The sequence below is a fragment of the Schistocerca cancellata genome, chromosome 4, assembly GCF_023864275.1.
Source record: "Schistocerca cancellata isolate TAMUIC-IGC-003103 chromosome 4, iqSchCanc2.1, whole genome shotgun sequence".
Classification (NCBI taxonomy): domain Eukaryota; kingdom Metazoa; phylum Arthropoda; class Insecta; order Orthoptera; family Acrididae; genus Schistocerca; species Schistocerca cancellata.
In genome coordinates this window covers 840,517,272-840,805,629 of record NC_064629.1, presented here as the reverse complement: position 1 = coordinate 840,805,629, position 288,358 = coordinate 840,517,272, and the positions used below count along the sequence as shown (strand labels likewise).

At 39.7% G+C, this 288,358-nt stretch overlaps 1 protein-coding gene across 3 annotated transcripts; it reads left to right on the top strand.

Annotated features, from left to right (window-relative positions):
- Positions 1 to 95,100: 95,100 nt before the first annotated feature.
- On the top strand, positions 95,101 to 220,653 carry LOC126184938 (orphan steroid hormone receptor 2-like). 3 transcript variants are annotated; one of them, XM_049927612.1, is made up of 11 exons: positions 95,101 to 95,378; positions 109,543 to 109,656; positions 128,438 to 128,588; positions 128,673 to 128,852; positions 131,895 to 132,089; positions 132,246 to 132,394; positions 142,040 to 142,263; positions 175,206 to 175,374; positions 175,498 to 175,606; positions 182,764 to 183,027; positions 211,996 to 220,653. In XM_049927612.1, the coding sequence occupies exons 3-11, from the start codon at positions 128,477 to 128,479 to the stop codon at positions 212,073 to 212,075; spliced, it is 1,482 nt and encodes a 493-aa protein (XP_049783569.1). In that variant the 5' UTR covers positions 95,101 to 95,378; positions 109,543 to 109,656; positions 128,438 to 128,476; the 3' UTR covers positions 212,076 to 220,653. The 3 variants fall into 3 exon arrangements, with proteins under 3 accessions (XP_049783569.1, XP_049783567.1, XP_049783568.1); XM_049927610.1 differs by having other exon boundaries at positions 131,880 to 132,089; XM_049927611.1 differs by having other exon boundaries at positions 109,540 to 109,656; positions 131,880 to 132,089.
- Positions 220,654 to 288,358: the final 67,705 nt, after the last annotated feature.

Genomic DNA, 288,358 nt, shown 5'->3' with positions numbered 1-288,358 from the left:
CACACATTTTAACTTGGTTGATTTTAAAAGAGGCTGCAGTGTGCAGGTAAAGCAAGTACCGCAGTGGAGAGGTGTAACTCAGGGGAAGAATGATTTGTAACAGTTCTCTACCCTCAATGTGGGGGGCCGGCCGGAGTGGCCGCGCGGTTCTAGGCGCTACAGTCTGGAGCCGAGCGACCGCTACGGCCGCAGGTTCGAATCCTGCCTCGGGCATGGATGTGTGTGATGTCCTTAGGTTAGTGAGGTTTAAGTAGTTCTAAGTTCTAGGCGACTGATGACCTCAGAAGTTAAGTCGCATAGTGCTCAGAGCCATTTTGAACCTCAATGTGGATAGTTAGCTTTCTTGTCTCGGAAGGAGTTGTGAGTAGCACTTGCGATGCACTATGAATTCCTTCGTAATTCATTCTAACTAACACACACACACACAAACTAGATATCATTCATCTTTCGTCATTTTAAAAATAATAGTATTCCAAGAACATTCTTTCATTCTACATTTAGTTAGGTTCTAAAGTTGGTGACAATATGGGGTAAGGGGGAGGGGCACAGACAGCAGGGGGGAGGGGTACTAGCTAATGTTTAACTGCACTCAGGGGTAATGGTCTAACAAAGGTTGGGAACCACTGCCTTAAGGCATCCTGGGTGCCAATAACGAGGACAATGAAGTCTGTCACACAGGGACTTTTATTTTTTCACCATAAAAGCACCTCACTCAGATTCCTGACAAACATATGTAAAACGTATAATGCAACTGCAATGAAGATTCCACATGAAACAATTCGCATATAATAAACCTTCCACCCAAAGCTCCCAGTATGAAGTACATGGCAGATGGAAATTCCACTTTTACCAGCTGTAAGTGCTTTTTCCCGTTCCATTCACGTCAGGAGCGCGGAAAGAATGCTTAACCGCCTCTGCACTTACCGTAATTAGTTTGATGTAGTCCTCATGATCCATACGGGAATTATACGTATGGGGTTGTAGTTCCTCACAAGTATCTTATAACCAAACTGTGTGCCTATGGAATATCACCACAGTTGTGCGACTAGATTCGTGATTTCCAGTCAGAAAGATCACAGTTCGTAGTAGCAGACGGAATCATCGAGTAAAACAAAAATAACATCCGGCGTTACCCAACGAAGCGTTATAGGTCAAAATATTTTGTTGAGCTCAACCTACATAGGTAGGAATGATCATCAAAATAAAATAAGAGAAATCAGAGCCCGAACAGAAAGGTTTAGGTGTTCGTTTTTCCCGCGCGCTGTTCGGGAGTGGAATGGTTGAGAGATAGTATGATTGTGGTTCGATAAACCCTCTGCCAATCACTTGAGTGTGAATTGCAGGGTAGTCATGTAGATGTACTGTTCCTGATCTATATTAACGACATAGGAGACAATCTGAGTAACCATCTTAGATTGTTTGAAGATGATGCTGTCATTTACCGTCTTGTAAAGTCATCAGATGACCAAAACGAATTTGCAAAATGATTTAGATAAGATATCTGTACGGTGCCAAAAGTAGCAATTGACCGTGAATAAAGAAAAGCTTGAAGTTATGCACATGAATACTAAAAGAAATCAGCTAAATTTCGATTACGCGATATTCACACAAATCTGAAGGCTGTAAATTCAACTAAATACTTAGGGATTACAATTACAAATAACCTAAATTGCAACGATCACATAGATTATGTTGTGCCTACAGCAAACCAGAGACTGTGATTCATTGACAGAACACTTAGAAGGTGCGACAAGTATACTATACTGCTTACATCACGCTTGTCCTCCCTATCCTGGAGTATTGCTGTGCAGTATGGGATCTGCATCATGTGAGACCGACGGATGATGTCGAAAGAGTTCGAAGGGCAACTCATTTTGTATTGTTACGAAATAGGGGAGATAGTGCCACAGACATGACACGTAAATTGGAGTGACAATCATTAAAACATAGGCGTTTTTCGTTGCGATAGGATCTTCTCATGAAATTTCAATCGTCATTTTTCTCCTCCGATTGCGAAAACATTCTGTTGGCACCCACCTACGTAGGGAGAAATGATCATCACGATAAAATAAGAGAAATCAAGGCTAGCTGAGAAAAAATTAAGTGCTCGTTCGAGAGTGGAACGGTAGAGAGACAGCATGAAGGTGGTTCATTGAACCCTCTGCCAGGTACTTTATTGTAAATAGTTGAGTAATCACGTAGATATAGACATAGATGTATTATGTTTGTATGACAACGGCCTTGCCGCAGTGGTAACACCGCTTCACATCTGCTCATTGAAGTTAAGTGCTGTTGGACTTGACTTGCACTTGGATGGGTGACCGTCTGGTCTGCCAAGTGTTATTGGTAAGCGGGGTGCACTCAGCCCTTGCGAGGCAAATTGGGGAGTTACTTGACTGAGAAGTAGCGGCTCTGGTCACGAAAACTGACAACAGCCAGGTGAGCGGTGTGCTGACCATACGCCCCTCCATATCCACACCCAGTCACACCTATAGGTCGAGGATGACACGGCTGTCGGTCAGTACCGTTAGGATCTTCCAAGACCTGTTCAGACGGAGTTTAGATAATTGTGTTTATATTCTCTCTCGATCTTGTGATGCTTCTTCCCTTAAATTCTTCTTTACAGTTTCTACACTGACTGTCCTCTCTTGACTCTGCCATATGGTGCATGGTGGCTGGTACATTCACAATTATTTAAACCTTGTGATCGGCCCATTGGATTGATATGTAAAGGACTGGAAGTGTGGGTGGCTGGATGGCCCTTCACCACTGACGGAAATAGGGCATACAAGAGAGGGCCAGGAGTATGATGTTACTCAGCGATGACATTTCTATTACCATGATCCTGTGCTGGTACTTGCTGTGGTGTTGTTGAATGTTTTGGAGCATCTGTTCCATACTAGTGCGCCAGTTCTGTGCAGCTAGAAGCTATCGAGAGAACTCTGTACGATGCCATCTAGGATACTTCCAGGTATGTCAGGTTCCTAGCTTGCAGTACTACTAAAGGATTATCAGGCAACTACAGCAGAAGATCCTTTAGAGTTAGAACTGCTGTAAGTCAAAAAGTTGGCTCAAAAATGTCACACTGAGTTCCATCCAGTAGTACCCAATTGCCCCATAGTTCTAAGCATTCTGTTCCCCCCCCCCCCCCCCCAAAACAGCTCTGTCTCGCATATCTCTATGACAGTTCGGACCACCATGAAAAGAGCATGTGCAATAATCGCTGCACACGAAAACTACAATGATTTCCCTAAAGCTACTAAGACACCAGAATCAATTCAAATAAACAACCCCATGTAATATCCTCCAATTAATTGTTAATGTACCACGAGAATTAAATTCATCCACGCTTGACAACCTCCTGATTAACATTGTTACTTGCCGCCTGTCGACATCACCCAACTGTTAATCAACATGCCAACAGTGGTGCAGCCACCGCAACTCTCCATGACTTTAGTTCATTCTCAAGCGAACTACATATTATGATGATGATGATGGAGTCCCATACTCCCTTACAGAGCGTAGGGGAGCGACGCGGGAGACCCGCCCCGCCTTACTAGGCAATGTCCTAGTGGAGGTGGTTTGCCATTGCCTTCTTCCGACCGTAATGGGGATGAATGATGATGATGAAGACAACACAACAACACCCAGTCATCTCGAGGTAGGAAAAATCCCTGACCCCGCCGGGAATCGAAACCCGGGACCCCGTGCTCGGGAAGCGAGAACGCTACCGCGAGACCACGAGCTGTGGACGAACTACATATACATATAAATAAAAATGCCACTAAACAGAACCCTTTCCAGAGGAACACACCTAATAAAAGTACAAAAGTCTTTAGTGGCTTCACTTTCATATCATCCTAACTCTAGGTCGTAATGCGTAAGGCAATGTATGCATTGGCTGCAAAGGATTAGTCTGCTCAGCTTGTTGTGCCATCTTGTCCTTCTTAACTCCTACCTTCTTTTTTGGGACTGACACCAGTAATTGCAATAAAGAGTCTAGCTTTTCCTGAAAGAGCCAGATTCACCCAGCAATGACTGTTGTTGGAGTATGAAGTTGCAGCTTTACGTTCACCAAAAAGATCACTTTGATTCCTTGGTATAGACTCCGATAACAAGTGAAGAGCCTTTTCGGCTTCTCTTTAACGTCACCCACAGCACTACCTAGTATTTAGGCGACGCAACATTCCACTGTCACAACCATTCCTGACGTTCCAGGGCCTTTGTATCCACTCTTTGTACTTGATTCCACAACCTCTATGAAGTGCTTACAGAATTCCACACTTTTTCCTCATTCTTCCCCACTTTAGGTTCCACTATGTCGAATGGTGATGACATCTGCTGGCCATGTACTATCTCATGCGGTGACAGAGCCATACTCTTGTGAATCCTAGAAGTACACACTGCTACAACATAAGGTAATGGTGTATCCCAATCATTATGGTGATTGTTGACACAATGACTTAACATCTTCCCTACTGTCCAATGAACTTTATCTGTTCTCCCATTTGCTTGCCGATGTAACCAGCTTGTCCTTATTTTACGAATACGTAATAAACGACAAAATTGCTTCGTTAAGCCTGAAATGAAACTGGTACCCTGATCTGTAACAAACATTTCTGGAACCTCAAAACTTCAACAACCAATTATCCATCATGGCCTGAGCCAATGTGTTGGCTTGCTGATTTGAGATAGCCACCATTCCCACTCAAAGTGAAAAGTGATTATTATTGTTAGTACATAGCGATTCCTCACCAGCGCTTGTCCATAATGACCTAACATAGCCAAATCCAATATTTCAAATGGTTTACCGGCATGTGGTAATCTTTTCAGCAGAATACGCTGATGACTAAATTCAGCTCATTGTGAGCATTGTATACATTTCTTTGCATGTTGTTCCACGTCCTGCTTTTTGTGCCCGTCACCTGTATTGTTTCGCTAAACGTGATTCTGTGGTTCTTTGTCCCCCCAATGTCTGCAAACATATGATCCTGAGCCTCTCTCAAAACTTCCTCCTGCAGCATAGCTGGAATCACAACACGAGGTGTAAGTTTTGTCTACCTACATAACACTCTGCTGTGCACAATGAATTACAGACTTCATTATTTGCTTGCGTTTTCTGATACTCTGCAATGGTGGGACCAACCGACTTTAATTCATTAATCTTCCTACTTAGGCCATCTGCATTCGCATGTATTTTGTCTGGTCAGTGGGATCACCTCGAAATCCAACTGACTGAGTTTCACTGCCCATCACCTTAACCTACACGATGGATCCTTCAAACCTAATAGCCTTTTTAATACTGTATCATCAGTTATCAATTTAAATTTCCTGTGAGATAAATAACATTGAAAATATGATACACCTTACATGAGGATCAGCATTTCCTTCTTTGTTACAGAGTAATTTCTTTCTGCTTTATTAGTCATAGGCAACTAGATGCTCTGCTTCATTCACTTCTTAAATCAAGCAAAGCCAAGTACATGATTGCTTGCATGACATGGCAATACACATTCTTCCTCATAATTTCTAAGACTCAACACCAGGTCAGTTGCCAATAATTCTTTCAAGTTACTGATCGCATCTCTGCACTACAATGAGCAATGAAATTTCACACCTTTATTCAACAGGTGAGTGAGAGGTCGTGCTGTCTCTGCAGATTTCAGCACAAACTTTCTATAATAATCTGCTATGCCCAAAAAAATTGTAATTCCTTTGTCATACATGGTGTTATAAAATACTGTATGGTTTTTACTAATGTAAGGTTTGTCCAGACTCCCTCATGATTAATCACATGTGCAGAGTATTGTATTTTCTGTAGTGCAGGGTGCTATTTCTCTATACTGAGTGTCACATGCGGTGTGTGCAGCTGCTTAAATACCTCCACATGTTCTTCCATGTCATTCTCAAAGACAATTATGACATCCAAATATACCATACATTGCTTTGGCTTTAACCCTCCCAAAACTCTGTCTAACGAATACTGAAACGTGGCTGACGCATTCTTTAATCCAAACAGCATGTACTGCTAATGGTAATGTCCCAAGGGACCAATAAATCCTTTTTTTGGACCGATCCTCCAGCACTACTTTTAGCTCATGATAGCCACTCTGCATATCCAGGCTGTAAATTTACCTGCACTATCCCAAATGATCCAAAGTTTCCATTATATATGGTATTGGATAAGTGTCTCCAATTGTGTGATGTTAAGATATCTGCAATCACAACAAAACCAATAAGCTTTATGTCATCTATATTTTCTTCTGGAACAATCAACATTTATGCCCCCCAAGTACTGGTTCTTTCTTCAGTAATACCGTCCTCTAGATGTTGATTAATGAACACTTCCATCACTGGTTGTAGATGATGTGATATTGTCCGCCTGCTTAGCTGGATGGTAACGTGCTTGCCTCCCGTGTTAGCAGGCCCGAGTTCGCTTCCAGGGCGGGTTGGAGATTTTCTTCGCTCGTGGGCTGGATGTTGTGTTGTCTTCATCATCACTTCATCCTCATCACCGGCGCGCAAGTCGCCCAATGTGGCGTCGAATGAAATAAGACGTTTACTTGGCGGCCGAACTTCCCTGAATAGGGGCCTCACGGCCAACGATGCCATACGCTCAATTCATTTTCATTCTGTACAGTTTACAATACACTTACATTTCAGTCCCAGTTGGGACTTTATGCTGTGGGACTAGGATCACTGGCAAATACCCATAAGAATTAAATAGAGTCTTAGTCTCTACTGACAACCGCTCCATTTCTTATCTTTTCTTTTCCTTCCAAGGTTTCATTTTGTTCCCCATAGTGCAGTTAAATTGGTGGCTTATTTATGCTTTGTTTCATAATTTGCTCTAATCACCTTCCTTCATAACCCCCAAATTGGTGACTATCAATCCTTCCGATAAGTCTTTAAGTAATCTATTTGGATGGGTACTACCTGCTCATAGCCCAGTTCGTATAGGTGTATCATACTCCAGCATACAGATCACCATGCTTTAACCACATGCAACACATTTACTGGCAAATCAGCGCCTGTGTTCACCAAAAGTATTTTTCCCATACCTGTCAGTACATTATCACAAGCATTAATCCTTAGTGGCGTTGCACATGATCTAATTGGTTCCCCTTGCGGTATGGTTAAATCTTGTGGCAGTGTGGCACTGACATAAGTTTCTCCCAGATGGAACGATATCTTATCAGGTTACACTACACACTGTTTAAGGCCAATTTTAGCATGAAGTTCATGTAATAAATCTAAAACTAAGACAGCACAGTAACCATCACCTATAAAAGGCAAAGCATCAATACATCCCCAGAAATGTTTTGGCTTAATCGAAAAAATCAGTATCGCTGATCCTAGTGAATGCAAGTCACCTCCACCCATTCCAAATAATCTATATCATGGTGCATCCACCCTCCTTTTTCCCATGAGGTCCAAACCCGCTATAGATATATCTGAACCTGTATCCAATGATAATTTATCTCCATTCCATCTACTCAACCAATTAAGCAAAATCCCGCCTCTGCACAAGTTTTAGTTGTGCTAAAAATTACTGGGAGTTTCGCTTAGCTGCCCTGGAACCCCCTTTGCCATTTAACAGTGGGTTATTCGTCCACTCTGTGCCTTCTTGCCACGCCCCTTATTAGGTTTCTGTCTGTAGTACATCCTTTTAGAGGTTTACAGTTCACTCAAGATTTATTGTTGCAACAGTGCATATGGAGTAAATGAAATGATTACGTTTACAGATCAATAGCACAAGCGGTTCTGAGGTACCAGGTATCAGTTGACAATGAAACACCCATATTAGTATGTGGTGTAGCACCTACAGGCTGCAATGCAGGCGCTAACTCTGGCATCCAATCGATCGTACAGATGGGGAATATTGTCCTGGAATACGTTATGCCATGCCTGTTCGACCTGCTCATGTAGTTCTGTTGGTTAACAAGTCACTTTCCGTTCCATCATATTCCACTTGTGTTTGATTGGAGACAAGAATATGCTGGGCAAGGGAAGTTGCTGCAAGTCTTACAAAGAGCATTGAGTTTCGCAGACAGTGTGTGGGCGAGCATTATCGTGCTGGAACAACACATTACCTTCCTTTTGCAAGAACGCCAGAAGAACGGGTCTAACAACATTCTGCACTTAGCGAGCACTGGTTAGTGTCCCTTCCAGAAACACCAAAAGTGTTGTAGCTCATCGCAACCCAGGATGGGGCCAGTGTGTCTTGGACAAATGCATTCTAGAAGACAGCGCTCACCAGGTCTACGTCGCACGCACAACCGACCATCGCTTGTGTGCACGCAGAACCTGCTTTCGTCGCTATAGACCACGGTGCACCACTGCATCTTCTAAGTGACCCTCTGATGACACCAGTCGAGACTCAAAGCTGTGGCGTGAACGGAAGATGGGCCAGAGGTGTGTGCGCCTGCAGTCCTACTGCTAATAACCAGTTCGCAACAGTTCATGTTGACAAGCTTGAGCTCACAAGCCAAATTATCTATGCTGTGGTAACTGTACAATCTGTCACTGCTGCCCTTATAACAGTATGACCATCCTGGTGGGCGTCTGTGCTGTGTGGACGCCCATAAACGTATCTACGTGTGTGAGAATGTTCACATGACCACTGGCATCTGCATCATTGCACAACTGACGCAGCACGTCCAGCTTGTGTGAAAATTCTCTGACAGGACCATCCTGTCACTTGGAAACCCACAATATGATGCCCATTCAAACTCGTTCAGTTGGCTGTAAGAAGCGCGAGTGCATCTCCATGGCATGGTCGCCTGCTTGCTTCACACGTCAGCACGACACTGAGCCTTCTTGCTGAGAGCATTTCATATTAAAGGGTAGATACAGATGACGCTCTGGGTAATTATGCCACTACGATATCTGTTGGTGAACGACGTTGAAGCCATTATCAGTACATCCACTATGTTCCAGGTGGCATATGCCGTCATCAGATTAAAATCGACGTCGTCTTTCCAGTAGTACAATTTTTTTCCGGCCGTGTAGTTCGTTTCCAGTCACCACGTTGGAATGATGCTACCGATCGCTGTCCCCTGATGTCTCTCGGTGTTACTGGTTTTTCTTCTGACACCAAAAGTAATGGTATTGGCGATGCAGACACCACTACTGGCCAGGATGGTCGCTTCTGCCTCAGAAAGGGGTGTGCGCTACCTGTGGGCTATGTTCTACCAGTACCACGACGAGTGAAGAGTCAGAAGAGATCATTCAGTATAAATATTCTTTAGTCAGCACGACTTCCATAGAAGAAACTCCTTAGCAGCTCGGTGATGTGTGTGATCATCCAGGCACCTGTGTGCTAGCTCAGTAGAGTTGCTGTGTGCAGCATGTGTGTACATTAGACAGAGGGACGCTGCCTCAGCAGAAGCAGTGCAACGGGCAAGGTGTTTGTGCTAGCCCAGGGAAGGGGTAGCCAGCAACCAGCGAGCATAAAGGGTAGCTGATGTGAACAGCAGTTCAGTTACGTAGGTGCCCTGCGCCAAACCCAGGACTCCTTGGAGTCACCCAGAATGCTCGACAAAGACATCATAGAGGTGGTCGTCACACAGTGACATTGGCTCAAAACCTGAAACAATCAGGTCTAGCGGAAGCCAATGGGTAGTAACTGACACTATGAGGTGCGGTCGAAATTGTTTGGCCCAACATTGGACTGATGGCTGGAGAGCAGACTGTCACAGTATCAGCTGTAGCTGGAAGTCCCCGACCAGTTGAAGCACAAATACAAGTATTTATAGACGCCCTGGCCGCTTATGTTCTGACACGAGCCTCCCTCTGGGCACTTACGTGTCTAAAGGAGTGCAACGTTGTGTGATAACATGTGGAAACCCGGTGTACCACTACAACATACAGCGGTATTGCAGTAAGCTGTGCCACCAGTACTATAGCAGCCAGCAGCAAAATTTCATGGGCGGCTCTCCTGCACGCCCCTCGACAGTTTACAAAATCTGGTCTGCAGCCATTGCTAGGACATACTGTTGTCTGGCTTACACTACGACAGCAGGCCACGTCGTTGGGTTTTACTCTCCTCTGTTTAGTTTCGCTGGGAAGCAGCTGGAAGTATTTGGTAATTACGCTGCTGCAGTCTGTTGAGGTAGTCTTTGAAGTACAATTGTGCTGTCTCTAGATGATTCTCATTTCATTGTCTGCAACCAAACCTCGTCTTGTTCTTGATACGAATACTTTACTTCGCTGCAGCTGTTCCAGTGAGTCTAGAAACAAAACACAGCATACTCTCTACTCCTCTCTCTCTCTCTCTCTCTCTATCTCTCTCTCTCTCTCTCTCTCTCTCTCTCTCTCTGTGTGTGTGTGTGTGTGTGTGTGTGTGTGTGTGTGTGTGTGTGTGTAACTGAGTTTTGAGGGAAAGAGAAGCAGGAGGGGTGCAGAAGTGACTGCATACAAATGAACAGCTGGTTCTATCATTAAAACGAATCTTCAACAAATAAAATTCTGAGCTAGCTGAGTGGCCATGTAGATCATAGTCATACTTATTAAATAGAACTAATAAGTGTAACCTTGTCATCCATGTGCTCCTGAGGACTGCAGTTCACCCTCAAGGCTCGTGTTTACCTGAGGTCACTAACTAGCCCTCATTTAAGTTGAGGTACGCAACTTGATTAACTGTTAGAGCCGGCCACTGTGTCCGAGCGGTTGTAGGCGCTTAAAACCGAAACCGCGCTGGTGCTACGGTCGCAGGTTCGAATCCTGCCTCGGGCATGGATGTGTGTAATGTCCTTAGGTTAGTTAAGTTTAAGTAGTTCTAAGTGTAGGGGACTGATGACCTCAGATGTTAAGTCCCATAGTGCTTAGAGCCATTTGAATCATTTGAACTGTTGGAATCTTGGTGGTGGAATTAATTTCCATGAACAAAACTAGGTCGGGACTATCAGGTTTTGAATTAGATTCCAAAACTCTCTTCAACGTATCATAGAGTGAAAGCATATGGCTCTGTTGATGGTGATAGGCCTGACAGCCAAAGTAGTTCACGTCAGTGGTTTTCCTGCTACTGATTGAGAAGTGTAGGCTATGGAATGCCACTGAGTTTGTCTTTCCACCACCCTTTCATTCCAAACTCATGCGCAGCACCACAATACCAAACCTTACATGCACTCATCACAGGTATGCAAATGATACTGAGGACAGTAATGCTCTTTTTCCTGCATTGATTCTAACGTTCACTGCCTGAGTATGAGATGCACTTTTACTAAATACAAACAGAATGTCCCTATTATGACAAATGGTGAGGAGTAAAATTTTCAGAAATGAATGATAAGTGCAAATGCAGCCGAAAGATATAAGGTGCCTCAGTTAAGTACTGTCACAGTAAAAAGTTATAAACAAAGAAAAAACCCTAGGTTACCCAGAAAGTAATTTGCGTTGATGAATGATGATAAAAGCTGTTGCGACTTTCATTTTGAGAACGCTGGATTTGCATACAAGCGGCTCATGACCTGGCCTTGGGTGTTTTCTGTCTTATTGGTTAATTCATGTAATTTGCTCAGATTATCTCATCAACTGTCCTAATGACATTGAGTATTCCACAAGTTAAAAAAAAAACTGGTCTCAAAACTACTATATCTATGAATGGACAGGCAGGTTCTGCCAGTTCAAATATCTCCACTTCAAGGATTTTGTTTATTCATAGGTCCATAAGCATCATATCAACAGCAGAGGATACTAACTTGCGTAGCCACAATAGTAATCATTCTGAGGCAGCCAGAATACTGTACAGTGAACCCTACCGATCATGACATCAAAACAGTTAATAAATGTTAAACAGAAAATGGGAAGCTGTCTGTTTAAATTATGGCATTTGAAATCTTCTTGAGCAAAATTGAAGAAAATGTCCTAGATTTAATTCCAAATTGTACCGCAGTCCTTCGTGTGTGAGGTTGCTAGGCATGATGGTCCCCTCGCTGCTGTCCGAGAGGAGTGGACTGTGAGATGGCACAGGCTTTCACTCTCTCCCTTCTCTCACCATCATACACCACAAACATGAGACCACACAGTACACAGATAAATTACAGTCACCTATAATCAACAGGTTCACATATGTCATAACTGTGACATACCTCTAGGAAATGGACCATTGTGCAGAGGGAAGAAAAAATATTTCCTGCATGGGAACATAATGCTTTCAGAACACACATAGAGAAGCTGCATCTCCTCAAAAAAAAAAAAAAAACAGTCACTTACTAGCTGAAACCACATTTTACACTCTATGACGCCCTCTGTTAAGGTGTTATAACCTCCCGGCGGAGGTTCGAGTCCTCCCTCGGGCATGGGTGTGTGTGTTTGTCCTTAGGATAATTTAGGTTAAGTAGTGTGTAAGCTTAGAGACTGATGACCTTAGCAGTTAAGTCCCATAAGACTTCACACACATTTGAACATTTTTTTATTATAACCTCTAGATAAAGGATGTCCTCACATGAGACTACACTGATGATAGAGTTGACTATCTTCACACTGTTCCTTGGAATACACTGTTTTGCATTTGTTCGCTATAACAAGAGACTGTGGACAAAGAGGCTCCCAATGAACTCGTAACATTCCTCCCCTCCTCATTTCTCTAACAAAGACTTTACAGACAGTATGCACTCTACCGTTCAATAACAATTTGTTCGAGGGATTGTGTACAGGTCTCAGGATCCACTTACTCATACTCCGTGGCAGAACGTGGCGTTCAACATTACTTCAGGGATGGCATCTGCCACAGATATCAAATTCTGCTCCATCTAACCCTTCCTTCAGATATTTTTCGATTGGAAGTTTGAGAAGAACTTTACTTCTGTGGTCGTGTCAATCTGCTAGAAAAAAAGAATAACCAAGAGACAACTACAGAGCACTCTGGGACACTTGGCTATATTTGAACGTAATGACAGTCTCCAGGATGGGATAGATCATGTCGTAAGCATGATTCCCAGGCCAATGAATCATCGATCTCGAAGTAAGAGAAGTGACGAGGGTGACAGCCAGTGTTCCGTTTGAGAGCTACAGCTGTATGTCACTTCAGATGACACTGAATTTATTTGGATAATGGAATGATAGCAATACTGATGGAGTGCATCAGATCGTTATTCCTGTTGGTGCAGGACGTTAATAATAGTAAAACCAAATTCTATGAAACTTTAAGTTGGTTATTCACACTCAAATAAAGCTGTGGACTTATAGCCTGTGACAAAGGCACATCAACTAAGATAAGTACATCCAGAGGAGTTGTATATTTTGATAACTAGTAATGAGGACTCGATTAAATGCCAGAAAATAGATGGATCACAATACATAGTTTTCTGCATATTTCCTCTTAGAGGACTTCATAGCAGCACACATTTTTTATAATGTTGCCTTCTGAAAGTCTGTGTTTTGCTAAAGAAGGTAAAATTAAGACAAATTTTCCCACAGGTATGGTTGAAAACGATGAAACAACCTACAAAATTCAAGAAAATAAATGTCATAGCAGAACACTAATTGCAAGAAACGAAAATAATCCTGTTGATTCCAAGGATTACTTAGAGTGGAGAAAATGAGCTCTTTTACTTAGATAAATTCTGTTTCATTTCACAATTATAGCCAACTAATAAATTATTATCACTAGAGCCAATTTTTGTGGAAGCGATGATGAATTTTTTCAAAATAGTGAAACTAAACCATTGAAAGAAATATTTCCATTTTCTACTAATGTATTTGGGAAACAAACAACTAGAATGATGAAAAATTATATCCTTTTCATACTGATTTATTTGAGAAAACAAGAGACAGAAGAACAGTTCACGATTATCTAGTTGATAATGCATTTACAAACAGATTATGAACTATAAATTTTGGAAATAATATAAACCCATTTGAACTTAACCATTTCTTGACTGCATTAAAACCGAAAACCATGAAAGTTACAAAAGACAGTCTAAAAATACATTGCGGATTGAAAGTAAGTTTTAAGCTTTTTTGTGAGTACCAAATGTAGACAAACATAAATATTATGGAATTTAATATCGAAAAAGAAAACTATAGGATCACAAATCAAAGAGAGTTCATTAAAAATTTGAAAATGGTAAACGAAATATTTTATCAAGAATGTCTTATTTTCAAGCAAATGGATCATGTTGGTCATTAAACAGAATTATTGGCCTACAACTGGATGTTCCATTCTTACACTGAGAGGATCATCTTAAACTGAATTACTAGATAAAATAAATAATAAAAAAAGCATTTATTGACGTAAAAAATATAGATCAAAAGCGCTTTCTGTGCACTATAAAACCTGCATTATATCCTATAGATACAAATTCAGAAAGATGTACAAAATGGAAAACTGTTGGTCTTGGTCTTGATCAGAAACTTATAAATTTTTAATTTCCTGTAGTGGTTGATAATATTCCAAAAATTAAGAGTAGAATTAATGTATTTAATAATGTTTATTCATTTGATCGAAAATATCAAATGTATCCATTAAAAACTACAAAATGTAAGAAAGAGAAATTTGTAAATCCCTTGATTTCAAGTATGGAATTAATGCACATAATTGTCATATAAACAATTTGCCTAAACTTCTTTCAGGTTAGTTACCATGTAGAAGGAAAATTTATTTATGATGTTTACCCACTCACTAGTAAAAGCTTAGATAATCACATATCAAGCTGTTTAATTAACAAACCAGTAGAAATAGAAATGCCAAAGGTACGTTCATATTTTCATTTTAAAAATTATCAACTTATACAAAAAGTTCCATTTGTTATTTATGTTCATTTTGAATGTTTGTTATTAAAGATGGACAATTGTCAGGAAATCCAGAAAATTCACATACAATGAAATATCAAAAATATGACAGAAGTGGACTGTGTTATTATATTATATTTCATTATTATTATATTATTATTATTATACTATTATTATTATTACTTTCCTTTCTCAGACGTTATGTCTGGTTAAAAATGGAAAGTGACATGGACCTTGATCAACCGTAACTTCCTTTTAACTGTACGGTATATGTTACATTGCATTTAGGAACTTTTGGGTAATTGAACATGTATCAAGAATTACAGATTTCTGTAGTTGTATATATACATTTGGATGTAGCTGTATTGCGTTGATGTACTGGTGGATATTGTGTGGTATGACTCCTGTAGTTGATAGTATAATTGGTATAATGTCAACTTTATCCTGATGACACATGTCCTTGATTTCCTCAGCCAGTTGGATGTATTTTTCAATTTTTTCTCTTGTTTTCTTCTGTATATTTGTTGTATTGGGTACGGATATTTCGATTAGTTGTGTTAATTCCTTCTTTTTTTGGTGAGTATGACGTCAGGTTTGTTATGTGGTGTTGTTTCATCTCTTATAATTGTTCTGTTCCAGTATAATTTGTATTCATCATTCTCCAGTACATTTTGTGGTGCACACTTGTATGTGGGAACATGTTGTTTTATTAGTTTATATTGTATGGCAAGTTGTTGATGTATTATTTTTGGGTTGGGTTGTTTGGGGAAGGAGACCAGACAGCAACGTCATTGGTCTCATCGGATTAGAGAAGGACGGGGAAGGAAGTCGGCCGTGCCCTTTGAAAGGAAACATCCTGGCATTTGCCTGGAGTGATTTAGGGAAATCACAGAAAACCTAAATCAGGATGGCCCGACGCGGGATTGAACTGTCGTCCTCCCGAATGCGAGTCCAGTGTCTAACCACTGTGCCACCTCGCTCGGTGATGTATTATTTTTGCTACATTGTCGTGTCTTCTCGGGTATTCTGTATTTGCTAGTATTGTACATCCACTTGTGATGTGATCTACTGTTTCTATTTGTTGTTTACAAAGTCTGCATTTATCTCTTGTGGTATTGGGATCTTTAATAATATGCTTGCTGTAATATCTGGTGTTTATTGTTTGATCCTGTATTGCAATCATGAAGCCTTCCGTCTCAATGTATATATTTCCTTTTCCTAGCCATGTGTCGGATGCGTCTAGATCGATGTATGGCTGCGTTAGATGATACAGGTGCTTGCCATGTAGTGTTTTCTTTTTCCAATTTACTTTCTTCGTATCTGTTGATGTTATGTGATCTAAAGGGTTGTAGAAGTGATTATGAAATTGCAGTGGTGTAGCCAATGTATTTATATGATTGATTGCTTTGTGTATTTTGCTAGTTTCTGCTCATTCTATAAAGTATTTTCTTAAATTGTCTACCTGTCCATAATGTAGGTTTTTTATATCGATAAATCCCCTTCCTCCTTCCTTTCTGTTTAATGTGAATCTTTCTGTTGCTGAACGTATGTAATGTATTCTATATTTGTGGCATTTTTGTATCTTCTAAGTCGTTTGGCCAATGCTTGTAATTTCTGTTTCTTTTCATCTAATTGCTCTATCGCTTCTTGTTGTGAGATTTTACATAACTTTTTTCGTTTTTTGTCTGATATTTCATTTCTTATAAATTGTGTTAGCTGTCCGATGTCTTTTCTCAGTTTTTCTATTCTGATCTGTAGCCTGTGTTGCCATGCTGGTTTTGTGGGTTTCTTCTGTGTGTTGGTTGGTTCTGATCTCTGCCTAGTGTGTATATTTAGTGTAGTGAGTGCTCCTATATAAACCAGCAGTTGTAACTCTTCCATAGTTGTATTTTCATTTATTTTCTTGTGTATGATTGTGTTGATAGTTGTTATTGTTGTTTCGAGTTGTGGGTTATTTAGTGGTCTATGCAAGAATGATCTAATGTCTGTATTATTATATTATATTATATTATATTATACTATATTATATATAAGAAATTTATTGAATATATAAAAAAGTAATATAAGAAATTGGAATAATTTATTCTGAAACAGAAGAAATGAGACCATTAACTCCTGAAGAACAATCAAGATATGCAAGATCGAAAAACTGTCATTACTCAACAAAAAATAAAGAGGTTCATCATCATGATCATTTAACTGGAAAATTTATAGGTCCAGTATGTAATAATTATAATTCACAGTTAAAACATCCTAGTCATGTACAAATTTATTTATATAATTTAGCAGGATATGATTCACATATGTTTGTAAAGGAACCTGGTTCTGATAAAAAGGAAATAGATTTCACACCAAATAATGAAGACTAGCATATTAATTTTAGTAAGAGGACAGGAAGTTTGAAAATGAGGTTTATTGATACATTTAAATTTATCGCTTTATCACTTGACAAACAATCATATGTGAAAGAGGATAAAATGAAAAATATTAAAAAGATTTTCTAAGAATCTAGTGATAAAAAAAGGTGTATATCCACATGATTGCATGGATTCTTGGAAAAAAAAGTACGAGACACAATAACCAAAGAAGAGTTTTACAGTAAACTGAATAACTGTGAAATAAATGCTGAAGATTATAAACAGGCAAAATTAGTGTTCGAAAAATTTAATATTAAAAATCTTGGTGACTATTATGATCTATATCCTAAAGATGATGTATTACTATTGGCTGATGTGTTGGACGATTTTGGAAAAACTTGTAGTAAAGCTTATGATCTTGATCCATCTTTGTATTTTACTCCTCCTGGTTTATCTTGTGATTCAATGTTTAAACTGACTAAACAACCACTTGATTTATTATATGATTATGGTATTATTTTAATGGTTTAAAAACGAGTAAGAGGAGGAATTTAACAGTGTTGTAAAAGATATGTTAAAGCAAACAATAAATATATGAAGGATTTTGATAGTAAAAAGATATCAAATTATCTAGCACATTTAGATGCAAATAATTTATACAGTTACGTTATGAGTCAATATTTACCATATGATAGATCTGAATGGGGCGAACTAAATTGTACAAAAATAAGTGAAATATCAGATAATACTAAAATTGGATATATTCTTAAATTGATTTAGAATTTCTGAAATAACTGGATGACTTACATAAAGATTTACCATTAGCTCCTGAAACTATAATTTTATCAGGAACTAACAAAAGCGAATTGTTGACTACTCTGAATGACAAACGTAATTATGTAGTTCACTTTAGAAACCTTAAACAGTATCTCTCTCTTGGAATGAAAATAACAAAAACACAAATTATCTCAAAATTTATTCAATAAGATTGGTTGAAGAAATATATAGATTTAAATATGGATATGAGAACTAAAGCCGTAAATGATTTTGAAAACGATTTCTATAAAATAATGAATAATTCAGTGTGATAAACATATAGATAAGCAAAACTTTAAAATATGAATTATATTTAATGAAAATCTGGTAGCGATTCAATTGAATAAAACAAAAATTGTGTTGAAGAAACCCATCTATTTTGGTCTGAGTGTACTCGATTTATCTAAACAATAATGAAACTGAAATATGAAAAAAATATAGAGTTACGTTATCAAGATACAGACAGTTACATTTTAATATTAAAATTGAAGATTTTTATAAAGATATGATATCAATGAGTTATTATTTTGATAGAAATGATCATCCTCAAAATAATATTTATGGAAATCAAAATATCCACGGGTATGCTGCCGGTCTATAGTGTCCAACGGGCACAATATTTCGGCGATCAAACATGTCGCCATCATCAGGTGAACTGACGGACTGAGCTCCTGTGAACGTACCGGCACGGAGATCCGTACGCTATGGCTGCTCAGAGGGAACTGGGTTCGGTCGCGGCGGCGGCCGATTTAAATACCCTCCGCCCGCGGCGCGCTCCCTCCGCCGTCCGCGCCCAGCGCCACGGTCGCGCGGTGGAACAGATTGCGACGGCGTCTGAGATGACGTCGGTGTGATGGCTCTGTCCGCCGTGGTCGTCACAACTATACGTCTGCTCGATTTACTCTTGATTAACCCGATCGCTGGTTCCCAAGCCTTGCTAAGATTATAGCCACAGTCCCGGTTTATGAGGTCGTCATTGGTGCGAATTTCGATGGCCTCTCTAACAACGCTGTCCCAGTATCTCGACGTCTGTACCAGAATCCTCGTGCGGTCATACTCCATGGCGTGATTTTCCGACAAACAATGTTCAGCGACCGCCGACTTGCTCGGATACATCAGTCGAGTGTGCCTCTGGTGTTCACGGCATCGATCCTCGACGGTACGCATCGTCTGACCAATATACGACTTGCTAGCAAGTCGTATATTGGTCAGACGATGCGTATCGTCGAGGATCGATGCCGTGAACACCAGAGGCACAGTGTCAGTGTCGTCGTAACTGCCGCCTGCTTCACGTCTGCTGTGCAGCGAGCTACCTTAATCTAAGTATTAACTGTATTTTTCTTACTTGTCACTTCTTCTTCCGTGTGTATTTGCTTTTAGGAAGCTTTAATTTTCGAGTGCTCTTAATAGTGTTCCATAGATTTCGTGTTTGTTTTGAATACAGTCAGAGAGAATCCCTTTAGTCATCCATAGTGCCAGTAGTGTCAGTGTCGTCGTAACTGCCGCCTGCTTCACGTCTGCTGTGCAGCGAGCTACCTTAATCTAAGTATTAACTGTATTTTTCTTACTTGTCACTTCTTCTTCCGTGTGTATTTGCTTTTAGGAAGCTTTATTTTTCGAGTGCTCTTAATAGTGTTCAATAGATTTCGTGTTTGTTTTGAATACAGTAAGAGAGAGTCCCTGTAGTCAACCATAGTGCCAGTAGTGCTAGAGTTTGTTTTCAATACAGTACAGAGACAGGTAGTGCTATTTTCATTGTTTTCTACAAGAAGTGGCTAGCAACCACAGTTTAGTGAATAAGCAGCCGCCTTTAGTGAATTAGCAGTCTAGTTAAAGGTTGATTAACTCTCTTCAGTAAATTGTTTCCTTAGGATGGATAGGATGTGTGACTGCTGTGTACGGACGCAGGAGGAGCTGGCCAATGTTCGCGAACAGCTGAGCGTGTTGATGGCCGCGGTCAGCCGTCTTCAGGCTGCTGCCTCGGAGTGTAGCGGCAGTGGGGAGTCTGGTGCGTCGCAAGGTACACCCCAGGTGTTACATGCTTCACCCACTGTCCCTGCTGTCGAGACATCTTCGCGGGTACCGGGCGCGGTTGGGCCACCCTCTCCCCAAGGGGAGTGGCGGGTTCAGCGGCGTTCGCGGCGCACGAGGCGGAAGGTCAATGTGGTGGCTGGCCGTGTGGCATCGCCCGCTCTGCCTGTGAGGGGACATGTGGCTGCTCCTTCAGCAAGGTCCGAGCAGGCACACGGGGGGAGGGGTTTATTAGTTATTGGGAGCTCCAACGTTAGGCGGGTGATGGAGCCCCTTAGGGAAATAGCGAGAATGTCGGGGAAGAAGGCCAGTGTTCACTCTGTCTGCTTGCCGGGGGGTCTCATCCGAGATGTGGAGGAGGCCCTACCGGCGGCGATAGAGAGCACTGGGTGCACCCGACTGCAAATTGTTGCTCATGTCGGCACCAATGACTCCTTCCGTCTGGGTTCAGAGGTCATCCTCAGTGCGTACAGGCGGTTGGCGGAATTGGTGAAGGCGGAAAGCCTCGCTCGCGGGGTGGAATCAGAACTAACAATTTGTAGTATCGTTCCCAGAACCGATCGCGGTCCTCTGGTTTGGAGCCGAGTGGAAGGCTTAAACCAGAGGCTCAGACGATTCTGCGGAGATCTGGGGTGCAAATTTCTCGACCTCCGCTATCGGGTGGAGAAATGTAGGGTCCCCCTGAATAGGTCAGGCGTGCACTACACGCCGGAAGCGGCTACAAGGGTAGCGGAGTACGTGTGGAGTGCACATGGGGGTTTTTTAGGTTAGAGAATCCCCTCCCTAGGCCCGACAAGACGCCTCCTGAGACGCGGCATGATAGGAGTAGGCAAAATGCAACAGGGAATAACAATATTAATGTGCTAATAGTAAACTGCAGGAGCGTCTATAGAAAGGTCCCAGAACTGCTCTCATTAATAAACGATCACAACGCCCATATAGTACTAGGGACAGAAAGTTGGCTGAAACCAGACGTAAACAGTAACGAAATCCTAAACTCAGATTGGAATGTATACCGCAGAGACAGGCTGAACAGTGAAGGGGGAGGCGTGTTTATAGCGGTAAGAAGTGCAATAGTATCGAAGGAAATTGACGGAGATCCGAAATGTGAAATGATTTGGGTGAAGGTCGCAGTTAAAGCAGGCTCAGACATGGTAATTGGATGTCTCTATAGGCCCCCTGGCTCAGCAGCTGTTGTGGCTGAGCACCTGAAGGATAATTTGGAAAATATTTCGAGTAGATTTCCCCACCATGTTATAGTTCTGGGTGGAGATTTTAATTTGCCGGATATAGACTGGGAGACTCAGACGTTCATAACGGGTGGCAGGGACAAAGAATCCAGTGAAATTTTTTTAAGTGCTTTATCTGAAAACTACCTTGAGCAGTTAAACAGAGAACCGACTCGTGGCGATAACATATTAGACCTTCTGGTGACCAACAGACCCGAACTATTTGAAAAAGTTAACGCAGAACAGGGAATCAGTGATCATAAAGCGGTTACGGCATCGATGATTTCAGCCGTAAATAGGAATATTAAAAAGGATAGGAAGATTTTTCTGTTTAGAAAAAGTGACAAAAAGCAGATTTCAGAGTACCTGTTGGCTCAACACAAAAGTTTTGTCTCAAGTACTGATAGTGTTGAGGATCAGTGGACAAAGTTCAAAACCATCGTACAATATGCGTTAGATGTGTATGTGCCAAGCAAGATCGTAAGAGATGGAAAAGAGCCACCGTGGTTCAACAACCGAGTTAGAAAACTGCTGCGGAAGCAAAGGGAACTTCACAGCAAACATAAACATAGCCAAAGCCTTGCAGACAAACAAAAATTACGCGAAGCAAAATGTAGTGTGAAGAGAGCTATGCGAGAGGCGTTCAATGAATTCGAAAGTAAAGTTCTATGTACTGACTTGGCAGAAAATCCTAAGAAATTTTGGTCTTATGTCAAAGCGGTAGGTGGATCAAAACAAAATGTCCAGACACTCTGTGACCAAAATGGTACTGAAACAGAGGATGACAGACTAAAGGCCGAAATACTAAATGTCTTTTTCCAAAGTTGTTTCACAGAGGAAGATTGCACTGTAGTTCCTTCTCTAGATTGTCGCACAGATGACAAAATGGTAGATATCGAAATAGACGACAGAGGGATAGAGAAACAATTAAAATCGCTCAAAAGAGGAAAGGCCTCTGGACCTGATGGGATACCAGTTCAATTTTACACAGAGTACGCGAAGGAACTTGCCCCCCTTCTTGCAGCGGTGTACCGTAGGTCTCTAGAAGAGCGTAGCGTTCCAAAGGATTGGAAAAGGGCACAGGTCATCCCCGTTTTCAAGAAGGGACGTCGAACAGATGTGCAGAACTATAGACCTATATCTCTAACGTCGATCAGTTGTAGAATTATGGAACACGTATTGTGTTCGAGTATAATGACTTTTCTGGAGACTAGAAATCTACTCTGTAGGAATCAGCATGGGTTTCGAAAAAGACGGTCATGTGAAACCCAGCTCGCGCTATTCGTCCACGAGACTCAGGGGGCCATAGACACGAGTTCACAGGTAGATGCCGTGTTTCTTGACTTCCGCAAGGCGTTCGATACAGTTCCCCACAGTCGTTTATTGAACAAAGTAAGAGCATATGGACTATCAGACCAATTGTGTGATTGGATTGAGGAGTTCCTAGATAACAGGACGCAGCATGTTATTCTCAATGGAGAGAAGTCTTCCGAAGTAAGAGTAATTTCAGGTGTGCCGCAGGGGAGTGTCATAGGACCGTTGCTATTCACAATATACATAAATGACCTGGTGGATGACATCGGAAGTTCACTGAGGCTTTTTGCAGATGATGCTGTGGTGTATCGAGAGGTTGTAACAATGGAAAATTGTACTGAAATGCAGGAGGATCTGCAGCGAATTGACGCATGGTGCAGGGAATGGCAACTGAATCTCAATGTAGACAAGTGTAATGTGCTGCGAATACACAGAAAGATAGATCCTTTATCATTTAGCTACAAAATAGCAGGTCAGCAACTGGAAGCAGTTAATACCATAAATTATCTGGGAGTACGCATTAGGAGTGATTTGAAATGGAATGATCATATAATGTTGATTGTCGGTAAAGCAGATGCCAGACTGAGATTCATTGGAAGAATCCTAAGGAAATGCAATCCGAAAACAAAGGAAGTAGGTTACAGTACGCTTGTTCGCCCACTGCTTGAATACTGCTCAGCAGTGTGGGATCCGTACCAGATAGGGTTGATACAAGACATAGAGAAGATCCAACGGAGAGCAGCGCGCTTCGTTACAGGATCATTTAGTAATCGCGAAAGCGTTACGGAGATGATAGATAAACTCCAGTGGAAGACTCTGCAGGAGAGACGCTCAGTAGCTCGGTACGGGCTTTTGTCAAAGTTTCGAGAACATACCTTCACCGAAGAGTCAAGCAGTATATTGCTCCCTCCTACGTATATCTCGCGAAGAGACCATGAGGATAAAATCAGAGAGATTAGAGCCCACACAGAGGCATACCGACAATCCTTCTTTCCACGAACAATACGAGACTGGAATAGAAGGGAGAACCGATAGAGGTACTCAAGGTACCCTCCGCCACACACCGTCAGGTGGCTTGCGGAGTATGGATGTAGATGTAGATGTAGACTGATGTATCCGAGCAAGTCGGCGGTCGCTGAACATTGTTTGTCGGAAAATCACGCCATGGAGTATGACCGCACGAGGATTCTGGTACAGACGTCGAGATACTGGGACAGCGTTGTTAGAGAGGCCATCGAAATTCGCACCAATGACGACCTCATAAACCGGGACTGTGGCTATAATCTTAGCAAGGCTTGGGAACCAGCGATCGGGTTAATCAAGAGTAAATCGAGCAGACGTATAGTTGTGACGACCACGGCGGACAGAGCCATCACACCGACGTCATCTCAGATGCCGTCGCAATCTGTTCCACCGCGCGACCGTGGCGCTGGGCGCGGACGGCGGAGGGAGCGCGCCGCGGGCGGAGGGTATTTAAATCGGCCGCCGCCGCGACCGAACCCAGTTCCCTCTGAGCAGCCATAGCGTACGGATCTCCGTGCCGGTACGTTCACAGGAGCTCAGTCCGTCAGTTCACCTGATGATGGCGACATGTTTGATCGCCGAAATATTGTGCCCGTTGGACACTATAGACCGGCAGCATACCCGTGGATATTTTGATTATCAAATACGCCGGGAGAAACTCAAGAATCACAATATTTATGGAATTCCACAATTAAACAAGAAAATTTTAGGAAAATGAAAGACGAATACAAAAATAATTTTGTGGTTTGAGAGCAAAAATGTATGCTTATAAAGGTGGTGATAAAATAGAGAAAAAATCTAAGGGTGTTAAGAACAGTATTGGTAAACATAGAATAAATGTAGGAGACTATAGGGATTATTTATTAACCAGTATTGAACAATACAGAAAAATTAATATAATTTGAAGTGAAAAATATGAAATCTATACAGTTGAAATAAAGAAGAAAGCGTTGAGTCCACATGATGATAAAATACATACATTACCATATGGACAATATAAATTGTAAAAAAAATCTATTAAAAATTTTTCTATATAAACGGAGACTCTAATCAAGAAGCAAAACAATGCAAGTGTCTCAAAAGAGATTTAAAAAATATGTGAGTTGGATAGAAATGTTTTATATAATATTACTGGATGTGAATATTTAAATACTAGTTATTGAGACAAAATTTGTATGATCTTAATAATGAGTTTATGGGATTTTCGATTACTAGAAGAAGGACAGATGAAACTGAAATATAAAGGAATGAATAAACTTAAAAATAGAAATAATGAATTTCATGATCTGGAATTTGCCCTGTGAAATTTTTTTTAAACCTTACATTTTTCCTATTAAATTTTATAACCTTTAAATTGACTCTACCAAACAGCTGAAGCAGTGTGGTGACTGTCTGAATAAAAAGAATATTAATGAATTGTATAAAGATACACATTAAACAGACGAAACTTCCTGGCAGATTAAAACTATGTGCCCGACCGAGAGAGTCGCTGCAGAGTGAAAATCTCATTCTGGAATCAAACAGATAGATATTATTGGATTAGTAAAATATGTAAAAAATATTATCAGAATACTAAAGTTACCTGATGATGTGGCAAAACTGTAAGTAAGTGTTATCTCAAAAAACATTTACAAATAACTGTTCATAGAAACCTTGTAGCTCCCCAAGAAGAAATATTTAGAAAAATTTTAGCTAAGGAATAGAGTTCTTACATTCACCATAATTCATTTTACTTTTTAACATGCACCTTTTATAAAAAAAAATTCAAATTTATTTTCTTAAGGTTACCATTTTGAGAAAAAATAATTATTGTACAATAACTGAACGTGATCAGGAAAAATATTCATTTTTCTTAATTTTCTAAGTACTTTACTATAAAATATACTTTTTTAATGATATTAAGTGAGTTAGCCATGAATTATAGACGATAGTGCATGGCGAGAGTTTGTTCTAGGTTACTTGGGTCGGTCCTGGCATGAAGCAATCAGATTTGCTTTATACATACTTGGTAATGGTCGTGAGTATTATTTACCTTTGATATTGTCATCACCCCCCCCCCCATGAACCATGGACCTTGCCGTTGGTGGGGTGGCTTGCGTGCCTCAGCGATACAGATAGCCGTACCGTAGGTACAACCACAACGGAGGGGTATCTGTTGGGAGGCCAGACAAACGTGTGGTTCCTGAAGAGGGGCAGCAGCCTTTTCAGTAGTTGCAGGGGCAACAGTCTGGATGATTGACTGATCTGGCCTTGTAACATTAACCAAAACGGCCTTGCTGTGCTGGTACTGCGAACGGCTGAAAGCAAGGGGAAACTACGGCCGTAATTTTTCCCGAGGGCAAGCAGCTTTACTGTACGATTAAATGATGATGGCGTCTTCTTGGGTAAAATATTCCGGAGGTAAAATAATCCCCCATTCGGATCTCCGGGCGGGGACTACTCAAGAGGATGTCGTTATCAGCAGAAAGAAAACTGGCGTTCTACGGATCGGAGCGTGGAATGTCAGATCCCTTAATCGGGCAGGTAGGTTAGAAAATTTAAAAAGGGAAATGGACAGGTTAAAGTTAGATATAGTGGGAATTAGTGAAGTTCGGTGGCAGGAGGAACAAGACTTCTGGTCAGGTGACTACAGGGTTATAAACACAAAGTCAAATAGGGGTAATGCAGGAGTAGGTTTAATAATGAATAGGAAAATAGGAATGCGGGTAAGCTACTACAAACAGCATAGTGAACGCATTATTGTGGCCAAGATAGATACGAAGCCCACACCTACTACAGTAGTACAAGTTTATATGCCAACTAGCTCTGCAGATGACGAAGAAATTGAAGAAATGTATGATGAAATAAAAGAAATTATTCAGATAGTGAAGGGAGACGAAAATTTAATAGTCATGGGTGACTGGAATTCGAGTGTAGGAAAAGGGAGAGAAGGAAACGTAGTAGGTGAATATGGATTGGGGCTAAGAAATGAAAGAGGAAGCCGCCTGGTAGAATTTTGCACAGAGCACAACTTAATCATAGCTAACACTTGGTTTAAGAATCATGATAGAAGGTTGTATACATGGAAGAACCCTGGAGATACTAAAAGGTATCAGATAGATTATATAATGGTAAGACAGAGATTTAGGAACCAGGTTTTAAATTGTAAGACATTTCCAGGGGCAGATGTGGACTCTGACCACAATCTATTGGTTATGACCTGTAGATTAAAACTGAAGAAACTGCAAAAAAGTGGGAATTTAAGGAGATGGGACCTGGATAAACTGAAAGAACCAGAGGTTGTACAGAGTTTCAGGGAGAGCATAAGGGAACAATTGACAGGAATGAGGGAAAGAAATACAGTAGAAGAAGAATGGGTAGCTTTGAGGGATGAAGTAGTGAAGGCAGCAGAGGATCAAGTAGGTAAAAAGACGAGGGCTAGTAGAAATCCTTGGGTAACAGAAGAAATATTGAATTTAATTGATGAAAGGAGAAAATATAAAAATGCAGTAAATGAAGCAGGCAAAAAGGAATACAAACGTCTCAAAAATGAGATCGACAGGAAGTGCAGAATGGCTAAGCAGGGATGGCTAGAGGACAAATGTAAGGATGTAGAGGCTTATCTCACTAGGGGTAAGATAGATACTGCCTACAGGAAAATTAAAGAGACCTTTGGAGATAAGAGAACCACTTGTATGAACATCAAGAGCTCAGATGGAAACCCAGTTCAAAGCAAAGAAGGGAAAGCAGAAAGGTGGAAGGAGTATATGTAGGGTCTATACAAGGGCGATGCACTAGAGGACAATATTATGGAAATGGAAGAGGATGTAGATGAAGATGAAATGGGAGATACGATACTGCGTGAAGAGTTTGACAGAGCACTGAAAGACCTGAGTCGAAACAAGGCCCCCGGAGTAGACAACATTCCAGTAGAACTACTGACGGCCTTGGGAGAGCCAGTCCTCACAAAACTCTACCATCTGGTGAGCAAGATGTATGAAACAGGCGAAATACCCTCAGACTTCAAGAAGAATGTAATAATTCCAATCCCAAAGAAAGCAGGTGTTGACAGATGTGAAAATTACCGAACTATCAGTTTAATAAGCCACAGCTGCAAAATACTAACACGAATTCTTTACAGACGAATGGAAAAACTAGTAGAAGCCGATCTCGGGGAAGATCAGTTTGGATTCCGTAGAAATACTGGAACACGTGAGGCAATACTGACCTTACGACTTATCTTAGAAGAAAGATTAAGGAAAGGCAAACCTACGTTTCTAGCATTTGTAGACTTAGAGAAAGCTTTTGACAATGTTGACTGGAATACTCTCTTTCAAATTCTAAAGGTGGCAGGGGTAAAATACAGGGAGCGAAAGGCTATTTACAATTTGTACAGAAACCAGATGGCAGTTATAAGAGTCGAGGGGCATGAGAGGGAAGCAGCGGTTGGGAAGGGAGTGAGACAGGGTTGTAGCCTCTCCCCAATGTTATTCAATCTGTATATTGAGCAGGCAGTAAAGGAAACAAAAGAAAAATTTGGAGTAGGTATTAAAATCCATGGAGAAGAAATAAAAACTTTGAGGTTCGCCGATGACATTGTAATTCTGTCAGAGACAGCAAAGGACTTGGAAGAGCAGTTGAACGGAATGGATGGTGTCTTGAAGGGAGGATATAAGATGAACATCAACAAAAGCAAAACGAGGATAATGGAATGTAGTCGAATTAAGTCGGGTGATGCTGAGGGTATTAGATTAGGAAATGAGACACTTAAAGTAGTAAAGGAGTTTTGCTATTTGGGGAGTAAAATAACTGATGATGGTCGAAGTAGAGAGGACATAAAATGTAGACTGGCAATGGCAAGGAAAGCGTTTCTGAAGAAGAGAAATTTGTTAACATCGAGTGTAGATTTAAGTGTCAGGAAGTCATTTCTGAAAGTATTTGTATGGAGTGTAGCCATGTATGGAAGTGAAACATGGACGATAAATAGTTTGGACAAGAAGAGAATAGAAGCTTTTGAAATGTGGTGCTACAGAAGAATGCTGAAGATTAGATGGGTAGATCACATAACTAATGAGGAAGTATTAAATAGGATTGGGGAGAAGAGAAGTTTGTGGCACAACTTGACCAGAAGAAGGGATCGGTTGGTAGGACATGTTCTGAGGCATCAAGGGATTACCATTTTAGTATTGGAAGGCAGCGTGGAGGGTAAAAATCGTAGGGGGAGACCAAGAGATGAATACACTAAGCAGATTCAGAAGGATGTAGGTTGCAGTAGGTACTGGGAGATGAAGAAGCTTGCACAGGATAGAGTAGCATGGAGAGCTGCATCAAACCAGTCTCAGGACTGAAGACCACAACAACAACAACAACATTGTCAACAATGGACATGAGAATATACAGTCTCAAAACTACTGAGAGGGAAGTACATCATTTTTGGCATATGGTTTCGGCGTCTCTTATGGCATCTGCAGCAGCAGTTGGAACTACAGTGACACAACGAACTGTTACAAATCGGTTAGTTCAAGGACAGCTCTGAGACAGACACCCCACAGCATGCATTCCACAGAACCCATACCATCGTCACCTGCGACTTCAGCAGTGTCAAGTGAGAGCTCACTGGAAGGCAGGGTGGAGGTTTGTTGTGGTTCCTGGTGAAAACTGGTTATGTCTCGGTGTCACTGATGCCTAAGTGTTGGTTAGAAGGAGGACAGCTGAGAGCCTGCAACCAACTTGTTCATGTACTAATCACACTGAACCTACACCTGGAGATATGGTTCAAAATGGTTCAAATGGCTCTGAGCACTATGGGACTTAACATCTGTGGTCATCAGTCCCCTAGAACTTAGAACTACTCAAACCTAACTAACCTAAGGACATCACACACATCCATGCACGAGGTAGGATTCGAACCTGCGACCGTAGCAGTCAGGCGGTTCCGGACTGAGCGCCTAGAACCGCGAGACCACTGCGGCCAGCTCTGGAGATATGGTCTGGGGTGTGACTGATTGCCAATTTGTACGTCAATGTGGTGATTCGACCTGTTGTGCTGCCATTCATGAACAGCATTCTGTTGAATTGAACTTAAAATAATTCCGAAACATGTCAATATCAAAATTAACTGCAAAACTAAAGCTGCCGCATTTGCTAACAAAAATGTGAAAATATATGGCTAAAAACAAAGTTAAAAATGCAATACAAGAAAAAAGAACACTTAAACAATGTCATGTACAACTTGCATCTGCAGCTAGGACACAACCTCTCACCCTTACAATTCTAACACATCCTACAGCACATAGAGGATAAAGTAGATAAAGAAAAAAAGATTATTTTGTCCAAACACAAAAAGAAAATAGAAGCCTTAAAATCTATTAACAATTCAGAGTGGGATAAAAACAAACAGCTAAGACAATTTTTTTGATAGAGTCATTAATACAACTGACATCCAGTTCAGCAGCAGTGAACTCACTTTATTAAATAAAGGTCTGAAACATAATCTTGTGTTAAAAATCTCATAGCCTGCACAAAACTTGCTTGTGAAATAGCAAACCTAGACACATGTGAGAAAAATTCACTTGCATACATGACAAATAAACTGATAATGAAACAACTACAAACAAATAATATCCACAAAAAAATGAACTTAAAGATTTGAAAAATATTAACATCAACCCATATGAAAGTAAAGCACTCATAGTGAAAGCTGACAAAGGAAATTCTTTAATCTTAATGCATTAAAGAGAATATGTAGAGAAAACCATGCAATTTTTCCATAGCAACAATATTACTTAAATAAAGTCAGATCCTACAAAAAAATTCCAAATTAAACTCTGGAAGCTACTACAAAACTAACTTTTTTCTGAAAAAATATGAAATACGTAACTGCATAGCAATGAATCCCTCAGCACCAAAACTGCATGTTCAGACAAAGGTTCATAAAGAAAACTGTTCCATTCACCCAATTGTTAACTCAAGAAACAGCTCTCCATACTTCATAAGCTGTAAACTAAAGGACATCATTACCAAATAGGATACATTTGAAAATAACTTCACCATACATATCACACATAAACTTATAAACTTAATTAAAGACATCCACGTTGTAACGGAACATATTAAAGGCTTTACTTTACCGAAGTATGCGATACCCTCCAAATTCAACCAGTTTAACGAGTATTTATGATTATAGAAAAGTTATTGTGTATGTTAACAATGGTTGGATTACATGTCTGCATAAACAGTTAACCCATTAAATTATACTGAGTAACCCACCCACACAAAAGTTTATATCACTTGATCACTGATACAGCAAATGTCATCATGTAAAAACACTAAGTTCATCTTAAATAATTAATATGAAGTACGAAAAATTGTGGCCAACTTAGGTATTTTGGATCTACTTAAATAAAAATCACCCAGTGAAACCTATTTGTTCACTAGGAGCGTTTTCACTCAGTATTCACGTAATCAATCCTATTTTAGACGAAAACCAATGTAATTCTTAATAATTCATGTTATTTACTTATTTATGCAAATTAGAGAAGTCAATTGACAAACTTCTAAAAAATGGCCTTTTTGTAACAAAGAATTATTCTGTCAAGTCAACAAATCTGTCTGTCATTTTAATAACATGTTAAATTATGTCACTCGATGCAAATTAATAACTCTTCTGCACAAATTATGATAACAGATGTACATGTGACTTATAAACTATATCTCTTTTTAGTAGTTCTTTGACAATGTTATAAATACAAGCAGAAAGAAGGGTCGAGAGGCAGTCGGAATGTCACTTTGGTAAAGTGTGTTTGTGTGTTATTGTTTGAGGTGGATAAACAATGCAAAGAACATGTAAAGGAAGTACTACTTTGTGTTGTGTCATGGTCTTTGGTGGACAGTGGAATTAAGATGGCCACCAGAGTAATAAATATTTGAAGTTTACATATTTGTTGGTTTCGCTCGTACTTTATCATCAAAAGCACATAAAAAAAATGGGACCTCATGTTTTTAACCCTAGACAACCAGATTTAGAGCCAGCATCGACATCGAGACACAGCAGCGATCCAGCAAGCAGCAGTGATTACTACAATGCATTTTAATGGCGCCAACCTAACATCAAGTGCTAACAAGCTCCGTAAATGGGAGTGAAATAGTGCGATTATAGCAATTGGTAATATCTACGACTAGGCGACCATTACAACGTCCCAACAACAGCTGAATTAGCATCACTGGACATAGTCAACCTATACACGAATGTCCCTGTCAAAGAGACTATTAACATTATAAGAAACAATCTGGTTAAATATAAGAAAATTCGTATCGCAGAGATCTGTGAACTCATTGAAATACATTCACTTATTCTAGAGCATAATTACTTTAGCTTCAACAACAAACTGTACCAACAACATGATGGTTTGGCAATGGGAAGTAGCTTAGCTGGGATATTGGCTGATATTTACATCAACCATATAGAACAAAAATTCATCTCAACCAACCAGCACATCTCAAACAAAATAATCTACTACAGAAGATATGTTGATGACACAATCTTGCTTTTTGATGGTAGAAACAATGAAATAGATACATTAGCAGCAGATCTAAGCAAAATGCACAAAAATATTAAATTCACAGTTCAACATGAAACTAATAAAAGCAATAACTTTCTTGACCTGAAGGTTAACAATAGTAACAATAAACATCAATTTAGTATTTACAGAAAACCTACCACCACATATGTTAGTATTGACAACTGATTGGGGAAGAGAACAAGATAGAAGGGGGTTTGTTGAAACTAGGGAACAAAACGACAACTACAAACGGACGGACCGAGGGAACCAGCCAGGAAACGGTAGACAGTCCCACTAGATGTCCGTAGTTTTGTGGCTAGACAATATTATGACAGGACAACGCATAACCGAAACTGGAAAAGGAGAAGATACAATGTAAAGAGTAAGTACCATGAAAATACTGATGTTGTTAGAATGAATAAACCAGAATTTAATAAAAGGTTTTGGGATACTATGAGTAAAAGTGATACAGTTAATAAAAACAGTGTTCAAGCACAGGTAGTTAGTGAAAGTGTAGAAGTTGAAGGTATTGCAGAGTTCCATAGTTGAGCTGAGAAAGATACTGGTGTTAATAACAAGTCAGACACACCCCCAATAGAATCTATTTTGGGGGGTTTATTTGATAAGAAGGGGGATGACGAAGTGTTTAATGGAGCCAAAGACTCAATTGCTGAGATTCAGATACATAGGGGGGAAACTGAAGATGGGGTTGTTGTGGAGGAGGAGGAAGAAGTAATAGAGGGACATTTAAATAATGATCCTAAATCAAGTGATGTTATTGATGAGAGTGTGGTGGAAGAAATAAAAGTATTTGTAGAATTGAAAAGTGATTATGTGGTAAAGGTAAGTGATGTGACAAACATGGGTAATAATGAGGTTAATTTAAGTGAAATGCAGACTAGGGAATGTGTATCTGAGGACAAGCTATTGCCGATTGGGAACTATGAAACACTAATCTATGAGAATGGTAATAATAATAATATTAAAGAAAATATAAAGGGATGGAATGTAAATGTGTGTTTTCAAGAAAAAGGGGAAAAGATTTTAGAAGTTTTGTGGAACAACTATGGAAACTGTATAAACAAAGATGCCTTTTGGAAAGAATTAGCAAAGGTAAGTGCAACCTTGTATCCTACATGGTGGATAAGAATCTGTAGTGGACTTTATAAAAAATGGGGTGAAAACAGTAGGTTGTTAAGTGACAACACAGTGTTAAAAGGAACAGATGAAAACAAAGGTTTATGTTTAAATGTCAATGCTTTGCAAACAGAGAGGGATGTGTCTAAGTGTAGGAAAGAGACATTAGACTTAGGAACTAAAGAAATTGAAAATGATCTATTGTTTGAAAATACAGAAATAGACAAAGATGTTGAGTTAGGTTGTCCATATGTTAAAGTAAACATTGACAAGTGGGAAGGAAGAGTGTTAGTAGACACAGGACGTCCTGTTTCTGCCATCACTTCTAGACTTAGAGATAAGCTCAGAAATTCTCAACATTTTCCTGAGATGCCAGTTGTTGGATTAAAAGTGAAAGGAGCTACAGGCAGAGCCAGCAAGGTAGTTAAGAAACAAGTGTTACTTACTTTTAAAATTGATAACCTAAATTTTGAACATGGATGCTTAGTAGTAGATGACCTGAATTTTAGGTATGGATTGGATATTAAAAGTGAATGCTGGGTTTAATTTTACAGCAAAACAAATGTGTATTATAGAACCTGTTACGCAACAAAGCTGTGTAGTGAATTTGTTAATTTTAAACTGTGGTGACAGCTGTAACCACATTCAATCAGTGTATCATGAAAATGAGGATGTTTATTACCTGGATGAGAACTTAGAGGAAGATGCAGAGGGTCAAGAGTTTGAGAAGTTAGTAGAGAAAAAACTGGGGGAAGCTGAAAACCTAAATAGTACACAGAAGGAAAAATTAAAAGAGTTATTATGGGAATTCCAGGATGTGTTTGATGATAGAGCTGGTAGAGTGAAATATTATCAATGTAAATTACAGTTAAAATCTCATGAGCCTTTCTTTATAAAACCATATGGAATACCATTTGCAAAAAGAGACGCTGTGGAAAAAGAAATACAAAAAATGGAAAATTGGGAAGTTATAGAAAGAAGTTGCAGTGCTTACAACAATCCGTTGGTCATTGTAAAAAAAGGAGACAATAGCGTTAGGATTGTATTAGACTCCAGACAGCTGAACAAGTATCTCATCAGAGAAAATGACCACCCAGAAAGTATAGATGAGCTGTTAGGAAACTTTGAGTGTGTCAAACATATGACAAGCCTAGATTTCACCGCTGGTTTTCATCAAGTTGAACTTAGTCCTGAATCGAGAAAATATACAGCCTTTTTATATAATGGTAAATGTTATCAGTATACAGTCGTACCATTTGGTATCAATGTATCAGTTGCGGAATTCATCAGAGCATTAGATTTGGTACGTGGTCATGAAACTAGTTCAAAATTAACCATTTATGTAGATGACATTTTAATCACTGGGAAAACTTGGGAAGAACACCTTGAACTATTAAGGGAGGTATTTATGAAACTCAGAAAGGGAGGAATGACATTAAAATTAGAAAAATGTAAATTTGGGCTAGAGGAGTTAAAATTTTTGGGACACATCATTACAGAACAAGGGATTTGGTACGTGGTCATGAAACTAGTTCAAAATTAACCATTTATGTAGATGACATTTTAATCACTGGGAGAACTTGGGAAGAACACCTTGAACTATTAAGGGAGGTATTTATGAAACTCAGAAAGGGAGGAATGACATTAAAATTAGAAAAATGTAAATTTGGGCTAGAGGAGTTAAAATTTTTGGGACACATCATTACAGAACAAGGGATTTTGCCAGACAAAGACAAAATAAAAGCCATAGAAAATTTTCCAACACCTAGAAACAAGAAACAACTCAAATCATTTTTCGGCTTCACAGGATTTTACAGAAAATTCATCAGTAATCAAGCATTAAATGCAGTTTGTTTGTACAACTTATTTAAGATAAATGTAGTGTGGGATTGGACACCAGAATGTGAAGATGCTTTTAACAAAATCAAAACGCAACTATGTAACAGCCAACTTCTACATAGACCAGACATGTCAAGTCCTTTCTGGCTAGCTACTGACAGCAGCGATGCAGGGTTAGGAGTACATTTATTTCAAGAAAAGGAAGTAAATGGAAAAATGGAACACCGAACAATCGCATTTGCCAGCAGAATTCTTCAAAAACATGAAAAACACTACACAGTGACAGAAAAGGAATTACTAGCTATAAATTGGGGTTTTACAAAATTGAGAAATTACCTCTTGGGACATAAAGTACCAGTACAGACAGACCACAAAGCATTAAGCTATCTCCAAGAGTGCAGGTTATACCATAGCAGACTCACCAGATGGGCCATGTTTCTCCAGCAGTTTGATTACGAAGTGACGTACATTCAGGGAAAACAAAATGTGGTAGCAGACGCTTTATCAAGACTACCTTTGGGAAGTGATTTGGAGGGAAGTAGTGGGGAGGATGAGAGAATTTTCAAAATTATGTATCTAAAGGGCATTAAAGAGGAAAAGGAAATACAAAAAATCTGTAACGACATTAGGAGGTTTCAGAACCACGATGACAACTGGAAACTAGTCAAAAGTTACATAGGAAAAACTGGGGGAGAAAAGGTAGAAGCATATTATAAAGTACACAAGGGGATACTATTCAGGAGACCTAAACCGGATTTAGACTATTGGAAACTGTGTTGGCCTGAGCAACAAATAGATACGCTCATTACTTATGTACATGAAAGCTTTGGCCACTGTGGCACCACTAAGTGTCTTCAGAAAATACAGGAGAACATTTATTTTTACAACATTAGCAGAAGAGTAAAGAAAAAGTTATCAACATGTGACAGATGTCAGAGGGTAAAAGTGACTAACCAAACCACCAGGGGAATAATGCAGAACATATTACCCACAAATAAACTCGATCTCATTGCAACTGACATCTATGGACCGTTACCCAAGACAAGGGGGTTACAGTTATATTTATGTCATGGTAGACATCTTCTCCAAATTTATAAAGCTTTATCCCTTAAGGAAAGCTACCAGCAAACAGATAGTTTCAAAAATTACAAGTAATTATTTCAACACTGTGGGAAAACCTAAGACAATACTTTCAGACAATGGGTCTCAGTTCACCTCTAAATACTGGAAAACTTTTATTGAAGACACGGGAATTAAACACATTTTAATATCTGCTTACCACCCATCAAGCAACCCGGCTGAGAGATACATGAGAGAGATTGGAAGACTGTGCAGAACCTACTGTAGCCAGAACCACACTAATTGGTTAGAGTACATAGATAGTTTTGAAGAAATAATGAACAGCTTACAGCACTCTTCCACTGGATTTTCCCCACACGAAATAATGTACAACCAATACCCCGCTAGTTTCTTCACTGAAAACATAGAGTATCCACCTTGCATAATTATGTCACCCCAAGAAAGAGAAGACTGTGTACGGGAAACCATGAAAAAACAAGGGGAATTGAGAAAAAGGCGACATGCAGCCAAGGGAAAAGCTACGCAGTTCAAACCAGGGGACCTTGTACTCGTCAAGACACAAGAGAAATCAAAATTATTGTCAGCCGAACTTAAAAAGTTTTTTGATATTTACATTGGTCCATTTGAAATAAAAGAAAGCCCACATCCTAATGCGTATAGACTTATCTTTCCCAGATCAAGAAGGTTATTTGGATTAAGAAACATCACTGAATTGAAACCATATAAACATGATTAAGCACATTTCCCTGTTTGAATACAGTTACTTACCCATTTTCCATAAAGCATGTTATCAGCAAAGATTTTTACTAGGTGTGTCAAATAGCAACTACCACTCATCCTACAGACCATGGACAAGTTCCAGATCTCTGAGAGAATGTTTTTATATTTTTATTGTCACTATTGAATATTAAATTTTGAGACATCTTCTTTACTTGCAACGGGCAAGAAGGTGACAAACATTTATTACTTTCTTTTTGTATTGTTGAATATAGGACATACTTGCACCAAATAAAAGACAATGTAAAAATTGTTGTGGAAGACCCATCATTTTGTGACTATTGTGTTCTTAGGCATAAGATTTGTGTACAATTTTCTACAGATAATCAGATGTTCACCAAGTTTGATGTTTGTGTTATGTTGTGACCAATTTAAGTGTCCAATTTTGGTATTCATATGTTCTTGTACTATCTTGACTGTGTCTCAATGGGAGACAATATTTAAAAAACTCTTCTTTTTTTTTTGCAAATGCATATTATACTCATACATGTGACTTCTCTAGTGTTTGTGTTTATATATCTTGTCCATACTTATAATTCTGTTCTTTGTTTTCATTTCTTTTATGTGGCTCAAAAAGAGCAGACAGTTGCAATATTTTCCTATGGATATATGACCTGTCCATCTATGTAATATATTTATGTTCCTTCTATTATCTTGATTAATCTGTGACTCAATGAGAACTGACTTTGAAATAATTTACATATATTTTTTATATATCTTAAAATCGCATGTGATATATTTGTGTCTGTTTTTGATCATTTTCCATGTGGCTCACTGGGAGCAAAGATTAACATTTTTTCTTTACTTTCATATATTACTAAATATTTTTATTATGCTGTCATACTGAGAGCCATAACACAAAGTGCATTTGAAACAACACAACTAAAATATTTGCAGGAAAAAGTCATTTTGAAAGGGTGTAACGGTCATTGCATACATACACATTATGCATAGTAAAAAAAAAATTATTAAAGTAGTACTTTTCCAAATTTTAACCATTTGACACATTTGTCCTAGTCAGCTAATATCATTAACGTTCTGTAAATGATATTACCCGAGGGGGGTATTGTAACGGAACATATTAAAGGCTTTACTTTACCGAAGTATGCGATACCCTCCAAATTCAACCAGTTTAACGAGTATTTATGATTATAGAAAAGTTATTGTGTATGTTAACAATAATTGCATAACATGTCTGCATAAACAGTCAACCCATTAAATTATACTGAGTAACTGACCCACACAAAAGTTTATATCATTTGATCACTGATACAGCAAATGTCATCATGTAAAAACACTAAGTTCATCTTAAATAATTAATATGAAGCACAAAAAATAGTGGCCAACTTAGGTATTTTGGATCTCCTTAAATAAAAATCACCCAGTGAAACCTATTTGTTCACTAGGAGCGTTTTCACTCAGTATTCACGTAATCAATCCTATTTTAGACGAAAACCAATGTAATTCTTAATAATTCATGTTATTTACTTATTTATGCAAATTAGAGAAGTCAATTGACAAACTTCTAAAAAATGGCCTTTTTGTAACAAAGAATTATTCTGTCAAGTCAACAAATCTGTCTATCATTTTAATAACATGTTAAATTATGTCACTCGATGCAAATTAATAACTTTTCTGCACAAATTATGATAACAGATATACATGTGACTTATAAACTATATCCCTTTTTAGTAGTTCTTTGACAATGTTATAAATACAAGCAGCAAGAAGGGTCGAGAGGCAGTCGGAATGTTACTTTGGTAAAGTGTGTTTGTGTGTTATTGTTTGAGGTGGATAAACAATGCAAAGAACATGTAAAGGAAGTACTACTGTGTGTTGTGTCATGGTCTTTGGTGGACAGTGGAATTAAGATGGCCACCAGAGTAATAAATATTTGAAGTTTACATATTTGTTGGTTTCGCTCATACTTTATCATCAAAAGCACATAAAAAACACAGAACCTGATGTTTTTTACCCTAGACAACCAGATTTAGAGCCAGCATCAACATCGAGACACAGCAGCGATCCAGCAAGCAGCAGTGATTACTACAATGCATTTTAATGGCGCCAACCTAACATCAAGTGCTAACAAGCTCCGTAAATGGGAGTGAAATAGTGCGATTATAGCAATTGGTAATATCTACGACTAGGCGACCATTACAACGTCCCAACAACAGCTGAATTAGCATCACTGGACATAGTCAACCTATACACGAATGTCCCTGTCAAAGAGACTATTAACATTATAAGAAACAATCTGGTTAAATATAAGAAAATTCGTATCGCAGAGATCTGTGAACTCATAGAAATACATTCACTTATTCTAGAGCATAATTACTTTAGCTTCAACAACAAACTGTACCAACAACATGATGGTTTGGCAATGGGAAGTAGCTTAGCTGGGATATTGGCTGATATTTACATCAACCATATAGAACAAAAATTCATCTCAACCAACCAGCACATCTCAAACAAAATAATCTACTACAGAAGATATGTTGATGACACAATCTTGCTTTTTGATGGTACAAACAATGAAATAGATACATTAGCAGCAGATCTAAGCAAAATGCACAAAAATATTAAATTCACAGTTCAACATGAAACTAATAAAAGCAATAACTTTCTTGACCTGAAGGTTAACAATAGTAACAATAAACATCAATTTAGTATTTACAGAAAACCTACAACCACATATGTTAGTATTGACAACTGATTTTGCCATCCCCACAAACAAAAAATGGCATATTTCAGAATGATGCAACACTGAATTAAAAAAGTACCAATGACTGACACAGACCAACAAAATTAATGAATATAACTAAAACAGTTGCTCATAATAAAGGTTATAAACACATAATAATAGAAAAACTCCACAACAAAATGCAGACAAAAACCACAGATTCACTTCACAGCAGTCACTTCAAGCCAAATCAGTGTGCCACAGAAGCCAAATCTAAATATGCTACTCTCCCATACATAGGCCCACTATCATACCAAATAGTAAACTTAGTTGAAAAGAAAATATCACAATCAGCATTTCCAGAAATAATAAATTACAACAAAATGTAATCCATGATGTAAATATGTCCCTACCATAAATCAGGAATATACAAACTCAAATGTGATACATGTCCAAAATTCTACATTGGACAGACAGCCAGAAGTTTTGAAATTAGATACAAAGAACACATTGATGCTTTAAGACTTGGAAACTTGAACAAATCTGCATTTGCAGCCCATATTGCTGAAGAAAACCATTCAGTGAGAAACATTACGAACAACTTAAAAATTTTACATCTAGCAGGAAAAGGAGCCACTATGAATATATTAGAAGAAATAGAAATACACACACACAAAAACAGCCCCCCAGACTATATCCCTAATGAACAAACAAAGTTAGCTAACACCCCTTTCCTGAAAAATTTCCAAAAATTATTTTCCAACCCCCAAAGCAAATAATATTCCTACACCTATCTGCAGATCAAGTAGCTAATTTATATGTTACTATTATCCTCATGATGGTAAATGTAATTAACTAATTTACTATTTCAGCTATACAGTACTAAAAAAAGGGAACAACTTTATAATTAATGTAACAGTATCAATGTCTCTGTACTAGTGTAAAAACCATTTCAGTTGCATAAGTGAATATATGATCCTTTTCCAAACATAGGACATCTCCAAATGTTACGATATATCATAACATCTTTGATAGTCATATGTTTGTAAGCTCTTTGTATGTATCAAAAGATGTGGTGCGTAGTAGAAATTTTTTCAGTGACAAATCTAAAGCGTTCATTGAGAAAAATTTACATGTGCAACAATAAGAATGCAGTGGGAATGTATCCACATCTGGTGGACGAATGTTATGAAAACAAACACTCCAAACCAACATTTCACGTAAGTCACATCCAACGAAAATCTGTAATGCAATCATCTGTGTGTGGTGTGCTTATAATTATGTGTTATTTATATTTTAGGACAATTAATTTGTAAAAAATGCACCACATGTTATAAGGAAAGCGTGTAAACGGTCTGAAGATGAATCATAATGATTCTAAACTGGTAACGGTACCCTCTGAATAAAGGACCTGAAAGTAAATTTGTGGCTGGTTGCTGTCCCAACACCAACATTTGACATACGTTGAGTTTGGCAACCAAATAAATTGAAAAAACTGATGGCTTGTAAGATACATAGTTTTTGGTGTTATAATACTAGTAGTACTATGGTATATAAAAAACATTTGCAGATAGTAGTTACTGTCAATAAGAAAGTCATCGAAGTAAGGCAATAACATACCATAATCCCATATTTATAAAGAACAAAACCCTATGCATACAGCTGATGGCTATATAAATGCTTATCTTCAAATATTCAACAACTGTAGAAAGATACCTACAATAAGAAATAATTTACAGTTTCTTTCAGAATTGATATCATTTGGGGTTCTATGAGAAATAACCTTTTTAGTAGCACTTTCAAAATACTTCCGCAGTGTTTCGTCACCTAGCTACTCTAAACTCCAACAAATCATTAAAAACAGTCTTCTAATTTGTGTTTCCTTTTAAAAGCAAGTCATGTAATGCACAAAACAATCTGAAAGAGACAATTGGTTTTAACTTAGTGTGATTAGTTTGTACCATTTCGTAAGTTTCTCATTGTCTTCGTGTTGTTTGTCATAACATTAACAAACTTTTCAAATGTGTCTTTATGCCATTCACAATTCATATGCATTTTTGCAGATTCGTGAAACCATCTGAAATTGGTAAGTGGATGGCTCATGAATGTGTCATGATATCTGCAATATTTTATACAGGGAGATTCCGTGATGATTTTACAAACTTTCAAGGAGGATGATGGAGAAGGGTAAACCTATCAATCGGAGGAGTGGGATCCTGGTCTGGAAACGACCAAGTAGAAAATTATTAGTACTGATACCTCCGACAGCAGAATCCATGTACTGATGCTGTTGTTGCTAAGATTGTAGGGTAGGCAAATTTCAGAGGTGGTAGTATGGACAAAATTGAAAAGAAAAAAAGTCTAGTAAACATAGACTCTAAAATCCATAACTTAAAAACCGTGAGCACTTGCTCGTATTCGCTACTGTGAAACTCATCTCTTCTACAGAACAAGTGCCAATAGCTCTAAATAAAAAGGTGGATATCATGTCAACTAGTCAAAATAAAATGTTCTCTTTATGCTGTCTACGTCATTCCTGAAATTATAATCTTTGTCATGTTACCATGGATTCAATAAAATATTATAGGGAAGGGTCAGTCTCGTTGTTTTCGTAGTAAATTTCAACATCGGAGTTACTAAACAGGAGGTTACTATTCTTTTTGTCAAAGCACTTGATGGGGGTGCTGACGAGGTGAATATTTTCTCCATTAAAACAGTTATGTGTTTTTAATAGAGATGTTTGAGTTTGACTCGTTCTTTTTTTCAGACATTCCATTGTATATTTTTTTATCCTGTCCCTTTCAGCTTTCATTTGTTTATAAGGTACAATAACTTGTGAAGATAGGTCATTTTTTCCACTCTATTCACTATTCTTTTAAATCTTACGATGCACAATATTCTAAATAAACCACATTCACGTATGACTTACAATTCATTGTTGACTCTAGAGAAACTGAAATTCATTCACTCTCATGCCGTGCCGATCCGCCGAGTTTCCCGACAGCGCATTATAGAGCCGTTCATGCTCAAATGTGGAGCTCATGTACAGTAGTGATTATGAAAGAAAGGAAACGGAGGCTGTTGTACAATAATTATTCACCGTGCGCCACCTAGTGTTCGATCGCATAGGTTGACAGTGCCTCCAATGCCGACGACTTCCTACTTTTACCGACAAGTTCCGATCAGCAGCCATAGGGTATAAGGGAACAACCGTTCAGCAAATGAAAAGAAATATAACACAACGCCCTACTTTAAGTTGGCGCCTGACAGTTGTTAACCATAGCTTGAATTTTAAAAGAGCAAGCTTTTGCCGAGCGTGTTCTCTCATGCATCTGTTTTGGTACATCAACAACCGTTTGAGATTATGAAGTTCTGCGCTCCTAGTGACATGGGAACTGGAAGAGTAACTTTTTCGTTTCATAGAAAGGCAATATTTCCGGGACGCAACTCTCGCCGTGGACATCCTTGTTAATGAGATGGTGTAGACATGTGGTAGATTCGTCACTCAGTCGCTTCGCAGCTTCATTTAATTTTATTATAGCTTATTAGTAATGCCCACAGTCTTTCTTTCCTTATGAGTTTCACACTGTTCGCAAGTACTACTCGTACAATCCCAGATTAGACCCATAGGCAGGAAATGAGTGCAGACGAGCAGATGCTGGAATCGAGCATCGCCGTTATAACCAAGGGCCTGGTGGAGGTGGTTTCCGTTATGCCATTATGAAGTGTCAAGAATCTATATGTGTTGTTTTGATTACTGTGATGAGTGCTTCTACAGTGTAGTGTTGGGTTTCTGTTGTTATGGGTAGAAGGAAGGGAGGGGGTGAAACCCGGTGATGGCATATAGCCTACTACTCTCGAAACACCCCCAAGCAAGCTTAATGTGCCCATCCGATGGACAGATCATCATGAGAAGTGTCACCCGTGCTCTCTCCTTGTGACACTGTGGAGCGGTTTGGATTTTAATGGAGGATTTTGGTGCAAGGACCGATGATCATAATCTTTACACAACCATCTGTGCTCCCTTTGCCGGCCACTGGCAGTGAAACTTTTCCACCACCAGGATTCGAATCACCTTACCTCCGACTTGAGATTCATCATACAGGCGTGCATTAGGGACCTCGACTGCGACGTGGGTCATTCTGACTACAGAAATGTAAATTTAATTTTGCATTTTTCATCCTACCCGATTGGTCAACATATCTGACTCTCATTTGAAGGACCCGGGTTGAATTCCTGGTATTGTCAGGGATTTTTCCTTGGTGGGAGGACTGAAACAGGGGTGCACTCAAACTCATGACACCAGATGAGAAACTGTTTGAATGAAAAGTAGCGGCTCCAAGGTCTGAAAAGTCGACAACAGTTAGGAGAGCGATGTGCTGACCCCATGTTCCTCCATACCACATCTAATGATGCCAGTTGCCAGAGGATGACATGGCGACCGATCGACACAACATGATTTTCTGGAATTTAATTTTTAGTTTTTTAATTTTATTTTTAAGATGTTGCTAAATTTTCTTACATGTTGGAGTGTTTAAAAATCGTTTGTAACACAACAGTTCATTCTTTTAATGATGCCAGAAACAAAAAGCGCTTGTACCCCTAGGAAAAATGCAACATATCGCTCAAGAATGTATTTCTACAAGATGAAAATAAGTTGTAGGTTTATCTGCTTAGTGTCATTATTACGTCACTCACTGTTGTTAATTTGTACCAGGTATGAGTATTTGCAGAAACATATGTATATTGTGCCACACTTAATGTCCATTTGCGAAATATCGATATTCGTGTTCCAGTTTTTGTTAGATCCATTTTTGAAGCCAAAGAAAAACGTCAAGTATGTATGCAACAGTTGTTTTAGCAAATGCTGAAAAAGATTTTCAGCTAAAAGCACTTGTTTTCCAACAACAGATGTTCCCCAACTTCAGAGACTTTATGCAAGCTTACTGCCATACACTGCAATAGCTCTAAGATGGTTATACAACAATTTTTGTACATCTTCAAAGAATGAGATTTCTTGAAGAAAAACATGGCAATTTTAAATTACCCTTTTTGTAATTTCAGTTCCAACCTCCTCCGAAGTTTCTCGATACTCTGGTTAATAAAATGAAGTTATTTAAAGTTATAAAATAATAACTTTAAATACGTTTTATACATTTTTACGTCGTATTATCGTTATATTCAGGTAATTTTAGTGACAAATTTCCACGTATGTCATGCCATAAAAATTTGGACCCCGCAGTTACTGGCCTATTTTCATATATGTGAACTAAATTAACTCTAGCTGGGGGCAGTTACCGCCACGAGACCCCTCTTTGGGCGCCCCTAGTCTCATCCAAAGATATGTTGGCCGCTACCAGTAACTGCATCTTTGCAGTAAGCCTGTGGTACAGGCAACTAATATTTGAAATAATTAAATACTGGAAGTTGCAAATATGACAGCTGGCTATCAAATTGTTATTCACTTTCCAAGCCTGTTTAAACATCACCATGAAATTAATTCTGATATAGACACTTGCTGTATCCAAACGTCACTTGTAAATACGAGATAAGTTTTTCTCAATAGGTCTAAAAAATTCAGAAAAAGCTCTGTGACGTTAGTCCTTGTTCCAACTCTCTTAATGCCATTGTTACAAAATTAAATTTTTCTCGCTTTAATATTGACAGGTGCAATCTGAAACGCAGTTTTTGGATTTAAAAAGCAAAGAAGTTCGCTGCCCGATATATGAAAATATTTTTCATGATTAGAAAAAGACAAATGTGAACTTAGGTCACTGCACAAGTGATCTCCTTAGAAAGACCGGAAGAAGGAAGATATGTTGAGAGCATTGTCACCTGGATTGGTGTTCCTGACTGATACAATCAGCTTAAAAAAAAGACTGTTTGCTGTTAGATCCCTATTAGAGTCTATATATTAATGCAAACAATGAGTTTCAACACGAATTTTATTAACAGAAAATTGAGAAATCATCATACTGAAGAGAACCTACAATTGTACCTACAATTAAAAACAACTACATAAAAACTTTACACAAACTTTCCAAGGAGCTTTAAGGCCATTGTTTACATTAGAGTTCGTCAGTCATTTTCATTATTTAATTTAATGGATTCTTTGAATTTAATTTTATCAACAAATAACATCGTTATTACGTTTGTTCGTGAAGCCAGAACATGCCATAAGGTCTAATTCTGGATTGTCAGAAGAAGAAGAAAATTATGTATGAAATCAAGTTTTATCAAAATATCTGTAGTTTAACTAAGGCTTAAAATTTTAAGTAAATATTATTAAGTTAATTTCAGGGAGCATTATGGAGTTAAACAAGACGTAATATCGAGTACTGAGAAAGGTATGTTTTGATTATTTGAACATGAACAGACTGAATGAAAAGAGATAGACAAAACTAATATAGAAGATGAGTATAGAAATAAGAACTGGAGGGGGTTGACATCAGCAATGATGATGATGATGTTAGATGTTGGGTGCTCAATAGCATGGTCATCGATGTGTGGCATGTCCTTAGCTTTGGTGTGGCAAATTTGAAGTCTGTCCCCAACGACAGAGTTGCTAATAATGCCCAAAAAATCCGCCTACAAATTATAAAAAGAACCATTGGCATGAGGCACTAAACTATAACACTTAAAGTCGGTTAATAAAAATGCCAAACTGCCTGGGTAAACTATCCATTCAGAGCATGCTGGCCTCCTCTCCCCAAGGCTTCAGGGATGAGACTCCACAGTTCATAAAGTTTCCAAACCGGTGTTAAACAGGTGTTTATCTCAGAAAAGATGTGGGGGGAGGGTTGATCCTATGTTAGTTTATAAAACACATGCAGACGAAACATGCTGAACTGAAAAAGACACATCACAAATTTCATAAAGTGGGGATTCTCCTACCAGAGGAGGAAACCATGGGCTAGTGAGAAATGTTCTATACGTATTATGGTAAGCAGTACATCCTTCCATCTGCGTGGTAGACATGAAGTCTGCCACGCCTGTGTGATTGGTGCGTGAGTGCAGTCAGTTGTTCGCAACTTGCAACCGATCAGTTTCCCGCGGAAGCACGATTCCTCTGGCAGACAGTGAGTTGATGGTGTGCTAGGGAATGGAACATTGACGCACAACACCATCCCTACATGGTTCTTTGTCTACTTTGTCACATACAGTATTTCCTTGTATCCCAACGAGTCCAGGTACCCAGCAAAATATATCATGGATGATCTAGATCAACTGATCTACTGGATATATATGGTGGACTGCTTATAGCGCACTGAGTGAGTCAGAACAGATGAGAAACCTTGTACTGTGATGCCTTTGAATCCATTCCATTGCTACCATAGTGCCATGTAACTTGGTCTCATACTTTATAATGCACTCTGGAGAGTGTACTTGGAAAACCCTATCAGAAAAAGCAGCTAAACAACAGAATACGTTGCCTTTCTGGGGGCGATCCGTAGATATAATAATAAAACTGTGGTACATTCTTAAAACTAGAATACAGATTTGTAAAAGCTTAGTCTGAGGTACAAGTTTTCTTGTACTGTGTCAAGCTCAGAATAACTTTATGGCTCTGAAGACAGCAAGGCTGCAATTTGTTCCATTCCTGGCTGTGTATTCGGGGGTTTGATGTGCCTAGATCTGTTAGACAGTTGGTATCATGTATCCTGAATGGCTTGGTCGTATGGAGCCGATTCCTGAACAGCCGCTGAAAGCTGGGGTGGGCCGCCATTCTAAATGCTATTGACTGAGTCGAGTCTAAGATTTTCAGGGCCTGTCGCGGCAAAAGGAGGCAGGGCCGAATCCAGACTGGTGGTTCACTAGCCTCTGCACACACACACTCTGAACTGGGCTGGTTCAAAAAGCTCCAGTCAATATCTGAGTGCTCTCATGGTGGATAGCGTCTAACATCTTGAGGTAGGAAATACGTGTAGATCCATAAATCACTCTGATGTAACCTAATCATGATCTGACATATGACCTATAAAACTGCAGGTGGTGAGACCTGTCAGCTCACTAGGTCTTTCCACTGAAAAATTTCAAAATATTCAGTGATTTTGTGTTCTTTGTTCGCAGATCTTTCAGGTGCAGGAGTCAAGTTTAATTCATGTCAAAAAGTAGGTTCAAAAGCTTACATCGTTCTTAAAATTTAAGTTATTTTCTCCCATTATAAGCTTTGATTTGTTAAAACGTTAAGGAGCACAGTTAAATTTGATACAAGTAGTCTTCTCTGGTGAGAACCTGAAACCAGTTTAACTGGCCCAAGCTTCCAGCCACCTGATCGTCAGCTGTAGATGCCTCTTTGTCTTTGTAAAATTTGAGTAAGAGTAGAAGATCACCAAGTCATCCTCAAACAAAAAAGCATTTAACACAGCTCCTGACTGTAGAGGAGGTGCCATTGATAGAGACTGCAACAGTGTGAGACTGAGTAAACTGCTTTGGGGCAACCCATTCTCCCCTGCTCAGAAGGCAACAAGGCGTCACAAACGAAATATCGAAAGCACCTGTCCACAAGGAAGGATTGGATAAGAAACAGCAGGCGTCATGAAGTTGGCAGAGGATGTTGTACTTTCAAGTGGTGCTGTACATTTTTTCAAGGTCAAAAGACAAACCGACCAATTGGTTTTGGCCTGGGAAAGACTCCTATAGTGCCATCTCCAGTAGAATTTAGTTATAAAGGGCAGAATGGAGAAGCCTGAAACCATACTGGGATCAGCTCAGATGAACTCTGGATTCGAAGAGCCAGACCCAGTGGCAGTGGACCAAGGGCTCATGAGTCTTACCTATACAGTTTGCAATGGTTACATTCCAGTAACTATTAGGGCTGATACAATCATTGCCTGGTTTCCACAATGGCATTAATATTACCTCCTTCCAAGTGATAGAGTACTGTCCATCAAACCAGATGCGATTGAAACAAAAGAATAGCTAGCCTTTGACTCCAAAGCCCAGATGACGAAGCATGGTATAATGAAGTTGATCTGGTCCTGGAATGATGTCTCTGACTCCAACCACAACTGATTCCAAAACCTACATTGGGAATAGATGATAGTAGACCTCCTCATTACACGAGAAGAAGTGGGATGACATGATCTCCACAGTCCCTCTGAACATCTGGAACTCAGGAGTTTGTCCAAATTATGCAGTGATGTTAAAAAATTATTCAGTTAAAACCTGAAACTTGTCTTTAGCTACGTTCACCAAGACTCGATTTCTCAACAAGGCCTTAAGGGGAGAAGAACTGCCCATGCCTGAAATCCGCTTTATTGATTCCCAAATTCGTGCAATGGAAGTGGACTGATTAATGGGAGTCGCCAGTCCCTTCCACGACTTTCTCATCCATTCTTTTACCACTCGCCTTGCTTGTGCTCTCACAGACCTGAAGGCACGAAAATTTACTATAGTTGTACAGCATTGAATTTCCACAAGGCTGCACACTTGGTATTGTTTGCAGAGCGACATTCTTCATTCTACCAAGGAACAGGCCATCATCTGAGATTTTTGCCAGCGATAGCTCAATGGATTACAAAAGTAATACAGCTCACCGTCCGCTGGGCACGTTGTTGTAGTTCGAAAACGGCCTCCTGACTGCATCACAACCAGTTTTCACTTTGAAGCATCTGCCTTTGCGGTCTCCTGTCGATCACTGTCCGAGTCAGCAGGTGGACCCACACAGGGAAGTGATCACTGGAAAGCAGATCAGAATTTGCAAGAGCTGGGGGCAAAAACAAAATGTGTCATCTGACCAGAGTCCTAAAGGCAGATACTCTCGGAATGTACGAGGCGCTTGATAATTCGACCACTGAGGCATGTGGTAGCCGAGCCCTGCAGCGCATTTTATGCACTGACGTCATCCACGAGCCGGAACAAGTGAGAGAGGGCCTGGAAGAGCTCTGTCAGCGCATCTGCATCCAACAGATCGTGAGGTGGAAGGTGTAAGGAACACTCTTTGATCTTAGCTGGTGTGAGAACTTCCACAGTAACTATTTGTACAGAGGTCGTAAGAAGTACTGGAGAGGAGTGACATCTGTTTGCAATGAAAACAGCCACCCAACCCTTACTATTTGCTCCAGCAAGACTGTCCTTCCTGTAGGAGTGGTAACCCCCCAACACAAGTATGACAGTAACTTTAAAATGAGTTTCTTGTAAGCAGATGTACAGCAGTCTCTCCTTGAACAGAAGCTGTGGCTCAAAATGCTATTGATGTCCATTTAAGTTCCACTGTAATACAGAAGTCCTTGTTGGAGCGATCGTTATCCTCATCCTCCTCCCTCAGCAGCCATGATGTACCCAAGACGTCAGGGGGCAGATTAGATGGTGCCTAGCTCTGCAGGTCCTATGCATGGATTTCAATATCCCCGACTGTAAAATCACCATCTTTGACCTCAGCGAACGTACCTTCATCAGACTGAGGACATTTTAGCAAAGGCCAGCTTAACAGTGGAATAATTAAATTAATAACAACGTACTTACCTATATAGTTTATCTTTCAAAAATTTGTCTCTCAAAAGAAATTTAAATAGTTGCACTGTAATATTTGGCTCTGTTGATTGATGAATTCGCCGACCATTGGCCTAAGAGAATGTTCTCCACAGCTTTATACTGCCCTTACTAGCCCGCTTCCATGGCATGCTGCATCTTTCTAGCAGCCATTCGACTGGTTGACAGTGTATATGGACATGACTATCAACCAGGTGTAACAAGAAACATGGGTCATCCGACTAGGCAACAGTCTCTATTGACCCATAGTACAATCTCTGTGATTCTATGTTGACAGCAGTCTTCTGGCAATGTCGTTGGGTCAGTACAGGAACACATAGGGGTCTTTCGCTATAGAGCACCATGTTCAACAACATACGCTTAACAGTGTACACAGAAACCCTTCTTCCTGCACTAGTATTGTACTCTGTTGTCAGATCTGCCACAGATCGCAACGTATACTGCTTTAAAGTTCGAACAGTCCTCCGTCCTTCACATTCTGGGAGGAGGCTTCGACGTCCAACACCTTGTCGCCTGCTCGTGATTTCACCATCATTCAACCACTTCCATTGTTTCTCATGACAACAGCATGCGAACAGCCGACCAGCTTTGCTGTTTCCGAAAACTAACAATTTCCCCTTTGTCAAAATCGATTATATCAGTGAGTTTCCAAGTTTGTGACCCCTATCATCGCTAGAATGTTTCACTATTCGTCTCTGCTCCAGTTATATACTTTCCTTACTATGTAACACGCCCAGAACGCCACAAGACAACACTGAATATTTTGGTGGGCAGCGACCATGATGTTCTTGGCTCACTAGTGTAGATGAAACGCTTATGTCCGTCAGTTTAATGACGTCATGAGTCAAAGCTGACATCCAGTGTCGAACATTTCAGTGTTTCCTTTTGTAATCGTTGGAAGTCGCGGTAGTGCCTACTAGTGAAATTTTTGTTAACATCTGTAAATATTCCAATAATTTTAGTATTCTGGCAAACTACCTGTTTCAGCATTCGAGTATATGCTTCTTATATGAGGGTATGTCGATGGCTTTGTGTGAGTAAAGCGGAAATACTTTCTTATCGACCTCTTTCTTATTCACTGTATTGTCTAAAAATTGCGTTTCTGACTATCTTGTCTGGCGGTGGTGCCACAACACTGTACCCGAATTTGTTACACTATATTTTGAAACATGAGTACCTTACAAACTCCTCTGAAACGGTTGGTATTTATGCCGAAATAATGATCTTAGGAATACGTACATGTGTTAGAAATGCAACCCATCAAATTGTATGAGCATCTTCATAACCACATTTCATTCACCACAATTTGAGGAATTAACCACTATAGCTCATATAGAACTGGGAACTATTTCCCCATTCCACACTTCTTTGTACACTGCACATCTTCATTACATGATGAGATAGTTACCACAAACTCTCTGTCTCAACGATGTTTCACACACTTTCTCTTGACACTGTCTGTATGCATATATTAAAAAAAACTGCAGTCTTATAGGAATGAAATAAAAACATTAATGAATGGATTATTATTTTAGAAAAAGATTTATTATGCTTAAAGATTTATTACGCTTGTGTGCAATAATTGTTCTGTAGCAACATTAGGCACTGTTTTTAATAGCCCTTTACTTTCATTCAATATTGCAAGATACAAAGGCAAGATTACATATGATCATAATTCTACGACAACGACTTGTACAGTTCCCGAGCTTTGAGGTATGTTACACATACAGTATATTTGCAACACACTTCAAGACATAGTGCTATGAACGCTAAAGTTGATTGGAAAGTTGCTTAAGGTTCCTTGTGAAGTATATCTAATCAAATGTTGCCATAGAATGTGCACACATGAGCATGTCACTCAGCTCTTTCACCAAACTCACACTGAGTGGCATAATTTACATAGACCAGGTCCTTAAATTTGTGTAAACTGTGTGGTACTTGTACTGAAAATGTGTATTTTCGTGGACGCAGAGATGTATGGCCAGCATATTGCATGAACAAGTGTCACGTTGTTTGACTGAGTAACAATGACGTTTATGATTGACACTTATCCCATAAAGTTGTCAAATAGTCTCACAAATTTTCAAAAATTGCTAGTGGTGTGAACTCACATCGTGAAAACATGTCCACTACAAAACGTTTGTTGTTGCCGTAATTAATTTTGTAGTGGGAGTTAAACTGATTGATGTATGATAGGTGAGATGGAGGAAACCTGTGAATGCAGTTCTGAAACTATAGGTTAATTCTCTGTCAGTCCTATATGGGACAAATGGATTAGTTCCTCCATTTTCCACCTGAATTGTTTTACAGTTTTTCAGTTAAATTATACATTTCTCGCCTTTTTCACACAGGGAAAGTGATTGAGCGTCCTATCACGTTGTGTATGCAATACCTCAAAAAAGTTGTGTGAGGGCTATGTGAAAAGTGAAGTCCGTTCTGTCTCGAATTGGAAACCACAGTGAAAATTAAAAATCTTTTATTTGCAACAGTTTGCCGCACCTTCCAGCTACGGTACTTCTCCACATAGTCGTCACTCCGAATTACAAATTTATCACAGTGTTGTGCAAACTTTCCAATACCCTCGTCACAGTCAGTAGTTGCCTGTGCTTTCTACCACTTCTCTACACTGGTCTGCATCTCGTTGTCTGGGCCGAAAGTTGTCTTCATAACCAGCTGTTAATGTGAGCAGAGATGAACATTAGAGGGAGCCAAGTCTGGGTTGTATGGTGGATGACCAGACACTTCCTATCATCTACATCTACATCTACATTTATACTCCGCAAGCCACCCAACGGTGTGTGGCGGAGGGCACTTTACGTGCCAATGTCATTATCTCCCTTTCCTGTTCCAGTCGCGTATGGTTCGCGGGAAGAACGACTGTCTGAAAGCCTCTGTGCGCGCTCTAATCTCTCTAATTTTACATTCGTGATCTCCTCGGGAGGTATAAGTAGGGGGAAGCAATATATTCGATACCTCATCCAGAAACGCACCCTCTCGAAACCTGGCGAGCAAGCTACACCGCGATGCAGAGCGCCTCTCTTGCAGAGTCTGCCACTTGAGTTTGTTAAACATCTCCGTAACGCTATCACGATTACCAAATAACCCTGTGACGAAACGCGCCGCTCTTCTTTGGATCTTCTCTATCTCCTCCGTCAACCCGATCTGGTACGGATCCCACACTGATGCGCATACTCAAGTATAGGTCGAACGAGTGTTTTGTAAGCCACCTCCTTTGTTGATGGACTACATTTTCTAAGGACTCTCCCAATGAATCTTAACCTGGTACCCGCCTTACCAACAATTAATTTTATATGATCATTCCACTTCAAATCGTTCCGCACGCATACTCCCAGATATTTTACAGAAGTAACTGCTACCAGTGTTTGTTCCGCTATCATATAATCATACAATAAAGGATCCTTCTTTCTATGTATTCGCAATACATTACATTTGTGTATATTAAGGGTCAGTTGCCACTCCCTGCACCAAGTGCCTATCCGCTGCAGATCTTCCTGCATTTCGCAACAATTTTCTAATGCTGCAACTTCTCTGTATACTACAGCATCATCCGCGAAAAGGCGCATGGAACTTCCGACACTATCTACTAGGTCATTTATGTATATTGTGAAAAGCAATGGTCCCATAACACTCCCCTGTGGCACGCCAGAGGTTACTTTAATGTCTGTAGACGTCTCTCCGTTGATAACAACATGCTGTGTTCTGTTTGCTAAAAACTCTTCAATCCAGCCACACAGCTGGTCTGATATTCCGTAGGCTCTTACTTTGTTTATCAGGCGACAGTGCGGAACTGTATCGAACGCCTTCCGGAAGTCAAGAAAAATAGCATCTACCTGGGAGCCTGTATCTAATATTTTCTGGGTCTCATGAACAAATAAAGCGAGTTGGGTTTCACACGATCGCTGTTTCCGGAATCCATGTTGATTCCTACATAGTAGATTCTGGGTTTCAAAAAACGACATGATACTCGAGCAAAAGACATGTTCTAAAATTCTACAACAGATCGACGTCAGAGATATAGGTCTATAGTTTTGCGCATCTGCTCGACGACCCTTCTTGAAGACTGGGACTACCTGTGCTCTTTTCCAATCATTTGGAACCTTCTGTTCCTCTAGAGACTTGCGGTACACGGCTGTTAGAAGGGGGGCAAGTTCTTTCGCGTACTCTGTGTAGAATCGAATTGGTATCCCGTCAGGTCCAGTGGACTTTCCTCTGTTGAGTGATTCCAGTTGCTTTTCTATTCCTTGGACACTTATTTCAATGTCAGCCATTTTTTCGTTGGTGCGAGGATTTAGAGAAGGAACTGCAGTGCGGTCTTCCTCTGTGAAACAGCTTTGGAAAAAGGTGTTTAGTATTTCAGCTTTACGCTTGTCATCCTCTGTTTCAATGCCATCATCATCCCGGAGTGTCTGGACATGATGTTTCGAGCCACTTACTGATTTAACGTAAGACCAGAACTTCCTAGGATTTTCTGTCAAGTCGGTACCTAGTATTTTACTTTCGAATTCACTGAACGCTTCACGCATAGCCCTCCTTACGCTAACTTTGACATCGTTTAGCTTCTGTTTGTCTGAGAGGTTTTGGCTGCGTTTAAACTTGGAGTGAAGCTCTCTTTGCTTTCGCAGTAGTTTCCTAACTTTGTTGTTGTACCACGGTGCGTTTTTCCCGTCCCTCACAGTTTTACTCGGCACGTACCTGTCTAAAACGCATTTTACGATTGCCTTGAACTTTTTCCATAAACACTCAACATTGTCAGTGTCGGAACAGAAATTTTCGTTTTGATCTGTTAGGTAGTCTGAAATCTGCCTTCTATTACTCTTGCTAAACAGATAAACCTTCCTCCCTTTTTTTATATTCCTATTAACTTCCATATTCAGGGATGCTGCAACGGCCTTAAGATCACTGATTCCCTGTTCTGCACTTACAGAGTCGAAAAGTTCGGGTCTGTTTGTTATCAGTAGGTCCAAGATGTTATCTCCACGAGTCGGTTCTCTGTTTAATTGCTCCAGGTAATTTTCGGATAGTGCACTCAGTATAATGTCACTCGATGCTCTGTCCCTACCACCCGTCCTAAACACCTGAGTGTCCCAGTCTATATCTGGTAAATTGAAATCTCCACCTAAGACCATAACATGCTGAGAAAATTTATGTGAAATGTATTCCAAATTTTCTCTCAGTTGTTCTGCCACTAATGCTGCTGAGTCGGGGGGTCGGTAAAAGGAGCCAATTATTAACCTAGCTCGGTTGTTGAGTGTAACCTCCACCCATAATAATTCACAGGAACTATCCACTTCTACTTCACTACAGGATAAACTACTACTAACAGCGACGAACACTCCACCACCGGTTGCATGCAATCTATCCTTTCTAAACACCGTCTGTGCCTTTGTAAAAATTTCGGCAGAATTTATCTCTGGCTTCAGCCAGCTTTCTGTACCTATAACGATTTCAGCTTCGGTGCTTTCTATCAGCGCTTGAAGTTCCGGTACTTTACCAACGCAGCTTCGACAGTTTACAATTACAATACCGATTGCTGCTTGGTCCCCGCATGTCCTGACTTTGCCCCGCACCCGTTGAGGCTGTTGCCCTTTCTGCACTTGCCCGAGGCCATCTAACCTAAAAAACCGCCCAGCCCACGCCACACAACCCCTGCTACCCGTGTAGCCGCTTGTTGCGTGTAGTGGACTCCTGACCTATCCAGCGGAACCCGAAACCCCACCACCCTATGGCGCAAGTCGAGGAATCTGCAGCCCACATGGTCGCAGAACCGTCTCAGCCTCTGATTCAGACCCTCCACTCGGCTCTGTACCAAAGGTCCGCAGTCAGTCCTGTCGACGATGCTGCAGATGGTGAGCTCTGCTTTCATCCCGCTAGCGAGACTGGCAGTCTTCACCAAATCAGATAGCCGCCGGAAGCCAGAGAGGATTTCCTCCGATCCATAGCGACACACATCATTGGTGCCGACATGAGCGACCACCTGCAGATGGGTGCACCCTGTACCCTTCATGGCATCCGTAAGGACCCTTTCCACATCTGGAATGACTCCCCCCGGTATGCACACGGAGTGCACTTTGGTTTTCTTCCCCTCCCTTGCTGCCATATCCCTAAGTGGCCCCATTACGCGCCTGACGTTGGAGCTCCCAACTACCAGTAAGCCCACCCTCTGCGACTGCCCGGATCTTGCAGACTGAGGGGCAACCTCTGGAACAGGACAAGCAGCCATGTCAGGCCGAAGATCAGTATCAGCCTGAGACAGAGCCTGAAACCGGTTCGTCAGACAAACTGGAGAGGCCTTCCGTTCAGCCCTCCGGAATGTCTTTCGCCCCCTGCCACACCTTGAGACGACCTCCCACTCTACCACAGGTGAGGGATCAGCCTCAATGCGGGCAGTATCCCGGGCAACCACAGTCGTAGTCCGATCGGGGGATGCGTGGGACGAGCTGGCCGTCCCCGACAAACCCCCATCCGGACCCCCACAGTGATGCCCATTGGCAACAGCCTCAAGCTGTGTGACCGAAGCCAACACTGCCTGAAGCTGGGAGCGAAGGGATGCCAACTCAGCCTGCATCCGAACACAACAGTTGCAGTCCCTATCCATGCTAAAAACTGTTGTGCAAAGAACGTCTGAACTAATCTACAGAGAGCGCAAACAAAACGACACAAAATTGAAACGGTTATTAAAATACAAGATTGCCTAGTAAATGCAGTAATGCTGCCACTTGTGCACTGCTGACACACTGCTCGGCGGCGGAAGGAGACTACGCGATTTAACACTATTCGAGTACTAAAACGCGATGCTACAACTCTCAAATACTATAATACGAAAACGCTACAGAAGTGTGGTGATTTCGGTGGGGTGTGTAGCAAAGAACTGTCATGAAGAAAGAAATGCGTGATATGTATGTTATGTGGATTTGTATGAAACCTCTCAGAAGGCACCCATACTTGTTGGAAGACGCTATTGTTCTAGGCATCTTTACATGCTCACTGTGCACCCAGAACTGGAAAGAGCAACGTGACGCAACCGACACTACCCCAACACATCTGTGGAAAGCTTCATCGGATTTTCATTGTGATTTTCATTTCGCGACCTATTGGACCTTATTTTCCGAATGGCCCTCATAATTAGCAAGTAATATTTATAGAATGAAATATAATGCTCTTGAATTTTCATATACTGTCAAGAGAACAATTTGCTACACTAATGCTCCTTTGAGAGGACAAACAGCGTTGAAAGATGGCTATTCAGTAGACTAGACAAAAAACGTAAAGAATAATTAGTAAATGAACTATAATTCCATCACAGTTTTGATACACAATCATCAGTAAAATTAAGAGCATTCATTTCATTAAAATCTTTCTGGACTTATAACGAGTTTATCAGGTAAGCCACTTCAAATATTATAATGCTAAAATAATAAATGTTTTTGCCATGTTCCCACAGTCTGCCTCAGGTTGTCCACTTATTTTGCTGGAGATGGGTTCATGACTGTACATACAATACACTAAGGAGGGTTATAGTGAAACAAACACTGGTTGCAGAAGCCTTTGCATTTACTGGACAACTAAGTTTTATGTTTATTTTTTCGTAGTATTAGTCTTTTTCCCCTCATAGGCAAGAATGCGGTACAGCAACTCTAGTTTTCTGCACTTCAGACAACAAACATATAAAATACAAAGAATGATATAAAGTATTTAAAGCCGTTTATAGATTTATGTGTTTTAAAACTATTAGGAGGTTGTTTGCAGGCATGACATTCATGCTTCAAATTGTCATAGTTTTTAGTGATTACAGTGAAAATCTTAAAACAGCTACTGCAGTCCATTGAAAGTGGAGGCTTTATCCTAGGAAAGAGTAAGTTGGAAATGGAAAACTGGACTTATTATGTTGGTGTAATATGTGGGGTAATACATTGTATTTTATCTAGTGGGTTAGGATGTGGTGCTAATTTAATGGTCTAGGTTGCGTTGTAGAATATGAAAGTTGGGATGTATACAAAGGAAAGAAGGAAGGTCCTATCTATAGCAAGGGTAGCAAAGGAAAAAGAGGAGAAGAGCTTTTTTGGGTAGATAGCGAGAGGGCTGGGTTACATTTGCTAGGACAGATATTTGGACCGAATTCATGTTTCCAAATTGGGACCGCGTTGACGTTGAGTTTTTCAGTCAGGATGAGGTGAGAAAGAAATTTAATTAATTGTTAATGTATTCATATATGGAAAGGTAAGTGAATCTGGAATATGAGTAACAGAAATTCAAGCAACATTTGCATGCACAGTAGGTCAGATCAGTGCTTTGTATGAGTTGTAAGGGCAGTGGGGGAGGATGGGAATTGTAATCCACATGTATGACAAAGTAGTATTTTAGCCTGTTGGCATTCTAACAGATGCTTAGTACGTACAGTTTCCATTTTAAATAACGATTTTGGTTTAATCTGTGACATATTGATTGGATAGTTAGTTATAAATATCGAGATAGATGTCAAATAGCAGAAAATGTTTACTATTTTCTGGGTCTTAGAAAGATTTACCTTAAACAGCCTCTTACGACTAATGTTTAACTAATTGAGATGGAGCGGTGAAGGCACTGAGTTTTCTGGAGGATGGGGTGCAGTGCTATACAGGAAAGTGATGCCATCAACAAACTCGACAACTTAAACAGGAGGATTTTGTTTCAGCATATCAGTAGTGTAAACGATATATAGTAGTGTATGGAGGATAAATTGTTGGCATATACCTCCAGTGGGCTGGGAGATGTAGAAATAGATGTTGTTAATTGATGTATAAAATGATCAACTGGATGAGAAAGAAGCTGTGAGATAAATATAATTAACTGGAAGTGTTTCGGTACAGAGTTTAAAAAGGAGACCTGAGTGCCATACATGGTTCAAGGTCCTCAGAAATTATGGTTTTTTCTATTAATCTGGTGGGATGGGGAAATAAAAGTAGCTCTTTGGTGAATAAATGGCCGGCTGTAGTGGCCTAGCGGTTCTAGGCGCTTCAGTCTGGAACAGCGCGACCGCTACGGTCGCAGGTTCGGATTCTGCCTTGGGCACGGATGTGTGTGATGTCCTTAGGTTAGTTAGGTTTAAGTAGTTCTACGCTCTAGGGGACTGATGACCTCAGATGTTAAGTCCCATAGTGCTCAGAGCCACTTGAAGCAATTTGAGAAGAAATTGTGGTTAAAGTCACGCTAGTTTGCTGGTTTGGGAGTTCATGATTATGTTGCAAAAGGATGCATTGGAACACTATGTCAGGCACCAAAGTAAGTCTGGGAGGTGGCTTAGATGATGTGTGACTGCATAATTTTAAACAACAGCAGATGCTAGAGATCTCATGATAACAGTCCACATGAAGGATCGTGTTACAGAATCTGAAAAGAAACACTAGGAAGGTATGAGGATATTCCTTCATGTGTAAATAGTACATTTGATGTGTCTGCCAAAGGCAACGCAGGAAAAATACCCAGGTAGAAAATGAATATGAGGTTTATCGTAACACATAGACAATCTTCTCTGATGGGTATTACTGTGGAACACTATAATTGACAGAACTGTAGGAATATCTGAAAGCTGAATGTCCAAAAATATCACTGTGTACTGAAAGTCCCAAAATCCAGTGTCCAGACACTAAGCATGCTACAGTCCAGAAGGTACGTGCAAAAGTTAAAATACTGAGAGGATGCACAAAAGTTTAAGTACAGTGTATTGCAAGTGAAAAATAAAAACAAATATTACAAAGTGCATTTGCCCGTCACAGTGATGGAGGCCACATCTCTTCAGTGTGGAGATCACGAATGAAATTGGTCTATAGCTGGTAGCTTCTGGAGGTGAAGGACAACAATGACAACATCATCATCATAGTTGTAGCTACAGAGTGAGATCCTCACTGTGAGAGCTTTTTGCAGTCGGAACCTGGGCCAAGAAACTCATTTGGAGTCAACTGTCGAGTGTAGCTGGGGCACAAGCCTAAATATTGAACAGACACCAGACTACTGTATGTACTTCTTTCAGTCACATGGCCAGCAGAGGAGAAAAAGATCCATCGGGCCAGTGAATTCTGGTAGATCTTGAGTTGCTTCTGGTCACAGAGTGGAGTGTGAATATCCCTTGTGTGTCATCTGAAGAGCTGTCCCCTGTGAGATCCATGACCACCTAACCCATTCATATTGTTGGTTGCTGACTGAGTAGGCGCAAGGCCTCAACAAAGCATTCCTCCTTCCCATAAAGGGGAGGAGTGTGGTAGCACATCTCAAGTCCTTGGAAGGGGCTGGGTCTCCTGCTGGCATCTGAGGCAGGTGGGAGCTGGTATCCACCGCCAGTGGCATTGGCACTGGTGTGGCATGTTGTGCAGTTGGCGGCCGTTTTAGGGAGCTGACTGTAAGCTAGAGATGAGACAGGCCAGTGGTGTTCGAGATGGGTACCATCTCTGGACTCTGTCTCTGGAACAAAAGATGATGGTAGACTTTTGGATCCCAAAAGCACATTGTACTGCCTTGAAGCGTCACCTTGTCCATGGCTCAGCCCAGAAGATTAGAAGCGAGTGCAGGAAACTGCTATATCAGTGAGTCACTGGATACTGGTGCACATGTCAGTGAACAGGGGAGAAACGATGATGATGCAGGTTGGGGAGAGAGTACCTGTGGTCAGGACTCAAACCCATGCCAGAGTCGAGCAACTGGGCAGATGAATGGTGAAGCTGACACAACAGGAGCAAGGAAATCTAGGGTACAACAAAGTGGTATTGACCTTCGACACAACACTGTCAACAGAACAAGTACAAGTACAAGTAAAAACACAATCCACCAGACAGAAAACCAAAATCAAAGCGAGGTCGTCGGCAGTTAGTCAATAGTACGCTGGAGATACAGAGTAAACACTGTCAGGTCAAGTACATGACTGACTGAACGGTCGAGATGTGGTGGTATTTATGCCGGCTGTGGGGGACACTAAGGGCCAGTGTATTCATGTGGTGAGATGGTGGGCGCACTCACTAGGCGAGTGCAATGTTGCAGCGACACTGCCCTCTGTCGATTATCTAGACTGATTTGTTCCAGTGGGCATTCAACTTCCACATGGCCTGATACTAGATCCCTCCTCCCCAAAACTAGTGCATATGGACGGAAATGCCCCAGACAGTGCTGTGGAAGGTGAAACAAAGGTACATGCAAAGGCACAGTCAGGCCAAAAAGGGAGCGCATGGGACGCTTGTGTCCATGGCCTAAGCTGGTTGTGGTGATGACGCTTGGGCCCTTTCTGTGTCTGGACCAAAGTAACTCATTGCCCATGGGTGGACACTACCGTTGCTGGTGTCCAAGCCTCAACTGTCCCATAGGAGTGTGCCCACACTGCCATGCCAGTGGTGTAATACCCAGAGGGTTGCGAGTGAGATTCCGACAGCGACGGTGACAACAGATGAAGCAAGGTCCGAGGCTGGCAACCATAGAGGAGCTCCACCGGGCTATGTTTGTTTATCAGTGTGGTGTGATAAGTGCTCAAAAATAAAGTAAGGGCGCCATAGTGGCAGAGGATTCGATAGCCTTATCCATCTGCTGCTTAAAAGTCTGGACCAGACGTTCAGCTTCACTGCTGGAGGAAGGTTAGAATGGAGGGTCACAGATGTGTTTGATGCCATTGGTGGCACAGAAGTTCTTTAAGGCAGAGGCTGTGAATCATGGGCCATTTTCAGAGATCAATGTGTGAGGCAACCATTCGATGGCCAAAATTTGGGGTAGGCAGTAAAGGTGGCCTTGGTTGAGGTGGATGCCATGCATAAGACATAGGGGTACTTCGCATAAGCATCCACAATGAGCAACCACATACAACCCAAGAATGGGACTGCAAAATCGAGATGGATGCGGTCCCAAGAGAGGCAAGGAATAGGCCAGGGGGCAAAGGACTGAGGGAGCGCTGCCTGGTGGTGGGACATGCTGTCCAACTACAGACCATGTTTTCGATGTTGCCATTGATCCCAGGCCAGTACACATGGTGGCATGCCAGTTTCTTCATGCGGGTCATGCCCCCATGACTGCAGCGGAGTAAACTCAATATCCAACAGTACAATGCTGCCGGAACAATCACTCGGTATGCATCCATCCAAAAGGATGACATCATCCTCATCCAAGAGGCAGTGAGAAAGCTGTTTCCAAGGGCAGAGCTCTGTCATCAAACGATGAATGAGATAATGGGGCCAGCCATGGAGTACATAGTAAAGGACCTGTCACAATGTGGGGTCTCGGCGTGTTGCAGTGGCAACACACTTGGCTGTATGGGGAAAACCGTCCAATGTATGTTGATGTTCAGCATCGATGTGGAAGCAGAAAACCTCCTGTTGGTTGAAATCCGGGTCTGGGCCAGCCAGTAGATGGGACAAGACATCAGCATTAGAATGCTGGGCTGTTGGCTTGTGCCAAGTATTACAATTGCAGACATCGAGGAACAACGACCAGGGCTGGAGGCATTGTGCTGTTCATTCTGGAAGGCTGGAATGCAGCCTGAATAAGGCCACCAATGGCTTGTGGTCCGTAACTAGAGAGAATTGTGTCCCAAAAAGTTTGACATGAAATATCTCGACTGTGAACACTGTTGTCAAGGATTGCTTTTCGATCTGTGAATATTGCACTGTGTCAGGGTCAGGATATTCGTTGAATATGCAATAGGCTGTTCAGAATCATCCCAATTCCTGTGTGCCAAGACTGCTCCAATACTGTAGACCGACAAGGGCATGAGGTAGGGTGCAGATGTCAGTATAATTTTCAATTTAACAAAAGTCTGGTACCAGACAGCGGTCCAGGTATAAGTGACTCCCTTTTTACGCAACTGATTGAGAGGTTGTACAATGTGAGCCACCTGGGATAAGAATTTAGCGTAATAGTAGAGCTTGTCCAGGAAAACCTTGTAATTCAGCTAAGTTTGTAAGGTGAGGTAAAGAAGTGATGGCGGCAATGTTCCAATTGGCGGGCTGGATACCCTCTTTGGAGAGCCAATGCCCTAAGTACTACACACCTAGCTGAAAAAAAATCTGCATTTCTTCAAATGACACTGCAGGGCAGCATCCCACAGGCACATGAACAGGCTACAGAGGTTTTCCAAAAGCTCTGAGCAAGAGAAAACATCATCCAAGTAATTGACACAAGTCAGAATATGCCATATCACCTGTTCCAGAAATTTCTGGAATATTGCAGGGGCTGAGGAAACGCCAAATGGGAGTCGCTTGTACTTATGTAATCCAAACAGCGTGTTAAGGATGACAATGTTCTCAGATGCCACATGTAAGGGCAGTTGAAGGTACATATCAGCGGCATTGATCTTCAAAAAATATTCCCCACCTCCAGCCAGTTTGGTGAGATGAACTTCTTGCCAGGGAATAGGACAGATTTCCACCTGTGACAGAGCATTGATGGTCCCCTTGAAATCCCCACACAAGCGAAGAGACACATTTGGCTTCCAGATGATGAGTAGGTCGTTGCTGAGTTGACAGGTTCGACAATCCCAATTTCTGCAGACGATCGAGTTCCTGCTTCATGGTAACCTGCAGGGTCACTGAAATCGGTCCGGCGCGGTAAAAACGAGACGTGGCAACTGGCCAAAGGGTGATTCGCACCAGAAATTCCGAAGCGTACCCCAGATGCAGTTGAAAGAGAGACGAAATCTCCGTGAAGAGGTCATCCAGTTCTGGGAAAGGGACTGCAGTGGAATCCACTTCATCCAAGATAGAAAATCCATAAGCTCTGAAGGAGTCGAGGTCAAAAATGTTGGTAGATGACCGATGGTCAACGACAAAGAGTGTCGACAGCTGGGTAACGTATAAGTCAAGTGAACCCAGTCAGACATAGGCCTAAGTCGTTTGATTGATCAAAGAGATGGTGGCCCCAATGTTTACCTGAAGACGGATGTCCTGATTGGACATGCGAAGTATGAGAAAGCCATAGGGAACTACTGTCTGCAGCCAGTATACCATGTCCTGGTGTGATCGCAGCGCCAGATGGGGCTGGGTCGTACAACTGTGACGTACTGAGCAGAGAAACCCCTCCATGCCACAGTATGTACAGGAACCCCAACGATGGACAGTCTGCCCAGGAGTGAGAGGAAAAACACTGTGAGCACGAAGGGATCGGCCTCGTAGCCGACGTCGAGCCCCTGGGGATAATCTGTCCTTCAGAGAAACCACAAACTCTCCTCCTCCTCCCCTTCCCCTACTGTATCCCTCTGGTAACGCCCCTCACTGACACAAGCACACTTTTGATATAAATTTGATTGACTAATTATTTAATTTGAGCAATTAATTAACCTCTCCCTCTGGGAAACCTGTCAGCTCTCCCCCACCACTCCCCACCTGGAAATTGGCGGGAAAAAGATTCAGTTGACTGGTCGTTTGGCGGGACATCGACTGCAGTGTATGGAATATTATTTAAACAATTTAGACAAAGTGTGGAATATTGTTTATTTAAACAATTTATGGGATAAAAGGCTATATATGGAATATAGTTTACTTATTTATTTATTTAAAGAACTTGGACGGAAATCGATCGCAGTGTATGGAATAGAGTTTAAGCAATTTCTGGTAGACAAGGCAATGTGTGGAATATTGTTAATTTAAACAATTTATGGGATGCAAGCTGGTGTTTTGAGAGTAGTTCATTTATTTAATTAAAGAAATTGTGGGGAAATTAACTGTAGTGCATGGAATACTGCTTATTTAAACAATTTGTGGGTGGCAAGGAAGTATGGAACATTTAAACATTTGCGGTGATTTTTATTCCGATCATGCATGGCAACGCTGAGTGGGCTTAGTTGATATTTGCTGCTGGTGTCAGGGATGTTAAGATTTTCATTTTTCATTTTCATCACTTTTCGAAGCACACTGGCGTCCAAGCACAGACGGAGAAATCGGAACGATTACATATCTAAAAGTTCATGACATATTCCAAAACTCATCGCCACTTTCTGCAGATGGGCAAATTACTAGAATCACAGCGGCAAACTGTTTCGTGCAGATCGAGAAACATACAGCAGTCATACTGCACTGACAGTTGAACCTTGCAAAAGTGGTCTACAGATCATGAATGGAATGAAGTGCAGTATAGCATGGCTGTTTATATACTTTCCGGGATGCGAGGTCGTGGTCCAAGAACTTTTCTGCTCCTTACGTTTCGTCCAGGACTGCGCTGGACTTCCTCAGAGGCGCTGCTCCGCTGAGTCTTGCCGACTCAGCGGAGCAGCGCCTCTGAGGAAGTCCAGCGCAGTCCTGGACGAAACGTAAGGAGCAGAAAAGTTCTTGGACCACGACCTCGCATCCCGGAAAGTATATAAACAGCCATGTCAACCGGTCGTGAAAGCCTTCATTCTACAATGCAGTATAGCAGCCAACATTTGGGGTCTTCCGCTCTTGTGTCTATCGTCAGGCCGCCGGCACGAAGGTCAGAACCGCCCAATGTCCTAATTACAGATCACATTACTAAATACCACCCATCACGGACCGCATATCGGCCTCCTTTGATTCTTGCAGCCACCAAACAACACATCAAAAAAAAATGGCTCTGAGCACTATGGGACTTAACATCTGAGGTTATCACTCCCCTATAACTTAGAACTACTTAAACCTAACTAACCTTAGGACATCACACACATCCATGCCCGAGGCAGAATTCGAACCTGCGACGGTAGCGGTCGCGCGGTTCCAGACTGAAGCGCCTAGAACCGGTGGACCACATCGGTCGGCCAACACATCAACTGGAGGAATTCTGTTGATTGAGAAATTCCAGACGCGCTTCCTGTTTCTGTCTTTCTCAAGAGGCCACTCCCAGTTACTTGGCTGTGTGAAAGAACGTCTCGAAACATGCAGATGGAGGTTTTCATCTCTCCTCAGAATTCTGGGTTCCTATTGGTTAATACTGGAGACAAAGGGAGAGCTGACGCAAAAAAGAGTGAACTAATCCATTCACAGTACGCTATCACATTAACTGTTTAAAAATTTACAGGAGACAAATAGATCACTTAAAACACTCGCATCCACCTTAACGATGAGCCTTCTTCGTAATAAAATATACAGGGTGTCTCACCTAAATCCGCCACCTCAAATATCTCTGGAACAACAATACATATTCAAAAACGGTTTTTACCAGCATGAACGTACGCCAGGGGCTTAGGAAACCAAATACCATGCGAAATTTTAAAACGTAAACAAATACTATTTTCAACACAAACTTGTGTATTTTTAAGTGGACACCCCCTATTATTTCATATGCTATCAATAGCGTGAAAAATCACAAAAATAATGGCGTTGGTTAAATCACAATACGTCAATTACATCCCGAGAAATTGCGAAGCGAAGTTGACGCTTGAAATAAATGAAACGCACAACTAGCGCACGTCCTGAGACTCAAGTCTGCACCTCACGTTGCATGTGTCAGGGGCTCACACAATGGGAAGATGCACAATCCACAAAACTAAACAAGTAACACGTCCAACGCAAAGTTACTTTTTTCAAATTGTAAATTTATGTTTATTCTAGCGAAATGGCAACTAGAACTACAATTAGAGATAACACAACTGAATTCACTTTTCTAAACATATTTACTAGTGCCCTGTCGCCCACAGAAACTGCATTGTTGTGCGTTACATCCAGCATAGAAAATACACTCACATCTTGACCAATGAAACTGTGTCACGTCAACATATGTTCGAAGTGCCCTCCGTTTACATCAATACACGTTTGCAGACAGATAACGAGAGAGTGTTGCGCAGATTGTAGAGTTTCTACAGAAATTGCCTCACACGCCTCAGTAATACGATGTTGCACATCCTCTACTGTCGTTGGGGGTTCTGGATACTCTCTGTCTCTCACTGCGCCCCAGAGAACGAAGTCTGATGGCGTCAAGTCGGGAGACCGTGCTGGCCATCGCACAATACCTCCCCGCCCCATCCACCTATTTGGAAATGTCCCATCTAGGTCTCTGACAACTTTTGCATTGTGTGCAGGACATCCATTATGTTGGAACCACATTGATAGATGAGTTTCCTATCCTAGATAATCCATGAGGAGCGCTAGTGTATGTTGAAGAAGTGATGCATATCGCTGTCCATTCAATGTTCCGCGGTAAAAATAGGGACCTACAATACAGTTAGCAATGATACCACACCAAACATTGACAGTCCACTGTCATTGATGAGCAACGTGACGAATCCAGTGGGGATTTTGCACGGACCAGTAATGCATGTTCCGCAGATTCACATTACCATGATTTATAAATGAAGTCTCGTCCGTAAACAACGTATTGCTTAGGAATACTGGATTACCTTTCAACTGCTAAAGTGCAAAACGTCAGAATGCAATACGGGATTTAAAGTCATTCCCGTACAGTTCTTGGTGCAGTGAGGTATGGAACGGATGAAACCGATGCCGATGCAAGATTCTGCACGCACTACTGTGGCTTATTCTCCTACACCTCGTGCAATTTCTCGTACACCCACCTGAAGATTGTGCGCTACAGTAGCCAGAACAGCAATTTCGATCCCATTGCCATTCGCTGGCGTTGTACGTCGACGTTTTGTGGGAACCCAGCTTCGTGTTTCCGTGAGTGTCTTGCAGATGTTGCCAATGGTTCGGCGTGACGGATACTGCCGATCCGTGTAGTGTTCAGCATACAGTGTCACAGCTGCGGTTGCATTTCTGTGACATTCGCCATTACTGAAGCCCGACATATCGACTAGACAACGGAAAATGTAACAAGCCACAAGAAAACGGGTTTTAATGTGGCAACGTATGTGAATTACGTTATAGTATGAGGGCAGTTCAGCAGACCAGTTTAGGAGACACTTGTACACTGAAGGTATAGCGTGCCGTGGTGATACTGGTATGTTTACGGCGGGATACAGGCGCCAGTGCAGGCAACCCTTTCTCTGAGCACAGTACTACATGCGATGCATCACGTCAGAAACTGTGCAGCCGTTGCTATCCTTTACAAGCCCCATATTTCAGAACTTATGATGTTTAGAAACGTGAGACCTAGTATGTTACCACTAATTGTACCTCTAGTTGTCATTTCGCAACAATAAACATTATGTGCAGGACATCCACATGATAAGAGGTAGACCGGTTCAAGTAAGGTACAGCTCAAGAAGGAGCTAAACTATCCCCCTTGAGGAGTGCCATTAATGAAATATGGGCCAATGATATGTTTTCATACAATACCACACCATACATTAACACTCCACTGACGTAGTAAGTCAATCACACATCACGGTCACCGGCAGCGTGAGGTGCACATTTGAGTCTCAGCATGTGTGCTAGCTGTGCGCTTCATTTATTTCAAGCATCAACTTCGCTTCACAATTTCTCGGGATGTAACTGATGTATTGCGATGAAACCAACGCCACTATATTTGTGATTTTTCATGCTATTGATTACATACGAAATAATAGGAGGTATCCACTTAAAGATACACAAGTTTGTATTGAAAATAGTATTTGTTTACGTTTTAAAATTTCGCATAGTATTTGGTTTTCTAATCCCCTGCCGTACGTTCATGCTGGTGCAAACCGGCTTTGAATATGTATTGTTGTTCCAGAGATATTTAAGGTGGCAGAGTTAGGTGAGACACAGGGGATTTTCAACATTTGAGTATTACATGCATACATTATGCAAATCAGGTAATGAAATTTCCACCACAGATAGATCAAAGCACTAAATATACCCGAGGTCTTGTACACACCAACGTTTGAGAGCAGAAACACCCTCCTCCACCACTACGTTTCCATTAAACATATCTGGTGGTAAAGAAAAATCCTACCGGTCTCGCTAACACATGTCTGGATGGTGCACTCCATCTGCCAACTACAGGGTAGCCCGGACTGCACCGGCAGAGAGAGAGAACCACAGCCGTGCAGGCCATGCCTACCCATACCAAACACACATGTGCCCGCAATACAACTACTGGAGACAATAAACGGATCAGTTGGGAATTTGACGTTGCAACTGGGTTTTTAAAGCACTATAGAATTCCTAAATTGTTCCTCTCCACTATATTCAGAAGGAAGAGGAATGATATACCACATGATGAGATAGTAACAACAGCATACATACGTCCACATGACAGAGTCCACTGTGATGTAATGAGAAGCAGTAAACACGACACACTTGATTACCATCCAGTCTGTAGCCGTAGTCGTCATGGCTAAATGTCGTAGATAACTGAAACATTCGCACATCCCATGCGCTCATGTCCCAATGTCCACACACAGTGCACCAACTCCGTGATATGCTGCCAGCGCTAACGCCAAAATGTCGTTGAAAGCTACCACTGCAGCGCAGCTGCAGTCGTGGAAGCGCATGTGTGCCAGACTGTACCACACCTGGCCATGGAGGGCATCCAGAGATGACTGGAGTGGTGAAATCTGGATGTTGTCAATACGTCCTCTGCAAATACCTGTCATTTTGAATCTTCTCTCACGCAACACAAACGTCCACTTTTGTCACTGTTCATCTAGCGCACTGGTCGCTCCACCAGCCCCCGCTGTCGTGAGGAAGATCAGACAGGTCAGCGCTTTCTTTGTACTTAACCACCCGTCACAGGCTGAGTTAATACGCAACTTCTGGTTCCCGAACCCTACGGACCACTTCTGCCGACTGCCACAGTGCACAGCGAAACAAAGAACTCCCGCCATGATGCATGGCAAAACAAAGAGCTGTGGCTTGGATGTATACAGTAGTTGCAAACGGTTCCACCCAACATACCCCCCCCCCCCCCCCCAGTTCAAAAAATCCAATTTACACAATCCAAAACGATGTTGTTTATCACACACCTCAGATTTCTCACGTGAAATTTAGATTTCTCCCTTTCATACCAGTTATCTTCGAAGACTGAAGAAATCAGGACATACACACTTCTTTCACATCGCTAAAGTATAGTTACTTGTGAAAATCCTCTAACAGTATGGCATAGGCTACATTTCTTCTAAGCATTTTCTCGTCAGGTAGAAAAAAGTCTGTTCTAATCACCTTAATGTCTGTTAAGTCATGCATCACAGGAGTTGAATATTAAACTCATTTTTGGCTCATGACGGAGCGCTAAGATCTACCTCTATCAGAGGGTGCCTCCTCACTTTCTAACTCCTGTAAAGTAACCAAATGCCTCGCCACACATGAAGTCTCTTAAGGTAACAGTACAGATGAGTTATAAATATCAGATTTAAACTAGCTAACACTTTATAAATTCGGTAATACATCTGATTTTATAATGATGGACATCCCTCCATATGTAGGTGGGAGATTGAAATTTCGTTAAAAGATATCGCCACAATGGAAAAAAAGTCTGATTACTGCTTCAATTCAAGAATCATATCCTTTCTACCCTATCCATTGCTTCCACCCAATAGGTGACAATTCATTGATATCAGATTGATAGGGTAATTAATTAAATTGACCATGAGATCACTTTGCATGGCGAGTAATTTTTTTCCAGCAGTCGGATTACACTCACTACGTAGCTCAAATGTGAATCCCTGTAGGGAAGATGATGTTCTTTTTGAGGAACACTATTGAGAACCGACACTGAAGCCGACCACGGGGATTCTACCATCAGCAACATACATTTTGTGTAAGGGCTGTGCTGTTAAGAACATGATCACAACTACTATGTTAATGTCACCCTGCATAAAAAGTGGTCTTGCTTCTACAGGCACACACGAGAGTCGCTGTTAAGGTTACGCTGTCTGGTAGAAATGCTGTCTGCGACCTGGAATCAAGTCTCTCTGTTCAACCACATACTTCCATCAGATCCTATGGAGATGACTTTGAATGATTACAGACACTGGTGAATCATATTCATGACACTCTCATATCTCGAAACGAGTCACCACCTTTTTTTAACCTGTCTGCTAAGGATCCCATGCAGAAAAACTCTAGCGCCGCTTTTAGACTGTCCCTTTGCATCTTGTAACAGTTACTCAGTCTCTGACCCGCCCTCCCTACAGCTTTATCGATGTGATTGTTACAGTTTAAGACGGAACTGAATGGAAGTCAGTCTAAGAACTTCCGCATCCTGTAGAGACACAGGATGAGCTGAGTTAATGTGACAGAACCATGTTTTGATCACTCAGTGGAAATGGGAACACATTGTCATTGCTCCACCAAAAGGTTTTAAAAACGCTATGTGACTTAACATCTGAGGTTATAAGTCCCCTAGAACTTAGAACTACTTAAATCTAACTAACCTAAGGACATCACAAACATCCATGCCTGAGGCAGGATTCGAACCTGCGACAGTAGCGGTCGCGTGGTTCCAGGCTGAAGTGCCTAGAACCGCTCGACCACAGCAGCTGGCCTACTCCACCAACTGTGAACGATGCGTAAAGCCAGCGCCAAAAGAAGCTTCCTCCTGCGACACGAGGTAGTAGGAAAGACAGTATGAGCAGCTACGGGAGTGTTTCTTATCAAGAAAATGCTGAAAATTCCACATCATGGAAGAACTGGAAGAAGGGTTAGGATCTTGCTGCTCCATTGTGGTGCATCTCCAAACTACAGACAGGTACTGCAGTCCAATGTAGATCTGCATCTCTCTGAGTGCATTCATGTCCATCACCCAAACATTCTCTCTATACTCATTATTTTGTACCATCAGAGACAAAATGCGAACTATAAAAACTCCGCTAATGTCACCTAGTAGAGAACTCGATGCTACCATGTTCCTCTCTACCAATATATGGGGAAACAAATGCCGTCCGTGTGCTGACATCGAGCGTATGTGGCGATCCCATTAAATATACAGATATTTATCCACAGTGATCGAAGTTGCCTGCACAGACCAGTGTGAAGTTTCATCAGCTGTACTGTATGAGGATCATAAAACCTACAGACCATCAATGATGCATTGTTTTTTCTGCTGTAACACATGCAAGTAGTGTATGACTACAGCTTTGTACGCTGCCATACATTTTCTTTTTCCAGCATGACTCTGAGGTCTGTGTCAGGTGCTAAACCCACATTATCACGTTTTGATCCATTGGCTCTCACAGAAAACTATACATCACATTGTGTAAACTATCCTACTGCTCCCACATCACATGGGATGGTTGAATAAAAGATGGAGGCGGTATTTCATATTCACAAAAATGTGGAAGAAATCACAGCATATTTAAACTGGAAGATTTTGCGGTGTTGTGGGGCGTTACCAGACAGCTGCCCTAAGGTGACTGATGACCTCTACATTTAAACTCATCCTACACACTGACATGCTAGCAGATGTCTAGGTGTTCTGTTTGATTGATTCCTCATATTGCAGTCATGTGCGCGATCACTGTTTCGGTGCAGGCAATCCCTGTAAGGTGCTGCTGCCACCAAGACCCTCTCTCCATCTTAAACAAGTGATGTCAGTCAGTCATTTTGTGGTAATCAACAGCATACCAGAGGATGGATTGAATGGAAAAGTCACCATCGATATGGGGCTATATAATAAGTACAACAGATGTAATAAGTACAGCAGGTACTTATGTAATAAGTACGACAGATGATATTGCGATCACTTTTAGCAATTTCACCAGTTCTTCTGTAATTTCAGTGCCGACCAATGACAAGACAGCATGCTTCCTAACTACTGTATCGTCTCTAAACCACCCTTCCACTACTCTGAGAGTACCATATACCAGATTGCGAATGTAGATATATGGCTGTGAAGTACATCCATTCATGTTTAATTCTCGAATGTATACACCACAGTATACTGACAGCGTCCTGTACCGGGCTACATATTTCTAGCACTTCGACCACAGTGGGTAATTTACGATTATGATTTCCCATCTTTCCTTAGGCAGATGGGCGTCACAGAGCATTCTCGCATTCTTTAGATAAAGTTAGAGATTGAAAGATCCTCCAGCATTGTCTTTGACCAACCCTCCCCACAACACTGTCCTCGATTTAATTTGCACTGACCAGAAGTGGGAGGGTACTATATCCGTACCAGTCTTACTCACACGGCCCATCCAAGTACACAAGATCCCTCCAGATGCGCGCATGTCGAGGAGGTTAGCATCCCTTATCGGTGTATAGTAGATATGAGAGTATTGTGGTTGTATAACAGACAGTTATGAAGAAGAAACGTGTGGTTTATGAACGATGGAGCACCAGACGGACGTAGTTTGAAACATTTTACGTACATCAACTGGGCTATTAATCCTAAAGTATTGTTCTAACGTCTGGGGTCAGTACAAAAAAGGTATCGGTAAGAGAGAAATGACTGTGGAACATAAGCACATGCAGTCCTAAGGCTACACGATTCTGCACTTAAAGCACGCTATAATGCTAGAGTGGTGTTGTTTCAGACCTATGAGTCATGTGGAACGCAACGCTGCTAATATTCCAAAGTAAGAAATTCCAGCACTTGACATACATTCTCAATGCAAGTTTCTCCATGATGACAAACTGTAAAGTGATGAAATTACTACTTTGCACACCAAATAAAATAGCGATTCTTTTGACACAAATACTACATAGCTTTCCAGAGGTGTATGACACCTGCTGTTTCCAAAGTTAAAGACCGATTACTGTTCAGAAATTGTGATATGTTCACAATAGTCCTATAAAATGATCGTCAGCAGCCGAAAATGCATACAAAGAAACAGTAACATCTTACGAGGAAATAAACGCCACAATCAGTAACCAGAGGAGATGTAATAGTCTTATCTCGTTTTGCCACCGCCTCTGGTAACCTTCCTCTTGCATACAGAAGTCATGGTCCAATGTTAGATTGTATTGTTCATGTACAGGATAATATTGCCGTTTCGCTTTCCAACACGTCTCTAGAATGCCTCCTCTCTCCACTACTAAGGTGTGTATATGTAGTATCAGTCTACTCTCCTCCTCCAGAAAACGCAATTTTATTGATTTTGCTCAGTACTCATTTCATGGTATTTTTCTCTGATTTTATGTATTCTCTCTCAGTTTCTCTAATGTTACTAGGTTTTCACGATTTTACATATTTCATTGTATTTCCCTCATTTTTTACCTCTCTCAAATCACTTTCTCGTGAGTATATCAGGTTTTCCTGGAATTTTACCTATTTTATGTCATTTTTTGTATTTTTCAGTAGTTTTCCATTTGTATATGATCATTTCTTCTGCCTTCAAAAATGACTTGTATAATAGAAAGAAATCTATAATTCACGTGAGAAATTTGAGGTGTGTGTAAAAAAAAATAGATGTCTCGGATTGAGTAAAGCAGATTTTTTAACCTGGCTGAGTTGTCTGTGTTGGAGTGGACTTGTTTAGAACATACCTTCAAGCCGCAGCTGTTGTTTTTTTTTTTTTTTTTTTTTTTTGCAGTGCACCATAGTTGGCGGTGTTTGTTTCGCTGGGCTCTGTGGCTGTCGGCAGAAGTGGTCTATAGGCTACGACAACCGGAAGTTTCAGATTAGCTCAACCTGTGATGGATGAATAGTTACAAAGAATGCGCCAAAGTGTCTAATATTGCCCACATTAGTGGGGACTGCTGAAGTGACCAGTGTGCTGGGTGAGTGGCGACAGAAGCGGACGTTTGTGTTATGTGAGAGAAGATTCAAAATCACATATTTTTCGCAGAACGTGTTAATAACATCCAAATTCCACCATTCCAATCATCCCCGGATGCCATTCATGGCCAGGAGTGGTGCAGTCTGGCATACATGCATGTCCATGACTGCGGCTGTGGCTCCAGTGTTAGTTTTCACTGACATCTGACTGTTGGTGGTGGTGGCATAAGACAGGGTTGGGGCACTGCATGTGGACTCCGAGACATGACCACATGGAATGTGCGATTGTTTCAGCGATCCTTGACATCTAGCAATGACAACTATTGCTACGGACTGAATAGTATTTAAGTGTGTCTTGTTTACTGCTTCTCAATACACTGCATTGGACTCTGTCTTGCAGAGATATTTGTTATTGTTACTATCCCATCATGTGATAGACGCTTCCTCCTCCTTCTCAATGTAACAGGGAGGACCAATTAAGAATTCAGTAGTGCTGTAAAAACCCAATCGCAACGTCAAATTCCCGATTGATCAATTTATTGTTTCCCATGGCTGTATTGCGAGCACACATGCGTTCGGTACAGGCAGGCATGGCCTCCATGGGTCTGGGTCTCTCTCCTGGCAGGAGCAGATGGGGCTACCCTGTAGTCAGAGGGTGGCACAAGCCTTGCGGTCGGAACTTTGTGTGATCGGTAGGATTTTTTTTTTTCACCAGGTTTGTTTAGTGGAAATGTTGTTGAGGAGGGAGTTTGCGCTCTCAAACATTGGCGTGTACAGGACCTTGGATATGCAGGGTGTCCCAAAAAGATTGACCCGATTTTAACTTGCAAAAATATTGAGACAAATGTTACAAGGTAACTGAAACAGCGCTAAATGAATCGGCATGGTCTAGAGTTTCAGAAAAAATCCGCTAGACGTCGTTACGAGCGCTGACATGGAGCGTGCAGCCAGTCTCGCAGAATATGGCGTCCACACAACAGAAGGCATATTGTGTTATTGAATTTAGTCGTACTCAGTCAGTGATCGCAATTCAGCGGGCGTTTCATATTCGATTTCGTGCTAAACCACCATCAGCAAAGAACATTCGACGGTGGTATAAGCCGTTTGAAGAACCAGGGTGCCTCTGTAAAGGCAGAAGTCCTGACCGGCCGCATGTGGAGCCCCTGCAAATCTATGCATCGTGCTAGCCGAGAACTTGGGTTACCGTGCATCCCAGTATGACAACTGGTACAAGCTCTTCGAGATACTGACAAAGTGAAGCGATTGGACTTCAGCAATGCTATTCTAGAGGACACGGAAGATGATACTTTCATATCACAGTTGATATTCAGCGATGATTCAACTTTCTATATTAGCAGTAAGGTTCACCATTATAATGTGTGTATATGGGGCCTCGAAAATCATCATGAAACAATTGAACACGAACGTGATTCAGCAAAAGTTAATGTTTTTGTGCTGTTTCGCAAAGCAGAGTTTATGGACCCTACTTTTCTGAGGAAGTAACCGTAACAGGACAATCATATTTGCAGTGCTACAGAACTGGTTATTCCCATAACTTGTCTCTGACAATTTCACCTATCAGCAAGATGGAGCACCACCACACTGGCACAAATACGTGCACAGTTTGCTCAATGCCAATGTGCCTCAACGTTGGATAGGGCGTACATGACCGCAAGATCAGGCCTTACACTCCTTGCCTCCTAGGACCCCTGACTTAACACGATATGATTTCTTCGTGTGTTGATATGTTAAACAATGTGTTTATGTTCTTCCCTTACCTCGTGACATTGATGAACTAAAAACCAGAATATCAGCTGCTATAGCTTCAGTGACAGAAGACACCTTATGCTCAGTTTGGGATGAATTCGACTATCGGCTAGATGTCGTCTGTGCAGCCAATGGAGGAAATATTGAACATTTGTGATGGATTTTTGTAAACTTTTGTCTTTTCTGATTAATTTAGTATGCAATTTGTTGGTGTTAAGCCCTTCTCCCTAATAAAGAATTCTATTTAAAATCGGGTCATTCTTTTCGGGACACCCTGTATTTAGCGCTATGATCTATTTGTGTTGGAAATTGCATTACTTGGTTTGCGTAATGTATGCATCTAATACTCAAGCATTGAAAATATGTTTTATTACGAAGAAGGATCATCATAAGTCGGATGTGAGTGTTTTAAGTGATCTATTTGACTCCCGTAAATCGTTAAACAACTAATTTGATAGGGTAGAGCAAATGGATTATTTCAATCTATATTTGATACCGAAATTACGTCAGCTCTTCCCTTGTCTCCAGCATTAGCCAGTAGGAACCCAATATTCTGAGGAGAGATGAAAACCCCCATCTGCATGTTTCGAGACGTTTGTTCCACAGCCAAACAGGGAGTGGCCTCTTGAGAAATACAGAAACAGGAAGTGAGTCTGGAGTTTATCAGTCAACAGAATGTCGCCACTTGATGCATTGTTTGGTGGCTGCGAGAATCAAAGGAGGCTGATATGTGGTCTGTGATTGGTGGTATTTAGTAATGTGATCTACACTTCTGGAAATTGAAATAAGAACACCGTGAATTTATTGTCCCAGGAAGGGGAAACTTTATTGACACATTCCTGGGGTCGGATACATCACATGATCACACTGACAGAACCACAGGCACATAGACACAGGCAACAGAGCATGCACAATGTCGGCACTAGTACAGTGTATATCCACCTTTCGCAGCAATGCAGGCTGCTATTCTCCCATGGAGACGATCGTAGAGATGCTGGATGTAGTCCTGTGGAACGGCTTGCCATGCCATTTCCACCTGGCGCCTCAGTTGGACCAGCGTTCGTGCTGGACGTGCAGACCGCGTGAGACGACGCTTCATCCAGTCCCAAACATGCTCAATGGGGGACAGATCCGGAGATCTTGCTGGCCAGGGTAGTTGACTTACACCTTCTAGAGCACGTTGGGTGGCACGGGATATATGCGGACGTGCATTGTCCTGTTGGAACAGCAAGTTCCCTTGCCGGTCTAGGAATGGTAGAACGATGGGTTCGGTGACGGTTTGGATGTACCGTGCACGATTCAGTGTCCCCTCGACGATCACCAGTGGTGTACGGCCAGTGTAGGAGATCACTCCCCACACCATGGTGCCAGGTGTTGGCCCTGTGTGCCTCGGTCGTATGCAGTCCTGATTGTGGCGCTCACCTGCACGGCGCCAAACACGCATACGACCATCATTGGCACCAAGGCAGAAGCGACTCTCATCGCTGAAGACGACACGTCTCCATTCGTCCCTCCATTCACGCCTGTCGCGACACCACTGGAGGCGGGCTGCACGATGTTGGGGCGTGAGCGGAAGACGGCCTAACGGTGTGCGGGACCGTAGCCCAGCTTCATGGAGACGGTTGCGAATGGTCCTCGCCGATACCCCAGGAGCAACAGTGTCCCTAATTTGCTGGGAAGTGGCGGTGCGGTCCCCTACGGCACTGCGTAGGATCCTACGGTCTTGGCGTGCATCCGTGCGTCGCTGCGGTCCGGTCCCAGGTCGACGGGCACGTGCACCTTCCGCCGACCACTGGCGACAACATCGATGTACTGTGGAGACCTCACGCCCCACGTGTTGAGCAATTCGGCGGTACGTCCACCCGGCCTCCCGCATGCCCACTATACGCCCTCTCTCAAAGTCCGTCAACTGCACATACGGTTCACGTCCACGCTGTCGCGGCATGCTACCAGTGTTAAAGACTGCGATGGAGCTCCGTATGCCACGGCAAACTGGCTGACACTGACGGCGGCGGTGCACAAATGCTGCGCAGCTAGCGCCATTCGACGGCCAACACCGCGGTTCCTGGTGTGTCCGCTGTGCCGTGCGTGTGATCATTGCTTGTACAGCCCTCTCGCAGTGTCCGGAGCAAGTATGGTGGGTCTGACACACTGGTGTCAATGTGTTCTTTTTTCCATTTCCAGGAGTGTATAATTAGGGCATTGGGCAGTTTGGACCTCCGTTGTGACAGCATGATGACAGACACAAGAGCAGAAGACCCCAAATGGTGGATGCCATACTACATTTCATTCCATTCGTGAACTGTAGACCACTTTTGCAGCCAGTGCACTGCCAGTGCAATATGACTGCTGCATGTTTCTCGATCTGCACAAAATAGTTTAACGCTGAGATTCCATTAATTTGTCCATCTGCAGAAAGTGGCGGTGAGTTTCGAAATATGTCATGAACTTTTAGATATGTAATAGTTCCGATTTCTCCGTCTGTGCTTGGACACCAGCGTGCATCGAAAAGTGATGAAAATGAAAAATGAAAATCTTAGCATCCCTGGCACCAGCAGCAAACATCAACTAAAACCACTTAGCGTATCTATATGGGATCAGAATAAAAAAGAGCAAGTATTGTTTAAATATTCCATACTGTCTTGTCACCCACAAATTGTTTAAATAAACGGTATTCCATACAGTGCTGTTAATTTCCTGCCAAATTCTTCAACTAAATAAATAAATTATACCGTAAACGCCGCCCTGCTTTCCATAAATTGTTTAAATGAACAACATTCCATACATTATCTTGCCTGCCAGTAACTGTTTGAACAATATTCCATACATTGCAATCGATTTCCCACCAAATCCTTTAAATAAACAAATAAATAAATAAATTATGTTCCATACACCACCTTGTATCCCATAAATTATTTAAATAAACAATATTCCACATATTTTCTAAATTGTTTAAACTATATTCCATACACTGCAATCGATTTCCCGCCAAACAGCGAATCAACTGAGTCTTTTTCCCTCCAATTTTCGCCGTGCGGTTCTAGGCACTTCAGTCTGGAACCGCGTTACCGCTACGTTCTCAGGTTCGAATCCTACCTTGGGCATGGATGTGTGTGATGTCCTTAGGTTAGTTAGGTTTAAGTAGGTCTAAGTTCTAGGGGACTGATGACCACAGATGTTAAGTCCCATAGTGCTCAGAGCCATTTGAACCTCCAACCTTCAGGTGGAGGTGGGGAGGGGAGGGCTGGAGGATTTCTCAGAGGTGGAGGGGTTAATTAATTGATCGATTTAATTAATTAGTCAATCTAATTTATATCAAAAGGTGCTTGTATCGATGAGGGGAGTCCCAGAGTTATGGGAGAGAAGGGGGATAGGAAGGGTGAGGGGGAGGGGGTGGGGGTTTCTCTGAAGGACGGATTATTCCCAGGGGTCATAATCCACTTAGCAGAAAAATACGTTAACGACCTGCCAATCAAAAGGTCAGATACGCCAGGGGGCCATAATTCACTTAGAAGAACAATAGGTTAAGGAACTGCCAATCAAAAGAGAACAGTGGGTTTACCTCCAAATCTATGCTTGACCCTGATGTGGGCAAGCCCCCTTACTCTGCTACTCAAGTGCAATGGACCTTGGACACAACGCTGTCAACAGATCAAGTACAATCACAGTCAAAAGCACGACCAGAGAGAGAACCAAAATGAAAGCCAAGTTGATGGTGGGCACTCAGTAGTATGGTCGAGATAGAAAACAAGGAACAACTCCCATGACGGAGTGGGTGGCGAGATGCGGCAGTATTTATGTTGGTCGCGAGGCCATTATTGGCCAGTGTATTCACAGGGAGAGACAGTGGTGCACTCACGAGGTGAGTGTAGCGCTGCGGGGACACTTCCCTCTGTCAGTCATCAAGATACATTTGTTGTGGTGGGCATTCAACTTTTGCGAGGCCTGATACCAGAGAAACCAATTCTGGTGGCCTTTCATGAAGACAATGGCCCACCATGATCTTGGAGACAGAAACAGTAACAGCTAGACTGCTGAGAGGAGGGACTTGCTACCAATATTGATGCCCACAGAGTTTTCCTGCAGCAGTTGACCTATCCAGGGGAGTGTAACGATAAAAAGCCAGGAAGAGTGCAAGGCTACATCCAAAAGATATGGTGGTGCATCTTGGACAGCTATGATTTAAACAAACATTTGAAGCTTTGGCTAGACCATTAGAAGCAGAGTAGAATGGCGTAGTATGTATCAGCGCTATGGCATTTACTTCACAGAAAGTGGAGAATTAGATGGAAGCAAACTGAGGGCCGTAATCTATGACAATAGTTTCTGGGAGGCCTTCAATGGAAATAATGCAGTGCAGGGATCGAATGGAATGCCTTGCAGACATGGTAGACATGTATGGGACATAGGGGAAGCCACAGGCATCATCTGTGGCGATTAAACAGGAGTACAGAGGAAGTGAGCTGCAAAATCCAGAGGACTGAAGTGTATGGCCAAGGAAGAAAACAACATTGGGCAGTGACCTGTTTGCTCTGGTAGGTAGGGCAGGAGACTACCATGTGGATGACCACCATGCACATGCCCTGCCAGTAGATGTGTTGGCAGACTAGCCACTTGGTGAGCACAATGGCCCAGTGCCCAACATGCAAGAAAGACAATATGCACTGCCAGAGTGCCCCTGGGATCAACACCCTGCTGTAGTCATTGACCCCACGAGCAGGAGCTCATTGTTGAGGGTGGAGAGCTCACTTCAGCAATACTAGTAGGCCTGGACCTTCAGGTGTCACTGCTGCTAGCCATCTGGCAGCGAAACAAATTACACCAGATGGAGTACCTCATGGAGCACTGGGTCCTTGGTGGAATGGAATATGATGAGCTTGGTGCCCAGCAGAAAGTTTGCCACGGATGCCTCAGTGGTGATATCCAGGTGGAAACAGACTTTGTGATCTGCATCGAAGTCAGAGTCCTACCCCAGGGGCAGATGCAAGAGGAAGTCAGCATTTGTATTTCAGGTTGCTGAACAGCATTAAATGTCATAATTATAACTTGAAAGGAACAGAGCCTACTGTTGAAGGTGGCACGGCGTTTTTGTCTGAACATTTCTCAACACTGTGAATAGGGGTATATAAGTCTTGTGGTCTGTGAACAGAGTGAAATGGCAGCAACAGTCATAGTCGTGAAACTTTTTCAGACCAATTATGATTGCTATGGCTTCTTTTTCAGTCTGAATGTAACTACACTTTGCAGCAGAGAGAGTCTTAGATGCAAATGCAATTGACTGCTCCATTCCATCAATCAAATGTCAAAGGACCATCCCCAACCCATAGTCTGAGGCATCAGCTGACAAGGTTGGGAGCTTGGTTGGGTGATATACCATGAGGCACTTGAGGTGGAGGAGGGCCTGTTTTAAGGGTCAGAAGGCTATATCACATACCGGGGTCCATTGCCAGTGAACGTTTTTGTGTAAGAGTGGTTAAATGGTTCTGCACTGGCTGCTGCATGTGGAATAAGTTTACAGTAATAACTGAGCTACCTCACCACTGTTTTCAGCAGGCTGGTGCTGGTGGGGGCCATAAGATTTTGCACAGCCTCAACATACTGTGAGGTAGAGTGGATGCAAAAAGCACTAAAAACGTGACCCAAGTATTCCGCTTGATGAACAAAAGAACAGCAGCCGTCTTTATTACATTAGAAGTTGACCCGTTGGAAGACTGTGAATAGTGCATGGAGGGTGTTAACCAAGTTCTGGGTGTCCTTGCGTGAAATGAGAGCGTCATCTAAATAGTTCACCTGGCACACTGCTGTTGAGGTGCTCACTGCAGTGCTAAAAATGGCCAGAGTACTGACAATGCCAAACAAAAGTCTATTATAATGAAACACTTTGAAAAGAGTATTGATCACTATGAAGCATAGGGAATGATCAGAAAATGGAAGCTGGAGATACACATCACAGAGGTCAATCTTGAGAAACACATTACTGCCCTCAAGCTGGGTCATTATATCCTCTACCTTGGCAGTAGCATGTGTCTATGACATATTGGACATAATGATTGTCTTGAAGTCCTCACAAACGACCAAACACCATTTGGTTTTCCTGTGATGACAATTGTGGGGAGGGGGGGGAGGATTGGTTGCTGGAAATGGGACTGAGAATATGCTCATCTTGCAGCTGCTCCGTCTCCAACCAAAACTTGTCTCTGAGTGCATAGGAGACGTTTCTGAATTTGAAGAACTTCAGTGTCAATGATGGAAGAAAAGCCACATGTGCCTCAAAATATTTGACACCCAAGAAGCGTTGCTTGAACCCTGAGCTAATCTTGGAAACCATAACTTTTAGATGGGATTGGCACCCTGTGACTTGACAGTGGGGACAGAGTCTAAGCCAAAAGCACAGAGAGACTGATGGATCCAGGAGCGTCGACGATCAAAATCCTGCTGTGAGGGAGGTCGAACAGTAATGAACTTTGACTGTAAATTGTCCATTGACTTTAATGATATTATTGCTGTAACTATACAGTAAAGTGTAAGTGTCAAAAGGTTGAAGAGAAGGGGACCCCATGTGATAATGAGATTGTGAAACTATGATGGTCATGGAGGACCACAAGTGTATTTACAGTTCTACAGGCATGTTTTTGGTGGCTACTGTGAGTGATAGAGATTCCTCTGAGTGGGGAAGCACAGACTGAATGTAGCATACTTCTCGAACAGGTGAACTATTTAGATGATGCTCTTATCACAGGCAAGGACACACAGAACTTGGCTAACGACCTGCATGCACTGTCATCTATCCCTATGTCCAAGGGGTCAATATACGTACAGTCAGCATTCATTATGTGTTTTCTTGGCGCACTTCAACCCTATTTACTGATTTCGCAGAAGAGGTGCACTTAGTGCACTGGTAGGGCACTGGCGTCTGTGATGACTAATAAAACACTGGCTGCAGGAATGTAGTTGTTGAAGGAGGTGTCTGGTTCCTGAGACGTTGTCTGCACTGCATGGATCCAATATGTCTGGGGAGTGCGACTGGTTCCACATATGATTCATTGCTTATGTCGCCAAACACTTGTGGTGGGTTCTGCAGGATGGATGATGATGTGAGAGACTGTTCAAAAGCTCATATAATGGTGAGACGTGTTTCTAAGGAAGGGTCTTTCAATTTAAGGAGGTTTGTTGTAGATGTTCATTTGTGGTGTGGACAACAATCATGTCCTGGACCAAGGAAGCCACATATGATTGCTCACACTGAGGATTACTCTATTAGAAATGGCAGTCGCAGGATAAACCCTGGAGATGGGCAATCTGTTTGTGGTAAGACTCTCTGTTAAGTTTATGCCAGATGAAAAACAGTGGACTGCTGCCACATGCACCTGGCAGTCCTCGCACATGCCAGAAAGGACGCACACTGCTGAGTATCACATGTGATGCCATGGGCTAAGAAATGCTGTTCTATGCGTGCAATGTAATTTGCTCATAGCACCACCGTCTTGTCGAACTGCTCCAACAGTGTGGGTGCTGTCTGGAAGCCCTTGACTGCTGTATTGACCTGGAAAAAGCGATTGGACAGCTCCAGAGTAACATGCAGATGGCTGACAGTCAGTTTATTAGGAGTTCGTAGGTACGCTGCATCTGCTGGAGCAGTAACAATGCCTGGGAAAAGACATCCACCAGTTAAGTCACATTGAAAGTCATATGACAGTAAGTATACTCGAAAGTGGCATAACACACGCCAAAACACTGCTTACCTGTGTCAGAGCACATGAATGAGACATTGACTTGAAGAGAAATGCCTCATCACCAACTGTTGTGTCAACTAAAGTCGCCACAGGAAAATATCAATGTAGAAAACGAATATAAAATCTATTGTAACACTTAAACAATCTTTTCTGAGAAGATTTAGTTAGGAACACAATAACTTAAAACCCCTCACTTCTTGCATATTGAAAGAATAATAATAATACCTGAAGGCCCATGGTCTGAAAATGTCACAGTAAATTGAAAGTTCCAACATCCATTGTCCATGCACTAAGCATGCCATGATTCAAAAGTTACTGTCCCAAGAAGATGAGCAAAAGTTAAAGTCCAAAACGGATGCACAGACATTTGTGTCTGCCATATTACCAATGAAAACCAAAGACAAATGTTACAAAATCCAATTGCTGCTCAGAGCATTTTAGGTCACACTAATTATGTCTGTTGTATGTTGTTTAGGCATTGGTTGATTGGGAAAAGACGTGGTGTAGAGTCTTCTGTGTATTCACAGAATGTAGGAAATATGGAGTACCCACTCGAAATGTGGTCCATCAGAAACTGTGATGCTGGAAAGCTCGAATACAAGTAATTAGCTTTGCTTAGGTTACTAGGCAAAAGACGATTATTGTACATAAATGGATAGTCATGAGCGAGGTTGCTGCCAGTGAGACAATCTCTGTAGATTCTGATGAGTGTTTTTATTGGTCAGTGAAGTTAACTTTGGCTTGGTCGCAAGTCTGCAGCAAGGAGCAGCAGAAGTTACAAGACCCACACAGATGGCCCAAAATTCATGAAGGAAGGACAGATGAGTTTTCATGGGATGTGGGTGAAAACCACATCTGGTAATATTTGCAGGATAAAGGGAGTGGCACAAGTAATATAACTTAAATACTTAACTGTTAGTGGATGGCTTCTTACTTAGGTATTTATGGATTCCTGCTTGTGTGGGAGTAGTCTTGAATACGCTTGCCAGGATTTTTGGAGGCAATGCTCACAAGTGGGTAAAGGATGCTAGGATATAATTTATTCCTGGGAAGGTATGCTGCATAGTGGATAAATATCATCTTGCAGGTTGTCAGCAAAGCACTAGCATTACTGAAGTTCTGCAGGGGAGTCACCGTGGATTTGTGATATGAAACAGAAACGTCTATAAAGTCTGCATGGCTGTATTGATAAGTTGAATGTCAAGCTCTAATTTGTCAAACTACATCCAGTAGCATAATAGTTGCCTTCTTCTGTAACTCATAACTTTTATCTACTGCTTGGATGGCAACTACAACCAACCACTAATAGTTATGATGTGAACTGAAAAACAGGCAATGCTCCAAAAATTGCAGCTCATTGTTTTAGCAAGTTTCAAATCAATTGCATAACTGTTCATAAACATCATTGTTGAACAATAAATGTAGAAGTTACTAAATACCCTTTAACACTATGACACAGTTATTATTCTATATTTATTGCCTATTAGTGTCTACCACTGCTACAGCAATAATTCTAGTAAATAGTTGAGAGGATGCTTCACAGCGATTTGAAAGTTTTTATTTAAATTGTAGCTGACTAAACAATCAAGAGTTGCGATTTCTGCATAACCTTATTAAAAATCAATAGGTTCCAGGTATTTCTACAAGAATTACTGAAGATTCTGTGGTTACTTTCCATACATCTATCTTTATTAGCAGTTCTTTGAATTCAGTAGACACCTCACAAACACTTTCCACAAAAATTAAAGTTATAGTTTTCATAAGAAAAAGTTTATGTGCAGTATCTGTTTGTTCAATATCATCATATCAGAGAGTCTCGAACAATTTGTGAGCAAGGTCACAACGGTAGTGACGCCTATGGGGCTGATATTACGATGTATATCGATTATCTTTGTTTCTGAAGCATTGAGAACATATTATGAGCTTAAATAGACGTTTATGAGCTCCAAATTTTAAGATTTTATATATCTCCAAAATATTCATTGTTTATTACATATAGAAAACCTTTGCAGTTATTATTAAAGTAAAACATATTTATGAAAAGAACAAAATAAATAACAAATTTTTCAAAATTACAGACCTTATGCCACAACATTAATGTAACATAATATTGATTTCTAAGTTAATAAAAAATTGTTGACATTTCTCACAGATGACGTTGATATAATTGGAAAACAGAAATAAAAATGAGATCGTGTTTTAGAAGTTTTTAGTGATATTCCAGAAATATGAATCAGTTACTTTACAACCTAAAATACGTGTAAACATGGAGAAACAAGTGATATCATAGATTTCCGTAATCAAGAGACATTATGTAATATCCTGACTTATTACGAAGTATAAATATCTCCATTGTCCCAGTGTTGTGTGATATGACACTGGTTGCTAATCGAAAACCCAGTGGTTTCAAGTTGAGCACAAATTCATCAGTCAACCAAACAAGGAGGTTCAGATAAGCCAGGGGTGTCCATCCTTTTAGTTTACCTGGGTCACATTGGAAGAAGATAAGAATTTTTGGGCTGCACACGCAACATACTTAACACTAACAATAACTGCTGAGAAAAAAAGGAAAGAAAGGTAAGTGGTATGGACTAAAGAGAGAATAGCATCATGTAGCAGGGGTTTCCGATTCAAATTATTCAATTTATCATTACTTTACATAAACAGAATTTTGTGGAATTTACCGATTGTGTGACAGATGCCCACTTGTTGTGCCACATTAATATTTTCTTTGGGCTGAGGGTTGGTCATCCTTGAGCTACGCTGCTCACGTCAAATGTTTCTGGAGCCATTTAACTTAACTATCGTGATTATGTTTTAAGTCAGATACACTTTAAGAAATTTGTCACTAAACGACTAGCTGTATTAATTACAGAGGTAATGACATGTTTTCATTTCTCAAATGGAACTATAGTAGTTTCCTTTGCTGGTATCATATATTTCGAAGAGAGAAATTCAGTCACATTTCACACTCTGATATTCGAGAAATTAGAATATTTAGACTTAAAGATTTATGTGTTTTGAATATAAAATCGACCTCTATTGCATATGGATGTTCATGATTTTGTACCCAAAAATGGAAACATTCTTGTTGGATAAGGACAAAGCAGGGTTGTACCACTGTGATACCCATATAAAAGGCACATGCAGCAGGTTTCAATTCTGCATGTATGGATTATGTGAGTCGACAGATGATTAATTCGAAGAAATTCTTACACAAACCAAAAGAAATTAGAGGTCCTACTTCTTTATGGAGAATGCTGATGGTATACAAAGAGAACAGTTGAACTGCACACCAAAAAACTTCTTGCCTACCAGTGCTGTGGGGACTGTAGGAGGCAAACCTGCAACAAGTGTTGTGAATGAAACATGTTCCGACATCTATTACTCAAAATCCATGTGTTAACTCCAGAAACATTGTGAGTACCTCTGAAATAAGGATGTCCTTGTGTTTTTAGCATTTTGTATGCACTCTGTTTTACATTACCAGCACATTAACCAGCAGGATTTCAGAATCATGCCCAATGAGAGGGGGGTAGGGGGCAAAATCCCTGATCCCCAGGCCTCAAGTCTTTCAAGGTTTCAGATCCTTCAGGGTATTCACCTGATAACTATCAGATTACTATTGTAAACTCAATTTTGTATCATATAATAAACAGAAAAACATTACCAGCACCAGCCTAGCCATTCTAGCTCATGTTTTCCACTTCATTTCTTTATTTTTATTATTCTTATAGGTCAACTGCATACAATTCTATTTCGAGCTTCATCGTGAATGCACATTTTTCTCTTTAGCCATTGTGCCCGAAAACCATCTTGTAATGGAGTCTACTCTGTGCTTACCTTAAAAATTGTTCGAAGACCTGCCAAAACATTCCCCAAACAAATGAACACAGTAACAGTTGTAAAATTTCGTTATAATTCAGTGGGACTGTCAATAATAATCAGAGATAAGACACTTCTGATTCCATGATAAGGTAAGTTTATTTGAAATATACAGAAAATTATTGGCACTCAGATGTAAACACTAAATAATATATATATAGCTGTTCTAGATAAATCGTAAGGGTGAAGAAATTAAATGTCACAAGAGTAAATTAGCCATACTACTGCTCAGAAGTAAAGAGGTAATATTCTTTTGTTCATTCATAGAGTAGCTAACTTACAGGGGAACCCTCATGTAACTTGAAGTGACAATGTTTCTTGATCAAAAATGCTTGGGCTTAAGAGTCGCATCTCAGAAAACTGGAGATCCATATAACGGAAATTTCCTCACAGTATTAGAGCTCTTGAGTCACTATGATCCAATTCTTGCAAAATGCGTCAGCTAGGTCAGAGACGGACAAGAATCTGGAAAGCGTTTACAAGTGAATTATCTGTCAAGCGATACTCAGAATGAATTTATTTCTAGTTGCGCCCATTTGCCATCTTTGAACAGAGAGAAAATGAAAAGAATTACTCAGTTCTTGTTGAGGCAACTCCTGGTTCGAATCATGTTGAAAAGGCAACATTCATCCTCCGTTACACATCGATTAATACTCGTGAAACAGACATTTTCTATCAGTGAATACTGCAGACAAGGTTATCATAACGTAAGTAAAGTGAGATGGTGTTGGAAAGAAGCTCAGACTAATTTTCTTCTCTGGAATTCTCTCGCAAAATTCTCTCCATGTGCTTTCCATGTGGTGTACATGCAACAGAGAGTTATCATGAAGCAGATATTTTTTTCAGAATGATTCAATTTCTTTACAATCTGTTCAGTTGCAGCCCACAATGACGGAAAAATCTGAAACAGTGCATTGGAAATTCCTTACATTCCACGTCTGATACCTGTTGAGTACTCGGATTGACATTATAAAACCAATTGCAGCTCACTCGGATAAAATTCCCTTCGCTGTTGAAACTCTCAGTAACTTAAAATTTTCAGCTAAAACACATTCTGCAGTGTGAGTTCTTTTGAACTATAACACAGCTTTCAAGTGTTTAATAGTACCATTAATTTGGCTGAAGTTGGTACCAACTGGCTACAGAACCAAATTAATACAAGTTTAAAATGCTACTGTCGGTGTTGAGGTAAGACACCTTTAGAGCTTATTAAATAACTTGAAATATCTTCACAAAAACTGGGACAACATATAAATGAACCTAAAGTTGTTGATAGTGCAGTTAAAAAGTATCCTGAATTTCTGGAATATTCACGCTAATAAAATGTAATCATTTCATGATGAAACTGGATATGTAGTGGCATGTGTAAATTGAGATGATTTATACAAGATAAACGTTTTCATTTCATCATTGACAATCAAGTGTCTAACTTAAAAAATCTGATGTGGAACAGTGAGGCTTATAGACGGAACATTTTGGTTTTTATGGAAATCGAAGATGACTGATGATTAGGTCGCTGAGGCATGCATGTTATTTGTCAATTAATACCATAACAATATTACAACAGATTTAGATGAAGAAATTATATATTTGAAAACTATTCATACTTCAAACGTGGAATGCGTTGCATGGGAACAATTAGACTTCTTGAATAAGATGCACAAGCTTAAAATTTCAAGCTTGTTTCCGAAGGTATATGAACTATGTGCATATTTTACACTCATCCATGGTTGTAGCTGAAGCAGTAGCAGTTCCTTAGCTGTGGTAATCTTGAGTTCCTAATAACTTTCTTGATCACTACTTTTCAAACCAATATTTATTCCTGTCCTTTCAGTCTCCTAAGCCATGAAAGCCTCATGGTCCTCATATTTTTTATCAGTGTACTCATATTTAACTTTTGCACACTCACTGATTCATCTGAGTGATGTCTTCTTTCAAAACTGCAGTGGGAAATTGGATACATCGTCTATGACTGTTTTTTTGTTTCACTTTATTCCAAATGATTTTGATTGTCATGGAACATTATGCAAGGTGTATCATAATAACTATTTCTAATTTTCTGAAATAATGGAGTGTATGAAATTAAACATTTTTCTTATTAACGCAATATTCAGTGTTATATCACTTTAAGTTGTACAGAGATGAAAGAAACTGTATATTGTAATAAAAGTGCTGGAAGGACTTGATACAAAAATGAGTATGAAATTAGAGCATGATTTTAGCAATGGCACATCACACAAACACGTCATAAATTATTTTCTTTCAAAAAAATTATTGTAATTAAATGTCATTAAAACTGCAAATACATTTATAAATATTATTTAAATTTGTGTCTACAGCAGCCTGTTTTAATTCTTATTGAAAATGGGGGAAATTCAGAAATGTGAATGTAGAAAATATGAGTGGGAAAAAAATTAAGAAGTGGGGGCAGGAAATTTGAATTTGTGTGTCAAAATCAAATGGCTCTGAGCACTATGGGACTTAACTTCTGAGGTCATCAGTCCCGTAGAACTTAGAACTACTTCAACCTAACTAACCTAAGGACATCACACACACCCATGCCCAAGGCAGGATTCGAACCTGCGATGGTAGCGGTCGCACCATTCCAGACTGTAGTGCTTAGAACCACTGGGCCACTCTGGCTGGCTTTGTGTGTCATTTCAGTAATCAGAAAGCCTGTTTTTCCGCACTTTCGTAGAAAAACAGTTTTATGAATTTCAGTAACAGAAAAAAGTTAACAATTCTCACAGAAGATATTCTGTGACTTATAATAACAAACTAACTTCAGTAGTTCATTATTTCCATGGTAAGAATAACAGCTGAAACGATATCATCAAAAATCTGAGTGATGAACACTGACTTTTGTACAGATAATGTGTTATTGATAAGTAATGTTTATTTTCATGTCCTCTACTACATTAGAAAATTAGGAACAGTTACTCTTATACACCCATACATTAGTTATGTCAGAACAACTCTAGCTATTTCTTCGATAACATCTGCTTTCTAAATGTGACACAAGGGCATGTCGCAGTCTGTATGATACCTCGAATGTTTACAGGCTCTGCAATAAATGATAACACAGCATCCAATATGCAAACGGACTTAGTGCTGTTAATAGTGGCTCGATTACATGTATATATTATCACGCACTACGATTCGAACTATTGCGTCATGAACAATTGTTAATTTGTTCGAATTACGCTGTCAATATCTCGTGTAGCGTGTAATGTATACATCACATTTGTGAACATACACTATATGATCAAAAGTATCTGGACACCTGACTGAATATGACTTACACGTTCGTGGCGTCCTCCATCGGCAATGCTGCAATTCAATATGATCTTAGCCCACCCTTAACCTCGATGACAGCTTCCACTCTCGCAGGCATACGTTCAATATGGTGCTGGAAGGTTTCTTGGGGAATTGCAGCCCTTTCTTCATGGAGTGCTGGACTGAGGACAGATATCGATATCGGTCGGCGAAGCCTGGCACGAAGTCGGCTTTCCAAAACATCCCAAAGGTGTTCTGTTGGATTCAGGTCAGGAGTCTGTGCAGGCCTGTCTACTACAGGGATGTTATTGTCTTGTAACCACTGCGCCACAAGCTGTGCATTATGAATAGATGATCGATCGTGTTGAAAGATGCAATCACCATCACCGAATTTCTCTTCAACAGTGTAGGCCTCTGCTGTGATATTACCACGCCAGACAACAAATGGTGCAAGCCCTCTCCATGAAAATCATGACCACACCATAACACCACCGCCTCCGAATTTTACTGTTGGCACTACACACGCTGGCAGGTGACGTTCACTGGGCATTCGCCATACCCACACCCTGCCATCGGATCGCCACATTGTGTTTCGTGATTCGTCACTCCACACAACGTTTTTCCTCTGTTCAGTTGTCCAATGTTGATGCTCCTTACACCAAGCGAGGCGTCGTTTGGCATCTACTAGCGTGATGAAACATTGCTAAAAGCCTTGTCTGAAAACTATCTAGAACAAATAGTTAAGAACCCCAGCCACGATGGGGTAACTTTTTGACGAAAACCGGATCGAAAATTGTATCCATGGCAACGAGGCAGTTATAGCAACAATTAATACCAAAACACAAAGGGCAACTAAAACAATTAGAAAGACTTATATGTTTAGCAAATTAGACACGGAAACAATAGTGTTCATACCGCAATGAGGAACTTGAAACTTTTAGCTCAGGACACGAGCATGTAGAGGAACTACAACTCAAGTTTAAAAGAACAGTTAACCATACACTGTGTAGGTATGTACTGAGTAGGACAGCATAATGGGAAAGCTCCCTCATGGTATTCAGTCGCTATAAAAAAACTTCTAAAGTACCATAAACTACCACATGAAAGGTATAAAACAAAGCATAGTGCTATAGAGATGCAAAAACGAACGCATTTGGGCGTCAAGGGAGCAATGTGTGAAGCCTTCAGTGACTATCGTAGCAGAATGATATCAAATACTCTTTCACAAAACCCAAAGAAGTCACTAATGGACGAGACTGGAAGTGAAGCTGAGAGCAGCAAAGCAAAACCAGAAATGCTTAACTCTGTTTTCAAATGTTCAAATGGTTCAAATGACTCTGAGCACTATGGGGTTTAACATCTGTGGTCATCAGTCCCCTAGAACTTAGAACTACTTAAACCTAACTAACCTAAGGACATCACACACATCCATGCCCGAGGCAGGATTCGAACCTGCGACAGTAGCAGTCGCGCAGTTCCAGACTGAGGGCCTAGAACCTCTCGGCCACCGCGGCCGGCCGCAAATGTTCCTTTAGAAAGGGAAACCCTGGAGTATTGCCCCAACTTAATTCTCATACCACTGAAAACATGAGTGAAATAGATATTTGTTTCAGTGACATTGGAAAAACAGCTGAAATCGTTAAAATTGAATAAAACCCCAGGGACTGATAAAATCCCTATCTGATTCTATACCCAATTCGCACCTCAGTTAGCCCCTCTTTTAACTATAATCTATTTTGGAAGCATCTAAGAAAAAATTATACCCAGCATCTGAAAAAAAAAACACATATCACATCTGTCTACAAGAATGGTAGCAGAAGTGATCCACAAATCTACCATACAGTATCCTTGGTATCCATTTGTTGTCTTAGAAATACATTCTGAGCTCAAAAATAATGAGACATCTCGAATAGAACGATCTCCTCCAAGTCAACCAACGTGGATTTCGAAAGCATAGATCATGTGAAACCCTACTCGCTCTTTTCTGACATGCAGCATGATACCTTAGATGGAGAGTCATCAACAGATAAGGAAGTAACTTTGAGTGTACTCCAAAGAAGTGTGCTGAGTTCCTTGTTGTTCATGCTATATATTAATGATCTTGTGGACAGTATTAACAGTAAACTCAGACATTTTGCAGATGATGGAGTTATCTACAAAGAAGTACAGTCTGAACGAAGCTGTACAAATATTCAGTTGAACCTCGATGAAATTTCAAAGTGGTGCAATGACTGATAGCTTGCCTTAAAAGTTCAAAAATGTAAAACTGTGCAGTTCACAAAACGAAAAAAGTATAGTGTCCTATGAATATAATATTAGTGAGTCGTTGTCAGAAACTGTAAACTCCTACAAATACTTAGGTATAACTCTTAGTAGGGACATAAAGTGGAACTGTCACATAGGTTCAGTTGTGGGTAAAGCAGGTACCCCACTTCGATTTATTGGTAGAATACTAGGGAAATACCAGTGAGGTTCTTTACAAATACTTGTGCGACATATTCTAGAAAGTAGCTCATGTGTGTGGGACCCATACCAAATAGATCTAGCAGGGGATATTGAATGTGTACAAAGAAGGGCAGCATGAGGTCACATATTTGTTTGATCTGCAGGAGAATGTCCTAAGATATTGAAGGAACTGAAATGGCAGTCTCTTGAAGATAGATGGAAACTACCCCAAGAAAGTATATTCACAAAGTTTCAAGAATTGAATTTAAATGATGACTATAATATACTACAACCTCCTATGCTCCCATAGGGATAGTGAGGGTAAGATAGATTAATTACAGCAGACACAGAGGCATTTAAATAATCATTTTTCCTGGGCTTCATACGTGAATGGAACGGGGGAAAACGCTAATAACTGGTACAGTGGGGCATACCCTCTGCTGTGTATGGATGTAGATGTCGATGGTGAATCATCCTTGTATGTTAGGTCCTTCTGTCTCTATTTAATGTTTCAATCCAACCACATGCAGCCAAGTGTGATTAGTATCAGCTTCAAATTAGAATGGTCTCATTCACCGCGAATTTGTTATTAAACTCTCTAATAGTGTCAAACTCAAAGAGATAGGGTCAAGCTGGAACACTCCATTAATCGAATGCGACGGTTCCATATGATAACACGAACTTCCGCATAAGACAGCAACTGGTTTGTATTAAAAACAGAGAAAGCCTAAGTTCCAAATATTGCAATTTATCCGAAGCTAATTGTCGGTTTTTGGAGAGTGAAAAATCGTCGAATTTGTCTCTCTGTTATCTATGATGTTAGTAGAAGTTAGTATACTTCCGTTTCAAAAAGCGGATTTGATACTGATATCTCTGTAGTTAATGAAGCTTTTAAGAGAGATTTCACGCTGTTTCTTGACGACTTCCTTCATTTCATCTGGGAGGAAATGGAATTATGAAATCTTAAACTATTTCGCCCTGTATATTATAAACCATCAAATACACATATGCGTAGAACCATACTTTAGCCAAAACATAATCGTGACAGACAACAGCCAAAATGCTTCACAGACGTTTCCGAGACTAGCTAATTTCACAAATATGCCTGTAATATCTCTTGTACTCGTGCAGAGCTGTAGCAAACAAATAAATTCAAAATATATTTTTTCAGTGACCCTGGGTACAAACAATATTATTCTTTTCTGTTGTTTCCTGCACAGTTTGTACTTACGTGGAAAAATTCAAGGTGATTTAGTGATGCCGTCAGTACATTTTGCTTAATTCTTTTTTTCTGTGTCGTTATGCTTCTCTGCAAAGTCGAAAGCAACAGATGTTCAATATATACGAAACATTCGATAAATCGATAGCAGCGTATATTGGCAAATACATATTGAATAATTACTTTCTGTGATGTTGCGGCGAAGGTCGTGAACTTTCACCTTACAGTAGCTAAAATATCAGTAAGTTTTTGCTCCATATAGGAACGGTGTAGATGTTGTTTACAAAATGGGAAACAAATTGTGCTGACGTGTTTATCCGGTCTGTGACAATATGCAGTGCGTGTGCACACTGTTGTTTATGTTTCATTAATGTAAATTGTTGGTAGTCAAGGACAGGCACTAACATAAGAGTTAAACGGCATTGTTTTGGAAAAAGTACGATGGACAGTAAACTGGGGTAAATTTTGAGAATAGCGTGGGCCGGTAAGTGCTTTGTAATATTTTCACGAATATGATATTATGTTTCGTTTACGGGTTGTTTGGAAACATGCGACCTTACTGCTCTGTTAAACACTTTCATAGATAATAGTTCAGTGTCGTGTGATATAATTACAATATTTCCTGTTTTAAGTTGGAAGTGTATAGATAACGTTATTTCACTTCTTAATGTAAGATGACAGACGTGATAAGTGCTTAAACTCCTATTAGTACTGACCGTATATTAAACTGCTGCACTGAAAAATCATACACGGGCCAACCGGAAACAGTACATAGCTCCAAGTTGTATGAACTGTATTGCTAGGAAGAACAGCTAAGATTCTAGCTAGAGTGACGATAATGAAATATATGTACGAGGTAGAGAAGTACATTTTTCGTTGTCGAACATTGTTATATTAAGATGTAAATTGTCATTTTGCGTCTAATCAGTGGCTCGTAAAGTGTTATTAACCAGTAGGAAGTTGATCTTTTGTAATTTTAATCACTTTGCATCGCCAGTACGACGATTGTTCTTATTATTGGTTTGTTTATTTTTCTGTTTACACTCAAGACAAATCACATATCTACTTCAGTTAGTAACAGAAGAAGAAAATGTGCTGTACATATTTGTTGCTGCCAAGTGATTACACCTTCGCATTTAGAAACCAAAAAAGCTTCTTTTCTGTTTCCCATTGCAGCTGGACGTTTCATTGTGATAGACTCTAACTTATAATTAAATTCAAACAGCAGTGTGAACTGTCCATTCAATTGTTTTGTAAATGAACTTTGTTTCTGTGCAGCACACAAATTGTCTATTATTGAATACTTTATGGGAGGTACAGTCACTTGATAGGATGTGTTGTTCACACATCCACTTGGATGATACCTCACGGTTATGGGTGTATATAATGTTGCTGTCTTGTAATCATGGTAATGTTGCTCCTTGAGTGCCTTAATCTACTCATACTCACACTATATTCGTTGAATAAAGGTAATGTAATCTCAGAGTTACAATTGGATGGCACCCACAGTCATTGTAATCATGGTAATGGAATTAGTTAGTGTACACAAATATTTTCTAAGGAAAGTGTGTAACTAAATTAGGTTGCGGGCATGCAGTTCAGTCTAGGTGTGGCTCAGATACTGTATAATGTGAAATGTCTTGGCTGTATGTGACACTCTATCTGGCTTTCAGTTATGTGGGACATTAAATTCTCCTAGCCCAACATCATATATTGGATACAACAGGCTAAGTTGTGATATAACTGTATAAATATATATATATTGTGAGGTAGGTCTGTTTCTATACATTTTGTTGCATATGCAATGCAGGAAGTTACTACACCAAGCAGTGTCAAACAGCACACGTCTGTTAAGTGCTATTGGAAACCACCTCTTGTGCGGTTGTCTTTTTTTTTGTGTGTGTACAGAAAAATAAAGAGATTCTTTCGCTTGCAGACATTACTGACATGAAATTTCATGAGAGAGCATTTAAGTTATATAGCAGAAGACAAATGTTAATTTCCTTCAAGTCATTTAGAGTCATCACATGTTAACTCTGAAAATGCTGTAGTGTTATTAAATTTAAGTTAAACATTGTTTTTATGCATTGAGAAACGTATATTGACAAAGAGTAACTGACTTAGTACATTTATGAATGGCAATAACTACACTACACTGCATTGCTATAATTTTTGTACCTGTCGGTCAGTTTCTCAAATGTAGAGTACTAGTCACAACTCGAATATGTGGACAGAATAGCAAAAGAGGAGATGGGCAATTTAGTTGAAATTTAAAGTTCCACATTCTGGCAGACGTGACTGCCTGCTGTGTCATCCTCTGTCCATGGTGGCAATGAAAGTGGTATGGAGGAGCATATGGACAGCACTCCCCTCTCCCAAACATTGTCAGGTTTCTTGACATTTGAAATGCTGCCAAGAAATCAAGTAACTTCTCAGTTGGCTGCGCAAGGCTCAATACACCCTGTACCTGTCCTTCCACCAAGGAAAATATCTGACTACCAGGAGTTGAATCTAAGTCCTCCATGTCGAGGTTAGCCGCACTTGACCACTCAGCTCCAAGGAGATGGGCAGTGGGGTACTAAAATTTTGTTTTAATCACTTGAAGTATATTTTGCAAGTATGCCTCTTGCATATCTGTGGTAAGCGTATGCAAGTGCAGCTTAAATCTGTGATAGTGAAATTTAAAATATATTAAGGAAAAACAGAGTGCATGAGGATTGTAAAACAGCAAAATTTGTTTGTGTGAGATAGCAAGTAGTATAAATTTCTTAAATTTGCATCTGTATTACCAAATGGTGAGCACAGAAACTTATAAATTACAGAAAAACTTTCTCCGACCATCTCCATACAAGCTGCCTTACATCTTTGCTTCATATGAGGTATGTGCTCCTAGTAGTGATGTCATCAGCTTAATGACTGTCTGCAAGATGAAGTAACCTCTAAATGCTGACTGTTTCCTGAACCACTAATACTGCTGTTTAGTAACAGTAGCCAAGTGCCCTCTAATATCATATCCACTGGCTTTGCTAACTCATATCACATTCCAATCTAACTTCGACCTGAGGGTATCATTATAGTCTTCATTCTAAATATGTGACATAAACTTCTTCATTCCATCACTGATAAAGCTATTTGGTTAATCAGTTTCATGTTCCAAGGATAATTTTCCTATATAAATTGTAATGATTTACAACAAGTCATTTTACATTCCCTTCGCAAAATAATTTGTAAATATGGCTACATGTCGAACATTTAGGGGCCTATAAGGTTTTTAAGAAAAAGTATACAGATGTGAGTTGGTGATTCCTATCAGTCGCCTTGTACACATTACAATAATAGAAATCTTCTACAGAATAGGAGGAGTTGTCAAAGAGAAACTTTTTCAGTTCAGTTTCAAATTTTACTGTGCCGTCTGTCAGACATTTTATTTCATTGGGTAAGTTATCAAAAATTTTAGCTGCAGCATTGTGCACCTCTTTGTGTGGTAATGACAACCGTAACATGGAGTAATGAATGTAGGTTTTCTTTCTGGTATTGTACTTACATACAACATTGTTCCTTTTGAACTGTAGTGGATTATTTACAACAAACTTAATGAGATGATACATATAGGCTGCAGTGAAGGAGTAGTCAGAATGGCCAACATCTTAAACAGATATCTAAACGATGTTTGTGGGTGAGCACCACGTATTACTTTTGCAGTATATTTTTGAGCAGTGAAGACTTTCTTTTTTTAAAGATTAGTTACGCCACATTAATACATATGAGATTATTGAATGAAAATATGCAGAATATGTCATCTTACTGATTTCTCTCTCCTCAAGATTTGCAGTGATTCTGTGTGCAAATGTGGCTGAACTAAGTTGTTTCAGGAGTTCATGAATTCTTCTTTACTGCTATCCTTGATCTCTCTCTCTCTCTCTCTCTCTCTCTCTCTCTCTCTCTCTCTCTGTGTTGTGTGTGTGTGTGTGTGTGTGTGTGTGTGTGTGTGTGTGTGTTTTCCCAGTATTTGATCATTTATTCTGGATTATGATAAAGTTGTTATTGTTGTGGTCTTCAGTCTGAAGGCTGGTTTGATGCTGCTAGCCATGGTTATCTATCCTTTGCAAACCTCTTCATCTCCGAATAAGTAGGGCAAAGTATGGCCTTGTGAATCCCTGCCTCATGTTTCCCTCCAGTACTAAATTAGTGAACTGTTGATGTCTCAGAATTTGCCCTATCAACCAGTTCATTCTTCTAGTAAACCTGTGCCTACAATTTTTTTTCTCTCCAGTGTTTAGTGGAGTAAAATAATGAACTGTTAAAGTTTATACTGTCACCATTTACAGCATGAAAATGAAGTACATTTTCAGTCTAAAAGTTACTTTCCAATTTTATTATTATTATTATTATTATTATTATTATTTTCAGTCTTGCACTTTTTGTTTTAGATAGAAAAATATTTTTTAAAAGGGTAGCTGTTATACTAGGGCATGAGAAGGTTTGTACCAGATCGCAAGTAACGATTGTTATATGAAGAAAAAGAAAGATACCTGGCATGTCAATTTCTAATTCTCATGTTTGCTTTGGCGTAACATTTCTTTTGGCAAAATTATTAATTTTTGATTAAGTTGAATACAAACATATTCTTTCCAGTCAGAAATTGTGATAATAACTTTGAGTCTGAGAGACAAAAGTACAGCATATGCTGCTATTTAGTCCTCGAGGAAGGACTTCATGTCTCAAAATAAAATTTTATGTTCACAGTAGTGTACTTGTAAATGAATTTTATTTTGTTATATGTAATTTTGAGTGCCCATGCCATTAATGAACAAATTGCAAACAAATGTTAATGTATGCAACTGTCAGGGTTAATTGTTTATTTTGAGACTTTTCTAGAACGTAAGTTGTTTATTGTTTGCTAGGAATGAATAGACTCACTGATATCTTGCCTGTTCATTCCTATTGTATTTTCATTACCACAGTAAGAAATCTACACAGGAAGAGTGCAAAACGTTCACTGCTCTAGCCCTGTTGCTGAAATCTTACTTTGTGAGAAGAGAGTAATCTGCTTTAAAATAACATAGTTGACTAATTAAACTTTAATGCCTTCTCACATGTCATGTCACCTTTTTTTTTGGGGGGGGGGGGGCATAGTTGTCAGCTTGCTTGATGTATGTATTTAATGAAGTACCAGTATAGACAAGGTGGTGTAATGAATTGTTTCTGCTTTTATGCGGTTTGTGTTCAAGCTTTTTATTCAGGTAATAAATGCTAAAAAATTAAGTGGATTATTTGGAATAAAAATTAAGAATATTAATTCCTCTATTACTTATTGTTGTGTGTTATGAGACTTCTGTATTAAAGGGAGATGAGCATAGAAAGAAAAGTAATGCAGGTGAATAAGAGAGGTTGCCAGAAATTTTAGAAACTTGTCACATTGTTCTCAATAGTGGTGTGAATTAATTGAGACATGCAATTTGTCAGTTGGATCACAAAAATAGAATGCATTGTTTTGGCTTCTTGCGGAATTTCATGTGTGTATAATGTAGTTGTATGAAAGTAATGCATGATATTTCAATAATGTGCTCCATTTTGTGAGACGAAAAATGTTGTCATTAACAGTGGAAGTCATTTTTATTCCTTTGTGAATGCTATTGATGTTTTCATTATTATTATTATTATTATTATTATTATTGGTATTCATAAAATTTTTTACATATCATCAGTATTTATAAGTAGATTCATCAGTATTATGAGTGTCCTCAGTAGATTTGAGCAAATTCATCACATATTTTGAAGTAGGATAGTAAAAGGTGCTTAAATCGCTTCCTATAGCTTAATTTTGTGGTGAAGGAAGTGTTGACACCTTAATAATAATAATAATAATAATAATAATAATAATAAACTTCCAAGAATGTGTACACTGTTAATTTATTTAACAGCTAAACATTGTGGAATTATGGGTAAGAGACTCAGTTGGTTTCTGCCTTAAGTGAGCAGTAGGTACCGTAGTAAAAGGTTACTTTGCACTATCAGATGAGTTAGCATCCAAGCAGGTATTCCTCAGAGTTCCATACTAAGACTGTCTGTTTAAGTAGTACTGTATGTCAGTATATTTTCAGTGTAAAGATGCTCTATTTGCTGATACAGTCATATCTGTTGTCAGCATCATGTCACAAACTGAATAATAAAGGAAATCATGGCTTAATGCTAATATGGTGATTCCCAGTTGCTGTAAAACTTAATGCATTTAATTCTGTTACAGTAACATTGTACTCCCTTCGAATCTTTGAACAATAATAGAAGTGAGAGACATCAGGTATCGATCACTGAGCATGACTGAGAAGCTGTAGTTGAATTTCTCATATCATGATTCCAGTCAGTTGAAAGTAGCTACCATTATGATCAGAATACTGCCCACTGTCAGCACTCGCGAGGCAAATAAGGTGATTTATTGCACGTAATTTTATTCCTTCTGTCATGTGTAGTAATATTTTGGTGCAACTCAGTTCATACAGGAAGAGTATAGTTTTGCTCAAAAGTGAGTCTCATATCACCTTCCATTTTAAAATCTGACTTTCTAGCATCTATAGCACAGAACATTACGTCTTTATGAGAATTATGGTTGAAAGCAGTGACTTCCATCAAGTGAAGATGAGGGTAATGGGCAATTTTAATATTGTGTACATAATCTTTTCCAATAAAATTTTCTCAATCTACCGGCCGTGTCAGGTGCTTAAAAGACTACAAGATTTTGGCTGAGTATCCCTCAGTTGATGTCAAAGGGTGACTGCTGCTGCTGCTGTCGTAAATAGCTGTGCTAATGCCTGTGACGTCACTAGTGCCTAGTCTATGACTATATGAAGTAATGTTCTTGTTGTTAGATCACCACACCTGTGTCAACCTTCTAGTGGCTGGATCCCAGGCTATGCTCAGCTGCAGACTGCCATATTTATTTAGGATGCTTTCAGAAATTTTTATCTTGATCACATCGTTTATAACTCTCCCCCAGAAACCATATGTCTGTCTAGTAATAGATGTCTCACTGATTCAATGCATCTCTGTTTCCCAAAGCATGTTTCGCTTGCACTTAGTTCTCAGCATATCATAGGGGGAAACATCTTTCGTGCTCTGTATGGCACTGTTATAGTGTGCACAGCCTCTCCAGTATAAAACTGTCCACACCTACATTGTATTTTGTGTATCAGTAGCATTTGTGGCCTACATCATCTTTCATAGGACTCATGAATTGTCAGATTTTGTTACTGAACCACAGTATGGCAAAAATGCCTGCCACTTTGTGGTTTCTTGGGTTGATGGGCAGGGGGCTTCTGCTTACAAGTCAGTCTTCTGTTAAATGGCTTGTGAAATTTATTGGTTGTTGTAGCAATTTTCTTTGAATACTTTCCGTAAGTGGCTCAGTCAAGAAAGGAGCCACATTCTTTCAAATTCTAAGCTGCTGTGACAAAAGCTGAGAGCAGAGGCTTCCATGCTCTCTACAATGGGGATTGCTGGCACCCAGACAATTGCTACAAGGGCTATCCACAAAGTACATTACGTTTTGGAATTAAAAATAAATAAGGTATTGGAATTTTTTTTAAATTATATACAGATGAAAACCACACTTAAATACTACTTTTCTACATAGTTGCCATTTAAATTAAGGCACTTATCGTAGCGATGGACGAGCTTGGAAATTCCTTCGTCGTAAAGTTCGGCCGCCTGCGCCTTCAACCACGTGGTTACCTCTTCTTTTGGGACAGAAAAGGTGTGATTTTTGTGGATTTCCTGGAAAGAGGCACTACAATAAACTCTCAAGGGTATTGCCAAACTCTGCACAACCTCAAAAGAGCAATACAAAACAAGTGCAGGGGAAAGTTGGGCTCAAAGATCTTGCTGATTCACGACAACGCCCGGGCCCACACGGCAAATGCCACTCCTGAAGTTCTCGAATCTTTTAAGTGGGAGTTGTTTCCTCATCCGCCGTACAGTCCCGACCTGGCACCGAGCGACTTCCACTTATTCCCAACAATGAAGAAGTGGTTGACTATGCAGCATTTTGATGATGACGCACAGCTTCAAGAAGTGGTAACCACGTGGTTGAAGGCGCAGGCGGCCGAAGTTTACGATGAAGGGATTTCCAAGCTCATCCATCGCTACGATAAGTGCCTTAATTTAAATAGCAACTATGTAGAAAAGTAGTATTAAAGTGTGGCTTTCATCTGTATATAATAAAAATATTTTCCAATACTTTATTTATTTTTAATTCCAAAACGTAATGTACTTTGTGGATAGCCCTCGTAATTTGTAGTGATCATCCTTGTTCATGTTGTTGGTTATTTAATTATTTCAGTAGCCTGTATTATTTTCTGATTCTGCAGCCAGTTTCGAGGCAAGCACACAGGCTTCTTGAAAATTCGTACATTGGCCACAGTCCAGGACTTACGCCACAAATGGTTGGGTAAAGACATGGCGAACATGGGGATTTTGAGCTGAGGGGTGGTGGAATATGAAAATGGATTAGAGCAGTGCAGAATCAAAGTGCCTTTTACAGGTAAAACCCTAATATTTTTGTCCCCATGAAACACATTTTGTAGACAGCTACACTGTCATACTAAGGGGGCTGTGATCAGCATCTGCACAAATGTTGTGAGCTGTATGGTGACAGGAATGTCAAATACCACTCCTCGCCAATCCCACTTACCACCAAATTTCAAGACATTGTCGTCAGAATGCATATGTTTCTGAAAATAATGCATGTTGTAACATGGCTCTTCTGACAGTCTAAGCCCTCACTGACCTTAGACAACTTCCTCATCCTTGGATATCTCAGTACACACAACATATTGTGGTGTTCTGCTGACACCTGCCTCCTCATCCTCAGACATGTTAGCTTTCTGTTGAAAGGGGGGCAAGACACTACAGCAGAGTCAATATTAGCAACTGACATCTCCTGCTCATCCAGTGCTAGGGACATCACACAGTGCAAAGTTGATAGTGATTTATTTTCTTATGATAACTGCCCGAATGGATCCTCCTCTCTGAAACAGCAATGTCCAATGGAAATACAGTTTTATTCTCTATGTGGAAGCTGGAATCTGTTGTATGTGTGGCTTGAGAAACAGCTCCACACCAAATTATGTCATCTGTTTTTGGGTACAGAAGATGTACTCCTTGTTTTATTTTTCCGATTAAATAAATGTCCTGACAGTTAAAGGCATACAATAATGATTCTGCTATTGAACCTTGGAAAGGATTTTACCAGTCTTAAAAGTTACAGAAACTTTGCTGTTACCAGCTACATAGGAAAGTCTTGAACAGATAGTTAACCAGTCTTTGTATGTGTTCTTGAATGCAGAAACCCCCGACACACTTTAAGTTGGGACTGAGGTGGTATTGCAAGATAGCCAACTACAAAAGTCTTTTCTGTGTGTCATTTATTTATTTGAGTGTTTTTTTGACATGGAAAAAGTTTTTGGCACCACTTGGAGAAACATCATCCTTTGTCAACTTCACAAGGGGGTTTACAAGGAGGTCTGCAGATTTTTATACAGGCTTCATCGAGGACCATTACTTCTGTCACTGAGTTAGTGATGCCCTATCGAGCAATTTTATTCGGGAAAAGTTGCCTATGAGACCAAATTTAAGGTGCTACATTATTTACAGTAAGCATTAGTAGCATTTCATCTACAGTAAGGCAACCTGTTGAATGTTTGCTGCTCATGAATTAGAGGTGCTCAGTGAATCCAGTTAACTAGCGAGTAGGTTGGCCTGCATATTGATGCATATGTTTAGATTATATCCAGTACCACCATATGAGGCTATGAGCAAATCAGAGGACAATTGGAAAGATCAGAAGTGATACTCATATCATTGACATAGAGCCAGCCAGTGGATGCAGCTATGCCACCTAATGTGCTCCAAATGTGGATTTTAGGATGCTATGAAACAATGTGGTAGGTGCTCATTCCACCAAAGATGTGTACAGACTTTCACTCACTGTGTTATGGTGTACTGTATGTGCCAAATAGAGAAACATTGACTCTGAAGATACTGTTGTGTTTGGAATTGGAAAATATATTATGTTTTGCTGTGTTACAGTTTTGATGTTCGGTGGCTTGGAAGGAAAGTGCCAGACCATAAATCTTAAGGTCAGGTATTAGATCTGCAGATAATCATAGGATTTTTTTTTCTGTCACTTAATGCTTCTTCTGCTTCTGGCAATTATTTGTTAATGTTAAAAATACTAAGTTGCTCTGTGGAGGCGAGTGCATATCAGTTTCTGTAGGGTCATACATAGGAAAGCATTGCAGTATTCAAATCGGCCTCAGGAATGGAGGTGGTTTAGTTCTCTCTCTCTCTCTCTCTCTCTCTCTCTCTCTCTCTCTCTCTCTCACACACACACACACACACACACACACACACACACACACACACACACACACACAGTGTTATTGTTATTATTATTATTATTATTGTTATTGTTATTATTGTTACTATTACTACATATTCAGAAATTCTGTGGAGTAGGAATTGTTAAGCAAGTTGTGTTTAAGGTTAATTTGACTGTCTATTAAATTATTTAGTACAACACTGGGTAGGTGGTCCTAGATTTCATTCATGAATATTTCATCCCTTTCTGTACTGCATTGAGGCCAAGTGATTGTTAATATAAATAATTTCTTCTTCTAGCTGTGTGTTTATAAATTTTACTGTTTTGAATAAATTAAGTTTGGATATTAGGCTATTTCTGTATAAAACACTAAAGCAACTAAATTGCTAACATTTAGATAGATTTTCTGTTGTACTCTTTAGGACTGCAGCGAGTCAGTTGAGATGTCAGCAGTTTAGTTGCTTTTGTGTTTTATAATGTTGTGTAATACCCAAAATTATTTTATTTGTAATTACTCTGGCTGTGGGAGCCTACGAATTTATGTGAGTGTGATTGTGGCTTGCAAACTGTGATTGATTGTTAACAACAAACATTGTAAAGGAGGAAATGTAAAGTGAAGCCATTGTTAGAATGGCCATGTGTTTAAAGACCTGTCTACAGGAGGTTCTAGAGTGAGCCCCACATCATATCCTCGTTTCTGTGCAACCAAGCAGTTCTTTCTTCAGTGCCATAAGACTTTAGTGAACAAAAATAGGAACAGTAAGTCAACTTCTTGACATTTTCATCTTCAGACTCAGCAATACTTTCTAATGGTGTACCAGATCATGAAAGTACTTGCATTGCCACAGTCACTGTGATTTGGTGTGTTCAAGTATTCAAATTTTGAGTAGATTTTCAAACTGGCCACATGCAATGAAGACTTTCTAGTCCATGCTAAAGAATATCTTGTGCAGTTATATGTTTCATAACTCATGATAATAAACCAGGGATGGAATAAAACTGTCATGTTGGATACTTCCATCTTCCAAATAGTTTTTAAGCCTGATTTAGTATGACATTTTTTATATTCCAGGCTAATTTTTTAAAAGGTAATTTTCTATGATTTTTAAAGTATTTTCATTATTTTTATTGTATTTTCATTATTTTTATTGTTGTGTATATCAGTGGGTATAAGCAGAGGGGTGCCCTTAACTGCTCTGTTGTTTTCAATGTTGATGTCTTCGTGAACATTTGATGAATTATGATGCAGATGTATTTGCAGTTCTTTAATCACTGCAATGGGTGAAAAGCCATCACAGCATAAAATTTCTCCTCTGTTTTTGATTTGTGCACTAAAAACAGTCAGACACAAATATTGAGCAGAATAAAATGATTTGGAACATCCAAGATGCCATACAGTAGATACAAAAATAAGGTAAATAGATGGCACCTTGCTACAAGGTTATGTTGAATACAGGGAACTGACACAGTCAGTGAAATACCCAAAATGTATGTGTGATGAGGGGTGCCATCCCCAAGCAAGTTATCATCTCATTGTTAAGTAGAAATATCATGTGCCATTGGGAGTAGCAAACATCAAGCTGTGGATAATCAAATCAACAAGATGTGCATAATCAGATCAACAACCTGACTATGGCAAACCTCTTGCCAACCACACTAACCAGTTATTAAGATATAAATAGGGCATTGCCCATTGACACATCCTCTATGCTGATGGGTCAAGGTAGCGGAATCTTGTTAGCTGTCAAGTAGTCTTTGTATGCACATTTTCATGGATGAGACTTCCTAATGAATTTTCTGTGTGTGATGCTAAGATCTGTGCAGGCCTGAAGGTATGGGGGCAGAGATGGCTTATATGCTATCTAATCCAAAGTATCCAGACACATATCAGTGGACATTTTAATATGGGGTGTGCCCACCATTTTCCTCTATGATGGCTTTAATTCTGCTTGGAACACTTTGAGTGAGGTTCTTTAATGACTGTGGAGGAATTGCAGCCCATTATTTCTCTAGAGCGGACACAAAAGGAGGTATTGATGTTTGACATGGGTGTCTGGAGTGAAGTCGACATTCTAACTCATCCCAAAGGTTTGCCATTGGGTTTGAGGTGGGACTTGAGGACATTTCAGGAATGCTATTGTCCACAAACCATTGCTACAGATGCTGCTTTATGACAGGGTGCATTGTTGTGCTGCTGAAAACTGTTGTTCTTGAACTGTTCCTCTACTGTGTGCAGTACACAAGGCTGCATTTGTTACTTAGGTGACATCCAACAACTCGTCCATATTCGAAGTCACTTATCTCCCCTGACTGACTGATTCTATTGTTACCCCTTCTCTGCTGACTACACAATACTTCTTGCCCCCTTTTGTACTGGCAGGTCTGCCTGTCATGACATTTAGTGGTTAGTTCCACATTACATTGGGATGTCCAGGTAATTATGATCAGGTAGTGTAAGCATCAGAATTTTACTGTCTGATATGATTCTCTTGATGCCTATCTGCCTATTGAACGTATGCATCCAGCAAGATAATTCTTCTTTCCATACACGAAGCCCGCATCTCTTGAAAGACAGATGTTGTCTGTGATGCTTTAACCATAATTTTTGAGAATTCAAGAAAATGAGCAAGCTAATAGAGCAGCCAAGGGTCTCGTGAAGTAATCTCTGTATAGCAACTTAGAATGGAAAATTTTTCCTGACATGTCTAAGGACAGGGCAATGGCCTGTGTGAACAGTAACATGCATCACAGATTTAATTAGTGTTTTGCATTCAGTCTGTAGCTGCTGATTGAGAAATACTGAATTTACTGAAGGCGAATACAGATTCAACACACAGCCTTTGGTCACATTTCAAAAGGTTTATATGCATCAATCCACAGGATTAAAGCTGCTATAGGGTCAAAGGTAGTCTTATAACATATTAGTAGATGCCTGTATTATTTTGTCCATCCCATGTATTTAGTGCACATAAAAATGACGTTCAAGAAATTCTTGCGAAAGTTGTTGTGAGGGGACCTACTTTTATGACAGGCCAAGTAACTTTTATTGACTACTGCAATGCATTTCAAAGTGATGCAGATGCATGACACTGTCTTTCGGTGTGGTCACCAAATATCTGTCAATAACAGTCAGAACATTCTACCAATAGTTCAGATTTCTTGATGATGGAGATTCGCTCCTCGGTCTTGGAGCTCATCGAGAAATGATGAGTGAACTTAATCATCATTGGAGAATCTCTTTCCTCCAAATGTTGTTTCTACATGCCGAAAAGAGGGAGATTACATGGTGCAAGATCTGAACTTCATGATCAGCATCAACAACCTCTGTGCAGCCTTATGCACATTGTTAACACCATTTAACTGTGGCTGGGTGTGACATTACATTTGGTCTGTATATTGCCAGAATTTCAAGATGAAAATCTTTCTGGACAGTTTGCCCACAAGAATCATACTGTCCTGCGTACTCCAGCTTTGGAGTAAGTTCCAGTTGCCGTGTCATTTCAGTTGCACATGTTCTTGCACCAGTTACCCATATTGCCATAGAACTGTTTTTGCAAGAAACCCACAACCTTCACCCTCTTCCAACACTGCACTACTCTTACTACACAACAGTCATAGTGTGGGATGGACTGTGTTACTTTCCGAAGTCCTTACATAAAAGTTAATATCTCACATGAAGAGCTGCTTCTGAATTTGAGGATATGTGTGGGCTCAGAAGGCTCTGAATTTATTAGTTTCTTGCTCACGCATGCTGCACAAGTATTAAGATTGATAAGTTTTGGGAATCACCAAGGAATCTTTTTCTCCTAATTGTTGTGTGTGAGGAAGGAATAAAAATAATGTTTGTGGTTTCCCAGTGTAGTGTAAAGGAAAGGTTTGAGCAGTTTAATTACTGGGGAGCCACATTTGATTAAATTAACTCTTCAGCTTTGTTTGACACAGTCATAAGACATTAACAGGTATTGGCCTCTACTGGCCACCATCAGAACTAAAAGAACGGGGGGGGATTGATTCTAGTAAATTTTGCCACGTCTACATATAAAGCAATAAGTAAATGATATGTTACTTGTTTCGCACCCATAAAATGAAAGCGGCAAATCGTGATCACAAAATGTAATGCATTGTCATTAGAAATTGTGCTGTATCTAATATTTAAAATAAGTAAACTATGTTTTGTTGTTATTAGTAGCCAATCACAAAGTACAATTGGGCAAAATTAGTTTGTTTGCTGTGTGTGCATATTGTGTAATTGGTTTGAATTTGTTTTTAGCAGGACCTGAAATGAAAATACTGGAAATTATGAAAGTTACAAAATGCTGATCAACCAACTACTTACAGAAGCAAATTTCTTCTCTGCAGCTGTCTTCTCCTTCCCAAAATCACTGTGGTAAGTCTTACCAATTTGTTTTAGATTTATACAGTTTGCATTAATATTTCTGGGTGCACTTGACAACACAAAAATGGCCAGAGCTGAAATTGTAACTACTTGCCATATTTAACAGGAATTAATCACATTAGAGTGTGCCTGTGAAAGTGAAGAACACTTGTAGTTGTGTCTGTAATTGAAGGATTAACATTTTCGTGACACTCAACATATGGAAGTGCCTCCTAAAAATTGTGCATTGTCATTCATAGGATTACAGATCTGTGCAGTGTGCTTGATGTCACTGGTGAAATCAAGGTTATTACATTGGTAAGAAATACCTATATGTCGCAGTAGTTACTGTAATGTTTTGGTAGCATGGTGGCATAGTTGACAAGCTGTGATGATTTGCTTTGAATCCCACTTATTTGTCTTACTCTGTTGATCTTTAGTAAACACTAAAAAAACAGAATGAATAGTTCTCTGCCCAGACAGTGGAAAGACCAGGATGGAATGACAGTATCATTCAAAGGACCGGCTGCTACTCACCATATAGAGGAGACCATGAGTCGCAGGAAGGCACAATGAAAAGGTTGCTATACATTTTAGCTTACAGCCAAAAGGCCTTCTGAAGGAGAAAAAACACACACACACACACACACACACACACACACTGACCACCAGCCTATTGCCCACAAGGTGTATACGCCCTGGAAATCTGGGAAAAACTAAGGAATTTTTTTCATCCGGGAGAAACTGGGAAAAACACGGGAATTTTTTAGAATTCTAGAAGTTTTCCAGTATTACAGTTTTCAATTAAATGTTTGTAATTTTGACTGCTAACAACTGATAGTCTAACAAAGAATATTATTGTATCCCACTACTGCAGAATTACACTGTAGCAATAAAACATAAACGAGAGAAAAAAAGTAAAACTTAAGTTTCAAAGCGAATGTGCCATTTACAACATAACACACTGCACACATAAGCGTCTGCCAACAGCAAAATGTGCCAAAGGCATTAGGAGAAAGACTATGCAATACTTCATAACAGCAAATTGCTTGTGATGAGAGTGACATCATGTTTGTTTACATTAGCTCATTAGAGCAGTTGCCAGTAAGCTCATGCGTGTGCGCAGTTGAGCCACGTATGAACAATGCAGTCTCCCACTTCTGGGTATGTGAGGTGCGGCTGTTGGCTGTAGCCTCGGTAGCAAGCAGGCAGATGCTACCCGGAAAAATATTTTCTGGCACTCTTTTTACATTTAGTGATTTTGCTATTTGCTCTTTGTTTTACGTATCTCGCATCAAATGAAATCAAAACGGATTTCTGTGGCTGGGAGCCATCGGTTGAATTAAAATACATTCACATAATTATGGAACACTAAAATATGCTATTAGTTTCAGTTTTTTGGTTTTATTTTATTTCCAGGTTTTTAACAGGCAGCCATTAACCACCTTGCAGAACGATGAAGTTACATTTGTCTGTTTGTTAAAGAAACTAGACTGTTATTAATCTTTTCCACTTAGGCAGTCAATTTATTTGAAATTAAATGTTTCATTCTAGAATGCTGACTAGTTTCAACTATTTACTGGACTTCAAGCACATTTTTTCATCTTCTGGCACTATGGCATTATGCCATAATGAAGAACTAAACATGAGATAATGCAGTACTGGTACCCCAAGAAAATTTACATCCCCAAAACCACAATGAGAACATTAATATTAAGTTGGGGCCTACTTCATTGTGAATTGGCTTTCAGTGGCAACAGCTGAAACTAACCTGTTTCTAATAGCTCGTGGGGAAAATATTGCGAATGGTCATTTGAAAAGCATCACTTTCAATGTAAATATCCTTTTACGCAAGATGAATGATGTTGCATATCAGAATGTACGATGAATTTCTTAAATCACATAATATGTGACTCTCATTTAAAACTTAACACTTTGAGGACCAGCCACTTAGAAGAATTTTGAGCCCAGAAGACCAGGCATTTATGTCATTATTTAAAATTTTACTGGCATATTTGTGTGATGTGTCTTAAAGTGTGCTTAGTTTTTCTGGGGCTAATTGATCTTAGAGACCAGTAGTGTATGTGAAAGTGTAGCTTTTCTTGTAGCCACACTTGTACTTTAATTTAAACTAATAACTTTTCCTACTCGTGTGTTTGCACTGCTTAATAGTGATCTTTATGTTGACTGACTACATCACATGTTCTATGCTCTGAATATCTGCTTTCATTGTCTGGCGAGATCATGTCATACGAGCTATGATTGACTTACAAAAGCGCTTTGCAGTCTCGATTTCAATGCCTTGGAAACTAACATGCTGTGTTTGGTGGAATTAGAATTTATAATTTTGTAATATGAAAGCATGCAGCGTACTTGTTGCTGCACATCAAATTAACCCCCTCCCCTGCTTTCGGTTGTTTACTAATGTGCTGGGAAGTTAAAGCCGATGCATAAAACCTTAACCCTTCCTCAAAGGATTGATAAGTTTTACAGTTACAAGATAAAATATACTGTCACTTAACATGGAAAAAGTGTATTTTCGTCTGGGAGAAAGTGTATTTTTAACCGGAAAATCCAGCAGTCTTTTTTTTTCCCTTATCCACATATACATCCTGTATCCAGAACCTGCCCTCCTCTATAACATATACCATTTCCTCCACTGACTTTACACAGTTCTTGTTCTTCGGCCATGTGGTACCCTGCTCGTGATTGTTGATGCCACCTCCCTCTACACAAACATCCCCAGTGCCGAAGGCCTTGTCACTACAGAACACTACCTTTCCCAATGCCCGACTGACTCCAGAACTACAGCCTCCTTTCTGGTTACCGTGATAAACTCCTTATCCACAATTACTTCTCCTTTGAAGGCAATGTCTACAAACAAAACTGTGGTATAGCAATGGGCACATGTATTGATACCATCCTATGCTAACCTATCTATAGGCAACCTAGAGGAATCCATCCTAACCACCCAGAATCCCAAACCTCTCACCTGGTTCAGGTTTAGTGATGACATCTTCATGATCTGGACTGAGGATACCCTACCCACATTCCTCCAGAACCTCAGAACCACCTCCATTTCCTTCACTCAGTCCTTGTCAATCTAACAAACAACATTCCTCAATGTTGAGCTCAACCTCAAAGATGGCTACATCAGTACCTCCATCCATAACAAACCTACCAACCACCAGCATACCTTCAGACAGCTGCCACCCATTCCATATCAAGAAGTCCCTTCTATACAGCCTAGCCACTCATGGTCGTCGCATCTGGAGAAATCAGGGCTCGCATAGAAAAATTTAAGTGCTTGTTTTTCCCGCGAGAGTGGAATGGCAGAGAGACAGCTTGAAGGTGGTTCATTGATCTCTCTGCCAGGCACTTCATTGTGAATAGCAGAGTAATCATGTAGATGTAGATGCCCAGCCACAAAGGAGCACTTCCCTCATGACTCAGCAGGGTTACATGTGAAAGCAGTCATGTGATCAACAAACTAAGTTGCAACCTCTGTACTGCTCCCTATGAAGACTTGACAACTAACAAGCGCTCTTTCTGCACGAATGGCCACCAATAACTGTGGCCAAGAGACAGCTGGACCACCAAGTTGCGGAACATGCTGCCTGAAACAATGTGCGTCACCTCAACAATCGCTTCACAGCCTGTGCTATCTGTATCCTTCCCATTAACACCAGCTTTTCTGAATTGTGCACGTGAGAATTCTCCATGCAGTGTATCCTACGCTCTTGTAAGCCACCTCACCTCAGCCTTTTCTAGCCCCTTTCCTCTACTTACCTATCCCCTTCCCTGATCTCACTCTAGCACAACACAGCCTTCCACTCCATTCTATGCACAGTTGCAACTCAGTCCAGCTGCAGTGGCCAGAGACAGTGACCGAGCGAGGTGGTGCAGTGGCTAGCACACTGCACTCACATTCGGGAGGACAACTGTTCGATCCCGCGACCGGCCATCCTGATTTAGGTTTTCCGCGATTTCCCTAAATTACTCCAGGCAAATGCCGGGATTTTTCCATTGAAATGGCACACTGACTTCCTTCCTCACCCTTCCCTAATCTGATGAGACTGATGACCTTGCTGTCTGGTCTCCTCCCCCAAACAACCCAACACAGAGACAGTGGTCATTGTGTGTGTGTGTGTGTGTGTGTGTGTGTGTGTGTGTGGGGGGGGGGGGGGGGGGGGGGGGGGGGGGGGGGGTGCAAAAAGGTAGCAGTATTTTTGTTGTGCCTGTCTGTGACACTCTGTCTCCTCTATAGAATGAATAGTTCACTATTCATAATTGAGATTATTTTGGTTCTCAAAACATAAAAGAATGAACACTTCATGGTTCTTAATGTGGTATTTTTATTCCTCAGAAGGGCCCAGAGTGTGTTATCTTTAGATCTTATATCTCATACAAAGATCTCTTCACTTTAGTGACCAAATGCAATCTGTGAGGAAGTAGATAATCTTGCATTATCTGCCATCCTCTTACAAGCAGATGGGGTGACGCTCCAAAGATCAGCAGGGTATCAGGCTAGATTTCTCACAGGATCATTTTGATGCTAATTTTTTGCAGTAGGGTTGATATTTGGTGCACAAGATAGCTAGTTAGTGCAGAAAATAGCTAGTCAAGAAGGGAAATGCCATCCTGTCCTGGAAACTACTTCCGTATTATCACTAACATTCTCACTGGAGACTGATTCGGCAGTAAACAGGTTAATTCCTCAGGATATAGTTCTTGCAATGATAGAATCATGAAATTGACCATCTGTTGTGTGAAACGTTCGATGTCATGAGAACATGAGGGTTTCTCACTGTCACAGACAAACTACCACTATTAAATGAGTGACGAAAGTACTTGAAATCAAAGTAGATACTTTGTGGCCTGTATACTCTTATTGGACTGTCATTTTATTACATGTGTGTGTCCAGTTCCCAGACAGCTGCTGCATTCTCCAGAATCCTGAATATTGACTTGTCCATTATTGTGCAACTTGCTTATGGACACCAAATGTGTCCTTACCTCTTTCTAGAACAGTCAGTCATTTCAGTTGTACTAATTTTCTGTGGTAATTCATTACAAATACATTATTTTTTGTTGCTGTTATTAAACAGCCATTTGGAATGAACATTAACAGCTGTGAGGAATTAACGTCAAGAGTTCTCAGGTGTTAAACTGTGGAGCATGGTTCTTCATGTTTATGTAATTTTCACTGTTCCTGGAGTACTTTCTTGCACTAATTTAAGATCTGTTATTAGTCTTTTTATATTGTGTATTGGTGCTGTTCAAATCAAATACACTAATTTTTCATTTAAACCTAAGTTACACAGAGAGGCATTTTATTGCAACTAAGGAAAATTGTGTTTCAGTAAGGTGGAGTAGTTTACCACACTTGCCACACCTATCTGGGTGTTAGGTAGGAAATTTTAGTTTGTGGTACATGCTATAGGGTTGTGAGGTGATATTTGTACTGTTAAATGTAGTTTTGCTGTTTCTTAGAAATGACTCCATGCCGTTTCTGGAGAGCAGTTCAGAAAATGGATGTGATGATGGTGATTTTTTTTTCATGCTGAAGCAAGATCCTGCAGCAGAATCATGTTTGTCGTAGCCACATAATTGCTGAGTAAAGGCAGGACAATAATAGTTTCATGAAAAAGTCTGTTACACATACTTTGATATAAGGCTTGGTGTTAAAGTCAAAAGCTGGACACCGCAACAAGGTATGCTGTACATGTGTTCAGGAACTGAAGCTATGAAAAAATGGGATGTGGAAATGAATGCCTTTTGCAATGCCGATGATTTGGAGGGAGCCACAAAATCGTGTATATGATTGTTATTGTTACATGGTCAACATTGAATGCCATAATGCAGAAAATAAGGATATAAAACATCCTAATATTTCTTGAGCCTTACAAGAAGTTACACACAGTCAGTCTCTCCCTTTTCCTGTGCTGTTACTGGAGAGTAGTTCAGAAAATGAACGTGATGATGGTGATGATTTCAACCTGGAGGAAGATCCTGGAGCAGAATCATTTAGTCAAAACAAACTAACTGATCTAATTTTTTACTTGAATCTGGCAAAAGATGTCGCTAAATTGCTTTGATCAAGACTGAAAGCAGAAGTCTTCTACTACCTAGTGTATTTTTCTCTTGATACACAGGGTGTATATGACCCGGGAGATCCAGGAAAAACCCGGGAATTTTTTCATCCGGGAGAAAACCAGAAGAAACCGGGAATTTTTTAGATTTCCAGGAATTTTTCATTGTTTTAGTTTTCAGTTAAATTTTTGTAATTTTGACTGGTAAGAACTGATACTGTTACAAAGGATATTACTGTATCCTGCTACTGCAGAATAAGACTTCAACAGTGAAACATAAATGAGAGAAAAAAAAACGAAAATAACTTAAATTGCAAAGGAAATGCACCATATACCACGATGACACACTGTGCTCATGCAAGCGTCTGCCAGCAGTAAAATGTGTCAAAGGCTGTAGGAAGACTATGCATGCTTCATAACAACAAATTACCTCCGATGAGCGTGAAGTCACAACTGTTCACATTAGACTCATTTAAGCAGTTACGAGCAGGCTCATGCACATGCACAGTTGAGTCGCGTTTGAGCAGTAGTTTCTCCCGCTTCTGGCTACAGGAATGTGGCTGTTGGCTGTGCAAGCAGTCGCAGCAAGCTGCTAGATGCTACCGGGAAAAGGGGGCGCCAAATTCATGTTCTTGAGCAAAAAAAATTTGTTCACGAAGCGCCTAGCAACCAGCGCACATTGGTCTATCGATCATTCATATGATTTTGAAATGCATCCCTGTTGGTTTCTGAACATTTTTGTACACATTTTAAGTTGATTTCTGAATGAATCATGAGTTGATTTTTGAATGCATGCATAGTGTATGTGTTGTCTCTGTCATAAGAATCCTCGTCGCATCTAGAAATAAACTTTCCGCAGACTAAAAGGGATGGGGCTATACGAGCTGAGCAGAGTAAAGCCGAACGGATGAATGCCAATTGCTGTTTGATTATGTCGGTGATTGGGTTTGCGAATGATCAGCGTTGTTATAACTACTAGCGAAAAATATCATAGATCCGGGGCTCATGCGCAGAACAGTCTGAGTTATAGTGGGTAGTCTCCGCGTGACCCATGTTTACATTTAGTGATTTTGCTGTTTCCCCTTCGTTTACTCTCACGTCAAATGAAAACAAAACAAAATGGATATCTGTGGCCTGGAATTATCAAGTGAATTAAAATACATTCACGTAATTACGGAATGCTAAAATATGTTATTAGTTTCAGATTTTATTTTATTTCCACCTTTCTGACATTCAAGCATTAATCGCCTTGCAGAACAAGGGAGTTATTTTTGTCTGTTCGCTAAAGAAATTTGACTCTTATTAACCTTTTCCTCCAAGGCAGTCAATTTATTTGAAACGAAATGTTTAATTCCACAGTACTGGCTACTTTCAACTGTTCGCTGCATGTCAAGTGCATGTTTTCTTCTTCTAGCACGTATGGCATTATGCCATAATAAAGAACCAGATACAGTACTGGAGCTCCAAGAAAATTTACATCCCGAAAATCACACTGAAAAGCTTAATATCAGGTCGAGGTCTACTTCATTGGGAATCTGGACATACGAATGTGCACTTTAAATGTGCACATTTTAGTATGGTTCACAAAATTGCGATTCTGTTGGAGTTCCCTCTGATGTGTGGTCTTTAAATATTGTACACGTATGTATATACGGGCTTCTTACATCATGGTAGCTGCGCAAGCGCGGTGTCGTCTGTTATCTGCGCTCGATGGCAACTGCTGAAACGAACGTATTTCTAACAGGTCGCGGGAAAATATTGCGAATGGTGGTTTGAAAAGCATTACTTTCAGAGTAAATATCCTTTTACTGAAGTTGAACTATGTGCGAGAATGTACCATGAATTTCTTAACTCACAGAGTGTTTGACTCTCATTTAAGAATCAACTCTTTGATGACGAGCCATTTAGAAGAATTTCAAACCCTGAAGATCAGACATTTATGCCAACATTAAAAATTTTACTTTCATAAATCTTATAGTGTAACACGCGCAAAAAAGATCAACATTATATGCAAAATCTCAGCTCCTCTTGCAGCTTATTAACCTTAGAGAGCAATATTACGTGTGGAAGCTTTTCTTTTCTTGTAGCAACGCTATGTATGTTAATTTAAACTATTAACTTTTCCTGTTTGTGTGTTCGTGCTACTTAACAGTGATGTTGCTGTTAGCTGACTACATCACGTGTCCTATGCTCTGAATATCCGCTATCGTCGGCTGGCGAGATCACGTGACATGAGCTATGACTGGCTTACAAAAGCGCATCGCAATCTCTATTTCAATGATTCGGAAAGTAACGTGCAGTGTTTGTTGGAATTCCAATGTATACTTTCGTAATACCAAAATATGCAGTGTACATGTTGCTGCACATCAAAGATATTTCCAGAACATGTCTTTTTCACTGACTTTCGTTTTCTAATGTGCCAGGATATTCTATGCCTTTGTATAAAACCATAACCCTTCAAAGAATTGATAAGTTTTGCCGTTCCGATGGAAAATATACTGTTACTTAAGATGATAAAAGTGTGTTTTCACCTGGGAGAAAGTGTGTTTTTAACCAGGAAATCCGGGAATTTTTCTTCCTTGTCCGCGTATACACCCTGGTACAGGAACAAAGTAAAGGAATGAAGAAAATTCTTTAAAGAAAAAGATAATATGTTGTGATACTGAGGGTTTATTAACATTCTTGGACAAGATGTGGCGATATGAAAGTAGTTGTCATATTATTTCATCAACAGTCTAGCTACACAAAAATGACTTGTTTCATTTGAGTGTGGGATGGCAGAGCCAAAGATAAGCTTTGGAAGGTAATTAACGGGTGTGAAAGAAGAACCCTGTAACCTAGTTCTCAGAATATAATAAAAAGTGTGTTACAAGAGAGAATGAAGGGATCTTTGTGGGGGCTGCAGAAAAAAATTTAAAGGTAGACAAATTTTTGAGAGTACCCAGTGGAGAAAGGGGCTTGGATTTTGTTTAAGAAGTACTGGACAACGTTTTTAGGCAACAACGAGCATCCAAATTATAAAACCATAATTGAAACAATGTTGGTTGGTTTGGGGAGTAAAGGGACTAAACGGCAGGGTCATCAGTACTTTCAAAACAGTGTTGCAGTTTCATGAAATTAAGATACAGTTGCCCCCCCCCCCCCCCCCCCCTCTGAACCTCGGCAATGTAAGAGGAGGACAAGAAGGAAGATTCTACCAGGACATAAAGGAGATGGAAAAGAGATAGCAGACAAGGAGGAATACAGAAATGATGACAGCTATTGTCTCTTTTTGTATGCCAAATAGAGATGACACAGGTAAAAGGAGACAATCAAAGAAGAGGAAGTTTCTCATCATGTCTGACAGAACTTGATACAGTGAAAGTAAAGAAAGGAAGTTGGATTGTCATACACGTGTTGTAATTTAGAAATAATTATTAACATTTTTAAATGAACATATACCTTTTGTCTAATCTTGTGCAGTGTGTATTGATTCTGTACAAGGTTACAAAATAAATATTTTTAATGTAAGTAAAGAAAAAAAAATCTAATGTCATACATAAATCTTATGTACACAATCAGATGTGTAATTAGGCTGAAAAATACTTTAAATATCACCTTAAAGTTATAAAACATCTCTCCAAAAGTTCTAAAATGCAGTGTAGTGTTAGTGTTCATGTATATGACAGATCAATTGTACCATATCAGTGGGCTGTTGGCAGGAGAGTTTCTAGATTGCTGCCAGTTTTATCATCTGTGACATGAGAAGTGACCTCCTTTTGTTGAATACAACCTCAAACCTTCTCTGAGAAGAAAAAAAGAATTAAAAGAAAGTTTACCACAGTCAGCCAATTTTTGATGTGACATGTACATTGACTTTCTCAGAATTCAAGTGCAAAAATCTGCATAAGCTACCAAGACTGCATGCTATGGCAATTTAAGGGAAAACTCTGTACCATACACGGTCGATTGTCACATGTACTGGTGGTGGTATAGTTAGTAATAAAATGTATACTATATAAACACGTGTCCGATATTCGTGGACAATCAGTCTGAATTTTTTTTATGTCATTTCACCTATATGCTATAAATATGTGTGTATAAGGGTCAGTAATAATTTTTCACTTTCTACATTCCAAAAAATTGTTAAATTCTGCCTAGTCGTCGAATATGGGGTGTCTAGGAAACCTGCTTTTTCGGATTGCTAGACAACATTTAAACACGTCATATTAATGAGTTTTACTACAAAATGAAATTTACAGATACTTAACTTTGTGTTACACAGATGTGTTGCAAGCAAAGGGGGACATGCAAAATAAGCATGGTTCTTCTGTTCAAACAACTCTAATAAAAGCGAAGTAATAGAGTTGATGCTTCTATTCAGGTCGCTGGCCTTTGAAGCTTCTCTTCGATTGGGCCCTAATCAGTCGGGCACAGCGCTTATGTCCTCTTCGCGTAGAGGCCGCTGCTGTCGGGGGGGGGGATCCTGGAGAGGGGTCCGTCAGCATGCTATTGGCTGACCTCTTCTCACAGCCACCTCTTCTCTCTCATTCTCAACTGCCGTGCAGACACTTTGACTTTATGCCGTAACAAAAATAACAATTCCATCCCCAAATATTTTTGTAACAGTTTTTGGCACCTGTCTGTTTTTGAACACCTCATTGCACATAGATCTCGGAGGACTTCCTTCCAGGTGTCAAGTGCCAGTTGCCACCCAAACATTTTGTCACAGCAAAGATTGCTTACAGACTACAATGTCAAGTACTGTGTATCTCGTTGGTGACTACAAAACTCTTCTATGTTTTTTCATGAGGAACATCAATGATTAATTGAATGAATACTGTGCATCACGTGTTTAATCAGACAGATTGTCCACTTTTGAGATTCCTTTATGTTAAGTGAAAATGATACAATAGATATTTAACAAGATTGTTATCTGGAATTGCCTTATTTCTTAAATTATGTAATGGAAAAGAGTGTGAAATGGGAAATTTAGTCGTTTGCCTTAGTCATGTAAGATGAAAACTGCAATGTTCCTCAATGGGACACGGCAGTCTACAATGAGATGTTGTGATTAAAATTTATTTGTGAAATATAATACATTATGCACTTACAAATATTAGCTAATGACAGATACATTTTTTATCTCAATAAGGGCTGCCCACGCGCTCTCTGTTGTGAATGTGATGGTGAGAGTAGACTTATAAAGAAAAACTAGCTAATGAATTATCTGTTGTTGTGCACTAATAAGTAAAATTGGGCCTTTCAAAAACTAAACGGAAAACAATTTAGGCTAATACAGATGTGAACATGTGCATGATTCTACATTTAAACATTTTTACCTTCAGATCTACCAGAGGGAAGTGATGCTAATTAGTCTGTTCATTGCTTCCATAATTTTTCCCCTTGATAATTGGCTCCTTATTGATGAAGATCAGCTAAAATATGTGCCATTAACAGACCATTCTAAGATTTTGAGGGATTTTTTTTGTTCCCTAAGGAGATACCTATGATAACTTCTGCAAGGGGCTATGGATATGCTCTTACAACTGTTAGCATAGTTTTGACATAGCATTATTGTAGGGCATGTTTGGAAACTCTGTGACAGTCCAGCTGTTTTGAGATGTTCAGTGAATTATGCTGCTAAATTCACTTAATACTCCCCTATCACCTCTGTTCATCCACCATCACATGGCAATTTTCTATCACATTGGTTTCAACTACTGCAGTAAACACATGTACCACAACACGGTGTGCTTGACCTAGACACTGAGGGTATGTCATTGAACTCACACTTTTTTGGAACTTTCCACTCCACTCATACACTTATTGCGTTGATAGACATGCATCACCATACTGGACATTCATTCACCAGTTGATTTCCACTGGTTCCGTACTTTCACTGCTCAGAAAACATGTGACAGAGCACTGTTATCCCTTCGTGCATGTCGCAAGTGCGGCAACCATTTTAAACTGGTATTGTGGCCACATTTCGCATGTCTGTAGTATGCTGCTGCCAGTAGGGCATTCTGTACACAGGGTATATATGGCCCGGGAAATCCGGGAAAAACCTGGGAACTTTTTCATCCAGGAAAAACCCGGGAATATTTCAGAATTCCGGGAATTTTTCATTGTTTTAGCTTTCAGTTAAATTTTTGTAATTTTGACTGGTAAGAATTGATTCTCTAGCAAAGAATGTTACTGTATCCTGCTACTGGAGAATGGTACTGCAGTAATAAAATATAAACAAGAGGGAAAAGATAAAACTTTAGTGTCACAGGAAATGCACCATTTACAACAACAAAACACCGTGCACGCACAAGCTTCTGCTAACAGCAAAAATATGTCAAAGGCCTTAGGGCGAAGGCTATGTAATACTTCATAACAATAAACTGCTTTCTATGAGTTTAACATCACAACTGTTCACATTAGGTTAGTTCGACCAGTTGCCAGTGGGCTCATACGCATGCACAGTTGACTCATGTATGAGCAGTACCTTCTCTCATTGTATCAGCAGTAGCAGCAAGCAGCCAGATGCTAATGAGAAAAATTTTTCTCACGTGCCCATTTTGCCAGATTCGATCATGCGCAGAGTTGTCTGAGTTGTAGTGGGGAGAGGGTTAGTCTCTACCTGACCCCTGTTTGCGTTAAGTGATTTCGCTGTTTCCTCTTTGCTTACAGCTCCCGCGTCAAATGAAAATAAAACGGATTTCTGCGGCCGTGAGCTATCAACTGAATTATAATTCATTCGCATAAGTACAGAGGAGAAAAATATATTATTAGTTTCAGTGTTCTCCTTTTATTTTATTTGCAAGTTATTAGCAGTCAATCATTGGTCACCTTGCAGAACAGTGAAGTTAGTTTTGTCAGTTTGCTAAAGAAATTTGGCTTTATTACTCTTTCTGTTAAGGCAATCAATTTATTTGAAATGAAGTGTTGCATTCCACTGTACTGGCTAGTTCCAACTGTTCACTGAATTTCAAGTGCACGTTTTCATCTTCTGCCATGTATGGCATTATGCCATAATAAAGAACCAAATATGAGATAGTACAGTACTGGTACTCCAAGAATATTTACATCCCAAAAACCACACTGAAAAGCTTAATATCAGATGGGACCTACTTTGTGGTGAATCTGGAAAAAACCAATGTGCACTTCAAGCCGAATTATGCATTTTAGTATGGTTTACAAAATTCCGATGCTTTTGGAGGATCCACTGATGTCCTGTTTCTTTTATGGCATAATGTAAGTTCTCGTAGTGCTTTATACCTACAAACTTGCGGACTTCCTACGCTAGTGCAGCTGCGCACGCGCAATAATGCCTGTTCTCTGGTGATCTCTGGCAACTGCTATATCGAACCTATTTCTAACAGTCTCTGGGTAGTATCGTGAATGGTGGTTTGAAAAGTGTTACTTTCAAAGTAAATTTGTTTTTACACAAGTTGAATTATGTTACGTGTGAGAAAGTGGGATGAATTTCTTAAGTCACAGAGTGCTTAAAACTGAACACTTTGAGGACCAGCTACTTCAAGAATTTCGAGCCTAGAAGACCAAACATTTATGACATTATTTTAAATTTACTGGCACATTTGTGTGATTATCTTAAAGTATAACACACACAAAAGAGATCAATATTACATGTGAAAACTGAGCTTCTCTTGTAGCTTATTAATCTTTGAGACCAATATTATCTGTGAAAGCTTAGCTTTTCTTGTAGGCATACTATGTATGACGGAATACCCACCCACCTCCCCAGGAGTCGGAACTCCCGCACGCACCCTTCAGTATTATGATTAGTTTTTTTTATTTAAAACAAAAGAAAAATCTCACGGGATAGATAAGGATGGTTCGTTTATTAGCAATGGTAATACAAAGTAATGTCTCCTTGTACAACAGTATATTTTGTAAGAACCCCAACAATCTTGGACCATACATTTAGTCTCTCATTAGCATTAATCAGAGAGTAACCCAGAGAGCATCCCAGAGTGCCCCAGAGAGCATCCCAGAGTGCCCCTGAGAGCAACAACACCAAGAAGAATCGCTTCTCGGCTTTTGACAAGATCAATGCGTAGTTGTACTATTAACTTTTTCCCGTTGTGTGTTCGCTCTACGTAACAATGATCTTGCTATTGGCGGACTATAACACATGTCCTATGCTCTGAATATCTGCTGTCATCGGCGGGCGAGGTCATGTGGCATGAGATATGACTATCTTACAAAAGGACATCGCAATCTAGATTTCAACGCTCCGGAAACTAACGTGCTGTGTTTGGTGCAATTTGAATTTAATCTTTTGTAATACGAAAATATGCAGCGTATATGTTGCTGCACATCAAAGGTCTTTCCAAAATGCCTCTCCTTTTTTTCATCAAAAGTCTTCAAAACTTCTCTCCCCCATTTTTTTTTTTCGGGGGGGGGGGGGAGGGGGGGGGGAGTTCCACGCCAGCGTATAAAATGTTAACCATTCAAAGGATTCGTAAGTTTTACAGTTCCAAAGGAAAAATGTACGGAAAACCTACTGTCACTTAGTGGCGAAAAAGTGTATTTTCGCCTGGGAAAATGTATATTTTTTAAACGGGATATCCCGGAATAATCCGGGAATCTTTTTTCCTTGTCCACGTATACACCCTGGTACATCATTGGTAAGAATACTGCCAACTTACAGAACATTGCGTGAAATGTCAATTTTTAATTAAACTTTTGAGGTTTTCATTTATCTCCCCCTTGTACATGTAAGTTATGATTGTTCTTAACTTCAGTATTGTGCATCATATGCCTTATAGTGTTTATGCCAGTGATAGAGTTCTCCATGCACTATTATCTTCTGTACCTTACTGGTACCACTGTTGTTACATCACACAAAACCTGCACTATATGTCAGTTCACAACTTGCTGGTGGGCTCCTTCATTTGTTTTTAATCCAGCTGCAAATGATCATTATAAAATTCAGTAATACAGTCATAAGAAAATGTCACTGTATGTGCTGCTGCTGCTGCTGCTGTGTAAGTTAAATCAGCCACTGATAAACTTTTAACTTTCTGGTAGGCAATGATACGCTTAATTTCCTGTTACTGCAATATTATTATTTTGCAGAACTCAGAGCCATGCCATATGGTTGGGCCAACAGCTAAAGTAGTTTTATCATACCTTCTGCTGGAAGTGGCTCTCTGTGATTTTCAGTGAAAAATCTTGTCACATTTGCTGGGAGAAATTAACTACAGTATAACCCTCTTTTGCGTTCCCGGAATTAACATTTTCATTGCATTTAGGACATTTTTCTATCAGTCCTGTCAAATTTCCTGTGCCCCTGATGTTAATTTGCACCTGATTTTGTGTTACCATATTCATCATTTTCCCGCGATTTACATTTACAAAAAAATGTTTGTGGAGAAAAAATTTTGTAGGGTGTCCAGTAGTGTTTACAAATAGTACGTGGTTAATTTCCTTGACACCAGAACACTCTACTCAGCGGATTTGAACTGGTAAACATCTAAAAGTTGGAACAATTCGTGCCATATTTCCCACTGCTGCCAAGCTTTACTTGGCGTGGTGGCTGATGTGAGTAATTAGGTTTATTCAAATAAAGATATCATGACCAATTACAACAATTTCCAAACTGTCTCTGCTGCACAAATACAGTTTCATGATTGTTGTGATCATTGTGACACCTTTGTCTGCGTTGCTCAAATGTTTTTAGTTTAAACACAGTGCCTGTTACTTAATTTTATTCATACTGAGCAAAACATGTGTCGAGAATTTATTCTTGTTGTCAAGTGCAGTATTTGTGTTTGAATTTTTTGTGATGTTACACAAACAAACAATGTGAGTGATAGCTAGTGTGTGTGTGTGTGTGTGTGTGTGTGTGTGTGTGTGTGTGTGTGTGTGTGTTTTCTACTTAACTGATGAGGCACAGCACCTGATAACCTCAAAAAGACAACTACAGTGCAAGAGATGCAGAATAACACACATTCAGACACCAATCAAAATACTTATTTACATATTTGCACTTGACAACGAGAAGAAATTCTCGAAACACGTCGTGCTAAGCATGAAAAAATAGGTAACTAGTGCAGTATTTCATTATTTAGATAATGAATGACAGCTGCAGACATACAAGAACATTGGTTATGACATATGAAATTGAGTCAAACATTCCTACTTCCCAGACAGTTATCAGTTCCAGTTACATCAGCGTTTTTTTAGATAATAAACCTTCATTAAATAGTAAAAAGTCCCAGACAAGTCTTTTGATGCCTGTTATGTACATATATCATACATAAAGTGCAAGGGGATATCTTATACATAACTTTTACAGCTTAAAACATTGCTTACCACATTTTACATTTTCCTGTGTTTACATCATTTTTTGAAGTCCCTTGAAAAGTGTAAACATGGGGTTTCACCGTACATATCATTTTAAAGGAAGGATGTTGTCCATGTCATATAGTAAGTGGCATTATAGATATCCAGGTGTGAAGTCAGAATAATGTGTCTGTTGTACCAAATAGCACTCTAACCCAGAGTTGATTGTGGTATCCCCCTCAAGGAAAGTATAAATATTGACCATTTAGCCACAAAGACCGCCAATGGTGCATTTTAGTTACAATTCAGTATACCTAATAATAATAATAATAATAATAATAATAGTAACAACAGTGTATTCAATTTGAAGAAAAACATTGGTAGTTTCTTGAAATGTGTCTGGACTACTGACAGGCCCTGCATCATCTAGTTCTTGAGATAACAATTGCTCTTTCACTGGGTCTTAGTGTAAATGGAGGTAGTTTCATGCAGTGGTGCACTAACTATTTTTTGTTAGGATGCAAGCGAACCTAGTCACTGATTGCTGGAAGGGGTGGGGTGTAACAAGTCATTTTAGATCAATCTCATTGAGAAAGAGCTCAAGAATTTCAAATGCATCTTTCTTAAATCGTCATTCACGAGACAATTCTTCAGGAACAGATGATGTTTACGTGTGCTTTAATTTCAGTAGTATTTTTCTTGGCTGTGAGATATTTGGGTCTTTCAGATTGAGGTTCTTTGAATAATCCATGGCTTTCTTAAACAGAATATCAAATGCTTCCACATTACCAATACATCACACAATAGATCACAACTTCTTGCAAGATCCAATCACTGGTTACTGCAGTGGATGTAAGTGCGTGGAAGATCCAAACACTGGTTACTGCAGTGGACGTAACAGATTCTTGACTGATCTTGAAGAAGAATTTCCTTCACGCACTTGGTCTGCTCAGAGATATTAGCTGTATCATTGAAGCAGTGGGCTTATAGAAACTCAGTTTCTAGTGAAAGTCAAGCGTGTCAGGGTTGACACAACACACGCATTGAGTGAATTACTCCTAGCCAGCCATATTTATTTTGGAATAATAATTCCATAAAATAGAGAAATTTTTATTTGCTTCACAGTTACTTTTGCAAATCATAATATCCAGTATTTCATTTTGTGTCACTGGCACTTCATTCAGATCTTAAGTTCTGTGCTTCATTCATCCTCTCATCGAGAAGTGTCTTGAAGTTCCCAGGGATATTCCAGTAGATATGCCATTGTTGGCATGTTTAATTTCATATGTGTTAATGCTATGCAGGACTTCAAAACTCATGCCATGACAATTTTTGTGCTTTTAGTTGTAGAATTCAGTCCAATCTTTTAACACTGCTATTTTTTTTTAAAATTTCCAGTATTGTTCCTTAATGGTTTCCATTGTCTTTTTTTGTCTCTCTTCTGAGTTGTGGCCAGCAAATATTACTAGTTATTGCATCACAGAGGAATAACTGTCTTCCTACCTCTGACCGTGTCCAGGCCTTCAAAGGAACTCTGACAGCTTATGAACAACATGCAGTGTATTGTCTTTGTTGCTAATGCCTATAGGGGCAGCTACATGTCTGATAACACTGTTCACTTTCTGCATTGAGATCTCCTGCAAAAGTTATCATACTAAAGCAGTGTCAAAGCCCCAGTCATTGCACGATATATCTCAACTTTCAAAGCTTTGAAAAAATGTACTCTGTTACTGCTGCCCTTCAAAACGACAGCCTGAAAGAATCCTGACCACAATGAAAAACTGTAAAATTATGAACTTGTTAAAAATGTTCAGGATAAATATTCAGTATTAAAGTGCAAAGAAATGTTCTGTTACTTACAATATTGTAATTTAATTGATTTGTTCTTTACATGCCACAGATTACTAGTTTATTTCCAAAATTTTAACTGTATTGTTTTGCTAAAATGAAAAACTAAATGTGGAAAGTGCTAAAATAAAATGAGGCTGTTGAGAGATGATAGTAAACAAAAACAAAAAAAAAAGTAGATCCTTACTTTTCAGAGAACAGGGTCTGTTCTCCAGTGTAACTGAAGCAATGCAAAGTGTTGGGATGAAGGATAAACAAATCCATCTAATTCATCTGAAAGAAAACATACACTACGCAAGACAGAAAAAAAACAAATAGCACCAGCTAACTTCATGTTTGCATGCACCGTCATTAAAAAAAGCTAGTATTCAGAATAATTCATTCTCACATTTATCCATTGTCTTAATAACCTGTAAAAAAAAACCTTTGGATGTGTCGTTTGCAATTAATCTGATATGATAAGTTTTGCACAGTACATTTACATATCATCTTCCTGTAGTGTGAGTCATGTTTTCATGAAGGTAAATTTTACAACTGCCTGCTTTTCTTAACAGTTCTTGTCATTGTTTCAGATTCTACGTTGTTGTCTGAAGAAATGCTGTATCAGTCACATGGATCAACCATTGAAAGTAGAAATGAATGCAGTGCATACTGCACATGATAAAGTCCGTTCCTTGTGCCTTTCAGTTGAATTATGTGTAGTTTGTGGAGACAGGGCATCAGGTAACTAACATTTCTTCATAAGTTCCTCTGGTAAAAATAATGGAAATAACTAAATTTTGACAACTGGTTTGTTTGGTGTTATAGGTCGGCATTATGGAGCAATAAGCTGTGAAGGATGTAAAGGGTTTTTCAAACGTTCTATACGCAAACAGTTAGGTTATCAGTGCCGAGGAAACAAGAATTGTGAAGTTACCAAACATCACAGGAATAGGTGTCAGTATTGCCGTCTTCAGAAGTGCCTTACAATGGGAATGAGAAGTGATTGTAAGTGTTTCGTCAAAATTAACATCTCTCTCTCTCTCTCTCTCTCTCTCTCTCTCTCTGTCTGTCTGTCTGTCTGTCTCCCTCCCCTCTCCCCTCCACCCAGTTTCCTGGACTCCCTATATGTGGTCAAGGCCCAATAAATTCTCTCGTTTATTGGATTGGCGCCCCAAACCTCCGGAATGGCAGCTATTCATAAAAAAGTTTGATTCCCTATTATGCTGTCTGTTATTAATCTGTGGTGATTTCAGTGTAAACTTTCTAAGTAATTCTGATAGGAAAAGTGAACTAGAAGTGTTATTAACAATATATAACTTAGAATCAGTGGTCAATTTCCCTGTACATATAGCTCAAGACAGTAGCATTCTAATAGATAATGTATTTGTGCAGAAAGAGGATGTAAAACAAACTCATGCTTTCCCTGTGGTAAATTGATTGTCAGACCGTGATGCACAACTGATTAACTTACAAAACCTAACAGGGTGTTTAGTTCAGAAACCATTAAGTCTTGCATTTTTGTTGTAGGAGTACTGGATAATTTACAACTACACTGTGAGATCAAAAGTATATGGACACCTGGCTGAAAATGACTTAAAAGTTCATGGCACCCTCCATCGGTAATGCTGGAAGTCATTATGGTGTTGACTCACCCTTAGCCTTGATGACAGCTTCCATTCTCGCAGTCACACATTCAATCAGATGCTGGAAGGTTTCTTGGGGAATGGCAGCCCATTCTTCATGAATTGAAGTGCTGCACTGAGGACAGATATCGATATCGGTCGGTGAAGCCTGGCACGAAGTCGGCTTTCCAAAACATCCCAAAGGTGTTCTGTTGGATTCAGGTCAGGAGTCTGTGCAGGCCAGTCCATTACAGGGATGTTATTGTCGTGTAACCACAGGCCGTGCATTATGAACAGGTGCTCAATCATGTTGAAAGATGCAATCGCCATCCTCGAATTGCTCTTCAACAGTGGGCAGAAGAAGGTGCTTAAAACATCAGTGCTGTGATAGTGCCACACAAAACAACAATGGGTGCAAGCCCCATCCATGAAAAACATGACCACACCATAACACCACTGCCTCCTAATTTTACTGTTGGCACTACACATGCTGACAGATGTTCACTGGGCATTCGCCATACCCACAACCTGCCATCGGATCGCCACATTGTGTCCGTGATTCGTCACTCCACACAACGTTTTTCCACTGTTCAATCGTCCAATGTTTACGCTCCTTACACCAAGCGAGGCGTCGTTTGGCATTTACCGGCATGATGTGTGGCTTATGAGCAATCGCTCGACTGTGAAATCAAAGTTTTTTCACCTCCCACCTAATTGTCATTAGTACTTGCAGTGGATCCTGATGCAGTTTGGAATCCCTGTGTGATTGTCTGGATAGATGTCTACCTATTACACAGTACGACCCTCTTCAACTGTCAGCGTTCTCTGTTAGTCAACAGATGAGGTCGGCCTGTAGGCCTTTGTGCTGTGTGTGTCCCCTTCACATTTGCATTTCACTATCACATTGGAAACATTGGACCTAGGGTTGTTTAGGAGTGTGGAAATCTCACATACAGATGTACGACACAAGTGACACCCGATCACCTGATCACATTCTAAGTCCATGAGTTCCACAGAGTGCCCCATTCTTCTCTCTCACAATGTCTAATGTCTACTGAGTTCGCTGATGTGGAGTACCTGGCAGTAGGTAGTAGTACAATGCACCTAATATGAAAAATGTATGTTTTTGGGTGTCTAGGTACTTTTGATCACATAGTGTATTGTGGACTAGCAAAGTGTCACTTAATGCTCTAATTAACAAACTGTTCTCTTGAGGTACAGTGTTCTACACTAACAAAGTTACATTTCATCTGAAACTTTAACTCTCACTGTCTTACTCGATGGTGTTGAGTGCTGCACCTGAGGTCTCGTACTGGGCGGAGTGCTTGCATGCTCGACACTATATTGACCTCAGCGCGATGTCTCTGCTATTGCTGAGAGGGAGGTGGTGTCTTCTGCAGTGCCTCCCACATGTCATTGCAGAAAGCCCTCACTAATTTCCGTGATATTTTTTCCTTTCTTCCTAGCAGGAAAGTGTCTTCTTTTTTTACATTTTGGTAATCATCTCTCTCTCTTCTTTTATTAATATAATTTAATCAGCTACTGTCTCTGTTTATGAACTCCCCATTTAGAATTTATATATTTATTCTGGAAAGAAAGACATAAGGAACTTTTATGGTACAACTCATTTATTGCAATGACAAACATGTCATGGTATGAAGTGAAGCCAACAGAAGAAAGTAAACTATTGTAAACATATGCATGCAGTTTCTGGATGTAGTGCTGCTGATTATTATTCCCTAAACTGTAAATTCTGTACTGTGAAAGTTACACTTCGAGAGAGGTGGTTTCTTTCAGGGGAACTGTATGAATAAATGTTGAAAGGTTAAAAGAGGTGTTTAATTTGGTTGATTCTTCCACAGTATTAACATTTGTTCATTTATGTGACTGGTTGATACAACATTACTTTGTACTAATTTTCTGTTGCTCTGTGTGTGTCTGTTTGATAAGTAGTTATCTATCCTCTTACACATATTGTAGCTATTATGTCAGGTGGTTATTCTATAAACACACATTTCTACAAGTGTTGATTGGTTGCCCTTGTTAATAAAATTTTTCATCTGTTTCATAAGCTAACATTAAATGCATTGAAGATGATGTGTGGCATCTTTACATAGATACCTAAAGTGAATTCTATGCATATGTGCTTCTTGTGTGGTATAAAAAGGCAATTTATTATTATGTGAATTAATATTTCAGGAAAACAGTTGACAAAATAATCATATTTTATAGTGCCACACTTATCTCCAAATATTTTAGCCATAAACAGATATCACCTTGTAGATGTTTTCTTATCTGATATATGAAATTGTTGAGTTGCTTAAATTTTTTAACTTAAGTGATCCTTATTTCTTTGCATCATTTTTGTGCTACAATTGCTCTGTGAAACAGACATGAGAAACATTCAAAGCTCCCCATGTTTTAGCCGTCCAGCACGAGCGGAAACCAATTTCCGAGAAACGGGATTACTCTGTCACAGGTGTTAGTTCACCCTTTCCCCAGAATCCTTTAAACAAGATATACATTAGGAAAGATTTGAATTTGGATTCTTCTGGTCTACCATCCAACTTCTCAATTTCGGATTTAGGACAGATAAACTCAAATTTTGGAAAATCTGCAGGTTAGTATATCTTGACAACAGATTTGTCTAATACTGACAGTTTTCAGTTACTTTTGCTGTAAGTGTTTTGTAAGCTGTGAAGTAAATGACAATAATTTTCTGTAAGTGGGAAATCTATTGTTTGTTTTATTGGTTTCCTGCCCTTTTGTTACTCAGTGGACTGCAGACAGTTGTCTCCAAGCCAAGGGAGTGCAGATGAAGAAGGTTCAGTGGACAGCTTTTTAGGGAATGGAGATTTGAATGATTCATTAAGTGCTGCACGAGACAAAACTATTATCTCACATGCACTGGATACAGCTGCAAAGGTAACATAGTGAAGATTTGTCCATAGTCTTTTCTATTTTGCCTTCAATAATCTATATTGAGTGTATTAATATTTTGATGCAGACAAAGGGCCTCATATAAATGTATCTTGAATAGAAGATTGTTGTTAATTACAGTGAAATCATTTTACTTTTTCTGAGACACATACCAAAACACACACAAATGGTTTTTAAAAAGCCAGTTGCAGTAATATTTTTAAAAACATCCGCCACATGAGATTGAAGTCTCCTAACATTAGTGATCATGGATATAATGTAGATTACCTTCTTTAACTTTCAGGTGCTGTGGGGATGATGTTTCTTCTGAAACAATATGTTCTCTGGGTGCTACAACTAAAATAACTTTCCTGCCTATTATGTTCACTGCTGTGGTCATAATTCGTACCCACTCATCCTATCCATAAGTGACAGCTTAGGTGGGGGTTTACCTTAAGTGACAGCTTAGGTGGGGGTTTACCTTAAATGACAGCTTAGGTGGGGGTTTACCTTAAGTGACAGCTTAGGTAGGGGTTGACCTTAAGTGACAGCTTAGGTGGAGGTTCACCTTAAGATCTCGATGTAAGACAGCGCTAGTTACAATTTTGGACAGCTTACTGTCAGTGTGTTATTGTTGGCAAGTACATAAAGAGGTGCATAAAACATTGTATTGAGAAAGTACACGATTCACAATTTAACCATATTCGTAACATATTGTAGGGAATACAGTGACGTTTGGAAATGGAACTAGTATGTAGATGTCTTACAGTCAATGCCAGTAAGGAATTTAGCCAAATAAAAGTTGGTTGTGTGCGCTTAAAAAGCGTTGCCACAAATTGAGATGTGTACTGTTTTTAGTTGTGCATTTTGTGTTCCTCATTATAGCAAAATGTTTCATGCAAAGTTAAATTTTTTAGATAATAGACAAAAATTGAAAGGAAATGTAGTTAATATGCAAACAAACATTAATATGTTCCCTCAGTGAAAAAATCACGAACTCGTGGAAATATTGTAGGGTCCTTGGTGCCAATCACACATTTAGCCGAAGTATTCAGCACAGAGTGGTGCACACATGCCAGTAGCATAAGGCTGCTTTCGCACAGGTGATGCCGCTCCATGGTTCACCCATGCGGTTGAGCTGTTACCTTCATTTAACAAGCAGTTTGTACGCACACACAATAAGCACACCTGGACAAAAAAATTATTCACTCCCAGGAGACATCACTCTAATATAGTGTAACTTCATTTGTATGTAACCTTTATAATCTAAATCTATGTGAATACTGTGCAATTCACACACATGTTTGGGAGAGGCTTTATTGAACCCCTTGTATTCTCAACTGTTCCACTCTCAAATAGCATGTGGAAAAAAATGAAAACCTGAATCTTTCTGTGTGAGCTGTGATTTCTCGTATTTTCTTATTTGATCATTTTTCCCTATGCAGATGGGTGTCCACAAAATATTTTGACACTCAGAGTACGAAATTGGTGATCAAAATTTCATGAAAAGTTCTCGCCGTAATAAGAAACACCATTGTTTTAATAATTGCCACCCCAACCCCCAACTCGCATATCATATCTGTGACAATCTACGCCCTGTTTCATGGTATTATGAAATGAGCTGCCTTTTTTGAACTTTTTCAATGTCCTCTGTCAATTCTCTCTGGTCAGGATCTCATATGACAGAGCGGTACTCCAGAAGAGGACAGACAAGCATAGTATAACATCAGTGTGGTGAGAAACGGAGTCTAAAGATTTCTTTAGGTATGCTGTATCTAGCTGAAGCCATTAATTGATGTTTCATCCTGCAGAGCCAACAAATTGCAGTGTTGTTGATTGCTATGTTTCACCCACTGTTCAGTATAGTCCTAGGCGTTTTCTATGTGATTAAGATCAGGTGATTAGTGGATCAGCAAACCAAGTTGCAAGTATTCATCCAACCACAAGTGAATGTATGCAACCTTGTGAAAATTGCTGTTGTGTTCTTAGAAGGTAGGAGTGTCCACAGCATAAATGATCGTGAAGATGTAGAAGAAAGGTCGAAATTTGATACAAAGAATGTTGAACAAAACATCCTAGTTCATGTTCGCAGTAACCTGATTGAGTAGGAAGAATTCATGATGTGTGAAACTCCCTCAAAACATCACAGAACCACCTCTGACCTGTATTACATTCTCTGCACACTGTGGGTTGAATGCCTCATTGGACCAATAGTGCACAATATGCCTTTCATCGTGAAAAGAGGCAAAATCGTGACTTGTTGGACCATAGTACATGCCTGTGGTCAGCTGCTGTCCATTCCTGTGCTGTTTAGCCCACTGAATATGTGCAGCTTTATGTGCCATTGTGTAGAGTGTCATTTTGGGAGGTACCAATTGTGTGCTCATTGCATATAGTTCTCTACACGCCCTTTGCTCAGAAAATGGATAACATGGACCTGCATTTTCTGATGGCAGTAATTCCTGTTCATTCTGAAACTGATTCTCATTGACGAAGTGTGACACTCGTGTCCAGTCACTGTTGGTTAGGTCTTTTGACAACCACTGTTCTTACAGTGTGCTACATTGCTATTAGTGCTATACAATTCATTATAGATGAGTTGTACAGTCAGTGTTGATACACAAACAAATCGAGCAACTTCATTCACCCCCTCGGAGCACTCACTGCTCTTTTTGTGAGTATATGTGTGGCAAGCACAGAACTCAGAGCTGTTGTAACACCTACTGCCTTTCCTCTGCTGCAATTTCTCATTTCTGACTATCTTTCCTTTATTTTGCTCTCTTTCTCATGGTGACAGCTTTTGATGTCAGTCCCGTTCAGCCTTTCTTTCTTGAAGTATTCTTTCATTCACCGTCTTTTGGCTGAAGTAATTTGTGGCTCCATTGTGGTTTTGACCTTCATTTTCCAAATTTTCATTTAGTGTGAACCGACTGATGAAGAACGTCTTAAATAGCACCTACTGCATGCAACATTAAAGATCATGTGCACACAATACATGCTTAGGCTCTTATTTGCACTTCAAATCCAACACAGTAGCCAATCCGACATGTTGGGGCCAGACATTTTGCAGAAGAAATTTATCAGATTAAATCAAATCGATGGTTGTTCTAATCTGGCCATCTCATCAAATAGGTATAGAAATTTCACTGTGGACAGCTATAATCCTGTTTGTTTCCTTACCTTGGCTGTCTCGTTGGAAGAGGGACAAGCGAGACATCTGGGAGTGAGACAAATTATTCAGTATGTAGTATTAACTGGAACTGATTGGGATACTTATGCTGTGACAAAGCCATTATTTTTTTGGAGCATATTGAAGATAAAGTTGAAGAAGTCGAGTCATAAGGAAAACTGCACATTGGATCACTATTGGTTAAAGCCTCTTCTACTACACAGTGTACAACTCTTCAGTCACGTGAACGTCTGGGTGACATACCAGTGATCATTGCCCTCACCCAAAACTTTGAATATGGTCCAAGGAACCACCATCCACCAAGACCTTACTCTCCAAATAGACAGGGAGCGGCATGGCGTACATTTTGTTTGCCATGTCCAAAAAGGTCCCAGGGATTGTAAAATAGGTACAGGTGCCTTTATCTCAGCCATCAAAGGGAATAATGCCCTCCCAGAAAAAGCTTGTCATGGTATACAGCTGTAAAATGAAGCGTTACATCCCACTGCCCACAGAGCTGCTTTCAATGCTTGCGCTTTTGTCTTAAGTCATTCAGCTGCAGGCTCAGAGTATGGTAACTGCGAGTGATCACTCCACAAATGTGTTCCTTGTGATTACCTTTTTGTGTCAGCTGCATGGAACACCGACCTCCTTGTTCACTGGTTTGTCCAATATTAAAGAAAGAAAGGAAATCACAGGAATATAAATTTATTGACTGCCTGTTGTATACTGAGGCACATAAAAAATATGAATGAATGACTACCTCCTGTTGGTGTGATGTTCAGTTATGCAAAAGTCACATGGCTGACTCCCACTATGTCAGTTTTTTCAAAAACAGTTCATATGTGTGGAATGGCAGCTTCCCCCTCTGGCATCTACTGGTGGCAGGCTTCTCTCTTGAGTTGCCTTTCCCCGGAAACCAACAGATCAGAAGCCTGATGCCAGCCAGTGGCTGAAGGAACCACAATCTGTGGGTCCCAGGGCTACCCATTCTTAATCCACCCACATGCTTGTCGAGGATAGGAGAAGGAGAAGAAAAATTGCGACAAGGCTACTCAGGTGACCACAGATGCTGCCACACTGTCAGATTCTGACATTGATGTGGTTTCACTAAAGGCAGTAAGAAGTCACCTGAGCCGCATGTGATAAACAACTGTTCCAGGTCTTATCCTATAGGGTGGTTTTTGAATCGATGCGTTAGGTTTTTGATGGACATGTGACCCAACATCCTGTTCTTATCTCTGTTTCACTTCCCACCAACCCCCACCAAACTGAATCTTATAATGAACCTTTTACTAATTGGAGCTGCTTCAGGCTCTTGACGTGGCTGCCCCATATTCTCCACCTGAAGACTATCTGCATGCGGAATCTTAATGCTCTCAACCTCCTGGCCCACACATCTTCGGGTGCAGACCGTGGTACTCTCCTCCATCTTTATTGCACTCTGGTTTTGTCCAGACTAGGTTATGATTGTCAAATTTATGACTCGGTGGCTCCTTCCACTCTGTAACTGCTTGACCCTGTTCATCGTTATGCGGTGCATCTGGCTATTGGTGCTTTTCACAATAGTGCTGTCGACACTCTTCTCGCAGAAGAGGGGATTCCCTCTCTACGCAATCACCATTCAGCGATTCCCTGGCCATCCCATGTACCCCGTCCTTTTCACAAATGAGGGACAGCTCCTTTCTGATACCTACCCTTGGGTGGAATTGCCAGTTGGAATGCGTCTCACTTCCCCCTGTCAGGTTTTCCATATCCACTCTGCGGAATGTGTCCCAGTCCCATGTCCCCCCACCCCTTGGATGGTGCCTCGACCACAGGTTAGGACCAACCTATTTCAAGGTCCTAAGCCATCTGTCGCCCCCCTATGATATTCTGGCAGCTTGCATGTTCCATTCTTGAAAAGTTTCAGGGTGCTACACTGATGGTTCTAAAATGATAGATAAGGTGGGATACGCTTTTACATCTCCTATTGGCATGGAACACCACTTACTGACGGGGTCATGTACTGTGTTCACATCAGAGCTGCTAGCCATTAACAGGGTCCTCCATTTTGTTTCTCAGGCCTCCCTCTACAGTTTTTGAATATGTACGAGCTCAGTGAGTAGTTTGTAGGCTATAGATCGATGCTACTCTTGTCACCCTTTGGTCTCTGCTGCCCTTGGCTGTGCCACCTGCTCCATTGTCTTCTGGGTTCCAAGTCATGTGGGCATCCCTGTGAATGAACTAGCTTACTGTTTGGCTAGGGAGGCAGGTACTTATCCCCATTCCCTTATGATTCCAGCTGCCAATATGCAGATACACATCAAATCTCTTTTCGCCAAAAAGTGTAATGACGTATGGTGCAATATTGCTGTCAATAATAAACTCTGCACAATCAAGGAGACTACGGCAGTTTGTCGCTTTCCCTTCCCACTCCTCTCGGAAACAGTCAACTGTATTATGCCGTCTGTACATTGGTCACACTAGTCTCACTCATCGTTTTCTTTTGCATAACAAGCCACCCCCACAATGTGTCTGTGGAGCCAGACTGATGGTGTCCCATATAGTGGTGGAATGTCCCCTACTGTTGGCTCTTTATGCTGAATATAGCCTTCTAGATTCTTTGTTTTTAATATTAGCAGGCAATTCATTGATTATTGAACTGGTCCTCAGTTTCCTCCATGAAAGTGGTTTTATTTTCAGTTATAAGAGTTTCCTTCACTCCTGGAGCGGGGACAGGGTGGTTATGGTTGAGGCCCCTCTACGTGTTTTCTAGGACTGGGACCAATGACCACTCCGTTTTTCCAGATTTTAGATTTTACCTACCTTTTTATACCTTCTGCTTTGTGTTTTAACTTCTTCGCTTTGTAGTTTGACCCGTCTGACTGGATCCACCCACTTTCCCACTTTTAATGGACCATCCATCTTATGCAAGTAACTTTGAATTGTGGGACTGGTGACCTCTCAGTTTAGTCCTACAACCCCCCTCCCGCCACCCCCCACAGTCAATCCAATACAGGCTCTTGGCTAACTCAGTCTCTCATGACCACTACTGACCAATTAGCCTCACCAACTTGCTCTAGAAATTAAATTGCTTGAAAGGACGATTGCCTGCAGTTTATGCTGGGTTCTTAATTCTCAGGGCCTTTTGTCACCCCATCAGTGTGATTTCCAGGAGGCACGATCCAGTCATCCATCTGATCTGGTTGGAAACAGCAGTCCGAAAGGCTTTTTCTAGACACAAACACCTCATTGCAATCTTATTTTATGTACTTAAGCGATATGTCACTGCTTCGTGCCATCACATATTACTTGACCTCCATGACTGGGGCTTTCAAGGTTTCCTACTCATTTTTACTCGTCAGTTTTTATCCCACCTGTTGTTCCAGGTTCAAGTTAGTACTTCACTTAGCTCTCCATCCGTCAGATAGAACAGAGCTTCAAGGGGCCATCTGATGGGCCTCTATGTGGATCCTTTCCCATGGTTTCCAAGCCTCTCGTGTAGAAATGCAGGTCACGGATTTCTGTCGTTATACCATGGTCCAACTTGATGCAGAACTGTACTTGGGTGCCCAGCAGTTGGAAGTTGTTTGCACAGTCTCATTTCTGGACCTTCTTTTTGATAAAAAGCTGCTCCAATCTACAGTTCCGTGATCATCCAACAATCCCATTCTTTTTGCATGTGAGGGGCATTGACCACCTCATACCAGCCGTCAGGTGGTATTACCAGTTGGAATGCACTTCTCAGCTCGGTGCTAGGATCTCTGCCTCTCCTCCCTGGAATGTGCTCACTATTTCTTTCTTGTGCGCCCCCCCCCCCCCCCCCCTCCCTTCCCTTCCACATCCTAAAGTCTCAGTTGCACCCATAACCTTTCGCTGTTTCTTATGTTCAGTTCTTTTACATTGGTGGCTCTAAAACTGTGGATAAGGTGGGATATGCTTTTACATCCCCAGCTGGTCAGGAATACCATTCATTGCCAGAGACTTGTAGTGTTTTTACAGCAGAGCCCTACACTTCGTTAAACAGGTCTCCATGGACTGCATTTTAGTATGTAGTGATTCAGTGAGCATTCTTCAAGCCGTTAACCATTTTTACTTTTGTCACTCTATGGTGTCTGCTATTCATGACCTTCTCGCCAAAAGTAGTCATACTGGCAGCTCAGTTGTCTTTCTCTTGGTCCCAAATCATGCGAGTATCCAAGGGAATGAACTGGCTGACTCTTCAGCTAGAGGAGTGATTATTTGCTCCCATTTGCATTGCTGGTCCCAGGTGCAGAGTAGTTGGTGCAAATAAGACCTCTGTTTATTCAGAGATGGAATGAAATCTGGTTGGCTACTGCCCCCTTTAATAATCTCTGCACTATCAAGGAGACTACTGCTGCATGGTGATTTTCCTTGCGTTCTTCCCTGAAGAAATCCTTCATCCTATGTTGCCCCTGCATTAGTCACACCAGGCTAACCCAGTTTTGTGTTATGTAACAAGCCACTGCCACATTGTACCTGTGGAGCCTTATAGACAGTATCTCCTGTCCTGGTGGAATACCCTGTACTTCTGGCTGTCCATGCTAAGAATGGCTATCCGAATTCTTTGCTTCAAATTTTTGCAGGTGATTCATGGACAGGATCTGCTTCTCCATTTTCTCTGTGAAAGTTTGTTTTTATAAAGTTTTAAGCTACCTGTGGTGCAGGAGCATTGGGGTTAGGGCAGTGGGAACTCCCAACTCTATGTCCTTGACCAGTTCACTCTTTCATCCCTCTCTTACTCTATTTTAATTGCTTTTCAATGTGTTTTGTCTCCTTTCCTCCTGCACCATATTTTCTATTATAGACATAGTGCTGTGGTAAATAGTGGGTGCTCTTAAATGCCTTGACTCCACTGGAGCAAGGATGGGATGGCTGTGGGTGGGGTTGACTCATGTTGCATGCAGAGCCCCGTGGACAGCCACTGCTGTCTTATCTATTTCTCTCCTCTGTGTTTTCATTGTTGACAGTCTAACTGATGTCCACTACAGGTTTAGCCGTTTCACTTTCAGTTTTCTAAATCCGCCAACTTGAAGACATTCTTTGCCCTGTGACTGTCTTTCTCCTTCATTGAGGTAGCAGGGGGTCAGATGCAGGGTGGGGCTTTTCCCACCATTGGATGAACCCTAGGAGACTCCTCATCTGCTCTGACATGTGTACCGGCCACTTGGTACACTTCTGCGTAAACTCTTTCTCAGCTGTAGTACCAGTCTTGCCATCACGGTCTCGGTTTTACCACTCCTGCAGCCTTTCATCATCAGAACATGTCCTCCGCAGATGTCACTAGCTATGGGTGAACTACCTCTGGATCAAGGGACTGATGACCTTGCTGTTTAGTCTCTTAACCCTATTTACCTACCAGCCAGTTGGGCCTTGGGCTTCTCTTAACTCGATAGCTCCCTTTTGCCATTTTGTTACGTCTCCACATCGACCAATTTTACTACTCGGATTCCACACAGCTAACTGGCACATATACGTAACTTCACTGCATTGATATAACATCAGTGGTGGAGGGTGATGTGACCATGTGCTACCAGTTCTATGCCACTCAAAAGCAACCAGTATGCTCTTTTAAGGGGTGGCTTTTATTTCGTCCAATGTAATTATAATTAATAAGGTAAGTGTTAACTATGATCATCATCATAATGGTTGTCAGACAAAGCTCAAAAGTCTGTGTAGTTTTGAAGAGAACTTTATGTTATTATTCTTGGCACATGACAGTGAATAGCTGCTTTTACTATTAATAATGAATCTGCCCAACCTCCATACTCCTGATACCTTTAGTAGCCCTATAACCGAAAGCCACAGTGTGCTATTTGTGTGTGAAACTCGTCACACAGCTATTGCCAAATGGTGGTTATTGGATGTGTTTAACAAGATGTTCGTTGTACGTTAGCACCACATATTATATGCAAATTTCACTATAGAAATTTTGCTGTTTCTGAAAACATTTCATAATTCTAGCTCTTGGAGGAAGTTTCAAATGTGCCAGTGTGGACCTCATCAGATTGTGATTTTGTGTGTTTTGACACACACACACACACACACACACACACACACACACACACACACACACACAAGATGAAGCGAAATTTGCGCACTTGGGCTTCCCAGTGCGACTCCTCATGTGTCTGCCGGGGAGGGGGGGGGGAAGGCCTGTCCCAGAATTTTGTCCAGCGAATACAACCGGCAGAAAAAAGACGTTAAAAAGTGACAATCTGGCAACACTGTAACAACATGTATGGTAACTACCTCTGTCAACTGTTTCATGTATGCTTAAGGAAGATTGAAGATTCACTCCTTGAATGTGTTTTATTTGAAAATAAGTATGTATAAACACTATGTTTCTCATAAATATACTATGATAATTAGTGATTTAAGATCATTTTGATGTCATTATTTTCAATAGTCATTATTTTCAATATATGGTTGTGTTACCCAGTGCTGTGTATATGAAACCTGTAAATATTCCTTTTCAGAATTTAAATGAAAGTGACTCATTTGCATTGGCAGACTATGGTGATGAAAGTGTTTTCGAGCTGGAAGGCCTACTAGTTCAAGATCACCACATTTCTTTTAACTTGCAGACACCAAGTCCAATGCCAGCCTACCTAAACGTGCACTATATTTGTGAAAGTGCTTCTAGACTACTGTTCCTGTCTGTTCATTGGGCTCGTAGCTTACCAGCATTCCAACTGTTGAGGTAAGGTACTGTACCTTAAATTGTGATGTATTTTCCTCTGCTCAGAAAGTGTGTGTGTGTGTGTGTGTGTGTGTGTGTGTGTGTGTGTGTGTGTGGCCACGCGCGTGCAGGGGGGGGGGGATGCATGTGTGTGCGTTTCACCTCATTGAGCATGTTTTTTGAAAGAGAAATGTTTTTAGGTGGACAGGACATTCGTGAGACAGGGGAGGAGAGGGGAAGTTCCTGAGGAAATGACTTGTTTGTTTTTTCTGCTTGTATGAAATTGCTGTAGAATAGACACATTTTTTTCTTGTTTGATAATTTTTCTATTAACCGTTAACCCCCAAAATACTGGAAAGGGAGTAGGGGGTTTACTTTATGCCCACCATTTTAAATATTTTGTAATATAGTCAATTATTTTGTATTTTAAAATTTTGAAAAAAATATTTATTGCTTTTAATGAATTGTACCAGATATATTTTTAAAAATTTTTCAGTTAAAGTTAACCCGAAAATGTAATTCTTAGGAGTAGGTGTCACTTCCATGATGAATGCCATATTTTCAGGTTCAGGACCTCACTTACACATCAGTATCTTTTTAAATAATATGTTGTGAGGAAAAGTCAACAACAATTAAAGAAATCTGCTTTTTTTGTGGGCATAAATTGCTCCCACCCCACCCCACCCTGTTGGTAATGCATATTGTGGAAAATGCAAGGGTGAAAACAAATTCTTTCATCACTCAAAATGATATTATCTTCTGCAACATATCTTCTATTTTAGGAGCAGAATCATAGAAGGTGGCTGTTTTATTATTTGTGGTTTCAGTCTTGCAAGAAAAGCATTGAATGAATAGTTAGTGATGAAGAGGTCGGAAAAAACTCATGAATGAAGATAAATAAATTCACAGTAGTACCCATTAAAAGTGAAGTTCCAACAATAGTCATGATCAGCACCTGATTAGTGACCTTATGGTATTGTATTAATTTTTTAGAAATGTCATGATGAAACATGAAGGGATTATATGTATTCCTCATGTGTTATCTGCACCAAGGCAGCCGGACCTGCCCCGTAAGGGGCCTCCCGACCAATGACACCAAATGCTAATTTCATTTCATTTTCCTGGTATGGAAGGCATGTAGGAATATCTTGTGGGAAAGGCTGCAGTATATTGATTATGATGTTAATAAACAAAGTTTCTAAGTTGTGTGATTATGCTGTGGTTTCCATGTCCAGATCATAACATATGTGTGTAATGTAATGATGCTTGACTTGGATGTAGCCAGTGTGAATCTTTGTGGGGTGGGGAAGTACATCACTTACCTCTCCACATTGTGTCAGTGTGAGGTTCCCATATCATTTTTAACTGAATTCAGAACATTTTGAAAATAATTTACAAAACTTCAGGAGAAGGAGTAAAACTCACGGCCGCTGGAGTCACCATCAACATGTGCTTAATAATAATTTATTTTTACATGATCTGTCATTCAACTAATGAGAGATTAACAGCAATATTGCATATAGAGTTAGGAAATATATTTAAATGCAAAATTCACACATTTTGCATTGAAAATCTACATCTACATACATACTCTGCAAGCCACAGTATAGCGCATTGCAGGGCAGGGGTACACCTTGTACCATAATAATTATTTCCTGTCCTATTTCTCTTGCAAATAAGAGTGAGGAAAAAATGACTTCCTATATGGCTCTGAACCGAGCCCTGATTTCTCTTATCCTGTCTTCATGGTCCTCACGTGAAATGTATGTGGTGGCAGTAGAATCGTTCTGCAATCAATTTCAAATGTATGTTCTCTAAATTTTCTCAAAAGTGTTTCTTGAAAAAAAACTTAGTCTTCCCTCTAGGGGTCCCCATTTCAGTTCATGAAGCATCTCTGTAATACTCGTGTGTTGATAGAACCTTCTGGCAACAAATCTAGCAGTCCACCTCTGGATTACATTGATGACTTCCTTTAACCTGATCTCATGAGGATCCCAGACACTCCAGCACTACTCAGTAATGGGTTGCATTAATGTTCTGTGCCCAGTGTCCTTTACAGATAACCCACACTTTCCTAAAATTCTCCCAATAAACTAAAGTCAACAGCTTGTCAAGCAGCACATTACTAATGCTGTATTTGAACATTATGGGATTGTTTTTTCTACTTATCTGTGTTAACTTGGACATTACTACATTTAGAGTAAGCTGCCATTCATTAAACACTGAAAATTTTGTCCAACTCGTCTATTAACCTATCACAGTCATTCAACGTTGACAACCTTTCCGTATACGACAGCATCAACAGCAAACAGCTGCAGATTGCTGCTCACCCTGTCGATCAGATAATGTATGAATATAGAGAATAAGAGTAGCTCTATCACATTACACTGGGGCATTTGGGATGATACCCTTGTCTCTGATTGACACTCATCATCATGGAAAATGTACTTGGTTCTATTACATAAGTCTTCAGTCTACTCACATATCTGGCAACCTATTCTGTACACTCGTACCTTCATTAACAGTCTGCAGTGGGGCAACATATCAAATACTTTCCAGAAATCTAGAAATATGAAATACGCATGTTGTCCTTTGTCCATGGTTCGCAGGATGATATGCTACAAAAGAGCTACCTGACTGAAAACACGTGATGCTTCCTAAATCTGTGCTGGTGTGGGGACACAAGTTTTTCTCCATCTCCAGAAAATATATTGTATCCGAACAGTGAATATGTTAAAGAATTCTGCAGCAAACCAATGTTAAGGATATTGGTCTGTAATTTTGTGGATCCATTCATTTACCTTTCTTATATACAGGAGCCACTTGGACGTTTGCACTGGGCTAGAGTTTGACAATAAATGCAAGCTAAGTAAGAGACCATTGCCAGAAAGTACTCTCCTTAAAACCGAATTGGGATTCAATCCAGACCTGTCGACTTTCCAACTCTTTCCATTGCTTCTCCACACCAGGGATCCCTATTACTATGTGCTCCGTATTGATAATCTGTGTGACAATCAAACACTGGTGTTCTTGCACAATACTCCTTTGTGAATGATTTCTTAAATGCAAATTTTATAACTTCAGCTTTCCTTTTGCTGTCTTCTATTGCCCCATCAGACTAGCCAGTGTGTGACTTGATGGAAGCCTTTGCCCCACTTAGCAATTGTACGCAGGACTAGAATTTTTTTGGGTCATCGGCAAAATCTCCAAAGGCATGGCAGTGCTCTGCGCATCAGTCTGTTTATACATGGACAAATTTCTACTGACTTTTGCCTGTCGTCATTTATGCATCCTTTTTTGAACAAAGAATGCAACAGTCTCTGCTTCCTAAGCATTTTCTGAATTTTCATTAAACCTTGGTGAGTATTTTGTGTCCTTAATCCTCTTGGCACAGACTTCTCCAGAGTGTGATTCGTAATCCATTGAAACTTTGCCCATAATTGCTCTATGTACATCATATTGGAACTAAATGGTGTACATTCATTGTGTAAGTTGGATGCTAATGACTGCTTATCTGCTCTTCCTACTAAAAATGCTCTCATAGCCTCCTTGATGAATTTAACTTCAGTTTCCATCTTCACTGTGGTATTGTGATCACTAATCCCTATCACTCCACTAACACTGCTGATAAGGTCAGGCCCATGTTTAGCTACAAGGCCTAAACTACTTCAACTGTGTGTAGGCTAGCTACTCAGGACAGATTTCGAAAAATGTGTTAGTTAGTACTTCACAACTGCAACACCTGCAGTTAATCTGTAGATGTCCCAATCTACACTCAGTAAGTTAAAGTTGCCTTCAATTAATATTGCGTAATCTGGGCATATCCATACTACTGAGCATAGACTATCTTTGAACAATTCTGAAACTGTCATGGCAGTATCCAAAACATCCGATAATTAACAAGAGTTCACTTATACCTTTTACGTACTTCCAGGCAACTTCACAATTGAACTCTATTTCGACCTTGATAGGTGTAATATTTTTGTCTACTGCCATGAATACTACTTCTCCTGTGGTGCCTAATCTGTTTTCATGAGGTACATTCCATGCCTCACTAAGTATTTCAGAACTTTCTACTTCAGATTTTGGCCAGCTGTCAGTTCCGAGAATAACCTGAATGTGACAACTTCCCTGGAGGGCAATAAATTCAGAACCTTCATTACGAATACTTTGACAATTTACCCTTAAAATTTTTGGCAGTCAAAGTTTCCTTACTTTGGTCACAGTCTGATTTCGCTCACTCCATATCGAGTGCTGAGCATTAATCAGAGGACCTCATATTACTGCCTAGCCTTAAAAATGCACTCCACGTGTGCTCTGCTACTGAAATAGTTGCTTCCTTTGTGTAGTGCATCCCTGACCTATGAAAGTGGGTCCTAAAATTCTCCATCCTATAATGGAGGTCCAGAAATCTACAGCCAAGACCTTCACAGAATCAACTGAGCCTTTGGTTGAGGTCCTCCACTCGGCTCCAAACCAAAGTTCACTGATAAATACTGGGAACTGTGCTGCAAATTTTGAGCTCTACATGCATCCCGCGACCAAGGCCAGCAATCTTCACCACTTCTGCCAACTGCCTGTGTGAACTGAGGATGGCCTCAGAATCCAAATGACAAACATCACTGATGCTGACGTGAGCCGCGACTTGTAGGTGACTGCACCTTGCATGCTCGATAGCAGCAGGCAGGGTCTCCTACGCATCTCAGATGAGGTCCCCTGGTAGACATACTGAGCGCATTTTGGATTTCTTTCCAGCCCTGGACAGTATTTCCGTAAAGGGTTCCATAACACGACTAATATTGGAGCTCCCGATAACTGACAAACACCTCCTCCCCTGTCCCTCCTGTGTACCTGCTCAAATCCTGCTGAAGAAGTGACTGGCTGTCAACTCAACAGCCAGCCTGCACATTAACTGTCCGCGTTGAGCAAAATGAACATGTTACCACCTGCCACTCACCCTGCGGTGGGGGTGGATCCTCAGCTTCAGGAACACTGCAAGGTGCGTTGGTAGCAGAACCCGTGAGCAAACAAGTGACATCATAAGTGTCCCATGCAAGTGCCAGATTCCCACCGCCACTATACCCTAAGGCAGTGGACAGAAGATGGCTGACTGTGGCAAAAGTGTCTTTGGCTGTTTGTGAACAGTGGCCAGTTCTTCTGCGAAATGTTGCCTGTTCCTCCTGCATCTGCACATATCATGCACACATTCTTGCACTTCTAACTTAAGAATTAACTACAAAAGCACACAGAGAAAGCTATTATGTAATTTGCTAACCTACTAATGTGTCTCCACCAGAGTCTGACATCTTACTGAGCTGTTTAGGCAGCCATTCAAAACAAATGACAGTTGTTCTACAGGCTGTCCAAATCTACACTTTGCAGGTACTAAAACACGAGATCACACCCGTTAAATACAACACACAAGGAACTGAAGAATTAAACTAAGAAAAACTACAGGAAAAGCTTGAGCTGTGTTACAGCCTGGAATAGTTGGTGAAGATTCAGCTAAGCTTCTGATATGTTTTGGACACACTCGCTCATTGTGAAAACGAGTAAAATTTTCCTATCATTTTTTCACTGACACATTTGAAACATGATTCTGTAACAAGCTATCATACGATTCATGCAGCATAATTTAAATTCTTCCATCTGTCATATTCAATTACAGTGACACTTGCATGATATTACATAGTCTTTACTATGACTGGCTTCTAGAAGTAAACCAAGCAGGCATTACATTGATCAAAGTGTTCATGACAATTTTTATATCTAATTGTATACTTAAAAAATATGCAGTTTAACTGCATTACACACTAAAGAGTTCTCCAAAACTCATAATTTTTTGGTACTTTTAATTGTGAAAAAATTTGAGGAAATGTGATGTTGACAGGTAAAACTGTTATGGAATTATTTTCTTTGAAGTGGGATGTTTTTGTCTGGTGTCACATCTATGAGATCAGTTGTTTATACAGGAAATGATCAGTCATTTTCAGGTTATCCACAAACATTAGCTTTAAGAAAAATGTCTAGCTCCAATTTCAACATTATATATTGGTTCAAATACTGTTAAACAGCTGCCCTCACTTAAAATCTCCAATTTCTCACTATGCCACTAGAAACTGCTTTTTTTTGCCTTTTTTCCTCGTAGTTATTTACCCACAAAATGTTCGTTTAACAACAAATTGATATTTCATAATTTACGAATTGTGGTTGTGGTTGATTAGTTCAGTTGAATAGTTTGGTGAAATTCGTAGTTAGCATAGTTGTGCAATGTGCATATGAATAATTAAACAGTACTAGGTGAGAGTAATAAAGTATTGTAATTAATATGAATCAAATTAATTTTTGTTTCTTTTTTAGTTCTGAATTGTAGATATTTCATAGATCCACAGATACATTATGTGCCAACTATGAAACTTCATCTTCCTGTCAGAACAGCAGACAGCTGTTATATGAATGATGCAGTAAAAAAAAAATTTATTTTGTGTAATTTAGAGTTCACCATTTACACCTGAAATTGTTAGGCTGGAGAGAAGCAATCATAAATATATTTTTATATATAAAAAATTTAGAAATTATTAAAAAGTTTTAATTGTCTAGTTCATAATTAGATAACAATAACAATAATAATAATAAATTCCAGAATGAGATTTTCACTCTGCAGCAGAGTGTGTGCTGATATGAAACTTCCTGGCAGATTAAAACTGTGTGCCAGACCAAGACTTGAACTCGGGACCTTTGCCTATCACGGCACAGTTTTAATCTGCCAGGAAGTTTATCGGCGCACACTCCACTGCAGAGTGAAAATCTCATTCTGGAAACATCCCCCAGGCTGTGGCTAAGCCATGTCTCCTCAATATCCTTTCTTTCAGGAGTGCTAGTTCTGCTGGGTTCGCAGGAGAGCTTCTGTTAAGTTTGGAAGGTAGGAGACAAGGTACTGGCAGAAGTGAAGCTGTGAGGACGAGGTGTGAGTTGTGCTTGGGTAGCTCAGTTGGTAGAGCACTTGCCCGTGAAAGGCAAAGGTCCCTTGTTAGAGTCTCGGTGCATCACACAGTTTTAATCTGCCAGGAAGTTTCATAATAAATTCCAATCCCAAAGAAAGCAGGTGTTAACAGATGCGAAAATTACTGAACTATCAGTTTAATATGTCAAGGCTGCAAAATGCTAACAAGAATTCTGTACAGACAAATGGAAAAACTGGTAGAAGCCGACCTTGGGGAAGATCAGTTTGGATTCCGTAAAAATGTTGGAACACATGAAGCAATACTGACCCTACAACTTATCTTAGAAGATAGATTAAGGGAAGGCAAATTTACCATTTCTAGCATTTGTAGACTTAGAGAAAGCTTTTGACAATGTTGGCTGGAATACTCTTTCTCAAATTCTGAAGGTGGCAGGGGTGAAATACAGGGAGCGAAAGGCTATTTACAATTTGTACAGAAACCAGATGGCAGTTATAAAGAGTCAAGGGGCATGAAAGGGAAGCAGTGGTTGGGAAGGGAGTGAGACAGGGTTGTAGCCTCTCCCCGATGTTATTCAGTCTGTGTATTGAGCAAGCAGTAAAGGAAACAAAAGAAAAATTCGGAGTAGGAATTAAAATCCATGGAGAAGAAATAAAACTTGGAGGTTTGCCGATGACATTGTAATTCTGTCAGAGACAGTAAAGGACAATGTCTTGAAAGTAGGGTATAAGATGAACATCAACAAAAGCAAACCAAGGATAATGGAATGTAGTTGAATTAAATCAGGTGATGCTGAGGAAATTAGATTAGGAAATGAGATACTTAAAGTAGTAAATGTGTTTTGCTATTTGGGGAGGAAAATAACTGACGATGGTCGAAGAAGAGAGGATATAAAATGTAGACTGGCAATGCAAGGAGAGTGTTTCTGAAGAAGAGAAATTTGTTAACATCGAGTATAGATTTAAATGTCAGTAAGTCATTTTGGAAAGTATTTGTGTGGAGTTGTGCCATGTACGGAAGTGAAATATGGACGATAAATAGTTTAGACAAGAAGAGAATAGAAGCTTTCGAAATGTGCTGCTACAGAAGAATGCTTAAGATTAGATGGGTAGACCACATAACTGATGAGGAGGTATTGAATAGAATTGGGGAGAAGAGAAATTTGTGGAACAACTTGACTAGAAGAAGGGATTGGTTGGCAGGACATGTTCTGAAGCATCAAGGGATCAACAATTTAGTATTGAAGGGCAGCGTGGAGGGTAAAATTTGTAGAGGGAGACCAAGAGATGAATACACTAAGCAGATTCAGAAGGATGTAGGTTGCAGTAGGTACTGGGAGATGCAGCAGCTTGCTCAGGATAGAGTAGCATGAAAAGTTACATAAAACCAGTCTCTGGACTGAAGACATCATCAACAACAACAACAACAACAACAACAACAACAACATAACTAGTTTCAGTTGGAAAAAATCAACCATCTGCAAATCTGAAAAGAATCAGCAAACACAAAATTGCTCTAAATGATAAGATTTTTTTTTAATGTTGATGGTATTACAGAAAAGAAAATTTATCACAATATTTAAGTAAAGAGGTAGGATGTACCCAGTTTGATGAAAAATTAGTGTAATTGTATGTGAAGTGGATAAAACACAGCATCTTAATAATAGGAAACATTCCAACCAAAAATATAGAAAATGAATATTTTTCTACCACAACAGAGTCCCTTGAACAATGTATGGTCATGAAAAGTAGACCTATCATCATTAGAGCAGTAAAGTGCTTCTAAATCTACAAAAATGTGGAAACAAAAATAAAGTGACCCAGAGAAATAGAAATATAATATACAGTCTATATTATCCAAAATAGTTTGGTTAATTATAAAAGCAAATGTGCCATATTTTATGAAAATACATAGGAATGTAAGATAAGTCTGTGCAGTGTACAAGGAAGCCTGTGTTGGTAGTGGCCTATTTGAAGGAATACAGCAAACCAACAGCTTGGTGTACTCATGTAAGCCAAACAGGAAAGTTACCAAATACAATGCCAGATGTCGTGCGAGTTAACAGTTACAAAAATTGTCAGTAAGAAATTAAAACAGTAACATGTAAAATTGTGGAAGATGAAAATAACCTCATAGTGGTGAAAACTAGACTGTCATAAAAAGTAAGGTGAAAGGCAGAATATGAAGATAACACCAAAAGTTAATAGAATAGATAAAAATATTCCCAGATAAAAAGTAAAAACAGAATATAAATACAAAGTAAACTAACACTCTTAAAACGAATTCTGTAATAATCACTTTATAGTTAAACTCTTCACAGAAATAAACAGATGCAAAGTTTCTTTTGCAGAGATTGTTTGTTGTTATCCTTCATTTAAGGCAAAAATTGTTGGTGTAGTACAACTTTGACATTGTGGTTAATTTTATCCAGTTATAGACTTAAATATCTTCCACACCTAATGGAGCTAATCCAGCAGTGTTGTGTTCAGAGGCATATTCTACCACTGTGTGCTCACCTTTGCTCTCCATCACAGATTAGCCACAGCCATTCATTTGGGTGGACAGTTTGCGGTGGTGCTCTCCTGCATAGTTTATCTCTTCATTTGTTGTCCTCGGTGTCTGATGTAGCTGATGTAGCTGACAGCTGTAGCTGACAGATGCACAGTTGCATTTCACTGTCTTTTACCTTCACTGTTCACAACCCCCTAATATTACACAGTTATATGGCCAGTGCACTGTTGTTTTAACTTCCCATAAGCCTCATTAATAGTTTCCAGGCGAACGTCCACATACTACTACAATAGTTTACTGTTGAACATCTATGAGCAGTAAAAGCCTAACCACACTGTTCAGTCTTTCAAATAAATTGAACAGACACAGCCAGTGCATTAGCACATGGCCTATTGGTGTAACACTTATTTCACTGTTAAGTTGATGCATTGTTGTCATTCTAACCAACACAGGTTCCTCATCTGAAACTCTACCGTGGACTGACTGCCTCATGCCAAAATTGGGGCCCTTATATATGCTCACAATAATAGGTACTGAAACTACACAGTGTTTGAAATTAAATTTACAGAAATTACAATTAAAACTTAACTCATTCAATTATTTGCGTACATCAAAAAATTCGTTCCTTTTAACAGGTTCTTCTACTACAAGGTTTAGGCCGAATTTTTTTTTACTGATGAAATTAACAGATATCATTACATGAACAATACTTTCGATGAAACTGGAAATTACTTTGGAATTAATTAAGTGCTGGCTTTGTTAACATGTTTTCAAATAGAGCCAAATAAATACTTTAAGAATAATATCATTTTGTCTTCCAAATGTTTATGTGTCAACAATAGAATTTAAGTTATGAAACAACTACTGATTTCACCCTATAACAGAAGATACTAACTAGTAATAGTCCAAATAAATTAGAAAATCAATTACGTACGTAAAACTAAGCACAAAATTAGGTCTTGTGTTATATTCTTTAAAACTGAGGGCCAACCTTTCTCTTTTATGGAAATGCAGATTATATTGACTTACGTTAATGGTAATTAGTTAACAGTGAAAAAATGAATTTTTAGGAGGCAGATGGCAAAACGAGGGGAAGCAAAAATATCCCAGCTTGCTTCATCACATCATCCCCTCATTGGATTGACCAGATAGATATTGAAAATGGCTAACTGGGCAATTCAGTGACCACAAGTGACCCCAGAAATTTAGTTTAAGACCCACACACAAAATATTACGTAAGAAATGTTATCAAAAACTACAGTAAGCATGTTTTTTCAAATTTATACTTACATAAACTGGTCATACGAAAATCCCCATACAAAATAATTTCACACAGTGTATTGTTGTACAATATCACAAAATACCTACAAGTTATACTTTTAACAAAAATTATGCATCTTCATCATGAGTGATGTCACATCCCCCCCCCCCCTTTTTTTTTAAAGCAAAGATAACATTTAAAGATACTTGTCACTTTATACAAGTCCTGTCTTGCTTAACAAAACATTAATCCTTATGGGCAGCAAAGAAGTTAAATTACACTATTACACTGGGCATTGCAGTTCATGTTTAGACAAAAAATTTCATTTGCTCAATGTTTAGTAATTTTCACAAGCACTTTCACTTTTTCAATGAGCTTTTACACATTTTCTCACCAAGTTGTCCATGCCGTCAACAGGTCCAAGTGGCAATTGGTAAGTAAATGCACTGCTATCAGTTCCCTTTGAGGTGGTTCTCCTCTGCCACAGTACATGAAAAAAATGAGACAAAATACCTTACCTTAGTACACTTACTTGTACTTCTAACTTAAGTCTAAGGGACAAAAAATGTTTAACACTAATGGCTGGTTATTGGTCTATGACTGAAACTGCTTGCACAATAAAGAAGACATTTAATAGCAGCTGGAGATGTTACATTACGCCACTTTTATAATCTATAAAAGTTGTGGAACACGATCAACAAAAAACTATTTTGAAATTTGTTTTTTACCTAAGATGCTCACCATAGCTGCATTCACACTTTTAAAAAGCTACAGGTTATCATCCTACATAATTAGCAGAAAAGCTGTGTAAACCATTCCTACTCAATGTGATCAGTTTTGTTTGTCAAGGGAATTTCACTACTGTGTGGAAACTAATGGTGGACACTGCGACAGAGAAATCATTGAGCCTATCTGTGTCAGAAATTCAAAGCATTTGCAAGACCACAGTAATGTGAGAGAGTTTTTTTCTTGTTGAGTTACAGATTTTGACACATGGCTTTATTATAATGAAATTTCAAAATTGTAGAAACAAAAGTGGATGTTTGAAGATTATAATTCACATGTTGAAAAGTCTGCGAAGAAGAGAATGGTGATTGTCTTCTATACTGCGAGGGAAGTATTTAAATCCATTTTTGAGAAACAGTTACTGGGAAGTGCCTATTTCAACTCGTAGCAGTACTTTGAGCTATCCATATGTGACTCGGTTTGTAATTGCAAGCTGATAAGATTCGTGCACATCAGCTCTCTCTCCTGAAAAGACTGCATTTACTAATTTTTCACTCAGGTGTTCGTTGTTCACATTATTTGCAACAGATTTTCAAGCATTTTACAGTTTCATCTTTAGGCACTGGGACACATCTTAAAATGGGAAATGTTAGAATGGGTAACAAAATATAGACTACAGTGAAATTTCATTAGCTTGTGTTTGAAAGGCCTGCAGATTTTGAATGTCATAAGCAGGAAAACATACTACCAAAAATTACCTTATGTGGTAATGATTCAATTTTTTCTTCAGTGAAAATGTGAAATTAAGGGTATCGAATTTGGGGTAATATGTGATCTCATAATGCCACACTTCCTGGCATGCTGTGTCAATAAATTATGACTCAAAATGCACCTTATCAAGATTAAGTTCAGAATATCACACCCAGAAACTTGGTAAACTAAGTGTTACTGTGCAAGAAGCAAAAATGTGTTAAATACGGTGTGACATTGGCTACATCCAATATAGCAGACATATACATATTTTCTCTCAGCCAATTGAAATGCAGGAAAATCATGTGATGTGAGACTGTAACCTCTAATGTCCAAAATATGTACCGGGCTTTTGATGTAGAAAAAATAAAAAGATGCTAAAACTGCAATTTTTGTTATACTTCTCATAACAAATTAACATCATTCATTTAGCATTTCTCCATTAGTGAATCCCTACAGGTAACTAAACAGGGATTGTTTTAACAAACTACTGGTATATTGCACATCTTGTTAGCCTAACTTCACTATGACATAATAACAGAGTGTGTGTAGTCCTGGCTTCACAAAGGTTTGGCAAATGCACCAATATATGACTTTCTTTTGTCTTAATTTTATTATTATATTGTCCATATTAGTTAACGTGTTCATCAACTGTTCGTTGATTATAAAACTCAAAACATAATGCTTAACTCTGCCCGTTGCGTCAATAGCTTCGGCATTGTAGAAAACAGTGAAGGTTCCGATCCATCCTCCTCTTCACTTTCTTCTAGTTTCTCTGCCATCTGCCCATGCAACACTTATCAGTTGTCATGGACCAACAGACAAGACCTTTGTCACTTTCAGAATGTTGATTGAAGCTAAGGTAGTCAGTGTTTTCTTATGCCCTGTTATTTGCTACCATTGTTCAGGTACAGTTACTTTGTTTTCTAGCATGATGTCTTCTATAAGTATGCAATGAAAGCCAGCCTTCTTGAGACAGTTTGATTCTGCTTTCTTGCATGGAATCCCAGGCAGTTCTTACAAAATGCATGCATAGCATCCAGGAGCATAACCTTTCTCGTCATAGTATAAAGACAGGACGGCCTCTTCTGTACAAGAATCTTCCTGTGTTTTTGTTTCAGGCATTTTATAACACCTTGGTCAAGTGGCTGAAGGTGGCTTTTACAATTGGGAGGAAAAAAACACTGCATTTATATTGCGCAGATATGGCGTATCTTTATGATGCACCGCACACTGGTCAATAAACAGGATTATTTTCCTATTTCTACCCCCAACATTGCAACTGAGGCATGCAAGAACTGTTCAGACATAGCTGTTGTTACCCATTGGGTGTATATTTACATGGATATGTCTGCACATTTTTGCTGCTTTGTGGACTCTCTGCCTTTTCAGTTATTAGTTGCACCAACTTTCTTGTTCCACTTTCATTGCAACATAATAAAACAGTTAGCCTCTCTTCATCAAATTTGCCACCAACCTCTGAACTCAAGGGTTTTGTCAGGCAGAAGGTGAAAAAATAAGCCCGTTCCATCTACATTACAAACATCATTGGGACTGTACTTTTCTATGATTGATGGAAGAGTATTTTTCCACGACTAAACAGTCTCAATATTCATGCATTCAGAATCACCTCAAACAAATTTATACACTAAATTATGTATGTTCTTGAACCTTTTTGATACAACCATTGGATGTTCTGAAATCTGCGAGACCCAATTTTTGTGCGAAATACATATTACTTTAGCATAAACCACAGTACCATCAACCAGAATAATCGATCCATAATCTTGGTTTATCCACTTCAACAGCATGTTTTCCAGTTCTGGAAACTGAATGTCATCCTCTCATTTTCATTTGTGGTTTCCTTCTTCCAAACTTGCTGCTTCAACTATTTTTTATTTGTTCACTATTGTATTTAATGTTGATGGAGAAACACTCAGTTTTTGTGCAGAATCAACATGCATCATGTGTGAATTTCTGTCCACTTCCTGAATAAGATTCCACTTTCTTTCTATCTGTCTCACTGTTTTTTATGCATGATGTACCAGAATACCATTTAACACAAAAAAACTATCATAAGCTGAGGATCGGTCAAACACTAAACATGAACAGAGGAGACCAGTGACTGAATTACACGCTGTTCAGTTTGTTTGGCTGCTATAGAGACTGGAAGTTGTCAGAGCTGCTGCCAGCCTATATGAACTACTCCCACATGTTATCTGTACTATAGCAAATGCTCTTTATGCCTTGCAAAATTGCCAACACTGAATAGCAGTCTCTTCATGCGCATTTCCACATCACAAAACTGCAAACTTCCTAGTCCCACAACTCTGACAACTCTCAGGGGCAAAAGTTGCAGTTGCCAGACAGTGCCAATACTGCTAAATTTGAATGTGCTAAGCAAGAAGGTAGAATGCACAAACAAGTCAGTTTAATGTGTGTTTAATGCAGTTTTGACTAGCACTTTCAAATATGTGCATACTATGTAGGAAAATGTAATGAATGACGTACTAATGAGATTCCACTGTACAACAAAATCTGTTTTATCCATTTGTTGTCAGAAGAAAGTGTGATTAAACTACTAACTGCTTTCTTTATGCTAAACAGCTTGAAGATATGCTGAGGAAATGTTTCTTCATAAGATCTTACATTTCTTCATTTTTTGCTACCTTACTTTATTCCAGATTTGCGGTATACTTTGGTTTTCTTGAGTTTGGCAGTTTGTGTGTGTAGCCTCTGTCCTGAAAATTTTTGTATTTTAATAAATTTATCTTCTAAAACTCACATTCAGGCTGGGTGGTTTACTGGTCCAATTTTCAAACGAATAATGATGCATTTGGTCTGACCCCGACCTAATGCATTGGTTTCCAAGCTGACACACTAGGCATTCCGCTTTGCAATCAAGATAGAAGTAGCTACTTAGAATATTAAAGAAATGTGTTGAGAGAGAGAGAGAGAGAGAGAGAGAGAGAGAGAGAGCGCACAGGGGACACCAGAATTAAAAATACCGAAGTAATTTGAATTTGAAAAAGTATTGTTATTGGTGGTGGAGTACCCTCACAATAGCCGTGAATGTTAAAGCACCATTTTTGGGACAGGGAGGTGCACTGGCCCCAGATCAAATAAGCCTGGCAAATTGACAGTGAGGGCCAGTGTGCTGGCCAGCCTGGATGTGGTTTTTAGGCTGTTTCCCATAGCTCCCTAGGTAAATACAGGCTGGTACTAAATTCTGACCTGCTATGCAATTTACAGACTTTTGGAAAAGTTTTGCTCACTGTCACACAAATCGCACTACACATAGACAGTTGCGGTACACGTGTTCCATCATAGTAAGGAAATGGGGTGGCAATAGAAAGGGAATCTGGCCACTCCTACCAATCGTGCCAAATCCATTAATAAGAATTCCAACCCTTTGTTGGTTGGGTCAAAGACAGGCAAGATATAGGAGGAGCAAAAACAGTGGAATGGGTAATGATAGTCACTCTCTGTCTAGTTGAGACTTCAAGTAGTCAATAAATGCACATACTGACGAAGACAGCTATTTTACAAACTGAGCTACGCTTGTTCTTGTTCTTGTGCCTCTCCATTGCTCATTACTTTCACTATACAATGAGCCATTATCCTTACTTATTGTTGTGCTGGTCTTATCCCAGGAAATCGGGTCTTAAATGGTAGTGTTTGCCAGATGAGATACTTTCTTTTATGGGATGCATAAGTACTGACACATTTGAAATAAATCTCGTCAGATGTTCCTTGTTTGTAGTTCTTCTGGTGACAATTGTTTATTGTCGAGTATCGTTTAAATTCTGTAAAAATTGTGTTCAGCATTCATGGAGCCTAGAAACCACTCAATAAACTGGAACTTAAATGTGCAACTTACTTGCAAATAAATGCATGCTGTCACTTAAAAATGATCATTGAAGTAATGTGCTGAACATAGTTTTCTTTTATTGCAGTTTACAACAATGTATTTTGAGTGAAGAGGGGAGGAGCTTGTTCTTTCCATTCTCTGTAGTGAACGTTGTCTTCTCATCTTGCAAAAATTTTCACTTCTACATGAAGCAGCAATCTATATGTTGAGAGAAATGTGATTCTTAATTGGCATGTGTAGTTCGTGAAGTGCTGTGCCTGTAAGTGTGGCCACTTTGTTGGACTCCAGCACTGTGTCAAATACTCAACAGGTTTTTCATTATAAATGAAATATATTTCAGCTTATGTTCATTTTTTTACTTGTCAGTTGCTTTAGCCTGCCATGTGAAGCTCTTTAAGTGCAATACATTGCAGTCACATCAACTGAGAGTCTTTGGACTGTATTGTTTTAAATAAAATGCTTTTTAGTTTTGCATGTAATTGTTTTTACTATTAATATGCAATGTGAAGGACATCATGCATTGGTCAAGTGTAGTGTAATCTCTTTGCAATTCACGTTATATCTTTCCTGATTTTGTTCAGTCATGTTGACTGTAACTTTCATCTTTTGAATTTAGTTTGATTTTCGTAATGCTGTTGCAAGTAACATTATAATGTAGTGAAGATAGTGTTTCATAAGAGAATAACATAAGTGGAAGGACTTAAGGGATATAAGATGCTGAATTAAGAATGTTAGATCTTCAAAATGAAAATAATCTTGGCAATAGAACGTAGAAGTTTTGTGCAGATTTGTGAATGAAGTACTTCTAAAAGTAACTTGAAAGAGGATGGATGATTTGTATGGTTCCTTTGTTTCTTCAGGTAACTAAATCTCTTATTCTGTAGTTTGAAATTTTTTTGTGGGGCATGACCATATTTTGCTTTATCAGGAAATAGTGAGAAAATAGTCAAGCCTGTTTGTGGTATTAGATGTAAGTCTTGGTCCTTGGTTATTTACAAAAATGTGGATTTTACCTGTGAGCATATCAGTTTAGTTCACAGATATGAAAGATGTTCAAAAGTTTAGATTCTAAGTGCTTCTTAAATAGGTGCATTTCTAACCCTACACAGGGTGGTCAGAAACAGTCTGAAAATCTGTAAGGGAGTTGAAGCATAAATTGTGCTGAGAATTAATTGTTAAGGAAAAAATGTTATACGTTGCACCATTTCTGAGTTAATTAGCATTGAAGTTAGCCAATCAGGCCATTGTGTGCGCAGATTCAAATGGCCTGCCAGAGACGGTGCTGCCATACGTGTTCTTCATTCGGTTTCCTAAAAACCGAACAAGAGAGCGATCAAAAAATTGGACATGGGGCAGCAGTAAGGTCTGAACGCAAGCCAAATGCTGAGAAGCCTGACGCACTATAATCTGTGCTACAAGAACAACAGACAGTAGTTGTATTTGGAGGACCACTGGAATTTGTACACACAACAGCCTGATTAACTATCTTCAATGCTGATTAATTCAGAAATGGCATAACATATTGATGCTTTTTTTTCTGCTCAGCACAAACTATTCTGCAACACGTGTACATGCTTTGATGCTTTGTATTCTATTTCTGACCACCCTGTGTATTTCCATGTTTGTTTCTTTTGAGTGTATTGGTATCTGTGTGTTTGGAGAGGGGGAGTACACCAGTACATCTTCATAAAGGTGGAGAACATTAAGCAAATAAAAATATGTATCAATATTTGGTCTTGAAGTGTTGAACTGTGGTGCAATCCCACACATATCTCCTCATTTATTGTATAGTATTTTACCAGATTCCTTAAAGAATCAAACTCTTATGCATAAAACAGCTTCAGACTTTGGATTACTTTACAAATGAATTAATGTGTTAAATATTTGTTGTTAAGCATGTAAATGAGAACAAGTTCAGAAAAGGGTTGAAATTATGCTTAAAGCTCATTGGAAGTAACCAAATGCTCTCATTATGAAACACTGGATGAAAATAGTTTGGGTAATTTGTGTTCTGCTTCAAGCAAAAGCTAGTTTTTTACACATCTCAATGTGTATGACATTGTATCTCCTGAACTGTGTGTCATACAATGATATAATTTTTCAGGTACATTCAGTGGTATATATGGATACTGTAGACAAACTGTGTTGTGTATAGAGTTGGTAGTAAAGAAGTATTGAATTAAAATGTCATGTCTGCTGCTGATGTTTTACTTCATGAACACCGAAAATGTAGTAAGCGATGAAATTTTTCCTTTCATCATTTTGTAGTGCATGTCAGCGAGAAAAAGTTCCTTAAAGGTTTTAAACCATGTAAAGTTTGTTGGGAGTCGCTATGTGCTCTCGTTCTCAAATACTGGATAAATAATGTCCAGGTATTTGCACGCCATCAGTTGTGCTGCCAAAAGAGAAACACACAGTTTCTAACTGTAATACTTGTCTTGTTGCATTAAACTTTTAACATAAGGTTATACCTCTTAATGAGTAGATTATGATAACACATTAAATTTTTAAATTTGATCAATATTTATGCGAAATGTGATCTGTAACTGGTACTGGGTTCTGGTAGAGTCACTTAGTAATAGAGAGTTATCCAATCTTAGTATAGTATATTTCACTTACAGCTATACACTGTAGAAGATTGGCTGAGTATGCTTAAGCACTCTGACAGCTGCATGTGGAACTGATAGGTAGGATGAAAAGCCAACATATAGTTTAATCTTGTTCATTTATATCAAGGGAACATAGATTATCACCATTTCAATAAAGAAGTGTTATTCCTTCATTCTATAAGATAGATGTTTACAACCCACTAGGTTTGTCTGTAGTGTAGTGATCGGTAGTCTTAATCTGCTCTTGATAGTGTTTTCTCAGCCAAACAATAAAGATGATTTGTGTCTACTGTTATAATATTAAAAAATTAAATTAGTAGGTCATACACCACCATCCTCCTTATTGTCTGTTGTCATACTGAGCTTCACTGGAGAAGTCCTGGATAACTTGTGACACCTTATGTTTGAGTTGAATTTTTAGCTACAGCCAAGAAAATTATTATTTTTTTTTTTGTGTTGTGTCCTGTGTTGACAAGCTGTTGAATTTTTCCATTTACCTTTTTCAGTGTTTGCTTTGCATTATTATTCAGTACTGTATTGCTTGGGATTTATGTCATTTGTTGAAAGTGACTTATGTGCAGTGTTCTAATTAAGGGGAAGCCACCAGCAGTGTTTGGCCTCTTCTTGCATTTTGCTATGCATTCCCTATAAATATTCAAATTATTTTATAGTGACACTATCAGTGGCAGTACTACAGTAATAAGCATAAAAATATTGTGCAGTGATGCAGAACTAAATTTGCCAATAGTTTTTTCTTGACTATGAACTTAATGTGTGCTCTGATAGCTAAGAACTAGAAACATGAATGATAAATCCTGATTGATGAGACACATGTTTAATGTCATTTAAATGGGTACTAAATGTTAACCACTTTTGTTTTACCATTGTAAGGACTTTGTATGCAACTAATAAGTGTTCTTGGATAATAAAAAATTTTGTGCTTCTCAGTTGTAAGTACCAATTAGATCATCAAATTTCTCATTCATGTTCTCCTTGTAACCCCAATTACTGCTCCATAGAAAACTGCCGATTATTGTTTATTGTGCTATTTTTGAGATAAATGTTTCTATATAAATAACATAAAATTCATGGTGATATCAGTCCAAGAAGAGATAAGCAAAGGAACCTGTATAATGTTTACATTTATACTGGTAGCCCACTCATAGTATTGTAGGTGCCTATAGTGACTTTGCTGTCAGTGAGCTCTTAGAATCTAACCTACCTGCCTTCCTTACTTACTGACATTTAACCTACCTACTTACTGATGTACTTGCTTCCATCCATCAATCATGTTAGCACCACTGTGGTCTTAATGTTAATTTGATTTTCAAAAACTAGTCAGGATATATGCCATTGTTTTGAATTGGGTAAGCCGAAAATGCCATTTTGATTAGTATTACTTCTATTGTAGAGACTGAATGCTTAAACATAAACTGTATTGTTACAGTTGCTATTCAAATTTCATACATAAGCCACTGCATATTTTGGATAAATTATATTAATGGAAAACTGATAATTGTCGTCCCCTCACATAACTTGGACATCTCTCAGACAAGCAAGGTGATATGATCATCTGGAAAGTAGTATGTTTCAACAGTACACACAATGTAGTCATCCACTTCTGCAACAAGGTATCGTGCACTCCCTCCTTGTGACATTTTCGTCAGTTGTATACACGATTGGGAGTTGCCAGTTAGTAATAGTTAAGAGTTGCCAGTATACTTAACTGTCGTAAATCACAATATGCCTGTAACAATTTCGTAGGAAGCTTCTCAGCTTCCATTGAGTTCAAATTCGTTCTCTCTGATAATGAACTTTTCATTTATGTAGATATTAAATACTGCTTCAAGGTCAGATGTATGAGGATTGTTAGGAGATATGTATGGATATTGTTTTATTGCATATAATTTTGTGTTCTGTGACCAAGAATTATTGTGGAATAATTTTGATGGAACTCTGTGCTCCCTTCTGCACACCTTCACTGACTGCATGTACGGCCTCTGTGCTTCATAATAACTGTGTAAGAAGATTTTGACCTGCTTTTTTAAAGCCACATTGTTGGCTGCAACACATCCATTCATATCAGCTCTTGGCTTACATTTCTAAATTTTTATGGTTGCTTTCCTGTTTCTCTCGGAGCATAGTGGGCATAGATGATGAAGAGCATTGTTTAGTTTTATTGTCATTCAGTGTGACCATTATATTCTCATTTTAAGTGTGCAAGATTATTTAATAAACTATTGTGGTTGCAGATAACCAGGGACAGTTGAAGTATGCTATTTGATATTCTTCTATTGCATAAGGAGTGGTAGCAACTACAAATTTTTAAGTAATTGTTTGAGTAGCTCAGCTTCCAATATAGTCCATGAAACTAATCATTGGTACTGACTCCTTACACAGCTGGCACACAGCATTATGGTGAGTCTCACTCAAATAACCATGCAGTAAGAACAAAAATGCAATGACATGCAGGTCATAAATTTGTACATAAATTTGTAAATAAATTTACTGACTGCCCTTATCATTTTGCAATTTCCTCAGTATTGTGGATTTAGGAAATTGTGGCATGTTACACCACAATTTGAACAATTCAGTATTCTTATTTTCTCTGAGATCCTCATCCCATCTTTTCGACCTCTTGATAATTTTGTCTTTCCATATTGCCAAAGTTAGCATCTTACCGAGAACAGCTGGATAATGTGGAGTATTTGTAGCAACATTTGGTGGCCATCCAAGATTATCACTAGGGATGTTTTCAGCAATTCTGGAAAGAAACACTCTGGCAGATTAAAACTGTGTGCCAGACAAAGACTTGAAGCTGGGACCTTTGCCTTTAACTGGCACACAGTTTTAATCAACCGGGAAGTTTCAGATCAGTACATGCTCCACTGCAGAGCGATAATTCATTCTGGGAAGTTTCAGATCAGTACATGCTCCACTGCAGAGTGATAATTAATTCTGGGAACTTCTCTAAAACTATATGTTTTTATTATAGTCACTTGCGTTTCTTGAAAAAAAACATTAACAAGCAGTTTGGCACAGAACTCTTTAATGTATTTGTGTGTGCTGCGTTGATTTGTCCTATATCAAGTGACACTGCTTCTCTTGTACACCTTCTATGTAATTAATTATTGATACTATATTACACATGTTCACACACAACCTCTGTAGAAATCTGTGTTGCCATGAGTTATTATCTTTTATTTCCATTACTATTTTCCATCCATTGATAAATGGCCAACAGAACTGCATTAAATGAAAATTTGCTGCCTTTAAAATGATGGTCTTTTTGATGCAACACAAGTATTTTGAAAAGCATTGGTTCTCAGAGTTGCTTATGTTTATTAACACTTTGCCATCTGCACGTCTCATACAAATGTATTCGCTTGACACCAGCAGCGCTGATTCGGATTACTTGGCTTGTTGCCGGCCATTCTTGACATTATTGGGAGATTAGAAATTGTTAAGTTTTACTAATCTCATCTTTACTTCTCATAAGGTCACAACCCTGTTCCCCTACTTTCATAAAATTTTGGAGGTTTACATACATAAATAAATACCAAATTTGTTTGTTTTCGTATATTTGTTTATTTGCATTGTCTTTGGTACTTAGTAGTTTCTTTTGTATGATATGCAGCAAAACAGTCTCCAAGATGTGACACAACTCCACAAGACTCGCACATTAAGTTTGTTGTTGTTCTTTTTTGTTTTTGGAACGTACATGGCAGTGCTTTCATTTTCCTTTAATCATTTCAGAAATAAGTATTAGCTGGTGTTGCTTTATGTGACTGGAAAGTCTGTCAACCTGATCATAATGAGACGTGCACGACATAGTGGCAACTCCCAGGTTTTGCTCAGAAGCAGGTACATTGTCTTTTATCCACGAATCAGGCACTTTCAATAAAAAATTGTGAAATCGGAGACTTGTGGTCTGGATTGAAATATTGCCATGTACGGAACGCATTAAATAATGTGCAATTAGAGAGGTACATGCAAACCTTTTGACCATTTTATAGTTTTTCTGTATGTAGGGTAGTAACTCAAATATTGATCTGTCTGATACCCTCCTTTCATGTATTTGTTGTAGTCTAATACACTTTCAGCTTTTTTGTTGTGTAATTGGTTTTTCTACATTTTCTTTGATGTCAGTCAAAGTGGCATTATGTATACTAGAGATCATTTGTAGCATTTTAGTTTTTGAAGCTCTCCATACCTGTGCGAGTACTTCACCTTTCCGTTGATGACAAGCTTCAAACACATTGACTTTTGCGCATTTTAATTTTTCCAGAAATCCTCTATTTTGCCATATCGTTCAACAAACTCAAATTTTCTGTTCAAGTAACTTCTACACTTTTATAATAATTATCCATGTAGAGGTGATGCCACTTTCCATAAGAAGGTATCAATAGTTCCATCACTGTTTTTCCTAAAGGATTTCCAGCGCCGGAATATATCTTGAATGAAGTAGTGTATTAGATACTTGAATTACACAGCATCAGAATAAATATGCCATATTTTGTAAATTTTGATGGATTGTAAACTTTAAAATTTAACCGTCCATGCCACGGTATCATTCCTTCACCAGCTGGGATATTTTGACTTGGATTAAAGGTTTATTTAAACTTTTTGGAAAAATAATCAATTATGAATTGCACTTTGAAAAGCCGGACGGCATTATCTGGTTTATTGGTATATTGTCTGAATCGGTTGCGGGACATCGTTTTGCAAAATATCGGTGTGTCTATCAACAGATTCATTGACCAATAATCATCGATCCTTGCATTTTCTAAGTTTGGGTCCTCTAATGTCAACGAACTTGGCTTTTTTTACTGTAGTACTTGTTGGTTTCATTGCTAATATATTCAAATAGATCGTTCACAATATATAATTCTACTATATCCTCGACACTCTGTGTATCTTTGGGAAATATGTTTGAACCCGGAGATCGTTCAAATTTATTATTTATTATTGGTCGTCGGTAAATCGAAGTCTGACCACTGTTCACTGGCTTCTTCTTCTGATTCATCTGAGTCAGATGGCAACCACAGTGTTTGCTGAATTCGTCGTGGAAGTATTTCACTATCTTCCGGCAATTCCACTTCACTTTCATTTTTTTTTGTATTCAATGTCTTCTTCCCAATCGGCCAAGACATCGGCGCATTCATCGTAAATAATCATATCATCTCTTTCCTCTGCCATTAAGAAAGGGCACAAGTACTTATAAAAACAAAAAAACTTGTCGACATGTGTAACTTATTGTTACCTAAACAAAAAACCAACAGAATTGAAAAGACACGAAGTGCTGTCGCTGGCCGCTGAGTGATACTATGCACACGACACCACTGTGGTATCGCCGGCCGTTGACCACCATTTCATGCATAACACCACTGTGGTGTCGCTGGACGGCATAGTGTTAAAGTAAATCATGTCTTCCTAGAAGTAGTCCAAAGCTGTCACTTGTTCCTACCTGAACCACTTTTTTCTCGGTGTTTGCAGCTGTGTTATGCCAGTCTCATCATAATGTACTTCGTATTTACCTTTACCCTATTGCTACAATGATATTTTTCATTATTTGAAAAGTTGTTGCGGTTCTTTTTACAACTGGAGCAATAGGAAATAAAGGTTCACCACATTTCCTCCCTACTTTATGGTACTCCGTCATTGAACATACCAATTCATGAGCTTGACCACATGGCATACTTTCCTTTCATTATTTCACTTAATATGTTTTGCTTGCACTACTCGCTGCACGGTACATGGTTCAATATGAAATGAAATTAAACAAACACTAAAAGTCAAGCAAATTGTTAATTTGATGTCAAGTACAGCAAACTGAAACATCAGCATCCTGTATTGCTAAGATTAATACATCTGACGACACAGTTGTTGCTATCTACATAAGTTCTATTAGCCATTGGCTGGCTCCAAGCCATGACTACGTAACAAAACTATGCTGCTGCCCTATCAGTAGCAAATACTCGTCTTCTAGGCTTCAGATATTAGTTTTTCATCTATCTAGGCATCCAGAATGTGGGAACTTAATATTTTTCTTGGCTCTGTGGAATTTATTTGTTTGGTTACATCATGTTCGGGTGTAAGAAAAATCACACCAAATGGGGAGGAAAGGTTAATTCATAGTGTAACCTTTCACTCACATGCTGTCATTGTACAAGGGCATACTGGAAAGTAATGCCTCTTAATTTTTTATTCTGTTCTCGATATCTGTTGAGGCATTACATACCATTCATATTATTTGGTTTACTATCCCAATTCAGTGATGCAAGTTGGAACCCTCTGCTGCTAGATAGCTCCTAATTGTAGTGTGTAACACAGTGGTGTGTAATCTAAGTCAGTGTGTGAGAAACAATGTGCTGTAATTTAGTTTCTAACCACAGAAAACATGTCTCCATTTGAAATTCATAGACGAATGCAAGCTGTGTACGGTGATGATTGAAATGACATCAGTAATGTGCAACATTGTTTTGTTGATGTTCGTAATGAAGGAAATGGGGGTGCTAACCTCAGTGTGTATAACACAGCTCAGAGTGGACAACCGCACCCACAAACGATGACACTTATTGAAATTAGGTTGATTAACTCATCAGGAAAAAAAAAATCATTGGAGAACATGGACACAGCTCTTGTGTAAGTGTGGAATATCATGAGAGTGTTTACAGGCCAGAGCTGTGGTACAGAAAACTGCGTGCATGGTGGGTGCCTGAGATGCTCACTTCTGACGTGAAACAGGGTAGGTTGTGAATATCTATCAAAAATTTCTTTTGCATTTTGAGCATGAGGGTGATGACTTCCTTAAAAACATTGTGACAGGTGTTGAAAGCTAGATTCACTATTTTGACATCAAAACAAAGAGAGCATCAATGGAATTGTGCAACAAAGGATCACCAGTGCCAAAAAATGTTCCAAACCATGCCATCAGCAGGCAAAGTCATGCCCACATTGTTAATTACGGGAATTTTTCATTGTATTAGTCTTCAATTAAATTTTTGTAATTTGACTGATAAGAACTGATAAACAGCAAAACATGTCAAAGGTCTTAGAACAAAGACTATGGAATACTTAATAGCAACAAACTGCTGCCGATGAGTGTGACGTCACAACTGTTTACATTAAGTTCTTTGAACAGGTGCCCAGAGGCTCACACGCATGGGTAGATGAGTTGCTTATGGGCAGTACTTTTTCCCTCTTCTGGCTGCTTGAAGTGTGGCTGTTAGCTGTATCAGCAGCCAGATACTATCTGCAAAAATTATTCTGGCACTCCCAAGTAGTCAGGTTTGCGCATGTGCATAGCGGTCTGGGTTGTTGTAGGGAGGGGGTTAGTCTCCACATAAGCCAAGTTTATGTTTAGTGATTCTGCTGTTCCCTCTTCATTTACACTTACCACATCAAATGAAAACAATGGATTCCTGTTGTTGGAAGCTATCAAGTGAATTAAAATACATTCACATAATTACGGAAGGCTAACATATGTTATTAGTTTCAGTGTTTTTGGCAGTCGGTTGCCTTGCAGATCAATGAAGTTATTTTTGTCACTTTGCTAAATAAATGTGGCTTTTATTAATCTTTTCCCCAGAGGTAGTCAGTCTAATAGAAATAAAGTGTTTCATTCTGAGTTACGGCTGGTTTCAACTATTCACTGAATTTTAAGTGCACATTTTCATCTTCAGGCACATATGGCATTATGCCATAGTAAAGAATCAAACATGAGATAATGCAGTACTGGTACCTGAAGAAAATTTGCATCCCAAAAATCACACTGAAAAGCTTAATAACAGGTTGGGGGCCTACTTCATTGTGAATCTTGACATATTAATGTGTACTTTAAGCTGAATTATGCATTTTAGCATGGTTTACAAAATTCCGATGCTCTTGGAGTATCCTACTTCTTTTATAACATCATGTAAGATCTCTTAATACTATATATGTACGAAACTATGGGCTTCGTATGTCCTCGTAGCGGCCCACACGTAGCTAACACCTGTTTTCTGGCACTCTCTGGCAGCTGCTGAAATGAAGCTATTTCTAATAGATCGCGGGAAAATATTGCAAAAGGTGCTTTCAAAACCATTAGTTTCCAACTAAATTCCCTTTTACTCAAGATGAATTATATTACGTGTGCAAATGCGCAGCGGATTTCTTAAATGACAAGAGTGTTTGACTCTCATTTAAAACTTGACACACTGAGGACTAGCCACTTAGAAGAATTTCGAGCTCGGAAGACCAGACATTAATTATTTAAAATTTTACAGGCACATTTGTGTGATGTACATAAAGTGTAACACACACAAAAAAAGGCAAATATTATACGTGAAAGCTTAACTTTTCTTGTAGCCGCACTATGTACATTAATTTAAACCAATAACTTTTCCTATTTGTGTGTTCACGTTACTTAACAGCGATGTTGCTATTGACTGACGTCGTCACATGTCCTATGCTCTGAATATCTGCTGTCATTGGCTGGCACGATCATGGGACATGAGCTATGATTGGCTTACAGTAGCACATAGCAATCTCGATTTCAATGCTTCGGAAGGTAATGTGCTGTTTGGAATCTATACTTTCATAATACTAATACAAAAATATGCAGCGTATTGTAATATGAAAATATACAGTGTGAATGTTGCTGCACTTAACAGATCTCCCCCCCCCCCCCCCCCCCTGAAGTTCCACACTGGTGTGTAAAACCTTTACCCTTCAAAGGATTGATATCAGCTCCGATGGAAAATATAATGTCTCACTTATCATGGAAAAGTTCATTTTCCACCTAGGAAGAAGTGTATTTTCATGTGGAAAAAGTGTGTTTTTAACTGGGAAATCCAGGGAAAATCTGGGAAATTTTTTTCTTGTTCACGTGTTCACCCTGCTGAAGGTACCACCATAAATTATGCAAGGTACTGTGAGACCTTCAGAAAACTTAAAGCATGAATTCAAAGAGTTCTTCCATGTGTGGAGCACCGTCTCTTTCAGCATGAAATGCAAGACTACACACGAGCACAGTGATGTCTTCAACAATCTGATGTCTTTGTTTGACTGTCATCGATCATCCACAGTCTTGACTTGGCCCCATCCGATTTTCATATGTTTCGAAAACTTAAAGAACACCTTGAGGACTTCATTTTGATAATGGTGAAGTAGAGCAAGCGGAGGTGAGGTTGTGACACTGTCAGCAAAGTCAGGAATTCTACAGTTGCGGGTATCAACAAACTGGTCTCTCGCTGGGGGAAATGCATTCATCGCCAGGGTGTCTATGTTGAGACATAAACATGTAGACAAGGTGTAGAATATTAATCACATTTGTTTTATTTTAAAAGGTCTAATAGTTTCCCCATAAAAACTTATGAGGCATTACTTTTCATCACCCCCTCATATCGAAATATTCATGCATTTTCATAATTTGAGTGGATGGGCATTCAAAGCGCTGATTGAAGGTGATAGTGTTGGACCTTAATGAAAACTAGCTTTGAGGACAAAAATAAGTCCACTGCAACCCATGCTATTTTGGATGTAACAGTGAAAACTGTGTACCTGTTTCTTTCCGAAAACTGTGGGATTTGTGTGCTTTGGGTATGTTGTATACACAATGGGACATACACCTTACAAAGAATGTGTGACAACTGACAAAGTTAACAGTCTGTGAGTGTGTTCAGTGATCTGCAATGTAATGCAAGTGTTGAGAGAGAGACATCCCTGTCTTATGACTATGCCAAAGCAAGAAATTGAAATATGTAAAGATGACATCTTTAATGGACGCAATATGGTTTTGGGTGGAAATTCTGAAGCCCTTCTCCAAACACACTAAAGATCCTAGCTCCGAAGGTTGGTGTCATTGTATCAAAAATCCTTTGTATGAACTACAGTGGCAGGTGGGGGTGGGGGTTTGTAATGCTTACTTACTACACTCCTGGAAATGGAAAAAAGAACACATTGACACCGGACACTGCGAGAGGGCTGTACAAGCAATGATCACACGCACGGCACAACGGACACACTAGGAACCGCGGTGTTGGCCGTCGAATGGCGCTAGCTGCGCAGCATTTGTGCACCGCCGCCGTCAGTGTCAGCCACTTAGCCGTGGCATACGGAGCTCCATCGCAGTCTTTAACACTGGTAGCATGCCGCGACAGCGTGGACGTGAACCGTATGTGCAGTTGACGGACTTTGAGCGAGGGCGTGTAGTGGGCATGCGGGAGGCCGGGTGGACGTACCGCCGAATTGCTCAACACGTGGGGCGTGAGGTCTCCACAGTACATCGATGTTGTCGCCAGTGGTCGGCGGAAGGTGCACGTGCCCGTCGACCTGGGACCGGACCGCAGCGACGCACGGATGCACGCCAAGACCGTAGGATCCTACGCAGTGCCGTAGGGGACCGCACCGCCACTTCCCAGCAAATTAGGGACACTGTTGCTCCTGGGGTATCGGCGAGGACCATTCGCAACCGTCTCCATGAAGCTGGGCTACGGTCCGGCACACCGTTAGGCCGTCTTCCGCTCACGCCCCAACATCGTGCAGCCCGCCTCCAGTGGTGTCGCGAAAGGCGGGAATGGAGGGACGAATGGAGACGTGTCGTCTTCAGCGATGAGAGTCGCTTCTGCCTTGGTGCCAATGATGGTCGTATGTGTGTTTGGCGCCGTGCAGGTGAGCGCCACAATCAGGACTGCATATGAGAAGTCCGCCGCTCGTAGTCTCGCGGTAGCGTTCTCGCTTCCCGAGCACGGGGTCCCGGGTTCGATTCCCGGCGGGGTCAGCGATTTTCACCTGCCTCGAGATGACTGGGTGTTTGTGTTGTCCTCATCCTTTCATCATCATCCAGGAAAGTGGTGAAATTGGACTGAGCAAAGATTGGGTAATTGTACGGGCGCTGATAACCACGCAGTTGAGCGCCCCACAAACCAAACATCATCATCTCAGGACTGCATACGACCGAGGCACACAGGGCCAACACCCGGCATCATGGTGTGGGGAGCGATCTCCTACACTGGCCATACACCACTGGTGATCGTCGAGGGGACACTGAATAGTGCACGGTACATCCAAACCGTCATCGAACCCATCGTTCTACCATTCCTAGACCGGCAAGGGAACTTGCTGTTCCAACAGGACAATGCACGTCCGCATGTATCCCGTGCCACCCAATGTGCTCTAGAAAGTGTAAGTCAACTACCCTGGCCAGCAAGATCTCCGGATCTGTCCCCCATTGAGCATGTTTGGGACTGGATGAAGCGTCGTCTCACGCGGTCTGCACGTCCAGCACGGACGCTGGTCCAACTGAGGCGCCAGGTGGAAATGGCATGGCAAGCCGTTCCACAGGACTACATCCAGCATCTCTACGATCGTCTCCATGGGAGAATAGCAGCCTGCATTGCTGCGAAAGGTGGATATACACTGTACTAGTGCCGACATTCTGCATGCTCTGTTGCCTGTGTCTATGTGCCTGTGGTTCTGTCAGTGTGATCATGTGATGTATCTGACCCCAGGAATGTGTCAATAAAGTTTCCCCTTCCTGGGACAATGAATTCACGGTGTTCTTATTTCAATTTCCAGGAGTGTAATTTTGGACTCGGTCAGAATACACGGGTAATCATGATACACTCCCAGTTGAACTATTGAATATTTTGAACATTCCTAACATATTAAAAATGCATACAAGAGTGGAATTCAAACAGATATATTTCAATTTGATGCTCAACAGAATACAGCCTAAGCCATCAAAGTGTGCTTCTCAAACCAACTTAAGGATAGAATATGCTGTCAGTTCTCTCACCTCAATATATTCCCATCATTTGCAACTGCCAGTGAGAAGTGTTTGGCCTAGTCTGGCTTAGTCCACAATTTTAATTGCACACTGTTGCCACAGTTCCATTTCTACCACGTCTGCAGTCCAGTTAGTATTATAGGAGGCTGCTGCCCATAATTGACATGGTTTATGTGGCAACACCACACTTTAATTGTACCCCTGATTGGGGAACTCGGTTGCTACCAATCATTTGCTCACATGTTCTCTGTATAGAAGTGTCGTACGTTTGCAAAGAAAGCTGTGATTTTCGTTGCATAGTACTGCTTTCTTGTTTACAAGTTCAGATTACTCAGTTAAAAGACACACACAGCAAAAGAAAGGGAATCATACACTAGCTATTAAAATTTCATCAAAACCTTAAAAATAATCCCAGAAGAGAGAAAATCTTATCAGCGTCACATCCGCAACAAGAGGCGTGTGGTGTTTCAGTCTGAATGCTACAGAGAATGTGTGCTGAAGCACAGAGAATATAACCTGTAATCAAGAAATTAAGCTACACTTTCTCAGGAAAGAAAATAGGGGAATAAGAACAGTCACAGATTTGCACAGTTTCCAAGGACATAGTTCACTGTACTATATTTGAATTTTATGATTGTGGAGAGTATTCCAAAACGCAGCAGATTTGGGTACAGAAAATTCAACAATGCAAGATTCATTCTTATGGACAATCTGATATTGTAGCAACTAGGGCAACTTTTATGAAAAAATGCCCATCAGGAAAGAAAATTGTCGTTGCCATGTTATTTATCTCGATGAAAAATCGTGGCACTGTGTACACCTGTCAGAATTCAAAGGGCAATGGTGGTTTGACAGTGCTAACTGGCACAGGAAATGGACTTATTGTCTGTCATGCAGGATCATCTAAAGGTGGTTTTATGAAAAGTGCAAAACTAATTTTAACAACCAGCAAATCTAGCAGTTATGATCATGCACTGAATAGTAATGTGTTGAAACACTGGTTTCTATATTTTTTACGTGAGTTGGGAGAGGGTTGTGTGATTGTCATTGATAACTGCAGCAGTCATTAAAGAGAGAGAGAGAGAAGGGGGGGGGGGGGGGCGAAAATTCCTAATTCAAACACAAAGCAGGAAGAAATTGAGCAGTGGCTAGAAGAGAGGTCTTCCAATTTTGGGCTGCTATACACAAACGGAAATGTTGGAAAAGTTTGGAACATTACAAGCACCTTTGAGCTAAGGAGCAGAACTGGACCATTCTGAATTAAAGATGTGCAGCATTTACTTGAGGGAGGTTTTTATGAAGGTACTGTGGAAGACTGGGTGAAGTGCATACACCACATTTAAAATGACTTCCTGAAGGAAGTCAGCAAAGGAAACTGAATTCGAAGCAAGTGTGGCCGATACAATTGACTCTTCAGGTACCCAGTTTGTTGGGTACACTTAGTTCTTTGCACAGGAAAGTTAAACAAAAATAAGTTACGTTAACTGTTATATTTTTTTTCCTTCTCCTCTCCAAAGTTATAAACACTTTTCCCTCGCTATTCTCCCTTTGCCATCTTCCCGTTTTCTATCGCCTCCAAAATTTTATCAGTACAAGACAGAACAGCCAGTGGCATACAGTATCTGCACTGGCTTATTTGTCAGTGTTCGTTGTGGGGGGAGGGGGGTTAGAATCCACTTGCGTACCTAATGATTGCTTAAATTTTCATGTAATCAAAACTGCAATAATTATAATTTAACAGGTGAGTGATAGTAGTGTCTTTTGCTACAGTATACCTCCTAATTCACACAAGAATACATCAACATGGAAGGCCTCCAGAATGGAGCTATGGCTGCTCTTTCACTCCAGTATTTTGAAACATTTTCATGATGTATGATTTTTCAGCCTTAAAAAAAGTTGAAAGAACCCATTGTTTGTGTCTGGCTGAAAATCTCTATTGCAATGTACCATCTGCTGATTTTGGTAATAGTGTCATGCTCATGTGAGCATCTTGTAATGCGCTATACACACATATGAAGACTGTGTTGTTTGATGGCTTTAGTTTGCCTGTTTCGGCTAGGCATGCACAGGCCGTGTGGCCAAAGGTTTCAAACTTCTGACTGTTGGAGTGTATGGCATGAAAAGGAGTTGCAGGAAGCAAGTAGGAAAGGTGTATTGAGGGGAGGGTAGTTTACTTTCTATATTTACACCTCCAGTTTAACTGTTGCTCTGTACGTCTCTTACTTTTCCAAATGATTCAGAGGGACCCTTACCATTAGTTAATTTTGTACGGTTATATGCAACTATAAAAATGTGATGCCAATAGCTTGTGCACGCATATAAAACTTTTTATTGTGCATGAGCTGCAGTTAACACTATATATGCTTGCTGTACAAATATTATTGTGCTTATTTTCATCTTGCCTTTAGCAATATTTTTTTCGCGCATTGTTGTAAGGAAATTAGTTTCTATGCATCAAGACGTACACAGAGCATCACCCTAAATGTGTCTGTGCATTTTTCAGTTCAGATACACATGTTGCTTTACTACGTGCATGTTGGGCTGAGCTTTTTACTCTTGGACTTGCTCAGTGCTCTGAGGTGCTCTCACTTTCTTCCATCCTTTCATCAATTATTGGTCATCTTCAAACTTCTGTAACACAAGAAAGCATATCTGCACGACATGTGAAACAAGTAAGTTGAAATTTGGAAGTTATAATGTTTACTAAGGTTGGCGCCTTACATTCCTTCATATGAGAGCATATGAAATTAAAACATAGAAGTATGTGGTGTTTTCATAAGTTTGGTGTCTTACAGGTGACGGATCACATATGTAAGTTGCAAGAATATGTGAATTCTATGAATAGGCTGCAGATTGATGAGCATGAATATGCTTACTTGAAAGCGATTACACTTTTCAGTGCTGGTAAGTATGATTTATACAGTTCAACTTTCAATAATTTAAGATGAAAATGCAGTTTTCATAGTAGATTTATTTAATTCTCATAAGAGAAGTTTATTTTTGCTCCGACTATTTTATTTCCATTATTGCATGTAGAATGTTGATATTTGCTTAACTGAACCACCAAATAAAGTCGTAGCCTTTTGCAGACATCACAAAGCTTTTTCTGTCTCTCACTAGGTCTGTGGAATAGTTACCATTTCTTTCTATTATTTGTTTTTTTAATTTGATAGTGGAATCACTCCTTAATACTGTAATTGCAAGTTCCTGGTTGACGAGGTGACAGTGTTTGTTGAGGATTTTATAATCATTAGTTCTAATTTTTTAAAATTCTTATTGATTACACACTATCAGATATGGTATTTGCGTGAATGCAATATGAAATCAAATCTGAATAGCAGCTCAAGATTCTTCATAAAGAAAATTTTGACACTTGGCATTATGTACTTGCACACAAATTGATGTAGACTCAGTAACACTCTTAGATAGCCCATTTGTATAAGTTTAAGGTGTCAAATGAAAACAAGGCAGATGGAAAAAGAGTAAGTAATCTGTTTATTAGTTCAGAAGTAATTACCATAACTGTTATTACATTTATCCCACTGAGACAAGACGGTCGGTACCTTCATGGAAAAAAGTTTGCTCTGGGCCAGCCCACATGTTGCAAAGGTTGTTTAGATTACGCTGCAGAAGTTCCTCTGGGAAGCCCTTACACAGTCTCCACAGAGTCTCAACCTCTCCCCATCTGATTTCCATATTTCTGAAGCCATGAAGACAGACATTTGTGGCCGATTTGCTTCAGTTGAAGAGGTGCTTGCTGGGGTTCCATAGACAACCACAAACAGTTTTACAGGAAAGTACTGACTGTCTTGTCTCTCAGTGAGATAAAATGTATTAACAGTTATGGTGATTACTTTTGCAATGATAAACAGTTTACTGTCTTGCCACAGTCTCATTTCCATTTGATTGACCTACATAATTATAGCATCATTCATTCCCCTCTCCCCCCTCTCCCCCTCTCCCCCTCCTCTCCCCCCTCTCCCCCTCCTCTCTGCCCCCTCCTCTCTGCCCCCTCCTCTCTGCCCCCTCCTCTCTGCCCCCTCCTCTCTGCCCCCTCTCCCCCCTCCTCCTGCCCCCTCTCCCCCCTCCTCCTGCCCCCTCTCCCCCCTCCTCCTGCCCCCTCTCCCCCTCCTCTGTGCCCCCCTCTCCCCCCTCACGCTTTTCTACAAACGGCACCCCATGTGCAGTTCCCATAACCTCTACATTACACTTACAACATCAAACATGGAAACTGGTGGCAATCAGTAGGCACCTAATAGGGTTGATAATCCAAAAATACTTAAGATCCTTTGGTTTTCTCATTTCCATAGCATATATGTAGGCAGATGCAATTCCCTCGCATAAGACAGGTAATTTTTTTACCTTCTCATATATTTGTATGTTTTAATCTAGTTGATACACAAACACATCCAGAAAAGTTTTGCATCACCTTGGTTCCAAGAGTTCTAGAACCTGTACAGAAAATTGGAATAGAGATCAACATAAACATCATATCTGCCCTAAACTACACATTGCGTGTTGTACCACCATACAGCGAGACCTTCAGAGGTGGTGGTCCAGTTTGCTATACACACCGGTACCTCTAATACCCAGTAGCATGTCCTCTTGCATTGATGCAGGCCTGTATTCATCGTAGCATACTATCCACAAGTTAATCAAGGCACTGTTGGTTCAGATTGTCCCACTCCTCAACGACAATTCGGCATACATCCCTCAGAGTTGTTGGTGGGTCGCGTCATCCATAAACAGCCCTTTTCAATCTGTCTCATGCATGCTCAGTAGGGGTCATGTCTGGAGAACATGCTGGTCACTCTAGTGGAGCGATGTCATCATCCTGAAGGAAGTCATTCACAAGATGTGCACAATGGGCCTGTGAATTGTCGTCCATGAAGACGAACGTCTCACCAATATGCTGTCGATGTGGTTGCACTATCAGTCAGAGGATGTCATTCATGTATAGTACAGCCATTACGGCACTTTCCCATGACCACCAGCAGCATACGTCGGCACCACATAATGTCACCCTAAAACAGCAAGGAACCTCCACCTTGTTGCAGGGTTTCCAAGGCATTCAGCTTGACCGGGCTGCCTCCAAATACGTCTCCGATGATTGTCTGGTTGAGGGCATATGCAATACTCATCGGTGAAGAGAACATGATACCAGTCCTGAGCATTCCATTCGGCATGTTGTTGGGCCCACCTGTACCGCACTGCATGATGTCGTGGTTGCAAAGATTGGTCTTGCCATGGACGTCAGGAGTGAAGTTGCGCATCATGCAACCTATTGCACACAATTTGAGTCGTAACACGATGTCCTGTGGCTGCACAAATAACATTATTCAACATAATGGCATTGCTGTCAGGGTTCCTCCAAGCCATAATCTGTAGGTAGCGATCATCCACTGCAGCAGTAGCCCTTGGGAGGCCTGAGGGAGGCATGTCATCGACAGTTCCTGTCTCTCTGTATCTCCTGCATGTCCGAACAACATCGCTTTGGTTCCCTCTGAGACGCCTGGACACTTCCCTTGTTGAGAGCCCTTCCTGGCACAAAATAACAATGCGGATGCAATTGAACTGCGGTATTGACCATTTAGGCATGGTTGAACTACAGACAACATGAGCCGTGTACCTCCTCCCTGGTGGGATGACTGGAACTGATCGGCTGTCAGGACCACCTCCGTCTAATAGGTGCTGCACGTGTATGGTTGTTTACATATTTGGGTGGATTTAGTGACATAACAGTCAAAGGGACTGTGTCTGTGAAACAATATCCATAGTCAGCATCTATCTTCAGGAGTTCTGGGAACCAGGTGATGCAAAACTTTTTTTTAAATGTGTGTAGAACACTTGTAAACTGTTTTGCAGCTATTGTTGTGCCATATTCAAGATATTCATTCCATCACCAGTCAACCAGTTCCATATCTTGCACCTTCTTTATGTTTTTGGCTGTGGTTACAGTTTTGTAGCATCCTTCACTGTAGCCACATGAAAATTTATCAACCCCTTTTTATGTGTCAGACATGATGGAGTAGACTTCTTACATAATCCCCAACAGCTTAGGATCAATTACCTTTGGCTAATAACTATAAAAAACAAAATAATTTTGTGATAGCCCAGTATTCCACTTTAACCGTTCAAATGAAACTTGTACAAAATACCACTTGTAAAAACCATAAAAAAAGAAACAACAATCTCTTGCATGGATGAAGTTGACCCCTGACTTTTACATTATTGCACAGCACGTACTCATGTGACAAAAGCAAAACTTCATTCATATCAGTGCAACTGTTGCTTGGGCTGAGGACATTTCCCTTTGCTCATGACACACAATAGAGAGAATTAGTACTGTGAGCTGTCAGGCAAGATTACATCAAGACAGATGGTTAGTGAAAACTCTATCCAGATTAAAACTTATAAAGTGGTTATTATTTGTAAATTTCCGAAATGTTGTCATTATTTAAGAGGTGAAATATTGTCTCTATTTACAAGGTTGAGGTATTGTTCTGTACACATTGCCACCCTCCCCCTACTCCATACACCACACAGTATAACAACAGATATAGTGCAGGGAAGATATACAGTTCAGCAGATTAAAACTGTATGGAACTCGGATTCAGATATATGCCTTTTATGGGTAACACTTTACTAATTAATTTGTCAGAGTATTCAACACAGTTCAGCTCAGAATTTCATTATGGACATACGGAAGGAACAGAGATTCAGCCCTCATCCACTTACTCAGATGTACTTGTTCTGTGGTTTTTTTCTTAAATTTGTTAAGAGAGCTGTTGGAACAGCTCCCTTCCTCATCCTTGCTCTATCTCACAAGGGGACCATCAGAACTGTTAATAACAGATTTTAATGAGTCTTCGGTATGTTGTAGTGGGACCTGTCCAGAGTACTGGGCTAGTGGCTTTTCATGTGACAGGCCCTAGTTGCTGAGAAAATTGATATTGAAGTTTTATGTGGACCTCATATACCCGGAATCTTACTCTTGTTTTGATGAAGCGAGCATAGTGCATTGCCTGAGGTTCATGGCTAGCACACTGGCAGTACTGGTTCAATGGCTCCCTGTGGGCAACACAGAACTGACTAGTCCTGTTCAAAGCTTTTTTCTGCGCAGTGACGGTTTTTGCTGCTTGTTCCGCAAGAGATCTGTTGTACATTGGTTGATCTGGCAGCTAATGTGATTGGTATTAATTGCATTATCAGTTCAAACTCAGGGATAAGTTTTTTTGTATGTATCTGGAATTCTTTGGCAGCTGTTAACACTTTGTTACTGAATACATATTTGTGGAAAGTTTGGTGTAATGACTGGTTCATTAATGAAATTGCTATGGCAGAAATGACTATTTTTGAATAATTTTGCGTGAAATATGCAGTTTAATGATACTCCTTATGAAACTGAAAAAAAAAAGTAAGTACACAGGCAACATTTGAACCAGTACTGGCAGCACGGTAGCCACGAACCTTATCCACTGTGCTCTGTTTGCTTGGTCAAAACATGAGTAACCGTATGAATGTAGGGGAGGTATGCATAAAACTACAACTTTGATTTTCTCGGGCACAAGCGACTGCTACTCAGGTACTAAGGACAGCTCCTTCTACAACGTACCTAATACTCATGAAAATCCATGATTAATAGGTCTGATGGTCCCCTTGTGAGCTTATATCCTGTCTGTAATGGCTTTGTGTGTTATAGTCGTAATCTTTCATTTTTTCCTTAACCCTGCAAATACATCTCCCCTACCTTTCAGATGCTGTCTTGCTAATTTGATGAACTAACACACTTTAGAGAAATTTGTTGATGGAAAATGTTTTATTTGGAGCTTAATGATTATCTCTAGAATAAAACTTTCCTCTGCTGCTGAATGCGCATGATAAACTAATTTCTTAAACCATAAAATTATGTTTGTGAGTGGGATTCACTCCAATCCTGCTTTTCTTGGGCAACACTTAATCTTAAGGTTGTTAGTGCAACAGAGGAGCATCTTTGAACTTAAACTGACAGGAGAGAAGTGTCAGTAGGTTTAAACTATAATTTGGGCTGTGAGTTGTGCTTAGATAACTCATTTGAAAATTAAGTTGTAGCCTTATTGAAGTACTGGGTCAGCTATCCATCCAGAACAATTAATTGAGAACATACAAAAGTTTCTGACGAGTTTGCATCTGTGTAGAATTGTGAACTGTTAAGAGTAAGAGAACAGTAACAAGGATTCCATAAAATTCTTCTGATTTGTAACTGCATCATGTTGTAAAATGATGAACCATTGTTTTTGCTGCTATTGAGTATTATGTAGTCTGATAAAAACCACTTGCCATACTGGCCAAAATGTGTATCATTTTACCATAACATGGTCTTCTTCTTCTTCTTCTTGCATTACAGCCTTTGATGGCCCTTGGTCTCGTCAAAAGTCTGCATCCACACTGTTCTGTTCACCAATTTAATCCTTCATCCTCAGACCTCCATTTTGCTAGGCCTTCCAACACATTGTCCATCTATCTTGCTCTTAATTGGCTCTTTCTTCTGGTGGAATACAATCTTTCTTTTATTTTTCTGTTGAGCATCCTGCCATCTGCCATCCTCTAATTATGTCGTGGACAGTAGATTGTCTGATATTCGAGAAATTGACTATATCTTTTCCTTGTATAAGTTGCTGTAATTTGTGTTTATGTCATACCCTGTGAGTCCATAAAACTTAGAGACTGGATGAATGAAAAGAGAGAAAGGTTGAAATGGAGTTTTTAATGCTTTAAGGTGTTCTACATAGCCTCTCCCCCACTTAAGGACAGTACACAGAATGTTCATACAATCATGTGAAACAGTCAGAAAAGTCCTTCAGAATGTTGTTCAACTCACTGTCATAGTGAAACAAATGTAGGTTACGTTGTCAAAGTGTTGACCCTTCGTATGAATTTCTGCACTTTGTCATTTCCGAATAGGTTTGTAGTTGATAACACTAACTCTTGCCACCTGTAGTGATATTTTTCAAAAAATAATTGTCCACATCTTTCACTTCAATCAATCATGGCAGCTGTCCATGCATTGTTGTTTTTATTTGGCAGTCAGGGTATGCGAGACGAACTTTTCACATAGTCTTCTCGCCTTTAAAACATTCTGGAGCATGTTCTTGATTGAGAGAGGTTGCTCCATTGCAGTGTGTAACATAACAACAGTGACATACTACAGTCAAATGTCCACTGCTTAACAATACCTGCTCACAACTGATGGGTCGACATCTGTTGCTCACAGGTATCAGTGCATGCCGGCACTGTAGTGACACTGTTGAGATTGCACAACTGGCCACACAGTGTACTAGTATATTTTCATATGTTTTGATCTTGCAATTAGATAGTGCTTAAATATCTATACGTTCTCAGAATAGGCTGGTTTTTCTTTTTTAACATTTTTCTAATATGTTATTTCATATTATTATTCCTTGTTGAAAGGATACCTAGATAAATGAAGCAACTGATAGCTTTGAAACATTTGTTAGAGGTTTTCAGGTCATGTGGTAGTCTTATGGCCTTTGAATTGGACATTATCATTTGTTGTGACCTATTTTAATTTACAGGAAGTCCAGTTTTTGCCCCTTTTGCTTCCATTGCTTCATGTATTTCTCCAAGAGAGTTTGTCTCTTGCGACAGTTGCAGTATTGTCTTCATATTGACAGATGACTGGTTTTCATCACTATTGTACCCCTGCTCTCTCTCTCTTGTGTATCATTGTTGTTTTCAGCCAAATAGAGGCACTTGAGATGTTTGTCATTAGGCTTTCCCACCCTCCCCCCCCCCCCCCCCCCCCCACACACACACAGACAGACAGACACAGAGAGAGAGAGAGAGAGAGAGAGAGAGAGAGAGAGAGTGAGTGAGTGAGTTTGTGTTAATAAACTTTAAGTGTTGCTGTGTGTGTGTGTGTGTGTGTGTGTGTGTGTGTGTTGTTTATGCAATATTAATCATAACAAAATATTATGGAAATACTGTGTAATGGAAATTTAGAGTATACATAGCCTTCATTGGGCACATTGATTTAAATCATTGTATTGCTTTGTTTTCAGATCAGCCTGGTCTTCACACTCGACGTCAGGTAGAAAAATTTCAAGAAAAAGCTTTTAGAGAACTCCGTACATATGTAACGCAAACATTTCCAGAAGATAGTGATAGGTTTCCGCGGTTATTACTCAGACTTCCGCCTCTTCGAGCTCTACAGCCTAAAGTTGTGGAAGAACTATTTTTCGCTGGTTTAATAGGTAGTGTTCAAATTGATAGTGTGATACCATACATATTAAGAATGGATGGTGGTGACTGCAATGACCAAATCGGTAAGAATAAAACGTTTTTATACCTCAAGTTATGGTACTCTGTGTTCTATTCAGATTAAGTGCATTTCATGTGATTTTTCTCACAGATAATGTGGTTGTTCAGAATGATATTTCAGAATTTACCATGGTAAGTTGCCTATACCCTTTCCCTTATACTGGTGTATTCAGCTGTATTGTTTCCTCCTCCATAAGAACTGCACCACTGCTTTACTAAACTGTAGTAGGGTATGCCCCGCTTGAATTTGCAGTGATTTACTACAAACAATACAGGAATCGAACATGTTGTGTTTGAAAGTTAGGCAAATTGGGGTTGTTTTTAATGTCTCTGTTATTTTCACAAAGAAAATGAAGAAATAGCTGGAACATGTGGTTCCTGGAGATGTAAATTGGTTGGTGACTTTAATGTGGACAGAGGTGCAGATGGAGCCATTACAGTGGATGAGGTCAATGTCCAGGAAGGTGACACACTGGGCTTAGGACCAGGTAAAGCAGATGGGACAGGAGATGTTGAAGTTGTAATGAGGAGAGGGTGTCTTGGCCCTGAGTACAGATCATGAAGATATCATCAATGAACCGGAACCAGACCAGGGGTTAGGGGTGTTGGGAGGCTAGGAAGGTTTCCTTGTGTGTTAGGATAAAGTTATTAAGGTGTATGAGGAATAAGCTAGGGGGTTTAGAGTCTGAAGGATGTTGGGAGTAGTAGTGTTCAATAACAGCAAAACTGTAGGTATGAGGGATGTTGGGAAGTGGCGTCAACAGTGTCAGGCAGGGATCCAGGAGGTAAGGGGTTGGCAATGGTGGAAAGTCGGTGAAGGAAGTGTTTGGTATGTTTGACATGGGAGGCTGTATTTTGGGCAGTTAGTTGGAGGTGTTGGTTAATGAGGGTCAAAATTTTTTTCAGTGGGTTCATAATAACAAATTGCAATGGAGTGGCAAGGGTTGTTGAGTTTGTGGATTTTGTGGAGCATGTAGATGGTGGGTGTGCAGGGTGCAATAGGGCTGAGGTGGGAAATTTATTCAGGGGAGAGGATTTGGAAAGGGCCTAAGGCCTTAAGCAGAGATTGGAGGATATGTTGGACTTCTGGAATGGGATCACTCTGGCAGAGTTTATAAATGAAAGAGTCAGACAATTGACAGAGTCTTTCTGCCATGTAGCCACTTGATTCATAACAACAGTGGTGAAACCTTTGTCTGCAGGTCAGTTGATTAGGGCAGTATCTGTTTTCAGGCTGTATTTTACTGTCCTGTCTTCTGCTGAAAGGTTGAAGGTTGACATTCTGAGGAAGGGATCAGGGGTAGAATGGTGAAATTGAAGATAAAAGAATACCTGAAGGTGGTGGTTAGGTGTGAGAGGGTTTTTTTTAGGGGGGGGGGGGTTGGAGGCATGCAGTTGGATAGTAGTATAAACTGGGATAGACAGGGTTCAATGTTGATATTAGGTTGGCTTTTGCTGGAGAGAATGGTGGCAAAGAAGTGTTTGCATTGCAGGTGTCAGGAGAACGAGAGTAGGTCTTGGACAAGTGCAATGTCATTAAATTTGGGTTTAGCGCTAAAGGTAAGGCATTTGGTTAGGACTGGTGCTCAGGATTTTGGTGGAAAGGATTCACTCTGGATATAGTGGAGTGTTGGTAGGTGACAGTTATGAAGGAATCATAAATAAATTAGCAAGGTCTGTTTTATAAATAAGTGGAATATATTGTTAAGAAATCATCCAGTGTGGTCACATTCTGATGAAAAAGTGAAAGACTTCTGGGTTATAGAAACATAGATTACGGTAAATCTCACTACAAAACAATAATGTAGGACTTAAACATGGAAGTAGGACAAAAAAAGAAGAATTTGTCAGTTTGAAACTTTGCGTAAAACTGCTGAAATGACACATGTTAAATGTTCGTAGAATTTGTGAAGAACAGCAGCATATTAACACTTAACATATTCACCCAGAAGAAAACAAACTTGACAAGGACCAAATGGAATAAAAATGAAATTGATTTTGTGTTGTTGAACAATAAAGATATACAGGATATAACAACTTTAAACAAATTTACATCTACATATGTATTCTGCAAGACACTGCACGAGAACTGAGTCACCTTCTTTCCAAGTATTCACATCTAATTTTCCAGAGTAAGGGCAATACTGTCCTGTTACATTCCTAGTGACATTTTTCTGAATTTACTCCATGTGTATGCTAATGCCTGCTTGTAAAGACTCCGAATGCCGTCATATTGTACGCAGTTTCCTTTATAGATGGACTGTACATTCCTAGTACCTTTCCAACATATGTAATTTCTTCCATTTGCCTTTCCTGAAAATGATTTTGTGTTATTGTCCCAGTTCACATCAATTCTTAATATTACCTCTAAATACTTGGACGATGTGAATTGCTCAAGATGTTTAACACTAACCTTCTAATTGGATTATTTCTCTTTCTCATAGGCATTAAGTTGTATTCTCCACATTTAAAAGCTACAGTTCATTACATGTAGTGGAAATTTTGTCCAAATCATTTTGCATTTCCTTATCGCCCATCAACAATACTTTCCTGTAGATTACAGCATCATTAATGAACAATTGCACTGTGTTGCTGGCCCTGCCTGGTAAATTGTTTACACATATTGAAAACATTAGAGGCTCTGTTATGTTTCTTTGGGGCACACTCATCATTACTTTCATTTTTTCAACATTCTGCATATGTATAACATACTGAATTCTGTTAGTGTAATATTCATCGGTCTGATATTATTATTATTATTATTATTATTATTATTATTATTATTTTGTACATTTCTGCAACTACTGAAACGATACAGGATTTGGGATGGAAATCATTAAAACAAAGGTGTTTTTCGTTGCAGCGGAATCTTCTCACGAAATTCCAATCACCAACTTGCAAAAATGCAAAAATATTTTGTTGGCACCAGTCTACATAGGGAGAAATGATCACCGTGATGAAATAAGGGAAATCAGAGCTCATACAGAAAGACAGGTGTTCGTTCTTTCCACGCGCTATACGAGATTAGGATAATAGAGAATTGTGAAGGTGGTTCGATGAACCCTCTGCCAGGCACTTAAATGTGAGTTGCAGAGTATTGATATAGATGTAGAAGTTACGTTCAGCTGCATGTTGTGCCAAAGGGTGGTTTACTTTGCTCTTGGCCACAGTTTGGTGTGGGCCATTCATCCTGGTGGACAGCTGTTTGGTAGTCCACCAATATAAAAAGCTGTGCAATGATTGCACCAGAGCTCGTGAATGGCATGGCTGCTTTCACAGATGGCATTGCCCCTAATGGGGTAGGATAAACCTGTGACAGTTGGAATAAGAAATGTTGGGTGGGTGGATTGGGCAGGTCTTGCACCTGGGTCTTCCACAGGGCTATGTCCTTGTGGCAAGGGTTTGGGGTTGGGAGTGGTGTAAGGATGGACTAGGATGTTGGGGAGGTTGGATGGTGGAACACCACTTCAGTGGGAAGGATCTCAGACAGGATGTCCATCATTTCAGGGCATGATGATAGGTAATCAAAGCCCTGGCAAAAGATGTGGTCCAGTCGTTCCTGTGCAGAGTGGTACTGGGTAATAGAAGGGGGCATTCCTTTGTAGCTGGTTCTTGGGGGTGCGAGGGGAAAAGCCACAGGAGATTTGTTTGCAGACTAGGTCTGGGCCATAGTTCCTGTCTCTTAAGGGTTGGATGAGACCCACAGCGTACTATGTGAGGGAGTTCTTGTTACTGAGGCACACCACAAGTGACCATGCAGTATGGTAGGGATTTTTTTGTTGTGAAAGGGATGTCAGCTGTCGAAATGCAGGTTATTACATAAACAGTTTAAATTGCAAATATGTAGGGTCCTGACCAGTTGTAACCTAATGGATGTAAAACATTGACAGTAACAGGGTGTATACGATCCGGGGCATCCAGGAAAAACCCGGGAATTTTTTCGTCCGGGAGAAAACCGGGAAAAACCCGGGAATTTTTTTTAGAATTCCGGGAATTTTTTGTTGTTTTAGTTACCAGTTAAATTTTTGTGATTTTGACTGGTAAGAACCAATACTCTAACGAAGGATATTACTGTATCCCGCTTCTGCAGAATAATGCTGCAGCAAAAAAAAAAAAAACATGGAGGACAGAAAAAAACGAAAATAAAACTTACGTCGCAAAGGAAATGCACCATATACAACAACAAAACAGTGTTCATACAAGTGTCTGCCAACCAAAGTGTGTCAAAGGGTTTAGGAAGAATACGCAGTGCTTCCTAACAACAAATTGCTTCCGATGAGCATGACATGACAGCTGTTTACATTTGATTCATTTGAGCAGTTGCAGGCGGGCTCTTGCGCATGCGCAGTTGAGTCGCCAATGGGTAGTACCTTCTCCCGTTTCTGGCTACACGTGTGGCTGGGCGCCACTATCCAAATTGCTCCAGTTCGGAAATATCGTAGATCCAGGGCTGATGCACAGAGCAGTCTGAGTTGTAGTGGGGAGGTGGGTAGTCTCCATGTGACCTGTGTTTACATTTAGTGATTTTGCTGGTTCCTCTTCGTTTATTGCTCCCACATTAAATGAAAACGAAACTGATTTCTGTGGCCGGGAGCTACCAAATGAATTAAAATGTTGTTGTTGTTGTTGTTGTTGTTGTTGTTGTGGTCTTCAGTCCTGAGACTGGTTTGATTCAGCTCTCCATGCTACTCTATTCTGTGCAAGCTCCTTCATCTTCCAGTACCTACTGCAACCTACATCCTTCTGTATCTGCTTAGTGTATTCATTTTTGATGCCTCAGAACATGTCCTACCAACAGATCCCTTCTTCTAGTCAAGTTGTGCCACAAACTTCTCCCCAATTCTACTCAATACCTCCTCATTAGTTACGTGATCTACCCACCTACTCTTCACCATTCTTCTGTAGCACCACGTTTCGAAAGCTTCCATTCTCTTCTTGTCCAAACTATTTATCGTCCCTTACGTTCGCATAATTACGGAAGACTAAAATATGTTATTAGTTTCAGGTTTTATTTCCACCTTTCTGACAGTCAAGCATTAATCGCCTGCAGAACAATGAAGTTATTTTTGTCTGTTTGCTAAAGAGACTTGGCTTTTATTAATATTTTGCACTGAGGCAGTCAATTTATTTGAAACGAAGTGTTTAAGTTCGCACTGTTGGCTAGTTTCAACTGTTCGCTGCATTTCAAGTGCACGTTTTCCATCTTCTGGCTCGTATGGCATTATGCCATAATAAAGAACCAAACATGAGATAATACAGTACTGGTACTCAAGAAAATTTACAACCGAATCTGGACATATGATTGGGGATTTTAAGCCGAATTATGCATTTTAGCATATATTTCATGAAATTCCGACGCTCCTGAAGTATCCTTGTGTTGTTTCTTTTACGACATAATGCAAGATCTTTTAATAGTTTACACGTACGAACATGCGGGCTTCCTGCGTCATCGTAGCTGCGCAGGTGCAGTGACGCTTGTTATCTGGCGCTCTCTGGCAACTGCTGAAACGAACCAATTTCTTACAGATCACAGGAAAATATTGCGAATGGTTGTTTGAAAAGTGTTACTTTCAAAGTAAATTTCCTTTTACGCAAGATCAACTATGTGCGAGAATGTACGATGAATTTCTTAAATCACGGAGCGTTTGACTCTCATTTAAAAATCAACTCGTTGAGGATGATCATCTAGAAGAATTTTGAGCCCAGAAGATCAGACATTTACGTCGTTATTAAAAATTTTACTGGCACATTTGTGTGATGTATCTTAAAGCGTAACAAGCGCAAAATGATCAGCATTATATGTGGAAGCTTAGCTTCTCGTGCAGCTTAATAATCTTCGAGACACAATATTATTTGTGAAAGCTTTGTTTTTCTTCTAGCAAAACTATGTATATTAATTTAAACCATTAACTTTTCTTTTTGTGTGTTTGCGCTACTTAAGGGTGATTTTGCTATTGGTTGACTACACTACGTGTCCTGTGCTGTCAATCAGCTGCCGAGATCACGTGACATGAGCTATGACTGGCTTACAAAAGCGCGTCGCAATCTCGATTTCATTGCTTCGAAAAGTAACATGCAGTGTTTGGTGGAATTCGAATTTATACCTCCATAGAACGAAGAAATGCAACGTACAAGTTGCTACACATCAAAGATCTTTCCAAAACGTGTCTCCCCCCCTGGGTTTCGTTTTCTAAAGTGCCGGCAAATTGTACGTCTGTGTAGAAAACCATAAACATTCTAAGGACTGATAAGTTTTACAGTGCCGACGAAATGTATACTGTCATTTAACACGGAAAAAGTGTATTTTAATCCGGGAGAAAATGTATTTTAATCCGGGAGAAAACGTATTTTAATCCGGGAGAAAGTGTATTTTCAACCGGGAAATCCGGGAAAAATCCGGAATTTTTTTTTCCTTGTCCACGTATACACCCTGAATAAAGAATACTGATAAGCAGCAGCTCAGGATATTTGAATACAGAGTTCTGCAAGATCAGTGGGGTAGTTCAGGTAGCAATGGTTCCTGAGAATCTAGAAAGAATGTTGAGTTGGGCCATCTCATACAAGAAGCTAACATCATAAGATTAGCCTGGCACAAACCAGGAGTCATGCCTACAGTGCTTAGGATTGATACTGGAAGAATGACTAAAAGGGTCTTTGAATAGAGGCCAAATGGGAGAAGACAGGTTTAATCCAGAAAAGTAGTGGGTAGACAATGTGGAAGAAGATACAAAATTTCTGAGTCAGAGAACAGTTAAGAAATGCACTGGAGAGGGCAGAATGGTGGAACTTAGTTGAATAGACTAAGACCTACATAAAGTTGTTACGCCATGAGAACAACAATTATATGTGCATAGCTACTCTATATGAGTGTATCTTGGTTAGTATTCGGTGATACAGTACATTTTCTTAACACCTTTCGGAAATCTGGGAAGAAGGGATTTACCTATTCACTGCATTTTCTGTTTGCAAGATAGCATTTATGAATAAAGAATTTCATAAGCTTAGTATATGCCCTAGGGCCTTGCAACAGATACATGGTATGTAATTATGTGCATCTGATATTTTACCCTTTTCATAACCAGGAGTCATTTGCACTTTTTTCCCCCATTGCCACAAAAGAGATTCTCTATAAATATGAGGTAGAAAAGGGGTTAATTCTGTACTGGAATATTGTCAGGGTTTGGTGCCTTATTTGTTTTAAATAGTCTTAATTGCTTTTTAATGTCAGGCTTGCTTATATTGATAATGCTCATTTGTGAGTCTTTATGGTGGTCAATCATTTATATGGTATTATCCTCATGCGTGAATAAATTTTTAAAAGCAGAACTTAATATTTCTGTCTGCTGTCTTCAGTTTCGACAATAGATGAATCTGTGAGATGCTGAATGGAAGGCTTTGATCCCTCCATTGAAATTACATATGATCAAAACTTATGAGTGTGTCAAGATACATCTGTCAAAAGATCTGATTGAACATTTTTGTAGGCTCCATGCATACTCTTTCATGTGGATGCACAAGTTGCTATTAAGTTTTCCGTATCAGTTTCCATGTTTTTGCAACCTCCTTTGAGGGAGTACCATCAGACCAAAATTAATCTTTGCTTCCTCTTATTACGTGGAATACATATGTAGATTGTGATTCATAAAGTATTTGGCATTTTCCACATTTGAACTAAATGTTTTGCAGTTTGACTTTGAAGTAGGTAGGTACTGGCAGTCTGTTAGTTTGACAAAACGAAAACTCCCGTAATGTTTCCTTTAATAGCTTCACTAACCCCCTCTATTAGTTGTGATGTGCTTCGAAGGATCAGCTCTGTTTCTAGCCAGGTTGCGTAAAATATTTCTTTTGTGTCTGAATTGCTGGACTAGTTGAAATATTTCGAGTTTCTACTGACTGTGGACTGTTAAGACGTAGAGTAAAAATGGATACTCACCAGGCAGGACATAGGGAATATGACATGAGGGGTAATTTAAGAATATGGAGATATAGTAAATCAAATTAAACACCACGTTCAGCATATTAAAAAATGAAAATTGTTTAGACATCAGTGAGAGAGGCAAATACTTAAAGAAGATGCTTAAACAGATAACAAAAGATGCTGCTGGTGTGAACAACTTTATTGAATTGGGAAAAGGGGGATATCAGAAGTGGACTGAGAGGTGGCTGTGAAAGAGAATGCAACTTTCAGGCAGACAGAATGTGCTTAATTAAATAAAGTAGTTAGTAAATGTGTTCAAGCTGAAAATATGTATTATGGAAATTTGGTTAGAGAAACAGGAATGAGGGAGACAAAGTGTTTGGTGGAAAACACATTTCATTTGTTGGCATTTGAGATATGAAGGAAAGCACCTGGAGATGATGTTTCAGCAGATGTGATTAACAGTGGGGGAAACAATATTTACAGAATGTCTGTGGAAGAAGACAATTCTCCAAAGCTGGAACAAGACAGAAATTTCCAGATTGAGTCATTCATTCTGCAGCAGTATGCACACCATGAAGCTTCAAAGGCGTGCATACTCCACTGCAGAGTGAAAGATTCATCCTGTGAATGATCCCCAAGGTTGTGGCTAACTGTTCTCCAAAACGTTTCTTCTTGCAGGAGTGTTTGTCATACAAGGAATGCAATTATACATCTGTAGTGTGTGGAAGGTAGGAATGAGGTATTGCCAAAAGTGAAACTGTGAGTGGATGGTGAGTCACGCCGAGATAGCTCAATCAATACAAACATTATCCCCAAGTCAAGGTTTTGGTTTATAGTCACAGTTTGCCAACCAGAAAGTTTCGAAACAGTGCACAGTCAACTGCAAAGTTGAAGGACTCATAGTGGAACTGACACTTGGTCATGGCACATTGCCAACAACTGTCAATTTACACGTGCCATTACAAACACTGATAGGTGAAACTCATTTTCAAGGTTTGCAATAGCAGTATGGTACATCTATGACGTAGAGATGGTATGTAAAGTCAATGTAGTGATTATAACATAGTCAAATATCCGAGAAACGTAGCAGAATGAGCCCACTTATCAGTACAATGTTGCGCCCTCTCTGGCCTGGATGAATGCACAGACACTGTTTAGAAGAGTGTCACAAAGTCATTGTACCCTCTCCTTAGGCAAGCTGACTCTCAACCATTGTAACTGGTCCTTGATACCGTGTATATTGGCACTGGGTTGGAGTTGTTGTCCGAGCTATTCGGGGTGGATCAGGGATTTTGTTGGCAACAGAAGTACCTCCATATCACACAGTCTGTAGACACACATGCCTTGTGAAAAATGGTACTACAGTACTGTTGCATGAGAAGTAACACACAAGGACGTAGAATGTGCGTGACATGCCATTGTACCGTCACAGTTCCGTCGATCACTAACAGCCGTGATCGTAAGTCATACTCGATGGCTTGCCCCACCATGATGTCAGAAGTAACATTGCTGTGTCTCTCCAAAACATTGGAAAAATTGTACCCCTCAAAGGTTGCCACCATACTTGCTGATGGTAGTCGTCTGGGATGGTGCAGAACTGCAGTTCATCACTGAACACAGCACAACATTTGTGTTATGGTGTTAATGACAGCCTACAAGTGACAGAGTAATTCCCTAGTCCGCCTGCTGCTAGTCTCCAATAGAGCTCCTTATACTCTCCTTAAACTTGCCAACGAGTCCAGTGATGTTATCTCTGAACTCAAGTCTCCATGTGTTCAGAAACTTGTCTCTGGTACTGGCCATTTAATCATTAGCTCATCATTTGAATCTTGTAAGATACAATTGGACTCTACCTGTGCAGAGAGGAGAACAAGTTTACAAGTACAACAGAGAACTTGGGGCATTGCTGCTACTGTCACCCTTCCCCGGGTCTCTCAACTCTTTTGTGGGTACGTACGTGGCTACCCCGGGATCATAGCCTTTGCAGCATCACCTCTGTTCCCTGCTGCATGCTTGTATTTCCACTATCCCTTTCTCCCTCTGCCTCTCCACCGGATGGTTTTCTTGGTGCCGTCCCTGCTTGGACCTGGTTTATGATTGGGCCTTGAGTTTCCGCTTGTGGCATATTCCACAAGTTTTAATCAAATAAGACACATGATCCCCATTGTTGGGTTTGACCTGCCACCAGTTTTCAAAACTCTCCAGAGTTGTGGATCGTGCAAGGAACATTGCCCAATGCGATGTGTGTTCCACCTTTGTGTGTTTCCATCAGTGCACCCTCCTTTAATACTGTAACACTCCCAAAACCTAGCACAGTAGCCATCACATTGTGGGTTGGGTCGTCAAGTACCTGCATGGTAGTAGCCCCCTGACCACAGAGTTGAAAACTCCCCATGCATGCCAAGGAGTATGTGCTCATCTTGACTGGGGCACAGGGACTCCGAGCAGTGGATTGGTGGCAAGGTAGCCATTGCTGAGGCTGGGTGACACCCATGGAGGGAGTCCCTATTCGGAGTTGGTGGCACCATGGTGGATCAGCCACAAATGAAGCGGATGAAGCTATCTCCTGCTGGTGGCCACACAACTCCAGCAGTCTCTGTGAAAGAACAGTCCTCTTTCAACACAAAGAGATACAACCTTAAAATGTTCCCTTCTGGCTACACTATGAGAGAAACATATGGCGAGACGGCAAGCAGAGCAGTACTTGTAGTGGACTGACCCGACAGCCAATCCACTATGACTTGTAGCCGAATAGCACGCGTTTAAGCTCACGCAGACTGGCGTGATGTCTGGAACAGATTAAAGGAGTTGAGTCTAATAAATAAAGTACAGAGTCGATGTAATACTTAACTTTAATCCATAATTGGAGAACATCGCTCTTGTTGATACATTATATAATCTCAATATAAACTGGTCATGGCACCTTGCTAGGTCATAGCAAATGACGTAGCTGAAGGCTATGCCAACTATCGTCTCGGCAAATGAGAGCGTATTTGTCAGTGTAGCTTCGCTAGCAAAGTCGTCTGTACAACTGGGGCGAGTGCTAGGACATCTCACTAGACCTGCCATGTGGCGGCGCTCGGTCTGCAATCACTGACAGCGGCGACACGCGGATCCGACGTATACTAGCGGACCGCGGCCGATTTAAAGGCTACCACCTAGCAAGTGTGGTGTCTGGCGGTGACACCACATTCCTCCCCCGCAAATCGGCGGACGGTTGTGTTATAAGGCTTCCGCCCGCTGTGGGGAAGACCCCCATGTTGACGTATGCGACGAGGTGGGGAGCCTAACAACAGGCGAGGCTGTGCCACCCGCACCCGGCCATTCGGTCCGAGGGGAGCTAGGAAACACCTGAAAACAACCTAGTCCAGGGTGCACGCCAACATGAGGGGTATGCGCCCTAAGATAGTCAGGAAGGGCCGAAGGGTCGACCTCCATTGAGTCAGAGCACCCGACGGGCGAAGACGACAGATGGTCCGGAGCGGGCAAGAGTTCCATGTAGGAGGACAGTTGGTCACGGGAAGCTATCGGCAGCGCGTGACCCAGGGAGGCGCCCGGCGGTTGCAGTGATGCGTCCACTGCGGGCGTCGCCGGCGGGAGAACAGGCGGCGGCGGCGGTGGAGGCGGCGCGTCGCCATGGGGCAAAATGGAAGGCAGCGTCGGTAACACCTGGGGATGAGGCGAGCCAGTAGATGGGTCCCCAGGGCGCTGACCGGACGGCACCGTCGCTGCAAGCAGACGGGGAGCGGCAGATCCCGTGCGACGACAGAGGCGCAGCTGATTGAGATGCTGACGCACCTCACCAGAGGCCCCCAAAACCAGATACATAGCGCGGCCGAGGCAGCGAAAAATGCGCCCTGCGAGCCAACGCCGTGAACCTCGAAAGTTGCGATAGTATACAACGTCGCCTGGAACAAAAGCAGGTGTCTGCCGCTGCACAGGAACCTGATGCGGTGGATGTAACAAAGACATCAAGGTTCGATGAGGACGACCGTGAAGCAACTCAGCCGGCGAGCGACCATCGCGGGGCTGAGAGCGATACGAGGACAAAAAGAGCAATAACGCGTCCTCCCGAGAATGCGACTCTTTCAACTTCAACATCTGTGACTTGAAAGTCTTGACCAAACGTTCAGCGGCACCATTTGACTGAGGCGAAAACAGCGCGGACGTCAGATGTTGAATACCATTGGCCTTGCAGAATGACTGAAATTCTGCGGACACGAATTGCGGGCCATTGTCGGAAACAATAGTCTGTGGAAGACCTTCAATGCAAAAGATAGCAGATAACGCTTGGATGGTGGCAGAAGACGTCGTGGAAGACATCCGGACAACAAAAGGGAAATTACTGAATGAATCTACAACAACCAACCATCAAGCATTCCAGAATGGACCAGCAAAATCGATGTGTAAACGTTGCCAAGGGGAAGTGGCTTTTGGCCATGCAAAGAATTTCTGCGGTGGTGCGGATTGGTGTTCGGCACACGCCATGCAAGAAGAGCACATATGCGTAATCGCAGCATCGATTCCGAACGAAGTACAGTGCTGACGAGCAAGTTGTTTCGTTCGCACTATACCCCAATGTCCTTGGTGGAGAAGCTTTAAGACAGAGGACTGTAACGAACGTGGGACCACTACCCTGGACTGATCATTATCAGAACGCAACAGCAAAACACCACGTCGAACAAAAAGTCTCTCCTTGTGAGCAAAAAATCGGCGAACCAACGGATCCTCGATCCGTGACTTTGACAAGGGCCATTGCGTAGCAACAAAATGCAGAATGGTAGCAAGGACAGGGTCGGCAGCTGTGGCTGTAGCTACACAACGAAAATCAATCGGAAATGATTCGACCACGTCATTGGTTTCTGAATCAATGAACATGCAAGCAAGTTCAGAAGAATCAAATGCTCTATCCTCAGCAACAGGCAAACGGGACAACGCATCGGCGTTTCCGTGCTTAGCAGTGGACCGATACAAGATATCATAGCGGTACTGCGAGAGGAAAATAGACCAGCGAATGAATTTCTGCGCTGTACGTGGAGGTACAGGCTTCGTCGGATGAAAAAGCGATGTCAAAGGTTTGTGGTCTGTGATGATGGTAAAGTGATGACCATACAAGAAATCATGAAACTTTGTAACACCAAAGACGAGAGCCAAAGCTTCTTTCTCGATCTGTGAATAATTTCTTTGCGCAGACGAGAGCAATTTGGACGCAAAGGCAATAGGGCGATCATGCGATCCATCTTTGTGTGCAAGCACATCACTGATCCCGAAATCCGATGCATCTACCATCAACAAAAGGGGTTTCTGGGGATCCAATGGTGTAAGGCAAGTAGTGGAAAGCAACGCCAATTTCAACTGGCGAAAGGCACGTTCGCATTCCGTCGTCCAGACGAACGGAACACCTTTACGGCGTAAGCGATGAAGCGGAGCTGAAATGGAAGAGGCGTGGCGCACATATTTATGATAATAATTGATTTTACCCAGCACACTCTGTAGCTGCTTCAAATTCTGCGGCGAAGGCAAGTCTTGTATGGCACGGAGGTGCTCTGGACTGGGATGTTTGCCTTGGGCATTGAGTACATGTCCCAGATATGGCAAATCACGAACAAAAAACACACACTTGTCCTTCCGCAAGCGAAGACCATTTTGTCGCAAGACCTGAAATAATGTTCTGAGATTGGCTAAATGTCCTTCTTCCGTCTTTCCGGAGATCACAATATCGTCCAGATAGTTTGCTGCAGTAGGGACCGACGCACAAACAGTTTGTAAATATTGCTGAAACAATGCAGGGGCAGATGCACACCCGAATGGCAGTCTTTTGAATCGGTACAAACCAAGATGCGTGTTAACCACCAAAACGCACTGGGATTCTTCGTCCACCGGTATTTGCAAGTACGCATCTGCTAGGTCCAACTTCGAAAAATATTTACCCGGGCACAGTTTGTCAAAAAGATCTTCCGGGCGGGGTAAAGGAAAAGTCGCAGTCACCAGTTGTGGATTCACTGTTGCCTTGAAGTCCACACAAAGTCTCAATTTTCCGGAAGGTTTTTGCAAAATTACTAAGGGTGATGCCCAGGGAGAAGCCTGCACACGTTCAATTACACCTTGTGATTCCAAATCGTGTAATGTTCTTGCGACCTCCTCACGCAATGTGTGGGGAACATTGCGCGCTCTGAAAAATTTCGGTTGCGCGTTCACTTTCAGTTCCAAAGGTGCTTTATAGTTCTTAGCGCAACCAAGGCCTGGTGCAAAAATGTCTGCAAACTCTTCACATAGACGAGAAACACTGGCTGAAGGCACAGTCTGGTTCACTGATAGGACCTGATTTACGATAGACAAGTTAAACAACTGAAATAAATCTAAACCAAACAAGTTCACTGCAGAAGAAGAACGAAGGACGTAAAAAGACACAAGTTTTGTTTGTCCCTTGTATGTTGCAAGAAGGCTGCACTGTCCTAACACAGGGATTGCTTGTCCTGAATAACTAGTTAGCTTAACATTTGCGGCACACAACGGAGGTGTGCCCAGTTGTTTGTACGTGTCTTTATTGATTAGTGAAACTGCAGCTCCGGTATCGAGCTGGAATGGTATCACGTTGCCATGAATGTCCAAGTCCACAAAAAGTTTATTGTCCTGCTGATGACAAGAGCGACTGTCTCGTGCAACGTGAACGGACACTGGTACAGAATCACTTGCAACGTGACGGGATTTCCGTCGACGTCGACGCACACTTTGTGTGGGATGAACACAGTCACTATTAGAGAGAGTAGCAATGGGTGGAGTGGAATGAACTACATGAATGTCCATGGGCGAAGGTGCACGAGCCTGAGTATCCTTGGTTCGATTCCGGCGTGAAGCAAAGGGCCGAGAATGGTTTTGAGTGTCCGATCGAAGCTTTTTCTGGCAAACACTCTGAACATGTCCTTTTTTATTACAGAAAAAGCAAATAGCTTGGCGTGACGGGCAATTCTCACGCGAATGTCTAGTAGCACACCGCGGGCATGATTTCACTGCATTTGCATGCTGGTGTGGGACACGTGGCTGCGCAGACGGGCGCGAGGGCTGTTTACTGTTCCGTGCAGCTCGCCCGGCGGGCCGGTTAATGTGACACATGGCTGGCGAAGTTTCAAATGAATCCTGAGCAAAGTCAAGTGTGTCCTGCCTATCCAATATGTCCAGCACTTGTTGAAGGGAGGGATTGACTAGTTTCAAAATCTGTTCCCGTATACGAACGTCAGAAACGTTCTGTGCAATTGCATCACACACCATAGTATCTGAATAAGGGAGTCCACATTCACACTCAAAAGCACAATCCCTAGTAATGCCTTGCAAAGTTGCACTCCCGATTAGTCTGACCGGCCGTACGTTTTGTACGAAAGAATGTATACCTTTTTGCAACTACATTGACTGAGTCTTTGAAATATGCATCTAATGCAGACAAAATTTCTTCGTAAGACAGAGTTGCTACGTCGCGTCGGGAAATAATTTCACTATCACACGGTATGTCTGCACCCCTACACAAGAAAGCAAAAATGGCTGCTGCTCAATACCTTGAATTCTGTAGGCGGCGAGATGGAATCGAAATTGGCATGACCAGTCCGTCCAGCTTTCCAGTGCCGCATCAAAAGGACGAAAAGGTGGTGCAACTGCGTGTTGTGGCTGCGGTAGCGGTGGAGCGGCGGCGGCCGCATCATTTTGCATCGCACGTTGACCATGGACGAGCTGTCCAAGGGCATCCAATAAGGCCTGCGTCTGCTGATTCTGCAAGCGATAAAATTCGGACAGTACATCTGGAGATTGTGGCGAAGCCATGACACAAGTAATTTAAGCAAGTATAAAGAAGAAGAACGTTTATACACTCGTAGCCAACTGTAGTGGACTGACCCGACAGCCAATCCACTATGACTTATAGCCGAATAGCACGCGTTTAAGCTCACACAGACTGGCGTGAGGTCTGGAACAGATTAAAGGAGTTGAGTCTAATAAATAAAGTACGGAGTTGATGTAATACTTAACTTTAATCCATAATTGGAGAACATCGCTCTTGTTGATACATTATATAATCTCAATATAAACTGGTCATGGCGCCTTGCTAGGTCGTAGCAAATGAGGTAGCTGAAGGCTATGCTAACTATCGTCTCGGCAAATGAGAGCGTATTTGTCAGTGTAGCTTCGCTAGCAAAGTCGTCTGTACAACTGGGGCGAGTGCTAGGACGTCTCACCAGACCTGCCGTGTGGCGGTGCTCGGTCTGCAATCACTGACAGCGGCGACACGCGGGTCCGACGTATACTAGCGGACCGCGGCCGATTTAAAGGCTACCACCTGGCAAGTGTGGTGTCTGGCAGTGACACCACAGTACTCACCACAATACTTGGTTTGTACAAGGATTGATGGTGATTTCTTCTTGGCCACAAAGCCCATGTTCTTTGTAGAGAACTTAGATGAAAAGTTTTGCCAAGTGGCAGCCATCTCTAAAATTAAAAATGGATCAGTTCTAATAAAAATAGCATCCTCTGCCCAGTTACGGGCACTGCTCACTTGTAACACTCTGGATGACATAACAGTGACTGTCACTCTCCATAACAGTCTGAATTCAGTTCAGGACATCATTTTCCACTGAGACCTGCTCTTACAATCTGGTGATGAGCTATGCACCAACTAGCAGCCTGGAGTAATCGACTGTACACATTCTCCATTGTGTGCATAGGGGGTGTAGCTCATGGTCCCGTGGTAGAGTTCTCAATTCTCAAGCACGGGGTCGTGGGTTCAATTCCCGGCAGGGTCAGGGGTTTTCACCTGCCTCGAGATGACTGGGTGTTGCAGCATCATCATCATCATCATCATCATCATCCATCCCCATTATGGTCGGAGGAAGGCAATGGCAAACCACCTCCACTAGGACCTTGCCTAGTACGGTGGTGCGGGTCTCCTGCGTCGCTCCCCTACACTCTGTCAAGTAGTATGGGAATTCATTGTCATCAAGGACAATAGGGTTGCTACTGGTGCCTTCATCTTGGCTTTTAAGGCCGGTATGCAACTTGGTAGTAATGGTATACCAATGCTATGTGAAACCGCATGTTGGGCCACCCCCCTTCCCCCTTATCCAGGGCTTCAAGTGCTTGAAATTGGGGCACATGTCTTCTCGTCACAACGCTAGCCCCATCTGTAGAGATTGTGGACAAACGCTGCATGCGAACACTCCCTGTGCACCCCAAGGGGGTCCACAACTCTTTCGTAGATATGTGCATGATGAGCACGGGATCTCGAACTAGTGCAGCTCCCTTTTCCTTTCCAGGGTGTATACCTTACCTTTTCACATCCCTCCCTGTCCTCTATCCTTCACCCCCCCCCCTCTCCTCACCCCACACCTCCCCTTCCCCTTCTCTTTGGGTGTATGTTGTGTGCTTAGGACCAGAGACAGGTGCTTGTGAATGTAAGACATGGTTTCTCTTCTTTTATCTCTCTAATGGAAAATCTCTGCTCTTAATTTGTCCTTCTTTTTACTTTCTTCTCCATTGCAGCATTTGAGAATTTTTCTCTTCTTTCCTTTTCTTTGTTTCTTCCTTTCTCTTTCTTTCCTCCCTGTGCGTGTCTGAAGGCCAACCCATGTCTTACCGGTGACAGGGTAACGTGTAATTCCCTGCCCCGCATAGACAAGTAGGACACATACATACCCCCTGGTAAAGGCCAGGTGCAGGGGGGGCGGGTGATTACCTGAGCTGGTATCTTTAGAACGTGCCAATTGCTCCCTCCACCCATTTCTCAGGAGGTGTGACCTGAGGTGTGGACAAACACCTAAGGTGTGAGTGCCCTCAGAGAGGGACCCCACTAGGAAGGAGTGCGCCATCGGAGATGCCAGTAATCATGGGGGATCCTTTTGCAGTGGTTTCTTCTACTTCTACAATTTCTGCCCACAAGAGGAATCGAGATGAGTTTCAGCCACGGACAATTCTTCTGTCAGTGCCAAAGTTCCTCGTTGTCTCTTGGTCTGACAAAGGCCAAGACATCTCTATAGTCAGCCCTTTCATTATTCAGAAAGGTGTCGATGCAATAACAGGTTCTGTAAAGTCTTGTTCCCGGTTACGAAATGGCACCTTGTTGTTAGAAACAGACAGTGCCCTCCAGGTACATAAATTGCTTACTGCTACACACCTTCCCTGCCTACGTGGAAGCACACCTTACTTTAAATTGATTGCACAGGCTGGTTTACGCAAGATCACTCAATGGATTATCCAATAAGGACATTCAAAATTACCTGTCTGATCAGGTTGTAATGGCTGAACATTGATTCATGAAAAGGGTTGAAAAGGAAGGAAGTGGTACCGACTGGCACTCTCTTCTTGACGTTTGACGGAGTTCAACTTCCATCGAACATTAAAGCGGAATATGGGATGATTTCAGTTTGCCCTTACATCCCCAACCCTACGCGTTGCTATCAATGTCAACAATTTAATCATAACAGCCAGCTGTGTTCCAATATGGCCAAATGCTTTACGTGTGGCAGGGATGCCATTGAGGGTGATTGTCCATCAACTGTATGGGTGACCACGCTGCTTGCTCTAGAGATTACCCTATTTTTAAAGATGATAGAGTTATTGAGGAAATCTGAATGAAGGAAATGGCGTCTACTTTTGCTGCTCATAAGTTATTCACCAGTAGGTAGCCCACTGTGCTACCAGCGGGTAAATATAGCATTGTCCTTGACCTACTAAGGAGGTAGTCATGCAGACTTACAATCTCACCTTTAGTGCCACGGTTGTCAAATCAGCCAGCCCAAAGATCGTTCAACTTCCCCACTATCACCTGCCCTTTCTAAGGCTCAACATTCATCGGCTCCTGCTACATAACGGGCCCCAAAATCAGACATCCAGACTTCCAAAATAGAGCCTACCCGTGAAGATTTTTTACGTACCCAGACCTGACAACCATTGACTCCTCCCTCATCTCAACATCCTGCTTCCAAGGAGACTCATCAGAAACAAAGTTCCTCTCCTTCTCCACCACGGTGTGTCCATTCTACAGCACCACCCAGCAGTAGCCGCCCTCGGCCACCTTCAATGTCACCAAGATGCACCACTGGCAGCCAATGAACTAGCTGATCACTGGCAACAGGAGCTAACCCTCCTGTTTTATCTGCCTTCCGTACATCTAGGCCCTGTTGACCTTCCGTTTGCGGATGTCACCAAATTCTTGGGACTTAAGTTTGACAGAAAACTGTGCTGGTCTTCCCACATTTCATATCTTTTGGCTCGCTGTCTGCGATTCCTCAGCGCCCCCCATGTTCTGCATGGTACCTCCTGGGGAGCGGACCGAGTGGTCCTCCTCTGCCTATCTCGCACCTTCGTGCACTCGAAATTGTCCTATGAAAGCATAGTTTACTCCTCTGCATGGCCATCTATTCTTTGGCATCTAGACTTTGTCCATCACTGTGGACTGCGTTCAGCGTCTGGAGCTTTTTACACCAGGCCCGTGGAGAGCCTTTACACTGAGACTGCTGAACCTCCACTGTCCAATCAGCGAACTGTGCTTCTGAGTCATTTTGCTAGTCATCTGTCTTCCCTGCCTGCTTATCCAACCCATGCCCTTTTTTCTGACACCTCCTTGGATTTAGGGTATGCAGGGCACCCTTCCTCTCTGCTGCCACTGGGAGTCCACTTCCATCAACTGCTACGTTCCCTTTCCTTCCAAGTTCCTAAAACTTTCTTGACAAATGGGGGTACGGCACCACCTTGGCTTCGCCCCCGGACGTGCCTTCTCTGTGACCTTTGTCAGCTTCCCAAGGCATTTGCTGCTCTATGTGTACAAATGGAGGATGCCACATTTATTTACACTGACTGCTCAAAGACCGCCTTTGGTGTTGGGAGTGCCTATATTGTTGGCGACGCCCCAATTAGATTTCAGATTCCCGACCAGAGTTCGGTTCTTACTGTGGAGCTTTACACTGTTGTCCAGGCTGTCCAATACATCCGTTGCCATAAGCGGATTCAGTATATTATATGCGCAGATTCGCTAAGCTCTCTTCTCAACCTCCAAACTCTTTATCCTGTCCACCATCTGGTCCATCGGATTCAGGACTGCCTCCACATGCTCATCTTGGGGGACATCTCTGTGGCATTCCTCTGGGTCCTAGGACGTGTTGGTATCTGCCGAAGCAAAGCAACCAATGTAGCGGCAAAGGCTGCAGTCTCTCTTCCTTGGCCCGCGGCTTGCATGTTTCCCTTTGCCAAACTACAGAGCGTTTTATGTCGTAGTGTTGTTCTTTTATGGCACACACATTGGTCATCACTTCCTGATAATAAATACTTAACATAAAACCTCTTCCCTGTGCTTGGACCTCTTCCTTCCGGCCTTGTCGGAGAAGGGGGTAATTTTAACTAGACTCCGAATTGGGCTCTGTCTTTTTGGCCATTGACATCTTGTAAGTGGCGATCCTCCCCCGCTTTGTCCCACTGCTCTCAGCTGTGGACAGTTAGACACTTCCTACTTCAGTGCCCGTTTTAATCTGTTATGCACCTGTTTACAGCTGTCGCCTGAGATATCTTCCCTTTTAGCAGATGACACATGCCCAGCAGGTCACGTCCTTGAGTTTATCAGTGTTAAGTGAGATGACATCAGTCATTTGACGCCCTTTTCAGGGAAAACCACCCCGCTTCAATAGCAATTTCCTAAAATTTCCTCCAATTTTTAGAGTCCTTCCTTGAGTTTCGCTCCCATTCCTGCTGATTTAAATTTCGATTTTTTACCCTTCACTAAGCCACAGAATGGGTGCTTATGACCGTAGCAGTTTTGTGCCCTAAAACCAGGCTGCTGGTCGCAGGGCTTTGTGATCATGCTCTTTACCCAAAACTCATTCAGAGAAGCTCACACAATCATCAAAATCCTCTTAGGAGAGTAAAGGCAAGAAAAAGTCCTCCAAGAAGAAGGCCATTCTGGTGACCCCCATGCCACCAAATCCCACCTGTTCCACTCCTGAGGCCGAGGTAGAGATTCTAGTGCCCCTGAGACACAACGGAACTCGAAACCTATATTTATTGATGCCATAACCCCTCAACCAGTGGCAGCAAGTGACCCTAAGGAATAACCTGCCCCCTTGGTCCCTTCATGGCCTCACTGTACGTCGACATTTTTCTCCAGCGGAATTGTGGCAGTTTTTCCACCACTTGGCTGAGCTATGACATCTGTTGAGCACATCACCTGGCTTCTGCATTGCCATCCAGGAGACTTGGTTTCCAGCAAGGCAGACCCAATGCCTTTGTGGATACTGGGGATATTATAAGAATCATGCTGTGTATGACAGGTTGTCAGGAGTTTGCAAATGTGTTCTAGACAGTCTGTATAGCAAACTCGTGCTTATTAATACACCTTTGGAGACTGTTGCTGTTTGGATAAGAGCATTTCAGGATATTACCATCTGCAATATTTACCTCCCTGTCAGTGGTGAAGTGTCTCAGAACATACTATTTGCACTGGTTTCTCAGCTCCCCCACCTTTCCAAAATTGGGTGATTTCAACATCAGTAAACCTTTGTGGGGTGGAACAATGGTCATTGGCCATGGTAAAGACCTTGAAACTATATTGGCCCAACTTGACTTTTGCCTCTTGAATACTGGTACCCCCAGCACACTTCAGTGTGGCACACACAACCTTCTCGGCCATAGACATTTCCATTTGCAGTCTTTGTCTTTTCCCATCAGTGCGTAGAGGGTCTATGGTGACATGTGTGGTAGTGACCACTTCTCAATGTTCCTGTACCTCCCTCAGTGTTACTCCCCCGGATGCCTGCCCAGAAGGGCTCTCAACAGTACTGACAGGTATGCCTTCACCTCTGCTGTCGACCTTAGCTCCCTGCCACTCAGAGATATCAATGATGTAGTCCAGAATATAACTACAGCAATTCTTTTGGCAAATTATTTAGGGATCCCCTCTTCCTTGTACCCGCTGTGATGGAAGACAGTTCCTTGGTGGTCCTTGAAACACAGAGGACGTTCAAGATCATAGGCAGGTTCTCCAACTTCATAAGCGGCACTTACCGATGGAGCATCTAATTGCCTTTAAGCAGCTCTGTGCCCGGGTCTGCTACCTTATAAAGAGACTGAAGCGAGAATGTTGGGAACAGTATGTTTCAACCATTGGAGCATGTACCTCTCCTTCACAGGTTTGGGCTAAGATCAGACATGTCTATAGATATCAGATACCTGCAGGTGTACCTGATATTACCTTGAATGGCACTGTCTACACTCACCAGACACTGTTGTTGAACATTTTGTTCTGCACTACTCTCAAGCATCAGCATCTGAGAATTAACCTGCCTTTTGTGTCCTAAAACAACAGTTGAAATGAAAACAATTATCTTGTACTACACACCACCTGGAGCTATATAATGCTCCATACAGTAAGTGAGAATTCGTCAGTGTCCTCGCACACTGCCCTGATACAGCCCCAGGTCCAGACCGCATCCACAACCAAATGATCAAGCACCTACTGGTGGATTGTCGGCATCATATCCGTGGCATCTTTAACCACATCAGGCACGAGGTTGAGTTCCCATCGCAGTGGCGAGAAAGCATCATTGCCCCAGTACTGAAACGGGGTACGAATCCTCTAGAGACGGACAGTTATTGCCCAGTAAGTCTCACCAGTGTTCCCTGTAATTTTCTTGAATGCATGGTGAGCCAGCAGCTGTGTTGGCTCCTTGAGTGTTGGTGTCTTCTGTCTCTGTCCCAGGGCAGTTTTTGCCAAGACCATTCCACTACCGATAACCTGGTTTACCTGGAGTCTGCCATCTGAACAGCTTTTGCCTGATGTCAACACATTATAGTTGTCTTCTTTGATTTGCAAAAGGCTTATGACACGACATCCTTGGTACCTTACATGAGTGGAGTCTCCAGGGTCCACTCCTGGTTTTCATCCAGAACATCCTACCATGCCGTACAATCCGGGTTCAAGTTGGTGTTTCCTACAGTACACTCCATATCCACTAGAATGGGGTCCTGCAGGGCTCTGTACTGAATGCCCCTCTCTTTCTAGTTGCCATTGATGGTCCGGCAGCAGCTGTGGGTTCCTTAGTATCATGCTGATGACTTTTGCCTCTGCTATTCCTCATCTAGTTGGTGTCACTGAACGTCAACTGCATGGCGCCATACAAAATGCCCTGGCATGGCCCCTCACCCATGGCCTTAGATTTTCTGTCACCAAGACTCATATCGTGCACTTCCGTCAATGTTGTAACATTCACACACAACCAAAGTGTTGCCTTGATGACCAACTACTCAGTGTGGTGGAGACTTATCACTTTGTATGACTGGTCATTGATTTCCAGTTGACATGGATTTTCCATCTTTGCCAGCTTAAGTGGAAGTGATGGCTACACCTTTATACACTTCTCTGCCTGAGTAACGCTAGCTGGGGTGCAGATCGCACTACCCTTCTGCAGCTTTACAGAATCCTGATACAATCACGCCTTTATTATGGGAGTCTGGCATAGGGTTCGGCATCACTCTCAGCATTGTGGATACTGGGTCTTATACATCACTCTGGGGTTCAACTTGCGACAGGAGCCTTTCGAATTGACCCTGTGAACAGCTTACTCATGGAGGCTGGGGTCCCTCCATTGCGTATCAGACACCATGCAATTATGCTGGCCATGTTTGCAGCTTCCCTAAGCATCCGAATTACTGTCACCTCTTTCCAAACATGGTAATTCATCTCCTGCAACGGCGACCACAATCAGGAATTACAATCGCAATCCGCATCTTGTTTATACTCTCTGAACTTCAGTTGTTTCCTCTTCCACCTCTCCTGTGGACCCACTCCTGTACACATCTGTGGTGCATCCCTCAACTGCAGCTTTGTCTTGATCTATCACAGGGTCCAAAAGACTTGTTCATCCCGAGGCCCTCTGCCACTAATTTTTCTTGATGCTTCGCACATCCCTAGGTCCAGGAGTCGTCTACACTGATGGCTTGATGGTTGTGGTCCTGTGGGCTTCGCTTATACTTGTGTGGGGCATACTGAACTGCTCTCATTGTGGGGATGGCTGTTAATTTTTTCACTGCAGAGTTAGTAGCCAGCTCCTGTGCTCTTGAGCATATCCGTTCCTGTACTGGTGGGTCGTTTTTAATCTACAGCGACTCCTTGAGCAGTTTGCAAGTTCTTGACCAGTGCTACCCTTGCCATCCCTTGGTCTTTGCTATCGACCTTCGTCTGGACCCCAGGTCATGTTGAGATCACGGGGAATGAACTCACTGACAGCATGGCCAAACTGGCGACCAGTAAACTGACTCTTAAGATTGGTATTCCGAAAACAGACCTCTGGTTGGTATTACTCTGTCAAGTTTTAGGTGCCTGAAATACAGAATGGCTCACTCTGTTTTCACTATACTAATTATAGATGATAATGGAGACTACTAATCTGTGGGGGTCCTCCATCCAGGACTCTACTGTCCTTTGCCGGCTCTGCATCAGCCATACAAGGCTGACCCATAGTCATATCCATCGCGAGGACCCACCCCACTGTCGGTGTGGCTCGTGTTTGACAGTGGTCCACATTTTGCTGGACTGTTCAATTCTAGGCACCCTGCGCTGGACTTCTAATCTCCCTGACTCGCTACCCCTGGAGTTTGGAGATGATGCCCTGCATGAGAGCGCGCGCGAGTGCGAGCGTGCATGCCTAACAGTTACATGTAGACTCACACATCACCGATTCTGTGATGACAGTACAAGAAAGCAGGACATGAGGATGAAGTGTATTATCTAAATGGTGATCAGTTATTAAAATGAATTTACACCAGTTTTCGAAAAAGTCACAGAAATGAACGATAAGCTACATAACTCACTATTGGTCCATGGACACAAATTGCGATGACTGAAAGAATATGCAAATAGTGCAATCCTGCAGTCAGGTTCTGTACTAAATCATGACTAGCCTTACTGTCCTGCACATTTCAGTAAGAGAGAATGAGACAATGAATAGGAAGCAATTGCAGTAACACCTTTCTCAGACTCATCATACAAAACTGTAGTGGGAAGGAAGGAAGCCAGTATCGCACCGATATAGCAGTGGAGCCTTGATTTCTAAAGTTCGCACTCCTCAATGTTAAACTCGTACTTGCTCCATTTGTGATCTCTAGTCTCTCAGTGGTGCAGGATGACACACAATGTTGCAGGTAGTCGATTAATATTTCCTGAATGACAGGAATGTGTAGGGTTACGATAGGCTTGGTGCACAATACCACTACCCTCCCTTTTGGTGTTCAGATATTGTTTACTAGAACATTGGCGAAGAGTATCCTTGCCTTCACATTCCCATGCAGTTAAACACTGGGCAACCATCGTATCCGAATTCCTCACAAATCTTGGTATTGCACAATTTTGACCAGACAGGAAAATGGAGATCCACAATGAGGCCCTTTTCAAATCCTATCAGGTGCTTTTAAACACAGTTTCACAAAAGCACATGATGTCGCTAAGTCCTTCACAGTAATCACATGTAATGCTGTTCATGCCCCTTGTATATCCCACCAGATCTGGTAACAGCACTGAATGGGAACAGTACTAATGGACTCTGGTGGCCATTTTAGCTGTCACAGAGAATTGCAGCTCAAATTACTTCCATGCCTGCTGACAGTATGTAACTGTACAAAGTTACATTGATACCTAACCATGCCTTCTGGATGCTTAACATTTTTTGTCAGGTGGTGTATTTCCAGTTGTTTGTGGCCAATAATTTAATAAAACGTTAATAGATAGCTTGGTCATTTTATGTGCAAAACGTTACATTTATTAATGTTTGGAGTGAACTCCCAATGTCGATTTCATCCTGTTAAGTATAACGGACCGAGTTGTATCTGCTAAGAAACCCATAATCTATTCACAGTATGTTCCAATATATGACAGCTTGTAATTTTTTCACTAAACAACAGTGTGGAACTTTATCAGATGCTTTCTGAAAGTCGGTGAACACTGTATTAATCTGGGTGCAGTTGTTTATGGTGCCCTGGATCTCTTTTACAAAAAGAGTCAGAAGCATTTCACAAGAGCTCCATTTATTGAATCTATGTTGGTTTTTATAGGAAAAATTTTTGTTCTCCAAAAAAACCATAATGTGTGAGCATAAAACATGTTACATAAATCTATAATAAATTTATATCAGCGATATAAGCCTGACATAATTTTTCAAAATCTGTTTCTTATAAGTTGGGAGTAACTTGGATTGATTAGTGAAATGTATTGCATTGTACTGTATGGAACGCAGGACCTAGAAATGACGGAGAGGCTTCATCCCCACCATAGCCCTCAGTGGTTCACAACCCCACAATAGGCTACAGCAGTCCACTCACCCTCCGCCACCCTACATCAAACTCAGGTTTATTGTGCTGTTCGAACTCCAGTGGACACCCTGCCCCCCCTCCCCCTCCTTTCCCTCCCCCTGGGAATGTCACACACCAGATAAGTGTAACCCCGATGTTTGCGTGGTAGAGAGTAATTATGGTGTATGCGTACGTGGAGATAGTGTTTGTGCAGCAATCACCGACATAGTGTAACCAAGGCGGAATAAGGGGAACCAGCCTGGATCTGCCGAGGCAGATGGAAAACCGCCTTAAAAACCATCCACAGACTGGCTGGCACAACGGACTTCAATACTAATCTGCCAGACGGATCCGTGCCAGGGACCGGCATGCCTTCCCACCTGGAAAGCAGTGCGTTAGACCGCTCAGCTAACCGGGCGGGCAGCGAAATGTAACTCACCTAAAGTATTTGGTAAATAGAAGATAAAACTGATATTACAGTGCATCGTTGTCCACTTTACTGCATAAATGATAGGTACTGGTACTGGAGCACAACTTGCATTATGCTAGCGGTCTTAGACTTGATATTTAGTACATTCCCCCATTTGTTGTTGTGAAAAACTTACTAAGCAAACCGTTGCAAGTGTCGTCTCACTATATGCTTCTTTCCACAGTCTGTGGATTTGTTTTTAATTGCTTAGCTCCATTAATAGAATAGTTGCTTCAGTAGCTCCGTAAATGAAAATAAGTAAATAAATAAAAAAACTAAGATTATTGACCACATTGCAGTATACTCTCCCCTTTGTGTTATACCGCTTGTCAAAAATCCTGCTTCACACACACACACACACACACACACCTACCTACACCTACACCCACCTACCTATCTATCTTAGATGAACCATTAAGGATGAATTAAATGGCATAGCTCATATTGTGTGGAATTTACTGGAGACTGCAGGAAATGAGGTTAACTGTGGAATTGCTCATGTGAAGGTACATAAATAGTATTGTTGAATAAACCTCTCAAAACAACATTCTTTGTCATAAAAGTGTTGTATAGTGTGCTGAATCACTGATGTCATCAGAGCAGTCTTCCTACTGCTGATTGGTTGTGAACAATGCTGAAACAGAGAGATGTGAATTTTTTGGGATAAGGAATAGTATTAAAAATTGAATTTTATTGTTTTACTGACAGTAAAAGTTTTCTTGCACTTACTTAAAATAAATTCATTTTTTGGTATTCTAGAAAAAAAGTCAAGACTTTTTTTTTAAGTGAACAATAACCCTCTTCTGCAGAAATTATTGCAGAAGGACACATTTACCTGTCTGCAGTTTACTGTAAGAGATGCTTGTTGTTGCAGATGTGAACAGTGTACTTTGGATCTCTATAGCTAGCAGCATTTGACATACTTTCTGAATTAAATCCGTCTATCTAGGCTGCTGTTAGTACATAGTGTCTTTGTTGCAGCTGCACAACAATTAATAAAGATGAGTTAGATGTGGTGATATGTCTCTTGGCATGAACCAGAAAAATTTTGTTTGAAGTATGTCTGGCCACCAAGTAAAATGATAATGGAAACCATAACCAAACTAGCTAATTACTTGCTTTGTAATATTTTACAATCGAAAGATTGTACTGAGTTTAACACTCATAATTATTTAACTGGTCTATTGGAAAGAAGGTACATCTGTTAGACATTGGTATCTAACAAAATGTGCTTCCTCATCCCACCGTAAAGAAGCAGTTTTATACTTTTCTTACCTGTAGAATCTGTGTTTATTTCTTTAATCATTGCTCAGCATGTCAGGACTAGGTAGATTTGTTAATAATACTATTGAATCAGTACATCGTACTTCAAAACTAATCTGACATAAAATGTCCCCCCTCCTCTATTCAACAATGCTAATATACTTTTGTACCTTTTTCTTCATTTCAAATTTTAAAGAGGATCTCATTTCTTCCAGTTTCCAATAGATAATGGGCACTTGGAAGACACATCATTCATTTTCTCTGTAATGTTTTGCCCAAACCATAACTAATTAGTCATGACAGATGAGAATGTGTGACAAGCTACGATCCAAAACTTGATCTCTTGCCTATCAGAAAAATACATAGTCTTCCAGAAGCAGCTTGTTTCCTGTGTCACTGATGTTGCCCTTCTTTTATTTCCAAATTCTACAACCAGAAGTTTTTCTCCCACAGGGTCTATGGGAGCGAATTTCAATGGTATCGGATTGTGTCATTGCATTTCATTGTTATCATTCTAACTGATTTCATTCTTTTCATTTCAGTAAATTTAATTCCATTAATAAAACATAATTTACCAGGATTATCAGACATACTGTTTTCTAGAAAAAGGGCTGTTACAGTAGGCCAGGGACATCCTGTATACGTTAGTCAGTACGAATATAATAAAACTGAGATTTGTTGATTCTGTTAGCCTGTAACAAAAATTGAATTCTGCTTCATCAGAAACATTAATTTTTCTCCGTAATTTGCTGTTTTATATTTCTTTCTATTCTGTCTCCACCTCCACTCATGAACTCATTCCCTTTGTCACCCTTCTCATTTCTCTTCTGCAGAAGGAAAGTAAATAATAATAATAATAATCTGCTATAATGAAATACTTTTTGGTGTGGCACTTTTGCTATAGTGTGATGAATTTTAATCTTATATCATCTGCCATTGTACTGTTGTTTTTAAATCTATTGAAACGTAATTAGTCTCATACATATTTCTATGCATATTCTATTTTTTTAGTTTCAGGAAATGATATGAATGTTGGTGAATTTGGAAGAAGGCTGTTCAAAGTGGAAGATAGTGAAGAAGAGTTATCATAATGTATTTTCATATGAAAATTCTAATAAGCAGGAAATGATTACACTATTTTTTGCAAATTTTGTACATTTCTGTAGCTTTACAGAAAATATTTTATTAAAAATGCTTGTGAGGGGAGAAAGATTGTCCTCATATTTCGTGTATTACATGCAGTTGTAAGATACTTAACCAGTTAATGAACTAGCTGCAGTTTTAAACTGTGTTTATAGCCCCTTAATTGTTGCAATGTTATTTTGTTAATTTGTTAAATTTCATTATTTTATCACTGACGTTCTGTGTGTGTTCCGTGCTTTTAAGTAATTTCTGTGATATATAATTTCAGAAACTTGTTTAATAGTTATTGTTATGATCTTGCCTAATTTATTTTTTACTTATTTTACGTGAAATTGTTTTTATAATGAGAGACGGAGAGAAAAGAAGTTTTCAACTTATATATTACACCGAGTCGTGCAGGAATTAAAAAAAAAATAAACAAACATATGAAATATTAAAAATACTATATATAGTAGTTTGCCATCTTTCAGTAATAAAGTTGTAAAATGGTAACAAGGAATTGTGACATTCTAAATAGGTAGGGTAATTAATTAAAAGTTGGATCTGCTCCTGCATTAGGAGAATATCGTCATCTCTTATTACAGCAGCGGTATGTTTAATATAAAAAATGGGTAGGACGGATGGACAGGGATTGCCGAGGAAGGGAGAAACGTTGAGATTTTTGTTGAATATGTAGGTAAGATGAGACAAGGAAAGCAGTTTTGTTATAAATTGAACCCTGCTCATTGCTAGGGTTGTTTGCATACAGATGGCCATGGTGCCTAGTACAGTTACAACGAGGTTATTGAGCACAACCAATGGTTCCTATGAACTAAACTCGTTGATTAAATTTTTTGCAGCCGTTAATCAGTACTTTGCCTTTCAATGAAATTAATGCAGAAAAATCATCCAATAATGTGAGTAGTCAAATTTCTTGAGATACTAGCTCCTTTACATAGGAAGTTTCAAGCCGCGTCATTTGGTTTCACAAAACTATACCCTCTACATCAATGCAGATAGGGACGTGGGGTGTATTTTTACTTACACGTAGAAATACAAAGTTTTTATTTTCAAAACAGACATCTGATTTATGGGAGTATGTCTGTTAAGAATCACAGTCTTCATTTAATTTTCACAAATGATCAATGTGCCCTCCTCTGGACACATAACAAATATCCAAACTGTATTCAAGTTCAAGTAAGTTAAAATTCATCCCAGTTTCTATCTACATTAGTGGAAAAGATGTAGTCTTGTGAAATCAGATGAATGTGTTTTAAAGAACCTATATTCAGATGCAACTTGTTTCTCAGTTTGAGCTTTTTGTGACCATGGAGTTGCCAACTACTACTAGTGCAGTTACTACTCTTGTGTCCCTACCTTTTAAATGTGGGTGCACCAACTAATCCATAATCTGCCCTTATGCTGAAAAATACAAAACCCAATGGCTAGTCATAAGTATAATGATCATATCCTATGGCCTTTTCTCACCTTATACTGGAAGATGGCTTATTACTCATCTCTGTTTCAGTGTTTTGATTTCTTTGTACTTTGAACATTATGTTTCGATACTGTCAGAGCAGATATGAATACTTCTGTTTCATTTCCGTCCACAGTTGTTGTGAAATTTGAGAGTGTAATTGTCACAAGTACCTTGGGCAAAATATTGTTAGTTTTTATCATGTTACAGAATGTTGTATTGGGCAAATGGTCTGTGTTTCAAAGATACAGACAATTAAATGCTATAGAGAGTTCAGAGTACCATAATTTCGTATGCTGACTTCCTTTTGTACTGAATGGAAAGAAGTGTTAGCAGCATAATAAAATAATGGTGAGGTATTTTGTGCCTGTATTTTGTTGTCAAAAATTGAACCAGAAAAATTGATTATTGATGTTTATATTTAGAACTGAACATAGAAGATTGATAGTAGCTTAGCTTAGAAGATCTTAATCCACAAGGAAAAATTGTTTGTAACTATTTGGAACATGTTAGCATCAGCAGATAGGAACCTTGCCTGTAAGAAATTTCTGTAATGTTACTGTTTGTCAAACAAGTGTAAGATATTCAGAAGATGAAGCTGCAACATTTATGGAAAGAAATGGAACTGATGCCCAAACTGTTGTCATCTTTGCGAACCCCTGTAGTGAACTTCACATTAAAGCTTTGGAGTCAGTCTGTAAGGTGAGCTACAGTGACACATTTGGTTAAGCATTTTTGGCAAAAGGCAAAGTTCTAGGTTTAAGTCCAAAACAGACACAGTTTTGCTGGAGTACAAAAACTGCTGAAGGCCAAAAATTTCATTCTGAAAGTTGTATATTCCCTTATTCGTATTTTGGTGCTGGTAGAGGAAGTCTAGCTAAATTTCATGAGAAAATTATTTCAGTTTTCATCATATCTCGATATGTGTAATCTGGATAACAGTTTTCATGAGTCTAAAGTAGAAAAATAGTCATATAAGTAAAATAGTTGAGCAAAGGAGAATACTAAACCATTCAGCAGTGCAGATTGTTTTCCATACCATGTTAAATTATGTGAATCATTTCCAGATTGATATTGCTTCATGATATAAAAGATGTGATTTGTTACATCTACATCTTTTCTTTCTGGATGAAAATTATATATGTACTTAATTTACTTTAAATTTTTACACCAAGATTTAGTGTTATAAATGTAGTCACACCTTGTATAAAACTGTAACTTTGTGTTTTTTGTGTGTTTCCATTTTGTGCAATAAGATGATTGTTGAGGAGGATAAAGATACAGTGTTAATATGTTATATAGATAATTAGTAATTATTTAAAAAACCAGTATCCAGAGGAATTCAAGCGACAGAGAGACAGTGCCTGGTAATGGATGATCTCACCACTTACATAAGTTAACACTGTTCAACAGATGTGACTCCTTATCTTTTAATGAAAAATGATAATTTTCCTGTGAATTTGTAAGGGCCTTGACTTAAAGTGCAATTGAGTTAATTAATGGCATGTTCTTGTAGAATTTTTTGAATGTATGGGTTGCCAGTTAAATGTCTCACTGGTGACTGTGTTTTTGTTTTGAGTGTTACTTTACAGGCACCTTGTCACTATAAAGTTTGTTTACATGATTTTATCAGTTTCCACAACTCACTAAGTTTTAGAATTTACATATTTGCTGCATTTTTAAAGGAAAATTACAAATTATATGGTATTGAGTGCTACACCACACCATGTATTATTTTCACACATACTGGATTTTGGCAGAATTTAACCATCAGCAGCCATCTGCAACTGCAAATTTAAGAGCTATGTGCAAAAGGGAAACTTTCTGCCTATTTATTGTGAAAACATTGTGGTGTTGGGTTACCTGAGACTGCTCCTCTTGCAGATGCTGCTGCCAAGGTATGACTTTTGTAAAGTTTTGCAATGTACTTTTAATATATACAGATCAGCATGTGGAAACTATACATTGTGACATGCAATAATTGTGCTGTTCTAAGAGAATTTAATGTTATTTATTCGCAGAAAATTTGCTAGTACAAAAAATGAAACTACTGAGAGTGATGGAATGGGCAGTACTGTCACAAATGAGGATTTTGTGATACTGACTATCCAAACATTTTTATATTTGGAAACACAGTTTTTATGCCGTGGGATAGTTGTAGTTTGTTACAGTAGGGTAATTTATCAAATTCCTTGAAGCAGAATGTATTCAAGTCTCTCATGTGTATAAATAAAAGAAAAGTAATTAATTTCATTGCAGTCAATTTCTGTACCCAAGTTTGGAAATTAATGATACAGTTAGGCTCTTTTGTCAGCCAGGTGTGTGTTGAGTTTTGCACAACTGCCAGAATCCTTGAACTGTAGAGTAGTTTTGAAAGCCCTGTAAGCCATGAGTAATATTATGGTGACCACATAAATAGAGTAAGGGGGAAGCGCACTACCTTCAAACAGCATGAATGATTACTGAAGATTTATGAAAATGATGCAAGTAGCATAGGCTCCAGTAGAGACTACTAAAAGCGTGTGCTGAAAAGTCTATAGTAAAAAGTAAACCCACATCACTTGCTGTATGAGTCAATCAATAGGGAGACAACAAAATAATACTTTCTATAACTCAGTGCTTATTTAGTGATAACAATTTAAACTGCTCAGAAATTTGTAATAATTCGTATGCCTGAAGCATAAAAGCAGAAATAGCAGGAGAGCTTCTGTGAAGTTTAGAAGATAGGAGACGAGGTAGTGGTGGAAGTCAAGCTGTGAGGATGGGTCGTGAGTCATGCTTGGGTAGTTCAGTTGGTATATAATGGTGTATAATACCGAACTTCTCTGTGGTTTGTCATAACAAATCTGAGTAGTTTAAATTGGTTAAGGTGGTTGCCATTGATAAATTCTGACAACATTTCAGCCACACACTGTCCCTTAGTCTTCTAGTGTAGTTGTCACAGAGAGCTCTGAATTAATGAAAGAAATTACTTTAAGTTGCTTGTCGAATAATAGCTCAAGAGTTTAATATGAAAATGTGTGTTTCAGCATATCAGGCATGTTGCAAAGTTACTTCTGTCTGAAGTTACAGGTTTCAGGTAATATTTACTGCTTGTGACATGATTGTAACCATTCTAAGTATACAAACTCCAGGATGAGAACAATCCACACTAAATGAATAAACTGCTTTTGCATTCCTTCAAACAATAGGCATTGGGACAACTGTGTTTCAACTCAAAAGTGGAAGCGTTAAACTTACTTGCTTTTACAAAATAAGGTGTAAACTTGTGTATTATTTACTATATGCTGTGTGGGCATAAATTATAAAATGAGATCAACAGTTTTGTAGGTTGTGTTCATGTAAAAGTGGGCAATATTCTTTAAGGTACTCTGAGCCTTTGCACTAGATTACTGTTCCTTTTGCTATAACTTAAAACAATTTGTGGTTTCTACCTGGATTCTCCACCGAAACTCCTATGCCTGTAGCATCTCTGGCTGAATGAAGACTTTTTGTGGTGAAACATTGATAAGTATTTTAACTTGAAAACAATGCCTGTATGTGAATATTTTGTTATGCCATCTCTCACAGTTATTCTATTTTCAAACACTGCTTTGTATATCTCCCTCTGTTACACAACATGACATTGCTTGTGGAGTATAAATTTAAATTACGTATCTGTTCATCTAGATCAGTGGTAGTCAAAAGACAGCCTGTGGGCCACCTGCAGCCCGAATCAAGTAAATGTGTGGCCCATGCTTCTCAGCTGTAGTGTGTAATAATATGCATCAAGCAACTAACAACTGAATCCAAAATGTCAACTAACATTAAGAACTTCTTAATAGTGTATTATCTGTGCTCAGTAGCAAACAAAAGTACTTACAGAGACAGTAATTTTTTAAGAAGTGTTTCTTTCAATTGACACTCTTGATTTCTGCTGGAGCTACGTAAAGTTTGCCACATACGTCAGGGGCAGAGTGGTATATAGCACAGTCACTGCAGGGTTAATAGAAGTGAGAAAGGAAATGTTTTAGTGTTTGTCTTCCAATGCCGACAACTCACAAGTGCATGCAACTGGCACCAATCGCTGTTATGGTACAATTGTCAAATAGAAGTAACAGATTCGTGAATATGAGTTATAGAGGCAGTCATCTTCAGACGTGGTACATGTTTGCAGCAAGTAATATGCAATAAAATTAAGGCTGTTGTAGTACAGTGCAACAAGAAAAATAAAAATTTCATTAAAAAAATTGTGATCATGTCTTACATTGCTATTAGTGTTATTAATATAACATACTAATCTGTAGAGGTTATCAATTAATAGTACAATTGATAGGGGAAGGTGTGGTAAAGTGAGGTCGGGAAAATTGGCCATTGCATATTTTTTTTGTGCTGAACAGCACTACTGTTTGCCAACAAGTGGTCAAACTTGTTATGATATAAATCACCATAGTTGTCAGTCAGATTCACAGAGGAAGCTTGATCTATTCTTTTTTAGTGAAAATGTTTTTGTTTTTGAATTGTCTGATGCCAAATAAGTCCTCTTTATTATCATTGTTACCTTACTTGCATGGAATATCATAAATTTTTTACCATATCAATGCTTAAGCAATGTCTTTTGGCCTATGAATGTAGTTCCTTGTTATTTACTTCAGTTTCTTCTGTGGATCACTAATGTCGATGTGGCATCCAGTTGGGAAAAATGGTCACACTACTTGTCTCGAAAAGTGGCCAAGGTGTTCACCCCAGTAAGAGTTAGGAAAAAAAATCCAGCAGAATAGTTGGAAATTTGGACAGTATTTTTGTGACAGTCAGTCTGACAGTTCTGCTATCACAGGTTTTCATAACAAAAATAAACTTGCGACATTAAGTTTGACAGTTCTGCTGTCACACATTTTCAAAACAACAAAAAATTCCACGGTGAATATTGATATTTTGCAAAAAAGAATACAGTTTAAAGTGATATTTCAGTGTGTTATCAGTGGTGACTATATCCTTGGTGCATCGCAAAGATTGAACTGATATCGGTTCATGGTAATTTGGTGTGTTGCAAATTGATTCAGTTGATATATGATACAGAGATTCAGTTGATTTCAGTTTGTGGTTTATTTCTTTGGAAAAAATGTCACAGGTGAAGCATTGAAATATAGGTCGGTGTACGTGCAACAGAGCCTAACTACATGATCATAAAGACAATGAGACTGACAAAGAACGTAGACAGCATTTGGAGGCAAATCGAATAAGAATTTCTAAGTGCAATCCATTGTGCCTCAAAAATTTATTTCATTTCAATAAATTCATGATTGTATTGAAATTGTTTTGTTTCAATTCACACAAATTCAAGTAAAGTTTAGGTTATCCGAATCCCTTCTCGACTGACTGACTTAACAGAAAACAGGAAAGTTGTGTTCATGGCAAATTTTATAATCCTATCTGTTTGTAGATTAAAACCATGTGCCATTAAAACTACTGTCCTCTAAGATCCAGCGGCTGGAAAGGTCTCTCTCATACCCATTGTACTAATGATTCCAGCTGATTTACCAATGCATTTTGACTTTTATCTCCAATCAAGACTCCGTTTGTAATAACAGTAAATAGGATCAGAGGGAGGGGGAAGAGGAGGTGGACAGAGAGTGGGGGAGAAAATGGATATAAAGAAGGGGAAGGAGGATATGGTCAGAGAGATGAGGAAGAGAAGATGAATAGAGTGAATGTGGGATAACAGAGGTATAGGAAGCGGTGGGGAAGGTGATGGACAGAGATAGGGGGGAAGAGGAGGACATGGACAGAGGAAGGGGGGATGGGGAGAGGAGTAGAGAGGGGGGGGGGGGAGAAAGAAATTAGGGCGTACATCCAATTTTCAGGAGAAAGAAATTAGGACGTATATCCAATTTTTATTCATATTTAGCAATTGAGAACCATTGCCAGGTTTACTAGTATATTTATAATTTCATATTCGTGTGAGAGATTTGAATTCTGAACATTATCTGCATCAAGGAACTGTGTATTTCATGTTGGTGTATTCTGTAGACATCTAAATTTAACCTCCTTTAAGTTTATATTTATGTAAAGTGTGAGCTTTGCATGTCAAAATAACTACAACTGTGCATTTTTAGTTTCTGGAGGCATTGAAAGTATTGCAGTAGGTCAGCCTTAAAATGATAGGTTGTGATGAGAATTGGTGGTGATAATTTTGGATTACAAATTTTTACTTTCTTAAATGTATTGAACTGTTGTGATGAATTGTTAACAATAGATTTTTATTGCACATTTAACTTTCTTAACTGTATTTGATGTGTAAAAAAACATTTGTTTGTAGTGCATGAAACTGAAATCAGTGAGAACTTTGTAATTTTCATAGTCATTATGTAGGTATATACCGTCCTAAAATCTGGGAGTATTATTTCTAGCATTGTATTTCTCATTTTGTTTTTAATTAAGTGATTGGGTTACAGAATTGTGATCGTTTTCTACCTGCCATAATATATATGCTAACATATCACATGAAGCATCCAGTGGTCAGCACAGTGATTTCAATTTTTTAAATCCTGGTTTCTTAATTTGTCCTCTAATTGTCCGACAATTTGACCTGAAGTTGCAGACAAATAATGAGTAGTCATTTATTGCCTTTGTTGTAGGGCGTGGCCTAAATTACTAAGGGCACAATGATAATAATAAGTCTTAAAGAAGTGTTTCAATGAATACACATAAAATATGTATACCATTGATAAGTGTTGTAGAAATGTTTTTATCGAAATGTTATTGTTATAATAATGATGTGGGTATAAACCTAAGCAATGTAGAATAATGTAGACCCCGGGATGTGCACTGATAGGATTTTGTTGTTTGTTTTTTAATGTATATATGTATGTACAGTAATAAATTGTGTGAGATTCTATAAATTGTTACTCCAAAGTATTTGTTTTTGTGTATAGATCACCATAAGGTACAGCTTGCATTATAATTTCAAATAGTTTCACTTCTCAAAATGAAAGTGTTACTTCTGTGTCTTTGTATGTACCTGTATGAAAAACAGATGACATTGTCACTGTAATGATTGCACAAATAAATGTTGTCAGTGTTGTGTGTAATTGATTTATTTCTGTCTATGATGTATCACATTCATAATTACACAATGTACCAGTTTTATTTCAATACTTTTCAAGTGTCTTTTGCCTCTTTGATAGCTGTATTTTGTAAACTGGCTGTTGATACTTTAATTTTTTGTGGTTTCATCTCACAAGACATACACTTCCTAGGTACTAAACCCAGGTTTTAGGCATAATGGGTAATCTGGAGATAAGATCGTCATATTTTTCAGTTTTCCAATGAAGAAATTCAGTGGTGTATAATTTGTTTGGGTGTATTGCCTTATATTTGTGAATATTTATTCCAGAGTCCAGTCACTATTTTACTGGAAATTTTCTTGACTTTTACATTTTTTCTCTGTCAATCAGACTTTTCATTTATATTTAATTGGCTTGCAAGTGTATTTCGAAAAATTCAGTACTATTAAATTGTAAAGATTTGAATAGCTACTGTTTGCCAAAAAGTAAGTCACCAGAATCATACTAAACTCATTCCCAGAATACAAGAAACAAGAGGATTAGCAAAATTTTTACAAATTGGTTTCTTTAAGTGGTAAAAGTAATCCATTCCCACAAACTTCCGTTAGGCATTACATCAAAATTTACAGTGCAACCAAATGCTGTCAGCTGCAGTTTCTGACAGTCCACAAGCCACCTTGTGGTAAGTGGCAGAGGACTATCATGCTACCACTATTTTCTCCCCCACTTCCACTGTTCCATTCATTAACAAGACATTAGAACCACCACTGTCACTAAACCTCTAGGTGCGTTAGAATTTCTCTGATTTTGTCACCATGCTCGGTTTGCGAGATATATGTGGATAGAAGCAATATGTTGCCTGACATACTGGATTGTATGCTCTCAGAATTCAGCAGTAAATCTCTCTATGAAGTACAACACCCCTCTTGTAGTGTTTGCAACTGGAGTTTGTTGAACATCTTAATAATGCCCTTGCACTTGCTGTGTGTTAAAATATGCTGTTATTAGTTTGATTTTCTCTGTCTTATTATTCCTATCTGTGCAAGGGTCCCAGGCTGATGAGCAATACTCAAAAGAATAGTCAAACTGCTTTTATTTTGTGAATAAATTACATATCTTGAAAGTTCTCCCAATGAATCTGTCAGAAATCTGCTGTTCCTACAAATAGTTTTATGTTGTTATTCCACTTTAGGTCACTCCAGATGGTTGCTCGTACATGTTACAATTGTTCCTATTTCCATCGATTCACTGCATATAGTTTGGAACAGGAAAATATTGTGTAAATGATAATGCAAAATGTGCAGCTTTTTATGTTACAGTACGTTATCTTCAATTTTTGCAAAATTTGGTACTTCCACACTTGCCGTTAGTTGAAATTTTGTGTGTGTGTGTGTGTGTGTGTGTGTGTGTGTGTGTGTGTGTGTGTCAACACTGAAAAATGTGCATAACCTTAACATGACAGTTAGGTCCCACATAAAGATGTGAAGTGAAACGAAAGTACCCTACTTCTAACAAACTATATTCCAATAACAGTTTGTCACATATGTGACGCTTCTCTCTTCCGTAGTGTTTATATCTCCTAGTATGAGGTCTGCTTTTTCAAGATGTAGCAAATTTTATTTTATTGTTTAACTTTATGGCCAGATGCCCTTCTTGGTACCACAGTCATCAAGGTAACCTGATGGAGGGAAGTGTACCATCAGTATGTAAATCAGTTAAACTTTGTTTTGTGTGTTATATTTTGACTGTTTGCCATATTCTCTGATGTGCAGTTTGTGGACCATCCCAGCATTTGCCTAAACAAATGGGCCACCACCTAGAAAGCACACTCAGTCTAGGCAGTGTACCCACTCATGGTTGTCAATCTGACATGCAGATTCAATTCAGGTCTGGATCACTCCATGACTCATAAGCTAGTGTACTGTGTGTTACTTGTCAACCTGGTCCCTACGCTTACTAATGGGTGTTCCAGCTTTCGTTGTGGACAGTAGGAAGTATGTGGCTTAAAACATTTTCTTTAGATTTTCATAAAATTTTGATGTGAAGTATTTGGTAAGTAATTATTATTATATGCTTTATTTTGCAGTAACTGCTTTGCAAATTTTTAAACATACTTTTCTATATTATAAATCACAATTACTGAGGTACCAGAGGGTGGTTAGAAAATTTTACTGTGAACCCTAATACAAAAGTGGGCGTTAGGTGAAAATGGTGGACTACTCGTGTACTACTGTTTATGAATGGGTCATATTATTAAATTACAACAGTGAGGAAAAAGACTTGCTTGTATTAATCTTATTTAGCAGTGTGAATCAGAAATTTGTCCGACATTGCCATGAAAGTGGCAATAGCTTTCAAATGACTAAGGCATACCTTAAAGTATAGTAAGTTATGGTTCTGTACCTAGCCAATACCACTTAGCATTAAATATTTCCTGTTTACAGTTTCTTCTGGGTGGGCATCAGCGTTTATAAATTTGTAGAATGACATAGTTACACCCAGCTGTATTTCAAAAGTGTACCTTATTAAGCACTCCTATAGCCCATAGGAAGGGGGAAACAAGCCATAATTTTTCCTGAGAGGCTGCAGCTCTACTGCATGGTTAAATGATGATGGCATCCTCTTGAGTAAAATGTATTGGAGATAAAACAATTCCCCCCTTTTGGATCTCTGGATGGGGACTACTCAGGAGGGTATCATCATCAGATTTGGTTTGGAGCATGGAATGTTAGATCCCTTAATCATGGAGGTAGATTAGAAAATTTAAAAATGAAAATGGATAGGTAGAAGTTGGATATAATGGGAATTAGGGAAGTGTGGTGACAGGAGGAACAGGACTTCTGGAGAGGTGGATACAGGGCTATAAATATAAAGTCAAAAACAGGTAACGCAGGAGTGAGTTTAGGAATGCAGGTAAGCTACTATGGACAACGTAATGAATGCATCATCGTAGCCAATGTAGACACGAATCGCACATCCAGTTTATATGCCAACTAGCATCACAGATGGAGAAGAGACTAAAGAAATGTATGATACAATATAAGAAATTATCCAGATAATCAAGGGAAACGAAAATTTAATAGTGATGGGGGAATGGAGTTCGATAGGAGGAAAAAAGGAAGAGAAATAGTGTGTAGGTGAATATGGACTGGGGGAAAGGAATGAAAGAGGAAGCCACCTGGTAGTTTTGCATGGAGCCTAATATAACCAATAACACATGATTTAAGATTTGTAAAAGATGATCATATACATGGAAGAGACCTGGAGACACCAGAGGGTTTTGGATTGATTATGTAATGATAAGACAAAGATTTTGGAACCAGAATTTAAACTGTAAAACATTTCCCAGAGGTCAGATGTGAACTGTAGATTAAAACTGAAGAAATGTAGGAAATTAAGGAGATGGGACCTGGATAAGTTGAAAGAACCAGAGGTTGTTGAGAGTTTCAGGGGGAGTGTTAGGCAACAGTTGACTAGAACATGGGAAAAAAATACAGTGGAAGATGAATTGGTAGCTTTAAGAGATGAAATAGGAAAGGCAGCAGAGGATTTTACAGGTAAAAAGACAAGGCCTATTTGAAATCCTTGGGTAACAGGAGCCATTGAATTCAATCAATTAAAGAACAAAATACAAAAAAGAAGCAGGCAAAAGGGAATACAAATGTCTAAAAAACGAGATTGATAAGAGTTGCAAAATGGCTAACCGTGAATGGATAGAGGACAAATGTAACGATTTAGAAGCCTACTTCACTGGGGGACATAGATATCACCTACATGAAAATTAAAGAGGCTTTTGGAGAAATTTATGAACTCTAATGGAAAACTAGCCCTAAACAAAGAAGGGAAAGGTGGAAGGAGTGTACGGAGAGTCTGTTTGAGGGAGATGAACTTAAAGGCAATTTTATAGAAATGCAAGAGGAAGTTGAGATGGGAGATATGATGCTGAAAGAATAATTTGACAGAGCACTGAAAGGCCAAACTTGAAGCAAGGCCCCGTGAGTGGATGACATTCCATCAGAACTGCTGATAGCCTTGGGAGAGCTAGTCATGATAAAATTCTTCTATCTCGTCTATGAGAAAGGCAAAATACCTTCTGCCTTCTATAAGAGTATTATAATTTGCATTCCAAAGAAATCTTATGCAGCCAAGTGTGAAAATTACTGGATGGAGAAACTGATGGAAGCAGACCTCAGGGAAGATAAGTTTGGATTCTGGAGAAATGAAGGAACATGCAAGGCAATACTGACCCTATAACTTATCTTAGGAGAGAGGTTAAGGAAAGCCTGAACTACATTTATAGTGTTTGTAGACTTAAATACAGCTTTTGACAATGTTGACTGGAATACTCTGTTTGAAATAGGTAGCAGGGGTAAAATCATGAAGCAAAAGGCTATTTACAACTTGTACAGAAACCATACAGCAGTTATAAGGGTTTGGGGGTATGACAGGGAAGCAGTGGTTGGGAAGGGGGTGAGACAGGGTTGTTGAAGCCTGTCCTCATTCAGTCTTTACAGTTAGAAAGCAGTAAAGGAAACAAAACAAAAAAGGAGTAGGAATTAAAGTCCAGGGAAAAGAAATAAAAACTTTGAGGTTTGCTGGCAACATTATAATTCCATCAGATGGCAACGAACTTTGAAGAGCAGTTGAACGGAATGGACAGTGTCTTGAAAGGAGGACATAAGATGGACATTAACAAAAGCAAAACAAGGATAATGGAATGTAGTCAAATTAAATCAGGTGATGCTGAGGGAATTAGATTGGAAAACAAAACAAAGTAGTAGATGAGTTTTGCAAAGTGACATGATGGTCAAAGTGGAGAGGGAATAAAATGTAGACTGACAATGGCAAGGAGAGTGTTTCTGCAGAAGAGAAATTTGTTAACACTGAATATAGACTTGCGTGTTAGGAAGTCTTCCCTGGGGGTATTTGTTTAGAGTGTAGCCATGTATGGAAGTGAAACATGAACGATAACTAGTTTAGACAGGAAAAGAATAGAAGCTTTCAAAATTTGGTGCTGCAGAGGAATGCCGATGAAAATAGCATGCAGAGCTGCCTCAAACCAGACTTCGGACTGAATACAACAACAAACATAGTCCAGTTCATGAATGACTGTGATCACAGGATAGCAGTGTTGCCAGTTCCAAGTGACAGTTAAGATACTTGTATAGTAGGTTTTGTGTCTGAACAATGCTTGTATGCTGAAAATTCTCTCTTCCATATGTACAATTTGTTACTACCTGCACCTTCAACTATGACAATTCACAACAAATGGAATAAAAATTCACTCTATGACCACTTTTAATGCTCACTGACATTCACAGCAGAATGCTCACAAAACTACTGAATGCTTGTTAGCTGTAAGATAATGCTTGATGTCAGGTACGCAGAATATGCCTAACCTTGACAGCCATTATTCAAGACTCTAACTATGATACTGCTTAGTAAAATGCAATTTTAACACACATGTAGTGGAATGATGCCATAATTCTATTTATAACTTTTCAAGCGTTATTATTATTATTATTATTATTATTATTATTATTATTACAACTGAGTAATACAGCAGACACTGTGCAGAAGTGTTCATCAGATGTTTTGTAGCATATAGAGGGAGACAATAAGTCTCATAAGGGCAATTTAATCTGATTTGAGAAAGTTTAAGGCAGGTAAATAGCTCATATTCCAACCATGTATCCATCATCTTTTGAAAACTGAGTGTATGAATTTTTGCAAATAGAAAAAATGTCCATAACAGCTATAGATATAACATTGTCATAATCTCATATGGATGTGTACACAGTATAAATTTAGTGTTTCTTTTACATAGCACTGGAACACATGGCAGAAAATGCAAATAGATTCTCATTGTACCACAAGTGCTTGAGAGAACCCCTGTGAAAAATGAGTGATCAGGTGACAATGAAACCTTTATAACACCACGGAAGAGAAATAAAAAAAACTATTGAAAGAAACACATTTTAATTTTCACATGGGAGAATAACATTTGGTAATTGTGTACCATGTTTACATTCCAGATTACAAATGTTGCTCAGTGTGATGATCGTTTGCATCCACGACAGACTGAATATCTTTTCACAGTTGTTCTCAGCACTTTTTGAATGGTGGCCCGTAAAATGTTCAGCTGTTGTGACACAGCTCGTGCATTGGTTGAAGATCTCACATTGTGTCCAGCATTCCCAGACTTGGCAACAGTTACTTCTTCAACAATTTGTGGTGCAGTTGGCTGTCAGCCTCTCCTAGGATTAACTCCCAAATCACCAGTTAATTGAAACTTCTGAATCATGGCCTTCAACCCTGGTGCGGAAAGAGGACCTCTCCGTATTCCTTCAATGCATCAATACTCGCGAAGAGCAGCAACACTGTTGCTGTCAATTTTGATAAACATCTCTCTGACTAAAGCCTTGCTCACCTTGTCATTGCATGATGGAATGCTTATGATACTAATATTATCATTTTTCTGTCTTATTCCATTCGCATATCCAGACCTAATCTCTCTCACCTTTTTCGCATGAGCTTTATGCGTGGCATGCACTCTAAGACCGAAAAACAACACACCATGAAGGAATTACCTCAATGTTCAAATATCAAATAGCACTAAACAGAAAAGCATATACTTCAACTGTACTAGCAAGCTTTACAATTTCAGAAAAAATTCAGGATTTATTCTAGAGAAAGAGCTTCACAAATTCAGCAAGTCAGTTACACATTGGTCCATCTCTGGCCCTTATGCAAGCAGTTATTTGGGTTGGAATTGATTGATAGAGGAGTCTGATGTTCTACTGAGGGATATTGTGTCAAATTCTGTCCAGTTGGTACGTTAGATCAAAATCCCGAGCTGGTTGGAGGGCTCTGTCCATAATACTTCAGATGTTCTCAGTTAGGGAGAGATCCAATGAACTTGCTAGCCAAGGTAGGGTTTGGAAAGCATGAGGGCTAGCAGAAGAAAATCTTGCTGTATGTGGGCGGGCATTATCTTGCTGAAATGTAAGCCCAGGATGGCTTGCCATCAAGGGCAACCGAATGGGGCATAGAATACCATTGACATAATACTGTGCTGTAAGGGTGCTGTAGATGACAACCAAAGGGGTCCCTCTATGAAAAGAAATGGCACCCCAGACTACCAATCCTGGTTGTCAAGCTGTATAGTGGGCGAAAGATTGGTATCGCACCACTGTCTGGGTCATCTCCAGACACATGTTCAGCCTGGAATCTCATTGACTGGCATAGAATAGTCTTCAGTGGTGAGTTGTCCTTCAAACTGAGCCCTTATGACTAGCAAAGACATGCCTAGAGATTCCCCGAATAGTAGTGGGTGACTGTCATCTGCCGTACTGCTCGACAGTCAGAAGTGATGGTGTAGGGTGTCATTTCATTTCATAGAAGGGCCACTTTGGTTGTCATCTATTGCACACTTACAGCACTGTGGTACTTTGACAATATTCTATACTCCATTTTGTCACACTTCTTGGCACGCCATCCTGGACTTCCATTTCAGCAAGGTAATGCCCTCCTGCACACAGCAAGAGTTTCCATTGCTTGTCTTTATGCTTGCCAGACCCTATCTTGCCCACCAAGTTCATCATATGTCTCCCTAATTGAGAATGTCTGAAGCATTATGGACAGGGCCCTGATACCAGCTTCAGATTTTGATGATCTAACGCACCAACTGGACAGAATTAGGCACAATATCCTGCAAGGGGACACCCAACAACTCTGTCAATGAATGCCAACCTGAATAACAACTTGCATAAGGGCCAGAGGTGGATCAATGTGTTATTGACTTGCTCAGTTCATGAAGCTCATTCTCTTGAAGTTGTAATCATTTGTTTGTTTTGTTTGTTTGTCTGTCTGTCTGTATATGTACATCGCGATACCGACTTCTGTCCCATTCAGATAATTCCTTCATTGTGCACTTACTTTATTTCATTTTTCTCTAAAAGTGTATTTTATCATTTCATAACATTTTGAAGGTCAGATCATATTCAGGAATTCTGACAGTTAACGTATCACATGTCAGCACTTCACATCATCTAAGAGTGGTTTATCAGAATTTTCAAACTGGCAACATATTAATTTTACACTTTAACCCTAGGACTCACTCTGCTAAAATTTCCCTAGTACTCCATCTGGGTTGACTGTGTGTACTAATCATTCAGAGAACAACGTACTGTCGTGTAATACTGTTTGTTTACATTTTATTTATTATTTAGACACATTTCACAGCTTTTTTAACAGGTATGTACATAGTAGAATTAAATTACATATGGCAGAGTAATTACATACAGAAGTTACAATATTACTCTAAGTTATAATTTGTTTCACTCATAAATGTTTCACAATGGCTTCAAATTTACAGAAAATGTGATGAACAACTCAACAGAAAACATAATTCTAACCAGAATCCATACCATAGTCATCTGCACATATTTTGCAAGTAGTAACTATTTCAGAATGTTCTTTGCAAACAAATTTGTTAGACTTTTTGCATGTTGAACTGTATTTTGTGTCCTTTGATCGGGGGCAAATGGAGCATCTGCCTCGCTTTCTCTTCTGACTGTTGGGTATTACATCTGGATGTCCATTGTCTAACAGATCATCAAATCCACACCGTTTGATACTGCTAATAATATCCTTGTTCCTTGCTTGTGGCAAACTCAAATGGCGTTCCACTTGGGGCTTTGCCATTTCTTTGGCCAGCTTCATTAGAAAAAGACGTCTCTCTGTTTTTTCAACAGCAACACAGAAGAGTCTGTAGGCATTGAGTGCAGCTAGATCGACAAGATCATAAAATACTGCTAATGGCCAACATTTTGTACCCTTTTTCACAGAATAGTAAGAGCTCATTTGATCTAGCGTATCAACACCTGATTTTGTTGAGTTGTAATACAACACTACTTCTGGTTTTTGTTTCAAGTTGTTTTCTTTGGGCACTTCAAATGATTGATGTTGTGTTGACAGGAGTAGCACAGCCTTATTTCTTTTTGGAACATACGAAACTAATAGGGTTTTACCACTGTATGCAAATCTGGTAGTGCATTATTCCCTAGTTTTCAAAGGCAAAAACTCTTTTGGGACTTCTTTTCTTGTAGAACGTAGAGTACCTACAAGTGTCAACTTCATTTTCAACAATTCTTGGCCAAGGTCATAGCTCGTGAAAAAATTGTCAGTGGTAATATTCCTACCACTGCCAGCCAGATGACGCACTAAATCTAAGACCCCTCTCTTGCCTTGATTCACTTCTCTCACATCACCACTCCTTCCAGTGTACATTTGAAGATTTGTCAGATAACCATGTTCACAGTCTACTGTGCACCACATCTTGATGCCATACTTTCCTGGCTTTGAAGGAATGTAGACCTTGAAACTGCACCGACCTCTGTATACGCAAAGATGTTCATCAACAGTAATGTTGCTGGAAGGTATAAATGATGTTTGACATTGCACGGCAAACAAATCAAATATTTCCTGTACAGCTTCAGCCTTATTTCCAGTCCTCTCTTTCCTTTCAAGTCTTGTGATGCGGTCGTCAAAACGAAGTGAACGCAGAATGTCCTGATATCGCCTCCTCAACATAGTAGCACGGAATAGAGGAGTGCCATATTCTGAGTCCCAAAATTCGTCAATAGGTTTCCCCCGGCTCTTCTGTACGCCATACAGAATCAGCAAGCCTAAAAATGAAAGAAGCTCGCATCTGTCTGTATCACGCCAGTCAACTAATTTTTCAGACACTTTCAATTCATTTCCTCATTGATTTGTGAACTGAACTATTATATCCAGCAATTCATTAGTAATAAACTGCCTGAAACAGTCAACAGCTGAGCTAACACTAACTGTACTAGGAATACCTGCTGAAAATCATTGTATGTTGCGGATTGGAAATCTACGAATTGATGGTTCTTTTGTACTCCATGCAATATCCTGACCCCTGCTTACCAGTACTGCACTTTCATCTTCCCCACTGTCATCATTTTCAGCAAGAATATCATTTTCTTCTAATTCATGTAAACAAATTTCATCACTTTGGTCTACCTGTGTCTCTGTTCCTTCATCTTCGGCGTCACTACCTTCTGAATCACTACTGCTACAAAATAAGTCTTCCATAACTTGTTCTACACTATAGCCAGGAGCAAAACGTATTCCATCCATGCTGAAATTACACTGCAGCAACAAACGTACAAACGAACTTCCAGTTTGAGGTTAGTTCTGAGTAACACCTGAATTCAGTGTTACCAACTCAAAATACCTAAGAAAGAGATTGATAGTTGATAATCTATACATTCTATGAATGTTACATAATAATCTATCTGGGGTCATAATTGACCCCAACAGTAGTTTTTGTTAATTATTGATTTAAATGTTGCGTCAAGCGCTCTAAAAATTTTTGTGAGAGAACTACAATACTGTGTGGTAAAAGCCATAAAATTCTGGATTTTTACAAGAAATAGAAATATTATTTTATCCATAGTAAAGATGATTGGGGTCACCTATGACCCCAGAGTGAGTCCTAGGGTTAATTACCAATACTGAGTGAACTTATAACATAGGATCTGAGCTGACTGAATGTTTGCCTCCCACCAACTGACTTAGTTATTTACATTATAATAGCTGAATACCAATGCTCTGATAAATTACAAAATGGTTCAAATGGCTCTGAGCACTATGGGACTTAACAGCTATGGTCATCAGTCCCCTAGAACTTAGAACTACTTAAACCTAACTAACCTAAGGACATCACACAACACCCAGTCATCACGAGGCAGAGAAAGATAAATTACAATATGGAATGTAGATGGTGTGTGAGTTCACCATTAAGCCTTCACTTACTAATGGTTTTGTGTGCTGCACCTACTTGTAGATGTGTATTTACAAACAATTATAAATTGGTCAAAAATTAGTCTATTCCATTTTAGCAATTAACATAAGACAGCAAAATGAAAGGACAAAGGTACAGTAGGCACAGAAATAATTTATTTTAATGAAAAGCTGTATAACTAGAATTCCTGAAATTCTCCAAAAAGGTTCAAAAAAGTAAAGTATTCTAATTTGAATAATTAAAAAACTAACATATTATTTGAATGAAAGTATACATTTTCATAAACAGAAAAGTCAGTACCTGTTTCAGATATTGGAAATAATTTCATTTTAAGACTGGAACATTCTGGAACACAATAATTTTGAATACAAATAACTTTGAAAATTGAGTTTTTGGGAAAAAGTAAAATGTTTATTAAAAATTGGAGAATGAGGCCAATCTTAAAAAAAAAAAAAAAAAATTACATCCTTGAATTTTGACATGCACGTGGTCTATGGGCAGTAACATAAATTATGAACAATTCTTTAAATAAAATATTTCTAGGTGAGCAAACTATACGGTTGTCATCGATCATTGGGAAATTACAGTGAATAATAAAACTATTGTGAAATATGTCATGGATAAGAATTCAGTCATGTAACTGTGGTATATGCATTACGTGTATGATGGAAAAAAGCAAAATATTGAGAATTTTTGGGATAATTTATACAGGTAACGTAACAGGAATGTTCTGACACACAAAAGATACAGTTGCACACTAATGTAACTTTTCTTGATAGTACTGTTGGTACAAGAAACTTGTCACAGAAATGTTCACAATATCATGAAACACCAGTTGCAGGAGTGACCACATAGTCACTTTACAGGGTCTCTCTCAGTAGCAACCACTGAAAAAACCCCAAACAATCTGTCGCTCAGTTGACCGATGCACTCTCAGATATTTCCCATTGAACAAATGCCCTACACAATCTGTTGCTTGGAGAATCACTGAAACCACAGCATATTCCCTCTGACAAGTGACCACTATTGACATTATACAATCCTTCGCTCAGGTGAACACTGAAATCATGACACTGTCACAGAACACATAATGGACCGGCACATTCTCTCTGTGTCTATGTGAGTACACATTATATGGAAGTCTAGTGAAGTTGCAGCAATGGGTACACGTCTGAAACCTCTTCTCCATAATCCTGCAGAACCCCCTTAAATTGGGGGTGCAGAGGAATGAAAATACTTTGATATAAATTGGACGACAAACTTTCAGCATCTATCAATGGGGTAATGTATTACATCTTTATGTGGTCTGGCGTGCCCATGTACTAGCGGCATTATGCTGTGGCTGATGCTGTAAGCTCACAGCTTGACTAACTGTGCTGCCAATGCCTTTTTACGGCCTGCACTAGAACTGTGCGATAACTGGTTGCTGCCATTATGCAGCTCCCCATGCCAGGAGTAGTGGAGCGTGGAGGTGTGAATTGCACTGGCAAGATCACCTGTAACCCAGAGTGGGACTGTCAGTCTTGAATCGGTGGTTGTGTTGACTTGGGAAGCGAAGGTGGTAGTGGTCGTGGTGGTAGTGGCTGTGGTGCTAATGAGGCTGTTTGAGGGCAGCGCGTACAGGTGGGATCAGACGGGGAGGTGAAGGTGGGTTTAAGCAGTCCATTGACACCGTCTGGATGTTCTCATTGATGGCAACCTCCAGGGTATGGTGATGTCGCCTAACAATCTTATGAGGACTAGATTACTGACTTTTGAGAATCAAGCCTGACCCCATCAATCCACATGTGCGTGGAAGTGGCCAAATCTGTATGAATGAAAGAAAGTGGTGAAGAGCTGGGTTGAGGACAGATGCATGCAATATGGGAGTGGAGCACATCCAAGAAAAAATGGCTCTGAGCACTATGGTACTTAACTTCTAAGGTCATCAGTCCCCTAGAACTTAGAACTACTTAAATCTAACTAACCTAAGGACATCACACACATCCATGCCCGAGGCAGGATTCGAACCTGCGACCGTAGCGGTCACGCGGTTCCAGACTGTAACGCCTTTAACCGCTTGGCCACACCGGCCGGCCACACACATCCAAGAAGGCTGGAATTTCAGAAGCATTAGTGGTAGCAGAGGACTCAACAAATCCTCCACTGTAGACCAGCTCAGCCTCTGAGGCATTGAGGTCCTTCTTGAAACTTGGGCGGAGGCTGAGAAGGACAATGCAATGGGGAGTGCACCAATCAATGATGTGCTGTGGCAAAGTAGAACAGCGTTCAAAGTGGGATGCTGTCACTCACCCCTAGCATTGTTGGCTGGGTGGTATGTGCTGGTGCAGTGCCCATGAAGGCCATAGAGTTGGGCAAGCTGATTGAACAGTGGTGATTCAAATTGCTTTCTGCAATCCTTAGTGATGTATAGAGGGAAATAAAACCAGCAATCCATGTACTCACAAATGCTTGTGCCACAGCTCCAGTCCAGATGTCACAAATTGGTGCCACCTATTGCCAGTGTGAAATGATTAAAGACAGTTAGAAGATACTGCTGGCCATCAAAGATGGGGATGGGACTGCACTATCAGTATGGGCATGGGTAAACCTCCCTGTAGCCTTGGGGAAATTATCAATAGGAGGATGTACGTGCTGTCCAACCTTACTATTCTGACAAGCACCACAGCAGTCGTTCCAGCTGTGGCAATCTGAGTGGGTGCCAGGTCACAGTGGGTAATAAGCCTGATAGGGCCTTAATGTCAGGGTGGCACAGGTGTTCAGTGCTGTCAAAGGCTTTGTGGTGGCAAGTGGCTGGTAGGCAATGTCTTGGCTTGCCAGTGGAGGTGCTACAATAGTTATGTATCTGGGCTAGGGATAGAGATATGCACTGGTCCGAGGCCCAGTGCTCGGGTCTTGTTGATAGAGCCCAGCTCTGTATTGACCACTTGTGTTGCAGCGAGTGTGACAAAATTGATGCAACCAGCAGTCCTGATGACTCCTAATAGACAATCTGCCACATTATTGTCCATTCCCTGAGCTGTACTGAACTGAGAGATATATTCCTGTTGGCATAAATGGCATGGTGAATAATGATTGTTGGTCTGCTGGAAGCCATACTTGACGTGTTTGTGAGTTCCTGGCCTCCAATGATGGTCGTAAGTAATGGTTCATCTCATTCATGGCAAGCAGCTCCCTGTCATAGGCACTCCTTTGGTGTTGTGTACATGTGAGCTGCTTTGAAAAGAAAGTCAGCAGTTTCCAGAAACCACTGAAATGTTGTTGCAAGGCTGCACCTAAGCTATGCCAGCTTGTGTTGACCACCAGTGCCAATTTAGCATCAAGTGTTGGGTGAGGTAGAGGTGCAACTTAAGCAAGGCCGTCCTTGGCAGCAATAAAGGCAGCGTCCATTTGTTCCATTCAAAAAACAGTATTGTTGCCCTTAAAATTAGGGCCAGCAACGGTGGCTGTGCTGGGGATCTGACAGTAGTAGAAGCTCAGCATTCTGAGAAACCAGCTAAGTTCTTGAAAAATTAGTGGGTGCTGAATTTCCTGAATAGCCTGACATTTTCTGGAAGGATCTGATGCCATCTGCACAAATCTGGTGGCCCAAGAATGTCACCTGGGAGGCACAAAAGGTGCATTTGGAGGAATTATTGACAACCCCAAATCGGTCAGCTATAAAACCAGTACTGTCAGATGTCCATGGTGCTGCAGCAGTGAAAAGAAGACACAAATATGTCACTGAGATAGGTGAAATAAAAGGGCAGGTCACTTAGCATAATGTCAATGAATCACTGCCATGTTTATGCAGCATTCTGGAGACTAAATGTTGTGCATCTTGAATTGATGAGGCCAAAGGGCACGGTGATGGCCATCTTCAGGATGTCTTCTGTGGTGACTGGTATCTGTGTGAATGTCTTTGTGTAGTCCAGGACACCGAATACTAAAGCACCATGGAGGGCTCAGTTGAAGTCATGAAGGTTTGAGACAGGATATTTGTCCAGGGTGGTGCATGCATTAAGAGCATGATAGTCACCACAATGTTGCCATAATGCATCCTTATTTGCTGCAAGGTGGAGAGAAGAGGATCAGAGGCTGTCAAAATGGCAAATTGCGTCATTCTGAAACATAACCTCAAATTAAGCTTCAGCAGCAGCAAGTCAGTCCAGTATGAGGTGTCTACTGAAAACCAGTGGGTCACTTGTGGCACGAATATCATAGACTGTGCCGTACCTCTCGTGGTGGCCCAGGTGGGAAACAGTTGAGAAGGTTCTGGTACTACCCTGTGTAAACAGCATGGATGAGCTTCAGCACAAAGTTTTGTGTAACATGACACAATCCAACAGTTGAGTGACTGGGATCCTTGTTGATGACACAAGAGATGGCAACCTCAGGGAGGAGCCAAAAATGTGCTAATAAATCAGCCCAGCAATTGATTCTGTGACATCAGCAATGGTGTTTTCCCAGGTGATGATGCGATGTAGTCCTAGGTCCAATTGGAGATGGTCATAGGTGGGCTGGGGCCTTGGCCTCTACAGTCATGAGGATATCATCATGTGGAATGTAATATTGAGGATCTGCCAAATGCTCGAAAGTGTTAAGGGAACATTACTGTTAGTTTATACATTTATTAACAACAAGTACAGCATTGTCTTCTCCAGTTCACTGGCAGACAGATGAGTCAGCAGAGCACTCACCAGCCATTATTTGCTGATGCAGGTGTGCCCCTTTGTCAGTGCAGCAGTGGAGCAGTCATATGACATTAGCCCTCTGTTGCCATGATGCCAGTTAACTGGTTTAAGCACTCATCTCACCCAGGGTGTTCCAGTCGCTTCTGTGTCTGTAGCCATTCCATCTGGGTTTCTCACTTACTGGCATTTCTGCCTGGTTGCCGATACATTCTGCTTAATCCCTGGCATTGCCAGGGAAGAACTTTTACAATTATTTTTATTTCTGCCTGGAATATTATTCTGGGGTGCAACAAGCCCACTTTTCTTTAGAAAAATCACCTCAAATATTTCTGCTTGGAGTATCTCTGAAACAATCTCGTCATACATATTTGACATCAATAATTATACACTGCACAGTTTTTCTGTTCTGTTCTCACAGAGCTGAACCACATGCTCATGTGATGGCTCTTAATCCTATAACATGACATTCTATGTTAAGTCCATTGAACTTGCATTTAAGCTTTATTGAGGCCATCATTATGTCCCTGGTATATTTTTCCATAAATTTACAAATTTATCTACTAGTAAACACATAGTTGCAAATCCTTGACTCTGTTAACAAACCAATCAACAAATATTTGGTGTGTAAGTAACTCTTGTTGTTTACTTTCATTTAACACAAAACTGAATTATACAAATCGCAGTAAGAACCACTACAGCACTGGAAGATGTAACACTTACAGTTGTAATGTTGTGCCATTGTTTACCACAATATTTCTACATGTGCTGGAGCATTTGCTCTGCTGTGATCTGTTCTTTTTGTGTCACTACAAGTTCATATAACAAGTATAGGATGTCTGGGTTCAGAGCAGTATTCAGGGAGGGTGGGTTTTGGCATGGCAACATGACTAGTGGCTTCTCTGGCCAATACAATATAGGTTGGTTAGGACCACTTGAGTGTACTAGTAGCAGTGACCTTAGCTGGAAGATGAAACATCTTGCCCACTATATCACAAGTTTTACTGGTTATCAGTATTCCACTGTCCCAAAATCCTATTCTGCTCATGCCCTTTAGTTTCCTGTTTCCATAACAATTTATGATTACAATTTCTGGTGAAAGAACTGACTTTACCTATCTGGAAATTGGGGCACAGGGCTAACACTTCTCATTGACATCAGCTGCTTTGGCTTTTTCCAAGAACAACTGCACCTCACATGCCTGTGTAGCAGTCTGTATCATTTTACTTGGGCAGATCATAATACTTCCCTCTGACATCCCCGTAAGTCTTCAAATTACATCAGGTTTCCCTTTGCTCCAAAATTATCAGTATTTCTTGGGTTTTTACCTGTACCCCTTTCCGTACAGTTTTCCAGTTCATCAGATAGGCGTGTACTGTAAAATATTGGTATTGGGTGATCATGCTTGCTACTGGGAATCGAATTAACACATGAACATTGCTCCATCTGTACTCATTTCAGTGGTTGATACATGGTAGAATAGTGTCAAACTTCCCTTGATTGGTTTCATTGTGTGTTGTAACTTGGATGTGAACCCCTTTTGTGATCTGTGTAATTCATCTAGGAATAGCAGTGGAGGCAACTATGTAGAACTCAATTACCTGTGTACGGCATGATATACTGCTTCTTGTAACGTAGTAATTCCCATCCTCACATTGTTCAGACAATCTGTTAATGCTCACATTAACCTAGTTAACAGCATCCTTTCATCTAGTGCATCTAGTTCTCTACCATTTCTAAGCTGTTGCTTACGGCTCGCACAGTGTGTTGTGTATATTGTGTTAACTCGATGGATAATTTCTGTAGTATTTTGGTGCTTTTGAGCACATGCTGCTCTAAGTTTGACAGCTGGATGGTATTACATTCCATCATGGTTCTGTTAGCATCTGCAGCTGCTTGTATTCATCCTACTCCATTGTTCAAGTTCTGGATGTCCTTATTGTAGGTTGTACCAAATACTGTTCCCAACAGTTTACCACTGGCATCTAATCATCCCCTCTTTTTATGTATTGCAGTTTGTGGTGAGGTCCATCATTTGTTCAAGCTTTTCTCATAGTTTTTTGTATCAGAGCTGTAACGCATGGTATTCTCCTTTCATGTTTGTCAAGACTCTTTCTTTCTGTGCTTTATGATGCAGGTCCAAAAATGCAACCAATGATCTATACACCTCACCCCTCTTTCCCCATGCATTGAGGGTCAGTCTAAACGGCCACTGATGGCTAGTCAGTAAGATGTCTGGTTGCACAGAGAAAAGCACTCCAGACTTGAGGGGCTGGGTCTGCAGTGCAGCTGCTATTCTCCTTCTGGTGAGATACAGGATCATCAGGATTATGACATTTCTCCAGAACACACATGTTGTTATGCCACTTGAGAAAAAGGAACCTTCATCACTTCCCCTCCCTCTTTCGAAAGGTGAGGCTACATGTAATGAACAACAAAACCCCAATTTACAACTTAAGTAACATTTGTTCTATCTCTTGACACAATTTATATAAAAAACCCTAAAGCTTATGATACAAAGCACAAAGAAGCTTATAATACGCCTTAATAAACTAGACAAACATAACTATACAAATAATCGAAATATTCAGTCATTAACATAGCAATTATAAGGGGGTAGTTTGTGTTGTTGCCCCAGATGGTAATGAAATTGCTTCCTTTGTGCACAAAGCCTTTAAACTGAAACTTACTTGTAACAAGAAACTGATAAGGTGGAGTGACAACTGCTGTGGGTAGAACAAAAATAAGTTGATGACATTTCTGTGGGTTTAACTAAAAGCAGAGGTTTACTTTATGGAGACAGAACATAAGTTTTTCATGGAAGGATGCTATTTTATCTCCGTTCTAAGAAAGTTCTTGTATAATGTAAATACTTTATAATTAAAGGCAACCACTCACTGAAAAGCAGATGCATTAAGTTGTGGATAGGCACACATTTTATGTGAAGGGCTAGGGTTAAGGTGGAATGTGGTAAGTGCAACCCACAATCTGATTAATGTGAATCCAAAGAAGGGAAAGAAGTGTGATATCGTACTCAAACCGAGGGACACTTAAATATGGGCTTTATTTAGCAAAATGCATGATTGATTTTGGTGTAACTTCAGTAATGGCAGGATGATTTTAATGTCTCAACACTTCTACTTTTTGGTGAGTGGTCTCCTTTATTCATAAAGTATTTCCAATCTTTTATGTCTTGTGATCATGATTTTGCTCACAATGAGAAATGAAGGAAGCTAACTGTGTAAAGTTCTGAAAGATTTAGTTTGCCTTGTCACTTAAGCTACCAGTATGCACATAGCTCCATTCACAGTGACTGTTACGCAAGAAACAGATTTTTTTGACTTTAAATCAGCTGCTGAAACATATATGAATTTCACCAGTGTACATATTTCAGAATCACAGCGGAGCATACTGACTGCTAAAGGGCTAGGGTTAAGGTGGAATGGGGTAAGTGCAACCCACAATCTGATTAGTGTGAATCCAAAGAAGGGAGAGAAGTGTGATATTGTACTCAAACTGAAGGATACTTCAATATGGGCTTTATTTAGTAAAATACTTGAGCGAGTTTTGTGTAATTTCAGTAATGGCATAATGGCAGGATGATTTTAATTTCTATACAATCATCATCATCATCATTATCTGCATATGGGGGTGGGGGGTGGGTGGGTAAGTGTACTTTCAGGCTAATACATCCTCACAGTTGATGGTATAAGATTATGGGTGGGCCAAGTGCATACAGAATGTTTCTCTGCTTCAGAATATGTTTATTTGATATAAATACAAAAATTGAAATCCAAGTTATGAAATATTTGGTGAAGTAGAGAGCAATATGATGTGATTTCAGTTCATGTTGAACTTCAAAAATGACACGCCAAACAATTCTCCTCTCTTCCCTACACTTGGTTCTGGCAAAACCATCTGTATGTCACTATCTGATACCTCACAGATATCTTCCACCTGTGGCCAGATGAAAGTAAGACTAGATACTACTTTTCTTGCAAATTTAACCACTGAACAGTCCTCTCTGTTCTTCAGGATAACCCTCCTAATGTAATGTTTGTAGGCCTTCTTTTTTGTAAAACTGACTAGCACCCAGAGTTCAATATATCTCTCCTGTCTTCTTCTTCTTCTTCAATGATCTCATGATCTCACTCTGTAAATAGAGACGTCTAGAATGAGGCTTCTTGTACAGGGAACACTGACAGCACTTTCTTCCCTGGCTGTTGGTTTTCTCTTCTGTTTTGTCTTTGCTTTACATCCCTTCTCAATCAGGATTTGATTTCAAATAGCAACGTCCACAGATGTTATAACTTCCGCACCAGAAGCAACATGTCTCCTTTTCCCCATCTCTTCTGCATCTCAAGTGCTCTTCAAGGAATGAAAAACACAAAGATCTAGTGGCTAAAGAAGATGGCTAATATGAGGTGGAAGTTTTAGAATGGTGACAGCTTTTCGGCTGCTTCCACTAATTTATTTTCAGCATGCATGACTTTTGTGGCTATCATATATCAAAAGCACTGGCCTGTTCTCATCAAATTCTGACAAAAAAGAATTTTTAAAATGTGAGGGGAATATGTCACTGTCTATCCATCCATTGTTACTAGCAGCATAGACTGTTCCAGGACATCCATTAGAGGCAACCTATTAGTCCCAAATGTATTTACCATTAAATATAATAAGTGGAGGGGCTTTTTCTGAAGCAGCTTTGCAGGCTGCTAAGACGGTTGTGTTCTCCTTTCCCGGTCCACTTATTCTACTAGATGGTGAATTCTTTTGTTCAATGACTTTAGTTTTGGATGTATATATGAACAGACTAGTTTCCTTGAGATTTTGTATAATCTCTGACATAGAATGAAGCTAGTTCATTAAAGCATGTTAACAAAAAATCAAAGTAGTCGCTGATGGCAAATGGACTGGTCATTTTTGTCCAGGAATGCGGCTTCTTTCCAGACAAATTGTGATGCTTCTCAAATCCCAGAAACCAATCTTCACCTGGAATCTCATTCCTGAGCGGAGTTATGAGACCATTCTTTGCCATATAGGCCTAATACGCAACAATGTTAATAACCTCTTTTCGGCTTAGGCCAAATCCCTACATTTTCATTATTTTTTAACATGAGGTAAGCTTTGTCTCATGCTGTTCAGGAATTACTGCGCTGAAACCCAGAGATTTGCTTTTAACTCTTCTCTTACCTTTCAGATGCCTACGCAGAGTAATTTTCAGAATTCCATGTTGCTTAGAAGCTCTATACACTGTAAAAGATCCTCTTCTGATGTTGTTCAATGCTTCATCCAAGGTCCCCTTGGAATAAGAACTGCCTTATGCAATTGTTACATCGAAGATTAGAAAAATTACAGCAATTAAGAAAAATTGAAGATAAAAGAATATTCTCCGGTACTCCCTAACCATGATATAAATAACCTGCAAATAAAGAAAAGAACATCAGCTGGAGCAAGTGCAAACTATAGTACACACTTTACCCATCACCCATGGGTCTCACTTTCCCCACAACTGGGGCAACTGTGTACCACAGCTAAAATTCCTAACTGTTATTATAAATATTCAAAATAACATAACAGCACTAAAGATCATTTAAAACCAGTATGGTTACATACAAAAAGTCTTTCGTTTAACCAAAAATTACTTATATAATCAAACGTCCAAGATTCCAAAACAATCGCTTCAGTCTGACTTACAGTCATCTTGTCACAGATATCTTCTAAAAGACGTTGAAGTCACTATCATCTTTGCTGGAAGTTATCAACCTAGTAGTAGGGCAACTGCAACAATACGTGGCAAATATTAAGCTAGTTTACACTTCCCTCAGTTATACACTTACCCAGTTCCGCCTTACTGCAAGGTTGGTCAACTCTCAATGCAATTCAAGAGTTCAAGGAGCATTACATCTTGAAGAGGAACATGAAGCCTTCTGATCTTCAACAGGTGCAGCTGAAAACACTACACTGTGAACCTAGGTTTCTGAAGAAAAGAGAAGGGATTTAGCTAAAACGATTCCATTTGTAAAAGAGGAGAATAAATAGTTTAATGAGAACCTTGTGAAATGAATGAAAGTCGGCACTTGTATCATTACTTATGTTAAAACCATTGCATGGAGAATGCTACTTTTTCTTTGGATTTTGTTCTAAAACATACCATCATAAAATGAAAAGACATTTATGACTAGAAACCTGTATAGTTTTTGTGTTTCTGCTGTGACCTCAACTTTTATGCTGCTTTTGTATACCTACTACACATATTTCTTTGATTATCTCCAAATCAGACTTTTGGCACTTGACCCAGTATTTACTTACATGCCACATATGGCAACACTTCTATATGGTCCAAAAACTCTTAATTCCTATGCTTAAACAGTGCTGTCCTGAACGATGTCAAGCTTGTCACCTAGTCAACGTGATTTATGTTGTGGAGACCTCAATCTCTTTGTTCCCAAGAAATCCAGACTGATGACTGACACATGAGCACCTGTGTCCACCAAAAATTTATGTTACTTACCATTTACTGTGCCTAGCAAGCAGCCTTCATCTTTGCATACATTTCTTCAGTCCTTTGTTATGCTGGGAATAGTGTTAAGTGGATGAGGCATCTCCGTTCCTGTTTAATGAACGTTACTTGGATGTTGCTAATTCCATTTTTTGCTCTGGCAGTCATACACGTTATACTCTACCTCTCTGCACTCATAAGATTCCTTATGGCAGCATTGCTTTCTGATGTAGACTGTACAGCCACACCCATAACACTTTACCTCAGAGGAGAAAACACTACAATCACTCTGTCTCCAAGTAGCAATGTCAATTTCTTCCAACTGTGTGGTGATACTAATAGCTGCAGATAAATCATCTGGGTTCTCCACTATGGCTCATCCTGACATGTCAGCAGAAGTACCCCTCACAAATACGTCCAAAGCCCCATTCTCCTCCTCGCAAGATGAGTCTGTCTGTCTCTGCAGTCTGTCTAAATTCGTAGGTTTGTGCGTTAATCTTCCTAATCCTGTCTGAGAAGGATTCCACTAAATTACTGGGTTTCTACAACAATCCACAGGGTTTGTCCCTGAGAAATCTGGCACTCTGTTGCTTGTGACAGTGTTGGATGAGTTCGTTAGGCAGCTCACAAAATGTTTGTGCCTCACTCAGGTCCTCGTGGTACATAACATACTTCTGTTATTATATATTCAAAGACCTGCGACTGACGCCCGAACAACAGGGAACTGACATGTATTGAGACTAGGAAATAGTGCATTGATAATGGCTAGGCACTAGCCAAAAAATCTAATACCTTAATATTAAGAAAACACAATCTCATAAAACTAACACACCAGCTGAGCATAACAAACTGGGAAAAATTATTTCAAAACTGTGATTCCTGTGCCCAAACAGTTTATGAAACATTCCACAATTACTTAACAGGTATTTTAAAAGCCCATCTTGTTCAAAAGAATTACCATAAAACAAGAAAGGGTAAATTTTGGTACACCAAAGAACTGGAGAATCTAAAAAATAAGCTACTGCTGTTGAAGCGCCTTGCCAAAGTAAACAATTCTAATGAAATTAAGGATCTCGAAAAAATCATTAAGAAACTGTATAAGAAAGAGTTGCAATTGGCGAAACTAAGATACAACACAAATTTCATAAAAAATAGTAGAAACCAATGCAAAACAGCCTGGTCAGTAATTAATACTGTTAAAGGTGAAGTTGGAAACTTTGACAAGACAGTCCCAATACCAGCAGATACATTCAATAAATATTTTGTAAGCTGTGCTGATGATATCAAAAAGCTGATCAGTAAACCCAATGTAACATGTATAGATTATCTGAAGAGAGCAAACCTAAATCATAATAGGGCCAGATCATCATTGAAACACTTCAAAGAGGTATGCCAACATGAAGTTCTTAAAATAGTCCAAGAAATGAAAAATTCATACAGTACAGATATTTTTAATATGTCGAACAATCTATTGAAAGAAATCATACATTACATTGCAGCACCATTAACATATTCCATAAACCTGTGTCTCATAGAAGGGTTTTTTTCCTGATCCTCTCAAACTATCCAAGGTAACTCCAGTCTTTAAGAAGGGTGTCAAATCAGATCATGCAAACTACAGACCAATTTCACTAATTCCAGTACTAGGAAAAGTCTTTGAAGGCATAATATATAAGCAGATGTATGAGTACCTAGAACTAAATGGTATGTTAAGTGCATCACAGTTTGGTTACAGAAAAGGAAGGTCAGCTATACATGCCATAGAGCTCTTAGTCAGAGACATTCTAGCAGCATTTGAGGACCATGCGCACGCACAGGTAACCTTATGTGATCTGAGCAAAGCTTTTGACTGTGTTGACCACTCACTTCTGCTCTCTAAACTTGAGTACTATGGAATATGTGATAAAAGTTTAAAACTCATCAAATCATACCTCAATAAAAGAAAGCAGGTGGTGAGTTCAGGAAATCATCTGTCAAACATACTCGAGGTTCATCACGGTGTGCCACAGGGATCTAAATTGGGACCACTTCTTTTCCTTGTACACATAAATGACTTACCAGGAAATATAGATGTAAAGACATATATGTATGCAGATGACACAACTTTTCTATCTGTAAACCATGTACTTGATAACCTTGTAAGTGATATGAAATTGGCAAAAGAAAATGCAACATCATTGTTTAATGCCAATGGTCTGCTATTAAATGAGGAAAAGACCCAGAATATGTGGTTCAGTACATCAAAGACTACAAAAATAGAAAAACAAAAGACAAAGTTTTTAGGTATCGTACTTGACAACAGTCTAACATTGAACTCTCATGTTGATCACATAGTGGTTAGGTTGTCAAGAGTTATATATTTGTTGAAGAGACTGATGTGTTGTGTGACAGTTGAGTATGTAAGGACAGCGTACTTTGCCTTTTTTCAATCTGTTTTAAGGTATGGGTTAATACTCTGGGGAAACAGCAGAAAAATAAATGAAATTATGGTGATCCAAAAGAAAGCAATCAGAGTAATGGCTAAGGTAGATAATAGAACACATTGTAAACCATTGTTCATTAAATATAGAATTTTAACAGTAATTAATTTATATATTCTTGAGTGTTAACTACATACTTGCTGAAATACCTAATTTAAGTGTAACAAATGAAAGGCATGGCTACTATACAAGAACGTGTACTTCTCTGCTGTTGCCACAAAATAGATTAGCTAAAACTAACAATAGTCATAAGTATATGGCAATTAAAATATATAACAAATTGTCTAAAAATGGGTCAATCAAGCCTGACAAATTATTTAAAGACAATGTTCATAACTTCTTGTTAACCAATCCATTCTATTCATTAGAAGAATTTTTAGAAATGCCCAATATCAACTTAAATATGTAAAAATTTATTTTATAAAATTAATAGGTTAAGTGAACTGGCGAAGTCTATTGCATGTAATAATGCTGAATGACTAATAAAGAATCTGAATCTGAATCTGAATAGCTTTCAATGCTGATACTTTCATTAGTATTACATCATTCAACTTCCTCTTTTCAGCTGTAGTTCCCATGAATACAGCTGTCTGCCCTTTTAAGGCTTTCACCGTATTATACAAACTTGCCATATATGTTTGTGGCATTTGTGTAATATCCATCTGCCATTACACAAGAAACAGTAGGGACACTGTACTCATAATGCACAAAAAAGACACAAACTATGTGAATACTTGCACAGCATCATGGCCCAATGGCATTCTGAATATTGCTGTGCCCAGTAGCCAAACCTTCTACAGGTGCTACATATGGCTGATGCAGCATGAATAAACAACAACACATCTCCAGAAAAATTATAATAGGGACACCTCACTGGCAGCAGGTAAGCTTCCCTACAATTTCCACTGAACTGAGACATGTCTGCAGCATTATTTGGTTTAACAAATGACACTCTCGTGTTCATGTGATAATCATGATGGCCCCACCATGACTATAAACAAAAGAAACACAAACAGGTCAACAAAAGACTCAACACACCACATGGTGGCAAACTGCAAATGTGGCAATCAGATTTTAGGAAGAGCCAGACAGACAACATGAGATACTGATGCTGTAAATGTGTGGGTGTGGCACCAGGTGCAGATGTTTCTACCACTGGCAGCCATTTGGTAACACCAAATAAAGACAGCTGGGGCCTTGGCCTCTACAGTCATCAGGACACCACCATGTGAAATGTGGTAGTAATGATCTGTTGAACACCTGAATGCATTGAGGAAACGTTAATGTCAGTTTCTACATTTATTAACAACAAGTACTGTGTTGTCTTCCCCAGACTTCTGCGGGACAGGCAAGCCAACAGAGTGCTCACCAGCAAATACTGGCTGGCAAGCAGTCTGTAATTGCTAATGTGGGCATGGTGCAGCAGTAGAGCAGCTCATATAGAGGCTCCTATATCAGGGGCAGTCACTAACCCTGTAGCACTGCAAACACAGCCAGCGCTGCTTGGTGGCGTGCAACTCTTCTCACTGGATTCGCAGGGCACTCTTGTTGATGTCATACACTGCACCCTGGAAAAGCAGCCAGCTACTTGGCATGAGGTGGCCATAGTCATGGAGAGTTAAGTCATGGCCTCTATGCAAGAGACCATCTTGGGATGATGGAGTCTACCTTTAGGTGCAAATCAAGGTGGGGTGGAGGCAGCAATTACTGTGCTCCCACAGAATCATGGAGATTGATCAGCTAGCCAAGGATCATCAGTGAGGCCTGCAGAGGCTCTGATGTTGTAAATAGTTACTCTTGTGTTGCATCTGAGCTTTTTTGTGACTTTTGGTGCAGTCAACATTATGACATCATCCCTCTGTCACCATTGTGTCAGTTTACTATGTTTGCTAGCCTGAGCACACAGGTCATCCACGGTGTTGCAATTGCTTCCATTTTTGCAGCTAGTCAATTAGCATTTCTCACTTGCTGGTATTCTGCCTGGCCATTGACACACTATACTTGGCCTCTGACATTATCAGGGAAGAACTTTAACAGTTTCTTCATATTCATCCAGAATATTATTCTAGGGTGCAAATGGTTGTTGGCAGCCAACCGGCGAAATGGAGTTGTTGTGATGATGTTTGGTTTGTGGGGCGCTCGACTGCGCGGTTATCAGCGTCCGTACAAATTCCCAGCCTTTTCTCAGTCCAATTTCGCCACTTTCAGGAATGATGATGAAATGATGAGGACAACACAAACACCCAGTCATCTCGAGGCAGGTGAAAATCCCTGACCCCGCCGGGAATCGAACCCGGGACCCTGTGCTCGGGAAGCGAGAACGCGACTGTGAGACCATGAGCTACGGACAATAATAATGGTGGTGTTGATTGATGCCTATAGAGCAGAATGTGTGGAGAGACACACAGATCAGACCCAGTGTCTATAAGGAAACACTGGCCAGACCCGCTGTCCAAAATGAACAAGCACTTTGAAGCAGCTTGGGCTCTTTGTGTGCTCACTAATGGATGTCACTGGTGTTTGGGTTGTGACGCCAAGACTTAATGGGTTTCTCTTCAGCATGATGATGCTCATAAGTGCACTGGTGAGGATGTGGTGCTGTAGGAACAGCAGCTCACTAGGCATGAGGTGTTTTAGCTGTGAGCACTTCAATCTGGGCCAAAAGCAGAGGAAATTTCTGGCAGGCAATGGTGAGTGCTGAAGTTTTGTGACCCATTGTGCAGGAAGGCAGTGTAGCTGTTGTGTCAGAGGCAGAATTGGTTAGGCTGGTAGTGGCAATGTCAGATGGGGCAGAACACGGGGCTGCAGTGAGGACTTCAACCATGGTGTCAGTAAGGGCCGATAGTTGTTGCAGCAGATGTGTCCGCTCAGTTGCTAGAATGGCATGTGCCTGCCTATGTAGCCAATTAAACCTCAGGACATGGAGCAGCACATATGGAACTGTCCTGGTGTCAACTGTGCTGTGGAGGTGGCACATAGTGTGTTACAGAGGTCCATCATCTATCATGACCAGTAACCAGCTGATGTACACTCAGCTGGGAACAAACAGATGCAGCACATGAGTTCCTTCTTGAGGTGTTGGTATCGCTCAGTGCGTGGTGGTGCAGTGAAGATGTTGGCGACCTCAGTGGCATAGTGCTGGTGAAGCTGGTTGACAACATAAGCATACTCCGTACACTTCAATGTTATGCTACTGCAATGGATCCTGACCTCAACCTGCTTGAGCCAAAGGGCTGGATGTGTTGAACAGAAAGGTGGTAGTCAGATGGCAATGTAGGAAACCATGGGCTGCAGCTTACTGGTTTATGATGAGGCAGCAGTGCCAGCAGCAGTGGCTTAATCGGCTGGAAGTGTCTCATTCGTGTAGGATATCATCATGTACAAGCACACTGAAGGCAATTAGTCTGTGCCAGCTGGGTGTCACTACTTTGGGATAATTTACATGGGAAGTATAACAGATATGTTCTGGTACATAAAAGACGCAACTGCTTACTAAGTAAAAAATTACTGAAAGCACTATTAGTATGTGAAACTAGTCACAGAAATAATCAGTGTCACAAAAACCCATCACTGGGGCAACCAAGTCATTCTACACTGTCTGTAACAGGAGTGAGCACTGAAAAACACTGTAAACAATCCATCACTCAGGTGACCACTGCATATCCCATAGCACTGGAGGCCACTAATACACTGCATAATCCATTCCATGGGAAACCACTGAAACCACAGCATACTCTGTCATACAGGTGCCTCTATTGACACAACACAATCCATCATTAAGGCTTGGATCTGAAATCACGGCATGTTCACCTTGTGTCTGTGTGAGTATGCATTATTGCAGGTCCAGTGAAGTAGCAGCAGCGGTGACACACCTGAAACTGCTGCTCTGTGATACTGCTGGACCATGTTAAATTGGACACACAGTGGAATGGAAATTTGTTGATATAAATTGGACATCAAACTCACAACCTCTGTCATTGGTGTCCCATATTATATTTTTATGTGGGCTGGTACATTCTGACCCCTCTATATCCTTATTATCATTAAAAATACTGATGTCTAATTGCAGCAGTGTTAATTTTTCCAAATTTTGCAAAATAACTGCATGTGTATTGGATAAAAGAAGTCTTCAGCTCTTTAAAGCAAGAAGCAGAGAGTGACAGAATCAGTAAAATGTATTTTGCATGTACCTTATTTATCATTATTTAGTGTTGGTTCTTCTCTTTCTTGGCACAACTTAATGATTGTTTCATGCAAAATCTGCAAAGAGATGGCTGTGTTTGGTTTTCTGTGCATCAAATCAGTAACACCATGAATCAGGAATATATTTTCTCTTCAGAGTTAATTTATTCCACATTTTGCTGTTCCCTCAATATAACACACTAATTAACAAGAAATGCTAATTTCCAACTCAATCATGCCAAAATGTAACAACAATAACAGCAATTTAACAATTTCAGTAAAAGATATGTTTCCAGTATTGATATAATCAATGTCCTCAGCCAAAGCATTATAATTGATTAATATTTAATGAAAGCAAAATGGACTACAGCCTTGTATTCATTTTATCTTTTTTAAAAATTATGGAAAACAATAAGTATGATTATAATATTGATCTAAGTAGTCTCACCTTCACAACTGAACATTAAAAATAAAAAAATAATTAGATTTCTCATGAAATAGTTAATACTGTAAGAGCTTCATGTTTCATCAGTGCACATTTACATCAAAATTATAGAAAACAAACAATTTGCAATTTCAGCGCCTGTGAATCATGTTATGAATTGTAATGTATGGGGTTCTATGAGAGAGAGAGAGAGAGAGAGAGAGAGAGAGAGAGAGAGAGAGAGAGAGAGAGAGAGAGACATGTTGACCAGTTCTATTACAGCGTCCATGTACTAGCAGCGCCATGCTATGGCTGACGGTGAGTGCCACCTTACAGCCTGTGCTGTTAGTTCATGACTTGGCCGATAGATCATAGTACTGTGGCTGGCTGAAATGTATGATTGTTGGTTGCAGTCACTATATAAAGGGCTAACACAAATGATTGAAGCGATTTCATAAATTCACTGTAGCTCCATTCATTGACTTATAGTCACGACACACTACAGATACGTAGAAAAACTCATAAAGTTTTGTTCGGCTGAAGCCGCACTTCAGGTTTCTGCCGCCAGAGCGCTCGAGAGCGCAGTGAGACAAAATGGCGACAGGAGCTGAGAAAGCGTATGTTGTGCTTGAAATGCACTCACATCAGTCAGTCATAACAGTGCAATGACACTTCAGGACAAAGTTCAACAAAGATCCACCAACTGCTAACTCCATTTGGCAATGGTATGCGCAGTCTTCTGGATGTCTCTGTAAGGGGAAATCAATGGGTCGGCCTGCAGTGAGCGAAGAAACGACTGAACGTGTGCGGGCAAGTTTCATGCGTAGCCCGCGGAAGTCAACGAATAAAGCAAGCAGGGAGCTAAACGTACCACAGCCAACGGTTTGGAAAATCTTACGGAAAAGGCTAAAGCAGAAGCCTTACCGTTTACAATTGCTACAAGCCCTGAAACCCGATGACAAAGTCAAACGCTTTGAATTTTCGGCGTGGTTGCAACAGCTCATGGAAGAGGATGCGTTCAGTGTGAAACTTGTTTTCAGTGATGAAGCAACATTTTTTCTTAATGGTGAAGTGAACAGACACAATGTGTGAATCTGGGCGGTAGAGAATCCTCACGCATTCGTGCAGCAAATTCGCAATTCACCAAAAGTTAACGTGTTTTGTGCAATCTCACGGTTTAAAGTTTACGGCCTCTTTTTCTTCTGCGAAAAAAACTTTATAGGACACGTGTATCTGGACATGCTGGAAAATTAGCTCATGCCACAACTGGAGACCGACAGCGCCAACTTCATCTTTCAACAGGATGGTGCTCCACCGCACTTCCATCACGATGTTCGGCATTTCTTAAACAGGAGATTGGAAAACCGATGGATCGGTCATGGTGGAGATCATGATCAGCAATTCATGTCATGGCCTCCACGCTCTCCCGACTTAACCCCATGCAATTTCTTTCTGTGGGGTTATGTGAAAGATTCAGTGTTTAAACCTCCTCCACCAAGAAACGTGCCAGAACTACGAGCTCGCATCAACGATGCTTTCGAGCTCATTGATGGGGACATGCTGCGCCGAGTGTGGGAGGAACTTGATTATCAGCTTGATGTCTGCTGAATCACTAAAGGTGCACATATCAAACATTTGTGGATGCCTAAAAAAACTTTTTGAGTTTTTGTATGTGTGTGCAATGCATTGTGAAAATATCTCAAATAATAAAGTTATTGTAGAGCTGTGAAATCGCTTCAATCATTTGTAATAACCCTGTTTTTAAGGAGTAGAATTTTAGGAACTGGACATACCCAACCTTGCAACATCTTAGTCTCACAGCACAGACAGAAACAGAAGAAATGTGGATGTGCATTAGGGAAAAATATGCCAAGTCATGCATGTGAGAAATATCTAAAAATAAATACAGAGATTAAAAGAACTCAAAAACTGGAGAGTAGATCACCTGAAATGTCAGATATAGTACTGCACCCAAGGGAAAAATAATCTTAAGAATTGCCACAAACACTGGAACATATCTATGTGATGTATTACAAGCATTTTATGACCCATGAAGACAAGAAATCATTTTATAAATCATGATAATACAGATTCATGAGGTACAAACTGGCAACACACAAAATGTGCATCAGATAAATGGAAGTTCTATCAGGTTTGTAGTGCAAAAGTTATAAATTTTTAAACTGATGGAAACTGTTCAAGTAGGTCAAATAAACTACATCAGTCCACTGTACAATACTTAGAGTACCAAGACATAATCCAGATTCCAGGAAATAAGTTAACATAGATCACATATAGAGGGTGTTACGGAAACAGTATTCCACATTTTGAGAGGTGTTAGTGTGGACTAAAACAAGATAAAATGTCCAGTAAACATGGGCTCTAAAATGCATACCTTAACAGTTATGGGCACTGTTCATCTTCAATACTGTGAAACACGTCTTCTACTGCACACTCTTTGCTATTACAACCGACCTACAAAAAGCAGTAAAAAAATTAATAAACGGATGAGAACACATCATTATGTTACTGTGAAACAACAGAGCTTCTAATGTAACCTCGCTACTGTATTACATATGGGCTTGACAGTTTCTTCCATTTGCTGGACCATAACAGAATATCATGTCTGCCATTTTCTATGTGGAATGATTTGCTTTCTTTGTTCTTGGTTTACATAAACAATTTGCCAAACCATTTGACATTTGCAGAAATGGTGATGGTTGCTAATGACACTAGCATTTTTATAAAAGGATACACTGAGGATAATCTACAGCAGAGTGTCTCTAGGACAATAAATGAGACAGGAAAATGGTTTAGCAATAATGCTTTGATCATAAATAAGGATAAAACAGTATTGATGGATTTCAGTAATATTAAAAATAAAGCTAGAAGAAGAGTAAAAGCTAAGTTAGAGAACTATGTTATTGTACAAACTACATATACAAAATTCCTTGGTATATGGGTGGATGAGCACTTGAGATGGGAAAAGCATCTAGAAGTTTTGAGTAAAAAATTAAGCAAATACTGCTACATGCTAAGAATGCTTCAGGAATGTTGCAACACTGAATCATTGCTGTGTGCCTATTATGCTTACATGAACAGTTTGCTTAGATATGGTGTGATCTTCTGGGGAAATACAGGTATGGAAAAACAAGCTTTCAAACTTCAAAAAAGTGCTATTAGAATAATGAAAGGTGTTACCTGCAGAGTGTCATGCAGGGGAATATTTAAAGAATTTAAAATAATGACTCTTCCTAGCTTATACATCTATGAATGTGTATGTTTTCTGAAAACTCACCAGGAATTTTCAACATTACATAATCAGGTTCATAACCATGAAATAAGGAACAGGGATAATTTTCATAGAGACACCCACAAATGCTTTTTAGTGCATTGCCTTCTACAATAAAAAAATTAAATAATTTCGTAAATTCAAGGTAGATCTTAAACAATTTTTACTGACACATAGTTTTTATAGTATTGAAGAATATCTGAATACGGAAAAGTAATATTATTTATATATACTGATATAAAATATTTGTATTTATTATCCAAGTTTTTGAAACAAATTAAAGATAAGAAACTATATTGTAATTGACTACATCCATACAATGTATATTGTTAATGGATGAATAAAAGAGGTTGATTGATTGATTCATTATGCTGTCTCAAAGATAAAACTGCAAATTAAAATCATGTCACAAACTTGCCATAACACAAAATGGTTCCATTAGCATCGATGTGTGCACTGCACTTACCTGGAATTGTGAATATGGTTTACAGTAACAACATTAACAGATGTTCACTGAATGCTATATCAATGGACAATAACAGATGAATGTGTCCTCATAGCTCTTTATGTATTCATTTTAGCTTTAGCTTGTTTTGGTCTGTACTACCACTCTCAAAAGAGGGAATACTTTTCTTCTTTTAACACCCTGCATGAACAGCAGCAGGAATGATATAAAACTCTTACTGGAAGTCAAGAAAATGACTTTGTGTTCAACTCCACAGACTGTCACACACTCAGGAAGATGCATTGTAGCAGGAGAAAAAAATTGTTGCATGAGGATATTGCAACTCCTAGCCCATAATTTTTTTTTTTTTTTTTTTTTTTTTTTTTTTTTTTTTTTTTTTTGTAATGTCTAAGAAATTAAATATGAGTGCAGAAATGAGTACAGGATAAATCTAATTTCCTCATTGCTGTGAATAGATGAAATACTGACCCAGAAAAAGCAGGATATTTGTCCATGGTATCATTTGAGTTTGAAGACTAGGGAAAATGGTGTTCAATATACAGATGAGTGCAAGATACATTCCTTGTATTTCACAGATTTCATAAACTTAAAGTGACTTAATTAAGTTGAAGATAGTACCCAGCACATATCAGAAAATTATTAACTCAGTACTGGTAGGATTACAGGGAGGAAAGCTCTAATCCCTTCATAGCATAGTAAAGTTCCGAGCACTCCCAAGTGAACACACTGACATGATTCCAGAAGGCATGGAATTCCTACAAGCACACAATCGGAAATTGCAAGCAGATGAGTGTGTGAGTCTTATGAAGGAAATTACATGCTTGTGACATAAATCTCATCCTGTGACTTGACTCCTAACTCAACAAAGTTGGAAGCCATCCATAGCAGATGTCACAAATTTGGTACGTGATGCTCTTGACAAGGATGTGTCACAGGCACCTTCTTAGATCTTTCTAAGTATTTTGATACTGTTGACCATAAGCTTCTACTAAGTAGTCTACAGCCAACAGGAATAATGAGTGTACTGAATGACTGGTGTCCATCATACTTAGAAGATAGGCAGAAGACAAAAAAGTAATGGAGAGTTTACTGTCCTTGCTGACATTTGTGGTCATGGGAATGCCATTCATATCAATGACACAATAGTTGGAAAAGCAACAGCATTTGTTAATCCTGGTGCTCCCATGTCTTAAACAGGAAAATTCATACACTTTCCTGAAGTCAGTAATTCAACTCATAATGATTGTATTGTGTTGTTTGCAAGAGAAAATCCTGTATTTAAAAATGAAACTTCAAAAGCCACTGACAAATTAAAAAAGTGTTTGGGACACAGGAATCATACCAAGTCCTGTCAATAACTATTCCACAATGATATGACCTGCCTCCGTGGTCATGTGTAAAGGAAGAATTAAGTGCTGTGAATGTACTGTTCTAGAAAATATGCACACAGTATGAATACAAGAAGCTGTTGATTTCAGTGATATAGGATGTATATTCCACACTACACACGGACCACACTTAAATGGGCAAGAGAAGCAGCTTGTGGTGGAAGAAATAAGCAGATTTGTCATCATGAAACTTGAGATACGATGTATGTTATCAAAGAAAACAGATACATCTTTATGTTTTCACCATTCACCAAAACATCGATCATCTCCCTCTTACGCATAAGTGATCCATAGCTCACTGGAAGAAACGATTCAGACTCCAACAGTTCACAGGAAGACTCCAGGCTCCAACACAGACGATCTTTGTTGTAAAAATCCTTACCAAGCATGATAATGGTGTAATAAAAATGCCCTTTGAGAATTCAGATGTTAACATAAAAATCAGCACTGGTAAACAAATAAATTACAGAAACAAACGTCTTTCTGTTTGCCATCAAGATATTCAATCAACAACAAACAAAATTTTAGATGTAGAAATATTACTAAGTATAGAACTCTACCATAATGGTGTTCTGTGCATTACAGAGCACTGGGCAAATATTGACCAAATTGTCTCTTTCTCTATACCAGAGAATATACTAGCAAAATATTTATGTAAAAATTGTTATAATGATGGAGGTACTGTAATTTTGATCAAACAAAGTCTGAAATCTATTAATAGGTTTCAGCACCTCAACACAGAAAAGGACTTTGAGCTGGCACTCACTGAAGTCAGTGAGGCAAATAGAGTTGTAGCATGTATTTATCACTCCCCAAATGGAACTTTTGAGTAATTCCTAAATAAGCTTGAATACATACTAGACAGGCTCAATCTAGAAAAGAAATCAATAGTGCTATGTGGGGACTTCAACAGTGATTATATTGGAACTAGCAAAAGAAAAGAGCTCCTGCTCAACCTCACAGATACTTTCAACTTAAAACAAACTATAACATTCCCAAGAAGAACCACAAATCCTACTGCCACTGTAACATTCATTACAAAAAATACACAAACATTGAATTCGCTATTATCATGAGAAAAGAGGGTAGAAGTATTACGAATAGATGACACCACAAAAAATGTAAGAAATTTTCTAGAAACTTCAGTGATTACTTCGAAATTGCATTACCTCTCAAGACACAAGCAACAAGAGGTATAGTTCCAAAAGCAAAGACATGGATAGCAACAGGTACAACAATCTCAAGTGCAAGGAACAGAGAATTATGCAGATACAGGAACAACAATAACATACCCCGCTTCTGAACAGCTACATTCAGAAATAAATTCAGATCTACAATAGAGTGATACACCAGGCAAAAAGGTGGCCAATTATAAGTTCATAACAGAAACAGAAAATAAAAGCCAAGCAGGATGGAAAGTGATAAAGAAGGAAGCAAATAAAGTGTCCCCTAGAATTGAAAATATCACTCTGAACCATGAGAACAAAAGTGTAACTGATCCCCAACACATCGCAAATCTCTTCAGGTGTTAATATGCAGATATCACAAATAATTAATATTCAGTGGCAAAGACAAAACAGATACTACAAAGAAACAGAAAAACAAAGTGCAGTAATGTTCCTCTTCAATCTGTGTTTGTGGAACAACTCCAGACGAAATCATCTGTGTTGCATCAGGTTTCAAGAAAATATCATCAGGAATTGAGGGTATTCCTGATTGCATCATAAATCAGTGTATTACAAACATCTCACTGCCTCTTGCAGGTATAGTCAATTCACCTTTCCTGACAGGCACAAATCCAAACTGTTTAAAAATTGCTTAAGTGTCCCTATTCATAAGAAATGAGATGAAGCAAATAGAAAAAACTATAGACCAATTGCCATTGTATCAGAAAGTAGTAAAATTATAGAAAAATTAATGTATAATAGGTTAATGAACATTTTAGAGGGAAACAAAATTTTCTCTGGTACTCAGCATGGATTCTGGGAAAATAAATTACCACCTAGTTCCATCTATGATTTTATACACAACATGGACAGAAAGCAAACTGCCACTGGCATTTTCTTAGACTCATGTAATGCCTTTGACGTACTGAACCACAAGGTACTGCTAAACAAGCTCCAAGTATATGGCAATTGCGGCAATGCACTAAAATAGTTCACATTGTGCTTGACAAACAGGAAACAGAAAATACAAATAAAACATGAACTAAAGGAAAATACTAGGGCATGTTTCTGAAATGCAGGAATTCTAAAAGAAAAAAAGGAGTCCCCTGAGGATCTATTTTTGGGCCTGTACTCTTCCTGCTGCATATAAATGATTGAGATCCAAACATTGAGTCACAAACAAATACTTTTTTTTGTAGGTGACACAAGCATAATTATTATAGGAAACACCCCAAGTCTGCTTAAAATGTGATGCATGCAACACCACTGATGATAAACTCCAACAAAATTTCATGATCCCTGGAAACAAAGTTATTAGGCATCTAGCTTCAAAATAACTTCAAATGGCATACACATATATATTTGGATAAATGGAACACCAAATGAAATATATTATAGTCTACGATTACTCTCTGTTAAAGCACGTTTTAGTAGCAGTGTCCAAACTGCCTACATTGTTTAATTCCATAGCATCCTACTGTATGGAATTTTATTGTGGGGTAATACACCACCTAGTTTACTCATTTTCCTGGCCCAGAAAAGAATTGTAAGACCAATGCAGCATCTTCGACAAATGGATTCTTGCAAACCCCTCTTTTAAAGATTCTCAGTCTTCCCACTCCCCTGTATATACATACTAGAAATCTGTAAGTATGTTAAAAAGAATTTAAAAGACATAAATGAAGATTTTAATACCCATGTGCATTATACAAGACAATTGGAAACGCTTCCTGCCCAATCAGTAAGGACCTTACTTAGCCTACAAAACTTCCACAATAAACAGTGGTATACAAATTTACAATAGTCTTCCACAAGAGGTAAAAATCATATTATCATTCAAACTCCCTAGTAAAATCCTAAAGGCATTCTTATTAGTTCAGTGCTTTAGTTTATTGGCCAAGAATCATTTTAGTACATTGTTTGTATGTGTGATACAGGACAGTGGTAAACCTAGTTAATTTCCAATACATTAGTCATTTTGAATTTATTCAGTAGCAGAAGTTTTAGAACATTTGAGATGCAAAAGAATTGAAAGAAGACAGTGTACCTACTGCAAATAGTGCAAGCTCTTTTGTGAATAAAGCTAAACTTCATGTATCTGCTGAAATAATACTGTATTTTTACTGTGTTGTGTTACTGTTTTGTTTTGTATTTGTTCTGTTTCTTACAATCTGGAAAGAATAAATATATAAACAAAATACATAAGGAAGAAAGAGTATAGATAACAGAAGTATCAATTAAGGCTAAACTTTCTGTTAATACAGGGTAGTCCATTGATAGTGACCGGGCCAAATATCTCACGAAATAAGCTTGAAGGGGGAAACCAGATGGCACTATGGTTGACCCGCTAGATGACGCTGCCATAGGTCAAACGGATATCAACTGTGTTTTTTAAAAATAGGAACCCCCATTTTGTATTACATATTCATGTAGCACGTAAAGAAATATGAATGTTTTAGTTGGACCACTTTTTTCGTTTTGTGATAGATGGCGCTGTAATAGTCACAAACATATGGCTCACAATTTTAGACGAACAGTTGGTAACAGATAGGTTTTTTAAATTAAAATACAGAACGTAGGTACGTTTGAACACTTTATTTGTGTTATTCCAATGTGATACATGTACCTTTGGGAACTTATCATTTCTGAGAATGCATGCTGTTACTGTGTGATTACCTGTAAATACCACATTAATGCAATAAATGCTCAAAATAATGTCCGTCAACCTCAATGCGTTTGGCAATACGTGTAACAACATTCCTCTCAACAGCGAGTAGTTCGCCTTCCGTAATGTTCGCACATGCATTGACAATGCACTGACGCATGTTGTCAGGCGTTGTCGGTGGATCACGATAGCAAATATCCTTCAACTTTCCCCACAGAAAGAAATCCCGAGATGTCAGATCCGGTGAACTTGCGGGCCATGATATGGTGCTTCGATGACCAATCTACCTATCATGAAATACGCTATTCAATACCGCTTCAACTGCATGCGAGCTATGTGCCGGACATCCATCATGTTGGAAGTACATTGCCATTCTGTCATGCAGTGAAACATCTTATAGTAACATCGGTAGAACATTATGTAGGAAATCAACATACATTGCACCATTTAGATTGCCATCGATAAAATGGGGGCCAATTGTTCTTCCTCTCATAAAGCCGCACCATACATTAACCCGCCAAGGTCGCCACTTGTCGCAGCCATTGTGGATTTTCCGTTGCCCAATAGTGCATATTATGTCGGTTTACGTTACCACTGTTGGTGAATGACGCTTCGTCGCTAAATAGAACACGTGCAAAAAATCTGTCATCGTCTCGTAATTTCTCTTGTGCCCAGTGGCAGAACTGTACACAATGTTCAAAGTCGCGCCACGCAGTTCCTGGTGCATAGAAATATGGTATGGGTGCAATCGCTGTTGATGTAGCGTACTCAACACCGACTTTTTTGAGATTCCCGATTCTCGCGCAATTTGTCTGCTACTGATGTGCGGATTATACGCGACAGCAGGAAAAACACCTAGTTGGGCATCATCATTTGTTGCAGGTCCTGGTTGACGTTTCATGTGTGGCTGAACACTTCCTGTTTCCTAAAATAATGTAACTATCTGGCGAACGGTCCGGACACTTGGATGATGTCATTCAGGATACCGAGCAGCATACATAGCACACGCCCGTTGGGCATTTTGATCACAATAGCCATACATCAACCTGATATCGACCTCTTCCACAATTTGTAAATGGTCCATTTTAACACGGGTAATGTATCACGAAGCAAATACCGTCCGCACTGGCGAAATGCCACGTACTTATACATTTGTGACTATTACAGCGCCATCTATCACAAAGAGAAAAAATTGGTCCAACTAAAACATCGATATTTCTTTACGTACTACACGAAAATGTAATAAAAATGGGGGTTCCTATTGAAAAAAAAAACGCAGTTGATATCCGTTTGACCTATGGCAGCGCCATCTAGTGGGCCAACCACATTGCCATCTGGGTTTCCCTTTCAAGCTAGACGAGTTTCGTTCTATGTAGTTTTTTTGTTTGATGCTTATTTCGTGAGATATTTGGCCCGGTCACTATCAATGGACCACCCTGTATATGAGTTCTTCAGAGTAGCAGATTAGGACAAATACTAATCCTGATAAGCATCAATGACTTTCCTAGTAGTGTTAGATACAAGGGAAAAATTCTCTTTGCTGGTGATATCGCCGTTATAGTCGCCGAGAAAACAACAGAACTCCTTGCCAAGAAAGCAAATGATAATCTCAAGGAGGTTTACAACTGGTCAGTATGCAATAAAGTATCATTGAACATGAAACAGAGCCAGCTGGAACCTGCCATCTGGCCTTATTGCATCCCAAATAATAATTATTTTTTTATTCATTTTAACTTTTTATTCAAGTATCTACAAAACACATGTGTAATATGTAACTGCCTCTACTGAAAATTTAATCAGGCTTTGCCTCACTTAAATTCCTCATTCAGGCTTTTATGTTCAACATACTGATTTCATTAGTGCAGTTAACTTTGCTGAAAACCATGTTAATTACACATTATTAACAACTGAAAATTTTACTACAGTGCAAGATATGGAATTTCAACTGAGCTAATCAACTGAGTTGGGAATGTTGACACTACTCATTAGGAAGGCTGGCATTCTGCCCTTGGAGTAAGGTATTTCAATTTCTGTGACGCTAATTAACTTTAGGAATAGTTGTAGTCAAAGTCTGAATACAGCCATAATTATTTTCACCATTGGTATTCACACTTGTTAAATTCCAGCTTTTACCACTACACTTTTATTGTTGAGCTTTTAGGAACCAAATGACACTTTTCACTAATTAATTAAGCCATTAATTAAGAGTCTGCATAAATTTGCATGAATGATTATAAGTCTAAAGCTGTCATCTGTATCCATACGTGTGTTATCCCCAATGCATATGTATGAAGTGTGTGGGTATTTCCATGGCGGTGAGTTGGGGGGGGGGATAATATGCATGTATGGTTACCACAAAATTAATCCAATTTATGTTATATGTATGGTAATACAGTTTGATACACATTTATTATCATCCACATTATCATATACATGATATAGGAATTGTCATATAGAAAGAGAGAGAGCATGATTTATATTTTTAACAATTAAGGGAAATAACATTTTCTTAGTTACATTTTACATGTTTTGTCTTATTTTTCATGCAAGTTGAAAAAAATGAAGGTTTATACAGAAAAATCAAAAGATGAACACTACGGTATCTGTTTAGATATCAAAGAAAACATTATTTTTGGTAGATGCATGACACTATTTTGGGACAGGGCTTTTGAATGTATGTTTCTATGGAAATCATGCCTGTTTCTGCTTTGACTGTTGTGTACTTCAGTGTTTAGACAAGAGAATTCTTGATCTGACTTCAGAAAACATACTGATTCATAGATGAATAAACTAGGGAGGGTCAAAACTTTCAACTCCTTAAAGAGTCCTCTACATGGATCTCTGTAAGCAACGCTCTTCAGAAGACGAATAGCTCTCTTTTGAAGCTTAACATAACTTTTTGTAAAACCTGTGTTCCCCCAAAATATAATACCATATCATAGATTGCTATGTATGTAAGAGTAGTAGGCACATAGTACTGTTTCAAAATGGCAGTTTTCTTTAAGTTTTCTTAATATATAACAGTTTTTACTAAGTTTTTTATTCAGTAGTTCAAGATGTTTTTCCCATCTTAAGTTATTGTCCAGCCATACACATAAAAATTTTGTAAAAGAAGTTTGTTCTATTAGACTTTTCCCAGTTTCTACTCTTATGTTATTTTTTACTTTGTTCCTTATGTTCCTAAAATTCATCCAAGTGGTTGCATTAACACAGACAGTATAGTGTAACAGGATGACCGGAGTGGGTGACGTGGTCAGGGTTGTAGGGCATGGCTGGGTAGAAGTAGGTGGCTGTTTTTAGCAATCTTTCTCTTTATTGTTGGTTCTCCCAATACATTTTCCGGTTGCTCAGCCCCACTGTTTGTGTCGTGATGGAGACGAGCTGATGCACGCAGTCCCGGGGAATGTGACGCTGCGCTCGGTCAGCGGCTGCGCAGGCAGTAGGAGGTTAGCGGCACGAGGCCCAGCCCAGCTCCCCTGCCTCCTGCTGGGAGTCGCCGGTGCAGCAGCGGGCAACGCCCACCGCCGGCCGGTCCTCGGGGGCAGCGTCACTTATGACGATGACGTGACAGTGACCGAATGCCCAATCGGTTGAATCGAATGCTGACGCCCACCTCTGATGCCCTTAAATAGTGCAGGCAGCTGCTGAATCCGCCAGTTACACGGCGGTGTATTTATTAGAAGGTTCTCGATGAGTTGGCTAATGCAACCGCGCCACATGCGGACCGCGACTGTGTAATTCTGCTAATGCTGCATTCTGATGGCTGCCGTGCACGTACACACGTACAAACTGTGTCACCTGCATAACGCGCTGGCCGGCCTTCATCCGCCGTTTGCCGTTAGGCTGGCGCATCGACACTGAAACACACTAAATCACAATTTCGCATTGTATTTCCTAAAAATAACCCCTTGTCCTCTACAATAGAGTGAACGGGTCTAAGAATACCACAAAACAAAATGTATTACACACATATTATGTTCCTTAGTCTCAATTTTACTATCTATATCAACCTCTGCATGTCATTGTCATCAGAAGTGGTTCCATGATCTTTTGCATTTTCCTGGACTACTACAAATTTTGCAAATCAAGTCACTGTCATAACATATATAGCCATTCAAATTAATAAAATTGACCCTATTCATTAAAAATATATCTTTTTCCATAACTGATCACATTTTATACAGAACACATACAAGGCAGTTAAACAAAATAGTTAAATTCATATCCAGGCCTTCTTTCAACAAAATTAATTGTTCAAGATATAGTGGCTCAATCACTAACAATAATACTGTAGTTAATTTTCTTTGAAATAATTTTCGTAAGGAAATATTCATAATTTAAGAAGCTTCAAAAACATGTGGATATGAAATTTGCAATGAGTTAATAGACTTTTCTGGCTCAGTTGGTATAGTATATTTTAAGGCTCTCATTCTCCTCTTTTCTATAAACATCTTACAATTTCCAAAAACGTCGTACTTCTGTTCATAATTAAAGTTTACAGGTTCCAGAATGTTTCATTCTTAGCCAATCATTATTTATAAAATTGAGTCCCATAACTTTGTAGCCAGATTTTTCTGATCACAAAGATGCCTATTTCCACCAAGAAAACCTCTTAGGTTGCCAAATATTTGGCATAGAATTTTTTCAGGCTAGGGGTATTCCTGTGGAAGTAGGTCTTTCCACAACATAGGTCTAGAATTTTGTTAATTTTTCCATTGTCCAGCCCATATTTAAACAGACTTGTTCCTTTGCTTATTATAATTTCATCTCTACTAATTTTGCTCTGTTTTAGGTTAACATTGAAAACATAATAACCAGTTCTGAGTTTTATCCTCATGCTCATCTCTAAATAGTTGTGCTGGGCAATGCTTCAGTCAGTCAGTGCCTCGTAACCAAATTCCAAACATCTACGTGTCTCTGTGTAAAAATCTTTGTGCACTTCTTGTAGTCTGTAGCTTTCATTCATTTGATCAACAACTCTGTGTCACTCAAAATGTATGCCATGTAGTTAGTACCAAGTTAAATTGCATATAGCTTGTCAGCACCCATGAGTCAAATTGTGCAGTACTATGTGACCCATTTGCAACAACATATAATTAGCCTGCGAGTATCAGATGTTATTTGGACATTATGTAACTACAGATTAGTGTGTAGAAGAAGTATCTGTGTGCACCATATCAGTGTAACATGATAAAATATACCACCAAAGGAGGTTCTTTTCTGATGAACATATCCTACCTATCTGGTATACATCCTGTGACTGCTGGCAGATAAAAAGTTGATAATCATGAAATTAAAATTGTGTTTTAATAAATTTGAAGGAACTGAAAATTATGTGGTGCAATGTAGTGCACATTCCTTAACAAATATCAGTCCAACCATTTAGTAAGAGGAGCATGATTTAAGCCGATAGAAAATGAGACACCCAAAGGTGAATAACCATATCAGATAAGTTACACCTTCTGTCTGTATCTAGTGTAATCGCCTGGTCAAATGTGATACAATTTTTCAAAGTGTTTGCATATCATGTAAATGGTGCAGGATATAGGAACCAGCCCAATATTTACCTACAGTGAAGAACCAAAGAAGTAAGCACATGTGCCTAATATTGTGTAGGGCCACCACAAGCACACAGAAGTGCCACAACACAACAGGGCATGGACTCGACTAATGTCTGAAGTAGTGCTGGAGGGAATTGACACCATTAATCCTGCAATGTTGCAAGGCATCCCAGATATGCTCAATAATGTTCATATCTGAGGCATTTGGTGGTCAGTGGAAATGTTCAAACTCAGAAGAGTGTTCCTGGAGCCACTCTGTGGCAATTCTGGACATGTGGGATGTCACATTGTCCTGCTGGAATTGCCCTAGTCCATTGGAATACACAATGGACATGAATGGGTGCAGGTGATCAGACAGGATGCTTACATACATGTTACCTTTCAGAGTTGTATCTAGACATATCAGGGATTCCATATCACTCCAATTGCATGTGCACCACACCATTACAGAGCCTCCACCAGCTTGAACAGTCACCTGCTGATATGCAGGGTCCATGGATTGATCAGGTTGTTTTCATACCCGTACATGTCCATCCACTCAATAAAATTTGAAATGAGATTTGTCCAGGCAACATGTTTTCAGTCATCAACAGTCCAATGTCAGTGTTGATGGGCCCAAGTGAGGCATAAAGATTTGTGTAGTGCAGTCATCTACATGAGTGGGCCTTCAGCTCCAAAAACCCATATCGATGATGTTTTGTTGAATGGTTTGCACGCTGGCACTTGTTGATGGCCCAGTATTGAAATCTGAGGCAATCTGCATTGGTTCCATTCTTGCAGTGTCTTTTTCCAGCTGCAACAATGTCAGAGACTTGATATTTTACTGTATTCCTGGTATTCACAGTACACTTGTGAAATAGTAGTAGAGGAAAATGCCCACCTCATTGCTACCTTGGAGATGTTGGGTCCCATTGCTCATGTACTGACTATAACACGATGTTCAAACTCATTTAAATCTTGATAACCTGCCATTGTAGCAGCAGTAACCAATCTAACAACTGTGCCAGACATTTGTTGTCTTATATAGGCACTGCCAACCACAGCGCCATATTCTGCCTGTTCGCATACCGTATCTCTGTATTTGAATACACATGCCTATACCACTTTCTTTGGCACTTCAGTGTAGATGGGTGTGGAAAATCAGCAAAACACCTCAGCCATGCTGACCAGCACACTGGACCTTGTTGTTAATCCATGAGTGAGATTCATTCTGGGGTCAGTGTGTTTCCTCATGTGACAGAAGTAGACGCTTTAATGCTCTCAGCTATCTAAATGATAATAACTAGACATAGTGATTGGACTCATTGTAAAGATAATTTTAAATCTGAATTAATAGGGTCCTATGAATTGGTAGTACTGTGGTGTTAACCAGAAATGAAATAGTGTTTGAAGTAAAATTATTTATTGATTTATCCCAGAGGGTGGTTTTTATAATTATAAAAAAAAGTGATATCGGTTTGCCACAGGGACCAAGTTTAAAAAAATTGTTAGGTTTTGAGAACTACCCAAATCAAAACTTACTCTAACAGATTCTGTAATACATATTGATAAATAGCTGACACAGGAAATATTCAGAGTGATTATAATTAAAGCTCCAGCTTCAAAATGCTGTAAAAAAAACCACTGTTCAGAATGACATCAAATTTTAACGGAATATTATTGAAGATAGGAGAAACAATGTGGAAAAATGTTTAATGAAAACTTTACCATTAGATGGCACTGTAAGATACAGAATATTCAAAATAAAAGATGCAGAGTACACAGCTGTTCCTCAGTTTGTGCCTAAGCTGCTTGGCATGATTGTTTCAATGCAGGATCACATGCTGCTGGCAAAGCTCTTTTACAAGAACAGTCACTGTGTGCCAGTAGCACTGCAGAATTTCCAGACACTCAAGGACATGAAACAAGATGTTGATCTGATGTCTACAAGGAGTCTGGAGAAAATGATTACAAAATTTGAAAAGACATGTTCTTTTGAAATACAGTGTGGCAGAAGGAGGAAAAAAACTGATCCAACATCAGAAGAAGATATGGCCACAGCATTGCAGGAGGGTTTGAACAGTTGTGTGCAAATATGCAGTGCATGGGGAATTGCCTGAACTTTGGACATGTCTGTGAGCACGGTGCACAAAATTTTATGAAATATCCTGAATCACTGTCCATACAAAATTACCCATGTTTCGGAGCTGCTTCACACTGTCCTGCCAGAAAGGCAAATGTTTGTTCTAGAATTTCTTGCTCACATGGAAGTGGACAATGAATGGTCATGGTACATTCTGCCTGCAGACAAAGTCCATTTCCAAGGACATTTCATTACATGGAATTGCAGAATATGGACAACAGAAAATTCAATCACACATCAACAGGTAGTGCTTCATTTTGAAAATGTAGCTGTGTGGTTTGGGTTGATGGAATCATTTATTGTAGAGTCATATTTATTTAAGGAGATATTTTTCTACAGGCCCTTTTACCAGGATCGTCACTGATAAACACTATGAGAGTCTTTTGCACGCCAACATCATTTCAACCTTTTAACATCATAGTTGTGTGGTTAGGATCTTTCAATGCAAGACAATGCTTCTACACACATTGCAGACCCAGTGAAGCAGCTGCTGCAGAAGCACAATGGCAATGTTAAACTTATCAGCTGTCATTTCCCTGCAGTTTGGCCATCCAGATCACCAGATCTTAATCCATGTCACTTCTGGATGTGGAGTTATCTGAAAGATGTTGTATTCAGTGCTCTGATTACAAATGCTGCTGAATTGAAGGCATGCATTTTGCAATGCATTTTGAAGATCTGTTATGTAACATGCTGTTTCTTGATTTGAACTTGCAGCAGAAAATTGTGGACAGCATATTAACATGTTCAGGCAAGTCTCACAATAATTAAAAACTGATTGCAGTGTTACTTCTTATGTGCTTTTTGGCCCCAGAACACTAAAAAACTTCATTGTTACTTTTCATGCAGTTTTTTGCCCTCAGGACAATTAAACACTGATTTTTCCAATCTGGTGTGTTATGAACTTGCCACAGTGGATGGGCCTACTTAACACTGCCACAACAGTTGTATGTCAAACTTGTGTGCCCATATAGATTGCACTGTACAGTTGATATAATGTACAACTCACACCATAGCCATCATACTGCACTTTATCTCTCATTTGTAGCGATAACCATTTATGTTATGACACTTACCATCTAGTGGTAAAATTTTTGTTAATTTTTTTTCTTCCATAATGTTTGCCCCTTCTCCAATAATTTTACATTCAAATTTGATGTCATTATGAGCAGCTGTTCTTTTTTTGCAATGTTTAGAAACTGGAACTTTAATTATAATATTTATGTAAATCAGAAAATTTAGAATAAAGTTTATGTCTGTGGTACAGACTTTAGCAGCAATGAACATCAGTTACCCAAAAGCAGAAATTTGAAAAGGTGCCTTCCTCTGAAGCAGGCTTTTGGATGAACAAATTTCAATCATGCAGACAAATATATATATATATATATATATATATATATATATATATATATATAGAGGGAAACATTCCACATGGAAAAAATATGCCTTTACAAATGTCTGCTTGTGTCTGTGTATATGCGGATGGATATGTGTGTGTGTGCGAGTGTATACCTGTCCTTTTTTCCCCCTAGGGTAAGTCTTTCCGCTCCCGGGATTGGAATGACTCCTTACCCTCTCCCTTAAAACCCACATCATTTCGTCTTTCCCTCTCCTTCCCTCTTTCCTGACGAAGCAACCGTTTGTTGCGAAAGCTTGGATTTTGTGTGTATGTTTGTGTTTGTTTGTGTGTCTATCGACCTGCCAGTGCTTTTATTGGTAAGTCTCATCATCTTTCTTTTATATATATATATATATGTGGAATGTTTCCCTCTATTATATAAGAAGGCTACGTTACTTATTCTGTATTGCATGTCAAATTTAGTCAGAGTAGCACACTAAGTGGCTGCTTTCAATGTTACCCCTTGCTGCATAAATCTAACAAGACTCCATGACTTTCCCAAAACATGGTTGCCATAGCCTTGGGTGTTGAAATTCTCTACATGTCATGTGATGCCATTCCATTGACTGTCATTTAGACTCTAGGGCCATGTGAGAACCTATATCTCGTCTCCAGTGACACTGTTATCTAAAAATTGATCACCTTCCTTATGATATCAGTCCAAAAATCAAGAGCACAATCCATTCTTTCCATTTTGTATTTCGCAGTAAGATGCCTTGGAATCCAGTGTGGGCACAGTTTCAAAAATTACAACTTTTCATAGACAATTTTGTACAAAGTTGTTCTAAACACATTCAAAAATTTCAGTGTTAAAGCCGAAATTGTGAATCTCCAGTCTTTATGAATATTTTCACCCACAGCTCTTACCAAATCTTCTGAGATAACTGATGATTGGTCTGATCATTGTTCATGGTGGGCATTTTCCCATCTGTCCTTGAAAGCTCTCACACATTTATGCACTTTGATGTCACTCATCACAATGGGCCCATACACCTCACTTATCTGTCAAAGAATTTCCACTGATGCAACATTCCTTGCTGTTGAAATCCAAATCACTGTTTGTATTTAACAGTTGGCAGATTGATATGTTGTTTTATACATATTGAAGTTACACTGTAAACAGCACACTGTGACAGTACTAGTGCAAACTGGCACTATTTGACAAACAAGGCATGCTAAGAGTTGCTGCACATCCATGTTTTAATGTTTACGTGACATTTGATTTGCTATGGCAATTCTGATTAACCCTCATACATAAATGCCTGTATACATGAATTATGTTTTTATAATATTCTTAAATTGTAATATCAAAACATGTCCAATATCTTTATAACAAAGCTCTATGGATGAATCAAATAACAACTACTACTACAATTACTAGTAGTACTACAACAGCTACTGGTAGTACTGCTATCACTCTCTAAAGCATATAAATATAAATCAGTTCAAAGCCTTCTTAGGCTTAAATTAAATAGTACTGATGTCTTATAAATCACTGTAGGAATACAGAAAATCCTTTTACTTTATTTATTTGACTATGAGTTCTGTTGATCCCAACAGTTGTCAATATTAATATGGAATGAGTCAGAGGGCACGCATATTTATTTTTTAATTTCTTTACAAAATTTGCAATTATGAACATTTGACTGTATTTACTGCTTACCCATATTGCATTTAAGTTTATTATCACTACTAATGCCAGCCAGGAAAACCTCTAAATTCATGGAGAGGTATGGAATGAGTCAGATGGTGTGCATATTTATTTTTTAATTTCTTTACAAAATTTGCAATAATGAACATTTGGTCGTATTTACTGCTTACCCATATTGAATTTAAGTTTATTATCACTACAAATTCCAGCCAGAAAAACCTCTAAATTCATGGAGAGGTAGAGAAAGAAGTTGCCATAACCTATGCTTCAAGAATGTTGAGCAGAGCAGAAAAACAGAAACTACTTACACTTTACACTTAACTGGGCCATATACCACTTGTGACACTATATATTAAAATACCTTAGACACAGTCTATGGAAATAAAGAGAGAGATGTCAGCAGGAGTGAGGCTGTAAGGTTTGATTGTGAGTCATATGTGGATGTTCATTTGGTAAGAAAGGTGAGGTTAAACATTCGAGTCCCAGTCCAACACACAGGTACTTTCATAGCAGTGCACACTCCACTGAAGAGTGAAACATTCATTCTGAGAATCATAAATACTGACTCACTCACATTAGTCACAGAGAATTATGGAATGGACTATGGGAAGATATTTACCAAGAACACACAGTAGATGAAAAATTTCTTTCTTTTCTAAAAGTAGTCTTATAATGTTTTGAATCTCATTTTCCATTTCAACTAATCAGGAACAAATAGTAACTGACATCTGAGATTAAAGTACCTTGTGCCACAAAGAGAGAGCTATAAGACCCCACTTTTTTAAGCTCAAGTAGTGCACATTTGAAAGTAGAAGTGGGTACATTCACCTCATTTATATGTGTGTAGTTACAGTGGAGCTGATTCTGCACTGGAGGCCAATAACCATTGATCAAAAGGCTATTTCTGTGAGAACTAAGTAGAGAGTAAAAGTCTGTTGCTTGTATTGGTATGGCATTCAGTAGATTGGCCTGGGCTATGAGTGTAATTGCATATGTGTTAGTGTGATTACTAAAGATTCATTCAGTGTTCATGCCAATAATGTGTATGTCCTTCTACAGCCCCATATTCATTAATTTGCCCATTCTTAGCCCTCCCCAGAGAAAACCAGTTAGAAAATTGTGTCAGAAACAGGATTATTAGTGTTTCCTTGTCCATCACTATTCTGAAGACTGAAGAAATACTGCAGTCTTACAGAGAGTGTAGCAGTTATTGATGCTATTCACAAAAATTAGTGTGTGATGTTTAGATGAAGGACTGATGTAGACAGTATTCTTCACTCGGTGCACTTGTGTTCAGAATATAGTAAAATGGGGTTAGTCTTGAAGGTAGAGCTGTTGTAGCAATTGGCTTTGCTTTACATTATGCAAATGGCAATTATGGCAAATTACCATTACTTCAGTAACCACTCAGTCAATTGCAACCATTGATTATCTGAGCAGAATTGATTAATAGTGTGCTTCTGGGTGTTTTGATGAGTTGTTGTTTCCATTTTATGCATAAAACTTTGATGATGGACTCAGCTGTCTTCTTCAGGTGCTGCAAGTTTTTTCTAGTATGTCTACTTGCTGTCTAGTCTATTGGAGTACATATAACAGCAAAACTCGCAGCACCTAAAGGTGATGGCTGCATCCATCATTGAAATATTGTGTATGAAATGGAAACAGCAATTCAGCAGATACCTGGAAGCACACTATTAATTGTAAAAATGCCAGGTACGTATGAAGGAGATGGCTTTCTCCACATAATTGTAAATCAACAATTAAAGGCAGATACAGAAACAGGTGGGTAAAGTAGGTGGGATATTGTTTGAGCTAGCAGCAGTCCTTGAAGTATAGCAAATAAAGGTTCAATGGACTTGACAATAGTTACTAATGTTTTGTTGGCTCCTTAAGTTCAGATTTTCCATTGAAGATCAGATATGGATAAATATACCTGTGAAAGGCCTAAAAATGCAAGATAAATAATTCAGTTTCATCACTTGTGATAACACATGTGATCAAGCAGATCTGTATGATGAATTCAAACATGCATTCATTCAGTGATAGAAGAGGAAAAATACTCCAAGGTTTTATGGACAACAACTCCACAACCTGTGAATCTTTGACAGAGAATAAATGAAGTATTTAAAAGATTGCTAACAAAAATTAATTCCATCATACATGAACTTAATGTTAATAAGATATTAAAGTTACTATGAGCTCCATTCATGATAGCTTTGAAGATGAGATCATTAACATGAACTACTGTAGACAAAAAAATTGTTTCCTGATTGATACAGTGGCTCAAATTTATGTAATGTAGTGCCATGAAGTTAAAGAAAAAAAGTTAGCAAAAGCTAAAGGGTATAACTAAGGAGCTGAATGGCAATAGATGATGGATTTATGGAGAAGCTGTGGTTGAGTTTGTGATAGGTCAAGATGGATATGCAGCCAGAATGCGAGTGATAAAGACTGAAGGGAGATCAGTGTAGCAAAAAGAGGACATTCATTGAGTTTTAATAATTGTGGCTACAAATTTCATATACATTTGACTGGATATGAGCACAACCCTCCAGGAAGAGGAAAAAACATTACAATGTCAAAGTTAAAAGTACCCTCCAGGAAGAGGAAAAAACATTACAATGTCAAAGTTAAAAGTACAAGGGGCAGTCAAATGAAAATGAGACAGATGGAGAAAAGAAAGTAAACTGTTTATTATTTCAAAATTAATCACCATAACTGTTAATACCTTTATCACACTGTGTGACAAGATGATCAACACCTCTGTGGAAAAATGTCTGTGGTTGCCTATGGAACCATGATTGCATCCAGGCATGCACCTCTTTGCCCCAAGCGAATCAATGGCCACAAATGTCTTTTTTCAGGACTCCAAAAATATGGAAATCACATGGGGAGAAATCAGGGATGTATGGACTATGTGAAGGGCTTCCCAGAGAAACTTCTATGGCATAGTCGAACCAACATTGGCAATATGTGTGCAGGCCCACTTGTTGCCAAGGTTGTTATGGATACACTGCGGAAGTCTCACTGGGAAGCCCTTATTTATTCTGTGAAGGCTTGTCTCACAATGGGATAAATGGATTAACAGTTATGGTGATTACTTTTGAAATAATAAACTGTTTACTTACTTTTTTCCCTTTGTCTTGGTTTAATTTGTTACCAGTGAAGACATCATAAAACAATGACTTGTTAACTCTGAGATATTGTTATGTTGTGAGATTCATCATTGTGACTGAAGAAATACAAAGTGTAAAATAACATGTTCTAGCTAGCATTATTAGCAATACAGAAATGGAACTACCAAGGGGAAGCCTTGTTCTAACAGTGCCTAATGTTGACCTATGTGATCTGGTTAATGTAACTACCAAGAAGCTATACACACAGGGAGCAAATTCCTGTGACCCTATGCATAAATCAATAGACAAAACCTTTAATCAGTTGAGCAAGAGCTACTTACAAAATTAAATCATTTATTGCTGGAAGACAACAAGATAATTGTATCAGTGCCACAGAGCTTGTCTGATATTTTCTGAAAATTGAACAATCTCCTCACCACACTTCTAATATTACAGGGTATATACTAGGGGACTGGTACCCTGTAGCTCAAAAACCTTACAGGAGCCCATGCAACCAACAAGCATTCATCAAAGAAAAGATTAATTTCCAGATGGATGTAGATTTCATTGGCTGCAGAGAATTGTTTGAACCTGCTTAGTCACAACCAATAGTCATTCTCAAGAAATAACTAACTATAGGAGAACAAAAACACTGATTTTGTGTTGATTATACAAAGATGAACAGTGTAACATTACCAGACATGCATCTGCTGTCAAATCTGGTACAAACATTAAATTATTTTGGTTCCTGTGAAGTGTCCACTGTCTGAAATTTAGACAGGGGGTATTATCAAGTGACTGTACATCTATGATGAGCCAGAAACACCATTTATTACTCCTAGTAGTCTAAAGAAATACAGTTGTCTCCCTTTTGTTCTTTAGAATGCACCAACAACATTTCAGAAGCTGACTAATATTATTCTTAGAGGTTTAATACCTCTCACAATGTCTGGTTTACCTTGATGGTATTATTTTCAGTCCATACATACAAAAGCATACTAAAGGACTACAAAGAAGTATTTGAACAGATATTCAATGTAAATTTCACTGTAACTGTGTCAAGAGATCAATTTACTGTAATGAAGTAGAATATTTACAACGCAAAATTAGTGAAGAAATGGTCCAGACAAATAAAAATTTATTGCAAGCTGTGAAGAACTCCCCAGAATCAACAACTGAAAAAGAACTTCAGTCATAATTGAGTTCTGATAACTTTTGTAAATGTCTTATCCAAGGGTATGCTGGCACACCTCTCACAAAAAGAGTAGTTTTTACTTGGAAATTAGTATGCTTGAAATTTACGGAAACTCTGGAAACTCAGTTCCTCATAGTTCTTACAAAACTTTATAGGAATAACAGCCAGATTATAGTATGTGGTGATTTTAACATTAATTTTCTTTCAAATAGTAACAGTCATAAACAACTGGAATAATTTTTCTCAACTTTCAACTTACTCCTGATGGTTTCATTCCTAACAAAGAGTATAAGGGCACAGCAAGACCTTGACTGATAATCTGTTCCTAGACTCATTAAATTACAATGACGTAAAAGCACAAGCTGTAATAAATGATCTGTCTGATCACGATGCATAATTGACAACCTTAAAACTTTCTAGTAGAAAAACAGTAAATGGTCAGACCCTGGTGAAGCATATTAGAATAATAAATATGTAATCTACTGGCTTGTTTAGAAACAGTTTACACCATAAACAATGGGTGGAAGTTTACCAGGCAGTTACAATGAATAAGAAATTCAATTCATTCCTGGACTTATTTCTCAAACATTTTGAAGCCTGCTTCCCCAAAGACAGATTAAAATGAAATCAATCTGCTGTGGAAGAATAGAGTGGATAACATCAAAATATCATGTGCTAAAAAGAGAGACACATATATAGAACAAAGGGCTACCACAAACCTAGCAGTGAAACTACATTACAAAACATACTGTAAAATTCTAACATGTGTGATCAGGAAGACCAAACAAATGCATTATGCAGAAAAAATCAGCAAGTCAAACAATAAACTGAAAACCAAATGGACCATCATACAAAGTGAGACAAATAGGAACATAAAATCTAAACAAGAGGGGCTCCACATTCCTCTGGAAGTGGTTCAGATAAGAATAATCAAAAAGTTGCAACCTCTGATTTTAATAACTCTTTTCTCACTATAGCTAAAAGAACAGGGAAGTATAGTAAACAGTCTCCCATACAAGCCATAAATCAACTAAATCACATGGAAATCACACCAAATACGGCACTTAATTTCAAAAGCACAACTCCTAAGGAAATTGAAAAAATCACAATATTACTTGAAAGCTCTGGATCTTTTGGATATTACTGAATATCAAATAAGATTCTAAAATCATGTGCAGACTTAATCTGTCACATATTTTGCTATGTAACCATTCAATGAAAACTGAGACAGAGTGAAACATGCAGTAGTGATGTACATCCACAAAAGTGGGACAAGGAATGCACTATCCAATTATTGTCCCCTCTCTTTGCTGCCTCTCTCTGTTTGCAAAGGTGTTTGCGAGAGTAGTTTATGATATGATTTATGGCCATATGACACAAAATTGCTTACTGGCATCTACCCAGTTTGGCTTTCCTAAGGGATTCTCCACAGAGAGACCTATATTTAGCCTAACAGATGAAACAGTGGGTAAATTAAATTTCAGAAGGTGTCCAGTGCGGATTTATTTTGACCTTGCTAAAGCTTTTGACTGTGTAGATCCTAACATATTGTTAAAAAAACTTCCACACTGTGGCATTAAAGACAAACCTTTGATGTGACTAGAATCTTATCTTCGTGACAGGAAGCAAAGAGTTACCTTAATGGTAATGGATTACGCAACAGTAAACTCAGACAGGGGAAATGTAAAATATGGAGTCCCCCAGGGCTCAATCTTTGGGCCACTGATTTTCCTGATCTACATTGATGATCTACCAGTTATAATTAATGACAAAGCAAAAATAGTCATGTTTGCGGATGATACAAGTGTTCTGATCAAGGGTCCCAACTCTGCAATGGAGGATACACCTCTGGCAGTCACTAACCAAGCACACAAATGGTTCACAGCAAATAGCCTAACCCTAAATTTTTCAAAAAACAAACATTATACTGTTTCAGACAGTAAATAAAAAACTCTGAGTTTCTGAAATAAAGATCAGCAACCAAAATATTTATGAAAGCACACATATAAAATTCCTATATGTCCAGATAGACAGCCACCTAAGACAGACAGGGCAAATTGATCAGCTGGTCAGAAAACTTAGTACATTGTGTTTTGCCCTGAGAGCTATTTCTCACCTTGTTAACAGAGAAACATTACTTTTGTCATATTTTGCATATTTATATTCTGTACTCTCCTATGGTATTATCTTCTGGGAAAATGATACAGGGATTGAAAGAGTCTTCAAACTGTGAGGTTGATATGTGGGGTCTCTAACAGAACATTCTGCACAGGTCTCTTCAGGATACACACACACACACACACACACACACACGCGCAAACTGATGATATACTGTGACATTCACAAGCCTAACACAAGCAGCGGAATATAAGAAGCTTCCCATCAGTATAAAAAAGGAAATTGGTAACAAGCAGGTATTTAAAAGGAAACTAAAAACATTGCTCAGAGAAAAAAAATTATTATAAAATGAATTAATTCCTAAAATAATATGGCATCCTTCTGAGTAAAAAAGTGGAAAGAAAATCTTTACTTACATCGTGAAGAGAAAATTGTGAATTTCTAACATAAATTATAGTGATGAAATGTAACTTTATTTATATCATAGGTTAAAATGTGTATTACCATTTATTCTACAGTATTAAGTTTTCATTTGAACTTACTACTGTGATGAAGATAAAAGTTTTGTATTTTAATTTAAATCATAGTGACAAAATGAAAATTTCATAATTTATTTGTGGCAATGGGATAAAAATGTGTACTTCCGTTCATTCTGCTATTTTAAGCATTTACTTGATCTTATAACAGGAAAATGCTAGTTGTAATGTTGTCTGCAATCAATCATTTATAGAAAATAAATATTTGTGAGATATATAAAATTTTGTATTATTTTACTTGATCTATCCTATATTACTAGTACACCCTTTGTAAAATATGTAATCAACAGCACCAAATAAAAAATCAAATCAAATCAAAGCCCTGGCAACAGCTCTAGTAGTGGCTTGTCTAAATTTTGACAAATCCTTTATCCTACTACTAATGCTAGCAATTTTACAGTTGAAACTGTTTTATCATGAAAAATCAGAGGAGAAGAATATCTAATTACATTTGTTTCTTGCCTGCTGAATCAAGATGAATGCATCCTCTGGCTACCAGCAGGATATTCTATCGCTTGCACCTTGGTCTCACATTGTGCGTGGGGTTGGCATGGTTAAATCGGATTTGGCATGTTAATGTGAAGGGGTGGCCCTTCCTGCCGCCACCCTGTACCCCCCCAGGATGGAATCAGAGTACCCCATCTGTCTGCGTCTAGGAAATCATGGAAAAGTGCGATGTGTGTCAAATGTCTGTGAGTCGTGTGACTGAGGCGGGACGTGGGGACCAGCCCAGTATTGACCTAGAGGGATGTGGAAAACCGCCTAAAAACCACATCCAGGCTGGCCGGCACACCGGCCCTCATCGTTAATCTGGCAGGCGGATTCGATCCGGGGCCGATGCGCCTACCCGAGACCAGGAAACAGCGAAATTAGCGCTCTCGGCTAACCTGGTGGGTGGCTACCAGCAGGATATGTCCGCCCTCAAAACAATTTGAGACTCTATGGTGAGTGAACAAGATTGCAGAAATGGTGATCGGAATATGAAATTTACAAATGTGAAAAATATGGCACACTAGTTGGAGTAGATGATTATAAAAGTGAAGAAACTCATTGAGCAACTAAGTATGGGATAATTAAATTTTGCTTAAAAAACTCTTTGATAGAAGAAACTGGGTGAAAATATAGAGCAGAAAGAGGATTTTTGAAGGACAAATACTTCACCATCTGCTATTTCGTACCGCTCTTCTATAAATTAATTACTGAAGTAATTAAATGTAGTGTTATACATGATCAAAAAACCAGGTCCAAAGATAACTACTTCAGAAAAAACACTAAATAAAAAATGGCAGACTGGAGTCCATATATTAATGGGCTGACAGTATAATATGCTGCCAGAACCCTTGAAACCTAGTACCAGTGACAAAGACAGTTAAAAAAAGTATTGGTTGAAAAGTGTCTGTATAATGAATTTAAATCGATAAATGTTAAGAGCCCACTGATTTGTTGTAATGTAATGTATACACAAGCATTTTATAAAGTACAGAATTTATGGTAATTGGTAAAGCAATGATTCTTGATGTACTAATATGTGTGAAGACTATTATGTACAGGATATTTCAAAAGGTACGGTCCTGCTTTAATGTGTTATAGCATCCGAACTAATGAGGTATGGAACAACTTTAATGAGTTATAGCACTGAAACTAATATATTCACCCCAAGTTTGGCTTATGACACACACTATCTCACAAAGTTTTTGTGCCATTCAATCAATTTCAACATGTGGACCTCTGGTGGCATGCACAACATCCATTCTGTATGCAAAATCTATTGGCACAACATATCTACAAAACTATGGCAATGGCAACAATGATTCAGTTCTTTAAATCATGGATGATGTTGACAAGCATTTGGTAGACTCTGTAGAAAGAAATCCTTAAGTGTAATGTTGGGCAAACAAGGGGGCCAGGGAATTGGACTACCCTTGCCAGTTCAGCAATTTGGAAACACCTGTTCTAGAACATCTTGCACAGATTCCAATATGGCTATGTACCATCTTGTTGGAAAACAACTGTGTCTCGGCAGACAGGCAGCTGTGGTAATGCAAACAGCTCCAGTGTATCAAGGTAGTTATTAGAACAACTTTTTCTGAGAAAAAAATAGCCCCACAATGTGATCAACCATCAAACAACACCATACACTGATTTTCAGGCTATAATGTACCCCTTACATCATAGTATGTGGATTGTTTATGTCCCAGATGTGAACACTGTGTTTGTTTATGTTAACATGCACATGGAATGTTTCTTCTTCAAAAAAGAATAGACTGTTTACAAAATTCCCATTGTCCTCTAAATGATGAAGATTGTCTACAGTGAATTACATACAGTGCAGCTTGTCATCTGGCTTCAATACATTTAACAGATGCAGTTGGTGTGGATACACCTGTAAATGTTTACAAAGTACCCAGTGCATTTTCACCCCAGGGATTTACAGATCCTGTTACACCCTCTAAACAGACTCCTGTGGTGAAGGCTGAAAAGGCAGCAGTATCCATCTTCTATCAGCTTCACTTTTTCTAGGCTGTCTAGTATGATGCTTCACACCAACACTTCCTGTCTGTACAAAATTTCTGTGCCATCAGGATAATGACATCCATAAGGTTGGGACTTCCTATAGCATGTTTAGAAATTCCTTTGAACTTGTGTGTCCAATTTGGTCTGAATAAACCATTCCTCACGTTGAGCTTTTTCTTGAACCTTTGTCATTATGCTTCACTCACGCCATCCTGGAACACACAGGGGGGAGGGGGGGGGGAACTTTGTGAGTGTGTCTGTCACATAAGTCAACACCTTAATTAGTTTAGGTGCTATAACACATTGAAGCTGTAGTGTACCTTTTGAGACACCCAGTACTTTGGTAAGCATTTTTGATTGTTGTAATTACTACCTGTAATACTAAGACTAAGGCCTATATGTATTTGGCATTTGCAAGAGCCATCATACTGATGGCTTCATGAAAAAAATTTAAATAAGTATATAGATTATGTGAAGATGTATCATGCTGGCTCGTAATATCTGTATTCAGGTATTAGTCTCTGTTGTAGCAATGATGATGATGATGATAATAACATTAATTTCTTGTGATTCTTTGTCATATTAACCACACCACAACAACTATGGCTATCACTTCACAAGCTCACTTTTTGAAACTGTAGAAATACTGACTTAGGTGGGAAATAAAATATTTTTGTTTGGCTTTTTTTTGGGGGGGGACATATTTTTCAACAAATTATATAAGGGGCATTCAAAAAGAAATGAGCCAGAGCATAATTATAGAAACCAGTACCTGTATGTTAGAAGTAATAATGGTTTCTGTAATTATGCCTCCAGCTCATTTATTTTTGAATGCCCCTTATACTACTGTTTTTCCACTGCAAATGTGAGAGACATTATCATTAGTACCAGCGGAGCTGAAATATAGCTGAAATTTCTGAACTCTACTTGGTTGTAAGACCAAATGGAGTCCTTATCAGGTTCTATATGGGATCTGTGCCCCAGTTAGTTTTATTTCAAACAATAATTTACTGCAAACAATGGAAACTTCAGATAGCAATATCAACAATGTAGAAAAAGCCAGATTGCTACTTACCATAAAGAAAACATGCCAAGTTGCAGAAAGGCACAAATGATATTCCTATCTGGAGTTTCCACTGTTGTGAGTGTCTTTTAATTTTGCCTGTCTACAACTTGACATGTGTTCTTTATAGTATCACTCTGTCTTTTCCTACAATGTTAATAATTTACTGCAAATCTCTTAAGTAGGTAGATGAGAAAATTCATTAAAAAGTTGTAATGCCAAATGAAATTCTTTTTATACTCCTTGTAGATATTAAAACTAAATTATCACTAATTTTAACTGTAAATAATCACAACACTTGAATTAAATCTGCACTTTCCATGGTTACCTGCAAAACTGATCCACAGAACTATAGCCCAATATTGTTGATCATCATCTGTTATAAGGTTGTATTGTATTACACACTGTAAATTCATATGCAGTAACCTGCATATAGTAAATCAGCCTCCCCTGTAGCAGACAGCATGAATTACCAACATCCCCTCCACCTATGATGTTGAACAGGTATGGATCAAGTGAGCTAGATGTACTTATGCAGCATGTTATTCTACATGGATAATAATTCTTAAGCATGAGATCAGATGCGACTTAATGCAGCGTCATAGATCTAATATCGATTTGTGCAGTGCACTAACAATCAATATGCAATGTCTATGTAAACTTAGAAATTTAGGAAGGAATGCTTTTACTTTTGACTAAGGGTGATCTAAAATAAGATACATGAATATTCTGTCACAGATTGACAATGTTTCCACTTCATGTATGGACTGTCAGTACTTAATATACAGGGAGTCCAAAAGTTAATGCCTAAGCTGATATGTATGAGGACTGAGACAACAAGCAATATGTTTCATTAAGCAACCAAGTTATGAAAATGCATGTTGAGTGAGTATGGAGTATCCAGGAGGTCAGTGGGTGTGATTGAGTATGAAAAAATGTTAATCTGTTAGAAGTATTTAATGTTCTGATTGATATTTCAATAAATGTTTACAATGAGCAACAGTAACTTCACTCCAGAGCTGGTATCAACATAGCATAGTGTCCCCTGTTCAATGGAAAATCTAAGAGAAGTTCTGTATGCATGAGGTCACTGTGAGAACGCTCGTAACTATTCTTCACCTGAGTCTGCAGGGGCAGAATACACTTCAGTTTTCATGTTGGGCCAGAGAAAGAGGTCTACTGGGGTGCATGTCTCAAAATTCGCTCCACATGTAGAGCTCCATGTTAATACCATGACAGTCAAGCAGGCACTGCAATGCTTCGTGCTATTTACTGGCTCAATGTAAACTTCAAGACATCACAATGGTACATATCTCAAATCAACGTCACTGTAACAATGTTATTTATGTCCTTCCCCACCAGCTTACTTATGTTTGCTTAGTCCTCACATGATCCAACACATGGATACTTAATGAAACATACTTGTTGTTATCTCAGCCAGAATATCTAATCAGTATGGACATAGAATTCTGGAAAAACTTCTATAGAAAAAGTGTAGAATTTTACTCTACATTACATGTAGCCACTATTAGTCAGGTTAATATCTCACAGGTGAAACTGGTGATATCATCCAACTGGCCATAAGTAATAATAAGCAAGCATACATAACATAACATTCATATGACCTCAACAATGAGTACCTAAAACAAATTGCAGGCTTTACTTCATTCATGAGATACTGAGAAACTACAACTTATATATAAACTAAACAGTTATTATCTGATGAAATTTGTTGAAATAATACATTAATCTCTGAAAATAGTGGTGAAATATAGAAAAAAATTAGGAAAAAGGCCAAATGCAGTTTTCTACAAAATTAGAATTTAATTCAGAAAGGAGGAAGTACAGAGCTACCAGTATAATTGTTCATATACTACTTTCTGTTTTAAAATTTCAGTATAATAAAGTTACTCACACAATTATATTGCATTGAATAGCCTAGAGATTTTTATTTTTCAATATTTTAATGAACGCTGTTTCCATGAATACTTGCTTGACTTACTTAATTCTCCCAGAACATTTTGTCTTTGACACTCAGGACCAGAATCTGAAGACTTTTGCTCAGGCTGGAACTGAGACCGACAAGGGATTTTCTATGGAGATGAAGGGTACTTATGGCCTGAACTCACAGCTTGGTTCTGCTAGTAGCTCCTACTTCCCATACTTCACAGAATCTCTCCTGCATACCTAGAACTCCTGGAAGAATGGATACTATGAAGAAATGGCTTACCCACAGCCTATGTTGAGTGGTACTTAAGTAAATAAATTAGTGAAATCAAAGTGAAGTAGAAATTAGAATATAAATGAAAAACTTGGTTTAGTTTAGAGAGTTACATACTGGCATTCAGCGGGCAGAACAGCAGAACAGAAGAGACAATGACCGTGAAGTCAGCAAGTTCCACATAAGCGGGCGCTGTCGATTCAGCCGTCAGGGCATCGCCCGACCGGCTCACGTGTTTCTCAGTTGTCGGATGTGAGCAAAGGCCCTCGCCTACATCCCAAGAACCAATGACCGACGTTAAGAAGATTCTTCGAGAAGCTTTTCAACGTGACAGAAGAGGCAATGACCGGCTCACGTGTTTCTCAGCCTTCACGTGTGACCAAAGGCCCTCGCCTACATTCCAAGAGCCAATGACCGACGTTAAGAAGATTCTTCGAGAAGCTTTTCAACATGACAGAAGAGGCAATGACCGTGAAGTCATTCACCTCCAGTAAACTGAAGTGAATAAATACGCGAGACGCAGTGGGCCCGACAGAGGAAGACGAGACGAAGACGGAGACGAAGACGGAGACGAGCGACGAAGAAGACGAAGAAGTGAAGAAGTGTAGCAGTTGTTTTAAGTCAGTTTCGGTGCTGAAGACCGTCATGCAAGAAGAGAGTACATCATGCACAGACGCACCAAGTCCGCCGCTGTAATGGAATAGCAAGCAGCAGCCTCAGCGCCAGAAGACAGAAGTTAAAAGGTATTTGAAGTCTGATTTTACGCACCCGGGTGACTCGTGAGGACGGGAAGGAGACGGCCTCACATCAGCAGTCACCTGTGAGCTGGGATGAAGATCTGACAGCCGAAGACTGGCAAGCGGGAGTCAGTTGTTCGAGTCCGGGACACTGGCCTTCCCCCGCCACGCCGCTCCGCTGGCCGACGCACAACACACGCGGCCGCTTAGAGAAGAGAAACACTGGGACGCCACATTCAAGGTATCACCATCCGATGCAAGACTTTGCTGGCAATAATTAAATGGGCCACCTCGCGCTGCGCGTCTCCAGTCAGCTGGGCGAGACAGCGACACGAGATACTCACCGCTACGCGTAATCAGACGCCGCCGCTGCCGCAGCAGAAGACTACACAAACGACACAGCTGCCGTTCTCCGAACCAGAACATCCAGTAAGATACAGTTGTACGAAACTTTCAATAAAAGTTATCTTATGTAAAAATGCTGTTTCATTCTACCTCATACCCGATCCAAGGAAGAACCCACCCTGCCCACATGTTGTTAAGAGAGAAAAGTTAATTTATTTAATATTTTCACCCTGACAGAATGCTTAATAATGTTCATCCTGACAATTGACAGCATCAAATGAGAAAACCCAGTTACATTTAGTAGCAGAAGTGCTACATTTAGTATCACAACAGTTACACCTAGGATAATGTCCACTGACCACTCAATGAATTATGAGAATGTTTGTATCGTGGCCACATTCTCATGCATTGGCAGCCAAAGCAGCGGTAGAAATGCATGTGAAAAACAAGCTAGTTAACCACGACATTACTTTCCACTTAGACCATAATATCTCTTATTTGCTCTGGTGGGAAATCATTGTCTGAGTTTTAGTAGCTTAGCATGCCAGTGCCTGCCATGCACTGGTAACTCATAATCACTGATTGACTGATTGATTAGCATGCTTGGAGGTTCTGCCAAGCAGCTCTGTAACTTGTTGGTATCAAATGCTAATAATGTATTACTGGTATGCATCTCTTATTAAACTACCTCATATTTTTGTGACTGTGGCATGTGTCAGTTATGTTGTGTGTCACATACACTGGCAAGCCAAAATATTATGACCACTACATGCCACAATGACGGATGCCTCTTGGTGGCATTGCGGGCATGTGTCGTGGTAACAAAAGTATGTAAGTGGAGCAGATACAGATGGGTGATCACCCTAATGAAAATATGGGTTGCAGACAGGGAAATCCATTGAGATAAGTGACTTTGACAAAGGGCAGATAATATTACACAGAGTCTGTGACTTTGTATCTTGAATATGGTAAAGCTGATTGAACATTCAAATGCTACGGTTGTGAGAGTACAGTGAAACTACCATTGGGCACTAAATGATTGGACATTTATGACTCTTCACAGAATGTGGGGTTCCAAGACTTGTCTGCTCTGTAAAGTAGGATAGATGGTGATCTGTGACATCTCTGCCAAAAAAGCTCAATGCTGGTGCACGCAAAAGTGTTTCAGAGCACAGTGTTCGTCTTACATTGTTGAACACGGAGCTCCACTGCAGACCACCCATACATGTTCAAATGTCAACCCAATGACATCGTTAATTACGATTGCAGTGGGCACAGAATCATGGTGGGTTAGACCATCAGTCAATGGATACATGTCAGCTATTTGGGTGAATCATATTTTTGCTACACTAGGCCGATGGTTGTCCTCACAAATGCCATCACTGAGGTGAACAGTGGCTTGAAATGTGCAACACATCAGGTATGCAGGCTGGTGGGGGCAGTATTACACTATGGGAGACATTCTCCTGTGCTTGCATGGGACCTGTAGTAGTAATTGAAGACACGCTGACAGCTGCAAGCCACCTGCATCACTACATGCTTGATGTCTTTCCTGATGACAATGTCATCTTTCAGCAGTATAACTGTTGATGCCTCAGAGCCAGAACCAAGCTACAATGGTCTGAGGAGCATTATAGTAAACTGATGTTCATGTCTCAGCGACCAAATATGCTTGATATAAATCCTATGGAACACATCTGGGTTGCTATCAGGTGCCATCACCATGTACGCAAATAAGGGGCCCGATATTTATGCAAATTACATGAGCTGTGTGTAGACATCTAATACCATGTACCTCCACAAACCTACCAACAAACTGCCAGATCCCTGATATGCAGAATCAGTGAAGTATTTAGTTCCAAAGACGAACAAACAAGATATTAAACAGTTGGTCACAATGTTTTGGCTCATCAGTGTACTTGTGCCTTCAACTTTGAAGTGTATTGTTGTGCCATTCATCTTTATCATATCAAGGAATGAATAGACAAGAAATAAAACTCAGAGGTCAGTCACTGACTTGCCTAGAGAATGGTTGTATGGTTTCCAGCTGCCTGAATGAAAACTGTTCAAACATTCAGTTCATTGAAACAGCTTCATGTAACACACTGTATACTTTCTACCCATTATGCTTTTCCATCTGGCTAGTCACATACATGACCATAAACATTTGCTTTACATATACATTTTGCACCACTTAATAAATGAAAAGGTAGTCAATAACGGTAAGTGTTTTTAAAAACTGCAATCTCTTGACAAGTTAAAAGTGTTTTTCAGAAGGGGACATGGTTCTGACAGATCACAGGCAATGTTCCTACCATGTGTTGTATCCAAGTGTGCATAGCTTGTCACCTCCAAGTTTAAGTGTGTTGACTAAATAGTTGGACAGCTAGAGGCCATATAAATGCTATAAATAAAAATTAACAAAAGTGCAAGGTTGCCCTGTGAACAGAGCTGTAAACTGTAGCATAGGCTACTGTAGACTATCATACTTAAGTGCCGACTACTGTAGTTTCCCTAGTAGCTTCGATCAGTTAAGGCCATACCGGTGTTACCTGTATATTAGGTTTGTTGCATACCTATCGGGCATTATATAATGATTGCTTTTTTTTTTCCTATGTGATCAGTGTATTACTAGATTCCTCTAAAAACTGGAAGTGGTGAAGCATTTAGAAACTGAGTGATGATAAATGAAAGGCTGGGTAACCAATGAAACATTTTAGTTGAACATAGCTATCCTCCTGTCTGTTACTTAAAAGCAAACATTATTTATAGCAAAACTGAAATTGTCAACCTTTCATTCAGCTTTTATTTAAAAAATTGTTGATTTTTAATGTGAAACAAAAGGATGTTGTAGTCAGAATAAAGAACACAAACTAATCATGCCATGCATTTTCCTCAGAAAGAAAAAAAAGCCTAGCATCCCACCCAATACTTCATTGAACTTATATAAAACATAATTCTATTATTCATAAACAACTTTCCCATTTATCAGCAATAACAGGAAACTCTTGCCTCTTATCTTGATGAAGAACATTCTATTGGGTATAAAATAAAAACAATAATTATACAGAGTTTTTTGTGTTTGTGCATGTAAACTATACTTGCATGAAGTGTAACTGCTTTGGTTACACAAAAGTGCAGAAGTTACATGAGCAGATAATTTTTATTACTTATAAAATGCAATTTGTATTCTGTAAGGATATAAAATACACAATGGACTAACACTGAATGATATACTGTTACAACTAAACAAACAAAAATACAAAGATGTAATCAGCTCCCAGTTTCTCTCTTACACATTAATTTCTTTACCTACCAGTGCTACCAACAATATCGGTAATCCTATATTTACTGCTTTATTTATGTAGTGTACCAAAACTACTCAACCACAGTTTTGGTAGAGCACAGCTCTACCCATGAGTATTCCTGATGATCTGAAAAATATGATCTAGACTAATCACATGCACCTAGCAGTTAGGGAAGGTTAGGAGATATGATCATATGGGAGGTGACCATCCCTGGTTTTATTATCTTTCAAACAGAGAGATAAGGTACTACATAGATACTGAGAATATTTTCTAAAAGAAAAATATTCAAAGAAAAGCCATTTTCTGACATAATACAGCAACAACTAATTTTTATTTGTTGACTGTGAACAAATTCAATGTTTCTCTTTTCACTTGGAAGCCTGTAGGTATGGAAAACTAATATTAATCTGAATGGGATTAAATACAATTTACTTATTGTTTTTTCTTTAGTTTTATATAATAATTTTGTAAATATTTCGAAATATTTTATTGCTTATAATGCGGTTTTGTTAAGAGATTATGTCAGGAGGTATGACCCAGAATTTTAAGGGGAGGTTTGCTACAACAGTTATTTTCACTTTACTGTAGTTTTAATGATATTATGTTTCTTTTCTTTGGGATGCTTTTCATTTGGAAACCTGTTCACTTTACTGTAGTTTTAATGATATTATGTTTCTTTTCTTCAGGATGCTTTTCATTTGGAAACCTGGCAAAAATCCCAGGTGGAATGTGTGCTTTGACGGAATGAAGGGAGCAGTTACGCAGGTTATTGAAAAAGGCCAAAATATCAGAAAGGCTGCAAAATATTTCAATTTGAACAGAAAGACGTTGGGAAGATATGTTGAGAAAGTAAGATGTGGCAAGGAAACTACCTTTAATGCAAACCATGTATCTAATCAAATATTTGCAATGGACCAGAAAGCTGATCTGATGAATCATTTGATTTAGGTCAGTAAGTTACATTAGTGTTTAACACCAATTCAGGCTAGAAATTTTGTTTATGAATATGCTGCCAATCACAATTTCAACAATCTAAATAGCTGGAAAGATAATGAAGCAACAAGTTATGATTTTCTCTTTAGTTTCATGCTATGGAACAAGAAATTATCTCTGCAAACTGCACAACCTACAAACCTAGAAAGAGCAATTGCTTTTAACAAAGTGACAGTGAAGGAGTTTTTTGATAATTTAAGTAAAGTTTTCAGCAAACATGCCTTTGGTCCTGAAAGCATTTATAATGTGCATGAGTCCAGAGTGAGCCTAATCCAGCGACCAGGGAAGACCATTGCCAGTAAGGAAGAGAAAAAAGTTTTAAAGGACATTAGTGACACTTTGTTGTAGTATTACTGCTATTGGAACATCTTTGGCAAACATATTTGTGTTTCCTAGAACAGGAGTGAGAAACAGCATCCTGTAATCAAGTTTCAAAATCGAAAAGTTTGTCCACACATGGAGCAGCCTCTCCTTCAGCATGCCAAGTGACACACGAGCACTGCGACATCTGCCATAATCCGACATGTTTCGCTCACTGTCATCAATTATCCTCTACATAGTCCGATGTGAGGCAATACTGACCCTACGATTTATTTTAGAAGCTAGATTAAGAAAAGGCAAACCTACGTTTCTAGCATTTGTAGACTTAGAGAAAGCTTTTGACAATGTTGACTGGAATACTCTCTTTATAATTCTGATGGTGGCAGGGGTAAAATACACGGAGCGAAAGGCTATTTACAATTTGTACAGAAACCAGATGGCAGTTATAAGAGTCGAGGGG

What these genes read in the sequence shown, in the direction of transcription:
- LOC126184938 (XM_049927610.1), top strand. Translation starts at nt 128,477, where the DNA reads ATGGATCAACCATTGAAAGTAGAAATGAATGCAGTGCATACTGCACAT. An exon ending in AATGGGAATGAGAAGTGATT is followed by an intron (nt 128,853 to 131,879) that starts GTAAGTGTTTCG and finishes AAACATTCAAAG; the next exon opens with CTCCCCATGTTTTAGCCGTC. An exon ending in AAATTTTGGAAAATCTGCAG is followed by an intron (nt 132,090 to 132,245) that starts GTTAGTATATCT and finishes TTTGTTACTCAG; the next exon opens with TGGACTGCAGACAGTTGTCT.